This window comes from Bos indicus, chromosome 25 (assembly GCF_029378745.1).
Source record: "Bos indicus isolate NIAB-ARS_2022 breed Sahiwal x Tharparkar chromosome 25, NIAB-ARS_B.indTharparkar_mat_pri_1.0, whole genome shotgun sequence".
NCBI classification, from domain to species: Eukaryota; Metazoa; Chordata; class Mammalia; order Artiodactyla; family Bovidae; genus Bos; species Bos indicus.
Window position 1 is genome coordinate 29,017,383 of NC_091784.1, and position 221,716 is coordinate 29,239,098.

Genomic DNA, 221,716 nt, shown 5'->3' on the forward strand with positions numbered 1-221,716 from the left:
TGGGAGGTGGGTCATAGAGGATCCTGTTGTGATGTATGTCAGAGTGTTTTGCCTATGTTCTCCTCTAGGAGTTTTATAGTTTCTGGTCTTACATTTAGATCTTTAATCCATTTTGAGTTTATTTTTGTGTATGGTGTTAGAAAGTGTTCTAGTTTCATTCTTTTACAAGTGGTTGACCAGTTTTCCCAGCACCACTTGTTAAAGAGATTGTCTTTAATCCATTGTATATTCTTGCCTCCTTTGTCAAAGATAAGGTGTCCATAGGTGCATGGATTTATCTCTGGGCTTTCTATTTTGTTCCATTGATCTATATTTCTGTCTTTGGGCCAGTACCATACTGTCTGATGACTGTGGCTTTGTAGTAGAGCCTGAAGTCAGGCAGGTTGATTCCTCCAGTTCCATTGTTCTTTCTCAAGATTGCTTTGGCTATTCGAGGTTTTTTGTATTTCCATACAAATTGTGAAATTGTTTGTTCTAGCTCTGTGAAGAATACCGTTGGTAGCTTGATAGGGATTACATTGAATCTATAAATTGCTTTGGGTAGTATACTCATTTTCAGTATATTGATTCTTCCAATCCATGAACATGGTACATTTCTCCACCTATTAGTGTCCTCTTTGATTTCTTTCACCAGCTTTTTATAGTTTTCTATATATAGGTCTTTAGTTTCTTTAGGTAGATATATTCCTAAGTATTTTATTCTTTTCGTTGCAATGGTGAATGGAATTATTTCCTTAATTTCTCTTTGGTATTGTAATTTAAACTCCCATCCTCTGGCCAGTGTTCCTTGTCCCCCAGAGGATACTGTGGCCACTCAGTGGCACAAAAGAATTTTAATCGACTTCTCCTTAGAGTTAGAGGACAAACTCTAACAACTTCCAGTCATCAAGGATGCATCTCAAGGGTGTCTGTTGGGAAGTGGATTGGTTATTTGCAACCTGAAAGACAGTCATTACAGAGAGGAAAAGAAAGAGAAAAAACTAATAGGCCTCCTTCAATTTCCATGGGTGGACTTCCTTGGAGGTAAGTCTTTTTGAGACTTATCCTACCTACCCAGTACTGTTGCAACCTGAGAGCCAGGCAAGGTTTAGGGTGCAGATCCCAGGCAAGCTGAGGCATGACAGCCTCCTGGAGATGCAGGTGGGACTCCCGAGAATTGGGTCCCTGGGCGGGTCAAGGCATGATGACCTCCTGGGACCCCTGGACTGGCGGGTCCCTGAGCAGGTTGTGGCTTGACAGCCTTTCAGGTACCAGATCCCTAGGCAGGTCGAGGCATGTCTACCTCCTGAGACTCCCAGACTGGAGTTGGGTGTCCCCAAGGTCTCTAGCGTGACCAGTGCTGAGTAGGATTAAGGGGTTGTAATTTTAACTCATTGTCAGTTTGTTCATCACAGATGGGAATAGATATCATGATGTAAAGCAATCCAAGCCTGTGCCCTGAGACCCGGAACCTGGTGAAACAGTCATAAGCTTTATCTTCTTACTGCTCTAAGGGAATGTAAGTCACTGATTTCCTCCCCTAGTCCCCCATAAGAGCAGGTTAGGGTGTCTCCAATGGTAAACATTTCATTGTCATAGACCCACTTGAGATAATAACGGAAATAATGACAAAGGAGTGGGTTATTTAGCCCTGTTGTTGTAGCCATGCGTTCCGGGAAACAAACTCACTCAGAAGGACAATGCAGATAGTGGAGTGCAGTTTATTACACCGGCAGGCCCAAGGCAGAGTCTCCTCTTAGCCAAGGACTCCGACCAGCATTTGTGAAAATCTTTTATACCCCATGTGTATGTGTCTGAACCCACCACTCCAAATTCCTTGAGACTTACATAAACCAAGGAAAATACAATCCCAATAACCCCATCATTCACGTGCTATGTGCTCATGTGCTCAAACAGTCAAACAATTAGCCAATAATCAATAAACCCAAGGTTACACTCCGATAGATACAGAAAAATTTATGGCCTGTCTGGAGGAAGGGGTGATTAGTGTATGTTTTCTCTTAGGCGATGAGTAACCTAGATACGATCTTCAAGGTTCCCCTGTCTGGAGGGGGTCTTATGCTTCCTTCTGTTGTTGTTTTCATAGGGACTAAACACAGAGTTCAGAGTCCATTGGAAATGTGGCCGAGCATGGTCAGCATGAACAGGCCTAAGATGGAGTCCAGGCCCTATGAATTCCTTCTTCACTGTTAGGGGCATTAAAGTATTTTAATAATAGGCTGGGTGGAGCAATGTTGCCTACAAGGGGGCAGGGTCCTGGTTGTAGGAGTTAATAATTGGCTTAAGAACAAATCGGTAAGAGGCAACAGACCAGATGTTCTATAAAAGTGGAATGGAGATTTGATCCTGGGGTATGTTTGTAACTTTAGGAGAAGGGTGGTAAGGGTTTGGCCCAAACAGCCTGCAGGGCTTAACTCCCAAAGTGGAAAACATTATCCCTGGAAGCCCAGTTGCCTTTGAAGGGAGGCTAACAGATGGACTTCTAGCAGGCACTGTGTGCCTTTCACCTGCCCTGCTGGGTTCACTGGGAGATGCTGGTGCTGCACATGTTGTAGGAAACACTCCTTGGCCCAATAGCCCACCTATTGGAAGATGAAGGCCTGAATATCTAGAGGGACTGGATATTATACAGTATTTCCTTCCCAAGAGCCAGCTATTTTCTGGTTGTCCCTCCAGAAGACTGTAGAGGCAACATTGTGGGCCCGGATGGGGATCAGGAAAAGAGCACGAAACAGGAGGGAAGGGGGCAGGGCACAACTTTTGAAAGAATGACATAGTGCAAGGGCAAAACATAAACTGATTAAAATCAGTTGGGTCCAAGATGATAAGTCAAATTGAACTAAACCTTAATCCCCAATCTGTAAGCTAAATGACAACCAGAGGTGGCAGGACAGCTCCAAGACACCATCAGAAGAAGAGTGGGTGGTTCCCCAATGGTTGGAATGATCCTCCCACTCATTAGCATATGAATTCACCCAGCTCCCAAAACCTAGCCCAGCCACATTGCATGGCCTAAGCCCTTGCACTCTGCAATGGCCCACACCCTGCAGGGTGTACTTCTCTCTGAATCCTAACAAATCCACCTCTCACCTACTGCTGTGTCTCTAACTGAATTTTTGCAATCAGTTACCAGAGCCTGAGCTTCATTAGGTCCTGAAGCCAGGCATCATGGGTTTTGGCTGGGCTTCCTCCAAGGAAAAATGAAATCTTAAAGCTTTGTATAGATTAAAAAAATAAATCCTTGTGCTCCACCCCCTAAATTCAAATCACCTCCCCAGTACACCACTTCTAGAGTATCTGACTGTTAAATTCTCATTTAAAAATAGGAAAGAATATTGTATCTGAATAAAACCTTTATATTTCAGTATATACATTGTCCATATTTGATTATTGGGTTAGACCCGAATAGTAGAATAATTTGTTTCCCTTTGTAAAATAGTTACATATTGTTAGCTGCAATTTTATATCAGTATTATGAAGAGCACCCTTCAGCATTCAAGTGTTGCCATCATGTAAAACGTTAACTAAAGAAAGGCTGCTTATTATTTCAGTCTCATCGTTACTTCCTGGACAACCTGATATTCCCTGGAGATTATCCAACCTCTCTTTGAGGTTAGGCACAACCTTGTTTGATACGTAAGTGCTCAGCTTCCAGCTGCAAGTGGGGTGGTTGCATCTAGCTTATTAGAATTAATATGACTCACAGAGTTGGAAGAGATCTGACATTATCCTTTATGCAAAATCATAATGAAATACTTCAAAGTTTGTGTAAGTTTGATTTAAAATGTTAAAAGGATCAATATCCTGAGCAGTATTTATAGTTACTTTTAAAATGTTGAACAGTGCATGTGTGCCTGTTCTTTTTGTTTGGTTGGGTTTTTGTGCCAGTTGTTTTTAAAAAACCAAAATATTGAAGAATTGCATTTACAGACAAGTTCAGATCAGATCAGATCAGATCAGTCGCTCAGTCGTGTCCGACTCTTTGCGACCCCATGAATCGCAGCATGCCAGGCCTCCCTGTCCAACACCAACTCCCGGAGTTCACTCAGACTCACGTCCATCAAGTCAGTGATGCCATCCAGCCATCTCATCCTCTGTCGACCCCTTCTCCTCTTGCCCCCAATCCCTCCCAGCATCAGAGTCTTTTCCAATGAGTCAACTCTTCACATGAGGTGGCCAAAGTACTGGAGTCTCAGCTTTAGCATTATGCCTTCCAAAGAAATCCCAGGGCTGATCTCCTTCAGAATGGACTGGTTGGATCTGCTTGCAGTCCAAGGGACTCTCAAGAGTCTTCTCCAACACCACAGTTCAAAAGCATCAATTCTTCGGCGCTCAGCCTTCAACTCTCACATCCATACATGACCACAGGAAAAACTATAGCCTTGACTAGACGGACCGTTGCTGGCAAAGTAATGTCTCTGCTTTTGAATATGCTATCTAGGTTGGTCATAACTTTCCTTCCAAGGAGTAAGCGTCTTTTAATTTCATGGCTGCAATCACCATCTGCAGTGATTTTGGAGCCCAGAAAAATAAAGTCTGACACTGTTTCCACTGTTTCCCCATCTATTTCCCATGAAGTGATGGGACTGGATGCCATGATCTTTGTTTTCTGAATGTTGAGCTTTAAGCCCACTTTTTCACTCTCCTCTTTCACTTTCATCAAGAGGCTTTTGAGTTCCTCTTCACTTTCTGCCATAAGGGTGGTGTCATCTGCATATCTGAGGTTAATGATATTTCTTCCGGCAATCTTGATTCCAGCTTGTGTTTCTTCCAGTCCAGCATTTCTCATGATGTACTCTGCATATAAGTTAAATAAACAGGGTGACAATATACAGCCTTGACGTACTCCTTTTCCTATTTGGAACCAGTCTGTTGTCCCATGTCCAGTTCTAACTGTTGCTTCCTGACCTGCATATAAGTTTCTCAAGAGGCAGGTCAGGTGGTCTGGTATTCCCACCTCTTTCAGAATTTTCCACAGTTTATTGTGATCCACACAGTCAAAGGCTTTGGCATAGTCAATAAGCAAAAATAGATGTTTTTCTGGAACTCTCTTGCTTTTTTGATGATCCAATGGATGTTGGCAATTTGATCTCTGGTTCCTCTGCCTTTTCTAAACCCACCTTGAACATCTGGAAGTTCACGGTTCACATATTGCTGAAGCCTGGCTTGGAGAATTTTGAGCATTACTTTACTAGCATGTGAGAAGAGTGCAATTGTGCAGTAGTTTGAGCATTCTTTGGCATTGCCTTTCTTTGGGATTGGAATGAAAACTGACCTTTTCCTCTTTTTTCAGTCTTTGCCGCTCAGCCCTCATCACAGGAAGAAAGGGGCGGGGGAGCCGGGCACGTGCCCCACTCACAGTTTCCTCCGCAAAGCGGCCCCGGCTCCCCGGCCAGCCTTCCTCCCGGTGGCAGTCAGTTGATCATCTTCCTCTTAGTCAGGGTCTCATTTCTGGCTATCCTTCTTGCCCCAGGCTGGCTGTGGCCCTGGGCACACCCCTTTCCATGGAAACTCCGGTGCCCGCTGCCCTGAGAAAGAACTTCTGCTCCCACCAGACCTGGGACACAAGCGTCCTTGCTGTTGGTGTCATCAGAAAGTTATCCATTCATTCAGTCAGAATTTACTGGGTCCTCACTGTGTGGCAGGGCATGGGCCAGCCACTGGGCGTACAGCTGTGAGGGGCAGGGAATCCCGCTTCCTCCGAGCTCCGTGTCCCATCTGTGTCTTCAGGAAGCTCTTCCCCAAGCTGCTTCCAGACTCACTGAGCTATCTGTCCGCTCCTGCCTTGCCTTCTTCCTGAGGTGTTCAGGGTCAAGAGGTTCAGTGGGTTCCTTGTGGGGCTCAGGTTCTGCCAGGATGTCCAGAGGCTGTATCTCATGGGCCCTGGCCCCCAGAGGCCTTCCCTGACCCCAAGATAGCTCCCTGCGCCTCTCCACACTTTACACAGAGCTGCTCAGTGACAGCAGAGGCCGTGCTCAGTGCTCTATTCCCAGCGCCTAGAACGCCATGCGCTGTTCCCTGCGCACCCTTGAGTGAGTGAGTGAGTGAGTGAGTCACTGGGTCTGCTTCATGGAGTCGTAAAAATTAAATGAGTCCATGAAAGACATTGGTGAGTTGCTGGTAGGGTGGTCTGGAATCCTCACGCCCAGTGCTCGATTTCGCAGGTGAAGCTGACGGCGCAGATGGCCGTGGGGCCCGTGTCTGACTTCTACACCCTCCTGGTGGGGATCCGCACCGTGGCCGTCACCGAGAGCCAGTTCCTCATCAATGGGAAGCCGTTCTATTTCCGAGGGGTCAACAAGCATGAGGATGCAGACGTGAGTAGGGGCTCCTGGGTCCCTGTTTCTTACCATCCCCTTCCCTGCAGCCCCTGGAGTGGCTGAGGGCAGCTCAGAGCCAAGCGCCCCAAACCACTGCCTGTGCTTGGCCTGGATAGCGGGCTGATGGGGTGACTCCGGCGGTCCCGGCTCTTGGACGAAACGTGTCTGGGATGGAGTCGAGGGCAGGGGCTCATCCGTCTCTGCTGTCCTCCAGATTCGAGGGAAGGGCTTTGACTGGCCGCTGCTGGTGAAGGACTTCAACCTGCTTCGCTGGCTGGGCGTCAACGCTTTCCGCACTAGCCACTACCCCTACGCGGAGGAGGTGCTGCAGCCCTGTGACCGCTACGGGGTCGTGGTCATCGACGAGAGCCCTGGTGTGGGCATCGTGCTGGCGTGAGTGCCGGCTGCCTGCACTGGGCGACACCCCCAGTTCCACAGCCTGTGCGTGCATGCTGTCGCTCAGTCATGTCTGACTCTGGGACCCTATGGACTGTAGCCCATCAGACTCCTCTGTCCTTGGGATTCTCCAGGCCAGAATACGAGAGTGGGTTGCCATTTTCCTTCTTCTGGGGATCTTCCCGACCCAAGGATCGAACTTGTGTTTCCTACGTTGGGAGGCGGGTTGTTTACCACTGAGTCATCAGGGAAGCCCAGAGTTTCTACTAGAGGGAAAGAAAATCAGACTGACCTGTTCCCTCTCCTCCCCTGGCCTGCAGCGAGAGCTTCAGCAACGTGTCTCTGCAACACCACCTGGAGGTGATGGAGGAAATGATCCGCAGGGACAAGAATCACCCGGCCGTTGTAATGTGGTCCTTGGCCAATGAGCCCGCTTCCTTCCTGAAACCGGCTGGTTACTACTTCAAGTGAGTGCTCCTGCCTTGCCTGGTCCGGGTCCCCGTTGAGACCGCAGCCTGCTGGCCCAGCTCAGCCTTGCCTGGCAGCCATGGGAGAGTGTCAGTGGGCCTGGCAGTGGGTGTGGGCTGCTTCCAGCCCAGGTGCATCCATCCCTGGTCAATTCAGGGGACAAGATACTCACCCACCCAGATTATGATTTCAGACGAGTGTCTCCTTGTCACACCTGAAATGAAATGCAGAGTTAACCTACCTGCTGCTGCTGCTGCTAAGTCGCTTCAGTCGTGTCCGACTCTGTGCGACCCCATAGACAGCAGCCCACTAGGCTCCTCTGTCCCTGGGATTCCTCAGGCAAGAACATGGAGTGGGTTGCCATTTCCTTCTCCAATGCATGAAAGTGAAAAGTGAAAGTGAAGTCGCTCAGTCGTGTCCGACTCCTGCGACCCCATGGACTGCAGCCTACCAGGCTGCTCCGTCCATGGGATTTTCCAGGCAAGACTACTGGAGTGGGGAGCCTACCTGCTGCTACATAAAACTTCAAATTAAAGAAAAAAGATAGTGACGTGGCCTGACTGACATAAGGAAGAGACAGTTGTCAAAGAATACATAAATCTGTGACCTGACTCTCCAGAAGGGCCATTGAATGGGTCAGGCGCTTGCACCTTCTGGGAAACTCCCTGAAAACAGAGCTACAGAAGCTGATATAGGGCTGGAAAGCATAGCCAGCAACTGTGGTGCTGCGAGCAGCATTTCCCTCTGTTCTGCCCTTTTCTGAGGCACTGAGCAATGGCCGACAGAGCTCCAGTCAAAACCAAGCCCTGCTGTTATTGTTTAGTCCTTAAGTCGTGTCCGACTCTTTGCAACCTCATGGGCTGTAGCCCACCAGGCTCCTCTGTCCTTGGGATTTCCCAGGCAAGAATACTGGAGTGGGTTGCCATTTCCTTCTCCAGGGGATCTTCCTGACCCAGGGATCAACCTGCGTCTTCCACTTAGCAGGCGGGTTCTTTACCACTAAGCCACCTGTGTCTTCCCTTGATATTTATGCTGTCCCCATTCCTGGGAAATTTAGTACATGTTAGAACTGCACAAAACCACTTTGCAATGCTTTTGAGTTCACCTGTAAAGGGGATTTAAGCTTTATAAAGCCGACTTACCTAGGCATATAATTATAAACAGATTTTCAAAGACGTGCATATTCTGACTATTCTAAAGTTACGTTGTTAGACAGGACCAGGTCACCTGAAGTTCATTGTCCGTTCACTGCATACCAGTATCTTCCGCCACCCCCCAGGCATTGTCCTGGGCAGAAACCTCACAGAGGGGCCATCTCCCCACAGTGGCCCAGCCTCCTGGCGTGGTCCTTGGTTTCTTCTCTTTCTTGCCATCCTGCAATTTTAGCATAGCTGGGCATGGGGAATGATTTCACTTACTGCGGAGGCAGCAGAGGCCATGGAAATACTCCCTAGGAGACACTGCCTGCATCCCCCTGTCCTGGATGGAGGCTCTGAGTAGTGGACCTTCCTGGGCAAAGACGAGCTCTGGACACACAGCTGGAGGTCGGGTTGGGCAAAAAGTTCATTTGGGTTTTTTCATAACATTGTTCAAAAACTCGAATGAACTTTCTGGCCAAGCCAATACATGTATTTAAGTCTCTAGTGAGTGCCCAGTGCACAGCTTGCCTCCCAGGACACACTCCCTAGTGATGTGTTACATTAATACTCATCCTAACCTGCACAACATCCTAGTTTTGTCGGAGATGAGGAAACTTGCTTTTGGCAGCGCCCAGGTCAAAGATCTCAGCTGTGCCTCTCCTCTCTTGAGGATGGCCCCCTTTGGTGGACGGGTAGGGGGCTAAGATCTGGGGAGGGAGGAAGAGAGAATGATGTCAGGGAACATGATGTCTCGAGGAGCACGTTTGCTTACCTGAAATGCCCTAGAAGGCAGGGAGGAGAGCCCTGTCTTGGGGGTGTTCTGTCTGGGAAGATGGGAAGGAGAGGATTCAGGAGGGGAACCTGAGGCCCTCCCCTGACTGACGGCACCGTGTCTTCTGCCCTCCGTGAACAGGACACTGATTGCCCACACTAAAACCCTGGACCCCTCCCGGCCCGTGACCTTTGTGACCAACACCAACTATGAAGCAGACCTGGGGGTGAGCCTGGGGGTCTCTGCACATCTTCCTTCTGCCTGTCCTCTTGTCCTGCCCTGATGCTTGCTGACATGAGCTGCTGGGAGGGACCACGAGCAGCCAGTCTGACCATTTCCATAGACGCTCTTTGGGTTAAAGAGAGCTGCCAGGGAGTGATTTGCCAGGCAGTGTAGCTTCTTGACGCTAAGGAGGTCAGGCATAGGGAGGTCAAATTCCTTCTCAGTTCATTCTCAACTCATCGATTTCTCTGCACTTTGATTTAATTTTATGCCCCCAAGTTTAATATGCTCAGAAAGGGGCAGAGGTTTAAGGGAGCTTAAAGTCATCATTCACTTGTGTTTCTCCAACTTGGCTGATCATTGGAGCCACAAAGGGAAGCTTTTTGAAAGTACAGAGGTCAGGATTTTGTGATTCTGATTTATAATGTCCAGGATAGGAATCTGAGTTTTTAAAAAACTCCTCAGTGATTCCAGGCATCATTCGGCTTTGGGAACCACTGCTGAGATCCAGTGTCAGGGGGACTGAAAATTGAAGGGAGAGGCTCACCCAGCCGGTTGGACCCCATGGCTCTTCTCGTAGTCCCTGGGCACAGCAGCCCCTCAGAAACTGTGTTGAGTTGTTGCGCAAAAGCTATAAAACAGGAGCAAGAAGATGCCTCACTAGGGAACTGAGACCAGTACTAAGAAGTGCTCCAGAAAGCGAAATCCTCTCGAGAAAGAGCGGATAAGAAAGCACTGTGTTCACGTGTAAGTGTGAGCACTGTCGTTTTCACGTGGACCCGACGGTTTGCAGCCCTAGTGATCCGGGGCCATCCCTTCAAAGGAACACGACTGTGGTGGAACACCAGCAGGGCACAGGCGACCTGGGCGTCTCAAAGTCTCAGTGGCATGCCTTCCTGCTCTAGTGGGCAGGGGAGCCTGTGCTGGTCCCCCAGAAGGTTGCCAGGCTCACCCACTGGGATGTGTGAGTGTGGTCACATGCCCACACAGAGGTACTGCTTCCCAGCGGCATCTTTCCGCCCCAAGCTCAGAAGGGTGCTGCAGCCCCCTGGGAGAGATGGACCACGTGGGTCCCAGTACAGACTCTGCAGGCGAGCATGGGTTCAGGTGAGCTTTGGGGTCCACCGAGCAGCACATTGCTCAGATTCCCGGCGGTGCTGCCCCCAACCCGGGCTGCCCTCCCAGGAGGGAACTGTCCAATCTCTTCAGGGCCCATGACAGTAGCTCATAAAGGGGACTTGGGAGGCTCTGTGAGGGGAAAACTGCCTTCGGCCCTCAGTTGGGCCAAGGGGATGACTAGTGACAGGAGCACCACCTAGGGTTGAAGGAAGTCCAGTCTGGATGGGCTCCCTGGGGCCAGCTCTGCCTCTCATCGCCCTCCCCAGAGCCCAGCTGCAGCCAGGTCAGGGGTGCCGGCCCAGAACGAGAGGCTTGCTCCCTTCACTCGCTCCATTCAGGTCCCTTCTGACTATTATTTCCTACACGTGCGCATCTAACGCACTTTCCGCACTCACTCCTTACTTCCTCTGCCAGAAGCACCCCGAGTGTGAGTCCTCCACTCTCCTGGTTGGTGGCCTCTCCCCATGCTCTTGCAGGCGCCGTACGTGGACATCATCTGTGTGAACAGTTACTACTCCTGGTACCACGACTATGGGCACATGGAGGTGATTCAGCTGCAGTTGGCAACCCAGTTCGAGAACTTGTATAAGGCCTATCAGAAGCTGATGATTCAGAGTGAGTACGGAGCAGATGCCATTGAAGGGTTTCATGAGGTAAGTGCATCGAAGATGGGAGTTATTTTTTCCCTCTCTCGGACAGTGATGTCAGTCATCACGGCCCCAGACTAGAGATCTGCCTCTTTCCCCGTCCCTCCCTTGTCCTGGCCACCTCCCACAGCTAACCAGGCTTTCCCTAAGCTGCCTCTCCACACGGCCGGCCCGGACTCAGCCTCTGTTCCATGTGCGTGGTCCTCAGATAGCCTCCCACAAGCTGCCCAAGTGGTCCCTGGAACAAATCCAAGCCTTGTCCTGTCCCTGGCTTTCCCTGACCCCACAGGATGAAGCCGTAATCTGTGCTCAGGGCTGTCCGCGTCCTCTGCCCTCTCCCAGGCCTTCAGTCCCAGATCCTAGTCTGTTCTGTTTGGTGGCTCCTGTGCTGGCCTGGCCTCTTCCTTCTGCCCAGGAAGCCCTTCTTAGCTCCATAACCCCAGCTGATGGAACTTGACTCAGCGGTCATGCTTCAGCTCAGGTGTCCACTCTTTGGGGAGGAGGACCCCACCTAGCTGGGCAGAGGAACACCGTGAGCTGTCATGCTCTCTTTCGTTCTCTCCTTGACCAGACCCGGGGCTCCAGGAGGGAGATTAAATTGTGTTTCTCTTGGCTTCCTAAGCACTCCACAGTGGTATCTGCAGTGTGTCTTGTATAATAACGTTTTAATCCTCGTTGGGAAGGAGGACCAAAGCCAACAGGGGTTGGTTCTCTTGTAAGATGACTGCAGTGCTGCATCCTCGTGCGTCAAAGACCCAGCACCCCCCACAAATTCCCATGAGATGAAAACGCAGACCTTAAGCTCTAAGAACACCTCAAAGATCATTATATCTTAGCACATGACAGACGTGAGCTCTTCTCCGGAGGCTGAGTCCATAGATGTGGCCTCTGCTTTTCCCCTCCTCGCCTGACAGGTCTCAGCTTCAGTGAAGCTTTCTGTGGCCCCCGCCTCTGTCTGCGCCCCCTACTAACCTCCTCCTACCCGCCCCCCACACACTACATGCTCCCAATTCACCCTTGTTACACTTCGAGCTTGTGTCTTGCCAGATTGTAAAGCCCATGAGGACAGGGACCCTATATTTCTAGTTTGTTACTTTGTCCCTAATGCCTGGCATATAAGCAGATGCTAAATAATGATTTGTTGAATAGTCAATGGGCTAAACAGCAGCTCCTTACCTAGATGAGATACAGGGGAATTGGTGTGAAGTTAAAGCTGAGTCACGCCAGTGCTCAAATTATGCATTGGCAGCTACTTCAGCCTTGGGTTTTAAATTTATTATCCAGAGACGTACTTTTATTCCTAGTGTAGTTCAGTTGTAAGACTGCAGTGGGGAATAGAGGTGGAAAAAAGTAAAGCAAATATTAAATTCTCTTTAATGGGAATTCCCTAGTTGTCCAGTGGCTAGAACTTGCACTTTCACTGCTGAGGGTCCAGGTTCAATTCCTGGTTGAGGAACTAGGATTCCACCAGCCGCTCAGTATGGCCAAAAAAAAAAAAATATATATATATATATATATATATATATATATATCCTGTTTATTAATGAAGCAGTTACTAATTAAGGGTTTTTTTTTTAATCCTTTTTTTTTTTTTTTAAACCCTGGGTTATATCACACACTAGCTTGGCCCTCCACCAGTATCAGCAAGTCCTGCAGGCACTGTAGCCCACCACAAGGACAGATATTTGGGTCGTCAATACATGGGTCTTTATTTTTATCTAATGTTTACAGTTTTACTGGTTGTGACTCCTAACTTCTGTCTCTGCCTTGAATTCCAGGATCCACCACTGATGTTCAGTGAAGAGTACCAGAAAGGCCTGCTCCAGCAGTATCATGCGGTTCTGGACCAAAAACGCAAAGAATATGTGGTTGGCGAGCTCATCTGGAATTTTGCCGATTTCATGACTAACCAGTGTAAGTGGCATTTGGGTGCATGGGATGTATCCCTTCTCATTGTTTCTGGTGGGTGTGTTAGTTCAGGACATTTGGTTCTAAGAACCCTGGAAACGAGCAGGGGAAGGCTGATATCATCAAAGCAGGCTACACAGAGGATTTCCTAGGATAAAGTCAGTTGTGTTGAGCAAGCAGCTGATTACTTGTGTGCTGCAAGTAATGCAAATCAGTTTCTGAAGTAAATGGGAGAGGCATCCGTCTCAAGGCAGAGGTGGCCAGCTCTCCTCTGTGTTTCACAACAGTGTGAGGAAAAAGTGGATCTTGAATTGGATTTACTGGGATACACTCGTGATTCTAGGGTAAGGTACAAAGCCTGAGAAACCTAAGACATTTCAGTCTGTTTTATATGATTTGCTTATGAAAGACAGGTTCACCAAATACAGATAAGTATCATCAAATGGTTTTGAATGTAGGAGTGTTTAAAAGCTTTCAGAGTGAACGTGGTCTGTACTTTCTCAAGTGAGAACAATGAGAAACTTCCAAATGAACGTTTCCTGTATCTTTTTACCCCTCTAGGTTACTAGCTTCTTGATATATTGTAAATTGAGGAGAGCAAGCTGGGGAAGGTAGGGAAGAACTGATAACAGTGGGAACTACCTTTTATTACTTTTGGGCAAAGACAAGTTTTTGGAAGGTTAAAGTTCAGTTAAAAATCAGAATGGGGGGGAGTGCTTCCTGGTGGTCCAGTGGTTAAGACTGCACTCCCAATTCAGGGAGCATGGGTTTGAACTCTGGTCAGAGAACTAAGATTCCTCATGCCACGCAGCATGGCCAAAAAAAGATAAAAGAAAGAAAATCAGAATGGTAAGAGTGAAAGAGGAAAAAGAAAGAGAACACAAGCCTTCACTATGAATTGAACTGAACTGAAGCAGTCACTCATCTCACACGCTAGTAAAGTAATGCTCAAAATTCTCCAAGCCAGGCGTCAGCAATACGTGAACCGTGAACTTCCAGTTGTTCAAGCTGGTTTTAGAAAAAGCAGAGGAACCAGAGATCAAATTGCCAACATCCATTGGATCATCAAAAAAGCAAGAGAGTTACAGAAAAACATCTATTTCTGCTTTATATGCCAATGCCTTTGACTGTGTGGATCACAATAAACTGTGGAAAATTCTGAAAGAGGTGGGAATACCAGACCACCTGACCTGCCTCTTGAGAAATCTGTATGCAGGTCAGGAAGCAATGGTTAGAACTGGACATGGAACAACAGACTGGTTCCAAATAGGAAAAGGAGTACGTCAAGGCTGTATATTGTCACCCTGCTTATTTAACTTATATGCAGAGTACATGATGAGAAACGCTGGGCTGGAAGAAGCACAAGCTGGAATCAAGATTGCCGGGAGAAATATCAATAAGCTCAGATATGCAGATGACACCACCCTTATGGCAGAAAGTGAAGAGGAACTAAAAAGCCTCTTGATGAAGGTGAAAGAGGAAAGTGAAAAAGCTGGCTTAAAGCTCAACATTCAGAAAAGGAAGATCATGGCATCTGGTCCCATCACTTCATGGGAAATAGATGGGGAAACAGTGGAAACAGTGTCAGACTTTATTTTGGGGGGTCCAAAATCACTGCAGATGGTGACTGCAGCCATGAAATTAAAAGATGCTTACTCCTTGGAAGGAAAGTTATGACCAACCTAGATAGCATATTGATGCTTTTGAACTGTGGTGTTGGAGAAGACTTGAGAGTTCCTTGGACTGCAAGGAGATCCAACCAGTCCATTGTGAAGGAGATCAGCCCTGGGATTTCTTTGGAAGGACTGATGCTAAAGCTGAAACTCCAGTACTTTGGCCACTTCATGTGAAGTGCTGACTCATTGGAAAAGACTCTGATGCTGGGAGGGATTGGGGGCAGGAGGAGAAGGGGACGACAGAGGATGAGATGGCTGGATGGCATCACTGACTCGATGGACGAGAGTCTGAGTGAACTCCGGGAGTTGGGGATGGACAGGGAGGCCTGGCGTGCTGCGATTCATGGGGTTGCAAAGAGTGGGACACGACTGAGTGACTGAACTGAACTGAACTGAAGCAGTCACTCCTCACTACCCCCCTCCCCTAGCCTCTGGCAACCACTAGCCTACTTTCTGTCTCTATGGATCTGTCTGTCCTGAAATTCTCATTTGGATGTGATCTTTTGTGTCTGGCATTTTTCACTTAGCATAATTATTCAAGCCTCATCTGTGTTGTAGCATGTATTAGCACTTCATTCCTTTGTATGGATATAGCATGTTTTGAGTATTGAGTTGTTTTTACCTTTTGGCTATTGTGAATGGTGCTGTTGTAAACAAGTACTTGTACTTGCTTGAATACCTGTTTTCAAATATTTGGGGTATATACCTAGGAATGGAATTGCTGAATCATATGGTAATTCCATGTTTCACATTTTTAAACTTTTTTTAAAATTTATTTTAATTGGAGGCTAATTACAATATTGTGGTGGTTTTTGCCATACAGTCACATGAATCAGCCATGGGTGTACATATGTTCCCCATCCTGAACCCTTCCCCCCACCTCCCTCCCCATCCCATCCCTCAGGGTCATCCCAGTGCACCAGCCCTGAGCACCCTGTCTCATGCGTCGTACCTGGACTGGCAATCTGTTTCACATATGATAATATACATGTTTCAATGCTATTCTCTCAAATCATCCCACCCTTGCCTTCTCCCACAGAGTCCAAAAAACTGTTCTTTACATCTGTGTCTCTTTTGCTGCCTCACATATAGGGTCATCGTTACTATCTTTCTAAATTCTATATATACGTGTTAATATACTGTATTGGTGTTTTTCTTTCTGACTTACTTCACTCTGTATAATAGGCTCTGGTTTCATCCACCTCATTAGAACTGATTCAAATGCATTCTTTTTAATAGCTGAGTAATATTCCATTGTGTATATGTACCACAGCTTTCTGATCCATTCGTCTGCTGATGGACAACTAGGTTGCTTCCATGTCCTGGCTATCGTAACATGTTTCACTTTTTGAGGAACTAACAAATTGTTTTCCTCAGTGACTGCACCTTTTTATCCACCAGCAGTAAACAAGGGTTCCCAAATCTCCACATCCTCACCAACATGTGTTAATTTCTTATTTTAAAAAAAGTTACAGCCATGGAATCTTTAAAAAATATAATTTATTTTAAAATAAATTAAAAATATAATTTATTGAAAGGTATATTATTTCTTTTATTGAGGTAGAATTGAGATATCATTTTAGGTGTACAATGCATTGACTTGATATTTGCATATATTGCAAAACGATCACCATAATAAGTCCAGTTAACAACCATCACCGTACACAGGTACAAACATTTTTTTTCTTGTGATGAGAACTTTGAAGAGCCACTTACCTAGCTACTTTTAAATATACAATATTCTTAACTGTAGCCAGCATACTGTACATTACACCCTCAGGGTTTATTCATTTTATAACTGGAAATTTGTACCTTTTGACTCCCTTCACCAATTTTGCTCACTCCCTCCCTGAGGCAACCACCAATCTATTCTCTATATCCATGAACTCAGTTTTTTTGTTCATTTGTTATTTGTTGTTTTAGATCTCACATATAAGTGAGATCATACAGTCTCTATCTTTTTCTGACTTGTTTCATTTAGCATAAGGCCCTGAAATTCTATCCATGGTGTTACACACAGCAAACTTCCCTTCTTTTTTATGGTTGAATAACCTGTTATATGCCACGTTTTCTTTACCCATTCACCCGCTGATGGACGTTTTAGTTTGTCTCCATGTCTTGGCTGTTGTAAATAACGCTACAGTGAGGATAAGGGTACTGTCTTTTCAGTTAGTGTTTTTGTTTTCTTCAGATAAATACCCAGTCGTAGAACTGCCAGATCATGTGGTGGTTCTATTTTTAGTTGCTTAAGAAAGCTCCATACTGTTTTCCATAGTGGCTACACCAAAAAGCACTCCCACCAGCAAGTGTTCTCTTCTCCACATCTTTACCAACACTCATTTCTTGTCTTTTTGTAGCCATTCTAACAGGTGTGAGGTGATATCTCACTGTGGTTTTGATTTGCATTTCCCTATGACTAGTGATGTTGAACACCTTCAAATACCTATTGACCAACTGTGTCTTCTTTGGAAAAATGTCTACTTAGAGTTCCTCTGCCCATTTAAACAATCAGATTGTTTGATTTTTTTGCTATTGCACTGTATGAGTTCTTTATGTATTTTGGGTATTAAGTCCTCATCAGATACATGATTTGGAAATATTTTCTCCCATTCAGTAGGTTGCCTTTTCATTTTATTTTTTTGATGTTTTTTTTTTGCCCAGAAGCAGCTGCTTAGTTTAACGTAGTCCCACTTGTTTATTTTTGCTTTCATTGCCTTTGCTTTTGGTGTTAAATCCAAAAAATCATTGCCAGGACTAATGTCAGGGAACTTACTACATATGTTTTCTTCTAGAGTTTATGGCTTCAGTTCTTACATTCAAGTCTTTAATGCATTTTGAGTTAATTTTTATGTGTGGTGTATATAGTGGTCTAGTTTCATTCTTTTGATGCGGTTGTCCAGTTTTCCCAACATCATTTACTGAAGAGACTATTCTTTCCCCATTGTATATTCTTGGCTCTTTTATCATAAATTAATTGGCCATACATATGTGGGTTTATTTCTGGGCCCTCTGTTCTGTTTCATTGATCTGTGTGTCTCTTTTTATGCAACTGCCATACTGATTTGATTGCTGTAGCTTTTTGTATAGTTTAAAGTCAAAGACTGTGATGCCTCCAGCTTTGTTCTTCTTTCTCAAGATTGCTTTGGCTATTCAGGGTCTCTTCTGATTCCACGAAGACATTAGGATTGTTTGTTCTATTTCTACTTTATCTCACCCATTTATAAAATTTTGTCTGATTTGTGATTTGGGTTTTTTTTTGGGGGGGGGAACTGGTCAAAAGCACTGATTTTCAAACTTTTTGATAGGAGAACCCCTTTATACTTTTAATAATTATTGAATACCCCTAAAAGGCTTTGTTTATGTGGGTTATATCTGTATTTGATATTTTGGTATTTACTGTATTAGAAGTTACAAACTGAGAAATTATTTAAATATGCATTCATTCATTGAAACATAATAAACCCATTCAGTTCAGTTCAGTTCAGTTCAGTGGCTCAGTCATGTCCGACTCTTTGCGACCCCATGAATTGCAGCACGCCAGGCCTCCCTGTCCATCACCAACTCTCGGAGTTCACTCAGACTCATGTCCATCGAGTCAGTGATGCCATCCAGCCATCTCATCCTCTGGCGTCCCCTTCTCCTCCTGCCCCCAATCCCTCCCAGCATCAGAGTCTTTTCCAATGAGTCAACACTTCACATGAGGTGGCCAAAGTACTGGAGTTTCAGCTTTAGCATCAGTCCTTCCAAAGAAATCCCAGGACTGATTTCCTTCAGAATGGACTGGTTGGATCTCCTTGCAGTCCAAGGGACTCTCAAGAGTCTTCTCCAACACCACAGTTCAAAAGCATCAATTCTTCGGCGCTCAGCCTTCTTCACAGTCCAACTCTCACATCCATACATGACCACTGGAAAAACCATAGCCTTGACTAGATGGACCTTGTTGGCAAAGTGATGTGTCTGCTTTTGAATATGCTATCTAGGTTGGTCATAACTTTCCTTCCAAGGAGTAAGTGTCTTAATTTCATGGCTGCAGTCACCATCTGCAGTGATTTTGGAGCCCAAAAAAATGAAGTCTGCCACTGTTTCCACTGTTTCCCCATCTATTTCCTATGAAGTGATGGGACCAGATGCCATGATCTTCGTTTTCTGAATGTTGAGCTTTACGCCAACTTTTTCACTCTCCTCTTTCACTTTCACCAAGAGGCTTTTTAGTTCCTCTTCACTTTCTGCCATAAGGGTGGTGTCATCTGCATATCTGAGCTTATTGATATTTCTCCCGGCAATCTTGATTCCAGCTTGTGCTTCTTCCAGCCCAGCGTTTCTCATGATGTACTCTGCATATAAGTTGCTTAATGAGTACAGTACCTCCTTTGTGGTAATCAAAATGTTCTGCCACTAGATGAGGTGACGGATGCGCAACACTGCAAGTGCACTACATGTCACTGAGTGTACTCTTTAAAATGGTTACCTTTGTACCAATCTTCCCCAAGGTCTTCCAAAATATGTGACGAGGCCAGACTCATCTTATGAAGCCAGCATGACCCTGATACCAAAGCAAAAAGAAAGACAGTACCAGAAAACTACAGGTCAATACTCTGATCAATATCGATGCAAAAACTGTCAATAAAATACTAGCAAACCGGAACTTCCCTGGTGGTCCAGTGGGTAAGACTGAGCTCCTAATGCAGAGGGCCTGGGTTTGATCCCTGGTCAGGGAACTAGATCCCACATGAGGCAACTAAAAAGATCTCGCATGCTGCAACTAAGACCCAGTGCAACCAAAAAAAAAAAAAGACCAGCAAACCAAAGTCAGCAGCATATTAAAAGGACCATTCACATGAATCAAGTGGAATTTACATTCAGGATGCAGGGATGATTCAATTTATGCACATCAGTCAATGTGATACATCACATTAATAGCATGAAAGAAAAAAATCACATAATGTCAATACATAAAAAGCATATGATAAATTTTACTGAAACAATCTCTTTCATCATGGAAAATCTACCAAAGCTCTAAGATCATGACTAAAACATTCAGGAATATAAAAGTAGTAAAGAGAGGAAATGACTGAATACAAGAATATAAGAGCTCCCCTAGTATTTTCCTTATTCTGAGGAAGACTTTACTGAGATGCTTGCATATATACTTCACTTAAAAATACACTTTTTGCCTATAAGTATACTCAAGACAATTGGACTCTTGCTTTTTTCCCTCTTAAATTCTAGCTTGGTTAATGAAATATATTTTGCCTACAATTTTCTAATTTTAAATATTATAAGCATGATATAAGTTTATTGGTATTAGTCTATTTTAGCATTTTAAATGTTCCCTTGGTATCTCTAATTTTCTTGAAGAGATCTCTGGTCTTTCCAATTATATTGTTTTCTTCTATTTCTTTGCACTGATCATTGAGGAAGGCTTCCTTATCTCTCCTTGCTATTCTTTGGAACTCTCCATTCAAAGGGGTATATCTTTCCTTTTCTCCTTTGTTTTTTGCTTCTTTTCTTTTCACAGCTATTTTAAGGCCGCCTCATAGAGCCATTTTGCTCTTTTTTTTTAAAGTTGGGAGGGTCACAGCCTTGAGCCTAACAAGCAAGTAACCAGACACTCAGCTGATCAGAGCACATGTGTGAGACTTCCCTTTTATTTTATTTTTCCAATAGATAAGTTTCAGGACTCCCCTGGCAGTTCAGTGATTAAGACTCTGTGCGTCCCGTGCATGGTGCATGGGTTTGATCACTGGTCTGGGAATTAAGATCCCACATGTCACACAGTGTGGCCAAAAAAAATTGTAATAATAAGAAACATTTTAATAAATAAAAAAGGTCAAATTTCATTGTATTTTAAAGATATCACAAACAGGTCCTGGGAATCGTTTGGCATCTTCTTGTTTCCATAGCTAGACAAGTCTTAGATCTTATTGACAGCCTGAAGACTGGTTTCTTTTTCATAGATAACATCCAGATTTTTCTGATATTATTATTATTTTTTAAATATTTATTTTCATTTATTTGCCTGTGCCAGGTCTTAGGTCAGTATTCTACATGGGATCTTTCAACTTCGCTGTGGCATGTGGGATCTAGTTCCCTGACCAGGGATAGAACCTGCATTGGGAGCATGGGAGCATTGGAGTCTTAGCATGGGACCCTGCATTGGGAGCATGGAGTCTTAGCCTGGACCACCAGGAAAGTCCCTGATATCCTGATTTTTTAACTGTGTGGCTTATTGGATCAAAGCAGATGAATCTGATTTAAGGTCAATGCAAATCACTTTCAGGACGTGAGATACCCATTAAACAATCCCTGGCCTCATATGAGCCCTGCAGATTTTTCATCTAAGAAATTTCAGATTTCAATGACACCTGCTCTCCAGAATAAGGACTCGAATGGGGAAGTGAGCACACACAGACATTGTCTTGTGATGGAAGCCCAGTGGAACACCCTTGATCACGTGCTGTGTTGGGCTAGAGACTGTGTGAGCTGGAACTGGTTCCTCTCTGTTGCACTGTTAACCCGAGTCCCTTCCCATTCCTTCCCAGGAGGCTGAGTTCTAGCCTGCTGTTGTCGGTCTGCAGGATCTCTCTGGGCCCTTCCCAATGACAGTGTGTCCTTCCAGAGGGATTTGATGTTTTCTGGAGTGTTGACAGTTCGGTTGCTGAAAATAGTCTTCTCATGGTAGATTCAGCCAAGAGCATCATAGGGTTTGTTTTTTAAACAGTTTGTTAAAAATTTTTATTGTGGTATAGTTGATTTATAATGTCTTTAAACATGTCTTTATTGAGATATAATTCACATACATAATTCATCCATTTAAAGTATATAACTTTTTTTAATAAGAAATGATTTAATAGGAAATATACAAATTTCTCAGTATGAACTTTAGTATATTCATGTATATGTACGACCATCATTATTTTCATCACCTCAAAAAGAAACCCTGTGTGCCTTTTAGTTATCTATCCTTCTGCCCCTCCCAGTCGGCCCTAAGCCACCACTAATTTTTTTTCTCCAGATTTAGCTAATCCGGATGTTTTATATAAATTATGCAATATATGATATTTTGCCTCTCAATGTTTTTAAGTTAAATGTGTTTAACTGTAATTCTGCTTCATACCAAAATTCATCAGAATCAGTATTTTTCAAGATTAGCAGAACATTAGATTAGCAAACCCATAAATTTATTTTGTCCTCCCTTCCTGAAGAAAAGCCCAGAGACTTTTAAAAACTATATATTTATTTACTTATTTGGCTGTACCAAGTCTTAGTTGCAACATGCAGAATCTTAGATCTTATTGAAGCATGAAGGATCTTTTAGTTGGAGCATTTAGGATCTAGTTCCCTGACCAGGGATTGAGCCTGGGTCCCCTGCATTGGGAGCATGGAGTCTTAGCCACTGGAGCACAAGGGAATTTCCCTTTTGTCTTTTTTAACTGAAATGTCTATAACTGTTATCCTGTTCCTGTTTTAGGAAACGGCATATTTTAGTAGCAGATAATTTATTTCTGGAATTTTTTAAAAGGCTATTTTTTTCAATATATATTTATTTGATTGCCTTGGGTCTTACTTGTGGCGTGAGTGATCTTCACTGAAGCATGTGGGGATCTTTTGTTGGAGCACGTGGGCTCAGTAGTTGTGGCTCAGTAGTTCCCCTGAGGCATGTGGGATCTTACTTCCCTGGCTAGAGATCAAACCCACATCCCCTTCATTGGAAGGCAGATTCTTAACCACTGACCACCACAGAAGTCCTCTTATTTCTTGAATTTTTATGTATGAACTCATTTAATCCTCACCACAATCACAGGTTCATGGATATCGAGGAATTTTGCCCCAGGATGGGTCATACTCAAAATCTCATTCATACCCATTTTAAATGATGAGATATGGGACTTAAGTTTGAACTTGAGCTGATGCTGTAATGAGTTGAGACTTTGGGGGATCTTGGGATGGAGTGAATGCACATTGCATGTGGGACAGACATAAATCTTTGAGAGCCAGACAGAATGTAGTAAGCTGATTAATAATCCCTGGAACTTGCAACTGGTACTGAATAATCCCTGGTACTTAACATGATAAAAAGTGAAGATGTGATTAAGTTAAGGACATTGCGACAAGATTATCTTGGTTTATTCAGGTGGTTCCAATGTAATCACAAGGGTTCTTATAAAAAAGCAGAAAGATCAGTCAAAAGATACATCAATGCAGATGAATCTATGAAACAGAATCAGGCACATAGAGAAGAGACTGATGGCTGCTAAGGGGACAGTGGGTAGGAGAGGTCTGGGTTGAGACTTTGGGAGTAGCAGATGCAAACTGGTATATGTAGAATCAATAAAACAATAAAGTCCTACTGTACAGCATGGGAAACTATATTCAATATCCAGAGACAAACCATAATGGAAAGTAATATGAAAAGGAATGTATATATATGTTGTATATATAGATGTACAGTTACTTTGCTATATACAAAGTGTACACAACTATTAACACAAAATTAACACAACACTGTAATTCAACTATTTTTGTTTAGTTGCTAAGTCATGTCAGACTCTTTGTGACCCCATGGACTGTAGCCCACCAGCATCCTCTATCCATGGGATTCTCCAGGCAAGAATTCTGGAGTGAGTTGCCATGTCCTCTTACAGAGTATTTTCCCAACCCAGGGATCAAACCCACATCTTCTACACTGGCAGGTGGATTCTTTACCACTGAGCCACCTGGGAAGCCCATTAAAGGATATGACAAGTTACCAAATATATAGTTTCCTGTACTATAAAATAAACCCTTCTTGTTTATCCACAAATCAGCATTTCTGACTCTTACTTAAGAGTGTACAGGAATCACCTGAGTAGTTTGTTAAAGTGCAGATTCTGAATCAGTAAATCAGGGCGGGCCTCAGGTGAGGTGGATGTTGCTGGTCTGCCCCAACTTTGTGTAACAAGATTAAGATCAGTGCCTCTCAAACCTGAGCACACATCAGGATCACCTGAAGCACTTGTTAAAACAGATTGCTGGACCCCACCCAAAATGATTCAGTAGGTCTTGCTAGGGACTTCTCAGGTGACTCAGTGGTAAAGACTTTTCTGCCAAGCAGGAGATGTGAGTTCAATCCCTGGGTCAGGAAGATCCCCTGCAGAAGGAAATGGCAATCCACTTCAGTATTCTTGCCTGGGAAATCTCATGGACAGAAAAGCCTGGCAGGCTGCAGTCCATGGGGTCACAAAAGAGACACAACTTAGCGACTGAAGAACAACAGGTCTTGGTGGGGACTGAAAATTTGATTTTTAACAAGTTTGAAGATGATGATAATAGTCAGGAACCCGGGCTTTGAGAAACACTGCTCTAGAAGATGCTGTGACCCATAGCTTTGACCCTTTTGGGAATTTGGTGTACTGTCCCCCAAGGCCAGAGTTTTTGTTCTTTAATTTACAAAATCTTTTCGTTGCTCCCAGACTCACTTGGAGGACTTATTCATACTTTGTGTTTAGCTTGCTTATCTTTGTTGTTAAGAAATGTCTGAAATTTATGTTTTATTATCAGGATTTTGGTGAGATTTGTGTATTAATAAAAGAGGTCTCTGCATCTCTGCTGGCTCTGGGGACCCGCTGTTATTGAACAGTGACCACGTGCCAGACCTCACTTCAGGCTCTTTGCAGCCTCAACGTGACCATCCTTTCCCTCGACCACAGCATGGGCAGACCCCTCTGGCACCACCTGTCTGTGGGCCTCACCTCAAGGTCAGTGCTTGCCATTTTGTACATTACTCTTCAGGGTGGAGAAAGTGTTCTTTACCCATGCATGGAGCTCACCTAGTGCCAGGCATCACTCACTATCCGGATAACCAACTTTGCTACCAGATACAGCATTCCCTTTAAGAAGATAGGGGGCACCGTGCAGTGCTGCCGGATGGTCCAGGGAAGGGTTGGGTTAACCCAGAGGAGAATGGGAGCAGGGGAGCCTAGGGAGGGCCCCAGAAGGAAGGGGGCTGGACGGGGGCTGACTGGGTGAGCCAAGCCCGTCAGGTCCCACCACGGATCCAAGGAGGCCAGTGCTGCCTAGACACCCAAGGCTGGAAATCACTGTGAGGCCCGGCTGTGACGGGGGCGGGGCCTGCGCGGGGTCGGTGACGGGGGCGGGGCCTGCGCCGGGGCGGAGGAGGTAGGTGCAGGTGAGACCCCCTTGGGCCGTCAGCATCCGTGACTCGAGCTATGTCACCCGGTTCTTCCACCTCCCTGATGGCCTCTACTGCCCGCTCAACAGACCCGCTACCCGGCAGAGCCCACCACTGAGGCAGACAGGTTGGGCAGGAAACACACACAGCCTCTTCCAGGGCCCGCTTTATTTGGGAGAGGCGTGGGGAGGGCTCTCGGTCTGCTGTGCCCGGAGGAGAGCTCGCAGCTGGCCGATCTGCCAGTTGACGCTGGAGCGCGCGGTGCCTCCCAGGGCCTCGTACTGCTCCACGCTGTGTCCGTAGTCCCACACGTGGCTCACGTCGCCCGAGAACAGGGGGCTGAGGGGGAAGGCGGAGGTGGGCCAGGACCTCTTGGCCAGCCCAGTCTCAGAGGGCCTGGGCTTGCCTCCCAGCAGATTGGGGGAGGACAGGAAGGGGGACGCACCTGATGGTCTGCAGCTCCTGCAGTGACAGCTGATTGAGGGCGACCCCCTTGGTCTCAGCCATGAACACGGCTTTCCCGGAGGCCTCGTGGGCCTGGCGGAATGGCATCTGGGAGAGCCAGGGAGGAGGGCAGTGCTGACACAGCTTTCTCCACCCCTTGTTCTGTTGGGGTGCTGGCGCCCCCATGGCCCCCCCAACCCCGGCCTGGGGAACATCCCTGTCCCCTGGCCCTTCCACCCTGGCTGCCCCACACTCACCCCTTTTCGGACCAGGTAGTAGGCGAGGTCAGTGGCTAGCATGTCAGGACTCAGAGCCCGTCCCATGTTCTCACGGTGAATCTGGGGACAGCAGGCCAGGCCAGCAGTGAATCCAGGGGCCCTGGGTCCTGGAGCTGCCCGCCCCAGACCCACCCCGCTCAGTCAGGATGTCCCCTGCCTTGGACACACCCCCTCTCACCCACCCTGTCCTGCTTTCTGCTTGAGCTACCATTTCCCAACTATTGACAAGTGTTAGCTGTGTTACCAGGGCTGCCTCCTGATCTTTAGAATGCATCAGAACCACCTGCAGGGTTGATTAGACTATAGATCGTGTGGTCTATCCCAGAGCCTGTGATTCAGTGGGTCTGCAGGGGGGCCTAGGATTGCAGGTCTGTCAAGTTCTCAGGTGATGCTGATACTGCTGATCCCGGGACCACACTTTGAGAACCACTACTTTAGAGACGTACCCTGAACTATATTTAGAAATGAAATTATATGCCAGGGATTTGGTTAAAAACAATGGTGGGCGGGGTAGTGGGTAAAGATAGTTGAATGGAGAATGGCCTGTGAGCTGACTGTTGTTTAAGCTGAATGCTGTTACTATGTAGGGGTTCATTATGTGTGCCTGTGTGGCTGCTCAGTCGTGTCTGACTCTTTGCGACCCCATGTACTGTAGCCCGCCAGGCTCCTCTGTCCATGGGATTTCCCAGGCAAGAATACTGGAGCAGGTTGCCATTTCTCCTCCAGGGGATCTTCCCAACCCAGGGATCGGAGCCAGGTCTCCTGCATTGGTAGGTGGATTCTTTTACCACTGTGCCATTGGGGAAGCCCAGGGGTCATCATACATCCTCTCCACTGTTGTATATTGAATTTTCCCACAGTAAGTGTTTAAAAAAGAAATCTGGTCAGGCCAGTTGAGGGGGCTCCTTGGATCTAACCCACTTCCATTCTCCTGCAGCAGCTTAACTGTGTCTCTTCACTGTTCCCAGGGCAGGACCAAGCACATACCCCCTCCCTCTGCCCCAGGTCTTCCGGACCCACCCACACCTGCCTCCTCTCAAGATCACCCTCCTGGCACACCACCCCCAAGTTTGAGAGCCTCGGGGAGAAGAGGTGTGTCTTGCCTGCAGGGTAGAGATGACACCAGTGGCCACTTGGAGGACAGCGCTCATGGTGTCGGACACTTCAAACACGGCTTCCTTGTCTTCCTGGGAGACATGTGGCAGGAAGTAAGGCCCCAGGAGCTGGGTCCCCACGGAGGCACCCCCACTGCCTCCCACTGGGAACACACAGCACCTCATACACCCCACATTGAAGAAGAGGAGAGAGCTCTCAGGGTGGTCAAGGGCTGGGTGTACATGATGGGAGGTGGCAATTCTGTGGGGCCCCTGCCCAGATGAGCCAAGACCCCAAGAACTGGTGTGTGAGGTAGAACAGGCGGGTCCCGAACCTGTAAGTCCTTGTTGTAGGTGCTCGGAAGTCCCTTGAGTGTCATCAGGAGCCCAGCACACTGCGGGGAAAGGGAGGACTTCGGAGCTTGTCCAGGATGTTCCCTCTGGACCCTTGGGTCAGCCCTGAGGCTGTGCCCCCTTCCCTGCCTGGCTCACCCGCCCAAACACTCGCCCCGCTTTGCTCCGGATCAGCTCCAGGCTGTCTGGGTTTTTCTTCTGGGGCATCAGACTGCTTCCGGTGCTGGAGACACAGATATTGGGGCTGAAGGGGCTCCTGCGCCACTTGGCTGGTCTGCTGGGCAACTTTGCCCAGGGTGGGGGTGGGGAGGAATCAAGCCCTTCCGGGGGCTGCAGGGCTAGGCGAGGGTGGGCGCAGCCTCACCTGTAGGCATCTGAGAGCTGCACGAAGCTGAACTCCTTGGTGCCATAGAGGATGAGATCCTCAGCCATCCTGCTGAGGTGGGTCATGCACAGCGAAGCCCAGAACAGGAACTCGGCTTGTGGGAGAAAAGAGAGAGCAAGCTGTCTGCTCACCAGGCCTGTCTTGCTGCTCACCCAGCCTGGAGAGGCTCCAGGTGGGCCATACGGGGGTGGCAGGAAGCTGGAGAGGAACCAGGGTGGGGGGAACAGAGGCAGCACACACTGCAGGGGACTGGCCCTGGAGGACAGGCGGGCTGGCTCCCAGGTTGTTATTGTTTAGTTGCTAAGTCGTGTCTGACTCTCTTGCGACCCCATGGACTGCAGCCCAAAAGGCTCCTCTGTCCATGGGATTTCCCAGGCAAGAATCCTGGCATGGATTGCCATTTCCTACTCCAGGGGGTCTTCCCGACCCAGGGATCAAACCCGCATCTCCTGCTTGGCTCCCAGGACTCACCCACAAAGTCTCGCTCACTGGTGGCATCCATGCTGTTGAGAGTGATGGCCCCAAAGTCCAGTTCTGAGTGAGGCGGGAAAGGGAAGGCATTAGGGCTGGGCTGGAGGGCTGGGAAGGGCCTTCTCCCTTCCCCGAACCAGGTTGCCCAGCCACCTCCCCCTGGACCCCTTTTCAGGGAGGCAGAGTAGGGAGGGACAGGAGTTGAGGTCTCTTGTACAGGTCCCAGGAGGGAGGTGGGAGTCCTGAGTCTCCCCGGCTCTACGTACCCCTAGCATGGCCTCCCCAGGCCACTCTAGCCTCGTGTCCACAGAAACAAACCAGAGTTTCACCCAGACCCCTGTCCTCTCTAGGTGTGTGTCTGTGGGACCTGGCAGGTACTGAGGATGGTCTCCCAGGAAAGGAGGGGCAGGGTGCCTCACCTGCTCGGAGCAGTTCCCGGTCCACACCCAGGGGGTTGCCTGCGATGGCCCCGCTGCAGAGTGGGGTGGGGTTCTGAGTGACCAGGGCTCCCACAGGCAGGCCCTGGCCGCACACACATGCACATGCATGCTGCGTGCTGGTTGCCAGGGCCAGAGCCTGGTCAGCTTGGGAGCCAGACACCTGTCCCCACAGGTGGGGAAACACAGCTGGCTGGCTCTCCAGGGAGCCCTGGCTTTGCTGTGACATACTCGTTCTCATCTTAGAGCTGAGGGCCCATGTATGGTCCCCTTCCCACCCTGGACAGGGAGGCTGATCGCCTGGCTTCCTGTCCCCCTCTGTCCTTCCTGGCTCCTCCTCTTCTGCTGAACCCCTAGGACCACGTTAACTAGGTGGCAGGAACCCCACTCCACCCTCTGAGCACTGGGCCCTGCTCACCTCCCCAGGGGCAGGACGTTGATCCGCTTCCGCACCTCCAGCAGCCTTTCAGAGTCTCTGGTCAGAGCCACGGCATGGCTGTGGAAGGCCAGGAGGCCAGAGCGTCAGGGCAGCCTGGCCTGGCCCCTCCCCTCTGCCACGCCCCCAATCACATCCTCCATCTCGAGTCTCCATCATGACCCCTCTGACCTCAGGATCCAGTGGCTCCAGCGGATTGGCTGAGCCCTCTGCAGGTGTGTGTACCCTGGGAAGAGGACATCACGTTCCCTGAGGGGAAGAGCAAGGACAGGGTGTGTGAGGGGCTCTCAAGATTCAGGTGAGGCCTGCCTGTCACACTTGGGACCCTGCAGGCCTGGGGCCCTCTTGGGAACAGCAGGGCAGGCTTGCCAAGGATCTGCCTGTTTGAGGGACCAAGTGACCTCCTGAAGACAATACATGGTGTCAGCAAAGGTTGGGAAGCAGGCAGTGTGCTGGGCCGTGGCTGTGGGGCCTTCAGGGGATGAGTGTAGGACCTGATGTAGATCACACCTTCAGCTCCCGCCTCTGCACGTTGGCAGCAGATCTGGGCAGGAGCCAGGGCAGGGAGGAAGGTGCACGGCTGGTACCACTGGCACTGAAAGGCTGAGTTTGTGAGCATGAGAGGAGCCCTGGAGGAGCCCAGAAAAGCTGGGAACATTTTAGTGTAGGCTACACAGTAGCAGAGATGCTGTGGGTGATGGTTCTGGTTTGTTAATATTAATGACTTTATTGATATATAATTAATATACCAATCACCCATTTAAAGTGTACCATCACCCCAAGAGAGAAACCCTTACTCATTAGCACTCACTCCCTATTCTCCCAACACCTGTCTCCCACAGGATGACATTTCTGGGCCCTTGTTTTCCCCTAGTTGTGAAGTCAGTGAAACTGGGGTTACTGGGAGTTGGGACAAGGAAGGCTCAACCCCGTCTCTGACACAAGTAGACTCTTCTCAGCAGTCATGTTACAGAGCTTTGGGATGAGGTCAGTGGGAGGCAGCCCTCAGCTCTCTCCTTTGCCTGTGGTGCTGGGCAGCGATGGGCGACCTGAGATGCAGGCAGCTGAGAAGGGACTCTCTGGCAGCCCCAGCAAGCCAGCCCCTTCCTCAGGCTTCAGGGCACCTGCCTGGTGCCTTAGCCTCCAGCCTGTGAATCCACAAAGGGTGAGCTCCCCTGCGTGTCAAGCTGGGCCAGCTGTGGGTAGGCGATGCTGAAAGAAATGGCCCACTGCTGGCTGCTCTGCCTCACTCGGCCCAGGAGTTCTGGGGCTCCCAGTACCCCAGAGCCTGGCCCCCCTGCCCTCTTCACCCTGCCACTTAGGTCTGGCATTCAGGCTGCCTGTCTCAGGGGAGCAGAGACCTTGGCTGCCCTCCTGGCCCTCTCTGCCACCTGGTGACCCCGGGACTCACGCCTCTGCCCGATCCACCATGGTTCTGATGAGTTCACAGAGGAGGGCTGAGAGCATGGAGCAATTCTGCCGCATCCACAGCCTGAGGTCAGTGACCACCTGGGGGGAGGAGGAGCTGGCACTCAGGGACTCAGCCCTAACTCTGCTCCCTGGACCCCCCAAGGTTAGGAAGGCCCCCAGTGCGGGGCAGGGAGGTGGCGGCACCTGGTCGTTCCGACTTCGTCCCGTGTGCAGCTTCCCCGCGGTTTCACCAATGAGCTCCTGGGGGTGGAGAGAGGCATGCAGTTGGGGTCTGCCTGCTCACAGCCCTGTGGGGTCAGCTCAGGCAGTTCCACTTCCTCCCTGGCCTGTGACTCTCCCTCCCTGCCCTGGGGTCCCCTGGATCTGCCTAATCTCTGCCATCTCTGCTGCTGCCTCCTGCTCTGAGGTCCCAGTGATGAAGTGAACAGAATGGTGGTGCTTATGCTCAAGTGGCCCCAGGCAAGGCAGAGAGGGGAGGGGTAGAGGATGAGGCAGTGGGTGTCACACCTTCAGACGCCGCTCGTTGGCCGTATGGATGTCCTCATCATTGGGGTTTAGTTTGAAGGTGCCCTGAGCCCACTCCTCAGCTACCTGCAGAGATGGCAGCAACACAGGGGGTCAGGAGGGCAGGCATTGGCAGCTGAGTCCTGGCAGCATTCCGCCCTTGCGAGCATCTCAGGTCCAGAGCACCTTTCTCAGGAGCCACAGGATCACAGGGGCATTGAGGGATGAAGAGAGATGGTCAGCGCTGCACGTGGTTGAAGGGCACCTCTCTAGGCATCTGATCACTACGAGGGGAGATCCCAAGCCTGTCATCTGGGGATGTTACTGCAGCCTGTACTTGGGGATTTGGTGAAAGCCTGCGTCCACAGCAAGGGGTGAGGGGCATGCTCTGGGGTGGGCCTGGGGGTGTGGAGAGTACCTTGTCCAGGCCATGGAGTATCTGGTCCATCTCGGCTTTGGTGAGGAGCCCCGCCTTCTCCAGGCCCCGGCTGTAGGCTTTGCTGCCCTGCACGTCCGCCTCCCAGAGGTGCCGGTCGTACGTGATGGACGAGTTGAACTTTTCCATGATGGGGTCCACTGTGCCCACAAACCGGCCACCCCATAGCTTCCCGCTCTGGCCAGAAGGGCAGAAGCGATTAATCTCCTCCCCCCTTGAGAACAATGCCTCCCACAAAGAGCCCTCAGGAGAGTTACCCAGTCTGATGGCAGTGGGAGCCAGTGGGTAGGGTTATTCTCACTGGACAGATAAGGAAACTGAGGCTCAGAGAGGGTCAGGAGCTTTCCCAGAGTCGGTCAGGGAGTGAATGTGGGAACCTGACTGGACACTGAAGTTAGGGTTCTTTCCCATCATGGGGCACTGAGGACATAAGTTCTCCTCTGTCCCCCTGCAATGTCCCAGACTTCTGTTAGCCACCTAACCATAGGCCTTTATATAACCTCTCTAATCTCAGGGTTGCCCCTCTACACAAAAGGAATAAGAATAGTATTTATCTGGTGGGGTTGCTGTGAGTATTCAGTTAGATTAAGCTAATTGCGTATACAGCACAGTGCCTGGTACTCAGTAAATTCTAGATATTATTCAGGGAGGGGCCGAGGACTACCAGGGGTCAGGGTGTGCATTAGCTCCACTCCTGTTTCTGCATGTCCTCCTGGGCTCTCCACCACCACCCCAGGCTGGGAGCTGACACTTCAGTGCCCAGCAACCTCAGCTGCCAGTGGACTCTGCCCTGCAGATGCAGTCTCTGCCCTCCCTGTGAGCTGGACCCGCCCCTCGCCCTCATGCTGCCCCGCCAAGCCCAGATCTCCAGCAAAGCACCACGTGGGGCCCTGTTCCTGACCACTGGGGCCTGAGGGCCTCGGCCAGCCAGTCAGGATGCAGAGCCAGGCCTTCAGCAAGGCGTCACCTGGCATCCCCTCCCCCAGCAGGCCCCTGGACTCCCTTCATGGGTTGTTAGTAATAACAGCTATTTAACAACTGGGGCTGCAGCCAGACCAATTAGTGCCAACCCACAGGACAGCCTGGGGCAAGCAGAGGTTGCCCAGCGCCCTGGACTCCTGAAGGCAGTCCATTCTGCAGTGGAGCTTGGGTCCAAGCTCCTACGCCGCTGGCAGGCTTAAAAGGACTCCAGGGGGATGTCAGAGTGAGATGCTACCACATGTACACCAAGGGAGGGGCGAGGTGACAGCGGAGGGCACGGCTATGAACCAGGGCATAACTGGGCCAGAAAGATGTGAGGGGTGAGGGGAGAGGGACATTGATTGGCTGAGAGAAAAGAGCAATAGCTATTTTTTTTTTTTTTTAATTTTGCCATGCATGCAGGTAGTGGGATCTTATTTCCCTCAACCAGGGATTGAACCCTAGCCCTCAGTGGTGAAAGCCAGGAGTCCTAACCACTGGACCGCTAGGGATTTCCCAGCAATAGTCAATTTAGAACACACACAGGAAACACCAGTGTTATCCCTCTTAATGTCATTAGCCATGATTTATTAACACCTACTATTGCTTGGCCCTGTGCTAGGCATTTCCAGATGCCATTATACCCTCTATGAGGTTACCCCTATTTTACAAATGAGGAAATATGCTCAGGGAGGTTGAATGACTGTTTCAGAAACCAAGTCTGTTTGGCTGCAAAGCCCAGGCCCTGCCACAGGCCCTCTGCCATGACCCAGAAGCTAGCAGAGCAGACAGTCTTAACCCATTTATTCAGTAAACAAACTGAGGCCCAAGAGGAAGTGACTTGCCAGCTAATGGGTGCCAGAGGGGTCTGGAACCCACACCTTGTGATTCCCAGGCCCAGGGTTCCCTTCTCGGCATCAAGCAAACAGCCCTTTTACCTGAAAGTTTCAAAGCAATGACCTCACCATCCGGTACCTCACAGAGGAGGCAGACAGCTAATATTCTCCCCATCAGCCAGGTAAATCGAGGCCCAAGAAAAGGGATCTGTGCCTCAGACTCCTGCCACTCGGTCAGGGAGAGAACCCAGGAGTCCTCTGGCTCTGAGGGGGAGGGGCCAGTGGGACAGGAAGCCACCAGGTCCTGGAGCCACAAGGCACGATTCCCTGCCTCCTGGCTCTTAACAAACACAAGAATCACAGGGACAACTGCTAAGGCAGGGGAGGGGCACAGGATGGGGAGGGGTGGGGTGGGGGTAGGGGGTGAGTGGGAGGGAAGAAAGGAATGAACAGGTTGGGAGGCTGAGTGAGTGGGAGGCACCTTTCCCGCCAGGCCGAGAGCGCTGTCAGGTCAGGTGAGGTCAGAGCTGCTTTTCCCAGGAGTGCGGGTTGGTGGGTTTGCCACACAGGCTGGGGAGGGGTGAGGAACGCGGGAGAGCAGATGGTGGTGGGGACACAGGAAAGAAGGGACAAAATTATCTTCCGGGCTCTGGCAGGTGCGCCAGGGAGCCTGCCTGGAGCCAAAGAGGACAGTACCCCAGGGCGACAGGCGCAGGTCACGCCCCGGCTGGCTCCCAGGGCGCCCCTCGTCCCCATTTGGAGGCTTGGAGGACGAGCGTCCCCGAGGTCCCTCTCACCTCCGATGCCATGTTGGGCGGTTCCTTGTCCTCCGGGAGCCTAGGTCCTCCGGGTCTAAAAAACAAGGCGGAACTGACGACCTCCTAGGCCACCGGGCGGGGTCCCCCGGGCGGGTCCGACACCGGGTTGGGGCACCGCGCCTGTCGGAGGGCAGTCGGTGGAGGAGGCGGACGTGGGCAGCGCCCAGCGCGCTCTCCCGGGTCGTCTGCGTCCTCCGCTCCCGCCCGTCCTGCCAGTCCGGCAGCCGAACACTTACGCCGCTTGACCGCGCCGCGAGTCTCTTGCCCAGCCGCTGGGCTGGGCTTTTCTGGCTGGGAAATCGTCAGCAGCGGCTCGGCGCTGTCCCCGCCTCCAGTCGGTGGACACACCAATCCCAGGCGGCCTCTCCAGGTGGGCGTTGCCTCCCCCCTCCAATCCTGGTTGTGGCGGAGCCGTCTCCGGAGCGGATTTGAGCTTGAGCGGCCCCAGTGAGAGGGTAAGGGACTGGAAGGGTGGTGCCTGGGCGACAGTGCTCAAGGCTGCAGACTGTTCCGGGCCCTGGAGACCCGGGAAAGGGGTAGAGGTAAAGACTCTGGGCCGCACCTGGCGGGCTCACAGGACATGAAAGGTGAAAAGCCACGCCCGATTCTTCATTCATTCAACAAACTCGTACTCGATACCGCCTATGTGGTAGGTACAGTTTATTAGACACTGAAGAAAAAGAAATGATGCTTGCCTCAAGAAGTTCATAACAAAGCATAGACAAGGTGTGCAGCGGGACACAGAGGACAGCGCAGAGCGGGGCGTTTATCTTGGAGTACTCAGGGAAGATTTTCTTGACATGATTAATTATTCAGCAGAAATGATAGCCCCGGTTCTAGGGATTAAGGAGTCTCGAACTTCTGCTCTGGAAATTCTACATTCTGGGGGAGATGTCCCCTGAGTTGGGTCTTGGAAGATGAGGGTTTGTTGTTCAGTCGCCAAGTCCGACTCTTTGGGACCCCATGGACTGCAACACTCCTCTGCCTCCACTATCTCCGGAGTTTGCTCAAATTCCTGTTCTTTGAGTCGTTAGCTCAGCGAAAAGGGGAGGGGTTAGAACATTCCCTTTAGGGGATGGGCAGCCTGGGCAAGGTTCGGGAGGCCAGAGGCGGGAAAGTGAAAGACCTGCTTGGAGAATAGGAAACCATTAGAGTGGCTATAACAAAGGGTCAGGGGCTTGAGGATGGCGGTGGGGAGGAGAAGTAGGAAGTAGGTTGGGACAAGTTTGTAAGACGGCCTTGAAAGTCAACTGAGAAGGTTTGGACCAATAGCTGGAATACCTCGGGGGTTGAATATTTTTAGCCCTCACTCAAGTGTGGGATTACTTGGAGTTCCTAGAATTCATAAAGCTGTTGCAAGGTTTCCTAAATGCTCTTCCCTATGCCTGGAAAACCGTTCCCTCCCTGTCTTGCTACTCCCTTTCATCCATCAATATTGGAGCCAGTGTTGGAAAGACTCCCCACTGATGCAGATGTCTAGCTCTGGGCTCCTGTATGCTCCCAGGAAAAGAGGGAGACTGGGAGGGAAAGGAAACATTCTTACATCATCACATCTCCTGAGCATCTTCAGAAATCCAAAGCTCTGGCTCCTGCCTGAGGGAAGAAAAGGTTAAGGAAGAAATTTGGAGATAGCCGGAGGCATTTCCAGTATATAAATAGAACAACAAACAAAATGACAATGATAACTAATACTTCTTGACTTCTAATTGTGTGCCAGGCTCTATCTATGCTGAACATATTATATGGCGATTATGTACTTATATCCTCACAACCACCCTCTGTGGTCAATGCTATAATTATTCCCATTCTGCTGATGAGAATACTGAGGCTGGGAGTCCCAAAACACCCAGCTAGGAAGTAGCAGAGCTGAGAATGACCTTCAGGAGTACGACCACAAAGCCAGTGTTCTGTGCAGGCAGCAAGAACATCCATCTGGGGAGCCTTGACTCCAAGCAAATCTGTGTTCATTTTCTTTGCCAGCTTGGCGGTCCAGGACTGTTCAGACAATGAATCATACCCATTTTCAGAATTTACCTTCCTTGGGAGACTGGAAACTTTGTCTGGTCTCTGTCCCCTGAAATGTCCACATTGGTACAGCAAAAGGGTCTAGGAAGAATTTAGCGTAGAACAGGGAGAAATCCTTAATGTTGGCAGAAGACAGGCGAGGTTGGAGTTGACCAGATAAGAGTGAGAACCCTGGCTTGGACACTTCTTGACCACTCTGTGAGCTTCACTGTCCTCTCTGTGACTCGGGCTAATCATAGTGCTTAATTCTGAGAACTCCTGAGAGAAGTGAATGAGACCATGCTAACACCATGCCTGGTACATATCCTGAAGGAGATTTGGTGAGGATTCGATGAGTGTACAATTGTGAAAGGCTCAGATCAGCTCTCTGGCAGCTTGTAAGCACCAAGCAAATCTTAGTATTCTAGAGTCTCCCTGGGTGACTTCACTTTAAAGGCTTCAATTTCTACTTAAACCTTCAAAAGCTCTGTGATTTTTTTCTGAGCTCTAAACCTGAATGCTTTAATGTTCAACAGGATATTTCTCCTTGGAGGACATACATGAATCTTTGCTCTTGTTCTAGCCCTTTGTATATCCAGTACTTAATACCTCTGCCTAAAAAATTAGCTGTTAAGAAAAAAAACAAAACTATTTTCTAGGATAATGTGCTTTGGAGGGGAACAACAGAGACTCCACCGGCAGCCTCAAGTTAGGAAAGTTGCAGGGGGCTCTGAGTGGGGACAGGCCAGGCAGGAATTTCAGCTATGTGGCCTGGGTTACCTTTTTATGCAGGCTCCTTGCGGGCAGCCTTCCCTTGGGGTTGGGCCTGTCTCCTGACTACTTGGCTGTCCCCATGGGATAGATTGGGTGGCTGCATATGGCCTGAAAAGTCTTAGGGGAGCATCTGTCAGAGAAACAAGTGTAGCCATCTTATCATGGGGCCCTCAGAAGTACTCACCTCTTCTGTGGCAGCCCATCCTTGAAGCCTTGGCCTTGTGTGTTCTTCCCTGCGCCCAGTTCAAACACCCCTGGCTTTGGGACGCCTCTCCACCTCATTAGTCATCCCCTCCTCTGTTCCATAGCGTCTAAACACAGGGGATTGTAGTTATTGATGTCCAGAGCTCGTTCACAACTAGGCTGGCAGCCAGCCAGGGCAGGAGGTGTGTATTATTCATATATGTATCATCACCACCCAGTGAGCCATCAGTACATGTTTGTTGAGTGAATAACACAACGGGGAATCTCCACATGAATTAGGCCATCTGGGTTTGGGTTGGCATTTTATTTACTTGTTGATTTTTAAAGTAAATTAATTATTTTAAAAATACTTTTGTAGGGAGTTCCCTGGTGGTCCAGTGGTTAGGATTTGGTGCTTTCACTGCTGTGGCCCTGGGTTCAACCTTCAGTCAGGGAACTAAGATTCTGCAAGCCATGTGGCTTGGCCAAAAATTTTTTTTTTCTATTTTGTAGTTTTAAAATAACATGTAAAAAAATAAAATAAAATAACATGTATATTGAAAAACATTTAAAAAATTGCAAATGTGTAAAGTTAAATGTTAAAAATTCCCCTCACTTCCCTTCCAATGCAGGTGTCACAGGCAAATACTGGTAAAAACCATTTTAATAACTTTATTGATATATAATCCAAATATCTTACAATTCACCTATTTAAAGTGTACACTTTATTGTTTTTTTGGTAAATTCACAGGAATGTGCAACCATTATCACAATCTAATTTTAGGACATTTTTGTATCTCTCCAAAGTAACTCAGTACCCATCAGCTTCCCATCACCACCTCTACCCGCTCCCAACCCTAAGCAGCAACTACTAATCCACTTCCTCTCTAAAGGTTGTTTTTTTTTTTTTTTTTTGCCTATTCTTGGACATATCATATAAATGGAATCATATAATATGCTGTCTTTTGTGTCTGGCTTCTTTCACTTAGCATGTATTTGAGGGTCTTCCATGTTGTAGCATGTATAAGTACTCCATTCCTTTTTATTGCTAAATAGTATTCCATTGTATTAATACTGCATGTTGCATTTATCCAGTCATTAATCACTATTAACAATTTAATACACTTCATGTATTTGTTCAGATTTGCCTGGGTTTAAATCCCTACAGGCCTAGATGAGTGACTCTGGGTAAATTATAATCTCACCAAGCTTGGCTCAAGTTTCCTCAGTAGTAAAATTTGGATAACAAAGGAAACTACCGAATGGAGTGTCATGACTGTACTGTCAGTAATTATTATTTGTTGAGCACTTAGTATGTGCTAGGCACTTTAGATATCTAACAGATCCATAATTTATACATTAGGGAATTAAGGTTAGGAGAAGTTAAGTAAACTCCCAAGGTTAAATGGCCCCTAAGAAAGTGATGGAGGTAAATAGAATCACAGGCTGCCTGCAAAGCCTGCACTGTTAACTGTTAAAATCATGGAATAGTAAAGCACTTATCAAGAACCTTGCAAAGAGAATGTTTAGTAAATGATAACTGCTATAGCTATAAAAAAAGTGGGAAAAAATTAGCAATTGACTCATTGTCTAAAGACACCAACCGCAAACTTCCCTGGTGGTCCAGTGGCTAAAACTCCATGTTCCTGGTGCAGAGGGCTCTTGTTCCATCCCTAGTTTGGAAACTAGATCCCGCATGTCACAACAAACACCCGGAGAAGCCAAATGAATGAATAAATAAAAATTTTAAAAGATAGCATCTTAAAAAAACAAAAGACACCTGTCATTCTCATTTTTGGCATATTTCCTTCCAGTCTTAAAGGAATATTTCAAACATACCAAAAATCCAGAAGATAAGACACTGACGGTTCTGTTGATGTCTTTTTGTAAGAACACAAAACTTAGTAGATTAGGTGGTTCTAGCGCCAATACCGGAGAAGGCAATGGCACCCCACTCCAGTACTCTTGCCTGGAAAATCCCATGGATCAAGGAGCCTGGTAGGCTGCAGTCCATGGGGTCGCTAAAAGTCGGACACGACTGAGCGACTTCACTTTCACTTTTCACTTCGCTGCACTGGAGAAGGAAATGGCAACCCACTCCAGTGTTCTTGCCTGGAGAATCCCAGGGACAGGGGAGCCTGGTGGGCTGCCGTCTATGGGGTCGCACAGAGTCGGACACGACTGACGTGACTTAGCAGCAGCAGCAGCAGCGCCAATACTCTTAGATATTTTTTCCCCATGCTTATTTTTCCTTAAATTACTAGTCATACCACATCATTTTCCATCTTTTAAAAATCCTATCTTGAGCATTTCCCCAGCATATAAATTATGCTACATGATTTCTCATGTTACATATATTATACTGTATGGATGAAACAAGATTGATCAATTCCTCATTGCTGAGCATTTACGCTCTATCTCAGCAACATTATCATTACACAGCGATCTTTCTTCAAGTATCTGATAATTCCCTTTGGGCAACTTTCTAGAAAGGCCGAAAGGTCAGAGACTGTGCTTCTCATTAAGGTTCTTTACACTTCCCTACTAAGTAACGCCGATGAATGGGAAATGGAAGGAGGCTGAGGTTTTTTGTTTTTTTTTCCCCCCACCTTTTAGAACGTGTTATTCAAGTATAACACACATACAGAAAAGTGCACCTATGCATGGAGCTCAATGGATTTTCAGAAACGGAACGGAACACACCGCGTACCCAGCACCCAGGTCCAGAAATCGAGCTCCGGGCCGCCTCGCCACTAGCCATCGCTAATATCTGAGGGGTCTTTAACGCCGCAAAGACCTGCTAATCCGATTATGTCTTTGGAAACTTACTAATGTAAGTTAATACTACTTCTATACAACCTAGACAACGAAAACGTGAGCTTAATGTTCTCGCAAACGCTGAACATTCTGATTCCGAGACAGGCGAAGAGCATAGGGGTTCAAATGGCCAGAGGGGCCCGTCCCGCTCGCGGCCCCGCGGGCGTCCTCCAGGCTCCCGGCGTGCATCGCGGCGATCCCGGCGTGCATCGCGGCGCGCGGAGCCGGCTCTGGGGCGTGCGGCGCGGAGCCGGGAGCCGCAGCTTCTCGGCCTGGAGCTCGGCGTGTGCTGGTGACCCGAGGAGAAGAGGCGGAGGCGACATGGAAGTGTAAGTGGTTCGCGGGCGTGTAGCGGGCTTTGGGCCGACGCTCACAGCTCGGGACGTCTCGGCCCTGGGAGCCGGCAGACGGGGGCCTGGGGCGACCTCTCGTCGCGGCGCGCTGGAAGGAAGGGGCTCCCGCTCTGGCCCGCTGACCTTCGTGCCCACTCCCACCGCGTGCCCAGGTCGCGGGGCGGCGTGCAAGTTGGCCCAGCTGCCTTTAAGTGCCTGTTCCCTCCCTCATCCACTCACTCTTGTTGCAGGGGTCACCGTGGGGAGCTAGGCTCAGTGTCGGAACCGGGACTGAGGTAGAAAGCCCTGGGTCCAGCCTAGAGGTACCAGGAGGAAAGATGGGTAAATTCTGGGGTGGAGCTTTGTTTAGGGGCCGTGGGCTCCTGGGGAGGCCTTAGTCAGAAGAAGTGCTCTCCGAGTTTGATGGGAAGTTTGTGTATTTAGCCGTGTTTGTGTGTGTGTGTGTGTGTGTGTGGAGGGTAAAAGCCATTCTAACAATTTTAACTCCGCACAGCCTTTTCCGTGTCTGCTCATTGTTACTCGTGCAAATGGAAGTTTTTGCGCCTATTGTGTAATGAATTTTTCCATGGTTGACAACTTACTTTGTTGTTTAGTCGCTCGGTCGTATCCGACTCTTTGCAACGCAGTGGACTGCAGCACGCCAGGTTTCCCTGCCCATCACCATCTCCCGGCGTTTGCTCAAACTCATGTCCATTGAGTCGGTGATGCTATCCTACCACTTCGTCCTCTGTGTCCCCTTCTCCTGCCTTCAGTCTTTTTCAGTATCCGGGTCTTTTTGAAAGAGTCGGTTCTTCACATCAGGTGGCCGAAGTATTGGAGCGTTAGCTTCAGCATCAGTCCTTCCAATGAGTATTCAGGGTTGATTTCCTTTACGTTAACTTATAGTCATCCGCATATTGTGTTTTCTTTGGCACTGATTAATACTTATATTTTCCTTTATGTTTTTGTGCCTCGTGTTTAATGTCTACATGTACTAGTGTTTTTCAGGCTTAAAAAAAAGCACAGTAGCTATATGTAAATGAAAGCTTCCTAAGACAATACCATACACTCTGATACTCTCTTCTCTTTTATTAAAATAGAATGTTAACCCACTAAATTGATTTTGCAATCCACTGCTGCTGCTGCTAAGTCGCTTCAGTCGTGACCGACTCTGTGCGATCCCATAGACGGCAGCCCACCAGGCTCCTCCGTCCCTGGGATTCTCCAGGCAAGAACACTGGAGTGGGTTGCCATTTCCTTCTCCAATGCATGAAAGTGAAAAATGAAAAGTGAAAGTGAAGTCTGTCAGTCATGTCCAACTCTTAGCGACCCCATGGATTGCAGCCTATCAGACTCCTCCATCCATAGGATTTTCCAGGCAAGAGTACTGGAGTGGGGTGCCATTGCCTTCTCCGTGCAATCCACTAATGGGGTTTCATATGAAACTTGAAAAAACATGCACATATATTACTCTAGTTCAACCCATTATCAGTTTTTCCCTCTTCACTAAGCATTTCCTGTCAGCATACAAACCTGTTTTAATTTATCTGTCTTAAAAAAAGATCCCTTGTCTTACTAAACTCTGCCAATGGATGGAGGCAGTACTGGTCGCCTCGCTGTGACTCAGTTGGGAAGCCAAGGCAGGCATCGACAGGTGAAAAGGGCTAGATGGTGACCTGGAGTAATTTATGAGTGAGCGACACTGAGACTTCATTTCACACACACACTTTTTTAAAAATACTAAAAGTATGGCCAGACCAGGGGGCGGGGGTAGTAATTCTCACACACTACTGATGATAATATAACTTGATTCAGTTCTTTTGAAGACTCGCCTGTATCAAGAGCCATAAAAATGGCCGTGGAGTGGTGGGACCAGATGAAGAGGCTCTTCAGTTCTTGTTTGCTTTCTGCCATAAGGGTGGTGTCTGCATATCTGAGTTTATTGATGTTTCTCCTAGCAATCTTGATTCCAGCTTGTGCTTCATCCAGTCTGGCATTTCTCAAGATGTACTCTGCATATAAGTTAAATAAGCAGGGTGACAATATACAACCTTGGTGTGCTCCTTTCCCAAGTTTGAACCAGTCTGTTGTTCCATGTCCAGTTCTAATGGTTGCTTCTTGACCTGCATACAGGTTTCTCAGGAGGCAGGTAAGGTGGTCTGGTATTCCCACCTCTTAAAGAATTTTCCACAGTTTATGATCCACACAAAGGCTTTAGCATAGTCAGTGAAGCAGAAGTAGATTTTTTTTTTAATTCTCTTGCTTTTTCTATGATCCAGCGGATGTTGGCAATTTGATCTTTTCTAAATCCAGCTTGAACATCTGGGAGTTTTGGGTTCATGTACTGTTGAAGCCTAGCTTGGAGAATTTTGAGCATTACTTTGCTAGCATGTAAAATGAGTATAATTGTGCAGTAGTTTGAACATTCTTTGGCATTGCCCTTCTTTGGGATTGGAATGAAAACTGACCTTTTCCAGTCCTGTGGCCACTGAGTTTTCCAACTTAACACTTGGTATGCATATGAATAAAGGTAAAAATTGCTGAGTAGAAAAAAATTCCTTGTCCGTCCCCACATCCTGTCTACCTGTGGCTCCTTTTCTGCTTCCTTTCACCAGAAAACTTCTTAGAAGTGTCGTTTACTCTTTATTTCTTTCCGTCATTCTTTGAGTTTCCATCCTCACTGGTCTGCAGAAATGGGTCTTATGTAGATTTACCTATCTTGTCAAGCCCAGAAGTTGATTTTCTGACCTCAGCTTTCTCTCCATCCCTTGGCAGTAATTGGTACAGAAACTCTTGGCTTTGTGACATGCTCTTCTGGATTTCTTCCTGCCTCAAGGACTACTTCTCTGTCTGCTTTCCTGGAACCCCCTTCCTTGCTTGGCTTCTAAATGTTGAAGCATTTTAGGGCTCAGTCCTGGGACCCTTACTTGCCATACTCTCTCCCCTGGTCATTTTACCCATCTATATGAAAATGATTCCCTAGAATGTATTTCTAGCCCTTCTCTCTTAGCCGTATACTTGCCTTGACCAGAAATTGAGCCCTGTTTCCTCACCGCTAAATCTGTCCATCAGCCACTCCGGTCATCTCCAACTTAAGAATGAATTTTGATCGCAGTAACTTTTCACTGTCCCCGCTGCTAATTTTGTTGTCAGTCTTCTCTGGTTCGGATTAAACAATAGCCTTTGGTTTTCACGCTTGCCCTGCCCCCTCCATTCTGTTTCCACACAGCAGCCAAAGTGAATTAAAATATTAGATCAAATCACTCTCTGTGTAAAAATCCTTCCTTGCTTTTCTGTTGTGCTTAGAGGATATCTGCATTTCTTAGTAGGACCACAAGACCCTGTTTAACCTCACGCACTCACCAGCGTGGTCTCTTGTCATATACCCTCCCCTGCACACACACACTTTCCACTGGTAGGCAAGTAATTAGGGTAACCCTCCAAGCCCTTTGCTACTTCCAGGGCTTTGCACTGCTGTTCCTTCTTCCTGGTATACTTTTCCTCCTGTTCTGCCCTTTTCTTACCTCTTTGACATCTCAGGTTGAGTATCCTTTTTCAGTGTTTTTCCTCTTTGGTAAATCTGAAGTCAGTCCTGCTTTTTGTCTCTCATAGAACCTTGGTTTATTTTCCCCTTAAATAATTACAAATTACAATAATAGATGTATGTTTGTCTGGTGCTTTGTCTTCCTCGTGAGAGTGTAGGTACCGTGAAGGCAGGACCAGTGTGTGTTCACCTAGCGCTTAGCACTGCACCTGGCATACAGTAGGCCTTGACAAATATAGTCAGCCTTCTGTATTTACTAGTTTTGTATCTGTGGGTTTCACAGATACAGAGGGCTAACTGTACTTGTTGAGTGAAGTAATATAAATAGTACTTCAGTAGTTTAAGAAGTTAAATTAATATAAATTAATGAGCTAGTTTCTTGATTGCTTAGCATATCAATTTTCTGATTTTCCAAAGTGAAATGATTTCAGTCAAGAAGTTTTTCTCCGGTAGTAACCTGCCCACTTCTTCCAAGAAGTCATTGATCAATCAAGAATTCTGTGGCTAGCGGTTTTGGGAAAATGAGGTTTTCTGAGGTAGGCGTGTGGTTTGGGGATGGCAGGGCCCCTGGAATGGGATGGTCTGAACGCCTAACTTCATGTCTTGGCTGGTCTCCAGCATGAGGTGTGATCTCGGACAGTGTGGTCCTCAGGATCTTCAGGAGACCCCTGGGTTTCTGAGAGGGCACATGTGTTGTACCTCTGCCAGGCAGCCCTAGGACCTGCAGTGAGGAGGCACGGATGGAAGAGTCCCGTGAGTTTTCACTTTTTTTTCCTAACTACCTAGTGTATATGAATGATACGTATAATATACACTAGAAGTTTTTTAAGGTTAAGGAATATTTATGCTTTATTTGGTTGAAAGGGAGAGTTGAAAAATGAAAACGTTTTCACCATCACGTCAGATGAAAGGATACCAAATATTCATAGCAAGATTAAGTATTTGTATGCATGAGGTATTTGTTGTTTGACTGACTTTGTCTAATGCCTCTGGGTTATTTATATGCCTGGAAGACTTTGTGTTCATCCTGTTATTCTTGAAGTTAAGATACAGAGTTAGGAAAAATGGACTTTCTTCTGTATCATCTTTTTGAAAGAGTGTCAGAATTTCCTTCATCTTTCAACTGGAAATACTGATGTTTAGAGACATTAGCTAACAGGTCCTACAGCAGGTCAGGAACAGGGCTGGAAAGAGGATACTTTGTTTGCTGGCTCCCAAGTGCATGCTACACTTTAACTTGTTCATTGACTTTGAAGGTTGCTCAGTTTTCTTGGAGCAGAGTTTAGCTTTTCCGAACAGGACTTCAATCAGTAACATAGATTTGAGCAATTCCGTTCGTCATTGTGTTCATAAGAGTTGACTGCGTGACAGTAACTAGGCACTGTTTGCTTGGACTTCTTTGTGCGTGTGTGCCTCGAAGGAAAGTCTGTCAGTAGATCGTTTTGTCCTGTTTATTCAGAATTTGGTTTTCCAGTAGTTGTTTGTGTCCATTAAATTGATTCAGCAAGTTAAGCAGATTTTACAGGTTAAATTTCAAATAGCAAGTCAGCTAAGGAGCTTAAATGACTGCCCTCTTGTAAGTATAGATTCACACAGTCTTTAAAATTCACTTGGAATATTTACTTTAAATATAAGTAATATCAGTACTATTCTAAGTCCTACAAGAGAGTATGAAGGAAAAAAAAATTGGAAGAGAGGGTCCTTAATTACAAGTTATACTGATGTCTTTTTTAAAAAACCTGGAATTGTTTAGTTTTACATCTCCATTTTTCTCAAGTTTTTACCTTGAGAAATGTTAAACCCATGTAGCAGTTGCAAGAAGAGCATCACAAGTACCTGTATGTCCTTTACCTAGAGTCACCATGTAGGCATGCATGCATTTTCTCTACACACACACACACTTCTCACTCTCACACTCTCTCACTCTCTACTGAACTATTTGAGAATTATAGCTGTGTCATGTTATCAGTCTTAAAAAGGCATTTTCCTATGTATCTGTAATACCATCATCATACTTGGGGAATTTAGTGCTTATATAGTGATAGTGAAGTCGCTCAGTTGTGTCCGACTCTTTGTGACCCCATGGACAGTAGCCAACCAGGCTCCTCCGTCCATGGGATTTCCCAGGCAAGAGTACTGGAGTGGGTTGCCCTTTCCTCCTCCAGGGGATCTTCCCAACCCAGGGATCGAACCTGGGTCTCCAGCATTGTAGGCAGACGCTTTACTATCTAGGCCACCAGGGATCCCTAGTGCTTATATAACCACTATTATTAAAATGCAATCTATATTAAAATTTCATCAGTTGTCTTAATAATGTTTTAGCTAGATTTAGGAAACACTGTATTAGGATCCAGTCAAGAATCACACATTGCCTTTGTTGCCAGGGTTCTTTAACCTCCTTCACTCTAAGACAGTTTCCTAGCCTCTTTTTGTGACATTGGTATCAGGACAAATGATAGTGATATTTGAAGAATCTGGGCCAATGGATTTGAAGAAGGTTCCTCAGGTTGCATTTGTCTGATTATATCCTCTTAACTAGGTTTAAATGAGCCATTTTTGGACTGGATTGCTATAAGGCATGTTTCCTTCTCAGTGCATCACATCATCATTATTGGTGCTGTTGAGTTAGATAACTCGATTAAGATGTTTCTCAAATCTCACCATATCCTGTTCTCAGCAGCCTGCCAGTTGGTGGTGGTTACAGTAACTTCTTCAGGATAAAAGCTGCATTAAAAAAAAATTTCCGCAATACACACTACTCATTTAGGACTTAGTAAAAACACACTGTATTCATTGATTTTTTTGTTGTTGTGTTTCCACACCAATCAGCATGTGAAACTTCCCTGACCAGGGATCAGACTTGTGCCTCCTGCAATGAAATTGCAGAATTTTAACCATGGACCACCAGGGAAGCCCTATATTTTATTGAATGAAGGAATGCCTAGAATTTTTTGCATTTACTCCATTAGTATTTAGCTGGGTAAAAAAATATATATATATATTAATATCTTCCTAATAAAATATCAGTGGATAAATTAGCTGTGCCCATCAGAGTGCAAGATGCAGTAAGATCCATTGTTCTCCTGGCCCCAAAACACAGGTTCATGACAATATACCTGGAAGGGAGCGCCTATCCTTTGTATACGGACTCTAGAAAAGGCAGGAGACGTTCCCAGGATTCTCTCAGTTAACAGCATGGTTGGGCAGTGGGGCAGTACTTGAACAGCCAGGACAGATTTCCCAGGGCCTAGAATAGTCTGCATGACTGAGGAGGGGCTGGGACTTGGAGATGAACTTGTCATGGTGGTACCTGGGATGCATCCACTGGCCTTGAGAAAGAACAGCATTTGTAATTCCTCACCACCCTGTTCCAGGAAGGGCTGTTTTGGTACCCCTGAATGTTACGGCACACAGGGAATTGTAATTCAATTTCAAGCAGAGATCATAAGAGGGCTCTTGGGCTGACTTCCTGATTAAGTAGTCAAGGATGACATGTGGCTTGATTTGTCATTTCCAGTTTTAAATGAACCTTGTCATGGCCCCTAATTATGCATTATCCTTCCTGTGTCAGGTTCCTTTTAAATATATTCTCTGTGACCTAAATGCCATTGTCATTTGCGCAATGCCTCACTTGATGAAATCCTGGCTCTCTGTTGAATGACTGGTAACCTTTGGTAAGCCTTGTGCTTTTTTGATTACGGTGCTGACAGCACTGTGTGATGACCTAAGGTCTCGGCTGAATGCTGTGTCAACTTCTTGCTTGTTTTGCTTTATTTATTGACTGGGGAAACCGCCCATGTTTTTGAAACTTTGTGTCCTGGTTTTCACCTTACAGCCCCTCTCCTAGTTTAAGAACAGACAGTAATTTTTGTTGCACATTATGTCAAATACAAACTCCTCGGTGAGTTGATTCTGTGTTACTGATCTCCATCCAGTTTTATTTTTTACAATCCCATAGTTATTGTCCACTTCAGTTTTTTCTTTTTTACTGTGTGCCCTTGAGCACAGTTTTTAATCTTTGCCCCTGTTTCATCATCTATGAGGAAGAATCATAATAGCTCGTACATCACAGGCTTCTTAGTGAGAATTAAAGTGAAATGATGTCTTACAGCTTTCCTTTAGGGCAATCCTAGTAAACCACCGGCTGTTACACTTTTAAAATTTGTGTTTTCCTTTCATCCTCAGAACAGCTTTTTGAAGTAGGAAGAGGTGGTGGTGGTAGCACAGGCACAAGTGGTAATAGATGGTGTTTATTGAGTCCTTACTGTGTTCCAGGTACTTCACATGTTTCAGCTCAATCCTATAAAAATCTTAGGAGGTTGGTACTATAATTGACATGTTATAGATGAGGAAATGTAAGCACAGAAGGGTTCGATAACTTGCCCAAATTCACATATCTAATGGAGGATGGAGCTGGATTTAGAATCCAGGCTACACTTCTGAGTACTAGTTTATCTTCACTTTTTGTTTTATATGGGGATGCTTAGGGCGTGGTAATTAACTCATTAAAACTCAGGTAAGTGGCAGAGCTGGAACATGAACCCAGATTTGTCTGATTTCAAAACTGTGTTTTTTGGAAATTGAAGTAGAGTTGATTTACAGTGTTTCAGGTATACAGCAAAGTGATTCAGCGATACATACATATATATTCTTTTTCAGATTCTTTTCCATTATAGATTATTATAAGATATTGAATATAGTTCCCTGTGCTATACAGTAGGTCAAAACTGAATTCTTAATTGTTACTAATAAAATTGCATTCTTACTATAGACCGTTAAGAACAGTATGTACTTTTTGATGCGATACTGTAGAATGGATCAGTGGTCATTTAATGCAAGTTACGCTGCTGCGCTCATTCATACGTGAAAGTGACATTTTGCCTTGACTGTTGCACAGGGGTCAGGGTTTTGACCACTGCTGTACACGTGAACTCTGCCTGTTGAGTTGACAGTGAAGATAAACACCTTGGGAGTTTTGTGCCAATCTGGCAGGATTCCTGACATTGCTGGGATTTCCAGGAGTGATGTTAGTGTTAAGGGTCTCATTTCTGGTGATCCAGCAGGAAAACTTAGCTGCCCAAAATGTCGACAGCTGGTGGAAGGCAGAGGTGCTGGAGAGGGGCATAGCTGTGGGATGAGGCGGCACTCTGTTTCTCCAGCTAATACTAGCACCCTCTGTTTATTGCCATCCCCCTACTCCTGTGGTTTGGCCCACGGGTTCTTCCTACTACTAACTTCCTCTTGATGTCTGACTTCTCTTTAACTTCTGCCTACTTGGACCATGGATAAGTAGAGTATCTTAGTAACCTACCTGATAATGGGTTTGTGATATACCTCAGTTTTAAAGAGGAGAATTTGCTCTGAATTTGCATCGCCAGCTAAACCAGTGAGATTTAGGACATTTCTCAATTTGGGGGTTGTAGTCCCCAAGTTTCTGAACTGGACTACTGAATCTTAACAGAGGGATTATTTTATATATTTTGTTCCCACAGAGGGATAGGAACCCAGACTAATGACAGTTCTCTTTGTTTTGCAGGAAGGATGCCAATGCTGCACTGCTCAGTAACTATGAGGTAAATTGCTTTGCACTGTTGTGTTTTCCTCTCTGATTGTTTGCCCTCTGCTTCTGAAGGCTGCTGAATTAGTTTTGGTTAGAAATGACTGAATTCATTTGGATTTCCCATTTAAAATAAGAGAGATGGCACCATCTGGTGGACTTTGGAATGCTCTTAGCTTGGTAAATCACACACAGTAATTCAGGAAACCTGAGAAGGCTCTAGCTCATGTAGGCAACCATCTCCAAATGCTAGAGATTTTAGATCTTCATTTGGGATGCCTTCATAGGATGGAAGTATCTATTTTGGAACTGTTTCTGTTTGTAAAAATTTTCTATTAAAAAATGTGTGCCTTTTCCAAATTAACACTCTTTAGCTGTAAAATGCTTTTGTAAGTTATTATTTTGATCCTCATAATGGTCTCATAGGTATTAACACCTTCATTTTGGAAGTGAGAGTTTAGTTGACTCACCAGACTGAAGCGACTTAGCAGCAGCAACAGATTTGGAATTTGGGGGCTTGAGGGTTGGGTTGCTGGGGAAAGAAAGGAAGGAAGGAAAAAGGTTGGTGAGAGGGGAGATAGACCATTATTTCTGCTTACTTTCTATTATACCTGGGTGTTGTTTGGTAATAGCAAAACCATCTGATAGATTAACTCTGGGTATAGCAAGAACAATTCATATGTTTGTCAATTTTTCTTAGGTCAGGGTCTAAACTCAGGAAGACTTAGAGGAGATTTAAGTCTTCATTGTGTGATATATGTAGAAGGTAGTAGAATTAACACAGTGGGCCGTATTCTTTCCTTCCTAAAGGTTCATCTTAAATGGGTTCTAGTCATAACAGGAAGGAGATGGTCAAGCCATTGGCTTTTAGAAATCTCCTTGTCTGTTAGGCCTCTGGACAAGGTGTTTAGCGTTTTATCCATTTGTGAACGTTGCATTAATGGGGTCTCAAGCCACTATATCTGAAAGGACCGACAGGCAGGGGACGGTTGCATTGTATCTAGTCGTTACTATGTCGTGATACTGTGCTTCTCACAATTTTCTGGTATAATCTCCAAAATAGGAGAGAGATTTCCTCCTGACCCTTCTTAGCACTAATAGACATGTTTCTTCCTTGTGGGAAAAGTTTACTTCTAAAGTTCTATAGCATTTCTGTCCCTCCTCCCCCCTTTTTTTGGTAAACCACTTTTATCACTTGCCTCATAATTTTTCTTTTCCAGAAATAAAATAGATTTTCATATTGGAGAAGAAGCAACATCTTTTTTTTTTTTTTTAATTTGTTGTCGGAAAAATTTTTTTAATTCAGGTATAATCAAATATGTTATATTAGTTTCAGGCGTATGACATAATGATTTGATATTTGTGTATACTGCAAGATGATTTCCACAATAAGTAATTAATTAAAATCATAGTCACATAATTTTTTTTTTCTTGTGATGAGAACTTTTTAAGATTTACTGTCTTAGCAACTTTCAGATATGCAGTACAGTATTAACTAGAGTTGCCATGCTGTACGTTATATCCCCATGGTTTTCTTTTATAATTGGAAGTTTGTGACATCTGAACACTTTCATCCGTTCTGTCACCCTCCCTGCTGTCTCTCGCATGCATCTATTCTTTATGTCTGTGAGCTTGGATTTTGGTTTTGTGTTGTTTTTAAGATTCCACATGTAAGTAAGATCATAGAGTATTTATCTTTCTCTGCTTTATTTTACTGAGCATAATGCCCTCAAATTCCATTCATGTTGCAGTTGGCAAGATTCCATTTTTTATGACTGAATAATATTCCTCTGTGTGCATGTATGTGTGTATATGTGTGTGTATAAATATATATATATGTATATATATATACATACACATGTGCACACACACGCATATGCCACATTTTCTTTATCCATTCATCTGTAAATGGGCACTTTAGGTTATTTCCTTACCTTGGGTATTATAAATAATGCTTCATATATCCTTTCAAATTAGTGTTTTTGTTTTCTTTGGATAATTATCCAGAAGTGGAATTACTGACTCATACGGTAGTTCTGTTTTTAATTGTTTGATAATCCTTCCCTGTTTTCCGTAGCGGATGCACCAGTTAACATTCCCAGCCATCGTATGCAATGGCTTCCTTTTCTTTATATCCTCACCAGTACTTATTTCTTGACTTTTTGATAATAGCTGTTGTAACAGGTGTGAGGTGATAATCTCATTGTGGTTTTGATTTGCATTTCCCTCATGATTAGTGATGTTGAACATCTTTTTGTGGACCTGTTGGCCATCTGTATGTATTCTTTGAGAAAATGCCCATTTTAAAATTGGATTATTTGGTTTTTTGCTTTTGAGTTGTAGGAATTTACATATTTTGGATATTAACCCCTTATCAGCTAATAATTTGCAGACATTTCCTCCCGTTCAGTAGGCTGCACTCTGTTGATGAACTCCTCTGCTGCGCAGCAGCTTTTTAGTTTGATGTCGTCCCACTCGTTGATTGTTGCCTTTGTTGCCTTAGCTTTTGGTGTTGAATCCGAAAATTCATTGCCAAGACCAGTGTCAAGGCGCTTGCTGCCTGTGTTTTCTTCTGGGAGTTTTATGGTTTCAGATCTTCCATCAAGTCTTTAATCCATTTTGAGTTAATTTTTGTGTATGGTTTATGTAGTGATCTAGTTCCATTCTTTTCCATATGGCTGTCCAGTTTTCCCAACACCGTTTATTGAGACTATCCTTTCCCCATTGTATATTCTTGGCTCTTTTTTCATCAGTTGTTAGCTGTGTATGTGTGGGTTTATATCTGGACTCTATTCTGTCCCATTAATCTCTGCATCTCTTTTAGGCCAGTACTGTGCTGTTTTGATTACTATAGCTTTGTAATATAGTTTGAAATTGGGGAGTGTGATGCCTCTAGCTTTGTTGTTCTTTTTCAAGATGGCTCTATTCTGGGTCTTTAGTGGTCCATACAAATTTTAGGGTTGTTCTTTTTCTGTGAAATGTGCAATTGGAATTTTGATAGGAATTATACTGAATCTGGTTTGCTTTGGGTAGTACAAACACTTTAACAATATTCTTCCAATCCACGAGCATTTATTTGTGTCTTGACTTTTTCTTTTATCAGTGTCTTATAGGTTCCACTGGACAGGTCTTTTGCCTCATTGGTTAAATTTTTTCCAAGGTGTTTTGTCTTTTTTGTTACAATTATAATGATTGGAATTTTTTTTTTTTAATTAGTGTATAGAAACACAGCAGATTTCTGTATGTTGGCCTTGTATCTTGCAACTTTACTGAGTTCATTTCTTAATTCTAACAGTTTTTTGGTGGAGTCTTTAGGAGTTTCTGTAAATAATACCATGTAATGTGCAAATAGTGACAGTTTTAATTCTTCTTTACATCCCTTTGGATGCCTTTTATTTCTTATCTTGACTGATTGCCCTGTCTAGGTCTTCCAGTACTAAGTTGAATAAAAGAGGCAAGAGTGGGCATCCTTGTCTTATTCCTGATCTTAAGAGGAGAAGCTTTTTGCTTTGCACTGTTGTGTGCAGTGTTGGCTCTGGGCTTATCATGTATGGCCTTTACTGTGTTGAGGTACGTTTCCACTATACCCACTTTGTTTAGAGTTTTATGGTTTATATTGATAGGAAACACTTGAAATAGCTTATGTAAACAAATGAATTTATACTGTTTGACTTAGATAAAATAACATCTTTAAAAAGTCAAATGCTTTTTGGATTCATTTGCTCTAATGCAAGAGTTTGGAGGAGGGTTTATGAGAAGAAAGAGATGTTCTATTTATCCTTCAAGATCATTGACCTTGGAATAGATACATTTCTCAAACTTATCTATGAAAATTTTTTGTATATCTCTTCCTAGGTGTTCCAGTTACTAACTGACTTGAAAGAGCAGCGTAAAGAAAGTGGAAAGAATAAACACAGTTCTGGGCAACAGAACTTGAATACTATCACATATGAAGTAAGTCTAGGTTTCCAGAGGGTCTATCCAAACTACTGTTAAAGGGGCTTGGTGTATCTTGCTGCTGACTGGCCACCGAATCTTGACTATCCATTATCTGATTTGAGAAGTTTTACTGTAACTCCGTTTTTATTCTGTTTATAGAAGTGGAAAGAGTTTGGGCAATTGCAAGTGTTGGCCAACTGCAAAGTTTACAGGAGGGAATAATAAAAAACCTTCCCTCACTTCTAATACCAATTGCAAGTCAGAGCGCCCCAAGAGAACCCTCAGGTTCAATAATTCACTGAAAGTACTCATAGATCTTGCTAAAAGCTATTATATTCACAGTTACAGGTTATCACAAGGAAAAGATAAAGATTAAAATTGGCCTAGGGACGAAGCAGTTGGGGCAGGTGCCAGGAGAAATATCATAGGCAGAGCTTCCTTTGTTCTCTAATGTGGAGTTAGAACATGCTTCTCTCGAAGTCAGTGTGTGTTAATACACTCAGAACATTTTCAACCAAGGAAGCTCCACCAAGTTTTGGTGTCCAGTTTTTACTGGGACTCCGTTACCTAGGCATGATTGATTGATTGATTGCCTGTGTAGTTCATGTCAGCCTCCAGGTCAGTTGATATGGCATGACCCAAAGCCCCTACTCTCAGTCTTACTGTTAAGACTATCCAGTAGGACGTCATGCTCCCAGACAAACACGCTCCTATTAGGTGTAATGTTCCAAGCGTATGAAGACTACCGCCTGGAAGCAGAGGGCAAAGGCCAGATCATCTATTTTGGCAAAAACAAATTCTTTATTACAGCGGAAGTGATACTTTTTTATGGTAGAAAACTTAGAAAGTACCAAAATGTATAAAGAAAGTATTAAAAGTAATTTATAATCTTAATATCTAATTGATAGTTTGTTGCATTCTCTCCCATTCTTATGCTTTGTTCTTAAAAAAGAGCATTTAAGCTGTTATATGTTTGATTTTGTATCTGTCATTTTAATTTATTTTTTCTTGTTATTTATTTGCTTTCAGTTTTCGTTTTGTTTTATAAAGATTTGGATTTAATTGTCTTCTAATTTATCTTTTCAAAGACATTAAAAAACTTGCCTTAAATCATCATAATCTCTTTTAAGGAAAATAAGGGATTTAACACTTTTGTCATCATTCCTTCCTATCTGATTTTGTTCATTTAATTATGTGTTTAGAATCCTAGAATCATTTATCAGTCATGTTCTTTTACTTTATATAGTTCATCTCTTTAATGTCTATAGTTCATTCAGAGCTATTTGTCTAACGCTTGCTTTTTCTTTTTTTTCCGTAGACATTAAAATACATATCAAAAACACCATGTAAGCACCAGAGTCCTGAGATTGTGAGAGAATTTCTGACAGCAATGAAAAGCCACAAGTTGACCAAGTAAGTAAAAATAGTCTTAAGTGGGGAAAGACTGACACACAATGAAAATGATAGCTTGCAAAAGTCATCGTTTGCAACTGTGTGTTTATATTTAGTTGGGTTTTAATCAATACGCAGTGCTCTTTTACAGTAGGATCCTAGGATTGTATATGAGACAACTGAGACTTCCACCCTGGGATCCTTCTAGGGCCAGAAATAGAACACAGTGGGCTTTTTAATCTCAAAAAATCTCCCCCAAATCTGTCCCTTAACCTCTTCTCAACATTCAGACTAAATTGGTTGAAAAATAGGATTTATAAATTACGAGCTTTTGATCAAGTTGGTGAATTAAGTCATTTGACATTTGTGGGGCAAAAATGGCTTGATAATACTCTGTTTGCTCTTCTTGTGCCCAGTTACTTTCTTGATGACTTTCCTGAATAAGTTCAGTTTGAGTGAGTGAGTGAGTGAAGTCGCTCAGTCGTGTCCAACTCTTTGGGACCCCATGGACTGTAGCCTACCAGGCTCCTCCCTCCATGGGATTCTCCAGGCAAGAGTACTGGAGTGGGTTGCCATTTCCTTCTCCAGGGGATCTTCCCGACCCAGGGATTGAACCTGGGTCTCCTGAATTCCAGGCAGACGCTTTAACCTCAAGTTAAGTTTGTAGAAATTAAAAGCGTCATTAAGAATTAGAGCAAGAGTTTCCATGAGAAAAAACTAACCCTGGTCTTTTAGAATTAATAACACAGCTGATAAATCCAAAAAAGGCATTTGTCATTCATTCAGAATAATCAGAAATCTTCTTTTGGAGGCAACATTTGGTATTGTTTCAGGCACACGGCTGGTGCATTGTCAGTAAACTAGTGCCCTTCTCCCTTGCTTCTCTTCTCTATGAAGACAAATCTTTTCAAATGTGTGCCTGTATGTGTTTATGTATGTTTATTTATAGTTTTACTTTTGTGATAAACATAACATAAAATGTACCATTTCAACCACTTTTAAGTCTAAAGTTCACTTATAGTATTCACACTGTTGTGCAGTCAACATCCAGAACTGTTTAATCTTGTAAAACAAACTATACCAATTAAACAACTCCCCATTTCCTACTTAACCTAGCCCCTGACACCACCGTTCTGTTTGTATGAATTTGACTACACTTAATACCTCGTATAAATAGAATCGTACAGTATATGTCTTTTTACAAAATCTGAATATTTTTTAATATTGTGGTATTTTTATTTTAGCCATTTTTAAAAAACATTTGTTTGTTTTTGGCTGTGCGGGGTCTTTGTTGCTGTGCACGGGCTTTTTTGAGCTGCGGTGAGCAGGGCCTGCTTTCTAGTTGGGTGTGGGCTTCTCATCGCGGCGGCTTCTCTTGTTGCTCTAGGTTCATGGGCTCGGCTCAGTAATCGTGGCACCTGTGCTTAGTTGCCCTGAGACATGTGGGATCTTTCTGCTCCATGGATCAAACCCATGTCCTCTGCATCGGCAGGTGGATTCTTAACCACTGGACCACCAGGGAAGCCCTATTTCTAACCATTTATAAGTGTGCAGTTTAGTGGCATTAGATAGAGTCAGTTGTACAATCATCTCTGCCATCCATCCAAAGGATAGGTTTTCATCATGCCAAACTAAAACCATATACCCATTAAACAATGAGTCCCCATCCTCCCTTCTCCCTCTGGTAACCACCAGTCTGCTTTGTATCTCTGACTTTGGCTACGTTATTTGTTCTTTCTGGTTATTTCATTTATAACGTCTTCTGGTTATTTCATTTATAACGTCTTTCTGGTTATTTCATTTATAACGTCTTCAGGGCTCATTAATGCTGTAGAGTGTGTCAGGGTGTCCTTTTGGAGGCTGCATACTGTCCCATCTTATGTGTGTGTGACATTTTGTTTATTCATTTATCCATTAGTGTATATATTTGGGTGATGTCTGCCTTTTGGCTGTTATGCATAATGGTACTGCTGTGAACACAAGTGTATAAATACCTCTTGGAGATTCAGCATTCAGTTCTTTTGAGTATATACCCAGAAGCCAAATTGCTAGATCTTAGGATAACTGTATTTTTCATTTTTTGAGAAACTACCATACTGTTTTCCCTAGTGGCTGCTCCATTTTACATTCCCACAGGCAATGCACAGGGTTCTTATTTCTTCACATCCTCATCAACACTATTGGGTAGGCCAGAAGGTTAGTTCCAGTTTTTCGTAAGATGTTATGGGAGACCCTGAGCGAACTTTTTGGCCAACCCAATACATATTTTAAAGAATGTTAAGAGGACAAAAATAGTCTTTCGTGTTTACTTAGAATTTTACTATTTCTTTTCATCATTCATTCCTGTTCATGTTTACTTTTTAGCATTTACTTCAGCCTAAAGAGCTTCTACTAGCACTTCTTTTAGAACAGGCCTGCTGGCTACAATTTTCTTAGTTTTGGTTCAAATGGGAGTGTTATATATATTCTTTCATTTTGAAAGGATAGTTTCAAGGGGTTGAGTGATCTTTTCTTTCAGCTCTTGAAAGATGTTAGTTTAAAAAAGAAGTCCTGTGACTGCTTTTAATACTTTTCTTTATATTTGGTCTTTGAAGGATTTGATTATGATTTTTTTTAAAGTTTATCTGCTGAACTTCTTGGTTATGTAAATTTGTATTTCTTACCCCAGTTTGTGAAGTTTTGGACCACTATTTCTTTAAACATTTTTTTCTGCCCCAAGTCTCTTCCTCCTTTCATTCCAGAACTCCAAAGATGCAACTGTTAGAACTCTGATAATTTTTCTGCATATTCCTAAGGCTTTGTTTTTATTGTTGTTGTTTTTTAAAGACAAAGTAAGTTTTACACCGAAGTATGGTTGATGTAGCAGAGAAGGCAATAGCACCCCACTCCAGTACTCTTGCCTAGAAAATCCCATGGACGGAGGAGCCTGGTGGGCTGCAGTCCATGGGGTTGTGAAAAGTCGGACACGACTGAGCAACTTCACTTTCACTTTTCACTTTCATGCATTGGAGGAGGAAATGGCAACCCACTCCAGTGTTCTTGCCTGGAGAATCCCAGGGGCGGGGGAGCCTTGTGTTCTGGCGTCTGTGGGGTCGCACAGAGTGGGACACGACTGAAGCGACTCAGCAGCAGCAGCAGGGTTGATGTACAGTGTTGTGTTACTTTCAGGCGTATGGCATATTGATCGAGTTATCCATATATATATATATTTTTTAATTCTTTTTCATTATAGGTTATTGCAAGATACTGAATATAGATCCCTGTGCTGTGTTAGAGGTCCTTGTTGTTTATTTGTTTTATATATAGTGAATGTGTATCTCTTAATCCCAAATTCCTAATTTACCCTTCCCTTCCTTTGGTAATTATAAGTTTGTCTTCTGTGTCTGAGTCTTTTTCTGTTTTGTAAATAAGTTTATTTGGGGCCTTTTTTTTTTTAAGATTCCACATGTGATATAATACATTTGTCTTTGACTTACTTCACTTAGTGTTGAAGGGTTGTTGAATCACGCGAAGGCACCAGGATTCTTGGCTCCCGGAGGAGAAGAATTCAATCCGGGGCCAGAGACGAGGCTTGATCGCTCAGAGCTTTTGTGTAATAAAGTTTTATTAAAGTATAAAGGAGATAGAGAAAGCTTCTGACATAGGCATCAGAGGGGGCAGAAAGAATACCTGCTTGCTAGTGTTAACAATGAGGTTATATAATCCAAAGAATGTCTGGAGGTTGTAAAGACCTCATCAGACCTACTCCCATAATTTACATTTTAAGATAACACTGTCCTCAGGCAGGATACATCCTTGTAAAGACCAGGTCTACTCCCATAATTAACATTTTAAGATAACAAGGTTGAATCCAAAGACTGTCCTTAGGCAGGATACATTATTGTTATATAATCCTAAGGAATGTGGAGAAAGAAAAAAAAGTTTGTCCTTTCTTCCTCCTTGAGAATTCCAGACCCCTCTCTCCTTGGGGACCCCTAGACTCCCTATCAACCTGCCTAGGAACTGACTCTCTCAGTGTGATAATCTGTAGGTCCATCCATGTTGTTGCAAATGGTATGTGTTCTTTTTTATGGCTGAGTAATATTCCATATTGTATATGTGTGTTTGTGTGTGTGTATACACGCCATGGCACCCCACTCTAGTACTCCTGCCTGGAAAATCCCATGGATGGAGGAGCCTGGTAGGCTGCAATCCACAGGGTCGCTGAGGGTCAGACACGACTGAGCGACTTCACTTTCACTTTTCACTTTCATGCATTGGAGAAGGAAATGGCAACCCACTCCAGTGTTCTTGCCTGGAGAATCCCAGGGATGGGGGATCCTGGTGGGCTGCCGTCTATGGGGTCACACAGAGTCTGACACGACTGAAGTGACTTAGCAGTAGCAGTATACACGCCATATCTTCTTTAACCATTCGTCTCTTGATGGTCATGTAGTCCCTTTTGGGACTCTCAAAATGTATATGTTGGTTCATCACATGGTGTTCCACCAACCCCTTAGGCTTTATTCACTTCTCTTTAATCCTTTTTTCTGTTCAAGTTTACTGATTCTTTGTTTGGCCTGTTCAGATCTGCCTTTGAATCCCTCTAGTCATTTTCATGTTAGTCAATGTGCTTTGCAGCTCCAGAATTTCTTTTTGTTTCTTTCTGTCTCTTTATTGATATTTCCATTTTGTTCATGCATTGTTTTCTTGACTTTCTCCACATCTTTTAATTCTTGGAGCATCTTTAATGTTTTACTTATTTTTGAGATGGTTGTTTTAAAGCCTTTGTCTAGTAGACTTTCTATCGGGTTTTTTTCAGAGACCATTAATTTTTTTCAGAGACAGTTAATTTGTTTATGTATTTGCATGGGCTATACTTGTTTCTTTGTTTACCTTGTGAGTTCTTTGTTGAAAACTGGATGTTTGATCTAATAAAATCATAGCTCAAAATCAGATTTTCTTCCTTTTCCTTAGGCTTTCTGACTTTTGTTTATTGTTTACTATTTTTGTATTATAGTGGGCTGTTTCTGTGCTGAGAATCAGCTTGAGGTATAAACTCAAGGTCTTCTCAGTGTACCTTTTCTGAGTGTACCTCTTTCCCTAGGCATGCACAGTCTCTCTCTGATCTTCCCCACATATGTGCCTACTTTTCATTAAAGGTTGTTTCCCGAGACACATGAACATGCCAGGGCTCTAACAGATACCCTTGCAGGTATCTGCCTTGCTCCAGGCAGTGTTGTTCTGAAAACAACCAGTAGAGGGGGCTGCAGGGCCTTTCACTGTAGCTGGGTCTGGCTCCTCTGGAAGCAGGCAAACTTTATTTGCAGCCCATTGGAATTCATCTGGCCTCAGTGCCTTATGACTCAGGGGGCTGCTTGCCACGTACTATCAAGACCTGGATCACTTGTGCTAGCCAGTGCATTTTAAGACAGGAATCAAGTGTGTGACAGAAACTGCTGAAATGCTCTTTAATTCTTTTTTCTGAATATCCCCTGCTAGAGTTTTTCTTATCCTTTTCTCAGGAAGAGGAGATTCAAGATAATAGCCCCTCAGTGACCCGGTTCTAGTAATACAAACTGGAGCTCCATTAATTTGCTTAAAAACCTCCACTGCTAAAGTTCTTGAGGGTTTGATAGGAACCGTGTTTTATTTGACTTTGGGTGTCAAAGTCCAAGAGTAATCTGGAGGCAGCACAGCTCAGAGTAGATAGATGGGTGCAGGTTTCACTAACATCTGGAATGTGGTTACTCTGCTTAGAGAGCCTGGAGTCTCGCCCCTTGTTTCCCCACTGTGCGAACAGTTGTCTCTGGAACGTCTCCTGCAAGTCATTGCTACTCTAGCTCTTTGTTTTTCAACTCATGTTTATCTCATGCTAGGTTTGTCTTAGTAGGGATACAAAGATGAATAGCTACAGTGTAAGTGCTAGGGCAGTGGGGACATAGCAGAGAGACACTGAAGTGTCAGAATTTGAGTGTATCATTTTGCCTGTGGGAGGTGACACTGGGTTTTCATATAAGGTAATAGTCAGCCAGATATAAGTGAGCACATGCTTTCTAAGCAGAGGGAACATGATATGCTAGAGCCTGGAATCAGGAAGTAGTTCCTGTGTAATGTTTGCAGTGTCATTTAATTGGAATATGAGTGCTTGGGGGACATGAAGGCATTTGAACCTAGAGAGACTGACAAACAGCAGATGTCCGTGGGTTCTGAAGGTTGAACGAAGAAAGTTTATAAACTGTGCGGACAGTGGGAAGATTAGAAGCAGGATAATGAGATGACCAGATTTTCATCTTTTAAAAGGTACTTTATTTGTAAGAATGAAGGTAGACTGAAAAAGTGGCAGACGCTTGAGGACAGGCCTTTGCCCTTTAGCCAAGAAGAATTGAAGTGGCTTGTAGAAATGGTGAGGGCGGGGCTGGGGACAGATACCTCGAAAGAAATAGAATTAATTCTTAGTGTCTTAATATGGGCAGTGGGTGAGAGGGAAGAGTCGAGGATGATTCTGGCCTGTGTATTTGGCTCTTCACCAAGATGAGAAGTATGGAGAGAGGAACTGATTTGTTGGGAAAGGTAGTCAGATTGCTTTGGGATAGGTTGAGTTTGAGGTGTGTCTGGGGTGTTTAGGTGGCAGTTGGTTACAGAGGTCTGGAGATCGGCTCTCACTACATGAAGACATGAATTTCTTAGTTCTAACCTGTAACGGCAGATGAGATTGTGAGGTTTGGATGAAGAACTCTGTAGGGATGAAAGATGGCACCACAGGAATGCCACGGAGGCAAGCAGAAGAGGAAACCTGTAAAGAGACGAGGGAATAGAAAGCTAGGTGAATCAGGGAAGAATGGTCTGCGGAGGCTGCAAGGGCAGGTCGTTTTAAGGAGGGAGTGACCAGCAGTGTTCCAGAGACAGGGCAGGGCAGAGAAGCCCTCTAGAGTGATCAGTGTGGGGCACTCTGGGCCCCTAAATGAGAACAGTTTTGGTGATCATTTGGGGCAGGAGCTAAAGTGCAGTGAATTAAATGAAGGAGAGAAAGTAGAGACGATAAAAATGAGCCTCTGAAGTCAGGGGGAATGTTTGGACCCTCCATCCCCCAAAATGGTCCTGCAGTACATGTGGTCCTGTGACTTAACTTCAGCTGGGCTCAGCTCCTGGGGTGCAGAGCAGAGAACTTGCTTGGTGGGTTTGACTGCCTGACCTGCCTGCTGTGAGGTCTCTGACCTCGCAGCAGGTCAGGACACCAGGGGCTGCCACAGTCCCTGCTGTGTCCGCTGCTTTTCCTGGCACCTCGTGGTATCTGCCTGTGGCCTAGTCTGTGACTGTTGGCCCTTTAGGTTCCAGAGTCCCATGGCTTAGTGCCGGTGAGAGGAGGGTATCATTCAGGTGCCAGATTCGATACTGAGGCTACTGCTGGCAACGTTCCTCCTCCACTGCCAGAGCATCCGCCCCGTGCTGCTCAGCTTGCAGTCCTGAAGGGAGCCTGGGTTCTTGTAATTCAGTAGAAGGGAAGTTTCTCCATGGGTGGCTCAGAGGGTGGTTCCACCATCTGGTGAGGAACCAAGGCCACCTCTGTGCCAGCAAAGACATCACATAGCTTCTTATAATATAACTTCTTTAGTCGTGTTAACCTGCAGTTGTGGTTTAGACACGTGTTGTTGCGATATCTTTCTGGTGCCCAAACTTTAAGTCACTTTTCAAACTTAATAAGGAACCGTGTGTGTTGTGGTGGCAGTACCTCCCTGAAGGTTGATGTGAAGGAGGTACTTGTTCATAAAATGAATGTGGCTGAAGCAGCCCTCAGGATCTGCCTTTAGTTCCTCTGGAGTAATACTGTACCATACTGGTGTTTGCTTTTAGTCATAACACATGACATTAGGTTTGCAGAGGACTTCAATCTTCTAATTAAAGTCGCCAGATTATTCTGATTTATCTTTAATCTCCTGTAAGTCTTTGATTTATTTTTATTTATGTTGCTTGTTATGAATGAAACATACTGGTTGCCTGCCTTTTCCTTTCCACCCTTTGCTCTAATCCCACCCTTCACCCGAGTCTAATGTTCCCTCCGAGCAGTCTCCATTGACTCTGTGGTGCAGGACAGAAAGCAGTCAGACCCATTTCCTTCTCTCCTTGCACTTCTCCTACTGGTCATTTCTTAAAACTTATATATTTCTGGCTGCACTGGGTCTGCGTTGCTGCACACGGGCTGTCTCTGGTTGTGGTGAGTGGGGGCTCCTCTCTAGGTGCTTGGGCTTCTCATTTTGCAGAGCATGGGCTTAGTTGCCCTGCGTCATGTGGAATCTTTCTTGACCAGGGCTCGAACCTGTGTACCCCTCATTGACTGGGCAGGTTTTTAACCACTGGACTGCTAGGGAAGTTCCCTTTGTCATCTTTTACCTAGTCTTTCACAAGGATCCTCTGAGACCCGCTCTGTGCCCTTAGCACCTACTCCACTACTTCTACTTTGGATCTCCTTAGACAGACGTGGAGAGTGCCTTTGGACCCTCTTCAGAGACTCTCCATATACATGAACCAAACCCAGATTTGCTTTGGTGCCAGAAAAATGGAGCTCTGTCTGATATCAAAGCATATCAACATAAACCATACTGAAAACAGTTTAAAATATGAGGGCGACACAGAAGGTGCCTTTCAAAAGCCTGGTGACTTTAGAGCGAAATTAATTTAGAGCCAAACTTTTAGAATTTTCAAATCACAAACTGGTTACCATTTATTGTCGGAGTGCCTGGTGCGGCCGCTCATGGCTCCCAAGAATTCCTAAGCTGGGTTAATGGGGTCATATTGTGAATGCCTCCCTCCAAAATGACTTGAGTCCAGTGAAAGCTCATTAGGGCTAAGAATATTTTGGGATCCTTAATCTTTTAATTTTTGTTTTCCAAAATTGGATTTTGCTTTATCTTATAACTCCAGTTCACCTAAGTTTTGTGCTGTCTGCATGTTATGTTTGACTGTCGTGGAACTTGTGTTGTATGTCTCCAGCTGTACTGTGGTGCACATCTTGTGGGGTTTTTATACTAAAAGTGTAGACCAAAGACTATTTGGAAGATTTGAATAAAGGGATGATAATTGCTTTACAAAGGAAAAGGAACTTCCTCCAGTTACTCCCCAGTCCTCACAGTCCAGTTGTCGCCTTCACTATCATTCCGCTGAACTGCCTGACCAGGCCACCGGTGCCCTCCTTTTTGGCAAATCCAGTGACTTCTCTACTGTCAACCTACTGTCCTCTCTTCAGCATTTGACACTATTGGTGATACCCTCTGTCCTGGACTTTTCCTTTCTCCTTTGCGGCCTTCCCCCAGCCCCGTGAGTAGAGGTGCTTGACGGTGGCTGCCGTGGGTCTTCATTTCCTCTGCAGCTGGCCTCTGGACTGTGATATCCACTATCCTGGTTTTGCATACTCCTTCATAATAAAGCCGGCTCTAATCTTTTTCTCTAGTTCTAGACCAAACTCGAACTAAGACCAGAGAAGCTGTTGGGTGAGTTCTTCATTGTGGCTGCAAAAGTACCACAAACTCAAATTCAGATTTCAGTTCATACAGTATTTCCAAAACAGGCTAAATACCCGACAGCAAGCCTCAGCTCTCCCCGTCTTTCGCCCCCCACACCCCCAGCCTCGGCGGTCGTCAGGGCCTGTTGACTGTACCTGAGGGCGACCAGGAGCAGATCAGGACTCTCGTTGCCGCTGCCGCCACCTAAGTACACAGCTTTCCTTTCTCTCACCCGGGAGTGTTACACAGCGTCTCTGCCTCCATTTTCCCGGGCTCTCCAGACCCAGCCAGCCCCTCCTGTCCCCGCTTGCTCCCCAGTGCCTCTAGAGTAACTCCTTGGTAGTGCAGGCCTTTGTGGTCTTGTCCCAGTTGACTCTCAGCCTCGAGTCCCACAGCCTCTCTTGCAGCCATTTCCTAAAACTCCGTGAATGTTCGTTCTTCTGGATGTTTACATGTGCTGTTCCTGCCCTGACTGCCCGTTCCTCTCATCCTTTTCGCCTAGAAAATCCTTAAGGGCCCAGTGCAAGAGTCTTCTCCTCTCTGAAAAAGAAAGAAAGAGCATTGTCATGTTCGACTCTTGCAATCCCAGGGACTGTAGCCCACCAGGATCCTCTGTCCATGGGATTCTCTGGACAAGAATACTGGAGTGGGCTGCCATGCCCTCCTTCAAGGCTAGAGTGCATGTTTGGGGGCTTATGAGGGGTAGAACTTGACTGCACTGCCTTAATCCTGACTGCCGTTTATGGGGCAATGACTGTGTGAGTCGTCTTTATGAACACTGAATACTTTTAGAAGCAGATGGTTCAGGACATAAGCTTGGATAGCAGAGTCTCAGCTCTGCCATTTACTAGCTGTGTAGCCATGGACAAATTATTTCTTTACCGTCTCAGCATCAAGTCTGAGGGTTAAATGTGCTTGCCATATGGAAAGTAAGCAATAAGTGGTTGCCACTCTTGCTCTAAATGGTAAAATTTTTGTCCCTTGTAACCTTCTCATGAGACAGGTAAGTACTGTAGTCATTCCTGTTTGACAGGTGATGAAACCAAGGCTTAGGGAGAACTGGGTAACTACTGCTTCCCCAGACACCTGGCTCTGGGAATTGTGGCTTATTCATCACTTTATTCCAGAATATGTTTATTGAATTGAATTCAAAAGAGGAAGCTGTAGAGCTCCAGGGTCAGAGAGAGAAATGTAGAAATTGTCACCTGCACAGGGGTGGCAAACATAGAAGCCACTTTTTTCAAGTCCTACCTTTTTTAAAAAAAACTATTTTTAGTTAACAGATAATTACAGTGTTGTGTTGGTTTCTGCAGTGCATCAGCGTGGATCAGCCATAGGTATACACGTCTCCCTCCCTCTTGAGCCTACGTCCCACAAGTTCTGTCATCTTTGAGAGCACGTGCATTTCAACCACCCCTGCAGCCATGAGCTATATTTTGTCTGGTGGCAGATAACTGGTGTCTTCATTGTGAATCTTTTGTTAAAATTCGCTTTCATTAGCCTTCTTTTCCCAACTGGATTCTGAGCTCTTTGAGGGCAGAAAACTCTGTCTTATACTGCCATGCATTACCTCCTGCCTCCTTGGAGTCTTTGGTTTTGTTTACTAACAGGTCAAGTCTGAGTGACATTTAGTCTTAACCTCAAAAAGGAATTTTCAACCATTTGGAAGTGATGAACAACCAAGATGATTTTGTAAATCTTTACTTTCTATAATTTGAATTAAGATTTCCCAAATACAGTTTATTAAAACTGCAGCTGTACTGTCTGTTACATTTCTTATAACCCAAGCCTCTGGACTCTTCAGGATTCTAATCCATGGTTGTGCCCTTGAGTAAGAGTCACTGATCGAGGACTCTCCTATTCTCATTCTTTCATTTTACAGTTGAAGAAACTGAGGGCCATGTTCCAAGTTGTTCTTCCATGTGTTATCTGACAAAGTGTTCTCTAAACTGCTTGGTGAAGACTCAAATCCTTAGGAGTATAAGAGTTTTGAACGCTCTGTACTTTTCTTTTGACAGAGCTGAAAAGCTTCAGCTGCTGAATCACAGGCCTGTGACTGCTGTTGAGATCCAGCTGGTGAGTGAAGGAGGGTTGAACTTGGATGGGTTAGTTTCTGGGTCTGAGATGTAAAATGGGTTCTAAAGGCTGACCTCAGACAAGCCAGAAACTGTCATTATTTGAAAAGACTGCTAGACCATCCATTTTATAAGTGAAAGGAAACCTCAACAATTTGATCCTAGTTACTATGGACTTAGGGAAAAGGAAAGACTGGAGAAATGTCACTCCTTCTGTAGGATTTGGGGATCTGACTTGGCAGCTCTTTGTCTCCTCCATGTCCTACACCCTTCTAGCCACTGCTTCTCTGTAGGGTTAGATTCAGCATGGCTCTGGTGGAGTTTATCCTCCCCCCTCGCTGCCCCCGCCCCACACACACTTTTGACCTCCTCTTGTATTTCTTCTCTCGATGAATGGAGCATATGTGCACTTTGCCGCAGGCTCACGCTGTCACCCTCCTGGCCCAGTGTCCCAGGCTAGACTCCTGGAAGTCATTCGTTTCCCTTTAGCTCCTAGTCGGTCAGTTGCGGCTTCTCTTCCTTCTCCTACCTCTTGCTCTTTCTTCTCCCCTTGCTGCACTGCAGTAATTCCTGTTGTTATTTCTCTGCTCAGCTCTTACAGTCATCTTCTCACTGTTTTCCTACCTCCAGTCCAGCCCCTGCCTGCCCATCTTCCGTACCACAATCATAGTTTGCTTTCTCAAACCACACATTTGATCATCTAGTTTCCCTTTGCATGTAACCATTCAGTGGAAACTCAATACTTACAGAGTCTAAACTGCAAGCACAGCATTAAGTTTTAGGATTGGGAAAGCCAGAGTAGGGCTTCCCAGGTGGCTCAGTGATAAAAAGCTGCCTGCCAGTGCAGGAGACAAGAGATGTGGGTTCGATCCCTGGGTTGGGAAGATACCCCGAAGGAGGAAATGGCAACCCACTCCAGTATTCTTGCCTGAAAAATCCCATGGAAAGAGGATCCTGGTGGGCTACAGTCCATGGGGTCTCAAAGAATCAGACGCCACTGAGCGACTGAGGACGCGCATGCGCACACACACATACACACGCGTGCGCGCGCGTGCCAGGGCAGACGGCAGAGGAGATGTGAGGAGACTGTGAAGTGGCCTCGGATTGCAGACTGAGCGGTTGTGGCCCTTCTGTGTGGTGCGCTTTCCTTCCGTGTCCCGGGTGGAGACCACTGTTAAGCTCTTAAATATTAGGCAGGCCATTCAATTGCGAGTAAAAAACTTTGGCTGGAGAATTAATAAAATGAAAATAAAGCAGTTTTCAAAATCACTTTTAGAAGTATTTAGCTCTTTATCAAATTTCCTTTAGAAAAATGTGGAAGAAAATGGCAGAAAATACCTCTGATGTTTAAGAGTTGCTTAAAAAAAAAACAAAACCAAACCCTTTTTAAGAGACTCCTGGGATATTTACTTTTTGACTAAAAGTTTTATTGTCCTCTCAGCATTTTGTTTCTACCCTTTAAAATGCACCCAAAATTAAATTAGAAGAATTCCTTCCATAAAGGGTGTCTTTTAGGGGGAACTGGTCTTCAGGCTAAATAAACTTTTTTTTTCTAATACCGTCAATTATTCTGATGCTTTTGACTATATTGGAAATTCAGCTTAGAAAGGAAAAAAAAAACAAAACAGCAAGAAAATAATCCCCATCCCTCTGGGTTAAAGATCACATGTCATGTCTCCTCCAACTTTAATCAGCAACATATGTTATTCATGGCTTAATGACAGATGGAGAGAAGAGATGAGGAGGATTAGCGTGACCTCATCCTGGAGCCTGCGGAAGGCTCTCAGGACTTGGTAGGATTAGCTGCTATTAAGATGGCCTGCTCTATGCCAGACTCAGGGCCAGAAACTGTGTGTATCACCTTTAATGCCCTCACCGTAGTCTCAGCTAGTGAGTGCCTGAGTGGTCTGTGTGATTCAGAAGCCCTGTTCTTCCTCTAAGCCCTGAGCTGCTGCATGGTGAGGAGAAAGTTCTCTGACGTCTCCTCAGACTGTGTTTATCCTCTTCTCCTCCTTTCCGCAGGTAGATAGACCTTGTTAAAAGCTGTCTGTGTTGTTTCCCAGCATTTTTTGGCCAGATTTTTCCCAGCCAGGGATCTGGCCATAAAGGGTAGCAAGTCATTTACCAAGGTATGTAGCAAGGTCTCTTCTCACCAGAAAGGGATAAGAAATGAGGTTTTCCCTAGGTAGGAAGGTGCAGAGAACTTGAGAATTTCCCCATGTTAGCTTTACAGCCGTGTGTTCTCCCTAGGTCCAGAAGTAATCCCAACATCCAGCATCTGTCAGGATTCAGTGTTGGAGGCCGAAAAACTTCTCTTTTTTGATTGTCCTGGTTAATCCTTCAGCCATGGTTTGTTGTGATCCTCAGATCCACAGCTGACTGCCTGCTGTATGTGAGGAGGTGGGGAGGCCACCAGCTCTGAGACTTCTGCCGTGCCCTTTTGTGTCTTCATTTGGGACCGTTTGGGACCTCTGGCCTGACAACAGAATGTGAACTCCCGGGCCTCACAGGCCACGGTCCTAATAGGCGCTACCATCAGTGCCTGTTGTAATTTAGTGATTATAAAAAGGCTGGAATCATATAGTTTCCTGCTTTATAAAACACTGAAATGTGTGTCCTTTTTGGTCCTTATTAAAGGCATTACTTTAATTTTACTTTAGAGAAAATTGAAATTTATAGAGGTAAAGTGAACTGTTCTGGGTCAAATAGCTAGAAGTGCCTGTTATTAGATTTTTAGTTGTTTTGAGCAGAGCAGGAGGTTAGGCTTGGCAACTTCAACTAAGTGAGAAACATTTTTGGAGTATAGCAGCCCAGTCTGACAGACCCTGGTAACTAATATAATCTTCACGTATGATAAAAAATTTATCGTTTATGTTGACTCCCCTCAAATACTTTTTTTTTTATGTTTCATTTGCCCTTATATTCTGAACAACTTGAACCCTTTGATATTTTGGAATGTTGAGACACCACTCTGCATTTCTTTATTTGAGCTCTGTTACTTCTGTGTTGGAGAGAAAAGTTGAAGAGTAGTGTTATTATTTTTGACTCTAGCGATCCAAGAGGGGTTGGTAAGTTTTTGTTTCTGCAAGTTTCTTTTTTGTGTATATTTCATCTTGCTTAATACAGTTCATATTTTCTTCTGTGACTGGGAAAGAAATTTTCCTGACTATAATTGTTCCTGAGGGTTGTTTGCTAATAAAAGCATCTGCTGTTGGCACCTTTGGCCAAAAGTTAGTAAAGCTTGTCAGCCCTATTGCCAAGAACACACCTAACTGAAACCAGATCTGTCAGACCCAGAGACTGGATGCAGGAAGGTGGCCTGTGGAAATCCTCCCTGTTTGGTTTTCTAAGAAGACCCCTCAGAGCTCATATAACCAAACTGTTTGAAATCAGTGGACTCTGGTGTGCCATCCAGTGTCTCCAAGAGAGGAGCTGTTAGAAACCTCCTACTGGAGGCCATGGAGTTCTAGGAGGAGCTGGATTCGAAGTCTCAAGAGACCTTGCCCTGTTTGTTGTGAGATCAGATCAGTTTTCCTGTGGTGCTGAGCCTCCTTGTACTAGTCTGTTGCTTGTCCTCGCTTTACATACAGTGGCCTTGAGAAGCTCTGGTGCAGTGATTGTGAGAAGGAGCGCTGATAATGATGGGAGGTTGTCACTGGTCTCACAACACTCTCTTTCACATTCTTCACCTGCGGCAGGAGACGGTTCATCAGCAACTGTGTGTGCCGGTTATTCATAAGCTGGGAGACATTGTTCTCCTGAATAGAGATCATTTTTCCCTCAAGATTAAATTATCAAATCAGGTATATCTCTCCTTTCTCCCCCTTCATTCTTTGGAGGCAGTGTGTGGTAGAATATTTCCTTTTACAGACTGTAATTTTACATGGCTGATTTTAAAAGTGGGCTTTTATAATACCATATAAGAAACGAATCGCCAGTCCAGGTTCGATGCAGGATACAGGAAGCTTGGGGCTGGTGCATTGGGATGACCCAGAGGGATGGTATGGGGAGGGGGGAGGGAGGAGGGAGGGGGGTTCAGGATGGGGAACACGTGTACACCCATGGCGGATGCATGTTGATGTATGGCAAAACCAATACAATATTGTAAAGTAAAAAAAATAAATAAATAAAAAATAAAAATTATTCTTAAAATAGAAAAAAATAAAGACTATAATATAAAAAAATTTAAAAATAAAATTAAAAATAAATAAAAGTGGGCTTTTGAGGATTTTTTCTTTTTAAGTAGAAAAGTTACATGGAGCCTTTGAATCTTTATCGTGTGGTTGTTTTACTTTGCAGCATAATGGGAAGTAGCTCCATTGGTTCACTCTGGATCTTTTTTTTTTTTCTCACTCTGAATCTTTATTCTAGAACACCCAGTGTTACTCTCTAGTTGTGGAAACATTTTTGGACTGAGGTGAATGAAGAGGCTGGCGGTTTGCCAGAACTTTGATCTTGGGCCTGTCACCTGGCTTCTTTAACTTCTGCACTGTTGTTTGTGCAGCCAGGCAGTCAGACTGAAGTCCTTTTGAGGATTGTAAGCCTCGCTTGTCATCATGCTGTACTTAAATCTGCCAGGATTTCTTTCTGGAACTCCTTTTGGTTGTAGTTGCCAGATTCCAGAGACTGTTCCTGGGAAATGCCATAGGACAGACCCTGAACACCTTTGTTGAGAAAGCTGTTTTGACAGATGGCTAGTGCCTGCACGTGAGCGTGGTGAAATAACTGGACTGCTTGCGTGACGCTTTCACAAGATGGTTGATGACATTGTGTTTGTGTTTATTAACATTGAGGATTAGAGGTTAGGCTTGCAAGTGTGGATCTCATCTGTGCGTTCAGATGTCCAGGACCATTTCAGAAACTGGGCTATAAATGGATCTTTGATGGGGCGGTGGGAGATTGTTTCCCAGCCGTCATTCCTCAGGCATCCTGCATCCCCAGGAGATGACAATGGCCCATGGTGTGTGTTAGATTGTAGGAGTCAGAGATGGACAGGTCTGGCTTGGGATTCTAGATCTGCCCTTTGCTGAGCTTGTCATGAGGTTTAAAAGGAAAAATGGGTGTGAAGCGCAAGAGCAGTGCCAGGCCCAGGAGCTGTTGTCAGTAGGGATAGTAGTAAGGATTAGAAAAAGTAAACAAACCATTTGGCACATAGTGGGCAGTCATCAACTGAGCTGCTGCTACAGGACATAAGTTAGCAGATGTGCTGGTTGTGATGCACCAAAGTGTATATAAAATGCCATTTTACCCGGGTGAGTTTTCTCTGTCTATGTAGTGTATTTTTGTGTGTAGGTGGATGGGTAGGGAACTGTTAGGGTTTGCTTTTTCTTTAAGAAAAAATGCTAACCTGCAGCTTGCTTTTTTCACTGACTCGTGTGGAGCAGCCACATCGGCTTACCCTGGAATTTGAGCAGGCTTCTGCCTCCTGGGGAGTTACAGCGGAAAGGGCCTGGAGACCCAGGGCAGCTCAGGAGCCAGACCCTGAGCTCTGTGCTGAGGGGCTGGGCCGAGACCAGGAACAACATGGGGAGGGGAGGGCGGGGGTGGGCCCAGTCTGTGAGGCTCCTTATAAGTCCTGGGGGGTTTTCTTTCCTTCTGCAGATGGTGGAGGAGAGTGAGGAACGGCTGACAGAGGAGCAAATCGAAGCTCTGCTCCACACCGTCACAAGCATCCTCCCCGCGGGGCCAGAGGCCGAGCAGCAGCAGAATGCCAGCGACGACGTGGCGATGGACGAGGAGGACCCCGCGTAGAAGAGCACAGCTGGCCCGAGTGTCTCCTGAAGTTGAAGGCCCAGCAGCCGTTTCCCAGACATTCAGAGGATTGTTTATTTGATTTTACCGTCTATCCCAACAGGCCTGATTTCCCGGTTAGTTGGGTAAACCACAAAAATAATCTTAAAAGAAATCCTTGTGCCTCTGTGAGAACAAACATGGTGGACTGGCTGAGATTGTCAGGGCAGAGAGCTGAAGAGAGGAGGAGCGAGTCAAAAAGGACAGTGACTGTGGAACTCTCAGTGGTAAAAATATTTCTTCTGCGGCCTTTGCCATGGTTGTGGGAAGGTCTTTGTACACAGCTGGTAAAATACTTGCCTTGGCTTTGATGGGCTGTATCCTAATTAATTTCATCTGCTTCCCTCGGACCTTCCCAAGCAGGGATGCAGAGCATTGCTGGAGTGAGAGCTGACTTAGGAGAATCCTGTTAGATGGCTGGAAACTCGTGAAGCAGCAAATAGTTGCTCTAAGTTAAAGTGAGCCACTGAGCTTGGCTCACCTTAGAGGAATCTTTTCCTTAAGAACAATAGACATAAGAAAAGACTGGCCTAGGAACTTGGCAGTCCAGTGGCTTAAGACTCCACATTCCCAATGTATGGGACCCAGGTTCCATCCCTGGTCAGGGAACTAGATCCCACATGCTGCAACTCAGAAAAAAAAAAAAAAAAGATTCCTGCATGCTACAACGAAGATCGAAGATACCGTGTCCAAATAAATATTTTAAAAATAACTAACTAAAAGAACGGGCTGGACAGCTCTTCATCAGGTCTAAAGGCCCCTTTCCTCTACTGGCATGGGCTTTGTTTAGCAGTTTCACTAGTTAGTCTTCAATGTTAGGACACCAGCTCACTGCAGTTGAAAAGAGGCACTCCAGTGTTCTTGCCTGGAGAATCCCAGGGACAGAGGAGCCTGGTGGGCTGCTGTCTATGGGGTCGCACAGAGTCGGACACGACTGAAGCGACGCAGCAGCAGCAGCAGCAGCAGCAGACTGAATGACCACGTGTCACCTGCCTTTCTGAACACCTTCAGGTTTCTGCCTTGTGACAGGTGCAGCCTGATGCAGCCAGGTGAGCCTCATTTGCACAGGGGGCAGATGGTTTGCATCTTTGAGAAAGGGCAGTTCTCTGGCGGTCCAGTGGTTAAGACTCAGTGCTTTCATTGCAGGGGGTGTCGGTTTCATCCGTAGTAAGGACTAAGATCCCATGTGCTGCAAGCTGTGGCACCACCCCCTTCCCCAAACAAAAGAAACCCTAAATAAAGAGGGCACAATTATGTAGCTCTTTTTGTGGATGGAGTATGAAGAACTAAAGGCTGATTTTAATAAGAGTTTGAATTTGTTGACTGTTTGTTACATTAGATTTTTTAATTGAAAAATTAGAATAATTACCATGCAAGGAACTTGTTAATATTCAGGCTTTGGAGAGTTTAGTAGCCCCAGACATACGGTTGCCTTAGATCCTAGGAGTATTGTTTAAAATTAATTCCCTGTATTCACTCTGCTCTCTATTTGGAGAAGAACATGCCCATAGACATTTTTCAAATTGGTACTCATTTTGTTGTAAGATCACATATTTTCAATGCTTCTGTTAATTGGATTACTTCCCACCTCTTACAAGTCCCAGGTTATTTCAGCCCCCCCAGTAGGCAGTTATGTTTACCTTAACCTCATCATCTAAGGATCAGTTGAGATCTGCTTACAGGCAACATTGAAATTAACAGGACATTTATTTTTAAATCTCTCTTGAATATCAGGAATTTTACCAGGAGCTGTTGCTTTGTCAAGGCATACAGGTGCTTATGTCCTTGTTTCATTTTGACCTTGAGTGCATTTGATACTTTTTCTGCATGGATTTAGGGTTTAATTAGTTAATAAATGGTTTCCAGATGACTACCAACTTACACTATTTTAAAAAATCTTAGGAGAGTTTATTTTACCATGGGTAGTAAGAAATAAAATGAAATCTGACTTAAAAACTAATACATACGTATTAATTTTGTTTTTTTCCTTGAGTCTATTTAGATCTAAGTTTTGTGTTGGATTTCAAGAAAATTTTAAGTTTCTTTATTTGGGACCTGAATTTAGCCTCTGATTAGGTCAAACAGGATCTAGAAGATTGAACCTTCATAAGAAATATGGACTGTGTAGTTTTCCTATTGCATTAATAACAACATTTTAGAAATAAAAATTTACACAAGAAACTTAACCAGGATCATCTGGGAAGGAGAGCTGGGAGTCTGTGAGACTTGCTTTTCACTTTATATCCTTCTGTGTGCTTCAGTTTTTGACTGGGTGGCTGTTTTATTCTTTAAAAAGAAAAAAAGTTTGTGCTTATTTGCATTTTGTCCTTGGCCTCTGAAAGTTATTAAAGGTATAGTCCATAATTAAATTATGTCCCAAAACATAGAGACTGACACCCAATCCAGTCACTCTGGGAGACACAGCACTGAGGGAAGTTGATCTTTTAAGAAAGTGCTACTGAGCCCTTGAAAGATGAAGTTGATTCACAGAGTGTTTAGCCAAATATTGGCTTGGCCAAAAAGTTCATTCAGGGTTTACCATAAGACATTATGGAACGAACTTTTTGGCCCTGCCTCTTTTTGCTTAAAAGGTACCCACTACCACCTCAGAGAACTTGACATTTATTCAAGGCTCGTTTATAAAATAATGGGTATTGTTTTCCTAATCAGTCATTGTGTGAGCACACCAGCTCTCAAGAGTTTATACCCTAGTGAGAGATGAGAGACTTAATCCTCCAGTATATTCTTTGCTAAATCATCACTGTTTTTAAATTTAAAAAGCAAGAAGAATAAAAATCTAAGCATTTAACCCTAGCGTTCTAGGTCATTCACAGTCTGATTCCCAGTAAAATTCCCAATTTTTGTAGTCTTGTGTACAACCCTCCATTCCAGCTAAGTGGATCCACCCATTCATTAACTCAGCACATTTTTGAGTGACTGTGATGCAAGGCTTCGGGCTGGGCAGTGGGATTATGATGTGACTCTGTCATCCTGAGTCCCTGGCTTCAGAAAGCTTTATGTTCTAGGGGAGGAGATGGTAAATGACCAGTTTCACAATTCATTATTTTGTTATAACAACAGTGGTTCAAATTAGAGACAAGAATGAGCTAAGAGAGCACGTAACAGAGAACCTGACCTAGTCTGGTAGGATCAGGGAAGGTTCTCTGAGAAAGTAATGTTTAGATTTGAAGGATGAATGCTGCTGCTGCTGCTGCTAAGTTTCTTCAGTCGTGTCCGACTCTATGTGACCCCATAGACGGCAGCCCACCAGGCTCTCCCGTCCCTGGGATTCTCCAGGCAAGAACACTGGAGTGGGTTGCCATTTCCTTCTCCAATGCATGAAAGTGAAAAGTGAAAGTGAAGTTGCTCAGTCGTGTCCGACTCCTAGCGACCCCATGGACTGCAGCCCACCAGGCTCCTCCGTCCATGGGATTTTCCAGGCAAGAGTACTGGAGTGGGTTGCCATTGCCTTCTCCGGAAGGATGAATAAGTTAGTGAAAAAAATAACAATCCTTGAAAATATTCTTTGTTTCCCCATCTCTGTGCTTTTGTTTATACTATGCCATCTGCTTATACTATACCCCTTCTTCCACTACCCAAATTCTAACTCAAGATTTGGGCTTATATCTGCTATTTTCCAGAAGGCCCTTCCTGAGCTCTTGCATGTTGATAATAGTATGTGCTTTTTTATATATGAAAGTCAGTTTTGCTGGATACAAAGTCTTTTGAGTCACATTTTATTTGCCTTGGATTTAAGATACTCAGTTACTCTATTATTTTCTTCTGGCATCAAGCATTGGTGTTAAAAAGCCTGACAATATCCTCCTTTTGTTTCTCATATAAGCCACTGGCTTTTTTTCTGCCCCCATAGATGCATAAAGGATTTTTTCTCTCCCGAAAGTCTGGTGAATTTACTGGAATGTCTTGGTATTGGTTGTTTAAGTATTCTTAGATACATGGATACATGGTGTATATGTAGTTTTAGATATTTTTTCCTCAATTTGAGAACATTCCTGGAAGTGTTTACAGATTTTCTTGATTTTATACCAGGACATGTATACCTTAATTTTTTAATGTATATTTTCTTGATTTTTTAATATTTTGTTCACTTATCTGCCATATTGTCATTTTCATTCAAATCATTTTACTGTCTTCTGTGATTTCTTGAAAAATTTTCCTCCTGTTTTCCCAAAGGCATTTTAAAATTGCATTTATTTGGTCTTGTGTTTCTTCTAATTTAGTCTTAATCTTTTCCCCTTTTACTTCTAAGTGTTACTTTGAGTAAAGTAAAACTCTTACGAATTTTTCTAATTCCATTCACCGTGGTTCTTTCGTGTCATATATAATTTTCTTATTAATATTTAGCTAGTTTTAAAATGGTTGTAATTAGAGCTATTTTGTATGCATGTATTTCTGGTGTGGTCTCATCTTACAGAAATGTTATACTTCTGTCTTTTTTTAAATAATAACTTTGAGATTTGACCTTAGTAATTTTCTGCTGTTTATTTTTATATGAAATTAGTTTCCTGGAATTTTTAGAAGGAGTTGTGTGGTTCAGGATGGTTTTCCTAATCTCACAGGGCTCCCTCTTTTGTTGTGTTCATATAATATTAAAAAATACGATGCCTTGCTGACCCTCTTCCCCTCCCACACTTTTATTTAGACCAAGGATTGGCAGAAGCCTCCTATTTTTTATAAATAAGGTTTCATTAAAACACAGCCCTTCTCATTCATTTATGTATGTTTATGGCTACTCTCAGGCCAAACCTGCAAAATTGAGAAGTTGCACCATGGACCCCATAGCCTGCAAGCCCCAAATGTTACTGCCAAGCCCTGAAAGACCCTGATTTAAACCTCTTCTTTCATTGTCTGTTGTTCCTGTTCTGCTCAATTTTAACTTTATCCCACATGTGTCTTCTCAGTGTGGGCCAGTGTCAAGCAAGCCCTCACCAGTCAGTTTAGAGAGTTCAAAGGGACTTCATACTGCTTCAGACCTGAGTACCCTGTATGTTTGGAGAAGGCCATGGCACCCCACTCCAGTACTCTTGCCTGGAAAATCCCATGGACGGAGGAGCCTGGTGGGCTGCGGTCCATGGGATCGCGAAAAGTCGGACACGACTGAGCAACTTCACTTTCACTTTTCACTTTCATGCATTGGAGAAGGAAATGGCAACCCACTCCAGTGTTCTTGCCTGGAGAATCCCAGGGACAGGGGAGCCTGGTGGGCTGCCGTCTATGGGGTTGCACAGAGTCAGACACGACTGCAGCACCCTTTATGTTTAAAAAATGATGGTAAAATATACATATAAAGTTTATCATTTTAAGTTTAACAACCCAGTATATTCACAGTGTTGTGCAGCCATCATCACCATTTAGTTTGAGAACACTTTTTATTACCTCAGACTAAAACTCACCATTGAACAATACAGCCCACTACCCTTCTTTCTGCAGCCCCTGGTGACCTCTATTCTACTTTCTGTCTCTATGAAATTGCCTGTTCTGAGTACTTAGTGCAAGTGGAATCATAAAATATTTCTTTCAGTGTCTGCTTTTTTCCACCAAGTATAGTGTTTACTACATCCATGCTGTAGCAGGTATCAGAATCTCCTTTTATGGCTAAGATTCCATTGTATGTATACATCATATTTTGTTGATCCATTTTATTTATTAGTGGACAACTTCAGTTGTTTCTGCCTCTGAACATTGGTGTACAAGTATCTGAATCCCTGCTTTCAAGTCTTTTGAGTATAAATGCAGGAGTAGATTTGCTGGATTTATGTGGCAGTTCAGTTTTTAACTTTATGAAGAGCTGTCACAATGGCTTTTCCATCTTTCCACAGTGGCAGCACCGTTTTATATTCCCACTAGCTGTGCACTTGGATTCCAGTTTCTCCACATCCTTGGCCAACATATGTGTTTTTCTGTTTTGCTTTTGTTTTAACGATAGCTCTCCTAATAGGTTTTAAGTGGTATCTCATTATAGTTCTGATTTGCATTTCCCTGGTGATTAGTGATGTTGAGTATCTTCTCATGAGCTTATTGAACACTTGTATTTCTTCTTTGGAGATATATCTATTTGAGTCCTTTGAATTACATTTGTTGTTGTTGAATTGTAGAAGTTTAGTTCTGTATTCTGAATATTAACTCCTTGTCGTATGTATGCTTTGCAAATATTTACTCTCATTTGTGGGTTTTTTACTCTCTTGATAGTGTCCTTTGATTATTTTCCCTTTAATAAGTAATTTGTGTAGAGCTACTTTAAAGTTGAGCTTAAGTGGCTCGCTGGTAAAGAATCTGTCTGCCAGTGTAGGAGACGCGAGTTTGATCCCTGAATCAGGAAGATCCCCTGGAGAAGGAAATGGCAACCCACTCCAGTATTCTTGCCTGAAGAGTTCCATGGACAGAGGAACCTGGTGGGCTCCAGTCCACAGAGTCGTAAAAGATTCAGACATGGTTTAGTTGACTGAACAAGAACAGCGACATCTTTAAGATTATATAGCTATCTTGTTCTTCATCAAACTTTAACTCATTAACTTAAGCATCTGTTGATGATTCTTTCTTGAATCAATGGCCGCTGTTTTTGTTCATCAGCTGTGCTCCTGATACTGCCCTAGGTGCTTACCATGCATTATTCCCTTTGTCACAGACGAGGGGACTAAAGCTGAAGAGCCGAAACAACGCTGGAAGGGTTCCTAGTGAGAGTAGAAATGGGAGCAGACTCTGGACTGAACTAAAGCTCATGTGCTGGAGTTTGGGAAGCAAGTGTTAGCTAAAGACTTGGGACTCCAGGCATCAGGTCTGTTGAGCAAGCCTGTTTCTGATGTTCCTTCCTTTTGCTTGAACACCCGCAACCTCGAGACAGGGTAGGACAGGCAGACTTCAGGGCTGTGGGCTGTGGGCCGCTGGGTGTGTTCTGTAGTGAGGAGCCAGTTCCCTGATGGAGTACCAGCCACTCAGGCTGATCCCCTGCTTACAGCTTCGTGGGTCACTGTGTATCCTCAGTGTTCTGCAGGTGTGGTTGGGTCAGTAGCTGTGTTCACAGAACCAGAAGGCCCAAGTTGTTGATTCAGTGGTAAGGGTGGAGGGTCTTAGTAAGCCAGCAGCTCTGAGGTAAACATTCCTATTCTTTCCTCCCCTGGGGCCTTAGCTGGGAGGAGCAGAACATAAGGAGGGTGGGGTCCTGGGCAGGGAGCCAGAGCCCTGAGTCATGGGAAGACCATGGAGTCAGGGCCAGGACAAGGCATGCTTAGCCAGAAAACCTGGAGGGAAGCCATGGTTTGAGTGCCAGAAGGAGGGAGAAATCACCAGAAGCAGGCGAGTCCACAGGAGGGATTTCGGTCAGAAATGGAGCCACGAACAAGCTCTGCTGGGTTAGGATCACATGAGGTTGGTAGAGGAGGCACTGAACCTGTGTCTGCAGGTCACCACCATGGGAGGCTGACTGTCCAGGGCTGACAGTGGCCTAAGCCTGGTAGATGATCGCAGGGATGCATGAGGCAGGTGTGTGCCTCAGACCCGGGTGCCCTCCTGGCTCAGGCTTCGTGATAGACATTCACCTCTCCAGCTATAACTGGGCGTCTCCAACAGGCCCATACTCACCTCCGTCACCGGGAATTCACCCTTTGTCCTGTCAGCTGGGGTCACCTTGCCTAGTTCCTCGTCTGGAGGATTACCGACCCTCTCTTATAACTGAATTCTTTAAGAACTGGTTTTTGCCCTCCTTTGAGTGACCTGGCCCTGGCTCTTGGGAGCCATGCTGGTGAGTGGCTAGCAGGAGTACCAGCTTTGGGCCAGATGAATCCAGGCTCTGCCATTTACCCGTTGTAGGACTTTGTGAAATTACTTAACTTCCTTGTGCCTTGATTTCTTCATTTATGAAATGTGAGTAATCAGAGTAACCTGGGATAGTGGGGGGGGGGGGGCAGCTATCAAATGAAATCATGTTCACAGAGTGCTAATGCGTTCCTGACATAGTCACTGTCCAGCAAATGTTAGCTGTCTGAGTTTATCTGTCTTGCTTCATTTCTGACTTTGTACCCCAAGCTCTTCCTGGCTCTACTGTGGTCCTTAGTGTTAGCCTTTGGATTCTCTCAGCGCGATGGCTCTTGATTCCTGTGTCCTGTCCTAAAACTTGCCCTACTCTGACACCTGTGAGGGTGGAGGCCTGAAATAAAGTACCCTGTTTATCAGAGATCTACTTCAAGACACCCTAAGAGCAAAGCATGCCACTGTCTCTCTGCTTAACCCAGTTCTAAATGCAAGTTTTGAGAAGAAAAATCTCTTCTGTTAACGTTGTTATGTAACAAAGTACCCTAAAACTTTGTGGCCTAAATAACTTTTATTTTGATCATAATTTTGTGAGTCAGGAGAGGGCTTGGTTAGGTGGTTCGGATCTGTGCTGGAAGCAGCTACAGCTGAAAGATTTCTTTCCAGGACAGCTTCTTCATGCCTGTAATGAGCACTTCCACATACTTTCTCATCCTCCAGGGTCTTCACAATGTTTGGGTCACAGACAGCATGGTTGTCCCAGTGCAGTCAGATTTCTCACATGACAAAGGCCCTAGAACAAGCATTCCAAGAGGGTGGCCTAGATGGAAGCTGCAAGGCCTCTTATGAACTATACTCAGAGTTTGAGAAGGTCATAGCTGCTGCATTCTTTTGGCTGAACAAATACCCAAGGCCAGATCAGATTCCAGGGAAGAGGAATTAGATTCCACCGCTCAGTGGGAGTCTTCCCTGATAGCTCAGCTGGTAAAGAATCCGCCTGCAATGAGGGAGACCTGGGTTCCATCCCTGGATTGGGAAGATCCCCTGGCGAAGGGAAAGGCTACCCACTCCAGTATTCTGGTCTGGAGAATTCCATGAAGCATATAGTCCATGGGGTCACAAAGAGTTGGACACGAATAAGCGACTTTCACTTTCTCAGTGGGAGGAGTAGAGTTAGGGTTAGGGATGCAAGCCATCTTGAGTCTACCACAGCACCTGAAGAGTGGATGCTGACTCCCGTCTGGTGCTCTGCTGCAGTGGGGTCAGGGAAATGGAGTTTTTAGGATGTCTTGACTCTGCAGCCTAGATGGAAGATGGGGCACAGGAAAGACGGTGGGACAGCCCGCCATTCAGTCATGCTTGTCATGCTTTGGTGATCAGATTCTGTGAGTTGGCTGAAAGGTTCCTTTGATTTTTTTTTCTGTATGATGGCTCTAGTAACAGTTGTTTTTAACTTCATTTGAAACAATTTTGTTAGGTTATATTACTACACCTGTCATACTTGCATGCATTAAAAATTTATCAAAAGTAGTAAATTTTTGTATAGCTGTTTTAATATTGAAGGTGGAAGAAAAAGGCAAGATTTTCAGCATATTGTGCTTTATTATTTCAAGAGAGAAAAACACAGCTGAAACACACAAAAAAATTTGTGCAGTATATGGAGAAGGTGGTATGAGTGATCAAATGTGTCAAAAGTGGTTTGTGAAGTTTCAGGCTGGAGATCTCTCACTGGGTGATGCTCCACAGTTGGGTAGAGCAGTTGAAGTTGATACTGATCAAGTCAAGATATTAATAGAACAGTCAGCATTATACCACTTGAGAGATAGCTGACATGCTCAAAATACTCAAATCAAGCATTGAGAATCACTTTCACCAGCTTGTTTGTGTTAATCGCTTTGATAAATTTGGGTTCTACATAAGTGAAGTGGAAAAAACCTTGACCATATTTCCACATGTGATTCTACTGAAACATAGCAAAAACTTTCTATTTTTAAAATAAATTGTGATGGGCAATGAAAAGTAGACACCGTACAATAACATGGAACAGAAGAGATCATGGGCAAGCAAAATGAACCACCACCAACCTCACCAGAGGCCAGTCTTCATCCAAAGAAGTGATATTGGAAGATGGTGGGATTGGAAAGGAGTCCTCTATTATGAACTTCTTTTGTAAAACCAAACAATTATTTCCACCAAGTACTGCTCCCAATTAGACCCACTGAAAGCAGCAATCAACAAAAAGTGTTCAAAATTAGTCAACAGAAAGCCCACAATCTTGCATCAAGGTAATGTAAAACGTGTTTCTTTGATGACTAGGCAAAAACTGATCAGGTTGGCTAGGAAGTTCTGATTCATCTGCAGTGTTCACCAGACATTGCACCTTTGAATTTCCATTTATTTTAGTCTTTTCAAAATTATCTTAATGGCAAAAAAATTTCAGCTTCCTAGAGTAAAAGGCACCTGTAACAGTTCTTTGCTAAAAAAGATAATAAGTTTGGGAAAGGTGGAATTATGAAGTTGCCTGGAAAATGGCAGTAGGTTATGGAACAAAACAGTGAATATGTTATTCAATAAAGTTCTTGGTGAAAGTGAAAAATGTATCTTATTTTTACTTAAAAACTAAAGGAACTTTTTGATCAACCCAGTATAACAAGTTTCCCTTCATCATTGGTGTCAGCATTCTTGAGTCCAAATGGGAATGGGGAGCAGTCAGTCCCTCAGTCTATCCTGTCCTCTGGGTCAAAGCTTAAATTTTTTTTTTTTTTTTTACTAAAACAGTGAAAGCTACAGTTTATAACAGCATATGGACATATATATGTAACTGGAAAAAAGTTTTATGGTGCAATTTTTATCTTTATTATGTGCAATGTTGTCTCATAATTTTCTAGTCTGTTCCTTTTAAACAGATAGCATATTGTGCCTCCACTCAATTAATCTCATGATTCATTGATTTACCAGTTGTAGTTTGAAAAGCATTACTGAAAATTCTTCTCTTTTCTTATAGGGACTGAAAAGAAAAAAAAAGTAGGAAAAAAAGTACATAAGAACATTCCCCAAAAAGATTGGAGGAAGCTACCTAAAAGCAATGCCTGTTAACCTCTATCTCATTCACATCCAATTTACTTGTTTAGATCACTCACAAAAATTTTATCATACCAAGTTACTTTTCTTGCCGACAAGTTTTGTAACAAAGATAACATGAACTTACCTGACCAGTAAACTCAAGGAGAATAAAAGTTGTATGCCTGCATTATTTTCAGTGTTGATAGCTCTAAAGATATGCTTGTTTTACTTAAAAACTCCAAACTTGCTTTAATATGCCAAAATTAATCTCAGATCATATAAACCTGAAAAGTGCTGGATCCAGTCTGTTATATTTCAACTGGTATAAATGCTTTGGGTTGTTTTGGTTTTGTTTTGTTTTGTTGGCTGTGATTTGTGACATGTGAGATCTTAGTTCCCAGACCAGGGATCAACTCCCATCCGCCCACCCCGACCCCTCACAGTGAAAGCTTGAAGTCTTAACCGTTGACCACCAGGGAAGTCCCATTGCTTGTTTGTTTTTAAGCCAATTAAATAGAGCTCTTCTCCAGATCAATTTTAGCAATACCATCAGCAGGTAGGAAATGAAAAAAACACATCTATAACACATGTATACACACACACACATACAGACACATGAAAATACAGACAGAAGGAAACAGGGACCCATTGGTTTGTTTTAAATTTCAGCCGTGTCTCAGATCAAACTCAAAAGAATAGTTAGATCCAAATTGTGTTTCTGGCATACTGTAAAGATGCTTTTAGAGCTCTTTATGAAGTCAATTTGCCTTTTACAAGCTCCTGCAAATCAAAAAATGCATTACATTGGATCCCTAAGGATTTGGACTCCTCTCTTTTAGGAGTGCTCTTTAAGGTGAACTTTTTTAAAACAAAGATTCCCCCTTTTGAACAGGATGGATGAATTCCCAAAACCCTTCAACAGACAGAAATACCAAAAATCTAAGGCAATTGCTATTTAAATCTTTCCTTCTTGTTTATTTGCTCCAGTTAACTTAGAAACAGTAACTAGGGGTTTAACATTTGGATCCTCAGATGATAGTTCAGTTTTAAAGGGGCTGGTTTTCACAGAAGAAAGATGGAAGATGGCATTGGGGGTGGGGCCAGAGTACAAGGTGGAGTCCAGAGACAGAAGAGCCAAAGAAGATACACAAGATGGCCCTAAGACAAAGAATTTAGAGGGAGGGGAACATAAGAAGTAGGAGGTTTCAGAAGTCATTTTGTTCTTTTTTTTAATCTAGTTTTTTGGTTGTGTCTGCCAATTTAGAAACAGTACCTTGCCGAGAAGCAATTTTAGAGTATTGAATGTATTTGAAAGCTTATCGGTACTAACAAAAATAAATATACCATTTGTTTTAATTTTAAAATCAGAGTCCTCCAATGTAATCTTAAAAATGAGTTTAGGAAGGTTGAAAATTCCTCATAATGGCCATGGTAATTCTGAGTAACCTTTAGATTTTTCAGCCCACTTTGTTAAAAATGCACATGTGGGGAGCCTGTAGTTTTTAACATGGAACCAACTGGAATCCCCAAAGGAGGGCTGCCCTCAGGACATTTAGATGGCCAGGGTCTTATTTTCTTAAGTTAGCCTAGAATTCTAAGAAAGTTGCTGCAGTCCTGGCCCAGATTCCAAAAGGAATAAAACAAACTCTTAGATCCCACTTAGCTTGGCCCTCAAAAGAGAACCTCACTACCATGCTCCAGAAAACAACTTAATACTCAATAATGAAGAAGCCTTGATCCAGAAAGAACAAAACCTTTCCAAATCCCAGATGAAGTCCGGGAGCTCAAAGGGCAAAAAGAGTGGAGCTTGGAACCCAAAATGAGACTCCAGACTGAAAGCAGATGCTGACCACAGAACCAATGAGCATAATGGACTTTGCAGGTACCTCATTCAGTTCTGGGAGCCATCATCTCTGGCATCCACCTCCTTTGGATCCCACTTCTGACACCAAGTATGTCAGCTTTAGTAATATAATAGCCAGCTACTTTAGCAGCAAAAGTGAGTTTATTTACTGATAGCAGAGGAATTCCAATTTGGTAAAAGTGAATGACAACACACCATAGGCAAATCCATAGCACAAGGAAAAGGAACTTGCTTTTATGGGGAAAAGGAGGGAGTTGAGAGGCGCTGTGAACCAAAGAGTCCATTGGAAGAAGCTGGGAATCCAAAGTATGGTGGCTTCTCATTGGTTGGGCTTCTACAGTCTGATTAGCTGGGCCATCATGGAGTGGAAAGATGTTTTCCTCCCCCTGATGGATAGTAATGTAGAGGCACCTTCCTGTCAGAGATTTAGGTGAGGTCTCTTCCTGTCTGGTGTAACTGATGATGCATCGTGGTCATGATAGCTCACCCTACAGGCCTGTCCCAGTTTCAATTTAGAGGAGTTTGTTGTTGCTTTTTTTTTTTAACAAAAAGGCTTTATTATAAATTCATAACAGCTTTATGCATAAATAGACAAAAATAAAAATAAGCCAAGTCTATCAACAGGAATTTGGATAAACAAATTGTAATATGTCCATACAATCGAATATTGTACAGCCATAAAATGGACTACCAGTACACACAACATTATGGATAAAAACATGTTGAGCAGAAGTTAAGCACAAAAGTGTACATGTTTTGTGATTCTATTCATATAACATTCTGGAAAAGACAAAACTATACTGAGAAAGTAGATCAGTGGTTCCCTGGGCCAGTAGTGGGAGGCGGGCACAAGGAAGTTTGGGGAATGATAGGAATGTTCTCTATCTTCATGGTAGTGGAGGTTCTACAGGTATATACATTTGTCATATGAGTCGGACACAACTGAGTGACTAAGCGTACATTCATCAAGTCACACTGAACTATATACACTTAAAATATATGCAGTTTATTGTATGTATGTGCTAAGTCACTTCGGTTGTGTCCGACTCTTTGTAACCCTATGGACTATAGCCTGCCAGGCTCCTCTGTTCTTGGGATTCTCCAGGCAAGAATACTGGAGTGGGTTGTCGTGCCCTCCTTCAGGGGATCTTCCCAACCCAGGGATCTTATGTCTCCTGCATTGGCAGATGGGTTCTTTACCACTAGCACCACCTGGGTATGTATACCATACCTCAATAAAGGTTTTGAGATACACCATTTTTTTTTTTTATAAAAGATGGTCAGTTGGAGACCCCCTAGCCAGATAGGCTAGGTTTTTTTTAAGTCAGACATACATGTTTTTATGTGAAACCTCTTCTTTTAAGACATTAGTACCTAATTCAGAACTTAATTATGCCACACAAGCCAAACAAATGAATCCTCAGGCTACATTTGGCTCGCAGGCAGCCAGTTTGTGGTCTGAGCCTTAAAATCTGCCTTGAGCTCAGCCAGTTAAGCTGTAAGCTGGAACTACACTTTTCCTGGGTGTGGCTCTGGCATGTTGCTCTTGACCCTCCTTGCGAGAGGTGATGGGTAGTGAAATGTAGTGGGTCTGGGAGCTGAGTTTTTAAGAATTAATTACACAAATCACATTATAATGATCACACCTAGAGTATTTAACATTGATCTAATTCTACTAATATCCACATTTCCCCAAAATTGTCCTGAAAATGTCCTTCTTAGTCTGCCCCCCCAATTCAGTTTGTAATTAAAGATTATACAGTGCATTTACTTATCATTTCTCTTCAGTTGCCTTTAATTTAGAGTAGTTCCCCGTCTTTTTAGACTCTCATGAAACTTTTTGTGAGGAGCCTGGACAGCTGTTCTGCAGATTGTCCATTTGGATTTGTCTGGTTTTTGCAACTGCAGTATGGGATTCAGGTTAATCATTTTTGGCAGAAATTGTGGATAGGTGATGTCATGTTCTTATTAGGCTCATGCTGTCATTTTGACTATTTGGGATGTTTTATCACTTGTTGACATAGTGTCTGCCAGGTTTCTCTGCTGTAAAGGTCATTTCCCCCACTTTATAATTAATAAGTAATCTGTGGGGAAATTCTTTGATCTGTGCAGAAAAACCAACAAGCTTTTGCCCTGTGGTTTTGGATCCACTGATGATTCTTTTCTGAATCAATTGTGATCATGTAGAATGTAAACGGACATCAGTGTTTAAAACAGTCCCTGAGCAATTTTATAATTTTATTTATTTACTTGTTTTTGGCTGTACTGGGTCTTTGTTGCTAGGTGGGCTTTTCTCTAATTGCAGTGAGCAGGGATTACTCTCTAGCTGTGATATGCAGGCTTCTCATTGTGGTGGCTTCTCTTGTTGAGAACACAGGCTTTTGCGCACGCGAGCTTCATGAGTTGCAGTTCCTGGGCTCTACAGCACAGGCTCAATACTGGTGGTGCACAGGCTTAGTTGTTCTGAAGTATGTGGGCTCCTCTTAGATCAGGGATCGAACCCCTGTCTCCTGCACTGGCAGGGGTATTCTTTACGAGTGAACCACCATGGAAGCCCTCCTCCTTATATAAAAAATAAGTGATTTTATTAAAGTGTAACCAGTGTTGGGAATTGCTAGACCAGTGCTTCTCATTCTGTGTTTACAGTTTCCCTGGAGATCTTGTTATAAAGCAAGTTTGGATTCAGTTAAACTGAAGTACAGGTAAGAGTTAGCATTTCTAAGAAATTTCCAGGTGCTGCTAGTCCACATGGGTCGCATGTTAAATGTCAAGGGTTAGTCTAGACTTCAGAAAACACCTGCAGTTCATTCCGGATATAGTGCCTTTCCCCCCTAATTTAGTTCTACCAAGCGTGTCAGTCAAGATTCTCAGTTACAAATATCAAAACACCCTCTAGCTTGTCTGCATGGAAAGGGTATTTATGAATCAGCATTGGGGAACTCTCAGAACCCCTTGGCACTGAGCTCCCAGGAACAGTGCCCAGACATGTTGCAGAACTGACCTCATGAGGGAAGCAGCCTTCCCACTGCTGGGCGCTGAGCCCATCAGCATTGATGCCAGGCATGCATACCAGTTGTGACTAGTACTGCCACCAGCACCAGTGCCACACTGATGCCTGAAACTCAGCCTCACAGCTGCTATTGGCTGTCAAAGCTAGATGTCAGTAGTCACCCTCTCAAACAAACAGATTCTACACAGAGCACACTTTCTCATGTTGTTTTATTTCTAAAATTTCATTCGATTGGGTGGGATTGCTGGAGCCTTGGTCACATATCTATTCCTTAGCTGCAAGGGAGGCAGGGAAATCACATTTCCTGGCTTCTCTCTTGGGAGATGAGGAAAAAGCAGAGTTTGTAAAGCAAAGATGCTCTAAAGAAGCAGCTCCAAAACATGGCAAGTGTCCAACACACGGTTACTTGAAAGAATCAACATTGTAAGTGCTGAGAAATCTATAAAAAATAAGAGTAATACTAGAGACATTCTCTCTGATGTAGAAAATACACTGTGAAACTGTGATAATGTGTGATATCAGAATGAGAATAGATAAATATTTGGGGTATACTTGTCATATTTACATACGTGTGTGTGTGTGTGTGTGTGTACTGGGGGAAAGGACTTAGATCCAGGCCTTTACATCAATGTTAGCCAAAGCTAGTCAGGATGACCAAGCTCAAAGTCAGCCTGGGAGGGCATCAGTCAAGGGCTTGGATAGAAGGAAGCATGCACCAATGGAAGGTCTTCACTGCAAGAGTCTACCTCAAGTATGTTCTCATCTATGATTTTTAAAAATTGTACATTAGTAAGGCCAAAAGGAACTATCAGAATGTCACTAGTGATGGGAATTTCCCGACAGCCTAGTGGTTAAGGCTTTGTCTTCCAATGCAGGGGATATAGGTTCAATCCCTGGTCGCGGAGCTAAGATCCCACATGCCTCGAGGCCAAAAAAACAAATCATAGAACAGAAGCAACATTGTGACAAATTCAATAAAGGTTTTAAAAACGGTCTCTGTGAAAAAAAATTTTTTAAAGAATGTTACTTACTAGTGATTATCTCTGAGTGATAGTTTTCTTTCCGTATTAATACTTTGCATTCTAAAATGCTTATAATAAATAGGTTTTCTTTTTTAATCATTGGAAAAAATTAAGTTAGAAGAATGGGAAGAAAGATAAGAAAGGTGAGAAGGGAGGGAGGGAAGAAGAGAGAGAGGAGGAGAGAGGAATTGAGGCAGGGAAGAGAGGAATAACTGAAATTGATTTACAGCTGCAAAGCTGGTGGCTTTCGTAGGGCTAAATTTTCCAGAAGAGCAATCTGAGCAGCGCAATACACTCTGAGTGGCGTCTCTCTCTCTTCCTCCTCACCCCCTCCTGGGCTCTTGGATCTGCAGAGCTCCACAAGCAGCATCCAGGCCAGTTCTTGTGTTCGGTATCCCCTTGAACTGACTTCTGCTCTAAGCTTCTGTGTTGCAGTTTTGGCTTCACCCAGAGCTTCGGATGGATTATTCCAATCCCAGTTCTGAGACTGGAGAATTATGCTGATGGGAGAGTCCTTTGATGTGGAGCAGGATGGAATGAGAAAGGGTAGCAGGATCTGCTGATGTTTCCGTGGAAGCCTTGAGCTGCCTCTGGCTGCAGCTGGGACCAAACTCCAGAGCTGGTTTGAAGTGGGAGGGGGAGTGAGAGGGCTTGCCCTTTATCCTCCTATGACAATCAGTCCTTAGACGTGGGCTGCCTGATGTGAGGATGTGACCTTGCTCGGGGTGGCTGTCCTCAGTGAGGCTCTTCTTGACTGTGGCTGAGGCTTATCCTCAGTGTGGCTGAGGCTTACCCTCAGTGAGGGTAAGTGAGGGTCACTTACCTCACCCTCAGTGAGGGTCACTCTGAGGTAACATGTGCTTCGTTCCTGAATGGGGATCTTCATTTCCTTGTGGGGATCCCAGCGTCCACCATGAATTTACAGAATAGTGTGTTGATATGGAGCTGGGCAGGCTTCCCAGAGAGTGCTAGTCGTAAAGAAGCCACCTGTCAACCTGCAGGAGACATAAGAGACATGGATTCGATCCCTGGGTCAGGAGGATACCCTGGAGAAGGGCGTGGTAACCAACTCCAGTATTCTTGCCTGGAGAGTCCCATGGACAGAGGAGCCTGGTGGACTACAGTCCATGGGGTCACAAATAGTTGGACATAAATGAAGCTACTTAGCATGCACATATCAAGTTTGGCAACAATGGGATAAGAAGCTACTAGAAGAAGCAGTGGGAAAGAAGGCAGGAAACAGTGTCTTGTTTAGGGGGGATTAGTTCTGTTCTCTGCTGTCTTCACCCACAGTCCAGGCCTGCAGTTTTCTTAAATGTTCTGTTCTGAGGCACCTGTGCTCAAGAGCCTTTGGTATGTTTGGGACTGCAGGTCTGTCTTGCATCTGGCCTCCACTTGAAGGTACTCTCTTGGGTGTGCTGTTTCATCCTGGAAACACCACCAAGGGACATTACAGACACCCTTGGCTTGCACGACCCAGGCTGAAGATGAAACACTGCCTCTCCTCATCTTGCTTCTGAAAAAAAGAAAAAGGAAATATATTTTATGGGATTATCCTTTTGGAAACAAAAGACACAGAGCTGTGATGTGACAGTTGGATCTCCCTCAAGAAGGAACGTGCCCTTAGAGACTTCCCTGGTGGTCCAGTGGCTAAGATGTGCTTCCAATGCAGGGGGCCCCGGTTGGATCCCTGACCAGGGAATTAGACCCCAGGTGCCACACTAAGGATTCCACATGTTGCAACAGAAATCGAAGATCCTGTGTGTTGTAGCTAAGAACTGGTACAGTCAAATAAATATTAAAAAAAGAAGTGCGTCTTTTAGCTGCCAGGGGTACAGGTAGCTGGCAGCCTTCAGCTCTTTGCATCTCATGATTTGCCTCAGCCTTCACACTGGGTCCAGTGTCGGACTGGGCAGCCCCAGACCATGACATGTATGACAGGGATACTAAGGCCTGGGTATTTTTGCCAAATCTAAGATTCCTCTATGGGCTGTTTTTGCTCCCTCTCAAGAAAGTGAAAGGCTAACCCACAGAATGTCTGATAAGTGACTTGTCTGCAGAACACGTAAAGAACTCTTGCCATGGAATCCTAGTAAAAGCAAACGATCCAATTAAAAAATAGGCAAAGGATCTGAACAGACTTCTCCAAGGAAGAAATACAAATGGTCATCCAATTAAAAAATAGACAAAGGATCTGAACAGACTTCTCCAAGAAAGAAATACAAATGGTCAAAGGGCACATGGAAAGATGTTCACCATCACTAACCATCAAAGATTTGTAAATCGAAAGCATAGTGAGGTAGATACCACTTCATATCCGTGAGCGTTGAGGATGTGGAGAAAGTGGGAACCTCAGGGTGTGGGTGGCGGTGTGAAATGGTGCAGCCACAGCAAAAACAGCCTGGCAGGTCCTGACATGACTAAGCACTGAGTCACCATATGACCCAGCAGTTCCACACCCAAGTTCATCCCCAAGAGAAACGAAAACATATGTCTACACAAAAACTTGCACACAAATGGTCACAGTAGCACTAGCCACAACAGCCAAGAGGTGGAAACAACCCAAATGTCTGTCAAAGACCCAGGTGGGAAGCCCGGAATGGGGGAGCAGCTCCAAGTGGCTAACTTCTGAGTGCTTCCCAACATTGGGAAGAGAGAAAACGGAAATGGGCAAGTTCTTACTTGAACATTTCTGCTGTGCGTAGGTTTTGGATTTGTTGGATGTTTAAAGTCCCTTCTTTGAAGCTTTGGGTACTTGAATGAGTTCTCTGAGGCATCCTTTTTCTCAATCACTAGGTGTGGAGCAAACACACCTCTCCCAGAAAATTCTCTGTAAAAAATTTCCTCCTTAAATCCAATTGCCAACATTTTTCTACCTTTGATGGGGCAAGGAGTTAAGACTGATTATTTTTCAGAGACCTGATAAATTCTGCATTTGGTCTAATCCAGGGTTTTTCAACCTCAGAATCACAAACAGTTTGGTTGGATGATTCTTCACTGTGGATTCTGTCTTACCCTCTGCATGATGTTTAGCAGCATCCTTGGCACTGGCTTGGTGGTTAACACCCTCCCCTTCCCCAGTTGGCAAGCCAAAACATCTCCGGACATTTTTCACTTCCACACGTCCCCTGGGGGTGTTGATGGCAAAATCGCTCCAGGTTAAGAACCACTGGCCCCGCCCCCTTGCCACTCAAAGTGTGGACCATGGACCGTTAGCATAAGCATCATCTGAGAACTTGCTAGAAATGTGAATTAACAGGTTCCACCCTAGACATGCTGAATCAGACTCTACACTTGAACAAGATGTGTGATTTGTGTACTCATTAAAATGAGAAGCCCGGTTTAGTACACTGCGGTATGTGGGATCTTTCTTCCCCCACGAGGGATTGAACCCATACCCACTGCAGTGGAAGCACAGAGTCCTAACTACTGGACCACCAGGGAAGTCCTGAAAAAGACAAAGGTACCAAGGCCATGGGCTGGCCTTCCTGGCACCATGTTCTCTTGCAGTAGTCCTTCACTTGTGGCTTGTGTTAGAATCTCCACAACCTTTCTCAAACTGCATGGGCCCAAGCCCCAGATTTTCTGATTCTGTGGGTTCAGATCGGCCATCCAGGGTCTAGGAATTTTGAAACGCCTCTCCAGGTGACGTGCTGTCAGTTAAGATCCCCTGGGCTACCTTTACTGGGTGCTGAGTTCCTTCCTTCCAAATCAGTTATTCAAGTTGTCTGCAATCTTTTGAGATAGGGACTTCCTTAGTGGTCTAATGGTTAAGACTTGTGCTTCCAGTGCAGGGGCGTGGGTTTGATCCCTGGTCCAGGAACTAAGATCCTACGTGCAGTGCGGCATGGCCAAAAAAAAATCTCTTGAGATAGAATAATTGGCTGCCAAGTGAGCCCTGGCCACGTTTCAGAAGCAGAGGGGAAATAGGATCATGCTTGGATTCTGGAGTGGATTCTTCTCAGGCCTCCAGACCTGGGGAGTGTGGTCTCTGGAAGTGGCCAGTGGCTGAATCCCCTTCTCCTTCCCAGAGGACCCAGGGAGCTGCTTGTTCTGTCATCACACCCTGCATTGCACATACCCCTGAGGAAACTCTGGCCACCAAACTGAGGCACAGCGTCCCTTCCAAGAATACCCAGGCTTTCTCAATTTCTTCTGTGTCCTCAGACAAGAATGGCTGGAAAAAGTGACAGGGCAGGCTTTCTTGGAAAGCAGTCTGGCCTGCATCAGCATTAATGAGTAAAATGTGTCCTTGTGTGGCTATTTCCCAACAGACAGCACATTCCTAAGCTATTTTAACTCATCGGTTCAGAATAGAGTCCCCGTCTTCAGTCCTGGATCCTTTTTCTCCTAGAGAATCAGGCCGAGACATCATTGACTAAAGGGTTCGATTAGTCTCAGAGAATATCTCCCTTCGTGTTGTTTGGTCACTAAGTTGCGTCCAGCTCTTTGCACCACCATGGACTGCAGCACTCCAGGCTCCCTGGTTCTTCACTATCTTGCAGAGTTTGCTCAAATTCGTGTCCATGGAGTCGGTGATGCTATCTAACCATCTCATCCTCTGCTGCCCCCTTCTCCTTTGGCCTTCAGTCTTTCCCAGCATCAGGGTCTTTTCCAATGAGTCAGCTCTTAGCATCAGGAGGCCAAGGTATTGGAGCTTCAGTCCTTCCAATGAATATTCAGGGTTGATTTACTTTAAGACTGACTGATTGAATATCTCCCTATCTATCACCTATCTATGTATATATCTCTTATCATCATCTAGATATAGATCGATAGAGAGATTTTTATATTACAGAGTGGTAAAAAAAATTCAACTGAGGAAATGTTAAAGATCTTATTGGCTTTATTTAATGATTCATGAATTGGGCAGCATCCCACCTGGTAGATAGAAAGGAGCTCCCAGGAGCTGTATAAAATAGAAGACTTCCCAGCAGAAGGAACAGGGTAGGGAAGTTAAACTAGCAAAGAGTGGATTGGTTGTGGCGAGGTCATCTTTCTTTAGAGGAGAGTAAGAGTCTTCACTACTGCTGACCAGGTAATTCCTCGTTGACTGATTTAAGACTCCATTTCCAGGAGAGGCCAAAACTAGAATTAAGTCTCAATTAGGTGACATGGGGCTTAGCCTAAGTGACTTCATTTTGGATCTGTTGTCTTGTCTTGTTTTTAGCAAAAGTAATATAACCTTGATTTAGAAAGTTTGAAACATGATACAGTTTTTAAAAACTTATTAAAGTGTAGTGGCCAGAACCTTCTTGGAGCTGTCAAAGTTACATTGAAAAGGCCAAGAATAGGCTGCCTTTTAGAACATAAGAAAACTTGACTATCTTTTTTCTTTTTAAAGGCTCATTTTATTTTTTGAATTTTTTGGCCATGTTGCACTTCCTACATGTTGCATTTTCCTACATGCTGCAGGATGTAGGATCCTAGTTCCCCACCAGGAATTGAACCCGTGCTGCCTGCATTGGAAACACAGAGTCTTAACCACTGGGCCACCAGGGAAGTCCCTCAACTATCTTTGTTATGCTTCTCAGAGCCGTAGAAGTGGACCATACCACACTTCAGGCCCTGTCCAAAAGAATACACTTTTCCTAGTCAACTGGAAAAATCGTCCTACAAAAGTTTGTTATTTTCCTTCACTAATAAACATGCAATTGACTAGTTTCAATGTGATAACCCCCTGACTTGAAGCTAAAGAGTCACTAATTTTAGCTAGCTAATCATCCCCACTTTTGTCTCAAGTTCATGAGATCTTTGTTTCTTATCACTGATCGACAATGTCATTTGTATTGTATTTTCTATTCAATTAAATATTTAAATAATGACATCAGTTGCTATTCTGAGACTGAAGACAACTGGTGATGCTGAAATGGAACTCTTGGCAGCTATATAGCAACCCCAGGACTTAGCCTGAAATCATCCAGAGTCAGCTGAGAGATACAAGTGCAAATTCAGTCTTTGAAAGTTGCATTCAGTCTTTCAGAATATAGTATATGAAACATACAAAAGTGTAGACTAAGACTTGAAATTAGCAAAATTGTGGACTGTCTATATAGACACACACACACACACACACACACACACACACACACACACACATATATATATATATATATGACATACTCTCTCCCTGTAGCACAGTATCTTCAAAATTCTTCCCTTCAATCTCCTGAAAACTCAGAACCTTATTCTCCTGTCATTATAACAACCCCTGCCTTGTGGTGAATAGAGTCTTTACCTAGAAAGGCAGAAGTGGTGAAGGTATTTAGTATTTCTTTTAAAGTTCCATCTGGTGCTTGCTTCTTATTTGGGGGGGGGCTCCTCTTGACATCTTGACTTATGCAACACTTGCCAGTCGGGCCAAAACAGCCCAAGAGTGATCATCCTGGTGATCTTAGTGAATAAATATGATAATTAATTCTAACCAAAGTTTGGCATCCACATATAAAAATAAGACAAGTATTTAGAATAGATAAATCCTGCATAAAAAAAGAGGATGAGAGCATTCGCCTCTGATTAATTATCCCAAGAGAGGCAGCAAAATTCTTGCGGAAGAAGGGAATAAAGAATGCTGGCCTGTGCTCGAAAGGGGCACCAGACTACAGTCCAAAATGTGAGCCTGTTAAGTCCAGGTGCTGAGGCTTGCTCATCTGGAATCTATTTGAGATCACCCATTTTCAGTCTACTCAACTGCAGTAGGTAGGTACCTTGGTTGTGAGCAGTAGAAACTCAAAATAGCTTACACCTGAAGATGGATTTAAGGAACAATGGACCCTTGGAATCAATGGCTCTCTCGGAACATGGGTCTATTGGAACCCAAGAACAAGACTGCAACTGGGACTCAGAAACTATATGAAATCACAGATTCAAACACCACCAGCCTCTCTGTCTTGTTTCTGTGCCTCTCTGAGCGTCACTCTTTTTTCTCAGCAATGCAGCTGCCTCTAATCAATCCTCCAGTTCACGTGATCTGAAACATGATTGTAGACAGCACCTAAGTTTTATGTTTTCACAGCCTCAGACACCAAAAACAGTCTGTTTCAACTTTCTTTCAGTCTTTGGTCCAAAAATTCTGGGAGAAAGCACTCACTGGATCAGCTTGGGGCAGGTGCCTTCCCCTCCCTTGAGTCAATTAGCTGTGGGCAGAGGACAAGGTCACATGAAAACCTGGCAGCCTGGAAGCAGGAAGCAAGAGTGGATAGTGCCAGCCATTCATTCCCGTGGGGGTATCCACTGAGCCAGCTATCCCGCCATTTTGATGTATTCTTTTGTATTCATTAAATCTATGTATGAGTCTGGAGAAATACAGCATGTTCATGGATTGAAAAACTCATGGATTTATCCTCCCCAGATTGATTTCTAGGTTATATATATCCTTATCAAAATCTCAACTTTTTTTTTTTGGTATTTGTTTTGTTTTTATATTTTGATTTTTATTTATTTTGTAAAGGTTATTTATTTATAATTATTAATGATTATATTCTTCCGTTTTTGATTTCTCTTTTTTCCCAAAACAAACAACTTTTTATTGAAATGTATTTGATTTACAATGTTGTGTTGGTTTCAGGTGTATAGCAAAGTGATTGTTATAAATGTGTGTTTGTATGTGTGTGTACGCATGCACATGGTCGCTCAGTCATGTCTGATTTTTACGACCCCATGGACTGTGGCCTGCCAGGCTCCTCTGTCCATGGGGATTCTCCAGGCAAGAATACTGGAGTGGGTTTCCATGCCTTCCTCCAGAGGATCTTCCTGACCCAGGGATCATACTAGCATCTCTTAAGTCTCCTGTTTTGGCAGGGCAGGTTCTTTACCACTTTACCGTCCCCTGGGAAGCCCATATATATATCTTTCCAATTCTTTTCAAAAATAGGTTATTATAAGATATTGAATATAGCTCCCTGTGCTATATAGTAGGTCCCCCTTGGTTATCTATTTTATATATAATAGTATGTATCTGTTAATCCCAAAGTCCGAATTTATCCCGCTCCCTCTCCATTTCCCCTTTGGTAACAAACCCTTTGGTTTGTTTTCTGTGTCTGTAAGTCTGTCTCTCAACATGTTTTTTTTAATAGAACTTGACAAGCTAATTCTAAATTTATATGAAAATATAAAGGGCCAAGAAGGGTCAAGATAGCAGCCAGTTCTGGAAGCTCTGGGGTATGAAATGACCCTCTTCTTATTCACTGAAGATGTGACTTTTAAAAAATGTCAGAAATAAAGAAAACCCTGCAGAATACTACCCACAGTTTTCACTCAATAAAGGAAGGGAAGGTCACAAGCAGTCCTAGAGCCCCCCGGGTACAAGCTTGTGCACAGGCACTCAGGAAGGAAGATCCGGGGGAAAAGAGAGTTGAGTGAATTACAGGTAAGAACTGTGTGTGAGCTACACCGTGGCTCCTGTCTTCCTTCTGTCCTCTGACTCTCATGAGAGAGTCTCGCTGGTAGCCCGCCCTAACCGGAGTCCCGCTGGAAAGGGAACTTGGGAGTCTGTAGACCGCCTAGCCAACTTGCCACATCACGCATCCACTGCGCTAGCGTGCGTGCCGGTTTGGATAGACACTGCCAGGATATAGTCATTCGTCTCACCTTACCCTGCAGATCATAGCTGACGGCTGAGCCCTGGCTGTCTCTTGTGGTCACGCTCTCTCCCCGCCAGGCGGCCCAGCACGCCTTGTCCTTGGGGCTGACCTCAAATCCAGCATGTGCTGGCTGTTCAAGGCCCCAGCTGGTCCCTTTGCTCAGACTCCTCTCTCACCCAAGAACTCCGAGCGCTTCCATAACAGTGCTTTGCGCTTTCAGAAACGGGTGGGGAGTTCACCCTTGCCCACAAGGGTTTCACTTAATCAAGGATTTGTTGTTTTAAAAATGACTTTCCTGGTGACTTGGTTTATTTGCATTAAAGGCCTTCACATCCCCTTGCTGCCTGTGGCCTGGAATTGCTGACTTCAGTCCTTCTGGGAGCCCCAGGCATGGAAAAACCTTGCGGGCTCTGCATCTACATACATCATCGTGTGTGCGTGTAAATATTTCAGCAGAATGTAAACAAGGCGTGGGCTTGCTGCCTCGTTCACTGCAGCGTTTCCAGTGCCTCCACAGGGCCTAGCACATGGTGAGCACTCAACAAATACGTGTCAAGTGAAGGACTGCGGCACACACGCACATTTCTGTACAAGGACCTGGGGACAGTGTGTAACCATCTGTGTGCAGATATGTTATTTTGTGTGTGTGTGTTTGGATGTGGTGGGGGGAGGACAAAAGTATTTGGGTAAGCCCGAAACAGCCATTGGGGACTACTTTAATGACGCCTGACCATCAGCAAAGTACAGAATTTGTTGGAGAAACATATGGAAAACTAATATTTGTGCAGAGTGGAAGAGCAGACATGAATTCCTTTCATAGCGAGGTGACTGGTGGCCCCCCAAAGATGTGCACTAACTCCCAGAACCCGTGAGTGGGAGCTTGTGTGGAAAAAGGATCTTTGCAGATGTAAATAAGTTAAGGGTCTCACTAGGAGATCATCCTGGATTATCTGGGGGTCCCTAGGATCCCGGCCAAAACCAAGAAAAGTTTCCTTAGAAGAGAGAGGAAGAGGAGGCAGAGTGACCGCAGTGGCAGAAACTGGAGTTTGCAGCCAGGAAGCGAAGGCCTGCCAGAAGCTGGAAGAGGCAACGAGAGATTCTCTCCTACCGTCTGCAGGAACAGCCCAGCCCTGCGGACCCCTCCATTTCAGACTTCTGACCTCCGGAACTGGAAGAGAATAAATTCCTGTTGTGTCAAGCTGCCGCATTTGTGGTCATTTGTTACAGCAGCCACAGGAAAGGAACTGTCCAGCACACAGGAGCTCAGGGCCACTTGGTCTGGGGCTGTGTGTGTCCTGTGGGTATGCACTGCCTGCATTCCACCGTGACTGCCAGCCCAGGGCTGTGTACCCAGCAGAGCAAATATTTGTCAGGAGTGGAGCAAACAGGCAGGGGCGGGGGAGGGGTGTGGGGGAGCCTGGCTGCAAGGGCCAGGCCAGGCCCAGAGGTCTGTATCCCTTCACATTCACTGGGAGCCCCTGGAAATATTCTGGAAACAATGCCTCTGAGGCATTTCCTGCACCGAGCACCAGGGGCCACCAGGGAATAAGGACAAATGGAATGGTCTTTCTGCTTCTAGCAAACTGGTCCCTCTCCCGATCCTGATTCTGGTGAAGGGCCTGTACCCTCGGGACTGCCCTGAGATGCCCACCACCTATACCGCAGTGAGCTGCATCTGCTCCCAGTGTAGCCCTCAGACTGCCTGCCCTGCTCTCTGCACTTTCTTGTCCCTGCTGTGCTTCCTTCTCTGCGCATCCCGGCTCTGTGAGCTCCAGAGCCCCAGCTCCAGGCCACCGGCCAACTCCACTTTCCTTGAATGACTGGCAGGCACATCAGGCAGGAATCATCATCAGACTGGGAACAGAGTATTTCCACAGTCTCTAAAATACCAGGTCATCTCCACAGATTTCTTACAAGCACAAAAGGAAAAACTGTAAGTGCTCAGTGGAGGAACCTGGCAGTTACCACCTTAACCAGATCATCAAAGTTAACCTGACCCAGACTTCCCAGGTGGACCAGTGGTTAAGACTTTGCACTTCTACTGCTGAGGGCCCATCTTCAATTCCTGGTTGGGGAATTAAGAGACCACATGCCTTGCAGCTGGGCTTCCCAGGTGGCGCAGGGGTAGATAATCCATCTGCCAGTACAGGAGATTCAGGAGACGTGGGTTCAATCCCTGACCTGAGAAGATCCCCTAGAGGAAATGGCAACTCACTCCAATATTCTTGCCTGGAAAATCCCATGGACAGACGAGTCTGCAGTCCATGCAGTTGCAAAGAGTTGAACACGACTGAGTGTGGAGACACAGGGCACAGGCAAGCCTTGCAGCCCCCCACAAAAAATTAACATGACTGATGAGGGGAGAAACTGACCTCATGTGGGTTCCTGCTGCCATATTCCGAGAAAGGCACAACCTCATTCCCAGAGCCTTCCAGTCCCCCAAAGGCATAACCTGGGACAGCAGACAAAGTCAAGTCGAAGGCTATTTTACAAATAACTAGTATGCCTCAAGAATGAAAGCGAGAGAAACTGTTCTACATTATGAGATGAAATGATACAATAACTAAATGCAATGCATAGATGATGTGAATGAAAAACATCACCTGCCATATCAGTAACAAAGGAGGCTGCAACCTTCACGTTACAGCTACCCCTGAGGGCGAGCCCTGAGGGAATTCAGGATGGGAAAGAACTGGATATTGGCCCTAGACAGCTAAGGTGCGGATAAAGGATGGATTCAGTGAGCCCAGACTCATGCTTGTTCCCATATATACACAAGCACTAGATTAATTGAGATGTCTGCTTTAATTAACAGTAATCTTTTTTTGAAGTTAGAAAGTGAGATAATTTATTAAGTACACTGCATGGGGGCTTCTGGCAAGACCAAGACAGGGTCTGCCAACAGTAATCTTTTGATTACTACCTGGTTTTTGTTGCTAAACTCCTATATAACCTGGCGCTTCCCTCTTCAGAGCAGTCCCTTGGAGCTATCTGAGAGGCTGCCTTCTGGGCTTGAGTGTTCAGAAAGTCCTTGGAATAAAACATAATTCTCAACTTTTAGGTTATACATTTTTGTTCAGTAGACAATGAGAATGAAAAAAAAAAATAGCTTAGAGATCATAATTAGGACAACTGGGGAAATTTGAATAGGTACTGTACATGGAGATAATTATGGAGTAGGAAATGGCAACCAACCCCAGTGTTCTTGCCTGGAGAATCCCATGGACCGAGGAGCCTGGCAGGCTACAGTCCATGGAGTTGCAAAGAGTCGGACACAACTGAAGCGACTAAGCATGGGGATAATAGTATCCTATCAATGTTGAATTTCTTTCATTGGATCATTGTATAAGAAGAAAACGTTCTTGCTTTTCAGTGGTACCAGTGAAGTATATAGGTGTAAAGGGATGCAAGACACAATGTCTAATTTATTCTCAAATGGTTCAATAACTAAAAATAGTGACAATTATAGTTAGCTAGCTAGAGAGAGAGATTAAAGCAAATGTAACATATGTTAGCAAAATGATGACTCAACAGACACTTGGTAAGGATATGTATACTGAAGTTGATTGTACTGTTCTCACCAATTTTTTCTAGTTTAAAGAATTTCAGGGAGGGGAATATATATAATTATGACTGATTCACGTTGATGTACAGTGGAGACCACAACACTGTAAAGCAATTATTCTCCAATTAAAAAAGAGAAAAAAAAATTTTTTGTCTGTGAATCACAGAGATGTAGAACAAAGTGAACTATTTATTCTCCAGGGAGATAACATCCCATCATTCCATTTAATCCATCCCAACAAACATTCTAAGGCCTCTTAAGGGCCCAGAAACAGTGTTGGGTGTTTCAGGGAAAAGTTCATCTGCCAGCTAAGCAGCTTCCTATCTGATAGGGGAGAACTAGACAAATAGATAACGAACAAGAATATGAAGTGGAACAGGAGAAGGGCCTTAAGAAAGGTGTAAAGTAGGGCAGAGGTCACAAGAGTCACAGAGGTGAGACCCTTCCGAGCGGAGTTGGCATTTCAGAGCAATGTGAGGATGGTCCTGGTGGAGCTGCACTGATTTTTCACTGGCTGGGTGGAGGAGTACCACACATGTAGAAGGCTATGCATGAGCACAGGAGCCGGGTGGAGACAAGGGCACGTTGAGTGGTAAGCAAGTCTTTTTTTTTAATTAATTAGTTTTTGGCCATGCTGGTTTTTAGTTGTGGCATGAGGGCTTCTCTCTAATTGAGGTGCGTGGGCTCAGTAGTTTTGTCGTGTGGGCTCAGTTGCCCCTCCACATGGAACATCTTATTTCCCCTACCAGGGTGCAAACCCCTGCCCCATGCATTGGAAGGTGAATTCTTAACCACTGGACCACCAGGGAAGTCCCATGAGCAAGCCTTCTTCACCTTGAGTGCCTTGTGAAGTCAGGTAGGCAAAACAACGCTTGTCTTCTGCTCCTCTTAGGTTCAGTGGCTGCAGCCTGAGAATAAAACTGAAGACAGATTACAGGCATACCCTGTTTTTTGTGCTTTGCTTTATTGTACTTCACAGATACTGTGCTTTTTACAAATTGAAGGCTGGTGGCCATAGCAACCCACTCCAGTGTTCTTGCTCGGAGAATCCCATGGACAGAGAAGCCTGGTGGGCTACAGTCCATAGGATCACAAACAGCTGGACACGACTGAAGCAACTTAGGTGGCACGGCATGGCCATCCTGCAAGAGCAAGTCTACTGGTGCCATTTCTCCAATGGCATTTGCTCACTCTGTGTCTCTGTGCCACATGTTGCTCATTTTTAAAATATTTCAAACTTTCTCATTATTATGTTTTTTATGGCAATCTGTGATCTTTGATATCTTTGATATGACTGTTGTAATCATTTTGGGCACCAGAAACCACACCCATGTATCATGGTGTACTTAATAAATGTGTGTGTTCTAACTACTCCACCAACCAGCCATTCCCCCATCTCTCTCCCTCTCCTCAGGACTCCCTACTCCCTGAGACACAGCAATAATGAAATTAGGCCAACTGATAACGCTGCCATGGTCTTTTAGTGTTCAAGTGAAAGGAAGACGGACATGTCCCTCACTTTACATCAAAAGCTAGAAATGAAAAAAAAAAGCTAGAAATGATTAAACTTAGGAAGTCATTTTGAAAGCCGAGATAGGCTACAAGCTAAGCCTTCTGAGCCAAACAGCCAAGTTGTTAGCGTAAAGGGAAAATTCTTGAAGTAAATTAGAGTGGCTACTCCAGGGACTTTCCTGGTAGTCTAGTGGCTAAGATGTCACACTCCCAATGCAGGGGCCCAGACTCGATTCCTGTTCAGGGAACTAGATGCCATTTGCTGCGACTGAGAGTTTGCATCCCGCAACTTAAAGGTCCTGTGTGTTACAACTAAGATCCGGCACAGCCAAATAAATTAGTATTTTTAAAAATTGCTTCTCCAAGCATTGAAACATATACATTACTGTATGTAAAACAGATAGCCAGTGGGAATTTGCTGTATGATGCATGGAGCTCAAATCGGATGCTCAATGATACCCTAGGGTGGTAGGATGAGGTAGGAGTTGGGAGGGAGGTTCAAGAGGGAGGGGACATATATATATACCTATGGCTGATTCATGTTGATGTATGGCAGAAACCAACACAATATTGTAGTTATCCTTCAGTTAAATAAATTAAGAAAAAATTGCTACTCCAGTGAATACATAAATGATGAGGAAGCAAAACAGCCTTACTGCTGATATGGAAGAAGTTTCACTAGTCTGGTTAGAAAATCACATCAACCACAACATTGCCTTAAGCCAAAGTCTAACACAGAGCAAGACCCTAACTCTCTTCAGTTCTGTCAAGGCTGAGAGGTGAGGAAGCTGCAGAAGAAAAATTTGAAGCTAGCAGAGGTTGGATCAGTTCAGTTCAGTTCAATTACTCAGTGGTATCCGACTCTTTGCGACCCCATGGACTACAGCACTCCAGGCTTCTTTGTCTATCACCAACTCCCGGAGTTTACTCAAACTCATGTCCATCAAGTCGGTGATGCCATCCAACCATCTCATCCTCTGTCTTCCCCTTCTCCCACCTTCAATCTCTCCCAGCATTAGGGTCTTTTCCAATGAGTCAGTTCTTCTCATCAGGTGGCCAAAGTATTGGAGTTTCAGCTTCAACATTAGTCCTTCCAGTGAATATTCAGGACTGATTTCCTTTAGGACGGACTGGTTGGATCTCCTTGCAGTTCAAGGGACTCTTAAGAGTCTTCTCCAACACCACAGTTCAAAAGCATCAATTCTTCGGCGCTCAGCTTTCTTTATAGTCCAACTCTAACATGCATACACCACTACTGGAAAAACCATAGTTTTTTACTAGATGGACATTTGTTGGCAAAGTAATGTCTCTGGTTTTTAATATGCTGTCTAAGTTGGTCATAACTTTTCTTCCAAGCAGCAAGTGTCTCTTAATTTCATGGCTGCAGTCCCCATCTGCAGTGATTTTGGAGCCCAGAAAGATAAAGTCTGTCACTGTTTCCATTGTTTCCCCATCTATTTGCCATGAAGTGATGGGACCAGGTGCCATGATCTTTGTTTTCTGAATGTTGCGCTTTAAACCAACTTTTTCACTCTCCTCTTTCACTTTCATCAAGAGGCTCTTTTGATGAGGTTGGCTCATGCAGTCTTAAAAAACAAGCCAGCTCCATAACATAAAAGTGCAAGGTAAAGGGTAAGGGCTGATGCAGAAGCAGCAGCAAGTTATCCAGATCTACCAGAGATAATTGATGAAGCTGGTACACTGAACAAGAGATTTTTCAATGTAGACAAAACAGCCTTCTCAGGGAAGAAGACACTATCTGAGATTTTCATAGCTAGAGAGGAGAAGTCAATGCCTGGCTTCAAATCTGCTCTTTTAAGGAGTTAACACAGCTGGTGACTTGAAGTTGAAGCCAATGCTCATTTACCATTCTGAAAATCCTAGGGCCCTTGAGAATTATGCTAAATCTATTCTGCCTATGCTCAGTAAATGAAACCATAAAACCTGGAATAACAGCACATATGTTTACCAATATTGAATATCTTAAGCCCACTGTTGAGACCTACTGCTCAGAAAAAAAGGATTCACTTCTAAATATTACTGCTTATTGACACTGCACCAAGTCACCCAAGAGTGCTGATGGAGATGGACAATGAGACTGATGTATTGTTTTCATGCCAAGGAGTAATTTCGACTTTCAAGTCTTATGATTTAAGAAATACAGCCAGAACAGCCATAGATAGTGATTCCTCTGATGGATCTGGGCAAGGGAAATTGAAAATCTCTGGAAAGAATTCACATTCTAGATGCCATTAAGAATATTTGTGGTTCAAGGGAAGAGGTTAAAATATCAACATTAACAGTTTAGAGGAAACTGTTGATTGATTCCAACCCTCATGGATAAGTTTGAGGGGTTCAAGACTTCAGTGGAGGAAGTAGCCGCAGGTGTGGTGGAAAGAGCAAGAGAACTAGAATTAGAAGTGGAGCCTGAAGATGTGACTGAGTTGCTGCAACCTCAATATAAAACTTTAATGCACAAAAAAGTACTTTTTCTGGATGAGCCAAAAACATAGTTTCTTGAGATGGGAACCTGCTCTTGATAAAGGTGCTATGAAGATTGTTGACCAGACAATAAATAATTTAGGATATTATATAAATTTAGTTGAGAAAGCAGTGGGAGAGCTTGAGAGAATTGACTCCAGTTCTGAAAGAAGTTCCACTGTGGGAAGAGTGCTATTAAATAGGATTGCATACTACAGAGAAATCGTTCATGAAAGGAAGAGCCGGCAGCCTACATCATTGTCTTATTCTTAAAAAACTGTGCCTTTTGAGACACTTCACTTCCTGTCTATGGAATGTGTACTGCTACTGCTAAGTCGCTTCAGTCGTGTCCGACTCTGTGCGACCCCATAGACGGCAGCCCACGGGGCTCCCCCGTCCCTGGGATTCACCAGGCAAGAACACTGGAGTGGGTTGCCATTTCCTTCTCCAGTGCATGAAAGTGAAAAGTGAAAGTGAAGGCGCTCAGTTGTGTGCGACCCTCAGCGATCCCATGGACTGCAGCCTTCCAGGCTCCTCCGTCCATGGGATTTTCCAGGCAAGAGTACTGGAGTGGGGTGCCATTGCCTTCTCCGATGGAATGTGTATCTCTCTAAATAAACCTGCTCTCATTTTATTATGGCTAACTCTTGAATTCTCTCCTATGCAAAGCCAAAGACCCTCATGTGGGGCTGGTCCCAGGGACTTGCCTGAGACCTGCAATGAGACCATTCTCTGTCTCCCATTCTCCTGCAACGGTTGCACATCCCAAAGTGTGATTTTTGCTGCTCCTGGATTAATCCATTTTGCTGGTAAAAATAACTTGGTTGGTGCTGCTGCTGCCAAGTCGCTTCAGTCGTGTCCGACTCTGTGTGACCCCCATAGACAGCAGCCCACCAGGCTCCCCCATCCCTGGGATTCTCCAGGCAAGAATACTGGAGTGGGTTGCCATTTCCTTCTCCATCCAACGCATGCATGAATGCTAAGTCACTTCAGTCGTGTCCAAGTCTATAACTTGGCTGTTTTATTGTTAACAAATGTAATCCAAAGGGCATTGGAGATTGACTTGTTCACTGCTCTGTGCTCAGCACTTAGAAGAGTGACTGGTGCTGGACGTTGTTAAATTGCATGTGCTGGAGTCCCCCAGATCCTGTAGGAGTAGCAGGTAAGCGACCTGGGAGGGTGGCAAGAAACTGGTAGCCTGCGCAGCCTCTTTAACCAGGGAGGGAAAACCAAAGTCACAGGAAAGAATGTGCTGTGTGTTAAGTTGCTTCAGTCGTATCCAGCTCTTTGTGATTCTATGGACTGTAGCCCACCAGCTCCTCTGTCCATGGAATTCTGCAGGCTAGAATACTAGAGCGGGTTGCCATTTCCTCCTCCAGGGGATCTTCCCGACCCAGGGATTGAACCTGCCTCTCTTATGTTTCCGGCCTTGGCAGGCGGGTTGTTCACCACTAGTACCACCTGGAAAGCCCCTCTTAACTGCCCTCTGTGTAGCTTTTCTCTGCTGAGGGTCACAGACTTGCTTAAGAAGGGAGGCAGATCCTGTACCTACTCCAGCCAACACTCGAAAGCATCCAGCCTCTCTCTCTCTCTTTTTTTTCTCTTGTTGCAGAGCACGGACTCTAGAGTGCAAGGGCTCAGTAGTTGCAGTGTGTGAGTTTCTAGTTACCCTGAGGCATGAGGGATCTTAGTTCCCCAACCAGGGATTGAACCCACATCCCCTGCATTGGAAGGTGGCTTCTTAACCACTGGACCACAAAGGAAGTCCCCCCCTAGCTTCTCTCTTTTGTGTAACCTAAACCCTTCATCCTGAACCTCCAGCTCAGGTCTGAAACCTGGTAGGGGAGCAGGATTGATCTGTGAGCTTTTTTTTTTTTCCTTTTAAAATGAAGTGTAATAAATGTACAGAGAAGTGCACATGTGTGTGTAGTTTGATGAATTTTCACAAAGTGAACAAACCAGATAGTCCTCAATTCAGGAAACAGAATATCGTCCACCAGCCTTTCTGATGTTCCCCAAGTGCCACCTCCCCGTCACTACCCCCGCCTCTTTCCCTTGGGAGTCACGGGGATCCTTCCCCCAGAGCCTCTGCTTTATGAAGCTGACCAGAGGCCCGGTGTCAAAGCTGCACAGGTGGTTTACATGCATAGAGAGGTTTGGCAACTACTCCTGGAAGTCACATCATCTCTGTTGCAAGTGGAATCAGAAGCTGCTCTATTCCCAGTCTTGGGCTCAGCACCAGTAGCTGTCTGGCTAGGTTTCCCCATGAAGCAGTGGGCATTTCCTGTATCTGGGGCCTGCAGAACACGGGAGGGGCAACTCCTGGGCTCAGGAAGGCTGGTGGGTTAGTTCCAGCCTGGGCATGTGGCCCTCCTTCTCTGGCAGGAGGTGCATGAAGAGGTATTTTTGGAAGGTGCAGGAGTTCTGTAGCCATTTGGAAAATGCCTGCTCATAGGCTGGGCTGGATTTTCATTTTAAAATGATGATGTGGCTGAAGGGCCTGACCTGGCCAGTTTTCCTGGATCTACGGGTAGGGAAAGCGAAGAGACATGCTCATTTTTTCCCCCTTTTTCTTTAAATTGTGTCACCATTTTCTTTTTGTCTCAAATCCCTCTAACCCACAAGCTTCAAGAGAATCGTGAAGTGTCTCCCGCAGTTCATTGGCTCTTTGATGCTGTTTGCAGGTAGGTGTTTTTTCTTGTCTCAAATCAGCCAGGGCTCTGGGGTCACTTTAAGTCGAGTGAGAGTTTAACCTTCAGTTCTCCACCAAGGATCTCTGGCTCTGGAGCCCTCACCTGGAGTCCCCTGCGCTTCCAGGCAGGGCCCTGAGTGCCCTCCTACTCTCTCCCCTGCGTCTCTCTCTGCTTTGCCCTGCTGCCTTCGTCCTCACTGAGAGCTGCAGCTTTTTTTTAAAAAAAAAAATTGTAATTGATTTACAGTGTTGAGCTAATCCCTACTGTATAGCAAAGTGATTCTGTTATATGTACGTATGTACATCTTTTTCATGTGTTTTCTATTATGGTTTATCACAGGATATTGAATAGAGTTCCCTGTACTGTACAGTCGGACCTTGTCGTTCACCCAGTGTATATATAATAGCTTACATCTGCTAACCCAACCTCCCACTCTGCCCCTCGCCCAGCCCCCTCCCCCTTGGCGATCACCAGTCTGTCTTCTGTGTCTGTGAGTCTTTCTGTTTTGTAGATAGGTTCACATTTTAGGTTCCGCATGTAAGTGATATCATACTGTATTTGTCTTTCTCTTTCTGTCTGACTTAGTATGATCATCTCTAGGTCCATCCATGTTGTGGAAAAGGCATTATTTCATTCTTTTTTATGGTTGTGTAGTATTCCATAAATATATATTACATCTTGTCTATCCTTTCATCTGTCAATGGACATTTGTTTTCTTGTCTTGGCTATTGTGAATAGCGCTGCTGTGAGCACTATTATAGAGGTGCATGTATCTTTTTGAACTGTGGTTTTGCCTGGATATATGCCCAGGAGTGGGCTTACTGAACCATATGGCAACTCTAGTTTTAGTTTTCTGAGGATCATCCATACTGTTTTACGTACTGGTTGTACCAACTTACCTTCCCACCAACAGGGTAGGAGGGTTCCCTTTTCTGTACACCCTCTCCATCATTTATTTGTAGACTCTTTTTTTAATTGGAGCATAATTGTTTTATGAGGTTGTGTTAGTGTCTGTTGTACAATGAAATGAATCAGCTATATGTATACGTATATCCCCTCCCTTTTGGACTTCCCTCCCCAACCCCCCATCCCACCCATCTAGGTCACCAAAGAGCAACAAGCTGAGTTCTCTGTACTGTATCACAAGTTCTCCATTTTGACCGGCATGAGGTGGTACCTTACTGTAGTTTTGATTTGCATTTCTCTAATAATTACCAATGTTGAGCATCTTTAATGTGCTTATTGGCCATTCATATGCCATCTTTTGGGATACCCTCATAGCTCAGTTGGTAAAGAATCCGCCTGCAATGCAGGAGACCCCGGTTCAATTCCTGAATCAGGAAGATCCCTTGGAGAAGGGATAGGCTACCCACTCCAGTATTCTGGCCTGGAGAATTCCATGGGGTCACAAAGAGTCAAATACGACTGAGTGACTTTCACTTTCATATGCCTTTTAGAGAAATGTCTATTTAGCAGCTGCAGGTGTTTTTTATTTTAAGTGATTTTATTTATGTATTTATTGGCTGTGCTGGGTCTTGTTGCTGCTCAGGCTTTTGCTGTAGTTGATGTGAGCGGGGGCTACTCTCCAGTTGTGGTGGGCGGGCTTCTCATCACAGTGGCTTCTCTTGTTGCAGAGCACAGGCTCCAGGGCATGTGGGCTGCAGTAGTTGCAGTTCCTGAGCTCTAGCGCACAGGCTCAATAGTTGTGGCACGCAGGCTTGGTTGTTCTGCTTATGGGGGATCTTCCCAGATCAGGGATCAAACCCATGTCTCCTGTATTGGCGGGCAGATTCTTTACCACTGAGCCACCTAGGAAGCCCCAGTTGCAGTTTTTGCTAATCATCTATCCATTCACTCACTCATCCATTCATTTGACCAGTGCCAAGCCCTGTCCTGGAAACAGGATGGAGGATCAGGTAGACAAACGACTTTGTATCATCACCATTTTTGCCTTCACCCTTGAGAACTCTTTGTCCCCACTTCTCTACTTCCTCCCAAGGCCATTTCCATGCTCTCTGAAGAACCTCTGCTCCTTCACTTGCATAGCAAAGGGAGCCTGTCCTCCCCATTATCTGTGTCCAAACCCCTTGCTCAGTTCAGTCGCTCAGTCATGTCTGACTCTTTGCGACCCCATGAACTGCAGCACACCAGGCCTCCCTGTCCATCACCAATTCCTAGAGCTTACTCAAACTCATCTCCATTGAGTTGGTGATGCCGTCCAACCATCTCATCCTCTGTCGTCCCCTTCGCCTCCCGTCTTCGATCTTTCCCAGCATCAGGGTCTTTTCCAATGAGTCAGCTCTTTGCATCCAGTGGCCAAAGTATTGGAGTTTCAGCTTCAACATCAATCCTTCCAATGAACACTCAGGACTCATATCCTTTAGGATGGACTAGTTGGATCTCCTTGTAGTCTAAGGAACTCTCAAGAGTCTTCTCCAACACCACAGTTCAAAAGCATCAATTCTTTGGTGCTCAGCCTTCTTCACAGTCCAACTCTCACATCCATACATGACCACTGGAGAAACCATAGCCTTGACTAGATGGACCTTTGTTGGCAAAGTGATGTCTCTACTTTTCAATATGCTGTCTATGTTGGTCATAACTTTTCTTCCAATGGCCGCACTCACCATCGGCAGTGATTTTGGAGTGCAAAAAAATAAAGTCTGCCACTGTTTCCACTGTTTCTCCATCTATTTTGCATGAAGTGATGGGACCAGATGCCATGATCTCAGTTTTCTGAATGTTGAGCTTTTAGCCAACTTTTTCACTCTCCTCTTTCACTTTCGTCAAGAGGCTCTTTAGTTCTTCACTTTCTGCCATACGGGTTGTGTCATCTGCATATCTGAGGTTATTGATATTTTTCTCAGCAATCTTGATTCCAGCTTGTGCTTCATCCAGCCCAGCATTTCTCACGATGTACTCTCAGTTCAGTTCAGTTCAGTCACTCAGTCGTGTCCCACTCTTTGCGACCCCATGAATCGCAGCACGCCAGGCCTCCTTATCCATCACCAACTCCCAGAGTTCACTCAGACTCACGTCCATCGAGTCAGTGATGCCATCCAGCCATCTCATCCTCTGTCATCCCCTTCTCCTCCTGCCCCCAATCCCTCCCAGCATCAGAGTCTTTTCCAGTGAGTCAACTCTTCGCATGAGGTGGCCAAAGTACTGGAGTTTCAGCTTTAGCATCATTCTTTCCAAAGAAATCCCAGGGCTGATCTCTTTCAGAATGGACTGGTTGGATCTCCTTGCAGTCCAAGGGACTCTCAAGAGTCTTCTCCAACACCACAGTTCAAAAGCATCAATTCTTCGGCGCTCAGCCTTCTTCACAGTCCAACTCTCACATCCATACATGACCACAGGAAAAACCATAGCCTTGACTAGACAGACCTTTGTTGGCAGTAATGTCTCTGCTTTTGAATATGCTATCTAGGTTGGTCATAACTTTCCTTCCAAGGAGTAAGCGTCTTTTAATTTCATGGCTGCAGTCACCATCTGCAGTGATTTTGGAGCCCAGAAAAATAAAGTCTGACACTGTTTCCACTCTTTCCCCATCTATTTCCCATGAAGTGATGGGACCGGATGCCATGAGCTTTAAGCCCACTTTTTAACTCTCCACTTTCACTTTCATCAAGAGGCTTTTGAGTTCCTCTTCACTTTCTGCCATAAGGGTGATGTCATCTGCATATCTGAGGTTATTGATATTTCTCCCAGCAATCTTGATTCCAGCTTGTGTTTCTTCCAGTCCAGCGTTTCTCATAATGTACTCTGCATATAAGTTAAATAAGCAGGGTGACAATATACAGCCTTGACGTACTCCTTTTCCTATTTGGAACCAGTCTGTTGTTCCATGTCCAGTTCTAACTGTTGCTTCCTGACCGGCATACAGATTTCTCAAGAAGCAGGTCAAATGGTCTGGTATTCCCATCTCTTTCAGAATTTTCCACAGTTTATTGTGATCCACACAGTCAAAGGCTTTGGCATAGTCAATAAAGCAGAAATAGATGCTTTTCTGGAACTCTCTTGCTATTTCCATCATCCAGCGGATGTTGGCAATTTGATCTCTGGTTCCTCTGCCTTCTCTAAAACCAGCTTGAACATCAGGAAGTTCACGGTTCATGTATTGCTGAAGCCTGGCTTGGAGAATTTTGAGCATCACTTTACTAGCGCGTGAGATGAGTGCAATTGTGCTGTAGTTTGAGCATTCTTTGGCATTGCCTTTCTTTGGGATTGGAATGAAAACTGACCTTTTCCAGTCCTGTGGCCACTGCTGAGTTTTCCAAATTTGTTGACATATTGAGTGCAGCACTTTCACAGCATCATCTTTCAGGATTTGGAATAGCTCAACTGGAATGCCATCACCTCCACTAGCTTTGTTCGTAGTGATGCTTTCTAAGGCCCGCTTGACTTCACATTCCAGGATGTCTGGCTCTAGATGAGTGATCACAGCATCGTGATTATCTTGGTCGTGAAGATCTTTTTTGTACAGTTCTTCTGTGTAGTTAAATAAGCAGGGTGACAATATACAGCCTTGACATACCACTTTTCTATTTGGAACCAGTCTGTTGTTCCATGTCCAGTTCTAACTGTTGCTTCCTGACCTGCATACAAATTTCTCAAGAGGCAGGTCAGGTGGTCTGGTATTCCCATCTCTTTCAGAATTTTCCACAGTTTGTTGTGATCCACACAGTCAAAGTCTTTGGCGTAGTCAATAATGCAGAAGTAGATGTTTTTTCTGGAACTCTCTTGCTTTTTTGATGATCCAATGGATGTTGGCAATTTGATCTCTGGTTCCTCTGCCTTTTCTAAATCCAGATGCCTTCTCTAAACCCCTTGCTGCTGACCCTCATTTCTAGCTCTCTTGGTCCGAGACAGAGAATGAAAAAGTATTCCTTTGGCATGAGTTTCTTCCGCAGCTTTTCCTTTCTGAGACCCTCTCTGTCCCCCATCCTCTCTCCATGCCAGATCCTGGAATGGAAGTGCCATTTGTGGGCACTGCTGTACTTTTGTCCTTCCAGAAGCCAAAGCAGGGAGTTCCCCAGTTGCCTAATGGTTAGGACTCGGAGCTGTTACTGCCCAGGCCCCAGATTTGATCCCTATTTGGGGAACTAAGATCCCATAAGCTGCATGGGTCAGTCCAAATAAAAGAAACCAAAGCAAAACCAAAGAGTGGTGGCAGAGGTGAGAGGAAGGGATGGAGAGGGTCTCAGAAAAGAAAAGTTGGGGAAGAAAATAAAATAAGGGCTCTGAAGGGCTGGGCTGCTTGCTGGGAGATGACTCTCTGAGGCAGAAGCAGGGTAAAGGGTGACCTAGAAGATGGCAGTGGCTTCCGGGTGCTCACCGGGGTGTCAGTGAACACTCTTCCACTTCTTCTCTTTTCTTGGACCTGCCAGACTGTTTGAAAGAAGCAGTCTCTGAGTCCTTTGAACTGCCTATTGGTCAGAGGGAGAAGCTGTCTAGGCTCTCAGGTAAGGTCTCTGAATCTGAGCTGATCACCTGGAAGAGGTGTATAGCTGGGGAGGGAAAATAGATCCAGAGCATTCAGAGAATATGTGCTGAACCTGAGAGTCACTAAATGACACAGAGCAATACATATGCCATGTGAACTGGATGTTCATAAAGCCTTGATCAGTGAGTTTTCCAGAAAAGAGTCTTTAAAAAAATTACATATTTATTCATTTCAAATAGATAATCCAAGCACAGGGCACAACATTTCAAAAAGTGCCAGAAGGTATGCGTAGTAAAAAATAAATGTCTTTCCCTCTTCTGTGCCCAAGTTCTTCAGTTTCCTTTGCAGAAACAACTACTGTTGTCAGTTTTTATTATTGTTGTTCAGTTGCTAAGTTGTGTCTGATTCTTGGCAATCCTGGCATGGATTGCAGCACGCCAGGCTCCCCTTCACTATCTCCCAGAGTTTGCTCAAACTCATATCCATTGAGTTGGTGATGCCATCCAGCTCATCCTCTGTCACCCCTTCAATCTTTCCCAGCATCGGGGTCCTTTCCAATGAGTTGGTTCTTTACATCAGGTGGCTAAACAAAGTATTGGAGCTTCAGCTACAGCATCAGTCCTTCCAATGAATGTTCAGGGTTGATTTCATTTAGGATTGACTGATTTGATCTCTGAAAATCACAAGTGTGTTTGTGTGTCTGTGTGTACTTGAAAAAATACAAATGGGCATATTATATATACTGTTTTTAACTGTGTTCTTTTAAGAGTATATTTTAGAGTCTATTTTCTTAACATATACTGTATGGGTTGGGGTAGCTTTGAAAAGCAGAAAAACTTTGTTCCCATACAGCCCTGGAGCTTTGCTTCAGATCAAACAGCTCCTTATTTGCAGCTGTTTTGTTTTTTTTTTTTACAGACAGTGTGGTCCTGGGGCGACCTGAAGCTGTCTTGCTCAGGGAAACATCCTGGCATGGAACAGGCAAGGAGCTAACATCCCTGCCAGATTTCACTGGGATTCACGTCCCCCATTCATATGGAATTCCCTACATCTGGAATTTGTTCTCAGAGTTTATATGAGAGATACCAGCACCAAGCTCCTACCTGGCTACTCAATTTTTTTTTTTCCCCCCAGGTCTTGTAGGTGGGTGAAGTGTTTTCTGGGTGTTGTGGAGGTCATTTCACAAAGCTGCATTTCTGGCTCATGGAGAGAGGCTGGCAGGGGCTGTGTTTAAGGGATTAATGCCCCATGGTGCTGTCTGTGGCTTCAAGATTACTCAGGTCAGGGTGAGCTGTTTCCCTGAAGCGGTCTGGAATGCAGGAAGTGGAATGGGACATAGCTCTTAATGTTAAAAGACTGGTTAATCAAACCACTTTGGGTGCAGGTGTATCTGAATCACCTTGTAGAATGCTGTGTCCTTTCCCTTTCCTCTTGCTCTCTGCCTGCCAACGTTGTTCATTTTCTTTTCTTTTTCATATTTATTTTATTCATTTATTTGGCTGTATTGGGTCTTAGTTGCATGGCACAGGGAATCTCTGATCTTTGCGGCATGTGGGGTCTTTAGTTGTGGCCTGTGGGATCTAGTTCCCTGACCAGGGATCAATCCCGGGTCCCCTGCATAGGGAACAAAGAGTCTTAGCCACTGGACTACCAGGGAAGTCCTGCTCCTTTTCTTTTGATGAGCTTTCTAATCCTAGTGGTCCATTTCTGCTGCCCCAAAGCAGCTTGGGTCAGATCAGATCAGCTTCCTATTTGATTTAATGTTCCAAAGAAAAAATATCACGGTGGGTATTTCTTTAAATTTCGTCAGATCGAATTGCTTACAAGATTTTTCCAATCAAATAAAGGGAAAACAACCAGATATAGTGATCCCTTGTTCTTAGAGTGGCACCATAGCCTGAGGCTCTTGGAGGTTTATTACCTTATTTGCTCTTTTAAAAAAATAACAGCTTTATTCAGATATAATCCACATACCATATAACTCACCGATTTCAAGTAAACAATTCAGTGGGTTTTTTTTTAATATATTCAAAGAATTGCACAACTATCGCCTCAATCAATTTTAGAACATTTTCATCAATCACTCCCTCCCATCAAAAAGCCCCATAGCCATTAGCAATTACTTCCCCCTCAGTCCAAGGCATCCACTAATATACTTGTTTTTTTCTATGGATTTGCCTGTTCTGGACATTTCATATAAAGGGGCTCATATAATATATGGTCTTTCAAGACTGGCTTCTTTCATCTAGCAGGATATTTTCAAGATTCAGCCCTGTTGTAGCATTTATCAGTACTGACTGGAAGAAACACAAGCTGGAATCAAGATTGCCGGGAGAAATATCAATAACCTCAGATATGCAGATGACACCACCCTTATGGCAGAAAGTGAAGAGGAACTCAAAAGCCTCTTGATGAAAGTGAAAGTGGAGAGTGAAAAAGTTGGCTTAAAGCTCAACATTCAGAAAACGAAGATCATGGCATCCAGTCCCATCACTTCATGGGAAATAGATGGGGAAACAGTGGAAACAGTGTCAGACTTTATTTTTCTGGGCTCCAAAATCACTACAGATGGTGACTGCAGCCATGAAATTAAAAGACGCTTACTCCTTGGAAGGAAAGTTATGACCAATCTAGATAGCGTATTCAAAAGCAGATACATTACTTTGCCAACAAAGGTTCATCTAGTCAAGGCTATGGTTTTTCCTGTGGTCATGTATGGACGTGAGAGTTGCACTGTGATAAAGGCTGAGCGCTGAAGAATTGATGCTTTTAAACTGTGATGTTGGAGAAGACTCTTGAGAGTCCCTTGGACTGCAAGGAGATCCAACCAGTCCATTCTGAAAGAGATCAGCCCTGGGATTTCTTTGGAAGGAATGATGCTAAAGCTGAAACTCCAGTACTTTGGCCACCTCATGGCGAAGAGTTGACTCATTGGAAAAGACTCTGATGCTGGGAGGGATTGGGGGCAAGAGGAGAAGGGGACGCCAGAGGATGAGATGGCTGGATGGCATCACTGACTCGATGGACATGAGTCTCAGTGAACTCCAGGAGTTGGTGATGGACAGGGAGGCCTGGCGTGCTGCGATTCATGGGGTCGCAAAGAGTCGGACACGACTGAGCGACTGATCTGATCTGATCACTCTTGTTTATGGTCAAGTAATATTCCATTGTGTGGCTCTGTCATATTTTACTTATTCATTAATTAGCTGATGGACATCTGGGTTTTTTCCACTTTATTGGCTATAATGAGTAAGGGTTCTATGAACATTCCTGTAGACATTTTTGTGTGGACCTCACTTGAACTTGGGCATCCCCAGTGGCTCAGCGGTAAAGAATCTACCTGCAATGGAAGAGATGCGGTTCTATCCCTGGGTTGGGAAGGTCCCCTGGAGGCGGAAATGGCAACCCACTCCAATGTTCTTCCCTGGGAAATCCTATGGACAAAGGAGCGTGGTGAGCTACAGTCCATGGGGTCACAGTCAGACATGACTGAGCACATAGGTACACTTGATCTTTACAGCAACTCTCAGAGGTTTACAGACCTAGTTCTATAGACAACAAAACTCATTCCAAGATTGTAGACAGAGCCCATGCTTTTTCCAGTCTATGTTCACAGAGCTGAAATAACTGCTTCGACAGAACGTGCTGTGGATATGTCCGCAGGAAGGACCTGTGAACAGGAATGGTTATTTTTCAGTTGTGAAATTTCAGCCCTCTCCCCAATGTCCCCCTTCTCTTTGCCTTTTCCCTCCTCTCCTAGTTTTCACTTTTAAGTATCGGGGTTTCCGCCTCTCTGGTGGGTACAGAATCCACTCTCACTCATTTATACTTTGATGTGGAATATAATTTTGTGAGAATGTGATATTTGCACTTTCGAATCACCCCGATGAGGTGAAATCTCCTCTGCTAGTAGCAAGCACTGAGGTGCTATTTGAAGCAGGGACAGGCAGAGGGAGGATTTCTTGGAAAAGCTCCTTCTCCTGTCGGGTCCCAGGTTTCCAGGATGAAGGCCACCCACCGTGGGGGTTGGGCTGCGTGGACCGCCACCTGTCCGCGGCCTCCCCTCTACCCCCAGCTAGGCCGCGCGCACCGTTGCTCTGCAACCACCCGCTCACGCAGGTGGCGGCCCCAGAACCCTGCAGGGAGCGCGCGCACACACCGGGACTCAGGGCCGCCCGCGCAGCCCCGACGTCAGACCCACCCCTCTCCTCAGTGCCTGCCGGGCCCGGCGGGAGGCCGAGCCCCGCCCCCCTCGGAGGGCAGCCTGTGGAACCCACGAATCAGAGAGACCGATACATCGCCCGGCCGGGAGCCGGGCAACCAATCGCCGCACGTGTGTGATCCCGTGCCCGCTGGGGAGGCCGGCTGCGGGAGCTGAGGCGGCGACGGCGGGAGTCGCTGCTGAGGCGGCCGCGGGCGCGGGTCGTGTCAGCGCAGCTCCTCGGGGCCGGGCCAGGCTGGCAGCAGCTGGCGCCTGGCGGTGAGGGCGGGCTCCCGGGGTGGGCGGAATGGCCCCCACCTAGGGCCGTGGCAGTAGTGGCTGAGCCCAGGATGCTGAGGAGGCGGCGCGGCGGCTCCTCGCTCATTCCAGGTAAGGGGGACGCCGCGCTCGTGGCGGCGCGCCTCCCCGGCCCCCCTGTCTCCCTGCTGCCGCTCACCTGGCTCCGAGTCCCGGCCGCGTCTGTCCTGGCATCCCTCGGCCCCAGTCACCGCCGGCCCGCGTATCTCCCCTGGGGCTAGTCCAGCCCCGCCCCCTCAGCGCGGAGCCCCGTGTCCCGGCCCGGCCGGGCCCGGCTCCGGAGCCCGCACCCCTGTCCTCGGCGCCCGCGTTTCCCGGTCTCGGGCTTCCCCGTGGCCCGACTCGCCCCCGCCGTGGTCGGCCTCCGCTCTCTCCCGCCCCCTCCTCGCCTTCCTGTCCCTCAGGCTGGGCCGGCACAGTTTCCCAGCCTCCGCAGTCCTTCGGGGCGCCTTCCGGGGATGAGCCGCCAGGGCGTCCCCCGGATCGGACTTCTGCCCTCGTCTCTACCGGGACTTCCCTTACCCAGGCTCACCCCATCCTTGCCCTCCTGTACTGGGTCCTCTAGGCATTTCACTCGCGCCCTCCCGCCCCCCACCCCACGCCCTGTGTCCCTGGGTTTTGCCCTTTTGCCCCCAGATGCTTTCCTTTCCCAACTCGCCCCTTCTCTCTCCATTTTCATCCCCCACCGTCGCTAACACATCTTTTCCTCTACGCTTAAACCTTCAGACAGTGGTCCTCTCCTGAGTGCCCGGTCTATACAGTTTTAGCGTAAGTCGTCTTTAAATGAGCGACACCCTTAACAGGTAAAGTGTGTTGCTTAGAGTTTGGCACACAATAGGTCTGGTACGTGGTAGGTGCTCACGCGTGTTACCCTCTTCCTCCTTTGAGGCCTTTGTGCCCTCCAGATAGAGGTAGCAAGACGTCCAGTATCCAGTACCTCAAGAGTAGAATGGGAGGTGGCAGGATGAATTAGGCACCTCCAAGTGTGATGAAGAGATTGCATTGTCAGTTATTTACTTACAGCAGTCATTCCGAAGAATTGAATTTTGCCATCTTTGTGTCATGTATCGTTTTCTAATAATTGGCTTTGTAAAGAGTTCTTAATAAGGTTTGCAACTTAGTCCCACCACCCCATCTCCTTTGCTGAACTTTTATTTTTAGGGAAGGAAGAGCCCGCACCTCCTAGTTGAAATTGCATTGTGTCTAAGAAGGGTTTAGAGTGTTTATCTCCCAGCTGGATAGTCCAGTCCCGCAGTGAATTTTCACCCTTTAAGAACCTAGAGAAATCAGGTTTAGATTTCTTGGAATCAACCGTGGAAGGGATCAGAAATGCTTAGGAGTGGAAGTTCTGACAAGTTCTCTCAGAGTGAAGGAGGAATTAGCCACCCCCGCCCCGCTTTCTGGCTATCAGAGGAAATAACTAGAGTCGATTTTTAAAAAGAATAAAATAAGTTTGACTTTTGAAAATTATAAGCCGTGTTACTGGCCTCAAGCCATTCTTGCTCATTTGCTCTGATGATTTCCAAGCCTGGGTGAATCAAACAGTTGGCTTTTTCTGCTCCTGGAGGCTTGAGGAAAGCGTGTGACTGAACTGCTGGTGCTGTTCTAAACTTTTGGATTCCAACTTTGCTCGCGCTGCCTGGAGATCCTTTGACTCACTACCTATGTACCTCTTATGTACCTAGACCTCATTGCTATTTCTAGAGCTTTACCATTTTCCTCTTCTTGACTTATCTTACTCTTGATTTCTTTACATTTCTTATTTTGCCTCTTACCTCGCAGAATTGGTGGGCATCAGCCCTGAACCCTTAAGGGTCTGTCGTTTATCTGTGTGCTTGTACCTATCTGATTTCTGATCGCCTTTTCTTTTATCAGAGGAAGAAGGTATTACTTTCTGAGGCTAACATCTTTCATGTTCTGTATTCTCTCTTTTTCTCAGCTTGCACGCATGCTCAGGTTTTCACCATCTACAACAAACCAAAACGAAACATTGCCTTGATGTTCTTTCCCTTAGATTAATGTGGTATTCCTTAGGATTTTGTTTTCTGTTCTTTCCCCTGTCCTCTAGTTTGTGTTATTACACTTTCGTTCATGGCTTCTAGTAGCACCCATATATTTTTGGTTTCAGTTCAGTTCAGTCGCTCAGTCATGTCTGACTCTTTGTGACCGCATGAATCACAGCATGCCAGGCCTCCCTGTCCATCACCAACTCCTGGAGTTCACTCAGACTCATGTCCATCAAGTCAGTGATGCCATCCAGCCATCTCATCCTCTGGCGTCCCCTCTCCTCCTGCCCCCAATCCCTCCCAGCATCAGAGTCTTTTCCAATGAGTCAACTCTTCGCATGAGGTGGCCAAAGTACTGGAGTTTCAGCTTTAGCATCATTCCTTCCAAAGAAATCCCAGGGCTGATCTCCTTCAGAATGGACTGGTTGGATCTCCTTGCAGTCCAAGGGACTCTCAAGAGCCTTCTCCAACACCACAGTTCAAAAGCATCAATTCTTCGGCGCTCAGCCTTCTTCACAGTCCAACTCTCACATCCATACATGAGCACTGGAAAAACATGACCAAAAAAAATATTTTTGGTTTACAACGGTATATATTCAGTCCTCATTTTTCTTGAACTTCAGGTATTTCATATGTTTGTCTATAGGATAACTATACTTGGATACTTGTACTTCAAACTGGGGTATTTTTTCCTTTCTCTTCTTACTCATAGCTGCCTTAAGGACATCCACAAACCTCCTATTTTAAGTTCTGTACCCTAGAAACTTTAGAATCCTCTTCTTCTCTCCTATCATTATATCTGCCATAGATCCTGTTGTTGCTACCTGAAATCCTTTTCTTTTCTCTCCTCATTGCCAGAAGATTGCTTGTGGCCTGGGTTATGTTTTTCCTGAACAGATTGCAACCCAGGCTCTACTTTAAAACCACCTGGGAGTTTCAAAGGTTGAGGATGAAGGGATCAAGGCCTCCATAGAGATTCTGAGTCTTGGTCTGCTGTGGGGCCAGACCTTTTCATTTAAAAAATCTTTCTCATGCAGCAGTAATAGGCAGCAAAGGCTGAGAACTGGCTTGAGAGCTCTAAGAGGGACTGAGAATGGTGAGGAGCTATATATAGCATTTAACTCATCCTTTAAAAATCAACGTAAATGTCACTTTTGTTGGCATGGTTACTTTCCTGACTTTGTATATTTACCTGTTAAAGTACTTATCACATTAAAAAAAATTTTTTTTTTAATTAGAGGGTAATTTCTTTACAATGTTGTGAATTTCTGCTATACAACAATGCAAGTCAGTCATCATTTTATATTTATATGTATGTATATATCCCTTTCCTCTTGAGCCTTCCTCCCACCTCTCATCCTACCCCCCAAATTTTATTTAAATCATTTCTCATGGGCCCATTTTTCTCATAACTAGGATTTTCTTGAGGTCTGTGATTATGCCCAAAGGTAAATTATTGTTTCTTACACTATTCACAGCACTTCTGATACCAAATATGTAGGTTTTTCCCTCACATTAAATAGTTCTCCAATTCTCCAGACAGCAACTGAGTATTCTACACTTTAACTTAATTATTACTATTAATACCTGGATTTAGTGCAGACCCCATAGATTAAGGACTCAGTCCCACAAGACTCCTCTCAACTTCAGACCAATCCCAAGTCTTAGGTTGTGACCTGTACTTGAAGCCAGTTGGCAATAAATTGAGGCTTCTTACAACTCCCTCCTCAGGTGTATAATTTGCTATAAAGGCTCACGGAATTCAGGAAAGCTCATTACTTACTTTTACCCATTGACTAAACAATGAAAACAGTGACAGATTTTATTTTCTTTGGCTTCAAAGTTACTGTGGACTGCCACCATGAACTTAAAAGATGCTTGGTCCTTGGAAGAAAAGCTATGACAAATCTAGTCAGCGTATTAAAAAGCAGAGACATCACTTTGCCAACAAAGGTTTGTCTAGTCAAAGCTATGGTTTTCCCAGTGTGAGAGTTGGACCATAAAGAAGGCTGAGCACTGAAAAATTGATACTTTTGAACTGTGGTGTTGGAAAAGACTCTTGAGAGTCCCTTGGACTGAAAGGAGATCCAACCAGTCAATCCTAAAGGAAATTAACCGTAAATATTCATTGGAAAAACTGGTGCTGAAGCTCCAATACTTTGGTTACCTGATACAAAGAACTGACTCATTGGAAAAGACCCTGGTGCTGGGAAAGATAGAAGGCAGGAGGAGAAAGGGATGACAGAGGATGAGATGGTTGGATGGCATCACCGACTTGATGGACCATGAGTTTGAGCAAACTGTGGGAGATAGTGAAGGACAGGGAAACCTGACATGCTGCAGTCCATGGGGTCACAAAGAGTTGGACACGGCTGAGCGACTGAACAACAAAATTCTGGAAGCCGTTCCATATGCTATTAAGAGGTTCCAGGGAAACTGAGACTCCATTGTTTCCTGGGTTAAATTTGTGGTTAAACACACTTTTATACTGGCTTTTGATGACTGACTTTTGATTGTATCCTGGACCTTTGTGATATTTTGTTAGGAGACTCTGGATCCTATTTAAATCTTTTATAGGTGAGGGAGATTAAGAATTGCTTCTAGTTATAAAATAAATCTTGGGAATGTAATATATAGCATAGGGAATGTAGTCAAATATTGTAATAACTTTGTATGGTGACAGGTGGTAACTAGACTTATGGTAGTGACCATTTTGTAATGTTTAAAAATATTAAATCACTATGTTGTACACCTAAAATTAATATAGTAATGTAAGTCAGTTACCCTTCAATAAAAAGAAAAGTCTTCTGTTTTAGTAGCAGTTGCCCTAAAAAGTTTCATGCATAGGGCCCAGTCTACTTTCTTTTATTTTTGGTAGCAGCTTTATTGAGCTATCATTCACATTTCATACGTTCGCCCATTTAAGGTATAATTTTTTTTAGTATGTTTGGTATATTTTAGTTGTTGTTTAGTTGCTATAGTTGTGCCAGATTTTTTTGCAGTCCCATGGACTATATCCCGCCAGGTTCCTCTGTCCATGGGATTCCCCAGGCAAGAATACCGGAGTGGTTTGCCATTTCCTTCTCCAGGGGATTTCCTGACCCAGGGATCAAACCTGGATCTCCTGCATTGGTAGGCAGATTCTTTAGCACTGAGGCACCAGCGAAGTCCTGTGCAACCCTTATTACAGACAACTTTAGAATGTTTTCAAGAAACTGTGCACTCCCTACCTGTCACTTCCAACTCCCACTTGTCATCCTGTCAGTTTAGTTCAGTTGCTCAGTTTTGTCCGACTCTTTGCGACCCCATGGACTGCAGCACTCCAGGTTTCCCTGTCCATCACCAATGCCTGGAACTTGCTCAAACTCATGTCCATCAAGTCGGTGATGCCATCCAACCATCTCATCTTCTGTTGTCCCCTTCTCTTCTTGCTTTCAATCTTTCCCAGCATCAGGGTCTTTTCCAATGAGTCGGTTCTTTGTATAAGGTGGCCAAAGTATTGGAGCTTCAGCATCAGTCCTTCCAATGAATATTCAGGACTGATTTCCTTTAGGATGGACTGGTTGGATCTCCTTGCAGTCCAAGGGACTCTCAAGAGTCTTCTCCAACACCACAGTTCAAAAGCATCAATTCTTTGGTGCTCAGATTTCTTTATGGTCCAACTCTCACATCCACACGTGACTACTGGAGAAACCATAGCTTTGACTAGATAGACCTTTGTCAGCAAAGTTATGTTTCTACTTTTTAATATGCTGTCTAGGTTGGTTATAGCTTTTCTTCCAAGGAGCAAGCATGTTTTAATTTCGTGGCTGCAGTCACCATCAGCAGTGATTTTCGAGCTCAAGAAAATAAGGTCTTTCACTGTTTCCATTGTTTCCCCATGTGTTTCCCATGAAGTGATAGGACCGGATGCCATGATCTTAGTTGTTTGAATGTTGAGTTTTAAGCCAACTTTTTCACTCTCCTCTTTCACTTTCATCAAGAGGCTCTTTAGTTCTTCTTCGCTTTCTACCATAAGGGTGGTGTCATCTGCATATCTGAGGTTATTGATATTTCTCCCGGCTGTCTTGATTCCAGCTCCTGCTTCATCCAGCCTGGCATTTTGCATGATGTAATAAGCAGGATGACGACATACAGCCTTGACGTACTCCTTCCCCAATTTGAAACCAGTCCGTTGTTCCATGTCTGGTTCTAGCTGTTGCTACTTGACCTGCATACAGATTTCTCAGGAGGCAAGTCAGGTGGTCTGGTATTCCCATCTCTTTCAGAATTTTCCACAGTTTATTGTGACCCACACAGTCAAAGGCTTTGGCGTAGTCAATAAAGCAGAAATAGATGTTTTTCTGGAACTCTCTTGCTTTTTCGATGATCCAGCGGATGTTGGCAATTTGATCTCTGGTTCCTCTGCCTTTTCTAAAACCAGCTTGTACATCTGGAAGTTCTCAGTTCACGTACTGTTGAAGCCTCGCTTGGAGAATTTTGAGCATTACTTTGCTAACATGTGACATGAGTGCAATTGTGTGGTAGTTTGAACATTCTTTGGCATTGCGTTTCTTTGGGATTGGAATGAAAACTGACCTTTTCCAGTCTTGTGGCCACTGCTGAGTTTTCCAGATTTGCTGGCATATTGAGTGCAGCACTTTCACCGCATCATCTTTTAAGATTTGAAATGCTGGAATTCTATCACCTCCATTAGCTTCGTTGGTAGTGATGCTTCCTGTGGCCCACTTGACTTTGCATTCCAGGATGTCTGGCTCTAGGTGAGTGATCACATCATCATGATTATCTGGGCCATGAAGATCTTTTCTGTATAATTGTTCTGTGTATTCTTGCCATCTCTTCTTAATATCTTCTGCTTCTGTTAGGTCCATACTGTTTCTGTGTTTATTGTGCCCATCTTTGCATGAAATGTTCCCTTGATATCTCTAATTTTCTTGAAGAGATCTCTAGTCTTTCCCATTCTGTTGTTTTCCTCTATTTCGTTGCACTGATCACTGGGAAAGGCTTTCTTATATCTCCTTGCTATTCTGTGGAACTCTGCATTCAGATGTGTATATCTTTCTTTTCTCCTTTGACTTTAGCTTCTCTTCTTTTCTTAGCTATTTGTAAAGCCTCCTCAGACAACCGTTTTGCCCTTTTGCATTTCTTTTTCTGGGGATGGTCTTGATCACCGCCTCCTGTTGTACAGTGTCACGAACGTCCATCCATAGTTCTTCAGGCACTCCGTCTATCAAATCTAATCCCTGTCCCTTGGCAACTGCTAATGTGTTTTCTCTCTCTACAGATTTGCTTGTTCTGGACATTTCATATGAATGTAATCATACAACATGTAGTCCTTTGTTACTGGTTTCTTTCACTTTGCATGTTTTCATGGTTCTTCAATGTCGTAGAATGTATCAGTATTTTATTTCTTTTTCTTGCTGGATAATATTGTTTTGTGTGTAGACCACATTTATATATTAATCAGTTGATGGGTGTTTGGGTATTTGTACATTTTGACTATTACGACTAATGCTGCTATAAACATCTGTGTACAAATTTTTGGGTGCGCATGTTTCATTTCTCTTGGATATACACCTGTGGGTGGCATTGCTGGGTCATATAACTCTAGAACTGTAGGTCTGATATCTTGAGCAACTGCTAGACTGTTTTCCAAAATGGCTACTCTGTTTTGCATTTCTGTTAGCAATGTATGAAGGTTCCAATTTTTCTACCTCCTTGCCAAAACTTGTTATTGTCTGACCTTCATGTTCTAGCTATCCTAATATGTGTGAAGTAATATCTCATTGTGGTTTTGATTGCATTTCCCTGATGGTTAAAATGTTGAGCAACTTTTCATGGGCTTTTTGGCTATTTGTGTATCTTTGGAGAAATCTGTGTTCTTTGTCCATTTTCAGATTGAGTTATTTGTCTTTCTGTTTCTGAGTTGCAAGGTTTCTTTATATATTCTGGATACTAGACCCTTATCAGATATGATTAACAGATATAAATCTCCCATTCTGTAGGTGTCTTCACTTTCTTGATGGCATAAAGTTTTAAAATTTTGATTAAGTCCAATTTGTCTTTTTTTCTTTTGTTGCTTGTGTTTTGTGTTTCATATTTAAGAAACTGGTGCCTGTTCAAAGTCATGAAAATCTCCTATGTTTTCTTCCAGGAGTTTCATAGTTTCAGCTCTTACATTTAGATCTTTAATTCATCTTTGTGAATTTTGTATGAGGTATGAGATAGGGGTCCAATCTCATTTTTTGCTTATAGATATTCAGTTGTCTTAGCACCATATGTTGTACAAATACTCTTTTACTCTTTGATTTGTCTTGACACCATTGTCTGATTGGAATTTTGATAGAGATTGCATTGAACAGTTTGGGGAATATTGGCATCTTAATTCTTATTAGTCTTCTAACTCATGAGTGTGTAATGACTTTTCACTCATTTAGATCATCATTAATTTACTTCAAAAGCGTTTTCTGTTTTTCAGTGTACAAATTTTGCATTTTTTTTGTTAAATATTTTTCTTTTGTTTGTTTCATTTATTTTAAACTAAGGAGCATCTTAGATTAGTCATTATATACATGTCTTTTTATCCACTTTCCAGTTTTTCTTTTTTTTTTAATTTTTGTTTTGTTTTGGAGTATAGTCAATTAACAGTGTTGTGATAGTTTCAGGTGGACGACAAGGGGATTCAACCATACGTGTACGTGTATCCATTCTCCCCCAAACCCCCTCCCATCCAGGATGCCACATGTCTCTGAGCAGAGTTCCATGTGTGTATTTCTTAATGTTTCATTCTTTTGGTGCTATTGTGAGTGGAATCTTTTGTTAATTTTGTTTTTGGATTGTCAATGATAATATATAGAAATATAATTGAATTCTTCATATTAGTCAAGTATCTTAAAATCATACCGAACTCATGTAACAGTTCTGATAGTTTTTTAGTGTTTTATTAGAATTTTATATATACGATATATACTCTCTGAAGAGAGGTAGTTTTACTTCTTCCTTCCAATCTGGATTGCTTTCTTTTTCTTTCCTAATTGCCCTGGCTAAAATTTCCTGTATAATACTATTAGAAATGGTGAGAGTGTACATCTTGTCTTGGTCCTGATCTTAGAGGGAATTGTTAAATGTGAAGTTATCTGTGGGTTTTCTTAGTTGTCGTTTTTCAAGTTGATGATGTCCTCTTCTATTTCTAGCGTATTCATTGTGTTTATTGTGAAAGAGTGTTGTGGTGGTGGTTTAGTCACTAAGTTGGGTCCGACTGCATGACAGGCTCCTCTGTCCATAGGATTCTCCAGGCAAGAATACTGAAGTGAGTTGCCATTTCCTTCTCCAGGGGATCTTCCCGACCCAGGAATCGAACCTGGGTCTCCTGCACTGCAGGCAGACTGAGCTATGAGGGAAGCCCGAAAGAGTGTTGGATTTTGTCAAATGCTTCTTCAGCGCCTATTAAGATTTATCAGGTGGTTTTTGGTCTTTTATTCTATTAATAATGGTGTGTGACATTAATCTATTTTCATATGTTAAGTCAGCTTTACACACATGGGATATACCACATTTGGTCATGGTGTGTGATCCTTTATATGTGTTGCTGGATTGATTTGCTGCTATTTTGTTGGAGATTTTTGCATTTATATAGTGAATATTTGTTTATAGTTTTCTTGTATTGTTTTCATCTGGTTTTGGAATCAGGGAAAACTGGCTTCACAGAATGAGTTGGAAAGTATTCCTATCTTTTCTGTATTTTGGAAGAATTTATGGGTTGGTGTTCATTCTTAATGTTTCATAGCATTCACCAGTGAAGCCATCTGGTCCTGGACTTTGGGGGAAGTTTTGTTTGCTAATTCAATTTCTTTACTTGTTATAGCTTTATTCAGATTACTTCTTTGTGAGTTGATTTTAGTACTCTGTGTTTTCTAGGAATTTGTCCATTTCATGTAGGTTTTGTAATTTGTTAGATTATAGTTTTTTATAGCATTCCCTATAGCCCTTTATAATCATTAATGTAAAGTCAGTAGTTATTTACTGATTTTAGTTTTGGGTCTTCTCTCTTTTGTTCTTGTTCAGTCTAGCTAAGTGATTGTCAATTCTTCTGATCTTTTCGAAGAATCAACCTTTTATTTTGTTGATTTTCTGTATTCTTTTATTCTCTTCTGTATTTATTTCACTAATTATTTCCTTCTGGCTTTGGGTTTAGTTTGTTCTTCTTTTACTAATTTCTTGAAGTGGACAGTTAGGTTGTTGATTTGAAATCTTTTTAATTTTTAAAATTTAAAAGTTGAAAATTGAGATATAATTTACATAACATTGTATAAGTTTAAGATGTATAACATGCTAACTTGAGATCTTTTTTTATGCCATAAGTTTATTTACAAAGATAACAAGGCTGCTGAGTTCAAATGTTTGATCCTTTTTTCAGAGATTGCACCGCTTAAAATGATCCTCTTCATATCTGTCTCATGGATAATTTTTTAAGCAATTAATGTCTTACTATAAAGAAAAGTGCAGCAAATCCAGTCCCAGAGCACAAAATCATGCTAGTAACTTACACTTGTTTTCCACTGAAAATGGTATATTCTTCCCTGGACTTTCCTCCTAGTGGCTCCTACAGACCACAAAGATTGTGAACCTCTGGACGCTGTGTCCCATCATAGTGCCAAAGGCGCAGAGACTGAAGGCACAAGAAATGGCAGCAGGGTACCATGCGCTCCTTTCCTCACGACCTTGTTCCCCTGAGTTGAGTTTTTTTTTTTAACTAGAAGTATTTACAGCTATAAATTTTCTCATAGTGTGGCTCTTGCTGCTTTTGTTACATACCATAGGTTTTGTGTTTTTATCTTAAAGTATTTTCTAACTTCCCTTATGATTTCTTCTTTGGCTTATTGGTTATTTAGGGGAGTAGTGTTTATTTTCACATCTTTGTGTGAATTTCCTAAGCTTTTTTTCTGCTATTGTTTTCCAGTTTCATTCCATTATCTTTGGAGAATATACTTTGTATGATTCCAGTCCTTTAAATTTACCAAGACTTCTTTTATGGCCTGTTTTAGAGAATGTTAACATGTGCACTTGAAAACAAAATATATTCTGCCATTGTTGTTTGGACTGTTTTATAGATGTTTGCTATATCTAGTTGACTTGAGTGTTGTTCAGGTCTTCTGGTTCCTTGTAAATCCTTTGTCTGGTTATGTTATCCATATTGAAAGTAGAGTATTGAAGTCTCTAACTATTATTATTGAATTATCTATTTCTTCTTTCAATTCTATCAGTTTGTAGTTGTTGCTTCTTATATTTGGGGTTTTTGTTAGGTGCATATGTGTTTACATATGTACCTAATATGTTGACATACTTTCTACAAGTATGTCTTATAGAAAGCATATATTTGGATTTTTTTAATTGTTTTTTATTTCTGTTTTGATCCATTCTGCCAATCCTCACCTCTTGAGTGTTGAATCCATTTACATTTAATGTGATTACTGGTATATTAGGATTTATTGGGTTGACCAAAAAGTTCATTCAGGTTTCCTGGTAACATCTTATGGAAAAATCCAGTGAACTTTTTGGTCAACTGAATGTGCTGTACTTGGTTGCTGAGTCATGCCCGACTCTCTGTGACCCCGTGGATGATAGCCCGCCAGTCTTCTCTGTCCATGGGGATACTCCAGGCAAGAATACTGGAGTGGGTTGCAATGCCCTCTTCCAGGGCATCTTCCCAACCCAGGGATCGCAGCCAGGTCACCCACATTGCAGGTGGATTCTTTACTGTCTGAGCCACCAGGGAAGCCCTGGCCAATCGAATATGTCTCCCATTTTGCTATTTGTTTCCTATATGTCTTAACGTTTTTTTAGTTTCTCTATTCCTCCTATTCCTATACAAGAAATAAAGGGAGCCCTTAGTGCTGAAATGAAAAGACACTAGACAGTAACCCAAATCCACACGAAGAAATAAGCACTAATAAAGGTAACTGCACAGATTAATACAAGAGACGGTGAACATGTTTTTGCTTGTAACTTGTTTCTATATGAAAGAAGACAGCTGCATAAAGCAATAACTATAAAACTGTTGACAGGATTAAATTTTTTTGTATTAAAATTTTCCAGTATATGTTTACATTAGCTTATTTCTTTTATTATAATATTTTTTATTTTTCTGGAGATTACAGTTAATATCTTAGAGCAATCTACTTTGGATTAATATCAATTTAATTTCAATAGTACACAAAAACTTTGTTTTAATAGAGTTCTGCTCATTTCCTCTTTCTTTGTATTCTTATTGTAAGGTGCATACTTTGTATTACAATTCTGTCAACGGTTTTATAGTTATTGCTTTATGCAGTTGTCTCCTTTTGTATAAAAAATAAGTTACAAGCAAAAATATGTTCACTGTCTTTTGTATTTATCTGTGCAGTTACCTTTATTAGTGCTTATTTCTTCGTGTGGATTTGGGTTACTGTCTAGTCTTTTCATTTCAGCATTAAGGGCTCCCTTTATTTCTTGTATAGGAAGAAATCTACTTTTTTCCTTAAAAAATATTTTTAAGGAAAGGAAGCAGCCCTTCTAGCATTGAATTCTTTCAGTTTTGTTTACTGGGAATGTCTTAGTTTCTCCTTCATTTTTGAAGGATAGTTTTACTGGATATAGAATTTTTGATTGATACTCTTTGTCATTTAGCACTGTGAATATGTCATCTCACTGTCTCTGGCCTCTGGTTTTGACTGAGAAGTCAGCTCATTATCTTACTGAGGATTTTCAATGCAGCAAGTCACTTTTTTCTTGGTATCTTCAATATCATGTTTTTGGCTTCTGACAGTTTGATTATAATGTGTTTAACTATACATCTCTTCGATTTATCCTACTTGATGTTTAGAGATTAATATTTTTGACTGAATTTAGGGTGTTTTCAGCTATTTCTATAAGTCTGATTTTTTCTTTTTGTCTTCTGAGACTTTGGCATATTTTGGTATACTTGATGATATCCCACAGATCTGAGGCTGAATTCATTTTTGTTCATTCTTCTTTCTGTTATTCAGACTGAAGATTGATCTCTCTTTAAGTGTGCAGATTCTTCAGCTAGCTTAAATCTACTGTGGAGCCCCTTTAGTGAAGTTTTCATTTTAATTATTGTACTTTTCAACTCCAGAATGTCTGTTTCTTTTTTTTAAATAATAATTTTTATCTCTATTGATACTCTCTATTTGGTGAGAAATCATTTTCATAATTCATTTTAATTCTTTAGACATGCTCTCCTTTAGTTCTTTGAATGTATTTACAATAGCTGATTTAAACTCCTTATCTACTAAATCTAATACCTGGGCTTCCTCGGGGATAGTTTTTATTGGCTGCCATTTTCCCCCTGTGTTTGGGTCATACTCTCTTGTTTTGGTGTGTCCTTCATGGTTTTTGCTGAAAAATGGACATTTTAAATATTGTAATGCAGCTACTCTGGAAATCACCCTCTCTCCCAGGGGTTTGTTGTTTTTGCTGTTTGCTTTTTACTTTTTTGGACTAATTCTGTTAACTCTGTAGCCTTTGTCCTGTGTAACCACTGAAGTCTCTGCTTGGTTTTCTTAGTGGTTAGCAAACGATTGGGCAGATTTCCTTAATGTATTCAACCCATAAGTCCCCAGCCTAGTGGAGGGACCCTGTGTGTGTGTGTGTCTCTCTGTGTGTTATGGCTCCCTTCATGCACCAGCAGTTTACATTGTGCCTTAACCTTTACTTTCTGCTTGTGTAGAACATCAAGATCAGACAGAGGTGAGAGTAGGGCCTTCCTAGGCCTTTCCTGGGTATGTACGTGCCTTCCAGATTCCTAAAAATATGTTGAAGCTTTTCTGAACCTTCTATGTACATCTCTTTCCTCAGTTTTTCCTTTTAAGTTTTTGAATCAATGTATTTGCCCCAGTTGTTGTTGCCACTGCAGACAGCTGTGGCATTAAAAAAATTGTCTCTGATTATTTTAATAAATGCCCTGGGATAGGATTGTTCACATTGAGGGTGCTCGGATTCAGGTCCAGTAAGGATAAGCCCTGAGAATGGAGTTTTTCCAGTGAGCTGCTGGACAAGTTAAGTAGTACAGTTCTTTTTTAAAATAATGTTATTGATTTATTTTTGGCTGTACTGGATCTTTGTTGCTGTGCAGGCTTTTCTCTAGTTGTGGCAGGTGGGCGCTACTTTCTAGTTGTGGTGCTCTGGCATCTCAATGCAGGGGTTTCTCTTGGGTCAAAACAGGCTTTAGAGCACGTGGGCTTCAGTAGTTGCGGCTCCCGGCCTCCAGAGGGCAGGTTCAGCTGTTGTGGCGCTGGCTTAGTTGCCCCACAGCATGTGGGATCTTCCTAGACCAGTGATCGAACCTCTGTCTCCTGCATTGGTAGGCGGATTCCTTACCACTGAGCCACCAGGGAGGCCCTAAGTAGTACAGTACAGTCCCATGGACTATAGCCCATTCTATACTATACTGTACTATAGTACAGTTCTTTAGAGATGTGGTTTTGAAGGAGCCTGCTAACCTCTTCTGCTCCTTAAGTGGCTTCTGGGCTGCTGTTATTCACAGCTGCCACGTTTACTGGTTGTTGGTTTCCCAGGCTTCCATGGAGCTGGGAAGAGGGAAATAGGGCAAGTTGAAATGCCATAAAGCTTGCTTTGCTTACTGAAAGTCAGCTGCTTTTCATGAATAAATGTTTCTTAAATTGTTGCAAGCTTTTGGTTACTTTTAAGATCTCTGAAAAAGTTGGTTTTGACCATTTGTGCCAGCGTTCTCATCAATTTTATTGACTATCATGCTTTTAGAGGTCTTTCCTCTGCCATGCTGGATGTGTTACCTTTAGGCTTTTCTTATATTTATGTCATAGAAGTGTTTCATACGTTAGTTTTAGCACATTTTTTAGGTTACTGATAACTTCAAGACATTTTTGTTTTTCCTGTTTGCTTTTATTTTTCTGCACTCTGATTAAGCTGACTACTTGTATTATTTTCTGAATACATGCTATCCCTTTCTAGTTTGAGGCTTCTTATTATCTTATTTTCTCTGCTCAAAACACTCTTTCTTCCATCACTCCCACAGTGGGAGTTCTGTTTATCTTCTAAGATTCATTTATGAGCCTATGGATGTGATCTTTTCTTGGAAAACTTGTATTTTTTCACATCTTTTGTATGACCTTTTAATTCCATCATATATACATATAGAGAGAATATGCATCCTAATTTCTTGTCTTTTCCACCCTCCTGCTAAATGCTAGTTCTTTGAAGGCAAATGATGAATCATACTCATTTATATGCTCAGTAAATATTTATTTAATTGAAGTGTAAGAGTAAGGTTTTATAGCAAGAATGTTCCACATTTTGAGTATTGTTACTGGGAATTGCATTTTATTCATTTACTATTGAACTCCAGGAAGAGGTCTACTCTGGAAAAATATACCAACCACACCCTATACTATATAATCTTTAGCAAGGTACAGGAACATAAGAGTATAAAGGCAAAATTCAATTTTTCTCATAGAAATTATTTTAATAGTGATTTCTAATCAAAGATTTGATACCCAAATTTTTATGAAGAAGGTCGCAGAATTCCAGCTGTAAGTAACTTTGTGTCAGACACATAATTTCTCTTGACAGAAGTGGGGATTTATTTACATTTGAGAGTGATTGTACTGAAGCAAAACTAAACTGCAGAAAAACACAGGAATTGTAGAGCTACTTGATGCCTTTCACGTACGTCTGTTATTTCTTGGGACCAGATCTAGCTCTCCATTCTTGATCCCATCTTGATGAAGTCATCAGGGACTTGCAGAAAGTGTGCAAAAATGCATGGTATCCGTTTATACAAATAAAGCAGAATGCATACATGGATTTAGAGTTTTCTTCTATCATTCTAATTAGATCTGAGATGACTGAAATAGGATAATTCAAAAGCTAGGTGCATTTTTTAAACCATAGGCTGATGAAAGCCTTATAACACTGCCAGAGTTTTAAATTCACTTCATTTGCATATTCATGTTGTCTGTGTTGCTTTTTGTTTATGCCAAGCCTAGGGAAGCACCATGGAATTGTCATCATAGTTTTAGAGCCAGACCTGGATCCAGCTTGGTTTGCCAGGTATTGATATCTTAAATGAGTTGCTTATTCTTTCTGAGCTTCAGTTTCCTTGTATGTAAAATGATTCTGGGAAAGAAGTGTTAATTTATCTTCTGGTTTGTTGCAGTGAGACTAAGAGAGTACAAAAAAAAGTAAGATTCTGATTTATTCATCAATGAGAGTATGAAATGATAGATGAAATAGACTGATCAATAAAGAAAGTGGATTAGAAGAGCAAGGGCCAGAGGGGGAAAAACAAGAATTGAACTTTGTACTTTAGTCTTTCTGAATATAGTCAAACTGTATTTTCACATTGGAATCAGGAAGAAAGATTGATCAGTATTCTAATTATAGTGTAATTATAGTGAAATGTTAGCTGTCTGGGATTTTAGTGAGAAAAAAAGTTTAGTGGGTTCACGCAACATTTATTGATGTGCAATATGCAGGTAGGATAAAGATGTAGTCAGTATCTTTATAGCTAATTACACTCATAGAATCTAGTTATATTAACTTGTTGGCAATCAAGAATCCATTAACTCATTCAAAAGTCCCTACTTTCAAGAAGTACACAGTCTACTGAAAAAAGACGAATTCCATAAGAAGAAATCAGATATGGGTAAGTACAAGGGCACTAGGAAGGACACCTGTGTCGAATGAAGCAGAGAGCTGTGAGGAAGGCTTCCTAGAAGGGGTCGTCTTGAAACGGAATATTGAAGGACGAGCAGGAGTCGTAAGTGGTGCTTCAGGTTGTTAAGATGATGGCAGCCTTGGGTGAGAGAGTGTGTGTGTGTGTGTGCGCATTTGGGGTGTTGATGATGTGGAGTAGTAAAAGCAGAGGCTGAGCGCCAGGTGAGGACTAGATCATGAAGGGCCTTATGTTATGGTGAGGACTTTTTTCTGAAAGAAGTAGAAAGCCATTGAAGAGTTTTAAGCAGGGGAGTGTCATAAGTTTATTTACATTTTAGAGAGATCTCTCCTGAAACAGGATAGTGAATGAACTGACTAAAGGAAGTCAGAGAGTAGTAGTCAGGAGGCTATGGAGTTATCTTTGAGAATAAGATGAGGGTGAGACTTAAAGCCATACCAACAAGGGAAGTACAAGGGAGAAGAAAAGATTCAAGAGCTATAAAGGAGGCAGAATTGATAGGACTTTATCTGCTGTGTATGAAGAGATTAAGGAAGGAGCTACAGAAAGGCTCCCAGATTTTTAGCTTGTGCATTTGGGAGGAAGTGGTTCATTTACCAGTAGAGAAAACTAAAGAGGAGGATTGATTTACTAGAGAAAATATGTTCCATTTTGTGTTCTTTGAATTTGATAGGCCCAGTGGAAAATCCAGATAGAGTTTATCCCTTGGTTTTTGAATGATCAGTTCTTGGGATTTAGCATAAAAGTTTTGGCTGCATATAGATTTGTGAGGCATCAGAAAATAAATAGGGGGCTGCCATAGATGAAGCTGGGTGAGTGTAGGAGTGTAGTTGAGGGAACCCAGTTGTTCTTTGTTGTTCAGTCGCTAAGTTGTGTTCTGACTCTTTGTGACCCTATGGACTGGAGCATGCCAGGCTCCTCTGTCTTCCACTATCTCCTGGAGTTTGCTCAAATTCATGTTCACTGAGTTGGTGATGCATCTCATCCTCTGCTGCTGTCTTCTCCTTCAATCTTTCCAAGCATCAGGGTCTCTTCGCACCAGGTGGCCAAAGTATTGGAGCTTCAGCAGCAGTCCTTCCAATGAATATTCAGGGTTGATTTCCTTTAGGATTGACTGGTTTGCTCTCCTTGCAGTTAAGGGCACTCTGAAGAGTCTTCTCCAGCACTTCTCCGGTTTGAAAGCATCAGCTCTTTGGTGCTTGGCCTTCTTTGTGGTCCAACTCTCACGTCTGTATATGACTACTGGAAAAACCAATGGTGGTGGTGGTTTAGTCACTAAGTCGTGTCCAACTTTTGCTACCCCATGTACTGTAGCCTGCCAGGCTCCTCTGTCCATGGGGTTCTCCAGGCAGAAATACTGGAGTGGGTTGCCATTTCCTTCTCCAGAGGATCTTCCCTACCCAGGAGTCAAACCTGGGTCTCCTTCATTGCAGGCAGATTCTTTACTGACTGAGCTACAAGGGAAGCCCCAGAAAAACCAATGCCATAAGTTAAATGATGTTTTGTGACTGGTTTAAAAATTTATATACGTAGTTGGGGCTGTTTTTTGAGGCTTTCTATTTTGTTCCATTGATTAATATTAGTATCATAACAGTTAAAATATTTTTGCTACCACCTTAATATCTGTATGGTTCTTTCCAAAGTGTTGGAAAAGTTGTTTTCCCCATCTTCTATGAATTTTGTAGATTCAATTGAAAAAACTCAGTTGGAATAATGACTGGGATTGCAAAATTGTTTCATGACCTCCAGATTACTTTGGTTTTGTTTATTTGTAGTTCCTGGTTTCATTTTTGACATTATTTGTTGAACATTTGCTTTCTTTCAGATGACTCTGTAGGCATTTTAAAGAGATTCAAGAAAGAAGATTTCACTAGTGCTTATTCATCTATAAATTCCTTTATATTTTATTTGATAATAGTGCACCTGCTGCATGAGTGATGAATGGGTTTTAATTTGTGCTCTAAGGGAGCTTATAGTTTAGTGGGGGTAAACTAACCACAATACAGTGCATGAGTGTGCAAACTAATGTGTTTTTACCAAGGCTTGAGGTTACAGAAGAAGAAGCAATTGATTTTGAGGGGAAGGGGGATGAGTAAAGAGCACTCAGGAGGCATGTACGACAGAGAATGGGGCTTGACACAGGAGGCAGCAGCGTGGGCAGGGGCCAGGTGTGTGTGGAGGGCCTGGTGTGGATGCGGGGTGGTCCTGAAAGGGGCAGGCTTCTGGGGGGAGTGCCAAGACATGAAGCTAGAGGAAGAGCTGAAGCCAGTGTATGAGGGGTGCCACAGGCCTGTGTTCTTTAGAGGTCCTTTCACAGGTTGTTCACCTGATGGTCACAGCAGCCTGGGAAACAAGAGAACTTGCAGGTGTTCCTTTATCTTTGCGTTGTCTCTTCGGTCTTACTTCTTATACTTTCTACTCTAATTACATCTGGAAAAGAGTTTATCATTATCCCTGTTTTATGAATGAGGAACTTGATGCTCAATGATTTATCTAGTTCCATGTGACTAAGATAAAATGACTTTCAGATTAGAGCCCACGTTTTCTGACTAATACACTAGGCTGCCTTTATATTATTTCAGTGGCATCTTCTTTTCTATTTTTCCTATTGTAGTTACTTGAATAGTTTCCTATTCTAAACTTGAGAGGTTGGAGGGAAAATTGCCCAGTTGAATAACTGAATAAGAGTGTATAGTTTGAGCAAAGTTGTTCTTTCTTTTCTTTGGGTTCTCTCTCATGGGTGACTTAAAAAGACAATAAACGTAAGTGAAGAATCCAGGATAGGACGGTTAGCCTGCCGTGGGCCTCTGACTTATAAGTCTGAGGAGGTTAGAACTTGGTAACTTGAACCTTTTATTTCATTTAACCCTTTTATTATAAAAATTTTCAAACATATGCAGAAATAAATTATGTTGAGCCCTCAAGTACCCATCGCTCAGCTTCAACACTGATTAACTCGTAGTCATATAATTTCTCTCCTTCCCACACATCTGCCTTCAGATATTTTTGAAGTAATTCCCAGACATCATTTCACTGGATTTGAACTTTAGAAATGCCATGCTTGAGTTTAACATGTGCTGTTGTCTCTATTTGTGTCCTAGACATTCAGTTCAGTCGCTCAGTCATGTCCGACTCTTTGCGACCCCATGAACTGCAGCACGCCAGGCCTCCCAGTCCATCACCAACTCCCGGAGTCCACCCAAACCCATGTCCATTGAGTCAGTGATGCCATCCAACTATCTCATCCTCTGTCATCTCCTTCTCCTCCTGCCCTCAATCTTTCCCAGCATCAGGGTCTTTTCAAATGAGTCAGCTCTTCGCATCAGGTAGCCAAAGGATTGGAGTTTCAGCTTCAACATCAGTCCTTCCAATGAACACCCAGGACTGATCTCCCCCAGGATGGACTGGTTGGACCTCTTTGCAGTCCAGGGGACTCTCAAGAGTCTTCTCCAACACCACAGTTCAAAAGCATCAATTCTTCACTGCTCAGCTTTCTTTGTAATCCAACTCTCACATCCATACATGACCACTGGAAAAACTTAGCCTTGACTAGACGGACCTTTGTTGACAAAGTAATGTCTCTGCTTTTTAATATGCTGTCTAGGTTGGTCATAACTTTCCTTCCAAGGAGTAAGCGTCTTTCAATTTCATGGCTGCAGTCACCATCTGCAGTGATTTTGGACCCCCAAAAAATAAAGTCAGCCACTGTTTCCCCATCTATATGCCATGAAGCGATGGGACTGGATGCCATGATCTTAGTTTTCTGAATGTTGAGCTTTAAGGGAACTTTTTCACTCTCCTCTTTCACTTTCATCTGGAGGCTCTTTAGTTCTTGTTCACTTTATGCCATAAGGGTGGTGTCATCTGCATATCTGAGGTTATTGATATTTCTCCAAGTGATCTTGATTCCAGCTTGTGCTTCCTCCAGCCCAGCGTTTCTCATGATGTACTCTGCATATAAGTTAAATAAGCAGGGTGACAATATACAGCCTTGACGTACTCCTTTTCTATTTGGAACCAGTCTGTTGTTCCATGTCCAGTTCTAACTGTTGCTTCGAGATCTGCATACAGGTTTCTCAAGAGGCAGGTGAGGTGGTCTGGTATTCCCATCTCCTTCAGAATTTTCCACAGTTTATTGTGATCCACACAGTTAAAGGCTTTGGCATAGTCAATAAAGTAGAAGTAGATGTTTTTCTGGAACTCTCTTGCTTTTTCGATGATCCAGCTGTTGTTGGCAATTTGATCTCTGGTTCCTCTGCCTTTTCTAAAACCAGCTTGAACATATGGAAGTTCACAATTCACGTATTGCTGAAGCCTGGCTTGGAGAATTTTGAGCATTACTTTACTAGCGTGTGAGATGAGTGCAATTGTGCGGTAGCTTGAGCATTCTTTGGCATTGCGTTTCTTTGGGATTGGAATGAAAACTGACCTTTTCCAGTCCTGTGGGCACTGCTGAGTTTTCCAAATTCGCTGACATATTGAGTGTAGCACTTTCACAGCATCATCTTTCAGGATTTGGAATAGCTCAACTGGAATTCCATCACCTCCACTAGCTTTGTTCTTAGTGATGCTTCCCTAAGGCCCCCCTGACTTCACATTCCAGAATGTCTGGCTCTAGGTGAGTGTGAGTGATCACAGCATTATCTGGGTGATTATCACATTATCACAGTGATTAATTGCGTTGTGAAAATCTTTTTTGTACAGTTCTTCTTTGTATTCTTGCCACCTCTTCTTAAAATCTTCTGCTTCTGTTAGGTCTGTACCATTTCTGTCCTTTATTGAGCCCATCTTTACATGAAATGTTTCCTTGGTTTCTCTAATTTTCTTGAAGAGATCTCTAGTCTTTCCCATTCTATTGTTTTCCTCTATTTCTTTGCACTGATCACTGAGGAAGGCTTTCTTATCTCTCCTTGCTATTCTTTGGAACTCTGCATTCAAATGGGTATATCTTTCCTTTTCTCCTTTGCTTTTCACTTCTCTTCTTTTCACAGCTATTTGTAAGGCCTCTTCAGACAACAATTTTGCTTTTTTGCATTTTTTTTTCTAAGGGATGGTCTTGATTCCTGTCTCCTAAACAGTGTCACAAACCTCAGTCCATAGTTCATCAGGCACTCTGTCTATCAGATCTAGTCCCTTAAATCTATTTCTCACTCCCACTGTATAGTCATAAGGGATTTGATTTAGGTCGTAACTGAATGGTCTAGTGGTTTTCCCCACTTTCTTCAATTTCAGTCTGAATTTGGCAATAAGGAGTTCATGATCTGAGCCACAGTCAGCTCCCGGTCTTGTTTTTGCTGACCGTATAGAGCTTCTCCATCTTTGGCTGCAAAGAATATATAATCAGTCTAATTTTGGTGTTGACCATCTGGTGATGTCCATGTATAGAGTCTTCTCTCGTGTTGTTTAAAGAGAGTGTTTGCTATGACCAGTGTGTTCTCTTGGCAAAATTCTATTAGCCTTTGCCCTGCTTCATTCCGTACTCCAAGGCCAAATTTGCCTGTACTCCAGGTGTTTCTTGACTTCCTACTTTAGCATTCCAGTCCCCTATAATGAAAAGGACATCTTTTTTGGGTGTTAGTTCTAAAAGGTCTTGTAGGTCTTCATAGAACCGTTCAACTTCAGCTTCTTCAGCGTTACTGGTTGGGGCATAGACTTGGATTACTTTGATTTTGAATGGTTTGCCTTGGAAACGAACAGAGATCATTCTGTCGTTTTTGAGATTGCATCCTAGTACTGCATTTTGGACTCTTTTGTTGACTATGAGGCATTAGGTCCAGCTTTTTCCCTTCTGGCCATGGGGTTTATTGAAACGAAAATCCCAGTACACTCCCAGAGTCCCAGTAGATTCCCAGAGATCAGCAGTTGTGTATACTGTATTCTTCTTACCATTTGTTTTAGTGCCAGTCAGTCCCCAGGGGGTGGCTAGAAAAAGATACTCCTGTGTTGGTACTCTGATCATGAGCAGACATAAAGATTGGTTTTACAGCAGTGGGTTTATTTGAAGTTTCTGCTAAATGACAAAACTCATTCAAATTAACCTCTGGACACTTACTAATCATCAAGTTCAAAGACATGAATTTTTCTTTTTGCTAAAAAGCTGGAAGCAAATAGAGAAACCATCTCTGGACAGGACTTTGGACAGGAGGCAAGGTAGCACTGGCTATTTCTGTTTGCCCCATTGGTTGGCATGAATAAGCACAGAAAGCAAGAAGCTAATGATTAACAAAGGAAAGAAAGCTTTTAGGGGATTGTTGCATTCCTATAATTTATCTTTTGCTGGAAAATCTACCCAGAATATCTTTGTATGTAGCACATGGCTACCTTCCGGATTTTAAAGGAAGGATGTAAAGAATGTGCTCATGAGCACATGTGGGCCTGTGTGTATGTGCCGAGTGTTGGGCATGGTCTGCTGATTACCAGTCTCTTACACCGCTATGTTTGTTGACTGAAACTGTTTGCTTAGAAATCTTTATAAAATTGACAGTGATCCAAGTATGAAGTTTAATGTCAGCCTTTTCTTTTTCTCCAGAACTTTATTTCTGGGAGTCTTTCATTTGGCTTTCTGGGGCAGAGAAGTCTTGTTAATAGTAATTTTTCAGATATGTCTGAGGCTGTGCTTTTTCTTTCTCCTGGAGATAAAAATGAGACTGAACTTTCTCATGTTTCCTTCTAGCTCAGCCTCAGCTTTGTAAATGTCCCATTTGAGAAAATGTTGAGCCTCCTTGTCTGAAAATACAGTGATGTGGACTTTAGGAAATGGAAAGAGGCCAGTGTAAGAGTGCATGTGTGGCATATGCAGGCGGACAGTGGTCAAATATGTAATGGTAATTATCAGACAAGCTTTCTTCTTAAATTATAGAGCTACTTTTTCCCAGAGATTGAGAAGACTCAGTATTGAGGTATGAATAGAGGCCTCAAGCTCTGCAGAGTCTCTTTTCTATAGATGTTTTCTTCTGAGTCTGAGTAGTTTACTGATGCTTTTTGAAGGCTCAGTGTACACTGCGACCTTGTGCTCTTTGAAGCATGCTGTGGTAGGGAACGGGACATAGACAAGGTTTCTGAGCTTCAGGACTTTAAAATCTTTTGGAGTAAGTAAAATATACCCAATAAATGAAGTGACCTTCAAAGAACAGGTAAGATTTAAAGAGGTGGTGAGAAGAATGTGCTACTTGGGCCTTGGACCAAATGATGTAAAGTAGCATTCATGCTCTATGATTCTTCAAGTTAAGAAACATCTAAAGGACAGGACCTTAGGCTTCATAAACTTAGTAAAAAGTAATGAGAATATTTCTGGGGAAACCGAGAATCCTCTTCTTTTCCTTTTCTGTATCTCTTACAAGGCCTTTGACTACTGTCTTACTTGCTTTTGAACATTTGGAAGGGGAGATAGAACATACTTTTTTCCCCTAAGTGTGTTGGGGAAGACAGTGTTCAATTTAAAATACAACAGTAATGAAGGCTTGAAAAAAATCACCTCAAATTATGTTAATTGACTCAACCATCAAGTTGTGAGGACACATGCTGGGATACATGGCAGGGTTTTCTTTACCCCAAACTGTCCCTTAGTGAAGAGGAAGTTGCCTTCATTTGAGTCCTTATGCTATGCTATGCTAAGTCGCTTCAGTCGTGTCCGACTCTGTGCGACCCCATAGACAGCAGCCCACTAGGCTCCACCATCCCTGGGATTCTCCAGGCAAGAATACTGGAGTGGGTTGCCATTTCCTTCTCCAATGCATGAAAGAGAAAAGTGAAAGTGAAGTCGCTCAGTCGTGTCCGACTTTTAGCGACCCCATGGAGTGCAGCCTACCAGGCTCCTCCGTCCATGGGATTTTCCAGGCAAGAGTACTGGAGTGGGGTGCCATTGCCTTCTCCAAGCCTCTAATGTGAAGAAGCCTCTACTATTTCACTTTGAACAGCAAACTACTGTTTTGGAATAGTGTTAATAAGCCTGACTTCCATCAGTGCTTTTGATGACTATTGACAGAATCAGTAGAATGAGACAGAGGAATTTAACGTGAGATTTAGTGTTGGATGTCTTCAAATAAACCTTTTCAAGACCATTTTGAAAGATAATACCAGGCTTTGAGCAAAGGATTGACACGTTCTGACTTAAGTTTTGGAAAGATCTCTTTGGCTGTTGAGTTGAGAACAGACTGTGGGGGGCAGGAGCAGAAGTAAGGGCACCTTTCAGAAATCCTGGTGGAGAATCTGGATGGTCCTAGTGGAAATGTTAAGTGGTGGGATTCTGACTATATTTTGAAGGGAGAGCTGGCAGAAATTTTGTCAGATTTGAATGTAGGGTAATGAGAAAGAGGTAAATAAAATATGTATTAAAAGTTTTAAAATCAAGCACATCTTACACCCTTTGACCTAGCAATTCCTCTTTTAAAAATTCAGAGTAGGACTTCCCTGGTGGTCCATTGGTTAAGAATCTACCTGCCAATGCAGGGGACGGGTTCAATCCCTGGTCCAGGAAGATCTCACATGCCACGGAACAACTAAGCCCGGGCTCCACAACTACTGAGCATTCTGGAGCCTCAGGCTGAAATGTAGGTTTCATTTCTATAGAACTCAGGAGTGCACTTGTTAGGTTGTATGATAAGTATATGTTTAAATATAAACGTAAGTATGTTTATATTTATTAGACTCTGCCAGACTCTCTTTTTCTGTAATTTTTATTGGAGTATTGTTGATTTACAATGTTGTGTTAGTTTCTGCTGTACAGAAGAGTGAATCAGTTATGCACATATCCACTCTTTCTTAGATTGTTTCCCCATATATGTCATTCGACCGCACAGACTCTTTTTTATAGTGGACGTACCATTGTGCAATGTATGAGAAAGAGTTGCTCCTTATCTTTGTCAGCACTTGATATTGTCTGTCAGAATTTTTTATTTAAGCCATCCTAATAAGTGTGTAGTCCTTTTTTTTTAAAGCAGTATTATTGAGATGTAATCCACAAACCATAAATTTTCCCACAACCTGGGTTTAGAACACTTTCATCAGCCCAAAAAGAAACCACATATTTGTCACTGCCATCTTCCTTTTCCCCTCAGCCCCAGGAACCTACTAATTTTTGTCTCTACAAGTTTGCCTTTTCTGCATATTTTGTATAAATGAGATCATACAATATGTGATCTTTTATGAGCTTCTTTAGTCAATTAGCATAATGTTTTTAAGGTTCATCCAAATTGTAACATGTATCAGTACTCCTTTTTATGACTGAATAATACTCTATTGCATGGATGCACCATTTATTATTTACTCATTTATCAGTTGATGGACATTCGGGTTGTTGCTACTTTCTGGTGATGAATAATGATGCCACAAACATTTGTGTACAAGTTCTTTTTGTGGGCACATGTATTCAGTTCTCTTGGGTGGAATTGCTGGATGGTATGGTAACTCTGTGTTTAATTTTTTGAGGAACTGACTTACTGTTTTCTAAAGTGACTATGCCCTCACCAGTTTACAGTCCCACCCACTGGCATATATGAGGGTTTCAGTTTCTCCACATTTGTTACTGTCTTCATTTGTTATTCTCTTCATTTGTTACTGTCTGTGTTTTTTATTGTTGCTGTTTAGCGGGTTTGAAATGGTATCCCATTTTGGTATTGATTTGCATTTTCCTAAGACTAACATTGTTGAGCATTTTTTCATGTGCTAATTAACTATTTGTATGCCTTCTTTGGAAAAGATCTGTTTAGAGTTTTTGTCCATTTTTTATTGGGTTATTTGTCCTTACTGATGAATTGTAAGTTCTTTATATTTTCTGGATACAGGTCCCTTACTGGAGATGTGATTTGCATATATCTTCTCCCAGTTTTTGGTTTGTCTCTCACTTTTAGGATATTGTCCTTTGAAGTACAAAAGTTTTAAATTTTGATGAAGTCTAGTTTATCTGTTCTTTCTTTGTCTCTTGTACTTTTGTATCTAAGAAACTATGACCTAACACAAGGTCACAAAAATTTGCACTTCTGTTTTTGTCTAAGAATTTTATCATTTTAGCTTTTCCAATTAGGTCTCTGGCTCCTTTTGAGTTAATTTTGGTGACTAAGTATTCCACTTCCTTCCTTTACACGTGGATATCGAGCTGTCCTAGTGTCAGTTGTTGAAAAGAGTGCTCTTCCTTCCCTGAGTTATCTTGTCATCCTTGTCAAAAGTTAGTCGACCATGAATCTAATGGTTTGTTTCTGGACTTCCAGTCATCTGTGTGCCTGTTTTATAATGCTCGTATTGCATTAATTTCATTACTGTCATTTTGCAGTAAGTTCTGTGTTTTGTTTTTAATTTTTTCACTGCACGGCATGCGGGCTCCTAGTTTCCCTGGCCAGGAGTCAAACCTGCACCCTCTGCACTGGAAGCAGAGTCTTAACTCTGGACTGCCAGGGACGTCCCTGTAGTAAGTTTTGAAATTGGGAATTGTGAATCTTACAACTTTGTTTTTTAAAATAGTTTTGGCCAGACTGAGATCATATAAACCTAAATAGAATTAAGTAACTCCCTGCTTAGAATCTTTATATGAGTCATATCTGATGGAATCTATGATAAAATTTTATATCCTTAACCTGATCCACAAAATGTTTTTATTTTTAAAAACATTTTGTGGATCAGGTTAGGGATATAAAATATATTTATTTATTGAGGTCTTAGCTGTGATATGCAGGATCTTTCATTGTGGCACGCAGACTCAGGAGTGGGTGGACTCTGTAGTTGTGTAATGTAGGCTCTCTAGCTGCAGCATGTGGGGTTAGTTGCCCCACAGCATGTAGGGTCTTAGTTCCATGACTAGGGATCAAACTTGTGTCTCTTGCATTGAAAGGTGGATTCTTAACTACTGGACCACCAGGGAAGTCCCTGACTCATAAGATCTGACCCCTGCCCATCTTTCCAGTTTCATTTCTCATTCACTTTCTGTCTTGTTTACTTAAGCCTTAGCCTGCTCCTTGAAAGCTTGAAAAATGCCTTTCCATCGCAGGGCTTTTGTGTATCCGTTTAGTTTTGCTTAGAGTGCTCTTCTTAGCATTCTTTACCTAATTCCTACTCATTCTTCAGATTTTTACCTATCAGTTTTTAAGAAAGGCTATGCCAATTATTTTTAAAATACTTGTTTTTCTTTTCCTACTTAGAAAGGTAATTCATGTTCACTGTAGCAAATTTGAAAAATAAGGAAAGGTATCTTACAAGAAAACCAGAGAATAAGCATTTAATGTTGTAGAGACATCTAATGCTACCTTGTTATTTGGTTCTTTGGCTTTATTTTCTTTATCTGTTTGGAAGCCTGCAGAACTGTTTCATTCACATTTGAAGTTGAACTGTATTTGAAATTTGAAATCATCATATTTGAAATTGCCAGGGTGTTGCCAGATTGAGTTTATTGTCATTTGTTTTGCTTGAAAGGTAGGCCCTCACATGTATAAACTAATGTTTCTTTTCTTCATTTCAGAAAGATTTTTTTCCCCTTTGTGCTTGTGATGCAGTTTTAGTTTCTAAAGCCAAAATGTCATTTTCCTCAGGTTGAATCTTAATTCTCCATTCTTTATATTACTATCTTTTCTCTCCATTATTTTCTTTCCTTCCCACTTACTCCCTTTTAAATTAAATACTGGTGTAACATCTGAAGTGTGCCTTCTATGTTATGGATACAGTTTTCTGCATAGATATTTCAATGCTATATTGCTACCAATTATCTTAATTTTTTCTTTGCAGTCTGTTTTAAAAAAAGGTTTCATTTATTTATTTATTTTTGGCTGTGCTGGATCTTTATTGCTCTGCTTGGGCTTTCTCTAGTTGTGGCAAGCAGGGGGTACTCTTTGTTATGGTGTGTGGGCTTCTTAGTGTGGTGACTTATCTTGTTGTGGAGCATGGGCTCTAGGTGTGCAGGCTTCAGTGGTTGCAGTGTGTGGGCTCAGTAGTTACGGCAAACAGTTTTATGAGCTACAGCCTCAAACTACTCAAGCTCTTCTCGCTCCTTGCACATGTGCCGGCTGGAATGTCACACTGGCAGCACAGTGGGGCATGTGCATTACGCTCCCATTCAGCCTGAGCGATCTCCATTGATTCCAGCTTCAAAGGCTCTAGGCCTTGTAGTTTGTTCTGCCTTGCCCTACTCTGCCGAACCTCTGCATCTGCTGAGTGGATGAATGGTGGGGTGGGAGTAGTCAGGCACAAACACTGGAGGTTCTCACTGTTCTTACTCAGTGTTGAGCAGTTTTTAAAACATAAATGCTTCTTGGGTTGTTGTATTTCTTTGGTCAGTTTCATCCTGTTTTATAATTTGTTTTTGAGGCCCGGGGGTAGGGGAGGGGGCAACAGGGAGCAAGAATTAGCTTACCTTCTCATTAGTTCATAGCTAGAAGTCATGCTTCTTAGAATGTATTCTTTTTCCATTATAGTTAGTAATTTCCCCAGGTGTACTCACTGTCAGTCAGGATTGTTCAGTTGCCAAGTTGTGTCTGACTGTTTGCAGCCCCTTGAACTGCAGCACGCCAGGCTTCCCTGTCCTTCTCTATCTCCCTGAGTTTACTCAAACTCATGTCCGTTGAGTTGGTGATGCCATCCAACCATCTCATCCTCTGTTACCCCTTTCTCCTCTTGCACTCAATCTTTCCCAGCATCAGGGTCTTTTCCATGAGTCAGCTCTTTGCATCAGGTGGCCAGAGTATTGGAGCTTCGACATCAGTCCTTTCAATGAATAGTCAGGGTTGATTTCCTTGAGGGTTGACTGGTTTGCTCTCCTTGCAGTCCAACGGACTCTCAAGAGTCTTCTCCAACACCACAGTTCAAAAGCATCAATTCTTTGGCACTTACCTTTCTTTATGGTCCAACTCTCACATCTGTTCATGACTACTGGAAAAACCATAACTTTGACTATAGGGACCTTTGTCAGCAAAGTGATATCTCTGCTTTTTAATATGCTGTATAGATTTGTCATAGCTTTTCTTCTAAGGACCAAGCATCTTTTAATTTTGTGGCTGTAGTCACCATCCACAGTGATTTTGGAGCCCAAGAAAATAAAATCTGTCACTGTTTCCACTTTTTCCCCATCTATTTGCTGTGAAGGGATAGGACCAGATGCCATGATCTTCATTTTTTGAATGTTGAGTTTTAAGCTAGCTTTTTCCACTCTTTCACTTTGATCAGAAGGCTCTTTAGTTCCTCTTCACTTTCTGCCAGTAAAGGGGTACCATCTGCATATTTGAGGCTGTTGATATTTCTTTTGGCAGATTCCAGCTTGTGAGTCATCCAGCCTGGCATTTCTCATGATGTGCTCTGCATATAAGTTAAATAAGCAGGGTGACTATAAACAGCCTTGATGTACTCCTTTCCCAATTTTAAACCAGTCCGTTGTTCCATGTTGAGTTCTGTTTTTTCTTGTCCTGCTTACAGGTTTCTCAGGAGGCAGGTAAGGTGGTCTGGTATTCCCATCTCTTTAAGAATTTTCCATAGTTTGTTGTGATTCACACAGTCAAAGGCTTTAGCGTAGTCAATAAAGCAGAGGTATATGTATTTTTAGAATTTGCTTGCTTTTTCTATGATCCAGTGGACGTTGGCAATTTGATCTCTGGTTCCTCTGCCTTTTCTAAATCTGGCTTGTACATCTGGAAGTTCTCGGTTCACATACTGCTGAAGCCTAGCTCGAAGGATTTTGAGCATGATTTTGCCAGCATGTGAAACGAGTGCAGTTGTACAGTAATTTGAACATTCTTTGGCATTGCCTTTCTTTGGGATTAGAATGAAAATTGACCTTTTCCAGTCTTGTGGGACCTGCTGAGTTTTGTAAATTTGCTGGCATATTGAGTGCAGCATATATATATGCATACGTATATATATGTACATATATATATCTGAGAGTTTTTAAGGAATGTGATTATGGCACTGGCATTTCTAAAATCCATACAATAGTCTGGCAGGTAAGAGGTGATGTTAGCCTTGAGTCTAAATTCTTCAGGGCAGCAGGCTGGAAACTCAGGGTTTCTGTGTTGTTGTCTTGAGGAAAATCTCCCTTTTCTTCAGGAAATGTGTCTTTTCTCTTAAGGACTTCAGTTGTTGGATGAGGCCCACCTATGTTTTGTAGGATAACCTACTTTACTCACAGTTCAGTGTGTTGATTTGTTAGTCATTTAAAAAAAAAAAAAAAAACAAAAAACCTTCACAGAAACATTAGACTGGTGTTTGACCAAACACTGGGCACCATAGCCTAGCGAAGTTGACAGATAAAATTAAACACCACGCTTGCTCTCTGAAATTCAGGTTAAATTTACGTGCACATAGTATATGTGTCTAACGTGTATGCCTCTGCTCTTATGTGTCTGTGTCTTTGGTCATGGTGTATCTTCAGTTTAGAATATTCTTTGTGCCCAGATCTTATCTGTTCTTCTGAAGGCTAGATCACAGACACACACAGTTTTCTTTGCACCCTATACTAGCTCTTCTGAACTACTTCTTGTCACCAGATTCCTCTGTGTTCTGTCATGCCATTGTGCTTTTGCACACAAATTTCTGTTGCTTAGTGTAGTCTTTCCTCTTGTTTTATATAAGGCTTTTGTAGCTTCCTGAGGCATGCTTTGTGTGTTTTTTCATTATACTCCCATGGTCTCCTTTGCTTATTTCTGTTAAGGCACTGATCACATTTTGCTGTCATTGTATATCTGTCTGCCCATGAGACTGTTTCTTGAGAGCAGGGGTCATTGCACTGCTGTCCTTTTCAAAGTTTATCCTCAGCCAAGCCCAAGTATCTGGACTGTATCTAAATAAATACTTTATAGAATGAATAAACTGAATCTGTCTTAAAAATTTGATAGTTGTATATTTCTTCTGTGATTTCTCTTTAAAGTATAATGTGGAGATAATGAATTCTTGGCGATGAAGCAGCTCTGACTATCAGAGATGAACCTTGAGTTAGACTTGAAACATACTTGGGAATATTGAATATTTGCTTGGCTAACTAGAAATAATTCTATTTATTTTTCCATTCTGTGCAATGTCTGTAGCTTCAGTATTGTTACATAAAGAAAAGCTATTTCTGATTAGAAATGTTGATTTATTTTTGCTTTCATTTATATATGCTTGTATTCTAAGAATATCAGTGTACTTAAGACTGCTTCAGCTTCTTTCTAGCTCAAATGTAATGGTGATAACTGATTATTAAATTTGTCAACAACCTCAGTGTGATGGTAAAATAACTTTTTCCTTCTCTATTAGATGTTGGTCATCTTTCTGAAGTACACTGTCCATGGCCTGAATGTTTTCTGAAAATCATTTGGAGCAAAATATCTGTTCAATAGCAAGATAATCACATCAAGATGGTTGGAAAACTGAAGCAGAACTTACTATTGGCATGTCTGGTGATTAGTTCTGTGACTGTATTTTACTTGGGCCAACACGCCATGGAATGCCATCACCGAATAGAAGAACGTAGCCAACCCCTCAAACTGGAGAACATAAAGACCACTGTGCGAACTGCCCTGGACATCAAGGCCAATAAAACCTTTGCCTATCACAAAGATATGCCTTTAATATTTATTGGAGGTGTGCCACGGAGTGGAACCACGCTCATGAGGGCCATGCTAGATGCACACCCTGACATTCGCTGTGGAGAGGAAACCAGGGTCATTCCTCGAATCCTGGCTTTGAAGCAGATATGGTCACGGTCCAGTAAGGAGAAAATACGCTTGGATGAGGCTGGTGTCACCGATGAAGTGCTGGATTCTGCCATGCAGGCCTTCTTACTAGAAATCATTGTGAAGCATGGGGAGCCAGCCCCTTATTTATGTAATAAAGATCCTTTTGCCCTGAAATCCTTAACTTACCTTGCTAGGTTATTCCCCAATGCCAAATTTCTCCTGATGGTCCGAGATGGCCGGGCATCAGTGCATTCAATGATTTCTCGAAAAGTTACTATAGCTGGATTTGACCTGAACAGCTATAGGGACTGTTTGACCAAGTGGAATCGTGCCATTGAGACCATGTATAACCAGTGTATGGAGGTTGGCTATAAAAAATGCATGTTAGTTCACTATGAGCAACTTGTCTTACATCCAGAACGGTGGATGAGAACAGTCTTAAAGTTCCTCCAAATTCCTTGGAACCACTCAGTATTACACCATGAAGAGATGATTGGAAAAGCTGGGGGAGTATCTCTGTCAAAGTGAGTAGATTTTATGTTTTTTATTTGACCCTATATTCAGCTAATAAAGGGGTGTGTGTGTGTGTAAACTATAGCTCTTTCCTGGAATAGAGAGAGCTTCATCAATGAGTTCTTAAAAAGTTCTCTAACTGGTTCATTACACTTTAATTTACTTAATTCACTTTTAAATTTATGAATTATCCTTTTTATGTACTTGATGGAGGCAAAAATGGAGGCAAACCCAGTTTATAGCAGTAAAAGCACGGCAGACTTTCAAGTCCAACATTCAAATTTAGTGGCTTCTGATATTTAATTTCCAGATATTTTTGTTAATAAGGGTAGTTGACTTTTGTGTAGAGTATAGTCAGTATGAGGAAAAGCATCTACCATATTGAAAGTGAAAGTGTTAGTTGCTCTGTGACCCCATGGACTGTAGTCCTTGAGGCTCTTCTGTCCCTGGAATTCTACAGGCAAGAACACTGGAATGGGTTGCCATTTCCTTCTCCAGGGGATCTTCCCGACCCTGGGATTGAACTTGGATCTCCTGCATTGCAGGCAGATTCTTTACCATCTGAGCCACCAGAGAAGCCCATAGATAGTAAATTCTAAGTATATAGAACATTTTAGTGAGAGGAAAAATAAAGGTAAAATTATCTAACTCAGTCCCTTCATTTTATAGGGAAGAGGTCTGAGTCAGTCAGTCTGAAAGATCAAAATGATTTACTCAAATTTAGGTGGCAGGGCCAGAATTAGAATCTGTCAGATCAAATCAGTCGCTCAGTTGTGCCCGACTCTTTGCAACCCCATGAATCGCAGCACGCCAGGCCTCCCCGTCCATCACCAACTCCCAGAGTTCACTGAGACTCATGTCCATCGAGTCAGTGATGCCATCCAGCCATCTCATCCTCTGTCGGCCCCTTCTCCTCCTGCCCCCAATCCCTCCCAGCATCAGAGTCTTTTCCAATGAGTCAACTCTTCGCATGAGGTGGCCAAAGTACTTTTGTTTCAGCTTTAGCATCATTCCTTCCAAATAAATCCCAAGGCTGATCTCCTTCAGAATGGACTGGTTGGATCTCCTTGCAGTCCAAGGGACTCTCAAGAGCCTTCTCCAACACCACAGTTCAAAAGCATCAATTCTTCGGCGCTCAGCCTTCTTCACAGCCCAACTCTCACATCCATACATGACCACAGGAAAAACCATAGCCTTGACTAGACGGACCTTTGTTGGCAAAGTAATGTCTCTGCTTTTGAATATGCTGTCTAGGTTGGTCATCACTTTCCTTCCAAGGAGTAAGCATCTTTTAATTTCATGGCTGCAGTCACCATCTGTAGTGATTTTGGAGCCCAGAAAAATAAAGTCTGACACTGTTTCCATTGTTTCCCCATCTATTTCCCATGAACTAATGGGACCGGATGCCGTGATCTTTGTTTTCTGAATGTTGAGCTTTAAGCCAACTTTTTCACTCTCCACTTTCACTTTCATCAAGAGGCTTTTGAGTTCCTCTTCACTTTCTGCCATAAGGGTGGTGTCTTCTGCATATCTGAGGTTATTGATATTTCTCCTGGCAATCTTGATTCCAGCTTGTGCTTCTTCCAGCCCAGCGTTTCTCATGATGTACTCTGCATATAAGTTAAATAAACAGGGTGACAATATACAGCCTTGACGAACTCCTTTTCCTTTTTGGAACCAGTCTGTTGTTCCATGTCCAGTTCTAACTGTTGCTTCCTGACCTGCATACAAATTTCTCAAGAGGCAGATTAGGTGGTCTGGTATTCCCATCTCTTTCAGAATTTTCCACAGTTTATTGTGATCCACACAGTCAAAGGCTTTGGCATAGTCAATAAAGCAGAAATAGATGCTTTTCTGGAGCTCTCTTGCTTTTTCCATGATCCAGCAGATGTTTGCAATTTGATCTCTGGTTCCTCTGCCTTTTCTAAAACCAGCTTGAACATCAGGAAGTTCACAGTTCACATATTGCTGAAGCCTGGCTTGGAGAATTTTGAGCATTACTTTACTAGCGTGTGAGATGAGTGCAATTGTGCGGTAGTTTGAGCATTCTTTGGCATTGCGTTTCTTTGGGATTGGAATGAAAACCGACCTTTTCCAGTCCTGTGCCCACTGCTGAGTTTTCCAAATTTGCTAGCATATTGAGCGCAGCACTTTCACAGCATCATCTTTCAGGATTTGGAATAGCTCAACTGGAATGCCATCACCTCCACTAGCTTTGTTCTTAGTGATGCTTTCTGAGGCCCACTTGACTTCACATTCCAGGATGTCTGGCTCTAGGTCAGTGATCACACCATCGTGATTATCTGGGTCGTGAAGATCTTTTTTGTACAGTTCTGTGTATTCTTGCCATCTCTTCTTAATATCTTCTGCTTCTGTTAGGTCCATACCATTTCTGTCCTTTATCGAGCCCATCTTTGCATGAAATGTTCCTTTGGTATCTCTGATTTTCTTGAAGAGATCTCTAGTCTTTCCCATTCTGTTGTTTTCCTAAATTTCTTTGCATTGATCGCTGAAGAAGGCTTTCATATCTCTTCTTGCTATTCTTTGGAAGTCTGCATTCAGATGTTTATATCTTTCCTTTTCTCCTTTGCTTTGGTCTAAATGAGCTGGTACTTTTGTCCATGGTATTTTATTGCATCTAGTGTTTTCTTTAGTCATCTGATGGATACATCTTCCCTTGAGTTTTACAAAAGGTTAGAGAATCACTGAAATTTAGAAGTTTAATCCATAATCCATACTAGAAGTTCCTTGAATTAAAATACTTCTAAAATCATTGCAATTTTCTTCCTTTCTCATAAAGTGATGACTAGGTTGGCTTGACTTGATCTGATAACATAATTTGATGACGTACACATCAAATAAGGACATAATGTTATAAAAAGTACTCTTAAATTCAGGTAGCATCTCCTCATGAAGAAAAGTTGACTTTGACTCTATTTTTTATCTTTCCGTTTATAAAAGTAATATATATCCCCTGTAAAGATAAAGAAAAAGCAACGAACTTCCCTCATGTGTCCTACTTGCCCCTATCAAGGAATGTCTTCTTGATTTTTTTCAAGTGTAGAAGTTGTACAGTAAACATTGCCTTCCTCATATGGATAATTTGAAAGCAACAGCTACTTTTCTGCAGCTAGCTTTCAGTTACTGACTATAAATTATTAGATATCATCACTCTAGTGGCTCCAGGTTATTTATTGATTCAAAAAAATTACAGTTTTAGCTCCTGTCATCACAGTTCATTGTTCTTTCCATATAATAGACCATAACTTGTTTCTAATCATCTGTATTTTTAGGTAAGCATTTCATTCTGTATGCTTATATGTTGGCCCAGAAATTCTGATGCTGGTTCCATCTATTAATATAAAATAAGCCTATTAACACCCCCCATCTCTCTAAGTAGGGAGTAAAGAGATTGGCTGAAGTTAAATTTCTGTGGAAATCAGGAGAAAATAATTTTGCAGGGACTTCTCTGGCAGTTCAGTGATTAAGACTTTTGGCTGTCTACTACAGGGGAGCACGAGTTTGATCCCTAGTTGGGGAACTAAACTCTTGTATGGCTCATGGGTGGCCAAGGAAATTCATAGGAAGTTTGAATCAGTGAACTTTAGAAGGGGAAGAGACCTTATTTAGCTGTAGTATATGAAATGCAGACCTGTGAAGTTTTATGCTTTGTCAAGAATCACACATGGCACAACTAGAACTTCAAATGCCTATTCCAAGACTCTTACCACTATGAGGTTTTTTTTTTAATTAACATATATAAAGATAGTTTAAAAATATATAGATAACTATATAAAGATAGTTTAAAATTACTGGCATTTAGGAGACTCCTGTATACTCCTTCCTAGTCAATATCCTCCTCAACCCCGAAGTAACCAGAGGTGATGAGGTTGCATATGAAGTTCAAAAACAGTCTTGCTTCATATAAATGCTGTCATGTCTATTTACTATCTTGTTCCTGGATTTTGTCATGTAACGTTTAGATTCACCTATATTATTTTACATAGCAATAGTTCATTCTTTTTCCATTACTATGTGATATTTCAATATGTAAATATAACACTATTTACATATGCTTTATCTCAGTTTTCATATTTACCCTTTCACCGTTACCCACGGATACTTTAAAAACCTCCATTTTATAGATGAAAGGCCTGTCCCTCTCAGAGAGGTTGAGGAGCTTGTCCTCAGTTCCATGGTTGAAACATAGTAGAAAGAGGATATGGGTTCATGTCTCTCCATCTTTAGAAACTGTGCTCTTAACCTCTGTGTTATATTTACGTTACAGGGCTTATGAATATTAAATAAAATAACGACTGTGAAAGTGGCTAAACAGTCAGACAAAGGTCCAAATCCTAGCTCTATCCTTTATTAGTTGTATGACCTTGAGTGAGTTACTTGATTTTGCTCATTCTTAGTTACCTCATCTTCCGCCTTAGTTTTCTTATCCTGGAAATGGAGATGAAACTATCCATTAAGGTTATCCTGAAGACTAAATTAGGTGACTATGAAGTCTTAGCCCAGTACCTGGCATTAGTAGGTGATCAAACATGTTACCTATTGGGAATTCCCTGGTTGTCCAGTGGCTAGGACTTTGCACTTTCGCCACTAAGAGCTTGGGTTCAATCCCTGGTCAGGGAACTAAGATCCCACAAGCTGCAGTGTGGCAAAAAGTGTTACCTGTTATCTTTATTATTATTATTATCAAGATGATGATAACTGTACCCATTGTGGATGGTGATCATAGTATGTACTTCATAGAGTTGTTGTAAGGATTAAATTAAAATTACTGTAAAGCCTTTAGTATAGGCCCTGGCATAAATGTTATAGTATATATTTTAAAATTATTATTAAATGTTTATGCTCTGTCAAAAAAACAAAAAAATGCACGTGAAACACCTAGCATGGTGCCTAGCACAGAACCAAGTGCTTCATAAGCTTTTGTTGCCACACATTCTCTATAAGTGTTTTAGTGTAGAGATGGTCTTAACTCATGAATGAAGCAAAATGGGCACCTGACTGAACAGCTCCTCTCGGGATACTGACAGGGCAGATTGGCCTTACAGTAGCAATATTTGAAACTACTTTATGGTGATCATCTGTTGCTATTGTCATGTTTTTCCCCTTTTGTTTGTTTAGTTTGCCTGTTTGTGAACTTCATATAAATGGTATCATAGTCTGTTTTTTTCTGTCCATTTTTGTTTGTTTTCTTTTAACATTATCTTGAGATTTATCTTTCTGAGGTGTATAGCTATTTTTAATTTGTTTTTATGGCCATTGTTCTATCCTGATATCAATTAATAATAATAGATACAATTATTTATACTATTGATGACCATTTGAGTTGTTTTTGGTTTAGAGCTATGTACATTTTTTAAAGGTTCTCCTCTTCAAGAGTTTCTCTTAAGATACACACCTAAGCGTAGGATTGCTGGACCATGGGGGATGTTCATATTCAGCTTCACTAGGTAATGCCAGATTGTTTTCCAAAGAGTTCATAGTAGCTTACACTGCTACTGTCAATATACAAATCCCCAGGAATCTATATCCTCATCAACATGGCTTTTTAAAAAAGAAACAGCAAACCTTCTTATTTACTGTTACTATAGATTACAGCCTGGCTTTTTAATTTTTCTAATTGAGTAAGAGTAAATGGTACTTCATTGAAATTTCAATTTGTAATTCTCTGTTAATGAATTTGAGCACCTTATATTTTCATTGGTTATTGGTAGTTCTCTTTTATTCCCACCTAAAAGGTTGCATTTAAGAAAGAAAATCGAGCCACTCTTAGAAAGGATACAGATGAAGAAGTACATAGGGTGACATCTGGAAGGGTCCCAAAACAGGAGCTTCTGGCCCCATGATATAAGGATACTCTGCCCTCTGCATATGGATGTGTTCACCAACCTGGAAGTTCCTAAAAATATAGTGAGTTTAGTGTTTGCTTAAAATAGCAAATGTGTATTTTGTCACAGTTTTGGTGGGTTGATAATATGGGCTTGTCTTAGCTGAGTCTCATAGCTCAGAATCTCATACAGGCTGCAGCCAAGGTTAACTGGTAAGGGACAGTTTCCCAGCTCATGTGGTTTTGGACAGGATTCAGTTCCTCATGGGTGTTGGATGGAGGACCTCACTTCCTTGCCATGAAGCTTTCTCTCTGTGGTTACTAACACAGCAGCTGACTTCATCAGAGCAAGCAAATGAAAAGAGTCAAGGAGAGTGAGCAAGACAGAATTCACATCTTCTTAACCTAATCTCGCAAATGACATCCTGTCATCTTTGCCATATTCATTAGAAGCAAGTCTCTAGGTCCAGCCCCAGTCAAGGGGAGGGTATTACACAAAGGAATATCTGGAGTTGGGAATCATTTTAGAAGAAGTCAGCCAATCTGCCCTCTGGTTGCCAATGCCTCATATGCAAAATATATTTTCCCCCTCACCAAGTGCCAAATTCTTATCTTGTTACAAGCTCAGAGTCCTTCATCTTGCCATCTAAATCAGGTCTAGTTGTGGTTGAGGCTTTTGGGTGTAGTTCCTTATTAAATACAGGTCCTTGAATACAACAATTTTCAATCTGAAGATACGTCTAAAGATACAAGTTATGTCCCCATCCCGCCCCCAATGCTAGTATAAAATGGTGAAACAGGCGTAAGATAGTAGACCTTTTTATTTAAAATGAAGGTAAATGGGGGGAGAGGGCAAGGTATCACTGTTCAGTTGCTCAATCGTGTCCGACTCTTTGCGACCCCCTGGACTGCAACACACCAGGCCTCCCTGCCATCACCAACTCCTGGAGTTTACCCAAACCCATGTCCATTGAGTTGGTGATGCCATCCAACCATCTCATCCTCTGTCCGCTTCTCCTGCCTTCAATCTTTCTCAGCATCGGGGTCTTTTCAAATGAGTCAGTTCTTCGCATCAGGTGGCCAAAATATTGGGGTAAGTAAAGTATCACGCTGGGAGGGATTGGGGGCAGGAGGAAAAGGGGATGACAGAGGATGAGATGGCTGGATGGCATCGCCGACTTGATGGACGTGAGTTTGAGAGAACTCCGGGAGATGGTGATGGACAGGGAGGCCTGTCGTGCTGTGATTCATGGGGTGGCAAAGAGTCAGACACGACTGAGCGACTGAACTGAACTGAACTGAACTGAAGGTATCACTGGTTCATATCAATTCTGAAATCCATCTGGGAAAATGTTAGACATTCTTTGATTAGGTCTCAATTGAATATAAATAATTCTAGAAATTATTTTCCATGTCTCTCAGCTCTGCTCTTTGGGCTCTTGAGTGATCGTTTCATTTTCATGAAAGATAGCACATATTTTGTAGCTGTGTGGTTTTATCAGACTACCTCCTGCCAGAAGAATTCTGGAAATCCAATGTGTGTTTTCATTTTGTACTGTTTCTGTCTCTTTCAGTCCAAGTTGGTAATGTTGCTGCTGATAAACTTCTCAAAAACTTTGTGGGTCCTCTGTAAATCTTACTGGGGTTCGTTCCATTTGGATAATAGTTTTCCCCACAAACCTCTGAGATAAACCGTTCTTTGCTTTGGACTCCTGCTGAGATGCCTAAGGGATAATGTGCTTAAGCTTCCTAGAGGCCTTACTGTTAAATTGAGAAGACCTGTGAGGCACACCTTTAATTTGTTTAAATGACTCTGTGTGACTGAATAATTGGGAGCCATTTAGAAGTAACCTACCATTGAGGTTATTTGATTGAAGCAGTTATATGACTCCTTTTTCCCTCCTTGAAGCTACTATGTAAGTTACATTAATACATTTTGTAATGTTGATTTAACCTTGAATTTCTGGTAAATCTTCAACTTAGTGGAGCACTAATTATCTAATTAGTGCTGGATATGATATGCTAACTTTTAGTTTAGAATTCTTACATCTATTTCATGAGTGATACTGACGTGTAGGTTTTATTATTCTTACACTCTTTGTCTGGTTTTGATAGGGATAGAGTAGGTAGACAGGAAGTTTTAGAAATCCCACTAGGGGATTATAGATAGAGAGGGAACCTTAGGGAACTTTGGGAGATCCCTGTCCAAAATAAGGGACTTTCCTGTAGCTCAAACAGTGAAGAATCTGCCTGCAATGCAGGAGACCAGGGTTCGATCCCTGGGTCAGGAAGATTCCCTGGAGAAAGGAATGGCTACCCACTCCAGTATTCTTGCCTGGAGAATCCCATGGAGAGAGGAGCCTGATGGGCTACAGTCCATGGGGTTGCAAAGAGCAACTAACACTTTAACTATAAAGCTTTTATCAATGAAAGCATGAGATATGCCTCAGACCATTAAGTTAAAAAAATGAGGCCTGCATCCTGCTAGTCAAGTCTAGCAAGATAATGATCCTTAGAACCAAGGACAGGACTATAAGGGAAAGATGACATTCCAAAGTAGAAGACCCTCATTATAATGAAAACTGAGATGATTTAACGTATTTCAGTATATGTTACCACCCTTCTGATTTGAATAAGAACCAGGACAGTCCTGGTTTGACCTTATACGGTCAGTCTTCTGCCTGATGTGGAGGATCTAGTGATATAAGCCTAATGTCTACTCGTAGAATGAGGAAGAAGGTAGTCCTCTTCCCGTTCCCACTTTCCTTTGATTATAAACATGTAACTCACTTAATTCTCGGGCCAGAGCCCCCTTGCCTACCTGCTTGTATCCCTCACAAGCATCCTATATTAATAAATCTGAAGTGAAGTCCTTATCTATTACTTTGCCTCTCACTGAATTTCTTCTGCACTGAGACATACAGAACCTGAGCCTCAGTAAGTCCTGACACCAGGTGAGTGAGTCTAGTTAAAAAGTATGGGTTCACATCCCAGTCTGGGGTTTGGCTGGGTTCAAGTCTCAGTCTGTGGGTTCAAGTCTCAATCTGAGGTGTGAGGTTTCAGTTTCGTTATATCATACTGCTGGCCTTATTACTTAGAGAGTGTTCCCTCCTGTTCTGTGCACCTTTTGGTTGTCTTTTCCGTTGTTATTGGATCATATTTTCTTGGTTCTGTGTATCTGAGTAATTTTTGGAGTTATGTTTTGAGTCTCTGAGTCCTGCTAAAATCCTCTGGAGTGTTTTGTTTTGTTGAGTAATCAGTCTGGTTAGTTTCTAAACCTCAAGTTTGTGTCTCCTTCTATGAATAATGTTTCCAGTATCATTTTACTTTTCACAGTTTGCTATACTGCTTTGGGTTTTGTCACTGACAAATCATTTGTGAGTTTGGAGCAGCAGTGGCAGTTTATTTCATAGTTTAATTCTCAAAGCCTTTGCTGTGCTACTTCCATCTCTCCCAGGTGTGAGTTGGAAGTTGTGCTAACTCATATACAAAATTATGGGACATGTTCTCTGGCTCTCTCTTTCCCTTGATCTCCGCCCCCCCACCCCACATACTAGCTGGGGCTACATTTCTTGTTATTCTGGCCTGAAGTATGGCTTTCTCTCAGTTTTAGCTGCGTGCACCATCACTGTGTATTTCTGTATGCTGGGTGTCACCATGAGGGGAAAGAGATGAGAGAAAACTGTCAAGAATAACAAGGATATTTCCTATATTCTTCAGACCCCAGGGCTCCCTTTTCCCATTATTTTTTGCCTAAAAGATGGGGTTTTGTTCAGTTTTTGCTGCTTACATTTGTGCATCGGGTGTACTGATTTTTCTTTTATTCTAAGGATTTTAATGTTTCTAAGTTTTATTTGGAAAAGTCTTTAATTTTTGGAAGATTATTTTTGTTCAATTAGGTCTGGGTTGGCAGCAATTTTCTCCTAGTACTTTGAAGGTAGTATTCCACTGTCCATTAGTTGCAGTTGTTGCTCTTGAGAAATCTGCTGTCAGTCTAATTGTCAGGTTTTTTTTTTCCAGTTCTTTTTTTATATGACATTTCCATGACCATTTTAAGGTCTCTTCTTTTGTGTTCTGTGTTTTTACTAATATATTTTGTGAATAGGTATCAATTTCTTTAAAACATAGAAAGTGAAAGTGAAAGTTGCTTAGTCGTGTCTGACTCCTTGCGACCCCATGGACTGTATAGTCCATGGGATTCTCCAGGCCAGAATACTGGAGTGGGTAGCCTTTCCCTTCTTCAAGGGATCTTCCCAACACAGGGATCAAACCCAGGTCTCCCACATTGCAGGCATATTCTTTACCAGCTGAGCCACTAGGGAAGCCCAAGAATACTGGAGTGGTAGCCTATCCCTTCTCAAGGGGATCTTCCTGACCCAGAAATCGAACTGGGGTCTCCTGCATTGCAGGCAAATTCTTTACCAACTGAGCTATGAGGGAAGCCCTTAAAAGATAAAGGTTATTTAAATAATTTCTTCTTGAATATGCTTTGTGTCTTTCAGAAGGAGTTTGTCCATTTTTTCTCAGTTCTTGATTCTATAGGCATAAATTTTTTATAGCATTCCGTTATTGTCATTTTTATATCTGTTGAATCTGTAACGATCTGTTGAAACTGTCATTCCTGAAATTGGTAATTTCTACTTGGAGTCTGTTGGGCTTTTTGAATCTGGATTTTATAGTTTCTATACAATGTGGGAAAACTTATACATTATTTCTTCAGGTATATTTTTTACTCTTCTCTTTTGAAGGCCCCCAACTATAAATATGTGAGATTGTTTGAAATTGTTCCAGAGCTCACTAATGCCTTTTAAAAGTTAAAAAAAAATTTAATTGAAGCATAGTTGATTTATAATGTTGTATTAATTTCTACTATATAGCAAAATGATTCAATTATGCATATATACTTCCTTTTTTATATTCTTTTCTGTTATGGTTTACCACCAGGTATTGAATATAGTTTCCTGTGCTATCCAGTGTGTGCATGTGTGCTCGGTCGCTAAGTTGTGTCTGACTCTTCGTGACCCCATGGACTGCCAGGGTCCTCTGTCCATGGGATTTCCCAGGCAGGAATACTGGAATAGGTTGCCATTTTCTCCTCCAGGGGATCTCCCCAACCCAGGGATCAAACCTGTGTCTCCTGCATTAGTGGATGGATTCTTTATTAGTGAATCAGTAGGGCCTTGTTATTTATCCACTCAGCAATTTGCATCTGCTAACCTCAGACTCCCACTCCATTCCTCCCCCACTTCTTCTCCCCCTCGGCAACTGCAAGTCTGTTCTCTGTCTTTCTTCTTCATATATAGGTTCATTTGTGTCATATTTAATTCCATGGGCTCCAGGGTGTGTGGGCTTCAGTAGTTGCAGAATGTGGGCTCAGTAGTTGCAGCTCCTGAGCTCTAGAACACAGGCTCAGTAGTTGTGCTCCATGGCATGTGGGATCTTCCTGGATTGAACCTGTGTTTACATATTTGCCAGTGGATTCTTTACTGCTGAGCCACCAGGGAAGTGCCCCAGGAATGGAATTGCTGGATCATATGGCAACTGGTTTTAGTTTTTTTGAGGAACCTTTGTAACCGTTTTCCATACTCGCTGCACCAGCTTACGTTCTCGCCAATAGTGTAGGAGGTTTCCCTTTTCTGTACACCCTCTCCAGCATTTGTTATTTGTAGACTTTATTGATGGCCATTCTGACCAGTATGAAGTGTTGTCTCATTGTAGTTTTGATTTGCATTTCTCTAATACTTCATTCAATATCACAGTAATCCAAGTCTATGTCCCAAAAGCAGAGGAGAAAAGGAAAGATATAAACATCAGAATGCAGAGTTCCAAAGAATAGCAAGAAGAGATAAGAAAGCCTTCTTCAGCGATCAACGCAAAGAAATTTAGGAAAACAACAGAATGGGAAAGACTAGAGATCTCTTCAAGAAAATCAGAGATACCAAAGGAACATTTCATGCAAAGATGGGCTCGATAAAGGACAGAAATGTTATGGACCTAACAGAAGCAGAAGATATTAAGAAGAGAAGGCAAGAATACACAGAAGAACTGTACAAAAAAGATCTTCACGACCCAGATATTCATGATGGTGTGATCACTGACCTAGAGCTAGACATCCTGGAATGTGAAGTCAAGTGGGCCTTAGAAAGCATCACTACGAACAAAGCTAGTGGAGGTGATGGAATTCCAGTTGAGCTATTTCAAATCCTGAAAGATGATGCTGTGAAAGTGCTGCACTCAATATGCTAGCAAATTTGGAAAACTCAGCAGTGGCCACAGGACTGGAAAAGGTCGGTTTTCATTCCAATCCCAAAGAAACGCAATGCCAAAGAATGCTCAAACTACCGCACAATTGCACTCATCTCACACGCTAGTAAAGTAATGCTCAAAATTCTCCAAGCCGGGCTTCAGCAATAAGTGAACCGTGAACTTTCTGATGTTGAAGCTGGTTTTAGAAAAGGCAGAGGAACCAGAGATCAAATTGCCAACATCCGTTGGATCATGGAAAAAGCAAGAGAATTCCAGAAAAGCATCTATTTCTGCTTTATTGACTATGCCAAAGCCTTTGACTGTGTGGATCACAATAAACTGTGGAAAATTCTGAAGGAGATGGGAATACCAGACCACCTCACCTGCTTCTTGAGAAACCTGTATGCAGGTCAGGAAGCAACAGTTAGAACTGGACATGGAACAACAGACTGGTTCCAAAAAGGAAAAGGAGTTCGTCAAGGCTGTATATTGTCACCCTCTTTATTTAACTTATATGCAGAATATATCATGAGAAACGCTGGGCTGGAGAAACACAAGCTGGAATCAAGATTGCCGGGAGAAATATCAATAACCTCAGATATGCAGATGACACCACCCTTATGGCAGAAAGTGAAGAAGAACTCAAAAGCCTCTTGATGAAAGTGAAGGTGGAGAGTAAAAAGGTTGGCTTAAAGCTCAACATTCAGAAAACGAAGATCATGGCATCCGGTCCCATCACTTCATGGGAAATAGATGGGGAAACAGTGTCAGACTTTATTTTTGGGGGCTCCAAAATCACTGCAGATGGTGACTGCAGCCATGAAATTAAAAGACACTTACTCCTTGGAAGGAAAGTTATGACCAACCTAGATAGCATATTCAAAAGCAGAGACATTACTTTGCCAACAAAGGTCCGTCTAGTCAAGGCTATGGTTTTTCCTGTGGTCATGTATGGATGTGAGAGTTGGACTGTGAAGAAGGCTAAGCGCCGAAGAATTGATGCTTTTGAACTGTGATGTCGGAGAAGACTCTTGAGAGTCCCTTGGACTGCAAGGAGATCCAACCAGTCCATTCTGAAGGAGATCAGCCCTGGGATTTCTTTGGAAGGAATGATGCTAAAGCTGAAACTCAAGTACTTTGGCTACCTCATGCGAAGAGTTGACTCATTGGAAAAGACTTTGATGCTGGGAGGGATTGGGGGCAGGAGGAGAAGGGGCCGACAGAGGATGAGATGGCTGGATGGCATCACTGACTCGATGGACATGAGTCTCAGTGAACTCTGGGAGTTGGTGATGGACAGGGAGGCCTGGCGTGCTGTGATTCATGGGCTCGCAAAGAGTTGGACACGACTGAGCGACTGATCTGATCTGATGGTTTATTTCTGGGCTGTCTATTCTGTTCCATTGATCCATATGTCTGTTTTTTTGCTAATACCGTGCTGTTTTGATTACTGTAGCTTTGTAGTATTGTCTGAAGTCTGGGAAGGTTATGTCTCCTGCTTTGTCCTTTTTCCTCAGATTGCTTTGGCAATTCTGGGTCTTTTATGGTTCCATTTAAATTTTAGGATTGTTTGTCCTAGTTCTGTGAAGAATGTCACTGGTAATTTGATAGAGGTTGCATTAACCCTGTAGATTGCTTTGGGTAGTATAGCCGTTTTAACAATATTAATTCTTCTAATCCAAGATGATTTTTTTTTTTAATTTTTAAAAACAGACTTTTTTAAAGAGACGTTTCAGTTTCACAGGAAAATTGAGCACAAAATACAGGGATTTCCTATATAGTCTCAGCCCCCACACAGGAATAGCCTTTTGGGATCAAAATCCCAAACCGGACTGGTCCATTTGTTACAGTTGATGAACCAGCATTGATACGTCATTATCATACAGAGTGCATATTATACAGGAGGGTTCAAGCTTGGTGTTGTTCATTTTACAAGTTTTGACAAATGTGTAGTCACATACCCACTGTTACAGAATCATACAGAGTAGTTTCACTGTCCTAAAAGTTCCCTGTGCTTTGCTTGTTTGTGCCCCTAGTGCCTGGCAACCACTGATATTTTTATAGTCGCTATAGTTTTGCCTTTTCCAAAATGTCATTTTGTTAGAATCGTACTGTATGTAGCCTTTTCTTACTACTTCTTTCACTTAGTATCAATAGTGTGCATTTAAAGTTCCTCCCTGTCTTTTCATAGATTGATAGCTCATTTCTTTTTAGTACTGAGAGGAACATTTTATTGCTCTTTCCAAATAACTAGCCTCTGATTTTGTTGATTTTTTCCTACTGATTTTCTGTTTTCAACTTTGTTGAATTCTGCTGTAATTATTATTGTTTTTTCTTCTGCTGCCTATTTTTTAAATTTATTTTTTATTGAAGGATAATTGCTTTACAGAATTTTGCTGTTTTCTATCAAACTTCAACATGAATCAGCCATAGGTATACATATATCTGCTCCTTTTTGAACCTCCTTCCCTTCTCCCTCCCCATCCCACCCCTCCAGGGTGACACAGAGCCCGTTTCAGTTTCCTGAGCCGTACAGATATCCATCCTGTTGGCTATCTATTTTACATATGGTAGTGTAAGTGTCCTTGTTACTCTTTCCATATGTCTCATCCTCTCCTCCCTTCTCCCCATGTCCATAAGTCTATTTTCTATGTCTCTTTCTCCATTGTTGCCCTGTAAATGAATTCTTCAGTACCATTTTCCTAGATTCTGTATATATGCATTAGAATATGGTATTTATCTTTCTCTTTAGTCACTTCACTCTGTACAACAGGTTCTAGGTTCATCCACCTCATTAGAACTGACTCAAATGTATTCCTTTTTATGGCTGAGTAATATTCCATTGTGTATATGTACCACAACTTCTTTATCCATTCATCTGTCAGTGGACATCTAGGTTGCTTCCATGTTCTCACTATTGTAAATAGTGCTGCAATGATCAGCGGCATACATGTGTTTCTTTCAATTTTGGTTTCCTCAGGGTATATGCCTAGGAGTGGGATTGCTGGGTCATATGGTGGTTTTGTTCCTAGTTTTTAAAGGAATCTCCATACTGTCTTCCATAGTGGCTGTGTCAATTTACATTCCCACCAACAGTGCAGGAGTGTTCCCTTTTCTCCACACCCTCTCCAGTATTTATTGTTTGTAGACTTTTTGATGATGGCCATTCTGACCAGTGTGAGGTCATATCTTATTGTAGTTTTGATTTGCATTTTTCTAATAATGAGCGATGTTGAGCATCTTTTCATGTGTTTGTTAGCCATCTGTGTGCCTTCTTTGGAGAAATGTCTGTTTAGGTCTTTTTCCCACTTTTTGATTGGGTTGTTTGTCTTTCTGGTATTGAGTTGTATGGGCTGCTTGTATATTTTGGAAATTAATCCTTTGTCAGTTGTTTCATTTGCTATTATTTTCTCCCATTCTGAGGGTTGTCTTTTCACCTTGCTTATAGTTTCCTTTGCTGTGCAAAAGCTTGTAAGTTAATCAGGTCCTACTTGTTTACTTTTGTTTTTATGTCCGTTTCTGTAGGAGGTGGGTCATAGAGGATCTTGCTTTGACTTCAAGTGTTCTGCCTATGTTTTCCTCTAAGAGTTTTATAGTTTCTGGTCTTACATTTAGGTCTTTAATCCATTTTGAGTTTATCTTTGTGTGTGGTGTTAGGAAGTGTTCTAATTTCATTCTTTTACATGTAGCTGTCCAGTTTTCCCAGCACCATTTATTGAAGAGACTGTCTTTACCCCCATTGTATATTCTTGCCTCCTTTGTCAAAAATAAGGTACCCATAGGTGCATGGGTTTATTTCTGGGCTTTCTATCTTGTTTCATTGGTCTGTATTTCTGTTTTTGTGCCAGTACCATACTGTCTTGATGACTGTAGCTTTGTAGTATAATCTGAAGTCAGGAAGGCTGATTCCTCCAGCTCTATTCTTCTTTCTCAAGACTGCTTTGGCTATTCAGGGTCTTTTGTGTTTCCTTATGGATTGTGAAATTTTTGAACAAAAAATGTTCTGTGAAAAATGCCATTGGTAATTTGATAGGGATTGAATTAAATCTGTAGATTGCATTTTGTAGTATAGTCATTTTCACAATATTGATTCTTCCTCCGCAGGAACATGGAATATCTCTCCATCTGTTTATGTCATCTTTGATTTCTTTCATTAATGTCTTATAATTTTCTGTGAACAGTTCTTTTGTATCCTTAGGTAAGTTTATTCTTAGATATTTAATTCTTTTTGTTGCAATGGTGAATGGGATTGATTCCTTAATTTCTCTTTCTGATTTTTCATTGTTAGTGTATAGAAATGCAAGTGATTTCTGTGTATTGATTTTGTATCCTGCAACTTTTCTGAATTCACTGATTAGCTCTAGTAATTTTCTTACACTATCTTTAGGGTTTTCTATGTACAGTATCATATCTTCTGCAAACAGTGAGAGCTTTACCTTTTCTTTTCTGACCTGGATTCCTTTTATTTCTTCTTCTTCTCTGATCGCTGTAGCTTGGACTTCCAGAACTATGTTGAATAATAGTAGTGAAAGTGGACACCTTTGTCTTGTTCCTGATCTTAAGGGGAATGCTTTCAGTTTTTTGCCATTGAGAATAGTGTTTGCTGTAGGCTTATCATATATGGCCTTTACTATGTTGAGGTAGGTTCCTTCTGTGCCCATTTTTTGAAGAGTTTTAATCAAGGCAATGGCAACCCACTCCAGTACTCTTGCCTGGAAAATCCCATGGGTGGAGGAGCCTGGTAGGTTACAGTCCATGGGGTCGCGAAGAGTCGAACACGACTGAGCGACTTCACTTTCACTTTTCACTTTCATGCATTGGAGAAGGAAATGGCAACTCACTCCAGTGTTCTTGCCTGGAGAATCCCAGGGACGGGGGAGCCTGGTGGGCTGCCGTCTATGGGGTCGCACAGAGTCGGACATGACTGAAGCGACTTAGCAGCAGCAGCAGCAATCATAAATGGGTGCTGAATTTTGTCAAAGGCTTTTTCTGCATCTATTGAGGTGATCATATGGTTTTTATCTTTCAATTTGTTAATATGGTGTATCACATTGATTGATTTCCGTATATTGAAGAATCCTTGCATCCCTGGAATAAACCCAACTTGATCATGGTGTATGTGCTTTTTGATGTGTTGCTGAATTCTGTTTGCTAAAATTTTATGAGGATTTTTGCATCTATGTTCATCAGTGATATTGGCCTATATTTTCTTTTTTGTGTGTTGTCTTTGGTTTTGGTATCAGGGTGATGGTTGCCTCATAGAATGAATTTGGAAGTGTTCCTTCCTCTGCAATTTTTTGAAAGAGTTTTAGAAGGATAGGCATTAGCTCTTCTCTAAATGTTTGATAGAATTCTCCTATGAAGCCATCTGTTCCTGGGCTTTTGTTTTCTGGGAGATTTTTGATCACAGCTTCAATTTCAGTGCTTGTAATTGGGTTGTTTATAATTTCTATTTCTTCTTGGTTCAGTCTTGAAAAATCGAACTTTTCTAAGAATCCGTTCATTTCTTCCAGGTTATCCATTTTATTAATAGAGTTGTTCATAATAGTCTCTTATAATCCTTTGTATTTCTTCATTCTCTGTTTAACCTCTCCTTTTTCATTTCTAATTTTGTTGATTTGATTCTTCTCTCTTTTTTTCTTGATGAGTCTGGCTAAGGGTTTGTCAATTTTATCTTCTCAAAGAACCAACTTTTAGTTTAATAATCTTTACTATTGTTCCTTTATTTCTTTTTTATTTATTTCTGCTTGGATCTTTATGATTTATTTCCTTCTACTAATTTTGGGTTTTTTTTGTTCTTCTTTTTCTAGTTGTTTTAGGTGTAGTGTTAGGCTGTCTATTCTATGTTTCTCTTGTTTCTTGAGGTAGGATTGTATTGCTATAAACTTCCTTCTTAGGACTGCTTTTGCTGCATCCCATAGGTTTTGAGTTGTCACATTTTCATTGTCATTTGTTTCTAGAAATTATTTTATTTGTTCAGTAACCTGTTAGTTATTTAGAAATATGTTGTTTAATATCCATGTGTTTTTGTTTCTTACAGTTTTTTTCTCGTAATTGATATCTAGTCTCATAGCATTGTAGTCAGAGAAGATGTTTGATATGATTTCAATTTTCATAAATTTACTGAGGTTTGATTTGTGACCCATGATGTGGTCTATCCTGGAGAATGTTCCATGTGCACTTAAGAAGGTATATTCTTCTGCATTTGGATGGAATGTCCTGAAGATATCAATTAGATCCATCTCATCTAATATATCATTTAAGACTCATGTTTCCTTATTAATTTTCTGTTTTGATGATCTGTCCATTGGTGTGAGTGGTGTGTTAAAGTCGCCTACTATTATTGTGTTACTGTCAATTTCTCCTTTTATGTCTGTTAGTGTTTGTCTTATGTATTGAGGTGCTCCTATGTTGGGTGCATAGATATTTACAGTTGTTATGTCTTCCTCTTGGATTGATTCCGTGATCATTATGTAGTGTCCTTCCTTATCTCTTGTAATCTTCTTTAAGGTCTATTTTGTCTGATATGAGGATTGTTACTCCAGCTTTCTTTTGCTTCCCATTTGCATAGAATATATTTTTCCATCCTCTCACTTCAGTCTATATGTGTCTTGAGGTCTGAAGTAGGTTTCTTGTAGCCAGCATATGTATAGGTCTTGTTTTTGTATCCATTCAGCCAGTCTGTGTCTTTTTGTTGGAGCATTTAATCTATGTATATCATGTTCCTATTTCCATTTTCTAATTGTTTGGGGTTGATTTTGTAGATTTTTTTTCTTCTGTTGTATTTTTTGAGTATATAAGTCTGTTTAACATTTGTTGTAAAGCTGGTTTGGTGGTACTAAATTCTCTTTCCTTTTGTTTGTCTGAAAAGCTTTTTATTTCTCCCTCAATTTTGAATGAGATCCTTGCTGGGTACAGTAATCTTGGTTGTATATTTTTCTCTTTCAGTACTTTAAATATATCCTGCCATTCCCTTCTGGCCTGCACAGTTTCTGCTGAAAGATCAACTGTTAAGCATATGGGGTTTCCCTTGTATGTTACTTGTTGCTTCTCCCTTGCTGCTTTTAATATTCTTTCTTTGTGTTTAGTCTTTGTTAGTTTGATCAGTATGTGTCTTGGTGTGTTTCTCCTTGGGTTTATCCTGTATGGGACTCTTAGTGCCTCTTGGACTTGATTGGGGAAATTTTCAACTATAATCTCTTCAAAAAATTTCTAATACCCTTTCTTTTTCTCCTCTTCATCTGGGACCCCTATAATTCAAATGTTGGTGCGTTTGATATGGTCCCAGAGGTCTCTGAGACTGTCCTCAGCTCTTTTCATTCCTTGCTTTATTCTGCTCTTCAGAAGTTATTTCCACCATTTTATCTTCCAGCTCACTGATTCGTTCTTCTGCTTCAGATATTCTGCTATTGATTCCTTCTAGAGTATTTTTAATTTCAGTAATTGTGTTGTCTCTTTATGTTTATTCTTTAATTCTTCTAGGTGTTTGTTAATTGATTCTTGCATTTTCTCCCTTTTGTTTTCAAGGTTTTTAATCATCTTAACTATCATTATTCTGAATTCTTTTTCAGGTAATTTTCCTGTTTCCTCTTCATTTATTTGAACTTCTGTGTTTCTAGTTTGTTCTTTTATTTGTGCAGTATTTCTCTGCCTTTTCATTTTTTTTTTAAGTTATTGTGTTTGAGGTCTCCTTTTCCAAGGCTTCAAGGAAAGTTGAATTCTTTCCTTGAAGAAGGTTGAATTCTTTCTTCCTTTTAGTTTCTGCCCTCCTAGGGCTGGTCCAGTGGTTTGCATGCGCTTCCTATAGGTGAGATTTGTGCTGAGTTTTTGTTTGTTTGTTTTTCCTCTAAAAAGGCTGAGTAAGGTGGTAATCCTGTCTGCTGATGATTGGGTTTGTATTTTTGTTTTGTTTGTTGTTTAGATGAGGCATCCTGCACAGGGTGCTTACTGGTGGTTGGGTGATGCCAGGTCTTGTATTCAAGTGGTTTCCTTTGTGTGAATTCTCACTAGTTGATATTCCCTAGGGTTAGTTCTCTGGTAGTCTAGGGTCTTGGAGTCAGTGCTCCCACTCCAAAGGCTCAGGGCTTGATCTCTGGTCAGGAATGAAGATTCCACAAGTGGTTTGTTATGGCATTGAGATTAAAACAAATATCCAAAAATGAGAAATCAGAGATGAACCCCAGATTAATGGCAGTTACAAAATCAGGCAAATAATAATTAAAATAATGGCATATACACATATACATATACACCCATGAGCATAGTGAAAACAGTCCAACAAAAATACAGTAGATTGATCTGGTGAACAAAGGAAATCAAAAATTATATTTACCAGTTAAGAACAAAACTAACTTGAGCACAAACTGGAAGACAAAACTAAAGCAAGGTGCCAAGTGGGGAATAAAGCAATGAAAACAAAACTAACAAGTATGTTTGAGAGGAGAGGAAAGAAATAAAGAATAGATATGCAAAGTTAAATAGACATAGATAAAGAAGATTTGTATACATTAAAGATTAACTGCAAGGGGAAAAGAACAGTAGGAAAGGCAAACAAAGGGATAAATGTTGAAAAAATATAATAGGTTAAAAAAAAATAAAAATTAAAATTATAAAAAAGAAAAAAGAGAAAAAAACAGAACAAGAAAGGGAAAAGGAGGGAAAAAAAGGAAAACTCCACAGAACTGCAAAGCCCAATGTAGAGGCAGAGGTTTATAACAGTAGAAAATGTGACACAATATACACATATACATACGCACCCATAGGCAAAATCATAACAGTTCAACAAAAATAAAGTACAATAGATTGACCAGGTGAACAAAGGAAACCAAAAATTATGTCTACCAGAACAAAACTAAAGCACAAACTGGAAAACAAAACTAAAGCAAGGTGCCAATTGGGGAATAAAGCAATGAAAATAAAACTAACAAATATGTAGACAGGAAAGGAGAGAAAGAAAAGAATAGATATGCAAAGTTAAATAGAGGTAGATAAAGATTTATATACGTTAAAGATTAACTGCAAAGGGAAAAGAACAGTGGGAAAAGCAAACAAAGAAATAAATGTAGAAAAAATAATAATAGGTTTAAAAAAAATAAAAAAAGAAAGAAGAGGAAAACTCCATAGAACTTCAAAAGCCCAACGTAGAGGCAGAGGTTTATGGCAACAATTAAAAATATGACTGAGGAGAAAAAAAAGCTCAAAAGCTTAATAGGGGTTCTTAGTGCCAATAAAATCAGTAACTACAACAGAGGGGGGAAAACGGAAACCAGAGGGAAAAAAAATCCAAAAGAATCTACAGAACAAGTCAAAAAATAAGAATAATAAATGTTTTTCTTGAGTCACTGCTGTCAGAGTCCTTTCCCGAGCTGGGAATCACAGTCCACCTTACCTCTCTAGGATGCCCTCCAATACTGCTCATCTCTGGACCTGCTGTGGGGGCTGGTCAGATTCTAATCTGTCCCTACTCCTGTGTGTTCTTGCCTCCAGTGTCCACAGCTCTCAGAGCTAGTGCGTTTTCTTTTGTGGGCACTTTCAATGGCCTTTTGTATATTCCATAGACAGAGTCTGCTTAGTTGATCATGTGGATTTAATCTGCAGCTTGTACAGCTGGTGGGAAGGTTTTGGATTTGGATCTTTTTCCTTAGCCACGCTGCCCCTGGGTTTCAATTGTGGTTTTATTTCCACCTCTACATTTGGGTCATCCACTGGGGTTTAGCTCTTGAGGCTGCCCTGGAGGGCTCGGGTTTGCTGCTTTGGGGGCCAAGTGTGGAGGTGCTGCAGAGGCTTGGGTCACAGGAGGAGGAGTTGGCGGCTAGGGTAGCAGGAAATACAGTGCTCTAGAAGGGTATGGCAACCAGTCTTGGCCAATACGCTCCAGTATTCTTGCCTGGAGAACCCCTTCTCTGACAGAGAAGCCTGGCAGGCCACAATCTACAGGGTCGCAAAGAGTTGGACATTACCGAAGCGATCCTGTGTGCATAAACGCGACTATTTTGCCTGTGGCAGCTCTGCCTCAGTGAGAGTTGTGTGTGAAGGTGGTCCAGCTGTTTGGCTTGTGGGGACCCTGGCGGCACCAGGTGTGCAGGGCTACGGACTGTCTTCGTTGCAGAAGTTATGGCCCTATCAGAGTCTTTTGAGCCACTATGTAGCTGGCGATCAGAAAGCCTCTTTGGCCAGTCTTTCTCCATAGCTCCACCATTCAGGCACTTAGAGGGCTCCCTTGCCTGGGGTCCTTCTCTGTTGTTCAGGGCATCAGGGACATAGAGGGCCCCCCTGCCCCTGACTGGGGTCCTACTCTGTAGTTCAGTGCGTCAGACATTTGATGGGCCAGCCTCTGTATTGTTCAGCTACCGATGCTGGTGTGTGGGGAGAGAGGCTGTAGACTTTACCCCCTACGCCACTCAGCAGTATCGCCTTGCTTCCATGGCTGCCTGGCTTTCCTCCACCAGCATTTCCCACCACGATCTCTTCCCTCACATCTCCGCAGTCAACAGCAGCCCTTGCCCTGGGATTGCTCCAGAATCCCTAAACTCCAGCTCCCAGCCGCTGCCCCTTCCAGATCAGTGTTTCTGCCTGGGGTGTATATGGCTGCGGCAAGGACTGTCTGATTCTCATTCTGTTTAGGCTGCCACAGATCAGCTGTTTCACGCTCAGCCTTAAATGTTTCTCCTCTGACTCAGGCAGTTGCCCTTTTGTGGGGATCGGACCCCTGCTTCAGTTCCCCCACCCGCCAAGGGCAGGTCCAGTCTTACTAACATTCCTGTTTTTTCCCCTAGTTCCTTCATCCTACTGAGTTTTTCGTGGTTCTATATATTCTTTTCCACTGGTCAGGTACTCCTGTCCGCTCTCAGCTGGTGTACTGCATGCACTTCTGTATCTGAAGGTGTATTCCTGATGTATCAGTGGAGAGAGAGGTACTCCATGCCCACCTACTCCTCTGCCATCTTGTTCTCTCTGCTGCCTGTTTTTTAACCAGTTTTTTTAAAATATAACTAAATTTTTTTTTCTTTTTGGCTGCACCACTTGGGATGCAGACTCTTCATTTCTTAACCAGGGATGGAACCTGCCTTCCCTGCAGTGCAAGGGTGAAGTCTTAACTGCTGGCCCGCCAGGGAAGTCCCTAACCAGTCACCTTTTATTACGTGTTAATTCTCCATTACTATATGAAAGGATTCAGGGTGCTGGGCTAAGGTTATGGTCAGGAATGCAGAGTGCCCCTCTTCAGTGGTAGTTGCATAGCTGCTCATGTTTGAGTCCTTGTAGGAACTGCATTAGTTGAAAAGCTAGCACCATAGAAAGCCCAGTGATGCTGCCTTTATTCACATTGATGTACTTGTTTTAATACCAGTAGTTTCCCTGGTGGCTCAGGCGGTAAAGAATCTGCCTGCAATGTGGAAGACCTGAGTTCGATCCCTGGGTTGGGAAGATCCCCATGAGGAGGACCTTGCAACCCATTCTAGTATTCTTGCCTGTAGAATCCCCACGGACAGAGGAGTTGGTGGGCTACAGTCCATGAGGTCACAAAGAGTCGGATACGACTGACCAACTAAGCACACAGCCTCTTTGAAACACTCCAGCAGTGCCTTTATGGGTGAAATCCTACATCAGTATCCAGCTTGGCACTCCCCTAGTTTGACTTTCAGGAGCTTCTTCTCCTTCAGTAGTATGATTGATGCCATCTTGGAGTCCTGGCAGTCCACTCGACCAGGCTATGTGAAGACTGCTGCTGCTTTTTTTAAATATGCATTCTCTGTGATGTAAAATTTTCCTTCTAAGCACTGTTTTCACTGTGTTCCACATACTTTGATAAGTTGTATTTTCATTTTCCTTTAAAGTATTTATAAGTTTTTTTCTTGAGATTTCTTTTTTGATCCATGTATTACTGAGCAGTGTATAGTTTAGTCTCCCAAGTATTTTGAGATTTTCTAGCTGCCTTTTTGTTACTGATTTCTAATTTAAATCCATTTTAGTCTGTGAGAATACCTTGTATAACTTCTCTTTGTTTTTTATAGCCCAAATGTGATCTTGTTGTTTGTTTCATTTGTGCTTAAGATGTGTGTATTCTGTTGTTGAGTGAAGTATTTTATAAATGTCAATTATACCCAGTTGGTTGATCATTATTTTTCTCTCAGCACTTGAGATGTTTTACTCTACTCTGTCCTTGCTGATATTCTTCTTATAGAATCTGCCCATTTCAATTAGAGACATGTTAAGCTCTCTAACAATAATGGTGAATTCATCTTTCTCCTTACATTTTTATCCTTTCTTTTCTCATGTTTTTTTGTAGGCACCTACACATTAAGAATTGTTATATCTCTCAGAGTTGAGCCTTCTGTCATGAATATGGCTACTCTAGCTTTCTTTTGATTATTGTTTAACATGATATATCTTTCTCCATCTGTTTACTTTTAATATATATGTGTCTTTGTATTTAAATTGCATTTCTTGTAGACAACAAACAATTGGGGCTTGCTTTTTGATCACAGTCACTTTCTTTTAATTGGTGAGTTTAGACCATTGATGTTCAAAGTGATTTTTATCATAGTTGGATTAATGTCTACTATAGTGATACTATATATATATAGTGATATAGTTTTCCACTCTTTTTCTGCCATTTGTGGTTTTAATTGACCATTTTATATAATTTGATTTTGTCTCCTTTCTTAGCATGTCAGTTATACTTTTTAGTGGTTGCCCTAGAGTCTTCAATATACATTTACAACTAATGTAAATCCACTTTCAGATAACACTATACCACTTCATGGGTAGTTCAGGTACCTTATAATAGCAAAGTATTCCTGATTCCTCTCTCTGTCCCTTGTATAATTGCTGTCGTTAATATCACTTATACATGCTGTTTAGTGGCAAAGTCATGTCTGACTCTTTGCTGTCCCATGGACTATAGTCCATGAGGCTTCTCTGTTCCTGGGATTCTCCAGGTAAGAATACTGGAGCAGGTTGCCATTTCCTTCTCCAGGAACTAATATTTAAGCATATATAATCAAATACATAGTTGCTATTATTATTTTGAGCAAATTCTTATCTGGTAGATCAATTAACAACAAGAAAAAAATAAAAAATTTTTCTTTACCTTTTCTTACCTCTTCTCTAATCCTCTTCCCTCCTTTATATGGATCAGGTTTCTAACCATATCAATATCTTTCTCTCTAAAGAGCTTCTTTTGGCATCTCTTGCAGGGCAGGTCTACTGGCAACAAATTCCCTCAATATTTATTTGTGAAAGTCTTTTACCTCTTCACTTTTTGAGGAATAATTTCACAAGATACACAATTACAGGCTGGTGACTTTTTTATCTCAGCACTTAAAATGTTTTACTCCATTCTACTTGCTTGCGTGGTTTCTGAAGAGGTCACATGTGATTCTTATCTTTGCTCTTCTATAGGTAGGATAATTAATCCTCTGGCTTCTTTCAAGAGTTTTTCCTTATCTTTGGTTTTCTGTTCAAGTCTCCCTTTCTTCCTTCTCTCTCTCTTTTTTCTTCTTACTCCCTTCATTTCCTTCCTTCCTCTTTTTTCTTCCTTTCTCCCTCTTTTTTTTTTGTAGTAGAATTTATTATCCTTGTCAGAAAGAATATTTGAAGAAATAATGAATGAAAACCCCAGTTTTCATGAAACATATGTATCTAAACATCTAAGAAATAGTGAACTCTAGGATAAAACCAAAAGAGATTCATTCCTAGACATATCATAGTCAAACTTTGAAAGATAAAGAGAACCTTTAAAGCAGGATGAGAAAAGGGCTCATGGCATGCAAAGATCCCCAATAAGAGGAACAACTGCATTTTCATTAGAAATCATGGATTCCTAAAAGGCAGTGGGATGGCATATACACAGTGCTGAAAGGAAAAAAATCAAACCTTTCATTGGGTTGACCCAAAAGTTAATGTTACAGAAAAACCTGACTGAACTTTTGGGCCAACCCAATATGCCTGTCAAAACTATCCTTCAAAAATGAAGGAGAAATGAGATGATCCCCCAGAACAAAAAGTTATAGAATCTGTCATCTGTAGAACTGCCTATGTACTACTGCCACGTCCAAGGTAAGAGAAACCCAAGTAAGATGGTAGGTGTTGCAAGAGGGCATCAGAGGGCAGACACACTGAAACCATAATTACAGAAAACTAGTCAATCTAATCACACTAGGACCACAGCCTTGTCTAACTCAGTGAAACTAAGCCATGCCCTGTGGGGCCACCCAAGACAGGTGGGTCATGGTGGAGAGGTCTGACAGAATGTGGTCCACCAGAGAAGGGAATGGCAAACCACTTCAGTATTCTTTCCTTGAGAACCCCATGAACAGTATGAAAAGGCAAAATTATAGAATACTGAAAGAGGAACTCCCCAGGTCAGTAGGTGCCCAATATGCTACTGGAGATCAGTGGAGAAATAACTCCAGAAAGAATGAAGGGATGGAGCCAAAGCAAAAACAATACCTAGTTGTAGATGTGACTGTTAATAGAAGCAAGGTCTGATGCTGTAAAGAGCAATATTGCATAGGAACCTGGAATGTTAGGTCCATGAATCAAGGCAAATTGGAAGTGGTCAAACAGGAGATGGCAAGAGTGAACGTCGACATTCTAGGAATCAGCGAACTGAAATGGACTGGAATAGGTGAATTTAACTCCAATGACCATTATATCTACTACTGCAGGCAGGAATCCCTTAGAAGAAATGGAGTAGCCATCATGGTCAACAAAAGGGTCTGAAATACAGTACTTGGATGCAATCTCAAAAATGACAGAATGATCTCTGTTCATTTCCAAGGCAAACCATTCAATATCACAGTAATCCAAGTCTATGCCCCAACCAGTAACGCTGAAGAAGCTGAAGTTGAATGGTTCTATGAAGACCTACAAGACCTTTTAGAACTAACACCTAAAAAAGATGTCCTTTTCATTATCAGTTCAGTTCAGTCGCTCAGTCGTGTCCGACTCTTTGCGACCCCATGAATTGCAGCACGCCAGGCCTCCCTGTCCATCACCAACTCCCGGAGTTCACTCAAACTCACATCCATCGAGTCGGTGATGCCATCCAGCCATCTCATCCTCTGCCGTCCCCTTCTCCTCCTGCCCCCAAACCCTCCCAGCATCAGAGTCTTTTCCAATGAGCCAACTCTTCGCATGAGGTGGCCAAAGTACTGGAGTTTCAGCTTTAGCATCATTCCTTCCAAAGAACACTCAGGGTTGATCTCCTTTAGAATGGACTGGTTGGATCTCCTTGCAGTCCAAGGGACTCTCAAGAGTCTTCTCCAACACCACAGTTCAAAGGCATCAATTCTTTGGTGCTCAGCTTTCTTCACAGTCCAACTCTCACATCCATACATGACCACTGGAAAAACCATAGCCTTGACTAGACGGACCTTTGTTGGCAAAGTAATGCCTCTGCTTTTGAATATGCTATCTAGGTTGGTTATAACTTTCCTTCCAAGGAGTAAGCGTCTTTTAATTTCATGGCTGCAATCACCATCTGCAGTGATTTTGGAGCCCCCAAAAATAAAGTCATTATAGGGGACTGGAATGCAAAAGTAGGAAGTCAAGAAACACCTGGAGTAACAGGCAAATTTGGCCTTGGAATATGGAATGAAGCAGGGCAAAGGCTAATAGAGTTTTGCCAAGAGAACACACTGGTCATAGCAAACACCCTCTTCCAACAGCACAAGAGAAGACTCTACACATGGACATCACCAGATGGTCAACACCAAAATCAGATTGATTATATTCTTTGCAGCCAAAGATGGAGAAGCTCTTATACAGTCAGCAAAAACAAGACTGGGAGCTGACTGTGGCTCAGATCATGAACTCCTTATTGCCAAATTCAGACTGAAATTGAAGAAAGTGGGGAAAACCACTAGACCTATTCAGTTATGACCTAAATCAAATCCCTTATGATTATACAGTGGAAGTGAGAAATAGATTTAAGGGACTAGATCTGATAGATAGAATGCCTGATGAACTATGGAATGAGGTTCGTGACATTGTACAGGAGACAGGGATCAAGACCATCCCCATGGAAAAGAAATGCAAAAAAGCAAAATGGCTGTCTGGGGAGGCCTTACAAATAGCTGTGAAAAGAAGAGAAGTGAAAAGCAAAGGAGAAAAGGAAAGATATACCCATATGAATGCAGAGTTCCAAAGAATAGCAAGAAGAGATAAGAAAGCCTTTCTCAGCGATCAATGCAAAGAAATAGAGGAAAACAACAGAATGGGAAAGACTAGAGATCTCTTCAAGAAAATTAGAGATACCAAGGGAACACTTCATGCAAAGATGGGCTCGTTAAAGGACAGAAATGTTATGGACCTAACAGAAGCAGGAGATATCAAGAAGAGGTGGCAAGAATACACAGAAGAACTGTACAAAAAAGATCTTCACGACCCAGATAATCACGATGGTGTGATCACTGACCTAGAGCCAGACATCCTGGAATGTGAAGTCAAGTGGGCCTTAGAAAGCATCACTACGAACAAAGCTAGTGGAGGTGATGGAATTCCAGTTGAGCTATTCCAAATCCTGAAAGATGATGCTGTGAAAGTGCTGCACTCAATATGCCAGCAAATTTGGAAAACTCAGCAGTGCCCACAGGACTGGAAAAGGTCAGTTTTCATTCCAATCCCAAAGAAAGGCAATGCCAAAGAATGCTCAAATTACCACACAATTGCACTCATCTCACATGCTAGTAAAGTAATGCTCAAAATTCTCCAAGCCAGGCTTCAGCAATATGTGAACTGTGAACTTCCTGATGTTGAAGCTGGTTTTAGAAAAGGCAGAGGAACCAGAGATCAAATTGCCAACATCAGCTGGATCATGGAAAAAGCAAGAGAGTTCCAGAAAAGCATCTATTTCTGCTTTATTGACTATGCCAAAGCCTTTGACTGTGTGGATCACAATAAAGTGTGGAAAATTCTGAAAGAGATGGGAATACCAGATCACTTCACCTGCCTCTTGAGAAACCTGTATGCAGGTCAGGAAGCAACAGTTAGAACTGGACATGGAACAACAGACTGGTTCCAAATAGGAAAAGGAGTACGTCAAGGCTATATATTGTCACCCTGCTTATTTAACTTCTATGCAGAATACATCATGAGAAACGCTGGGCTGGATGAAGCACAAGCTGGAATCAAGATTGCTGGGAGAAATATCAATAACCTCAGATACGCAGATGACACCACTCTTATGGCAGAAAGTGAAGAGGAACTCAAAAGCCTCTTGATGAAAGTGGAGAGTGAAAAGTTGGCTTAAAGCTCAACATTCAGAAAACGAAGATCATGGCATCTGGTCCCACCACTTCATGGGAAATAGATGGGCAAACAGTGGAAACAGTGTCAGACTTTATTTTTTTTGGGCTCCAAAATCACTGCAGATGGTGATTGCAGCCATGAAATTAAAAGACGCTTACTCCTTGGAAGGAAAGTTATGACCAACCTAGATAGCATATTCAAAAGCAGAGACATTACTTTGCCAACAAAGGTCCGTCTAGTCAGGCTATGGCTTTTCCAGTGGTCATGTATGGATGTGAGACTTGGACTGTGAAGAAAGCTGAGCGCCGAAGAATTGATGCTTTTGAACTGTGGTTTTGGAGAAGACTCTTGAGAGTCCCTTGGACTCCAACGAGATCCAACCAGTCCATTCTAAAGGAGATCAGCCCTGAGTGTTCTTTGGAAGGAATGATGCTAAAGCTGAAACTCCAGTACTTTGGCCACCTCATGCGAAGAGTTGGCTCATTGGAAAAGACTCTGATGCTGGGAGGGTTTGGGGGCAGGAGGAGAAGGGGACGGCAGAGGATGAGATGGCTGGATGGCATCACCGACTCGATGGACGTGAGTCTGAGTGAACTCTGGGAGTTGGTGATGGACAGGGAGGCCTGGCATGCTGCGATTCATGGGGTCGCAAAGAGTAGGACATGACTGAGCGACTGAACTGAACTGAACTGAACTGAAGAACTGCCTACAACAAGTGCTAGTGGGAGTCCTTCAAGCTGAAATATGAAGGAACACTATATTCAAATCTGTATTTAGAAAATAATAAAGAACGTGGGTAAAGTCACTACCTAGGTTGACTTAGCACTGGCCAAACTGGTCCCTAGAAAAAGGAGATCTTCAGAAGATCACTTACTTCAAAACGGCAAAGATAAAGCCACACTGCTCCCTTCTTTCATTCAGTACATAATTTCTGAATAGATTAATGAGGTGAGATCTGTTCTAAATCTACTTAAGTAAATAGATATAGTGAATGAATGAATTAGTAGGGTTAATATTAGTCAACAGGAGTTACAAATTAAAACCATAGTGAGATACCCTTACATTTCCACCAGAATAGTTAATATTAAATGAGTAGGCAATACAGTGTAGGCAAGGATGTGAAGCAACTGGAACTCTTATTGTTAATGTAAAATAGTAAATTCACCTGGGAAAACTATTTGTTACAGGTGTTTAGCAAAATATATGCCTCTCTTATGACCCATCATATTTCTCCAGGATACATACACAACAGTAGAAGTTATAAACTTAAGAAAATCACACCAAAAGACTTTACAAAATATACATAGCAGCACTATTTATACAAATAGCCTGAAATTGGAAATAAATCCAAATGTCCATCATCAGGGGAATAGGTAATGTGATATATTCATGTGATAAGATACTATTCAACAAAGAACAAATTGCTGATACAACATGATTGAATCTCACAAATACTGTGCTTTTCATAAAAGTCCAGACACAAATGAATTTATAGTGTGTTTTCATTTATATGAAGTTCAAAGGTTACCGATCTATGTAGTAGTTAAAACAATGGTTATCATAGGGCTACTACTGTGATGTAACACAAAGAAGCCAGTTTGGAGTCTGGAAGTGTTCTTTATCTTATTCTGGATGGTGGTTATGCGGACATATTCATAAAAATTTAAGTTAAACACCTTATAAAATTTACTGTTCTTGAAGTTCTGCTTGTACTTGTGAAAGATAATAATTTAAAACTTTGAATAAATATATATATCCTTCTTGCTCTTCAGTGTTATTTAAATAGAGGTAAATAATACATACAATTCAATCACTGTGTAAGAAAATTCCAACTACAGTTTCATTACTTCTAACTGCTAAAAGCCTGAAATTAAAATATAACATATTAAAACAATTTACCTTTAGGAGATAAAAACATATACCTAATTCTAATGATGGATCTGCTGATTACCCTATTTGCTTTTAGGTAATAATTAAATAGGGGGTTCCCAGGTGGTTCAATGGTAAAGAATCCATTTAACAATGCAGAAGACATGGGTTCCATCTCTGGTTCAGGGAGATCTCCTGGAGAAGGAAATGGCAACCCACTCCAATATTCTTGCCTGGGAAATCCCTTGGACAGAGGAACCTGCCAGGCTAGTCCATGGGATCATAAAGAATAAGCAACGACTTAGCAACTGAGAATGCATGCATGTAATAATTAAATATTTTATTCCTGAAGTCCAGAATAGACTAAGGACAGTTATTAGCAACCTTTAACGAACTTGTGTCTGTTATTTCATGCTGGAGGAACAAAGCAGAATGAACAAGTGAGGGAACTTTCAAGAAATGAAGTGCCACTGTCTTTACAACTACTTGTGGGCCATAAAGAAGAAATGAAATGTGTTCGTTTTGAAGAATGCAAGTCTGGCCAAACACCAGGATGTTGCTACACAGAGAAAACAACCAGGGACAAAACCACAACAGAGCTGCTTTCATCCCAGAATGTCAAGGAACTGAAGAATAAGGCCTGAGATATGACCAGGAACAGTGGAGAGGAAGGGTGATCGGGGAGGGGAGAGATTTTTTTATTTCTTGACCTTGTGCTAACTATTAATCTAAACCTAAAATGCTGCTTTTATCTGAAGAATCAGAAATGGATTTATTCAATAAATTCTTATTGATCTCTTATTATGTGCCTAGGAGCCTGGCAGGTGGCAGTCCATGGGGTTGCACAGAGTCAGACACAACTGAGCGACTTCACTTTCACTTTTCACTTTCATGAATTGGAGAAGGAAATGGCAACCCAGTCCAGTGTTCTTGCCTGGAGAATCCCAGGGACGGGGGAGCCTGGTGGGCTGCCGTCTACGGGGTCGCACAGAGTTGGACGCGACTGAAGTGACTTAGCAGCAGCAGGACTATTGTAGGCAGTTTATGTATAGCAACAAAAGAGGCAAAAAATCCTGTCCTTATGGAACATATATTCTCTGGGTGGGGGATAGCCCAGGAATGCATACACACATTATCACGCTGCAGTGAGCTTACATTAGATACCTATGTTTCTTGCTTAGCCTCAACTAAACATACATTATGGGACCTCTGGTTTAATGCTACTATCTGAGCCTCATTACCCCTTCTAATGAGACCTTGCTCAGTACTTCAGTAGTAAAATATTCTTGTGTATGGATCAAGATTGATCTGTCCTGATAAATGATAAATAAGAAATAGACCCAAATTATATGGGAACTTAGGACAGTGGCATATCTTTCACGAAGGATTAATGGTATTGGATCCTAAAGTCAATGTAGCTAAGAGCTGAAATTAATAAAGGAGAAATAGTAGAAAGAATAAAAACCAAATTCGGTATTTGAGATGATCGATTAAAAGGTAAACCCTTTGCAGTATTGATAAAAGTCTAAGAGAGTAAATATATATCACATAAAGGATGAGAAAGGAGATATAATCACAGATATAAAAGAAAAGAATGTGTGAGAATGCTACATGGAAGGACTTTTGTAATAAATTGAAAGCCTAGAGACAATAGCTGATTTTTCAGGATAGATGGAGAACTTAAATAGGTTGATTAGCTACAAAGAGCTTGAAAATGTGACTAAGAGATACCATTAAAAACGTTGTGAATGATCAAGAACTGAATTATTTCTAACTTTTAAAAAAACAGATGAACCCAAGCCTGTTTAAATTAAGTTAGGTCATAGAGAAAAAATTGGAAAACTCCCAGTTCATTTTATGAAACCATGATTTAATGACAGAACCCAACAGAAGTTACAGAGAAGAAAACCTGACACCAATTATCTTATACACATTGATGCCAAAATCATAAATATTAGTAAACAAAACTCAGCAGTGTATCAAGACTGATAAGCAATTATCATCAAATAGTTTTCATTTCAAAAATGAAAGAATGGTTCCTATCAGAAAATCTATTAAATCACTATATCAATAAAGAGAAAACCAAATGATCATATCATTCAATGCTGAAAAAGCTCTTGGCAAAATTCAGTTGTCATTCATTAAAAAAACTTAAAGAATAGAAAAATCTACTTGAATTTCACCTAAATGTTTTTACTGAGCACCTATCATGTGCCAGGTAATGTTTTACAAGCTGGCATTGTATTTGCATGCTAAGTTGCTTCAGTCATGTCCGACTCTGTGCTACCTTATGGACTGAAGCCCACCAGGCTTCTCTGTCTATGGGATTCTCCAGGTAAGAATACTGGAGTGGGTTGCTATCCCTTCTCCAGAGGATCTTCCTGAGCCAGGGATCAAACCCATGTCTCTTATGTCTCCTGCGTTGGCAGACGGGTTCTTTACCACTAGTGCTACCAAAGTTCTATATGCTGGGGTTATAGCAGTTAACAAAACAAAATAACAAATCCTTTTTTTCATGGAACTTACATTAGCATTTGGGAGTTACCCATAAAAAAAATAGACAAGTTAAATGTCTCTTTTGTCAGGTAATAAGTGCTCAGGGCTTCCCCGGTGGCTCAGATGGGAAAGAATCCGCCTGCCATGCAGTAAACCTGGATTTGATCCCTGAGTTGGGAAGATCCCCTGGAGGAGGGCATGGCAACCCCCTCCAGTATTCTGGCCTGGAGAATCCCCATGCACAGAGGAATCTGGCAGGCTGCAGTCCATGGGGTCGCAGAGTCAAACATGACTGAGCAACTAAACAGAGCACAATAAATGCTAAAGAGAGAAAGCAGAAAATAGGTAGTTGCCAAGACCTGGGGTGTAGGAATAGAAGGAAGTCTTTATCAGTAAGGTGACAATTTGAGCAGAGCCCTGTGGGAAAGCAAGAGCAAGTGAACGAAACACAAAAATTCCTGCCTTCATGAGAGGAGGCACCAAAACTCTATACTACATAAAAAAAAAAAAAAAAAGTATATTAGGTTATAAACGCGGAAAAAAGATCAGAAGAATGAAGGGGACCATGACCTAGGAGATTTTGAGGGGCGGGTTGTATTAGTAGTTAAATAGAGTGGTCAGGGTATGCCTCATTGAGAAGGTGAGATCTGAGGAAAGTCTTGAAGAAGGTGAGGTACTTAGCTAAGTGGATATCTGGGGAGTGTTCCAGGCAGAGGAAACAGCCTCTGCAAAGATGCCAGTGAGGAGATGTGTGGCCTAGGCAAGCAATTGCAAAAAGGTCAATGGGGCTGAAACAGGATAGATACGGCAGTATGTAAAAGTCAGCTTATTTTATGTAGGGCCTTGCAGACCATCATAAGAACTATTTAAAAGTTAGTTTAAGGGAGACTTTCCTGGTGGTCCTGTAGCTAGGACTCCATGCTCCCAATGCAGGGAGCTGGGATTATATCCCTGGTCAGGGAACTAGTTCCCACATGCCACAACTAAGACCTCATGCAGCCAAATAAATGATAAATACTTTTTAAAGTTAGTTTAATAATTTTAATAAGGCAGACACCCTTCTAACTATCACCAATATCATGAAATTGGACTGTTAGTTAGTCCAGAAACCTTTCCATGTACCCTAACTCAAATCTTCTCTTTCCCCACCAGACTATCCACTACTCTGGCACTTTTATAGAAATCACCTTCTTATGTTCCTTTATAGTTTTAGGAACTATATATATACATCTCTATATATTATAGAGATGTATATATATATATATGTATGTAAATATACATGTCTATATATTATAGTCTCACTCATTAAAAGTAATTTAATGTGTCTTTTAAGTTTCTTTTAATCTAAAGGTTTCCAGGGAGTTCTCTGGTTGTTCAGTGGTTAGGACTCTGTGCTTTCACTGCGGTAGCCCGGGTTCAGTCCCTGGTCAGGGAACTAAGAATCTACAAGTGGTGTGGCATGCCAAAAACATTCTTTACCATACATTTTATTTTTTTAAGAGCTTGAGTCATTTAGCCTGTAAAGTTAATAATCTGAATTTTGATTATTGCAAAATTTTTTCAGTCAAACTGCTGATTGTTCAATATATTCTTTTTTTTATGGTACTGTGGTTTATCATTTTATTTATTTATTTTTGGCTGTGCTGGGTCTTCGCTAATGCTCAGGCTTTTCTCTCATTGCAATGCGTGGGCTGCTCACTGTGCTGGCTTCTCATTGCAGAGCACAGGCTCTGCGCGAGGGCTCAATAGTTGGGGTGCACAGACTTAGTTGCTCCACGGCATGTGGGATCTTCCTGGGCCAGGAATAGAACCTGTGTCTTCAGTGTTGGCAGGCAGATTCTTTAGTGCTGAGCTACCAGGAAAGCCTCAACATATTCTTCTGATTCTGTACTTTGTGCAAATTGGCAGTTGAATCCAAAGGCTCAAGATCTGTAGAAATCTGATTTGGCAAGGCCATCATTATGTGTACTTTTCTTTCTTTTTGTAATTTTAGCAACCATTGGTCTTCAGTGCCTGGATTCATCAATTTTTTGGATCTTGCAAAATTTTTGTATTCCAATTCAGATTTCTGTTTTTTAATTAGAAAAATTTTATAACAAGATACCTTCTTGTATCTTTTATTTGGTTTTCCAGGGTTACAGTTCACATAGGAAAAAAGCATGGTAAATACTTGATTCTTATTCTTTTTTTTCCAAAACAGATTGTTTAATGTACATTCTTAGCATCTTATTTTTTATTTTTATCTTTTTGGTCACATTGTGTGACATGTAGGAACTTAGTTCCCCAATCATTTTATAGTACAGAAATTGGCAAACTGGCTTGCTACCTGTTTTTGAATGACCTGTGAGCTAATAATGGTATTTTGTGTTCATGTTCAGTCACTCAGTCGTGTCTAACTCTTTGTGGCCCCATGGACTCTAGCCTGACAAACTCCTTCTGTCCATGGACTTTTCCAGGCAAGAATATGGAAACCCATTGTCATTTCCTACTCGGGGGGATCTTCCCGACTCAGGGATTGAACCTTCGTAGGTGAATTCTTTACCACTGTGCCACTTGGGAATCCCCAGTAATGATATTTACTAAGTTTTAAAAGGTTGTAAATTTTTTTTTAAAGGAGGATGTACAACAGAGAATGTGGCTTGAAAGTCACAAAACATTTGCTGTCTAGTCTTTTACAGAGAAAGTTTGGTTTGCCAACTTATGCTCTAGTAGATTCTTCAGAAGGTGTCCGTGGAAACAACATTCCCTGAGTCCTTAATTTTGATAACAGTTTCTCTGTGCCCTTTATACCTGAAAGTCAGTTTTGCTGGATATAAAATTCTTGGCTTAATTTTCTTCTATGTAAATGTTAAATAGATTGCTCCATTTTCTTCTGGTAACAAGTGTTGATGTTGAAAAGTCTGATAATCTAATTTTGATTCTTATTCTTTATTTGTACCTTTAATTTTACTGGAACATGTCTTGATACTCATCATTAAAAAGCAGATATTCTCAGATAGACCATGTACATTGTCAATCATGTAGTTAAATTTTTTTAAAGAGTGTCTTCTTTGAATTTTGGTTTTTAGTATTTCTGAACTTTCATTTTCTACTTCCTATTATTCATATGCTGAGTTCCGTTTTGTTCTTTATTTGACCTTCATAATTTGATCACTTTGTCTTGAATTTTTTCTCTTCATTAATTTTTTATTTTTTAGTATTTCTTCTATTTCCAGTTTTTTAAATTAATTTAAAATTGGAAAACATTTAAGTCTTTTGAAAGCATTATTCTATTTCACTTTTAATATCTTTTAAGAGTATCTATTTTATTTCTTTTTCTTTCAAGATTAGTCTTCATTTATGAAATAATCTTTTTTCATTTCTGATTTTCCCGAGTTCTGTCACTTCATTTCTGAGTTTTTATACTTATGATTTATATTGTTCTTTCCTATCTTATATCGTTTTTAAATGTCTTTTAGCTGTTTAAAAATAATAAGTTATGAGGTGTGTATACACACACACACACACATAAATGGCTGAGTCCCTTTGCTGTCCACCTGAAACTGTTACAACATTGTTAATCAGCTATAATCCAGTACAAAATAAAAAGTTTTAAAAAATGCAAAAAAAGTCATGTTTACGCTAAGAAAAAACTTATTAAGTTACAGACTTCCCTGGTGGTCCAGTGGCTAAGACACCACACTCCCATTGCATGGGGACCAGGCTTCAATCCCTGGTCAGGGAACTAGATCCCACATGCTACATCTAAGACCTGGCACAACCAAGTAAATCTTTTTTAAAAAATAAAATAGTAAGTTACAGTGTTAATATTTTGTGGCCGTGTCTTTCTGACTGCTTTTCCTTATCCATAGGGATGTTATTTCCTTTTTTCCTTATAATAAAAAAAACCTTGAGATTTGGTCTTATATTTTCTTGTTGTTCATTTGTACATAAAAATAATTTTCTTAAACTTTTAGAAGGAGTAATGGTTCAGGATATCTTTATCAATTGCACAGATCACTCTCTTCTCATTTTTTGGTACAGTATTAAATGGCTTGCTTTACTGAGATTCCTGGCTCTGTACCCCTCTGTCAAAGGTATCTGAACTTGCTTAGTCCTTTGTCTCTCTCCCTATTCTAATTCTTCTCCAGAAGTTGCCCTTCATTGTGATGCCCCGTCTTGGATAGGACCTTTGGCTGGTTGGTTTTAAGAATTCATTTTTCCCAGCCTACTGATCCCTTTCTCAACTTACGAGGGCCTCTTACTCTGATCTTTTGGTTTGGGTGAAACCCTTCCACTTTAGTGTTTCAGACTGGTCTGTTCTGGTTTTCAGAGTACGGCTATCTTTCATATGCCATGTTGCTTCCCTCTCTTTCCTCCCACAGAAACATTGCTTCTATGCAGGTATTGCGGCTGTGCTGGCTGTTTCCACACTTGCATTTGGGGGTTTGTGGGGCTACTTTGTTAACCTACTTTTGTTTTAAATGTTGGTTATGGGGTTTTGGTTTTGCTATCTGGTTTCTTGTTTTTAGGGAATATTTGGCAAGATGAAACAATATTCTGTGGTTTCTCAGATTCCCTCTCATTTGCAGGATGTGGATTCGGAATACTTGACATTGGCGGTGGGGGAATGGGTGGCGTTTGCAGGATTTTGAGTAGAAGAGTGACAAGATCTACCTTATATTTTTAAAGGCTCTGTCTTTAAAGGCTTGTGTAATGAGAATAGACCACAGAGACATAAAGGAAGAAGCAGGGAGACTTAGAAGAATATGATAGAAATCCAGGCAAGAGACAGTGTTGGCTTGAATCAGGAGTAGCAGTGACATTAATGAGAAGTGATCATATTTGATACATTTTAAAGGATAGTTGACAAGCTTTTCTGATGAAGTGGATGTGGAGTATGAGAGAAAGAGAGTAGTCAAAAGACAGTTCCACTTTTACTTTGTGTTATCCTGCACAGCCAGAAGAATCGAGCTGCTTTTAACTGAGATGGGGAGGGCTATTGAATTTCTGTTGTGTACACATTTAAAAATCCACTTTCACAAGATATAACCTGAACACTTTCTAAGAGTGAAATAGACTTTGAAAACATGACTTTTAATGGTGTTTCATCTTTTTACTGTATTAAGTCTAGCTGTGTGGATTATGTTACCCTTTTACCCATTCTGTTTTGCATGTCCATTCCAGCCCTGATGCTTTAGTCCAGAGGATTTGGTTTCCTTTAGTAGTTGCTGCATATCATAATTCAGACCTGTGGTTTGGCAGCCCGCCTAGCTGTAGGGTTTAACTAAGATGTGTGGAAGCTCCATGCTTTTAAAATGAGTGTCTTGGAGAATAATGTTCATCTCAGTCATTCAAAACTTTGGCACTGTCTCCATTCCCCGAGGAAGAATGCCTTCCACTGTGAATGCTGCAGAGTAGGGGAGCCTGGACAGTTAAGACTCCTGCTTCAAGCTCCTCACCTGCAGATTCACAGATATCTTGCCTTGCCTTGCAGTGCTGTGCCTGGGATGTGGGTGTTGAAATATATATGATTCATAGATATCTTGCCTTGCCCAGAGTCACAGATACCTTGCCTTGCCTTGCAGTGCTGTGCCTGGGATGTGGGTGTTGAAATATATATCTGTCAGGCTCTGTTTTATGGCCCCTGTGAGACTAGAGGGTATGGGAGTGAGAACTAGTTTATACTCAGGTACTCTTCAGGCCTAAGTGTTAGTTAACTTCTGGAAGGACTGAAGGAGTAAAGGATATTGGGTGAACTCCATCCTGTCTGCAGATTGTTGTCTGGAGAAGAAAATTCGATTCTTTGGAGGAAGTTCATAGCTCTCAAATAACTGTTTTCTTTTTACAAATATTTATTTATGTTTTTATTTAGTTATGCTTGGCTGCTCTGGGTCTGTCATTGCTGTGCGCAGGCTTTCTCTAGTTGCAGCAAGCAGGGGCTACTCTCTAGTTGCGGTGTGTGGGCTTCTCCTTGCTGTGGCTTCTCTTGTTACAGAGCACAGGGTCTAGACACACGGGCTTCAGTAGTGGTAGCACACGGGCTTAGTTGGAATCTTCCCAAACCTGGGATTGAACCCCAGTCCCCGACATTGGCAGGCAGATTCTTAATCACTGGACCACCAAGGAAGTCCTAACTGTATCCTTTTGAACAGAGAATGACAAACTTTTTCTGTAAAGGACCAGACATTTTTGACTTTATAGGCCATATAATGTCTCTCGTAACTGTTCAGCTTTGATGTCAGCACAAAAGCAGCCATAGATAGTATAGAAACAAGTGGATGTGGCTTTGTCCCAATAGCACTTTGATTTGTAAAACAAGAAGCAGGCCAGATTTGGGTCATAGTTCGCTTCTATGTTCACTCAGAAGTAACACTTCTGAGCAGTATTACAAACTGTGTCTCAGGCCCAACTTCCAAGTCCTCATTCTTACCATTACATCTTGCTGTCTCTTAGAAAAAAAGGCAGACTAAATACCTAGAAACCATGGAAAGAGAGAAAAAAAATGAGCCAAAAGGGATGATTTGGAACTACAAAGCAATTCTCTGAGTTTAAGAGTGGGAAGTTTCTGTGGCTCCCCAACCAGCAGTGACCTCCTGGAGGATTAGGATCACTCTGTCTCTTGTTTTTCAATTTATTTTCTATTTTATTTTCCCCTATCCTATTCATCACACAACAAATGTCTTTCTTGAATCTGATAAGTACAAAGTAAACAGTATGTTTCTTTCCTCCTTCGTCTCCCTCTCCACCCAAAAGCTGCTCCAAATACATCCTTAGCTCTCCTTATGTGTCGCTCTCTAATGTACCAGGCTCTCAAGTGTGTGAAAGTTGATGTGGTCCTTCTTGAGGAAGGCTATCATGAGACCACCACCCGCCACAGACCCTCCGTGCCGTTAAGGTACAGTCTTAGATTGGGGTTGATGAATTTTTTCTGCAAAGGGCTGGATAATAAATATTTTAAGTCTGGGGAATCGTATAGTCTTTTTTTTTCTTTTTTTTTTTTTTAATGTTTGGCTGCGCTGGGTCCTCATTACCATGCACAGGCTTTCTCTAGTTGAGATGAGACAAGCCGGGGCTACTCGGTAGTTGTGGTGTGCGAGCTTTTCCCTACGGTGCTTCTCTTGCTGCAGAGTGCTGACTCAGTACTTGTGCATGGCACACTATTAGCAGCAGTTGTTGTCTCGCAGCATGTAGAATCATCTTGGACCAGGGATCAAACCCGTGTTCCCTGTATTGGCAGGCAGATTCTGAACCACTAGGTGACCACAGGGAGGTCCAGCCACAGGGCTTTACCTCAGCTACTTAGCTCTGCCGTTATGGCACAGAAGCAGCCATGGACAGTATGTGAACAAATGAGTGTGGCTGTGTTCTAATAAAACTTTAGAAATCTGAATTCCATATGATTTTCACATTTTATAAAATACTCTTTTGATTTTTTAAAGAAGCATTTAAAGTATAAAGCCCTTCTTAGCTTGAAGGACAGATAAAAATGGGCAGTAGGACTGGATTTGGGCTGTGACCCATAGATTGCTGACATTTGCCCTAGCTGTTGGTAATTTATGCTGACTCATGTCCCATTCCAGGAGAAGAATGGCCTAGTTCTGTTATGTACAGTCCCATAATATGATTTCTAACCTCTGACATCACATTTATCATGCTGCATATTAATCATGTATATGTTTATCTCTCTTAAGGGACTCTGAGCTTCTTGAGAGGAGGGCCATAACCTCATGTTTGCATCCTTAATATCTAACACTTGACACATAATGGGCTCAAAAAATATTTAATTTGGATTTTATGCTCAACAACATAAAATGCCATTACTGCTCCTTTAAAGAGAAGCACCTGATCACTATGTAGTAGGCCTTCCCAAGTTCTTCCCCTTAAGAAGTCCATAGCAGCTGAAAGGTTGTTGTTGAATCACACGAATACACTGGGATTCTTGGCCCCCGGAGGAGAAGAATTCAATCCGGGGCCAGAGACGAGGCTTGATCGCTCGGAGCTTTTGTGTAATAAAGTTTTATTAAAGTATAAAGGAGATAGAGAAAGCTTCTGACATAGGCATCAGAAGGGGGTAGAAAGAGTACCCGCTTGCTAGTGTTAACAATGAAGTTATATACTCTCCAATGAATCCAAAGAATGTCTGGAGGTTGTAAAGACCTCATCAGACCTACTCCCATAATTTACATTTTAAGATAACACTGTCCTCAGGCAGGATACATCCTTGTAAAGACCAGGTCTACTCCCATAATTAACATTTTAAGATAACAGAAGGTTGAATCCAAAGACTGTCCTTAGGCAGGATACATTATTGTTATATAATCCTAAGGAATGTGGAGAAAGAAAAAAGTTTGTCCTTTCTTCCTCCTTGAGAATTCCAGACCCCTCTCTCCTTGGGGACCCCTAGACTCCCTATCAACCTGCCTAGGAACTGACTCTCTCACAACTGCATTCATTACCAATGGAGCTTGTGACTCAGTGGTTACATAACAAAAAGCCTTTTCATTTTAGAATTCTGTCTGTCAGACAGGAGATGGTTGAACTTTATCTGTAAATCATTTATGCAATCATAATAAATAATGACTTTCACTTTTCTTCTGAATCAGTGCTACAATCTGGATACAAAAATAATAATAGCTGTTTTTTTTACTGAATACATACTACATTTCAGTCTTTTAGTCAGCTCTAGTTTTCCTTTAGACTTTTGGAAACTTCCTGACTACTAAAAAAATTTATCTCTTCTCTTTTGTTCCCTACATCTGAAATGAAACTAAGCAATAATACTTAAGCTTTCCCTCTATGTTGTCTATTGATCTCTCTATTAGTGAATGATAACATTGTATATTCAGTCCTTCAAGTCAAAAATGAATTCATCTAGACTCCTTTCTCTCCTCCCCATATCTAATTGGCCACTGTCTTATCAGTTTAAAAAAATCTGTGCAGATTCTTTTCTTTCCGTCTCTATGCCATTTACAGTAGTTGAAGCTTTAATCATTTCTCAGTTCTTTCAGTATATAGTTGAACGTCTTCACTGGTTTTTCTGACTGCAGTTACCTCTTCCTTCAATCTACTCTTCCCGTAGTTATCAATATTGAATGCAGATAAGGATGATCTGGTCTTGTCGGTTCTGTAATAAAATCTGGTCTTGTCAGTTCGGTAATAAAAACCCTTATATCATTCCCCATCATTTTCAAGATAAAACTCACCTTCCCACTCATGACATATAAGACCCTATCTATGTACGACTTCATTGGTTAACACAGATGTGTTTTAGAATTCAGAAATTTTTGGATGCTAGAAAGGTCATTTGATGTACGTAACACATAACATCCTCTGTGCATTCTAGGTCAGCACTCTGTAATCAAGTACATATTTCTGCATCAAAGACTGATTGTTTACTCCAAGAAGAATAAAGACTATAAATAGGTTCTTATATTTTTCAGGTTTTGCTTTCAGTTCAGGTTTTGCTCCCATATGAGTTACAGGAAAATGTTTAGTTTTGGAAACCTTTTGGATTTCAGGATTTTGGATAAGAGACTGTGGCCCTATATATCCAGTGGTCTGTTGGAGCTGGATTGCCTCAGCTGTTTGTTGTTCAATTGCTGAGTCATGTCTGCCTCTTTGCGACCCCATGGACTGCAGTACGCCCGGCTTCTCTGTCCTGGAGCTTGCTCAAATTCATGTCCATTGAGTTGGTGATGCCATCCAACCATATCGTCCTCTGTTGTCCCCTTCTCCTGCCTTCAATTCTTTCCCAGCATAGAGAAACCTTTTTTGTGCATCTCTTCTCAGCTCTGTGGTTGATGACATAGTGGGAGTATTTACACCGTTGCATGCATGTGTGTTCATTGTCACTCAGTTGTGTCCAGCTCTGTGACCCAATGGACTGTAGCCCACCAGGTTTCTTTGTCCATGGGATTATCCAGACTGGGTTGGAGTGGGTTGCTAATTCCTTCTCCATGGGACTTTCCCTACCCAGGGATCCAACCCACATCTCCTACTTCTCTTCTTTGGCAGGCAGATTATTTACCACTGACCCACCCAGGAAGCCCTTTTTAATAAAACATTGCCCTCCTTATATTCTAGTGGAAGGATAAGATAGTTGGACAGGGAAGCCAGCTACTTAAATGCAGGGAAATTAGGAGACTTTTGTAGTAATCTGGGTGAGAAATGATGGTGACATGAACTAAGGTTAGTGGCAGTAAGACCAGTGGGAGAGATTTTCCTACTCAAAGATAGAGCCTCCAGCACTTGAATAATTTGGGAGTGATCTTGCTTTCTGCCTGTCCCATCTGAGATCTCTGGGTTTGCTTTGTAGACAGGTGGTGGTGCCATTTATCAGGATAAGATGTATATGAAGAGAAGTAGATTTTGAACAAAAGATGAGGGGTTCAGTTGTGGACCACCTTAGTTTTTGGGTGTGTGCAGGGTATATGGGTAGGGTGACCATATAATGTGTCATACAAACTTGGACGTTTATGGGCATGAGTGTGATGTGCTGTTCATCATTAAGCTGGGGGCAGTTGATTTAAATTGGACCTGTCCTAGACATACTAGGATGTTCTTCACTCAGGTAAAAAAATATCAAGAAAAAATCATAGAGATGAAGCCATACAGGGAAAATGCATAGAGTGAAGAGAGCATTGGAGTCCTGGAGAAATTTTTGAGAGAGAAAAAAGAAGGTGGCCATCAAGACAGGGAGGAAACCTGGGTTTAGTGGCCTCACAGAATCCCAGGGAAGAATCATTTTATTTTCTCTTGTATATTTTTGAAGGAGTGTAGCCCCTTTGAGGGATTCTTTATTAGATAATGTTTATCTTCAGTGAGAGATTGAAAAAGGAAAAGGTTTTTTTTTAACCTTTTATCAGAATACTGTGTTTGAATGACTTCTAATGTATTATGATATTAATATAAAACTCTTTTAGGCATTTTTTTGCCACTTTTATTTGATAGTCATTAGGCCTAAATCTGCTAGTTCAGATCCAATTTAAATACAGATGTCTTTTTATATTATATTTTGCGCTAATGTTATGAGTTTTTGATCAAACATAGTATCACTATAGGCTTAAAGTAAATATCTAGGTCAAGATTTAGAACACATTTATTTTGCAATAGCAAAATTCATAAAAGCACTTTTCTTCCTTAAAAAATAGAGTTCTTTAGGAAATCAACAAAAAAATAAGACATAGGAATCTTTTGCATTGTTAGTGGATAGTGGTCGACTATTTTCCCCCTAATATTTTATTATGAAGAATTTCAAACATACAAAAAACTGAAAGAATTATATCCACTAGCTACAATTAACATTTTGCTATATTTACTTTTTCACATAATGTGTACATCTTTCTGTCCCTTTGGTCATCTTTCATCAAGCCATCTTATTTACCTGTGTTTTTTGATATATTTCAACTAAGTTGATCAGCTGTTTTTCTGAGCATCTTATGTTTTTTTTTTTTCTGAATGTTGTAATCAAAGTGTCACTAATTCATTTTGTGCACATGTTTTCAGCTAACCCTTTTTCCTATTTCTAGAAATCTGAGACTGCCAATAATTGCTGTGAAATTGAGAACATTAAAAAAAAGTCTAGTAAATAATGTTAAGCCTGAAAAATGTGCTCCTTTTCAATAGCTTTATAATCCAGAGACTTGTAATGTTTAAAGTCATCAAAAATAATTTCTAATACTGTTTTTGATATTCTAAATACATATTTATTCAGATTATATTGTTTTCAGAGTGGAGAGATCTACAGACCAAGTCATCAAGCCAGTCAATGTGGGAGCTCTATCAAAATGGGTTGGGAAGATACCTCCAGATGTTTTACAAGACATGGCAGTGATTGCACCCATGCTTGCCAAACTTGGATATGACCCCTATGCCAATCCACCTAACTATGGAAAACCTGATCCCAAAATCCTTGAAAACACCAGAAGGGTAAGTGAGAATTTCCAAATGAATTGAGAAAACTGGGTATGGAATTTGGGTCCGGGAAAGTTTTTTGTTTTATTTCTTGCTTTTTTTATGATCAGAAAATTATTTTAAATTAGAAAAATCCTATTTGTAAAATGCTTCATCGTCAGAAATCTTCCACTGCATTTTAAGGATAACTATGGCTCTTTCCAGGGACTGTGGGGACAATTCTTCAATCTCTTTTTTCCCATATTTCTAAGAATAGTGCTTATGTTGAAGAGATTTATCCTATTAGCTGATTATCATAAACTAGTCTAAACACCAGAATTGTTAGTGACCTCACTTCTAGTTTCTTTTTACTCTGAATCTAATGGCTGCTTTACTTTGGTTAGATGAGGCATGATTTCTTGGTATTTGAAAACTAAGCATTGACTACATGAGAAGAAGAATTATAAATAGGTACAATAAACTACCCTCTGACCGAGAGAAAGTTGCTAGTAAAGTATGACTACAACTATATCTTTTAATAAGTTATGCTCACATCTCTATAATCTTATTTGAGAAAAGCTCAAAACTCAAAAAATCTGAATATATACCTTACCTGAATAATCTATCTCAAATCAGATCTTAATGTATTCTTTTTTTTTTATTGTGGTAAAATTCAAATAACAAAATTTACCATTTTAACAATTTATAAGTATACAATTCAGTACATTTGCATTGTTGTATGGCTGTCACCACCATCCATCTCAAAGACTTTTTTCATCTTTCAAATTTGAAACAACATACTCATTACACATTCCCCCTTCTTCCAGCCCCTGGCAACCACAATTCTACTTTCAATCTCTAGATTTAGTCTTTTTTGAAACTACAGTTTAAATAAGACAAACATGTTAGCATAAGTCACTGATAGGCTATTTGATTTTCAAGATTAAAATTTCTTTTTCTGGTATTCTCTTTTTATGCAGTGTTCTCCCCTCCCCACAATCTTATATCATCTCTTTATTCTGTCCTTCTTTTGATACTTTTAATTGACTAACTTATATTTCATGAGGCTGATTTCCATGTGGATTTTTTACTCTTAGATATTACTTTTGTTTTCTTTTTTCAAGTCATTAGTGGCTATTTGGAATGAGCTGTTTTCTTATAAACCATCATATAAGGAGGCAGATTTTTTTGTTTTAAAATTATCTTTATCCTTTTAATATTTTTCATATATATAAGGATTATTATAAAATTATAAGCTTGGCTTATAAAACTTATAAAATTAAAAAGATAGGAAAAAATTCACCTATAATGTTACCACCCAGACAAATACCATTGTTAGTATTTTGATGAATTTTCCTTTCTTCTGTACATGTTAAACAAAGGTAAGATTGCATAACTTTTAATCTTACTTTTGCACACACAAAATCTTACATCCCACCCTTTCCACTTAATATTCATGAGCATTTTCTCATCGTGCACATGTTTTTTAACATAATTTTTCATGGTTGTATAAATAACATTATATGAACCACTTTAAATCCTTTTGAAACACAGTAATAAGTGAATGAATGAATGAAAAGTGAATGAATGAATGAAAAGTGAATGAATGAATGAGGTTTCCCTAGTATATGTTATATATTCATTTCACTGTTTTTCTTTTGTTGTTTATCATTTTCTCTTCGGCAAACAGTGCTACAATGAACATCTTTGCACATACTGTATTTTAATGGGTTCTCTTTTTAAAGGTTAGAATAATTAAAGTGGAATTAAACTATGTCAGAGTATCTAAAATTTTAAGGTGCATGATATATGTTGATAAAGTTTTTTTAATCTTTTGAACTATCAGCATAATATATGTGATTTTATTTTAGATTTTTGCTAATTTTAATAGGTTTCATTGATTAATATAATCAAACATTTCCAATTATTACCTACATACATATATTCTTTTATGAAACTATTTCCTAAGTTTAAAAAAAGTTTTATGTGTGTTAAAGTTTTGTCAATTATGTTCTGCTAAAGACAGTACACAGTCCAGCATCCATTATCATAGTCCTTTTTAATCTCTTGGTAATTGGTAATGCATAGCTTTTGCTTGTGTACATACTGAAATGGTTTTTATAAACCAAGGTACATGTATAAATGATATTTAGAGGTTTCCCAAGCAGTAGACATTATAGTTTTCCTACATGTGAGTTGGCTGGTTAGACTGTTCTTGGCTTGCTTAAGTGGTTAAGTAGGGAAGAATGCTGTGGTTTGAATCCTTGTGACTAGAGAGTTTGTTTCATACACATTTGTGGCTTTTGAAGAGTTTCAAAGTATACACTGGAAAAAACCTCCCTCCCCAACCCCATCTATCTCTAAAGTTAACAAGTAATTTTGGGAATAAAAAGATAAAGTATGAACCAAAGTTGCATTTTTGAGCTTTTTGTGATAAAGCATACAAGCCGACATCCTTGTTTCCTGGAATTTTCCAAAGCTATATATTTTCAAGGCTTTTTTCTGTAAAAGCTCAGATGCTAATATATCGAGCATTGATGATCGTGAAGTTTCATAAGGTAATGCTTAAAAATTGTTCTTCGCTTGTCAGCTGTGACATGAGATTGACTCCAGAGAAAGAAGACGGCTGGGGAGATTATGCCTTTTATTTATGGGATGGGAGTAGGGGGAAAATTCACGTTTTGACTGGGAATATAGAATTCAAAGTTCTAGGCTTAAAAATTGTTGTTTTTCATGCAACTTTGTATAGTCTTGAAGTATTGGTGTCTGAGTCAGTGTATTTTGGAGACATGTTGCTCAATTTTGAGTAGAAAATCATGTGCTTCATGGCTTCTCTGACTCAGATGGTAAACTGGAAATGAAATGCTAACATATTCCATGTCCTTTCCCATCACTTAGGTCTCTAATCCCCAAATTGTAGCACAGTTCAGTAAATAGCGCCCTCTAGGTTACATTCCAGCAGTCTCCCTCCCCAGATTACATTCTAGCAATCTCCTTGCCTGTGGGTTTTTAATCTTTTTAGATTTATAGACCTTGAGATCTGATAAAACTATGGGTCCCTGTCTGAGAAATAAGACAACATATATATAGAGAGAATTTTATTCTGTAATTTTAATGGATTCATAGATGCCTCTAAAGCCCATCAGATTAAGAACTTCTGTTTTATAGTCTCCTTGAAAAGCTCATTCACTCGTGTAATTTTGATTACAATCTATTTGCTGATTATCATAAATCTGTATCTCCTAGGGTCTCTTTCTTGAGCCCCAAGCTCATTTTTTTTTTCAGCTTTCTGTATCTCTTCACCTGGTTGTTCACAAGGACTTCAAACTCAATGTCCAAAATGAATTTATTGTCCATACCTGTTCCCTGATAGAAGCTCAACAGATTATTCTCTAAACTGAGCACGCATATAGACTAGGGGCGAGATTAGGCTGTGTTTATCTATATTTGCACTGTCTATGAGCCAGGGAGCAGAGTCCTCAGGACACATGGGTCAAGCCCCAAACAGAGCAGTAACAGACCTGGTTACTAAACCTGAAGAGGGAGCTGAAAAGCAAATCCAAGTGTGAATGGAATATCCAGTTGAAGACCAGATTAGATAGTACTAAGGAAGAACAAATAGTCAAATAGAAAAGCACGTATCAGTGTATAGAACCCACAGAGCAAACAAAAAGGAACTTGAATATTAGTTAGGTGGGAGAGGGAGTTGGTTTATATTCCTGAACCACACAGTAAGGGCACCCAAAGCTGGTGCTCAGTGACATCCTGGAGGGATAGGGTAGGGAAGGAAGTGGGTGGGGGCTTCAGGATGGAGGGGGCACATGTATACCTGTGGCCAGTTCATATTAATGTATGGCAAATACCATCACGATATTGTAATTATCCTCTAATTAAAATAAAATTTTTTTAAAAGGACACACTGAAAAGAAGAGAAGCTACAGCTGTTGGAATCAATGTTCTTGCATTAACGGGAGAGCCTGTACCGCACACCTGTGTTTTCAAAAACTTCTCTGTGTTTTTCCTGTCTCCATCATAGCATTTCTGTTTGTCTAGTGATCAAAGGTAGTTAGGATTACCTAGCTTTGCAGATGACATGTAATTAATTAATCACCAAGCCCCCTTGATTATATATTTGAAATTATCTTGACTCAGCTCCTATTTTAGCTACCTTATTTATTTCAGTTTCTCTTCATTTTTCACATGAATTATGGTTTATTCTCCTTTGTGTATGTGAGTGTATTCATTCTTCTACATTTAAAAACATACTCAATGACAGTTACTTTTTTTAACAGTTCAAATCTGAATGTATCTGAACATACTATTCCCTTGTGTACACCTTGAATAGCTCCACTAGTACTATAGGATAAAGCCCAGACTTCTCAGAATGGTACTTTTCAACCAAATCTTTGGAAAGTTTTTGATGCACTTTTTATTGTTGGTTTCTAAGTTAATTCCATTACAATTAGAGAATACACTAGTGTGGTTTCAGTCCTTTGAAATATATTGAAAATTGCTTTATGGCCAGCATATGTTCTCACATGTCACTTGAGAGGATGTATATTCTGCAATTGTTGCAGAATTCTATAAATATTGATTAGGTCATATTGTTTCACAGTGTTGCTCAGATCTTCTAATTCTTATTGCTTTTGGGGGGTCTAATTTTATCAGTTTTGGATAAAGATGTGAATTTGTTCTTTTATTTCTATCAATTTTGCTTCATGTGTTTTGAATCTGTATCATTAGGAGCATACCTTTTTATATATTTGTAAGTAGTTAGCTCTCATTATGAAGTGTGTCTCATCATCTCTGATATTTCTCTCTGGAAATCTCCTTCGTCTCATGTAAGCGTAGCCATTTCATTGTTTTTATGCAACCATGTTGAAAATGTCATTATTTCTCCTTCATTATATGAGAATATTTTGCTTGGTGTAGAGTTCTAGATTGACAGGTTTTTTAGTTTTGTTTGCTTGTTTGTTTTACTTTCAGCACCCAGAATATGTTATTTTATTGCTTGTCATTGTTTTTATGGGAAGTCAACTAAAATTCTTATGAATGTGATAGCTTTTTTTGTTTGTTTGTTTTTTGGTTTTGAGTACTAAAGTTCAGCAGTTCTGTACTTCTCTGACACATTGTTCACTTGATAGAATTTGTTGTTGTTTAGTTGCTAAGCTGTGTCCAACTCTTTTTGATGGTATAGACTGTAGCCTGCCAGGCTCCTCTGTCCATGGATTTCCCAGGCAAGAATACTTGAGTGGGTCACCATTTGCTTCTACAGGGGATGTTTCCAACCCAGGGACTGAATCCACATCTCTTGCATTGGCACGCAGATTCTTTACCGCTGGGCCATCAGGGAAGCCCTGTTTTTTGTTTTTGACTGCTATAAGATTTTTCTCTTCAGTTTTTGCCCGTTTGACTAAAAAGTGCCAGATTCACTGATCCTCTTTTTGCCATCTCTCGCTTCAGGTTTAATTTGCTTTTAATTAACTTACGTTTGAATTCATTGATCCTTTCTTCTTCTGTGTCCAACCTGCTATTAATCCCATCCAACAACTTCATTTCAGATAATTTATTTTTCAGAACTAGAATTTCTGTTTCTTTGCTGGAATCCTCCATCTCTTCACTCATTCTGTTCATCTTCTCCTCTGAATTCTTTTAACATTTTTATAATTATTTTAAAGTTCTTATACATGGGTCTTTCTTTTGGCTCTTTTTCTTAATTATGAATTATGCTTATTTACTTCTTTGCATGTTTTAGAGTTTGTTTCATACTGGACCCTTTTTATAAAAGAAGTAACCTAGATAATATTTTTCCTTTATTTTTCCCAGATGGGGCATATTCTTTCCTCTCTCAGGCAGCTGGGGTATTTGGCTGATCATTCATATTTCATTGAGTCAGACTGAGCTGGATCTGAGCAGCAGTTTTAGTCCATTTACTTCTAGATTTAAATGAAATTATGGAGATTTGACCTTTAGCCCAACCCGCAGTTTCCTGTGTTCTGAGGATGAAAGGCTGATTTCTTTGGCTTTTTAAAACTAGCAGCTGGCAGGGAGTGGGTTGAAGCTTAAATTAATTTGTTTCACCTCTGGATTGCAGCTGCAGCAGGGCCCTGGAATCTAAGGACCACACAAGTTTGGGAGATCTCTCTCCTTTCTCTGCTTCCTCTGCTGCTTACTCAGCAGAAGTCCCTTGGGTTATAGTTATTAGACCAAGAGATTTATTTTTACATCTGGGCCTCTTCTAGATTGAATTCATCATACCAGTTCACACTGCCACTTAAAGTTCAGCTTCTTTTTGTCTTATCAGCAAAATCTTTCACCTCTGGTAGGCCTGCTTTTCTGCCTACCTATATGCAGATTAGGCAATTGATTCAAGATAGAAAGAGACTCTTCGCTCACCTTTGAAGAACTCATCCTTCTCTGGAAGTCATCTAGACTTCATTGCTTCTTTGCATCCACTGCTCTTTGATGGCTTTAAAGAAAAGTTTATCCGATATTTTCTTATCGTTTCAATGAGATCTTCTGTTTCATAACCATAATGGAACTCCTTAAAACAGCATTAAGATTCTTCATCTGCTGCATTCAGTCTTACTTTTCAACCTCATCTCTCTTTATCCTTCTAGTCACACCACACTACCTGCCTTTCATTCTCTTGGCACATTTTTATAACAACCCTGTACCTTTGCACTTGCTCTTCTTGCCTTGATTAACTTGCTTCTCTTCTTCATTTTACAACTTTGTCCTTTAAGACTCAGCTCACATGACGCCTCTTATGTGCCACAGATTCTTCTGCTATTCTTCGTGCCTGCCTTTGCTCTTGCAGTTATAGTATCATTTATATTATTTACTACTTCTTTTATACTAAGGATTTTTTAGAGGCATGGACCACATATACACTTGTATCTTGAGCACTTGAGAGTTAGTAGGTGTTCAATAAAATGATTGTTATTAGCAAAAATAAACCTTAGACAGAGGAAGAAGAATATTTCTTTGACCAAAAATATTGTGTCCTAATATGAAGTTCTTGTAGGCAACATTTGAAGTCATAGCCCAAACAATCTGGAAATTAACACACTTCTGAATAATTAATGAGCCAAAGAAAAAAAAATCATAAGAGATATTAGAAAATATTTTAAACTGAATGACAAAGAAGATACAACATATCAAAATTTGTGTTGATAATTGTTTTATAGTCCTGCATCTGTTCTATCTCAGGGAATGTACAATGTGCACGTGATAAGAATGTGTATTTTGCATGTGTTGAATGTAGTGTCCTTTAAGTATCAATTAGAAATTAAATCAAGGTTGTTGATAGTGTTATTCAGAGCCTGTATGACATTACAGTTTCATTCATACTGATCATTGTGCCTGCAGAACCTCCAGAAAGAAATAGTAATGCACTGTTGTGTATGCATTGTTATATTTCTTGTGATCTGTGATCAATGATATTTGATGTTACTGTTGTGATTGTTTTGGGAACCTCAAGCCATGGCCATTTAAGACCGTGAACTTAATTGACAAATGTTCTGCGTGTCCTGATTGCTTTACTGATTGGTGATTCCCCCATCTCTCTCCCTCTCCTTGGGCCTCACTATTTCCTGAGACATAGCAATATTGAAATTAGGCCAATTTATAACCCTACAATGGCCTCTAAGTGTTAAGTGAAAGAAAAAGTTATATACCTCTTACCTTACATCAGAGTTGGAGATGATTAAGCTTGGTGAAGAGAGCATGTAGAAAGCTGAGACAGACTAAAAGCCAGACTTCTTGCACTTTCAGTTAGCCAAGTTGTGAATGCAAAGGGAAAGCTCTTGAAGGAAATTAAAAGTGCTCCTCCAGTGAACACACAAATGTTAAGAAAGCAAACAGCCCAGGTCTCCCACATTGCAGGTGGATTCCTTACCAGCTGAGCTACAAGGGAAGCCCAAAATATTCCTTTCCAAATATTACTTCTCACTGACAGGGTACTTGGTCACCCAAGAGATCTGATGGGAATGAACAATGAGATTGTTTTTTTTTTTCATGCCTGCTAACACAGCATTCATTCTGAAGCCCATGGGTCAAGGAATAATTTTGACTTTCAAGTCTTATTTAAGAAATACCTTTATAATACTGTATCTTAGATAGAAAGCAGTTCCTCTGATGGAGCTGAGCTAAGGAAATTAAAAACCTCCTAGAAAGGATTCACCATTCTAGATGTTGTTAAGAACATTCATGATTCATGGGAAGAGATCAAAATATCAACATTAACAGGAGTTTAGAAGAAGTTGATTCCAGCTGTCATAGATGACTTGAAGGGGTTCAAGACTTCAGTGGAAGAAGTAACTGCAGATGTGGTGGAAACAGCAAGAGAACTAGAATTAGAAATAGAACCTGAGGATGTGACTGAATTGCGGTAACCTCATGATAAAACTTTAATTCATGAGGAGGTGCTTCTTCTGGATGAGCAAGAAAAGTGGTTTCTTGAGATAGAATCTACTACTGGTGAAGATGCTATGAAGATTGTTGAAATGAAAACAAAGGATTTAGAATATCATATAAATTTAGTAGATAAAGCAGCAGTAGAGTTTGAGAGGATTGATTCCAGTTTTGAAAGAAGTTCTACTCTGTGGGTAAAGTGCTATCAAACAGTATTGTATGCTGCAGACAAATCGTTCATGAAAGGAAGAGTCAGTGCAGCAGACTTCATTGTTGTCTTATTCTTAAAAATTGCCATAGCCACCCTAACCTACAGCCGCCACCACCCTGATGGTCAGCAGTCATTAGCATTGAGGCAAGACCCTCTACCAGCAAAATGATTATGATTCACTGGATAGTGTCAACATAACTTTTATAGGCACTGGGACACCAAAAAAATCTGTGTGACTAGCTTTGTTGCAATATTTGCTTCATTGTAGTTGTCTAGAACCAAACTCACAGTATCTCCAAGGTGTGCCTGTATTATTTCCTGTTGTTGTTGAATCAATGTAGTGACACTGATAGACATTCAACATTGCTTTTTTCAAATGTTCATTTTTGGGACTTGAAATCTTGAATAAGTATCAGTGGGCTTCATGTGAATTCTTTATATATTTTTCACTTAATACATTTTGCATTTCAACAAGTGACTGCTGCTGTTTTATCACTAAGTCATGTCCAACTCTTTGCGACGCCATGGTCTGTAGCCCGCCAGGCTCCTCTGTTTGTGGGATTTCCCAGGCAAGAATACTGAAGTAGGTTGCCATTTCCTTCTCCAGGGGATTTGGGATTGAAAATGCAGCTTGTGTTGCGTCTTCTCCATCTCAGGTGGATTCTTTACGACTGAGTGACACGTTCTCCTAAATAGTGATTTGACAGACACGCGGGCATACAAAGACCTCATCTTGTAGGGAAAGCCTATTGACCGTGTTTTATCACTGAATGAAGACTGTGCAGACTACTGCCAGTTCCTTTCTATTTTTCCACCACTTTTCAACCCAGAGATGCTGCTGCTCTTCAAGGAGACAGTAGGAGTACTCAGAAGCCCTGTGCCTGCGCCTCCAAATTATTTCTTCCTCCTCTTTCCTTCTTTCCACGGATAACTTCTATCCTAAATTCTGCCATCATGGATTTAATTTTGCTTGCTTTTAAATTTCATATAAATGAAATCATACAGTTTATTTTGAAGAAAGGAAAAAAGCAATCTCAGACACCATAGAACTGATCTGACACAACCTCTAGCCCATGGTTGATTAGAAACTGACTTTTTGTGCTCACCACTAAAATATGATGGTCTTCACCTGGGTACCAATGATCTCACAGAACCCCAACACAAGACAGGAGTCCTCTTTAACCACGATGAACTGAGAAAAGACAAGACCACTTTGTAGTAACAATGAAATACCAAATACCCACATCTTGCTTCTTAACCAAAAACAGCTTTATTCTCACTTCTATTGTTCCTTTCTTTTAGATAAGATTTATTAAGATACCCATTTAGAGAATAATCACTGCTTGCTGGCAGCCCCCAGTCCAGAGAAAAACCCTGTTTCCTTGGACTTTTCCCCAAATCACCTAACCAAAATCATGAGAGTCCTTCCTGATGCTCTTTTCCTGAGACATCCCACATTTCCATGGTGTGTGTGTTCCCTTGCTTAAAGGAGTAATGAATTCAGCATGTTCAACTACAGCTATATTCCTGGTAGTCTTTAGCTGCAGGGTATTGACAGTATTCTTTTGTGTCTGGTTTCTGTCGTTTAACATTCGTGAGTTTCATGTTGTTGCATTTCACAGTAATTCATTTTTGTTTTTAAATGTGATACTATAGTTGCACAACTATTTGGACATTTGAGTTGTTTATAGTTGTAGGGATGTTTTAATGTTGATATACAATATCCTTGTACATGTCTTTTAATGTTGATATACAGTATCCTTGTACATACAGTATCCTGGTACATGTCTTAACAAAAGTGCATACATGAGTATGCATTTTTGTTAAGAATATGCCTGAGAGTTACATTAGGATTTTCCAAGACAGTAGTCTTAAAATTCTTATGCTTCCAAGTGTAGCTGATTATAGCAAAAAGATGGAAAGTAAAACCTACAAAGGGAAAAGGCACATGGGGTAAAAACTCTGGAGGAAACCAGGTGCTGTCTTTCAAATGTCCCTCACAGTGGAGTCACATAGGGTTTGCTTCATTCACCCGGCAATATGTGTGACAGCACATGTGAATTGTTCCCAACCAGGGAGCTCACCAGAGCTTCTGAATCCAGGGTTTTTATTGGGGATTGGTCATGTAGGCATGTAGACCCCCCCCCGCCCCCGCCCCGCCCCAGAGAAAAAACAGATGTTCACCATAAATAAATTACTAACATAAACTAGCTGCTCAAACTGGGACAGGCCAGCCCAAGGCCTCAGACATGCATTCCTATAGACAGAACACTCTAGGCTCAGATCCCTGGAGCCAGCAAAGAGCAGTCCTGAAAATAGGCCTTTCTTGGGAATGTGCAACATTTGAGCAAAATAACCCTGCTAAGTTAATCTTTTCCATCACAGAATGAATGAATGTATGGGTCAGAGGGCATTTGAATGTGCAAATTTAGGAGATAATACTAAGTGACTATATTCTCTCACTAGCAGGTATATGAGAATTTCAGTTGTTCTACATCGTCAATGTTAGAGTCAATCTTTAAAAATTTTAGTCTTTCTTATAGGAGCGTAGTGATATTTTATTATGGTTAAAATGAGTATTCCTTAATAACTAAAGAGAGCAAACTCTGTTGCATGCTATTTGCCACTGAACTATGTTATGAAATGCTTTTTCAAGTCTCTTACCCAATTTTCTACGAAATCATTTGCTTTTTCCTTAATGATTTTTAGAAATTCTCTTTGTATTTTGATGTGTGATGTTTTTATGTATCTCACATATATTCTCACACTTATCTGCTTTGCCTTTTCTCTCCGTTAAGGCTGTCTTTTTAAGAATAGAAATTCCTGGGACTTCCTGGTGGTCCAGTGGTTTAGGCTGTTACCTAATAATGAACAGAGTTCCCTGTGCAATATTACAGAAGGTTAGTTTTAAATATAGCAGTTTGTACATGTCAATCCCAAACTCCCTAACTATCCCTCCTCCCATAAACTTAAATTCATTCTATAAGTCTGTGAGTCTATTTCTGTTTTGTAAGCAAGTTCATTTGTAACATTTCTTTTTCTATTCTGCTTATACATGGTATCATATGATATTTCTCTTTCTCTGACTTATTTCACTCAGTGTGACAATCTCTCGGTCCATCCATGTTGCTGCAGGTGGCATTATTTCATTCTTTTTCATGGTTGATTCTTGAATTCATTTATTTCCAAAAATAGAATTGAATAGAATTGAAAAGTAGAATTGAATTGAATAGAAAAGTAGAATTGAATAGAATGAGTTAACAGTATTCTATAACATAATGTCATATCTAGCCCTCAAGGTTCAGTAAGTTCCAATCAGGGAGGGCCCAATGAAGTTGCTTCTTCTGCTTCTCTGCTTAATCTATACTGTAAATTGGCCTCAGAAACTATTTTCGGTCCATCATCTGTAAAAATGGAGACCATTAGGAAGGAATCTCTTCATTCATTTCTTTTTTTGTCCAACAGTCCATTCATCCCTGCATCCAGGATATACAGATAATTAAGGATCTGTCCCTCTCCTTAAGAAGTATGCTGAAAATAGATGTGTAACTAACTGTAGTTCAACATGATAACTGCCATAAATTTAAGGCATTTGGGATGCTATGTGAACACAGAACTGGCTCTACTGGATTGTCATGTTTAAAGGATAAGTTAAAAGTTCCTAGTTTGAGAAAAGAAGGAAAAAGCACCCCAGTGAAAGGAAATTGATAAAATTATTATTGACTGTACCTGTGTGTATTAACTGTCCTTCAGTGTTACTGAAAATTATGTTCAACACGTTTACCTTTGAATAGAGATGTATTCATTCTTGCCTGGTAAGTATCCCGTGGTAAAATACAGTTTCTTAATCATCCTGCATGTTAAACTTTTCTCCCCTGGATATCAATCCCCTGATGCTAAGTTTGCTCTATTTATACTGCTTTCTTATAGAGGTTCCTATGTCACATTTATTACACGTTCCCAATTCAATTTACGTTCCGATTCATCTTGTCCAGCCTCACCCAAAAGTCAATACACTTTTTCTTAAAAACCTTTTTGGAGGAGTAGATGATGCTTATGAACTGATGAATATATTTCTTCTTGATATAGGGAATGTACTAATAGCACTTGTCCATTGTTTGTAACACACGATTGTTGAATGCTGCAGAAACCCAGTCTGAGGTTTGCAAAGCTGCCAGAATACTTTTAAGACAAATGAGAATATGTAAACATGCATGTTATCAGCTGTTTCATGTTTGTATTTTAGCGATAATAAGTCTCTAGTGGGCCAGAAGAGCCCAGTGGGATTAAAGATGTAAATTTCAAAATCTAGATTCCTTTCTGCATTATCATATCTGGCTGGAGTTGTGTTTTCTCTGCATGTGAAACTAACATTGTTTCTCGAGGGGAAATGCTTTTTATATTATTAAAAATAGTGAACTGCATAACAAAATAAATAGCGGGCCATGCATGGACCAATGGTGAAAGTTTGTCGTGAACTAAGAAGTAATCCAATTCTGTGCACTTGAGCGCTCTTGGAAAGAGGATGGAAAGAAGGAAGAAGGCAGAAAGGAGGAATAAATTAGATTTGAGCTTACAGTGAAATTTGAATTCATAACCAGAGGTTATAAGACTAATCTTTTAACCCTTGGAATGTGTGTGTATGTATACACATATGTGTATATACATGCACACACTTTGAAGAAAACAATGAGCAAAAGTAGCACTTTAAAATCTGCAGTGCATGTAGTATGGTCATTAGTATGTGTTTCTGGACGTTGTTTAAAATTTTCTTATTTTGAAAGAATGTTTTGAGTTAAGTCATTGTTCATCTTGAGTACCCAAGCCAGAAGAAACAGACTTTTGTGACCTAATCTCAGAAATAACATTCATCACTTTTGCCATATTCTAGTTGTTAGAATCTAGTCACTAGGTCCAACTCACACTTAAAGGAAGGGAATTACACAGGTCTTAAATACCAGACACAGGGATCATCAGGGAATGTGGCCACAAACACTTTTAGCATGAAAATAATTTAGAAATAGTTTCATATTCTCCATAAGATCAAGCCAGATTCAGAATTAGGCCTCATAACATGTCTGCCACCTTTTCCTGTAAATTGTAGACGCTTGACTGTCTGAGATCCTTGGGGAACCCATCATTCTAGAAAGTCAGGTTTCTGGGTAGATGTGTCTCATTTAGGACCAAACCTTAATATTTTGATGTAGAATTCCTCTGCATTTTGATGATTTATTTCATTACCTTCTTAAGTAAATTATTGATCATAATTTGAATTTTTATTTCATCCAAAGGAAATTACTGTTTGTATTAGAAAATGCCCATCCTCTCTTTATATAGGATATGGAACTGTGGGTCCCTTTCTTAAAGAACTCAAGGCTTCCTATCTGCCTTTTACAATTTCTGTGTCTTCCTTTGTTTCATTTGTCACTTCTCAGTTATCAGTACTTGCCCATTACCTTCCTGTTTGCTGTATCTGATTGCTATAGGTTGAAACCAGATAACTTGTGATGGTTAAAAATGTGTATAAAGGAAAAGGGACCTAAAAGACTCAGTTAAATAGAAGACTCAATCTTCAGTCTGCAGGTATGTTAATGACATCCATTTTAGCTCCATGGAGACTTCTGTTTACGTCTTAATTGTAAACTATTACTATAGGTGAGGCTGTGGTAGCAGGTGAAGTGGTACTGGGCATGGCTGGTCAGCTTCTAATTAATCTTGTAAGAAAATGGAAAGTGGCCTGAGGACAAATAACAAGAAGATGCATTGCTTACTTCAGTCAGTATTCAGAACCTCTTCTTTCTTGGGTTTTTGAAGCTTCACAGGCAGCTTAGATAAATTCTGTTCTCTTCTCTAGCTTTGTACTCTAGGTAATCCACAACTGAAGGGTTTGCTTATAACGGAGTTGGTGATACCTCACTCCACAAATTTGAATCTGACATTAGTCAGAGTCACTTGACTTCTAAATACCACTTCTTAAAATTTTCCTTCTCTGTCATTGGTGGCCTCTTCTCAGTCTTTGCTGGTTCTCCCTCTTCTCCTCGACCTCTTAATGTTGGAATACCTCCATGCTTCAGTGTTAAGCCCTCTGCTCCCTCTCTCTACCCTGAGCACCTAGGTCATCTCATCAGGTATCAAGTTTTAAATACCATCTATAAGTTGATGATTCTCAAATTTATATATCCCAGCACAGACCTCTTCCATGAATCCTAGATTTGTATTTCTGACTACTTGACATTTTCATGTATTGTCCAGTAGATGTCTCAAGCTTAACATTTCCAAATTAAACCCCTGAAAATCTGTTATATCCCAGAACCTTTCCCAGCTGAGTTGATGGCAACTTCATATTTCCAGTTGGTAGTTGCTTAAGCCAAAAACTTTGTCATCCTTGACTCCCTTCTGCTCTTTAACTTTCCACATCTAGTCTATTAGGATATCTAGATATAATTAGGGGGGAAAATCCACAAAGGTACTGCTTTGCACCACCTCCACCACCACCTCCCTGTCCTGTCTAGATTACTGCTGTTGCTCCAGACTCTGTCCTTTATCCTCTGCAGACTAACAGAGCAATTAAGATGACCCTTTTAAAATGGAAGTTCAATCATGGTATTTAGTAACTTGCCATTTTACTACAATGGACAAATTAATGTCTCTGTGCCTCACAGTTACTTCATCTGTAAAAAGAGAATAATACCTCCCTCAGAGGACTGTGGCATTAGATAAGGGGAAACATGAAACGCATGCTCAGCACCAACCTGATGCAGAGAAAATCAAATTTGCCTGCTGTTATTATTTTTATTTCCAGTGCACCCTCTAAATCAGAAGCCTACTTTTGTCTCCTTGTTTTGCAGAGCTTGAGGTGGGAGGGTTCTCTAGGAACGTTTAGATTCTGTGTACCTAGCTCATTTCTGTCTAGTAAAATCCTCAGTTCATTAGTACCAGAGGATAGAATGTCCAGAAACACTATTCCTTTAGCCAGAGGAAATTCCATTTCTAACTTCGCTGTTTTTATAAGTGATTCTGTACTTGGTTTCCTGCACTAAATAGAAATTGCTTGGTCAATAGAAAGTTCCTAACTTCTGTCAGTACCATAGCTCCTAACTTTTGAAGCATTTTTTTCCCTAAAGGATAATGAGGAGACACAGTTTCCCACTTATTTGTTGATTGAGCCTTTTGTTTGATGTCTTATCCTGACCCCTTTTTGTTTTTTTTATTAAATTGCGATATCACATATTTAGGGTTTTGGTGTGTTTTTTTCCCCTTTCATATGAGCCTTACCTCTCTGAACGTATTGATTCCTGGAAGACACTTATAATATTTAATATTCCCACTCATATTTTCTGTTATGTCTTGCTGGTTTTTACAACAAACCAAAAAGAGGAGGAAGAATTTAACGATAAGAATTTTCCAATAGTAATAAGATGCAGAGCGTAGTATAAAGGGAGAGTGCTGAGCTGGGGACTTCTGAGCCTCATTCTGCCACTGACTAGCCATTTGACGCTGTGGGCTTATGTTGCACCTTCTACTTGAATTCTAGCAGAAGAGGCTGAGAGAAAGAAGACTCGGTTCCTGAGAGGATGTGAGGAATATAAAAAAAGTTTGTTAGGGACCAAACCCGCTAACAGTGGAAGGGGTACTGGAGCAAACATGCTGGTTTTGGTTCATAAAGGACCCAGGGTGCAGGACCTTAAGCCTGAGCAGCTTATGCCCAGGGCTTGGAGAGGGGGGCTTCGGACTCAGTTCTCTGAATAGAGGGAGAAGGAAAGACTTGAGAATCTGGTAAAAAGCAAAAACAAAAAGCCTATTCTGATAACTTGAGCCCCTGTTTTGATATAGTGTCTGCTTGCCCCACAGATAGTAGACAGAAGCACCGTGAAGTCAGTGTTAGCATGATATAGACACTTACTATGTCAGAAGGCTGGAGCAGTAATACAGTGTTATATGTCAGTTGTATCTCAGTAAAACTAGGGGGAAATGAACAGAACTGGAACAATCTCTGGACTCTGAGGCTGGGGTAAAGCAAATAGGATTCTTACATGTAGATTCTTTGGAGAGCAGTTAGACCAGCTCTCCAGTGACCTGGGACTGTTTGAAGATATGAAGGAGATGGAGGCAGCTTTTGAGACCCTCCTAGCAGCTGCACTGTTGTTATCCTGCACACCTACCTCAGTTTCCAGTGTGATGCATTGCTAAAGAAATATCAAGTCTCTTTGTGCTTTAATTTAGGCTTCCTAGGACTGTAGCAGAGACCCTAAAGAATAGACTAGGTTTTAGAAATTGCAGAGGAAGAGACAGGAAAAAAGTACATCCATTCTCTGAGTCTCAGAAGGCATACTGCTACTTTTAGAAGTGAAAGTCATCTTATACCCAAGTGAAATCCTTTAAGTTAGTAGGCTTTAGTATTCACCATTTAAAAGGTTGTTCTGTGCTCGGAGGTGCTACCCACTGACTCTTCTCAGTAACAATCCATAGTTTCTTTCTATAGTTTCTCAACAGTTATCAAAGCTCTTGCTGATGGAAACCTTCCTCACTTGATTAACATGAATAGTTCCCAATTTTTTGCCATTGTTGACAGTGTTGAAAGAGACATCTTTGTACTTAAATAAATTGTGTGTGTGTGAAAGAGCAAGCCTAGTAAATTCTTAAGCTACTGGCTTAATTTGTTCAGTTTTTTTTTTTTTTGAAGTATAGTATATATACAGAAAAGTATACAAACCACAGCTCAGTAAATATTCACAAAATGCACACATGTTTATAATCACTACCCATATCAAGACAGAAAATCATCAGCACCCTACAAGCTTCTCTCATCCTTCTTCCCAAGCTCTGCCACCCCACTCTTCCCCACAGTAAACACTATCCTTATTTCTAACATCAGAGTTGCTTTGCCTGGTTTTGAGCTTTAAAGGTTTTAAATTGAGGAACTTGCCTGGTGGTCCAGTGGTTGAGAATCTGCCTTGCAATGTAGGGGACACGAGTTTGATCCCTGGTTGGGGAACTAAGATCCCACATGCCTTAGAGCAACTAAGCCTGCATGCCACAACTAGAGAATCCATGCCCCACAACTGAAAGATCCCGCATGACACAACTAAGACTCAGTGCAGCCAAATAAATAAATATTAAAAAACTTTAATGGAGACACATGTTATATTATTTTTTGGAGATCTGGCTCTTTTCTCATCATTATGTATTGGGATTCATCTAGGTTGTTGGTATAGTATTAGTTCATTTCTAAAACTTCAGGATAGTATATCATTATATACATAAACACATTTATTTGTTCATTCTAACTGCACTGCTTTGCAGGGCCACCTTTGTCATAAACCATTTATCTGTAAATGAGGGTCTGTTTCTGGATTCTTCATTCTGTTTCATTAATATATGTGTCTGTCTTTGGGCCAAAACCTTACTGTCTTGATTATAGGTATATTTTTTGTATGTATGTGTTTTTTGTATGTTTTGTTGTTGTTCAGTTGCCAAGTTGTGTCTAACTCTTTGCAACCCCATGGACTGCAGCACACCAGGCTTCCCTGTCCTCCACTCTCTCCTGGAGTTTGCTCAAGTTCATGTCTGTTGAGTTGGTGATGCTATCTAACCATCTCATCCTCTGCCTCCCTCTTCTTTTGCCTTCAGTCTTTCCCAGCATCAGGGTCTTTTCCAGTGAGTCAACTCTTTGCATCAGGTGGCCAGTGTATTGGAGCTTCAGTTTCACCATTAGTCCTTCCACTGATTCAGAGCTGATTTCCTTTAGGATTGACTGGTTTGATCTCCTTGCAGTCCAAGGGACTCTCAAGAGTCTTCTCTAGTACCACAATTCAAAAACATCAATTCTTTAGCACTCAACCTTTTTATGGTACAACTCTCACATCCCTACATGACTACTAGAAAAACCATAGCTTTGACTGTGTCTTTGCTTTTTAATACGCTGTCTGGTTTGTCATAGCTTTCCTTCCAAGAAGCAAATGTCTTCTAATTTCATGGCTGCAGTCACCATCCTCAGTAATTTTGGAGCCCAAGAAAAGAAAAACTTTGACTGCTTCTACTTTTTCTACTTTCCCTGCTTCTTTTGTATGTTTAATGTAACTTAATTATAGCTGAAAATAATGTCTTAACTTCCCTGGTGGCTCAGACAGTAAAGTGTCTGCCTACAGTGCAGGAGAACTGGGTTCAATCCCTTGGTTGGGAAGATCTGGAGAAGGAAATGGCAACCCACTCCAGTATTCTTGCCTGTAAAATCCCATGGATGGTGGAACCTGGTAGGCTACAGTCCATGGGGTCACAAAGAGTCGGACACGACTGAGCAACTTCACTTTCAATAATGTCTTAATATATTTTAGAATAAGTCCTTCCACCTTGTTCTTTTTAAGATTACCTTGATAATTTTTGACCCTATGCATTTCCACAAAACTTTTATAATCAGCTTGAAATTACCCCTCCTTCTTCCCCCAAAAAGCATGCTAGAGTTTTTATTGGAAATCCTGTGAGGAGAATGGACAGCTTTATTATATTGAATGTTACAATCCCTGAAAGTGATGTGCCTATCTGGTCTTTGATTTCTGTCAATAATATTTTATGGTTTCCTATGTAAAGATCCTACACATCTTTTTAAAAACTATTCCCTAATTATTGCTGCTTTTAGAAACATAACTTTACATATTGAAAAGTGCAAGTTTTTAATTATAAGATTTCATGAGGTTAAAAGTATATATCATTTTAAGAACCACCTAGTATTCAAATTACTATGGGAATATTGGGTACATTAAGAAAAGTAAAGCTGGAGATTTCAGAAGGAAATCAGGAGGAACCTGTTCCTAAATTATGTGAATTCTTTGTTGGATGCTGGAGAGAAATGGCCAAGGGCTTACTTTCTCAGCTATTAATAAAATAATTGGAACTTGGAATATTAGGATTCTTTTCTTTCTTCTTCAGAGACTCTAAGCCTTCTCCCAGGCAGCCCATATTTGGGAGCACCTAGGGAAGAGTAGAGCAGGTGGGGTCAGAGTGAATAGAAATTTCACTCAGTCCTCAACTCTGGCTGCTCTTGAACTGACAGACTTCCTTCCTATTCCAAAACTCACCAAGAATGAAGCAGTGAACCCACCCACCATCAGGCAATGCAAGCTTCCCAAAGCGATGATGACAGTGAATATTTCCTTAAACTTATACTTGGCTTTTATTTTTTTTCTAGGTCTATAAAGGAGAATTTCAGCTTCCTGAATTTCTTAAAGAAAAACCTCAGGTACTGTATCTGCTTCCTCCTCTTGGTGTAATAATAAATGGGCTCTTGCATTGAAGTCATCCTCTCAATGAGATAATGATATATGCTGGGGGTAGAAAGACTGGCTCCTGGTAATTGTTGACAATCACTTAACATAATCTCAATTTCAGAGGGCTCAGTGTCTTCTAAAGCTAGGGAAATAATTTATTGATAACTAAAATCTGATTGCTTGAGGTCACTCACAAACCACACAGCATCCCACAAATAAGGAACCTGCCTTGGTGAGTCTGCTCCAGGCTTCTGACACCTTACTTGAAATAATAATGTACAGCCACCCTTTGTTCGTATTACATGTACATCATTGCCTTTTAGTTTTCCTCATTTGGAGCCTGGAAGACTTATGAATACATGTTACACACTGCCATTGGCCTTCAGCTACCAAGTTCACCAAGCTGGGAGTGGGTGATGTGAGTTTGAAGCTTATAACTTTTACTTTTTAAAAAAATTAAAGCAGATCCAGAGATCTCCTTGTCATGTTACACTATCACTCTCTTGGATTCCAATATTGTTTCTTGAGTTGAAGAGGAATAGGTGATGTTATGGCCAACAGATGTAGAGTAGCCCAGAGTGTCCTGCGAGAGCGTATCTCCTGCCATTCCTGTGTAGTCATAGGAAGAAGTCAGTGACTATTGCCTGAGCCGAGAGAAAACGTCCCTGTCCAGCATGGTGATAATGCATGTTGCTTCCAGGTTGCTACTTACAGCAATTAGCTTGTTAATAGGAAATGAGGACCCAGCACTGAATTCAGTCGCTAAAAGTGTTCCAGATCTGGGTTGTTGAGGGGAACCTCACAGACTGTATGAAGTCGTATTGCCTGAAGCAAGACTAGAGTAAACAGGCTTTTCTCTAAGAGTAGCTGTATCTCAACCAAGGTTGAAAACTCTGTCTTCTCAGATCCTTGTCTTAAAACAACCATTAATAATTGATACATATTACTTGAGTATTTTAAACTACTTTCATGGTATATGCTATGCTAAGTCGCTTCAGTTATGTCCGACTCTGTGTGACCCCATAGACAGCAGCCCACCAGGCTGCCCCGTCCCTGGGTTTCTCCAGGCAAGAATACTGGAGTGGGTTGCCATTTCCTTCTCCAATGCATGAAAGTGAAAACTGAAACTGAAGTCGCTCAGTTGTGTACGACTCTTAGCGACCCCATGGACTGCAGCCTACCAGGCTCCTCTGTCCATGGATTTTCCAGGCAGGAATACTGGAGTGGGGTGCCATTGCCTTCTCTGATGGTATATGGTTATTAACAAATATTTAATTTTAATCCATCCATCCATTCATTTAGTTTATTCAACAACTGTCTACTGAATTACTTTTATGTGTGAGAAATTGGAATGTGTCCTCAAGAGTCAGAGGGAAAAGAGATCTTCTCAAGGGGACTCCTGGTCTATCCAAAGACTTTGGTCAACTTTTGCAACAAGGGGGCACAGGGGCCCTGAGCCTTGGCTGGGCAAGGTGCACCAGAAACCTGGATGAATTCATGAACAAGTGGTCACTTACAGGCTATGGCAGCTGGAGCCAGAGAATAATCCAAGAGGCACTCTTAAAGAAATGTCCAATCCAAAGGCTGTTTTGTGTAATAAATCTGAAGGAGTCAAGAAAGGGACTTTGAGACTGAAATTAATGGGACAGCCCTGATTCACAGCATACATAAAAATCCTTTCCAGGTTGATTGTAGAACTCAATGTGAAAGGCAAAATAATAAAGTGTTTAGGAGGCAATAGAGAATATCTTTATGACCTTAAGAGGGAAAGATTTCTTAAACATTATAAAAACTACTAACATTAATTTTAAAATGGATAAGTTGGACTACATTAAAATTGAGAATGTTTACTTATTAGAAAGCATCATATAAAAAAGTACACCTTAAGTAGAAGAATATTTTGAAACAAAGGATTCATCAGTATAGAGAATTTCTGTAATAAATAAGGAAAAGATAACAAAAAATAGAGTAAAAGGCTTAATATGGGCACTTCAAGCCCCCTGTTCAGGTTAGTTTCATTTAATGCATCACATAGGTACTTAGAGCCTATAAAAGGCTTTGATTTAACTCCTAATAAAGAGAAAACTGAAGTCCACAGAACCCTCACATTTGATCTTTAGTTAGAATTCTCATAGAACTCAAGAAAGCACTGTACTTAAGGTTACAGTTTTGGAAATTCCCTGGCATTCCAGTGGTTAGGACTCAACGATTCCACTGCCAGGGACCCAGGTTCGATCCCTGGTCTGGGAACTAAGATTACACAAGCCTTGCAGTGTGGAAAAACAACAACAAAAAAGATTATAGTTTTACTATAAAGGAAACAAGTCAAGACCAACCAAATGAAGAAACACATAAGACAAGGTCTGGGAAAGTCTCAGACTCAGAGCTTCTGTGCCCTTCTCCGAGGTAGGCAGGTATGTCTCCCTCAGAGCACATCCATGTGTTCACCAACCAGGGTGCTCCACTGAACTTCAGCGTCCAGAGTTTTTATTGAAGTCTAATTACATAGGCATGATTGACTCACTGTCGTAGAATTGAACTCAATCCCCAAAATCCCCTACCCAGAAGCTGGGCTGGGTCAGGGCCCCAGCCCTCAAATCACAGGTTGGTCTTCCTTGTGATCAGCCCTCATACTGAGTCATCTTATCTCTTAGCAGACACTCAGGTATAATCTAAGGGGCTCATAAATAACAAAGACATTCATGTTACCTGGAAAATTCCCAGGGTTTAGTCTCCCTACTAAGAACCAGAGACAAAAGCCAGTCTTCTTTACTGTCAGCAGTAGCAGACAGAATTCATTAAGAAGTCTAATCAGAGCCTGCAAGCTACATCTGATATTTCAACAAGAGCAGTCATTTCTCATGCTGACCGACTTTAAAACATCTTTTGCTTCCTTCCACAGTCTGAGCAGGTGGAGTAGCAGAGCCAGAAACCTCTTACATACATGAGGTGAGGTTGGGGACACTGCTGGCCTGGACCTTTGGGTTTCATTCTCGTAGGAGGCAGCGCAGTGGGGTGGGGAGCACAGCTCTGAAGTCCGTTCACCTGGATTGGAATCTTGACTGTGTTTGGCACTGAGCAGACTACTTAACTTCTGTGTGTCTTAGTTTCTTCATTTGTAAAGTGAGGACAATGTAAATAAGAGATTGGTAGAATGAACCATAGTAATGTCTGCCAGAAGCCTGACACACAGCGAGCACTCAGTGTTAGTTGTTATTTTCAGTATGAGGAGGGGTGTTAAATGGTAAAATATTTTAGCTGAAGAAACACCCTCAACCACCTGTTTTCTGATAAGGAAACTGATCCTAGAGAGACCAGATTATCGGTCAAGGTCACATCACAGGTCGGAAGAACCCAGTGGTAATGAGCACCGTCTTCTGACGTCCAGCCAGGGATTCTTTTGCCACCCATGCTTCTTCCTCTGTGTGCGGCATGTGCCAACATTTTTGCACTAATACTTTTGGGAGTTGCTTGGTTGGTTTTTCAAGTCTGCCCTTGCTGATGTTAATGCATTATGGTGTTATATGTTTATAAGCCATGTTGTCTTGTAGTTAAGGGCTACAGTGTGGGGCAGACCTTCTTGGCCTCCTTTCTATCCGAGTGATCATCAGGTACATGTCTTGGATTCCAGTGGCAAAGCTGGTTCTGAACCTAGACCTCCTGACATGGCTGTTCAGACCTCACACCACTCTCCAGATTTTAAGATTCCATTTTGGTCTGAATAATGTGGTTATGTTGTAGACCAGGGGTCCCCAGCCTCTGGGATCTAATGCCTGATGATCTGCGATGGGGCTGATGCAATAATAATAGAAATGGAGTGCACAGTAAATGTAATGTGCTTGAATCATCTCCAAACCATCCCCCATCCCTGGTCCATTGATAAATTATCTTCCATGAAACCAGTCCCTTATTTGCTTGTTGAGGTCCCTGGTGCCAAAAAGGTTGGGGACCATTACAACCATTTGGAACTTGAAAAGCTTTCATTAAAATCTAATTTTTGTCATAGTTTTGTTTGCTGTTCTGTTTTTACTTTATATAATAGCCATGTATTGACTGTGTACTCCATACCAGGCATGAAATACCAAGCATCACATATATATAGTATATAAATAATATATGATAAATGATATCTTTAAGATCTATGAATTATTCATATATATATATGCACACACATATATATGAATGATTTCATTCAAGTCTGGCAAGTAGGTGGTATTTTTTCTGTTCTACTGATGAGAAAACTGAGATTGAAAATTCAGTCTGAATAAGAAACTTTTATGACGTGCTGTGTATTAATAGATTACAGATAGAAAAAAGTGAATACTGCTATACCATGTCAAAATTACCAATGATAATGAATTTATACTATTCATACTCAGTGGGCATACAGGTATAGCAGCATTTATCAGGCCTTGTGTAATTTTGTTTATTCAAAATATTTTCAAAAGTATAGATGAGAGACTTCTCTGGTGGTCCAGTGGCTAAGACTCCATGCTCCCAACACAGGGGGCCCAGGTTCAATCCCTGGTCAGGGAACTAGATCCCACATGCCGCCACTGAGTTCGAAAGTTCAAATGCTACAACTAAAGATCCCACGTGCGACAACTAAGACGCAGTGCAGCCAAAAAAAAAAGTATAGATGAATTCCTTCCTGGAAACATTCATACAGGGATGCATTATCTACCAGCTGTTTTACAGGTCAGATGACTCCAGCTTTGAGTTACCACTACAGCAGCAATACATCCTGTTTGCTTGTCGAGGCCTGTAGTGGCCCTCATGCAATGAGAGAAGAACTCAGGAGAAGCTAGGAAGACACCAAGGTATCTCAAGACAAATCATAGTCTTTCATCTTGTCTTTGGGATCCCTTTGGTGTATGAACAGCAGTCAATGTATCTCCTAAAGTTTGCTTTAAAGAACCTCAGTATCCACCTTTTGATATTAAACAGTCAGCATTCAACCCCTGGACATTTGACATCCCTGTCAAATGCCCCCAGAGTTGCTTCAGTTGCAGACGACAGTTGCAGTCATTTGGAAGTGGGCAGGAACAGCCCTTGCTTTGGCTTCCATCCTTTTGTTTTGCATATCAAAGCTCCTGGCAGGCAGCTAAAAGCATCCCAAACTGAGGGAGAGTGTGCCTCTCCAGTAGTCCTTCTGAAGCAGCTGTTCTCAGTGGTCCATCCCCCTGCTTGTCTCCCCTGCTGTGCTGGGCTCACAGCTGGAAAGGAAGTGGTGTCGTGCAGGGAAGAACAAAGTGAGATTAGAGTACACACCTCTAATGCATTCTGTTTGTCTGCCCTAGGGAAGACTGCTGCCTTTTTGGCCACAGAGAAGTTTCTAGGACTGGCTGTCCCCTGCTGAGATGAGTGGAGTGTATGTAGCATGCCTACATCTCCTGCTTATTTGCTGGTCTCCTTCCCCCGAGAGGGTGGGATGTCAGCACACGTTAGGACCCTCCTGAGTGACCTGCTTCCCATGTACAGCGCTCTCGATCCTAATTACATGCACAGCCCTGCGGAGAAGGAACCCAGCTGGGATGTGTGCTTTCTGTTAAAACTGCTCTGGCCCTCATCTTTTCTTACCAGAGTCCAAACTTTGTTTTCAAGGGGAAGGTTTAAAAATGGGATCCTGTAAGCAAAATTGGGCAGTTTCATCTTGGACTAGGTTGTCTGTACATGTTCTAATGTTTTGTAGAACACTCGTACCTGTTGAAATGTTTGATGTGTGGATAATGTTAAATGTCTTAATTATTTAAATAATTCATTGTATTGTTTCTGAGAAGTTGAATTACCACATACATTTACAACTTGATGACTTTTGTATTTTATTTTTCAAAATAAAAGCTTTAAATGTGAAGCAGTCTGCTAGTTTACATGTTTTCATTGCCGTGATTTTAGAGAAGCAATAAGACATATCAGATGATGATCTAATAAACCAAAGTTTCTTCAGTTGCTGTATTTCAGATATTCTGAGTGGAGTTTTTGCTGTAATTTATTTCAGAGAGACCCACTACCATCCTTTTGTCTCAGAATCCTGTTCTTTTGTTTCCTTCTCAATTGTCTGGTGTCCATAAAGTCTAATTTCAGAGAGACTTCCCCTGATGCCCTTTCTGCCAACCTCATTCACAATATAATCTTATCACACTTTGCAGTTTTTAATGTTTCTTGACTTCTTAAATTGTCTCTTACATTAGATGGTAAGATCCTAGAAGGCAGAGATGTGTCTTTTTGTGTCCATTTTTGTACCCCTGACACC

The 221,716-nt window shown here is 42.1% G+C and overlaps 4 protein-coding genes, 1 long non-coding RNA gene and 1 pseudogene across 10 annotated transcripts; 3 read left to right on the forward strand and 3 right to left on the reverse strand.

Moving 5' to 3' along the window:
• The first annotated feature begins 4,611 nt into the window (after positions 1–4,611).
• LOC139179739 (beta-glucuronidase-like) lies at positions 4,612–27,549 on the forward strand. Of its 2 annotated transcripts, none has more exons than XM_070779978.1 (8): positions 4,612–6,317; positions 6,535–6,713; positions 7,037–7,183; positions 9,237–9,321; positions 10,913–11,089; positions 12,862–12,997; positions 24,208–24,404; positions 26,529–27,549. In XM_070779978.1, coding segments are annotated over exons 1-7 (861 nt in total). In that variant the 5' UTR covers positions 4,612–6,182; the 3' UTR covers positions 24,210–24,404; positions 26,529–27,549. The 2 variants fall into 2 exon arrangements, with proteins under 2 accessions (XP_070636079.1, XP_070636080.1); XM_070779979.1 differs by having other exon boundaries at positions 26,566–27,549.
• Positions 24,273–82,625, forward strand: CRCP (CGRP receptor component). Of its 4 annotated transcripts, XM_070779981.1 has the most exons (8): positions 24,273–24,404; positions 39,300–39,516; positions 39,606–39,829; positions 48,913–48,949; positions 52,789–52,887; positions 54,191–54,285; positions 65,762–65,819; positions 71,420–82,625. In XM_070779981.1, exons 3-8 carry the CDS (start codon positions 39,627–39,629, stop codon positions 71,567–71,569), a joined length of 642 nt encoding a protein of 213 aa, XP_070636082.1. In that variant the 5' UTR covers positions 24,273–24,404; positions 39,300–39,516; positions 39,606–39,626; the 3' UTR covers positions 71,570–82,625. The 4 variants fall into 4 exon arrangements, with proteins under 4 accessions (XP_070636082.1, XP_070636081.1, XP_019843225.2 ...); XM_070779980.1 differs by having other exon boundaries at positions 39,300–39,829; XM_019987666.2 differs by lacking the exon at positions 24,273–24,404 and adding an exon at positions 34,239–34,371 and having other exon boundaries at positions 39,300–39,829.
• ASL (argininosuccinate lyase) lies at positions 24,992–34,029 on the reverse strand. Its single transcript, XM_019987665.2, has 17 exons — positions 33,959–34,029; positions 33,702–33,756; positions 31,091–31,285; positions 30,676–30,759; positions 30,352–30,408; positions 30,149–30,246; positions 28,909–28,986; positions 28,720–28,797; positions 28,284–28,336; positions 27,865–27,927; positions 27,373–27,487; positions 27,147–27,231; positions 26,990–27,049; positions 26,664–26,747; positions 25,540–25,620; positions 25,284–25,390; positions 24,992–25,177 (listed from the first exon to the last, which is right to left on the reverse strand). Exons 2-17 carry the CDS (start codon positions 33,711–33,713, stop codon positions 25,006–25,008), a joined length of 1,422 nt encoding a protein of 473 aa, XP_019843224.2. The 5' UTR covers positions 33,714–33,756; positions 33,959–34,029; the 3' UTR covers positions 24,992–25,005.
• Positions 82,626–87,504: 4,879 nt separating the features above from the next.
• On the reverse strand, positions 87,505–98,233 carry LOC139179740 (uncharacterized). Its single transcript, XR_011564084.1, has 2 exons — positions 98,025–98,233; positions 87,505–89,850 (listed from the first exon to the last, which is right to left on the reverse strand). It is a non-coding gene; the product is annotated as an uncharacterized lncRNA (long non-coding RNA).
• An 18,748-nt stretch (positions 98,234–116,981) lies between these two features.
• TPST1 (tyrosylprotein sulfotransferase 1) lies at positions 116,982–221,317 on the forward strand. Of its 2 annotated transcripts, XM_070779991.1 has the most exons (7): positions 116,982–117,204; positions 149,056–150,001; positions 195,411–195,609; positions 215,385–215,435; positions 215,787–215,881; positions 218,366–218,412; positions 220,764–221,317. In XM_070779991.1, exons 2-6 carry the CDS (start codon positions 149,157–149,159, stop codon positions 218,409–218,411), a joined length of 1,236 nt encoding a protein of 411 aa, XP_070636092.1. In that variant the 5' UTR covers positions 116,982–117,204; positions 149,056–149,156; the 3' UTR covers position 218,412; positions 220,764–221,317. The 2 variants fall into 2 exon arrangements, with proteins under 2 accessions (XP_070636092.1, XP_070636093.1); XM_070779992.1 differs by lacking the exon at positions 215,787–215,881 and having other exon boundaries at positions 116,986–117,204.
• LOC109578160 (cytochrome c oxidase subunit 7C, mitochondrial pseudogene) lies at positions 127,582–127,787 on the reverse strand (annotated as a pseudogene).
• Positions 221,318–221,716: the final 399 nt, after the last annotated feature.

What these genes read in the sequence shown, in the direction of transcription:
- CRCP (XM_070779980.1), top strand. Translation starts at nt 39,567, where the DNA reads ATGTTCTCGCAAACGCTGAACATTCTGATTCCGAGACAGGCGAAGAGC. An exon ending in GGCGGAGGCGACATGGAAGT is followed by an intron (nt 39,830 to 48,912) that starts GTAAGTGGTTCG and finishes TTTGTTTTGCAG; the next exon opens with GAAGGATGCCAATGCTGCAC. An exon ending in AAAAGCCACAAGTTGACCAA is followed by an intron (nt 54,286 to 65,761) that starts GTAAGTAAAAAT and finishes TTCTTTTGACAG; the next exon opens with AGCTGAAAAGCTTCAGCTGC.
- LOC139179739 (XM_070779978.1), top strand. Translation starts at nt 6,183, where the DNA reads ATGGCCGTGGGGCCCGTGTCTGACTTCTACACCCTCCTGGTGGGGATC. An exon ending in ACTATGAAGCAGACCTGGGG is followed by an intron (nt 9,322 to 10,912) that starts GTGAGCCTGGGG and finishes ATGCTCTTGCAG; the next exon opens with GCGCCGTACGTGGACATCAT. An exon ending in CCATTGAAGGGTTTCATGAG is followed by an intron (nt 11,090 to 12,861) that starts GTAAGTGCATCG and finishes CTTGAATTCCAG; the next exon opens with GATCCACCACTGATGTTCAG.
- ASL (XM_019987665.2), bottom strand. An exon ending in CCAACGAGCGGCGTCTGAAG is followed by an intron (nt 30,409 to 30,675) that starts GTGTGACACCCA and finishes CTCCACCCCCAG; the next exon opens with GAGCTCATTGGTGAAACCGC. An exon ending in CAGCTCTCAGATGCCTACAG is followed by an intron (nt 27,232 to 27,372) that starts GTGAGGCTGCGC and finishes CTGTGTCTCCAG; the next exon opens with CACCGGAAGCAGTCTGATGC.
- TPST1 (XM_070779991.1), top strand. Translation starts at nt 149,157, where the DNA reads ATGGTTGGAAAACTGAAGCAGAACTTACTATTGGCATGTCTGGTGATT. An exon ending in TCCTTGAAAACACCAGAAGG is followed by an intron (nt 195,610 to 215,384) that starts GTAAGTGAGAAT and finishes TTTTTTTTCTAG; the next exon opens with GTCTATAAAGGAGAATTTCA. An exon ending in TTCTTAAAGAAAAACCTCAG is followed by an intron (nt 215,436 to 215,786) that starts GTACTGTATCTG and finishes ATTGCCTTTTAG; the next exon opens with TTTTCCTCATTTGGAGCCTG.